Here is a 288,358-nt window from a genome sequence, read left to right as displayed (position 1 = left end):
GCTCATGAGTTCAAGCCCCACGTCAGGCTCTGTGCTGACAGCTCAGAGCCTAGAGCCTGCTTCAGGTTCTGTCTGTCTGTCTCTCTCTCTCTCCCCCTCCCCCACTCACACTCTGTCTCTCTCTCCTTCAAAAATAAATACACGTTAAAAAAATTTAAAAAACAAAACAAAACAAATTTTGACTTAATTCCATGTGCTGAAAAAATCCCCTCCAATATTGGGGGAACCTGTCTCTCTCTTTGGACCGAATCAGTGCTAATTTGGAAATGCCAGGCTGCTGTGAGTCCCAGAAGCCTTTTTGTCCCACTAGATGGATCTACTCTGTCCCACCTGGAGTCTTCCAGATGTCTCAACAAAGGTCTCACACCTACACTCTTGATTTGGTCTGTATCCGGAGGCCATATCTTAATTTGAGAACTCGACTGCCTTGAGAGGCTGGATTTAAGAACTAGTTTTATTTTCCAACTTGGCAAACTCTGGTCCCTCTGTTTTCTGTGAAAATTCTGCCTACAAACTGGCCTGTTCTTTTCTGAGTTCTTCTCTTTCTTGAGGTGGCTTATGCAGTAGGTAGTAAAAGCCAAATGATACCGTCAACATTCTTCCTGGAAATCTTTGCTCATGTCCAAGTGTTCATTTGGCACATTTTCTGTCTTCTAAGTTATTGCAGGCTATGCTTTTACCAAATATTTTTCCACAGAAAAACACGGATCACCATTTTTCCCGCCTCTCCTAGTAATTTCCTGACCCTTTTTCCAGCCTGCATTCACTGCCCATTCTAAAGGTCAAATGCCATAAATTTTAGGTTTTGTTACAGCTGTATTACACTTCTAGATATCAATTTACTTATGAATTCTCTCTTGGCACAATTGTGCTTCAGAACACATGATGATAAAATCTCATAGCAATCATTCTTTAGCCCAGGGCGGTGTGCAGTTTAGCTGATTAAGGTTGAGCTTAGGTAACCTTGCCTAAGGTTGCTCACATGTGTAGGTGTCCCCTAGCTCGTCCCAGGCCAGGATGACTGGGGTAATTTAAGGCCAGTATGACATGTGCTCCATGTACCTTTCAGCAGCCTGGCCACATTCTGATGGGAGTTGTCAAGGTGCATGAGCTAGAGTGAACTTCTTTTTTTGTTTTCAAGTTTATTTATTTATTTTGAGAGAGAGAGAGAGCACAAGCAGGGGAGGGGCAAGGAGAGAGGGAGAGAGAGAGAGAGAAAGAGAGAGAGAGAGAGAGAATATCCCAAGCATGTTCTGCACTGTCAGTATAGAGCCCAACGCGGGGCTTGATGCCACAAACTGTGAGATCATGACCTGAGCTGAAACCAAGAGTCAGATGCCTAACTGACTGAGCCACCCAGGTGCCCCCAGAACAAGGTTTTTATACATAAACTAAGATGGAAAACCTGAATAGATATAAATGTATGGATAACTCATAAGCCTAAACAAATGCTCTGAAAGAATGTAGGAGGATATTTTCAAATCATAAAATAAAAAATTGATAGATTGGGCTTTATCAAAATAAAAAATTTCTGCTCATCGAAAGATAGCAGTAAGAAGGTGAACAAATAGACCATAGGTTGGGGGAAAATGTTTGCATGATATATATCTGACAAGACTTGTATCCAGAATATGTAAAGTACTCCTAGAAATTCACAGTGAAAACAATGACCCAATTAAAAATGGGCAAAGTCTTGGTCAGACCTTCCCAAAAGAGATACAAGAACGGCCAGATGAAAAGAGGTTCAAATGTCAGTAGTTATCAGGGCAAAATGCACATGGAACCCCATTTTGACCATTTAAAGCAAGAAGACAGACAACAGAAAATTCTGGCAAAGATATAGAGGAACTGGAGCATTCGTTATTTGGTGTAAAATGGTACAACCATTTTGGAGAATTGTTTATCAGCTCCTTATAAAGCTATACATCTACCCTAAGTTCCAACAGATCCACTCCAAGGCATTTACTGAAAAGAAATGAACATATATGTCCACACAAAGACCTGAACAAGAGTATTTATAGCAGTTGGGGAATCTAGGTGTCTCAGTCAGTTAAATGTCTGACTCTTGATCTCAGCTCAGGTCTTGATCTCAGGGTCACGAGTCTAAACCCTGCATTGAGCTCCTTGCTGGGCATAAAGGCTACTTAAAAAAAAAAAAAAAAGAATATTTATAGCAGCTTTATATATACTATCCCCAAACTGGAAACAACCTAAATGCCCTTCCAGAAGAGAAGGGAAAAGCCGATCTTGGTGTATCCACACGTGGCTAGATCTCAAATGCATCATGTGAAGCAAAGAGGTTGGACACAGTAACAGTGTATACTCTATGGCTTTGTTTACATCAAATTAAATATAGGGGAAAGTAATCTATGATGATAGAAATCAGACAGTGGTTTTTAGGAGTGGGGAGGGCAGTTGACTGAAACGGGGCCACACAGGAACTTACACAGAAATGTTCTTATCTTGTTTTGGACGGTGAGCATATGCGTATATATGATTGTCAAAACTCATCAAACTGAGCCTTCAGATTTGTTCACTTTATTGTATGTTAATTCTCTGAAGATGGTTTGGGTTGGGATGATCACCAACTATGTTTTAAAAACAAGTAGTTGTATTTCTGTGTGGTTACTCATTTTTCTACGATATAGTTCACAGCTTAAAGGGGAAGTCGGATGCTTCAAGAACATGGAAACCACCACCTGTGGTATGATTCCCTCAACAGCTTTTATTTCTAGGTGTATATGAACATACATACACATCACTTACAGTTTTGTTGTGGGTGTTTTGTTTTGTTTGTTTTTGCACAAATGGGAACTACCATACATCCAATTATGCAACTTGGGTCATGCCTCCCTTGAATGGATATCCTCTTAGTTTGGGTTTGCCCAAAAGCAGAATTTGAGTAAAGGACCTGGGAGGCAGGTAGCTGTATTTATACCTTTTCTTTTCTTTATAGTAATTCCGAGGTGTTTGGAATGAAATCTTCAGGAGAGTAATACGGGAGAGGAAAGAAAACCAAAGGAAAAAAAAAAGGCAGAATCACTAAGTTGAATAGTGCAGTGGGGTTTATGGGACCAATGTCATGGAGACTCTAAGAAATAATGTAGAATGCACCTGAGAATTGTCCCTCCAAAGGATGGGAGGCAGCCCCATTTGCTGAGGGTTTCCTGAAAGTTTAATTTCCTTGTACTTGCAGTCCATTCTGGGAGCACTGAGAAAGCACCTCAGCTTTGGAGCAAGTCCTGGGGTAGAAAATCTGAGAGACCGCAGCTGGCACTTGCATCGAGAAACCTTCATCATGCGTGGGAACTGTCCACCATGGCTGCACCTGAGGTCAGGGCTGAGGGGGTGTGGCACGTGCACCATTATTAACATGACATCTTCCCATAGTAACACATAGATCTCTACCATTCTTTTTATTTTTTATTATTTATTTCTTAGAGAGAGAGAGAGAGAGAGAGAGACAGAATCTCCAGCAGGCTCCATACTCAGCACAGAGCCCAATGTGGGGCTCAATCCCATGACCCTGGGATCATGAACTGAGCAGAAATCAAGAGTTGGACACTCAACTGACTGAGCCACACAGGTGCCCCACTCTCATTCTTTTTAAAGGCTGCAGAACATTGTCTGAATGTGCCATGATGAAATTAACCAGAAGCCCAGGCATATTTTCTCTTTTCGTGCTGTGACTGGTGATGCCCCTGGTGCTTCAGCTCAGACTTTCGGCTGGCCTGGTTAGTCAGGCTGTGATAGAAAGCAGCTGAAAATGGTTTGTTAAAATATTTGAGATTCTTCTCAAAGGCAGAATAAGATGTCATTTTTGGCTGACCCAAGTATCTGCAAGACAAAGAGAAAAACATACTGGAAATAAGACCAAATACAAATCATTTCAATATGTCAATGTTTGCACCAACAAAGCCTTCCATTTGCGGGTATCTACTGTCTATCTACTCACTTGTGCTCACTTGGATAACTCTTCCCCACCTGTGTGCCCCCCCCTCCTTTGACTGATATTGCTGGTAATACCCACCCCCAACACACACACACCTTTTTTGTTTTTTTTAAATGAGAGGCGCTCCTCAGTTCTCCTTACTGATGTCCCAGCCTCCCAGTTAGACCCACACCCATATCCAATCCAGCTTTCCATTGATAGCCTGATGACAGAGCTATGTCCCTACTCACGCAATCTGGTTTGGGAAGGCCCTTATGTCTCTTGTGTGACAACAGACTATAAGAACTCGAGCTGGCATCTTGTCATCTTGTACAAGGTCCAAGTAAATTAAACCTAGGTAGTCTTGTGGATATCTACAGATCAAAACTGCAATTGACATACCAAGCCCCAAAAGGCAAATGAGGGCTTTCAAGTCATATTTCCCAAGGACTAAAATAATCTGAAAATCGTCATATGGAGAACTGAAACAAACGTTGCTAAAAGTCCCCTTTTCTCTGACTGTGATTATAATGCCTTTTCTTAATGTTTATTTTTGAGGGGGGGAGAGAGACAGAGAGAGAGTGTGAGTGAGGGAGGGGCAGAGAGAGAGGGAGACACAGAATCTGAAGCAGGCTCCAGGCTTTGAGCTGTCCACACAGAGCCCAACGTGCGGCTCGAACTCGTGAACCTCGAGATCATGACCAGAGCCAAAGTCAGACGCTTAACCGGCTGAGCCACCCAGGCACCCCAATGCATTTTTAATAGAAATTAAAGAAATGTATCAAAACATTTTCCCATAACTTCATAAACTAAAATTTATGTATTTGCTTATGCTTGCTGGACTTTACTTTTCCTTGACATAGTTTTGAATTTTCTAAGCACCCATTTACTGACTTGATACTTCTAGGAGACAGACTTCTGATTTAGCAAAGTTCTGCTAAGCCTTAGACAACATAGAATGGAAAGAGTATTTCCCTGTTGCTCCTTCTGTGTCCCAAGGGCCACACTGCCAGGCCCTTGTGCAAATCACCTCTACTATTACTCAGTGGTAGCTTAGGGGTCAAGAGTTAGGAGGGGTGTCATTGATGTCTCAGATCAAGGCATAGCACGACTGATCCAACTACTAGCTTATCTTTGGGGATCTCTATCCTGGAGAGACAGTTGACTCTCCTTACTTGCACTAGGTATGTTCTATAATGTTGCTGTGAACACTGAGTTAGCAAATACTGAACCATTGCCTCCAGGGGAAATACAGGGTTAGGTTCTTGCAAGTCACTGGTCACACATTTTCATCAATTGATCAATAAATAACCTAGTTTTATGTGTGTTTTTGTTTAGATACCTTACTTAATATATATACAATTGCTTCATTAACATTGAACTCATGGCCAGAAGCAGTATAAATCATGCCTGAATGAAGCTTAGCTAACACACATATTTTCTCCATAAAGCACGTCACAGCCTTCTTGAGCTTAGGGACACTAGACGGCACTTCAGGATCATGCTCAGGTGTCATTTAAGCAGCAAAATCACCAGGAAAAAGCACAAAAGATGTGAAAGACATGGCACTAAATGGACCATGAGAAGGACTCTCTTTTACAGCATGAGAATTGAAACAAGAAGGTAGAGCATTGCTCTTATACTTCAGCTGTGAATGTATGCTGTCAGATGTCTCAATTTTTTTGCTGTCCCGTGCATATCTGCAAATGACCCCCAAAGCTGCACCGGTACCGAAATTAATTTTAGCAACTAGGTGAATTCGTAAAGCCAGAATCCTCACCTAATGAGGATGGACCGTGTGCTAGACCAAATAAGTCGTCACTTTCCCTTTAAATATACTCCGAGCCTTAATATTGCTCTCTGACCCATCGTGACACCGAAAAGGTAAGATTAGGTTGGAAGCTGGGACAAGAGGCTAAGTTTAATTTAAACTGAAGGGAGGGACTCTCCAGTCCCATGTCCAGGTAACCTTTTGAAGTCAAAAGTGTGCAACACTCTGCTCCCGCTCTTTTTTGTTGATGGTGTTTGGTTCCGGTAGAGGTTTCCTTGTGAGCCCTGTGAAAGCAGTGTTTGGACTCCCGCCACCATATGTCTAGTGGACGACCTCATGTCTTGCTGTGAAACAAGTTACTGTGAAGCGAAAACCCAAATACCAAAACCGGCAAAGTTTGTGAGCAGGGATTTCAAGGGAAGCCTGGTTAAATCTGTATGTGATTGTTGTGAGTTTCAATTTTCTTAAATATGACATAACATTATATCGGAGCCATCAGTAGTCTCCATGTTAGCCATTCTGTTGTTCTTGATTGGAGTCTGCTCAATTTGTGTGATGTGGTAACCCCATCCATTAGATCACCTTGGAGGAAAACAAAATGGCAAGAGAAGATAAAAATTGCCCCACGTGTTTAAATTCCTGTTCTGGGTAAATTCCAATCTGGATGAATCACCATCCTGCTAAGTCATACAACTCTCTCAGCTTCTTCTCACAGAGTGGATTCAGAGTGTCTTCTAACCTCTTAATAAATTCTAGTCTGTATCCCTCTCAGATGACATAATCATTCATGTGTGCTGTCTTTCAGGTCTCTCCCCAGCTTTTGTCTCAAAGTGTAAATTTGGTCTCCAATGTCCTCAAGCTTTTGGGCATAAATAGTTCACTAGTGGGCATAATTGTTCTGCCCCATTCTCACTAAAAAATGTAATTTCTCACAATATTAACTTGTGTATTATCAATCCCTATTAATCACTCACTATATGCCAGGAACTATGCCTAGGTCACGGTTGTCTTTTTCACCTTTTAAGAGACAGAAACAACTTTCCGACCTGGACCCATATGGTCTTAACATTTCTACAGTTTGTAACTTACCAAGATATGTCATCTACGAAACAAGTAACATTATTACATTGGGATTAACTATGTTTGGAATAAGGAATTGGTTTAAAAGTGGATATAGAACCAGTCTTCGTATATTTTCTCTAAAGAATCCCAGCTCTGAGATCAACTGGGTCAGGCACTTAATCTCTCTAGGCTCAATTTTATTCATCTGTAAAATAAGGGTGCTGGCCTAGAGGACCTATTTGAAAATTTTATTATGCTTTCTAGGGACCTTATACTGAACTGAGTATATTTTGAAACTGGCAAATAGAAATACTCCAAAGCCCATAATACTCATTGAAAGTTTAGGACTCTTGGGGCGCCTGGGTGGCTCAGTCAGTTAAGCGTCTGACTTCGGGTCAGGTCATGTTCTCACGGCTCATGGGTTTGAGCCCCGCATCGTGCTCTGTGCTGACAGCTCAGTGCCTGGACCCTGTTTTGGATTCTGTGTCTCCCTTGCTCTCTGCCCCTCCCCCACTCGTGTTCTGTCTGTCTCTCTCTCAAAAATAAATAAACATTTAAAAAATTTTTAAAAAGAGCTTAGGACTCTTAAAACCCAGTGTATGTTCAAGAGATGTTATTACAAAGTTCTTAGATAGAGGGTTCAAAACTGCTTGCTAAGTACCCTACACTGTTTCCTAAAGAATTTACATGCATTATTCATTTAATCCTTATAAAACAACTCTGAGTTAAGTTCTATTATTGTCATCCCCATTTTTTAGCTGATGGAAACTGGCACCTGAAGAGCTTAAGTAATTTGCCCAAGGTCACACAGCTCATACATGGCCAGAATAGTAGCACTCAAAGCAGGCTTGCTGGGTTCCACAGCCCAGGTTCTTAACCTGTATTCCAAAGAATAATTTCGATTGCAGTTTAAAACCTTTTGCTTCAAAGATAATTATGTTTGAATGGGGACTCTTGAATGTGCAAATGATTTAATTAGAATGATGGAATATCAGACTGGTAGAAAATTTTCTTGTTCCTCAAATTAAATCAACTTTGATAATTTTCTCTTTTTTTCTACTCTTCTGTACTTTGCAATTTTTTTTTTTTGTACTGAGTATGTATAATTTTTTTTTTTTTAAGAAATAGGATTTACTGGGGTGCCTGGGTGGCTCAGTTGGTTAAGCATCTGACTCTTGATTTCAGCTCAGGTCACGATCTCACAGTTGTGAGATCAAGCCCCGCGTCAGGCTCCGCACTGAACCCTGAGCGTGGAGCCTGCTTGGGATTCTCTCTCTCTCCCTCTCTCTCTGCCCCTCCCCTGCTTGTGCTCTCTCTCTCTTCCAAAATAAATAAATAAACATTAAAAAAAAGAAACAGAATTTTCTTTTTAAAGAAGTAACAGGTTCACGGGGTGCTTGGGTGGTTCAGTTGGCTAAGTGTCTGACTTTGGCCCAGGTCATGATCTCACGGTTCATGAGCTCAAGCCCCACGTCGGGCTCTGTGCTGACAGCTCAGAGCCTGGAGCCTGCTTCAGATTCCGTGTCTCCCTCTCTCTCTGCCCCTCTCTAGCTCACGCTCACTCTCTGTGCCAAAAATAAATAAACTTAAAAAAAAAAAAAAGAAGTAATAGGTTCACAGCTCAACTGAGCAGAAGATACAGAGCTTTTCCATAGGCCCCCTGCCCTAACTCATGCACACTCTCCCTCATTATCATCCCCTTAGAGTGGCACGTTTGTTACAAATGATTAACCTACATTGACACATTATTATCAATCAAAATCCAGAGTTTACATCAGGATTTTTTTTTAAGTTTACTTATTTATTTTGAGAGAGAGAGAGAGAGCGAGAGCACCCACATCAGTGGGGGAGGGGCAGAGACAGGGAGAGACAGAATCCCAAGCAGGTTCTGCACCACCAGCACAGAGCCTGATGCGGGGCTTCAACCCACGACCTGGGAGATCATGACCTGAGCCCAGACCAAGAATCAGACGCCCAACCAACTGAGCCCCCTAGGGGCCCCAGGATTTGTTCTTGGTGTACATTCTGTGGGTTTGGACAAATGTATAATGACATGTATCCATCATTAGAGCATCATACGAAGTAGTTTCACTGCCCTAAAGATTCCAAGATCACCTGCTCATCCCTCCTTCCTCTCTAATGCTCGGCAGCCACTGATCTTTTTACCATCTCCATAGTTTATCCTTTTTTAGAATGTCCTATTGTTGGACACACATAGTACGTAGGCTTTTCAGATCAGCTTCTTTCACTTAGTAAGGTGCATTTAAGTTTCCTCCACATATGTGTGTTATTTTAAAATGGTAAAATACATTTGCAGAAGAATAGGATGCTCCCTTAGGTGGCTGTTCTCCTCTTAAGATGGGCACCGCTCTGGTTTGGCAAACGTCTAGAGAGGTGTCAGGCTAGAACTGTTTGAACCATCAGACCAAGCCCCCTGTGAAAGGAGTTTGCGATATACGCTGCCATCAGAAAAGAAACAAACCAGAGGGAAGGGCAAGCCTGCTGGTAAATGAGAAGGAGTGCGTAATCAAAGCTGACTTTAGAAGACCTATTTTTAGAAGAGTTCATGGCTCTTAAGAAGACTGAGTGGAGTGGTGATATTTTGCTCAGTATAATCACAAAGGCTGCCTGACAGAAGCCAAGAGGCAAGACTTATGGAACTTTGACCCCCTCCAGAGAACCAGATGGCATACCCTAAGTGGAACACATTATAGCAGTTTTAGATTGTGATGCACTCAGGCCATTGCAATACACTATCTCAGACTCCCTCACAAGGTCACGGAGGGGGGCGGGAAAGGATGTCATGCGTTTGTCATGTGTTCTTCTTCAGGGGCAGTTGGGTTAGACCAGGAGAAAGGAGGAAAGTCTAGGTAGGTGTTTCTCCATACCCCTTCCAGGGAACTGGAGGCAGCCTTACTTCTTCCAAGGAATCCTTATTAGTTTCTGGAACTAATTACCAGTTCAGTGGCCCACGTCTCTGACCGCCTGGCTCCCTTTTGTTCTCTTTTCTCTCCCCGGATCATTCATGAGTTTTCGGTCCCGTCTTCCTCCCTACTCTCCCCTAGTCCCACGCCCAGGGGTTGTGGGGCCAAGCTGTGCCCTCTATCTTATCACCACTCCACAGGAGCCCAGAAGAAATTAGAAGCCTCAGTCAATATTTAGAGGTGCCCTCTGCTGGTTGTTGGCAACTTGATCTCAAAATTAAAGTGGAAATAGCTTGTTCCTAGTTTGCTTAATGAAGTTGGAGTGGAAACATGAGCAGATAGGATAAACACAAAAGAAACTGTGGCGTGTTATAAGAGCATCTACATTCCACTGAATTATGTTTGGTTTGCTGCGGTTTGCAGCAGAATGACAGTTTTCAACTAGATGTGATTTTGCCCCCAAAGGGATATTTGGCAAAGTCTGGAGACATTTTGGTTTGTCACAACTTGGGCTGGGGGTGTGCCGCTGGCATCGGGTGGGTAGAAGCAAGGGGTGCTGTTCAACACCCTACGATGCACAAGTGAGCCCCACCCCCGGCCCCCAGCAAAGGGTGAACCAGCTCCAATAGAGCGAACCTAACTGAAAACAGGTTTGAGAAAGCTGACAAAATTATGGGGTTTGGAACAGTTTGGAACTCGAGTGGTCCACACCCTTGACTGTCCATGGAATCATGTAGGAAAGCTTTAAAATACTGACACTTGGGTCTCTGGACACTCTCATTTTTATTTAACCTCTGGTCTGGCCGTCAGGATTTTTAAATCTCCCCAGATGATTTTATAATTCAGCCAACATTGAGAACCACTGATGAATCTCAAATGGATTGTGCTATGTGAAAGAAGCCAGACCCAAAAGGCTAGACGTATGGTGTTATTCCATTTGTATGAAATTCTGGAAAAGGCCCCAAATTATAGGAAGAGAGAAGGGATTAGTGGTTTGAGGGGCAGGGAGTGTGGGGGGGGGAGGGGTGGAAAACAAATGGGTAGCACAAGATAAGACTGGGGTGATGGACCAGTTCCATGGCTTGATTTTGGTGGAAGTTACTTGACTATGCATGTGTCTAAATTCAAATGACCATATACCAGAGAGAGTGAATTTTACTGTGTATACATTTTGAAAGTGACTAAAACAATACAAAAAAGCTCAAGAAATATAAAACTATAAGAAGGGGGGAAAACGCAACAATCACCCAAAGTTCTATATCCCCAAATGAGGGCGGCATTATTTCCAGATCTTATTTCCAGATCTCTCTCTCTGTGCACACAGATGAAAAGGAAATGGATAGAAATAGATAAATATAATGTTCCCGAGGGTTTACCTACACATAGGACTGTGTTATAAATAATCCTGTTAATTTTGCTTGAATTATATATAAAATCACAGTATAAATTTACCATAAATTTCATCGTAGTTGAATTGGACAAAAGCAATAGAAACAGAAGGGGTGGATGAATTTCAAATAATGCTTTTTTCACCACAAGAGATATTTTATAGACTATCCTTCCAGGGTTAAGAAAAGAAATTATGAAAGTCATTAACACTTGGTAACTTTTTGGGGGGCACCTGGGTGGCTCAGTCCGTTGAGCATCCAACTCCGGCTCAGGTCATGATCTCACAGTTAATGAATTTGAGCCCCACATCAGGCTCTGTGCTGACAGCTCAGAGCCTGGGTCCTGCTTTGGATTCTGTGTCTCCCTCTCTCTCTGCCCCTCCCCTGCTTGCACTCTGTCTTTCTGTCTCCCAAAAATAAATATTTAAAAAAAATTTTTTTAACAAAAGGGGTTGGTTGGTAATTTTTAAAAGAAAGTATGCTTAGGGTTGCTGGAGGGGTTTTAGGTGGGGGATGGGCTAAATGGGGAAGGGGCATTAAGGAGGACACTTGTTGGGATGAGCACTGGGTGTTGTAGGGGATGAATCACTGGAATCGACTCCTGAAATCATTATTGCACCATATGGTAACTAACTTGGATATAAATTAAAAATAAAGAAGGAAACAAAGGAAGGAAGGAAGCAAGCGAGCAGGCAAGCAAGCTTAATTTTGAACAGTACAGATGGATCCTTTGTTAGGAAAACAGAGGTGATACGAACTCCTACTTGTGCTCCTTCCTCCCTTTGCATTCACCTCCTGATTTTTGTTGCTTATATATTTGAAACTTGCCAGGAATTGTGACGTTTGCATTCTTTATGAGTTCTGTTTCTCCCAGCTGTTCAGTCTTAATTTAAAATTTAAAAGACTTGTGTGATCACCATCAGCCCTTTTACCATGACTGTCCCATTCCTGAGTGGATTTGATTGGCTGGATTATATAGGTAAGTAGCTTTTCCAAGAGGCTTTATGGGTTCTATGTGACCTGAGTTCTCTAAAATTTCGAGAAATAATACCTGCCTGTTTAAACAACAACTTTGTAGTCTGTAATATTTCTGGGTTACCTTTTTCCTCAGAACTTCGAAAGTCTTTTTCTCTTAACATTGCTGAAGAGCTTTTTGAGACTAACTTGATCGATTATCCCCCCTGGTAGGTATCTTGTTTTCTCTATGTGCCTGAAATATTCTTTATGTTTGAAGCTCATTAACTTGGAAACAAATGTTGATACTTTTTTTAATGTTAAACCTTCATTTAAAAAGTGTTGCGGCTACTTCCAATCAGTTCTGCTATCATTTCCGGGAAAATCTCTGGAATTATGTTTCTGAATATTTATTTCTATTCCATCAGCTTTTGCAAAGGTCCCAGTTATCCTTATAGATAATTCTTATAGAGGATTGTCTTTATTTTTCTCCTTATGTACCATCTATCCTCTTAACTTCCTTAATTTCTTTGTGTTTTTCTTCAGCATTAACTAATTATCTCTTACATTTCCCTCGTGCCATCCATTCAAATTGTCACTGTTTCCATTTTCACCAGGAGTAGAGTATCTTTCCCATTCTCTGCCTTTTAAGAGCACCATGCTGGTTTCTATCCGCTTTTCTGTAAACCAAGAATACGGGTGTGGGTGCGAGGGAGGAAATAGCTAGTCTGGGCTGAGTGCAGTGTTCAGCTGGGTTCCTTTGCTGAAATAATGTGGAACCTCAGAAGAGAGGAAAAATCTCTCTCCACTCAGTCAATAATAGGTCCCACCTCCAAGGCCTCGTATTCATTTCTCCGACTCAGCACAATGCCCTGGAAACTGACATCCTCAGCTGCCCTGCTTGTCCCTGCAAATCTTGACTTTGACTTTTCCAGGGCTGCTGACTCATCTCTCACTTCATTTGTAAATTGAGCATAATTACTGAGAGTTCTTATGACACTGTTGACTTACTTTTCCTTAGGGCTCTGCTTCTGTTTTTTTCCTTGGTTACCAACCAAGTTTTGAAGTCCATGGCCTAAGATCAATCTTCAATAAGGTTAAAGGTATCCACAGTGCTTTCTCATGTTCGGTATGTTTGTTTATTTTGATGGCATTGCCAGTGAAGACTCTACAGACCTGCTTTGTTTTACCTCATGTACCTGGAAATCTGTTTGTGCCATCTCTTAATACCTGACGTCTGTTTTCTCATCCATACAAATAGGAGGGAAGCCAACCATTAAATGGTTAAAAGATTAAATGAGACTTCCTGAAGGAAATTCTGACTCTCTTTCTAAATTATTTTGGGCCTATAATCTAAGTGTGGCTCCCACTAGGGAATCCTATAATTCATTTGTCTGGTCCCAAGAGCTTTGAGGTTTGTCATCAATCAGGAATAAATTCCTGATGTTGGTAAACTTTTTCTGAAAAGAGCCACATAGTAAATATTTTTGACTTTTCAGACCACAATGACTTTACTCTGCTATTGCAGTATGAAATCATTCATAGACGAAATGTAAATGTGTTCCAATAAAACTTTATTTATAGACAGAGTGCTTGGATGGCTCAGTTGGTTAAGACACCAACTCTTGATTTTGGCTCAGGTCATGCCTGCTTAAGATTCTTTCATTCCTTCTGCCCCCTCTCCCACTCACTCTCACTCTCTCTCAAAAAAAAATTAAAACTTTATTTATAAACACTAAAATTTGAATTTCATGTTATTCTCACATGTCACAAAATATTATTCTTCTTTTGATTTCTTCCAACCGTTAGAAAAAATGTGTAAAAAAAAAAAACCCCAACATTCTTTCCACAAGGGCCATACAAAACCATATAGTCGGACAGATTTGGCCCTAGGTATGGTTTTGCTGATCCTCTGGTATATACCATAAACACTCCACACCTTTCTAGAGAGAATAATCTGGATCCTTATCATCTCCTTTGATTTCATTCTTTTTCATCAAATCAAAGGGGGTTTTAACAGGAGTTAAAAGAATGAAATCTTGCCATTTGCAACAATGTGGATGGAACTAGAGTGTATTATGTTAAGTGAAATTAAGTCAGTTAGAGAAAGACAGATATATGATTTCACTCATATGTGGAATTTGAGAAACACAACACGATGAACATAGGAAAAGGGAAGGAAAAATAAGATAAAAACAGAGAGGGAGGCAAACCATAAGAGACTCTTAAATACAGACAAACTGAGGATTGCTGGGGGGGGGGTGGTTAAATGGGTGATGGGCATTAAGGAGGGCACCTGTTGGGATGGGCACTGAGTGTCATATATAAGAGATGAACCACTGGGTTCTATTCTTGAAGTCAAGACGACACTGTATGTTATCTAACTTGAATTTAATTTGAAAAAAAATTCCCCTGAGAGACATGAATTTAGGAAATATAACTCACAGGACCTACCATCTCCACACTCTTCTATTAATTTTAGATTCTGTCTTTGAGTCAAGTTCAATCACTGGAAGACCATTAACTTGACCCAATTCAGGTCAACTCCAAACAAAATCTTCATTGAATTAAAGTTGAGTATTATGCTTTCTATTTTGGTGAGTGGTTACTACAAGATAAAACAATTTATTTCAGCTTTTGCACTTACAAGGCAACTGTTGTTGAAAACATTGTCCAACAAATCACTCAATGTTCCTGAGTAGGACCCCCTGCAAGGACTTTCAGAATTCAGTACCAGGAAAACCTCTCCTTCCCATCAGACATGCTTACAGTTCTTTGTCTCAGCTAACTACACACAATTCTTACTGAACTTTCCTCTTTACACTGGCTTCCGAGAAGCTGAGTCAGATTTTATTCTCTTTTACAGCAACAGTATTCATCCAGGGCCACTGCTTAATGCAATTCCATGGGCCCCAAATCAGGAGGCTATTGCAGACATTTAGGTGAGAAAACTAATCTCGGGAAAGATGAAAGCCTTCTGAGTCCAGACCTACTTTAAAGGCCCTCCTCCCTCCGCTTCTTGCCCCAGAGGTCTTGAAAAGTCACTGTTCCTTGGAAAAGAGCTATCTTTTAGGCTTCCTTGAAATAGATTATTATATGCTTTTAAGGAAAGATGGCAAAGGACACTTGCTCTGAGAAAGTGATTACCTGAAGGGCCTCTCTGGAAGCTCATCTTGAAAGGACTCTCTTTCTGTGTTGGGTAAACTGGTAAACTGCACAAAGGAGTGCTAGGAACAAGCTACAGAAACACTTGTCAGAAGCTTTCAGGCCATACATCTACTTTCTTTATGTCAAAACTAAATCAGAGGGCACCTGTGACTTGCCCTTGACTCCGTGTGCCCATATGCTCACAGCTTTAACCCTTACTATCATGCAGACATATGCCCAAGCCTGTGCAAGAGCTAATAGTTTTTACATAGATGCAATCTGTAAATTTTCTAGGAAATGGTATTCATTGACTCATCAAAGAGTTCTGCAATCTGAATCTTCTAGTGGTCAGGGAATTATTTTATTTTATTTTATTTTATTTTATTTTATTTTATTTTATTTGTGGGTTTTATTAATAGTTTATTTTTAATTTTACATCCAAATAGGTTAGCATATGGTGCAACAATGATTTCAGGAGTAGATTCCTTAATGCCCCTTACTCATTTAGTCCCATCCCCCCCTCCCACGACCCCTCCAGGAACCTTCTGTTTGTTCTCCATATTTGTGAGTCTCTTATGCTTTGTCCCCCTCCCTGTTTTTATATTATTTTTGTTTCCCTTCCCTTATGTTCATCTGTACTGTGTCTTAAAGTCCTCATATGGGTGAAGTCACATATTTGTCCTTCTCTGACTAATTTCACTTAGCATAATACCCTCTAGTTCCATCTACGTAGTTGCACATGGCAAATTTATTCCTTTTTGATTGCTGAGTAATACTCCATTGTATATATATATACCATATCTTCTTTATCCATTCATCCATCGATGGACATTTGAGCTCTTTCCATACTTTGGCTATTGTCGATAGTGCTGCTATAAACATGGGGGTGCATGTGACCCTTCAAAACAGCATACCTGTATCCCTTGGATAAATACCTAGTAGTGCAATTGCTGAGTCGTAGGGTAGTTCTATTTTTAATTTTTTGAGGAACCTCCATACTGTTTTCCAGAGCAGCTGCACCAGCTTGCATTCCCACCAACAATGCAAAAGAGATCCTCTCTCTCCGCATCCTCACCAATATCTGTTGTTGCCTGAGTTGTTAATGTGAGCCATTCTGACAGGGGTGAGGGGTATCTCATTGTGGTTTTGATTTGTATTTCCCTGATGATGAGTGATGTTGAGCATTTTTTCATGTGTCGGTTGGCCAACTGGATGTCTTCTTTGGAGAAGTGTCTATTCATGTGTTTTGCCCTTTTCTTCACTGGATTATTTGTTTTTTGGGTGTTGAGTTTGAGAAACTGTTTATAGATTTTGGATACTAACCCTTTATCTGATATGTCGTTTACAAATATCTTCCCCCATTCTGTCGATTGCCTTTTAGTTTTGCTGATTGTTTCCTTCACTGGGCAGAAGATTTTTATTTTGATCAGGTCCCAATAGTTCATTTTTGCTTTTGTTTCCCTTGCCTCTGGAGATGTGCTGAGTAAGAAGTTGCTGTGGCCAAGGTCAAAGAGGTTGTTGCTTGCTTTCTCTTCAAGGATTTTGATGGCTTCCTGTCTTACGTTTGGTCTTTCATCCATTTTGAGTTTATTTTTGTGTATGGTGTAAGAAAGTGGTCCAGGTTCCTTCTTCTGCATGTCTCCGTCCCTTTACTTTCAAAGGGAATAATTTTAAAAAGAATTTAGATTAATATGTTCATAGTTCAGAAGGTGATGTGTGTGTGTGTGTGTGTGTGTGTGTGTGTGTGTGTGTAGATTTGAAAAAAGCATATTTCTCTATCCTCATCTACTTTGAATTTACTTTGTCCCCATGTCTGGGTGAAAGGCTACATCTTTGGTTTTCTTCCTCTTCCTCTCAAAAACACCAAATTAGGGGCACCTGGGTGGCTCAGTGGGTTAAGCATCCAACTTTGGCTCAGGTCATGATCTCACAGTTCATGGGTTCTGCACTGACAGCTCAGAGCCTGGAGCCTGCTTGAGATTCTGTGTTTCCTTCTCTCTCTGCCCCTCCCCTGCTCTCTCTCTCTCTCTTTCTCTGTCTCTCTCTCTCTCTCTCTCAAAAATAAATAAACATTAAAAAAAATAACATTCCATCATCTCTCCTGAAACCTTTAACTCTGGTTGGTCATTGGTTGCTCTGAATTAGGTACCATACTTCCAACTGCCTAAGTCAGTCATTAGCAGATCAAAAGTAGAAATACGATTGGCCTTTCCACTTGTGTGATTTGTCAAACTCTTCCAAGGACTGAGCATTCTTATGTTCCACCTAGTTTTACTCCAAGAATCACATATATCGGGACAAGTTTACATCAAAGGTCAGGAAGGCCTTTCCCTGCACTTGGAGTGAGGATCAATGTTCATTCTCTCTTCTGTAAAATTCCTGCTCAGTTCAGTCCATAGTTTGTCTTGAGCTGCTGGCAGTAGTTTGCTTCATCCAGCCTCTTTGTGGCTCATTAATCTACTTTGGCTTGACTCTTGGTCATGTGGTCACCTACATGCTGCTACCCTGAGAGGACCTGAGCCTTCTACTTGGGAAGAAGGGCACCCTGCACTTACCTTTGGAAAGCTGAGTGAGAACCAGAGCAAAAGAGGCCTCTTGACTGCAACTCTAGGGCTTTTGGAGAATCCCTCTTTTTAAGTTATTTCTCAGGTTTTATTGTTCCTCCTTTCCAAAAGTTGTAGGCCCCAGGGAATTGGGCCAAGAAGATGATTCTGGGAATTTCTATACAAATGGTCCAATAATGAAGCAACAGAAAGAGATACCAAGGAATTTGTCTCATGTACAACTGTACCAAGAACAATAAAATACCTAGGAATAAACCTAACCAAAGAGGTTAAAGGTCTATATGCTGAAAACTATAGAATGCTTATGAAAGAAATTGAAGAAGACACAAGGAAATGGAAAAATATTTTGTGTTCATGAACTGGAAGAACAAATATCGTTAAAATATTGATGCTACCCAAAGCAATCTACACATTCAATGCAATTCCAATCAAAATAGCACCAGCATTCTTCACTGAGCTAGAACAATCCTAAAATTTGTATGGAAACACAAAAGACCCTGAATAGCCAAAGTAATGTTGAAAAAGAAAACCAAAGCTGGAGGCATCACAATCCTGGACTTTAGCCTCTACTACAAAGCTGTAATCATCAAGACAGTATGGTATTGGCACAAAAACAGACATATAGACCAATGGAATAGAACAGAAAACCCAGAACTGGACCCACAAATGTATGGCCAACTAATCTTTTACAAAGCAGGACAGATTATCCAATGGAAGAAAGGCAGTCTCTGTAACAAATGATGCTGGGAGAACTGGACAGCAATATCAGAAGAATGAAACTGGATCACTTTCTTACACTATACACAAAAATAAATTCAAAATGGATGAAAGACCTAAAATATGAGACAGGAAACCATCAAAATCCTATGGGAGAAAACAGGCAACAACCTCTTTGGCCCTGGCTGCAGCAACTTCTTACTCAACATGTCTCTGAAAGCAAGGGAAATAAAAGCAAAAATGAGCTATTGGGACTTCATCAAGATAAAAGGCTTCTGCACAGCAAAGAAAATAATCGACAAAACTAAAAGGCAACCAGTGGGATGGGAGAAGGTATTTGCAAATGACTTATCAGATAAAGGGTTAGTATCCAAAATCTCAAAGAATTTACCAAACTCAACACCCAAAAAACAAATAATCCGGTGAAGAAATGGACAGAAGGCACGAATAGGCATTTCTCCAAAGAAGACATCCAGATGACCAACACACGCATGAAAAGATGCTCAACATCACTCATCATCAGGGAAATACAAAGCAAAACCACATTGAGATACCACCTCACACCAGTCAGAGTGGCTGAAGTTAACAACTCTGGGAACAACAGATGCTGGCAAGGATTTGGAGAAAGGGGAACCCTCTTGCACTGTTGGCAGGAATGCAAACTGGTCTGGCCACTCTGGAAAACATAGTGGAGGTTCCTCAAAAAATTAAAAATAGAATTACCCTACGACCCAGCAATAGCACTACTAAGAATTTATCCAAAGGATACAGGAGTGCTGATTTGTAGGGGCATATTTACCCGAATGTTTATAGCAGCACTATCGACAATAGCCAAAGTATGGAAAGAACCCAAATGCCCATCAAATGACGAATGGATAAAGAAGATGTGCTGTATAGATACAATGGAATACTACTCCCTGATGAAAAATAATGAAATCTTGCCATTTGCAACAACATGGATGGAACTGAAGGGTATTATGCTAAGTGAATAAGTCCGTCAGAGAAAGACAGATATCACATATTTTCATCCATATGTGGAATTTGAGAAACTTAACAGAAGACCATGGGGGAAGGGAAGGAAAAATAAGTTACAAACAGAGAGGAATCCAAACCATAAGAGACTCTTAAAATACAGAGAACAGATTGAGGGTTCATGGGAATGGGGGGCTGGGGGAGTGGGGAAAATGGGTGATGGGCATTGAGGAGGGCATTAGTTGGGATGAGCATTGGGTGTTGTATGTAATTGATGAATCACGGGAGTCCACTCCCGAAGCCAAGACTACATCGTGTACACTGTATGTTAGTTAACTTGACAATAAATTAAAAAAAAAAGAAAAAAAATAATTGCATTGAACTTAAAAAAAAAAAAAGATGATTTTACCAGATTTTTCTCCAAGGCACTCAGCTTGTTTGTAGCCCAGGCAAATGGGATCCTTCCAGCACACATACCATGTGGTCCGAGTTGGTGGGTGTAAGGCTGTAGAGTCAACTTGACCCAGCTAGTGAGAGAGGGCAAGTGTGTACGGTCATCTCCACCTTCTGCTCCAGCATCTGTGGTCAGTGGAGATGTTAGTGGTCCTGGGATCATCAGTCTTCAACCTCCCCCCCACCCCCACTTTTCCCCACTCCCTTTCTCTTTTTCTTCCCCCCCCCCCCCCCGCTCTACCCCTTACACGCATAACTGACCCCAGGCATCATCTCCCCTCTTCCGTCAAGCGTCCTGTGTGGCCCATCACAGTGAAGGTGCCATTCTTCTGCTGAAAGCAGGGCCTGCTATTATCCGCACCTCTCCCCTCCTTCTCATCAAATCCCCTCATCAAATCCTCTCCCCTGTGCATTCCTCTTGTGTCCACCCGCACCATCTCTATTCATTGCTCTCCCCCAGGGGAGGCAACCTCTAGTCCTGCCCCTCCTCATCTTCAGGCCTCCCCTACTCCGGGAACCCAGGACAGCCAGTCTGTGCGCCCACAACACCCTGTGCTTACCCCTGTTGTGAGCCAGATTGCCCCTCTACTAAACCATAAGCTCACTATCTCTCCTTCACTCTTGTGTCCCCAGTGCTCAACCCAGACCTGACACACAGTAGATGGCCAATAGCTAGCTGATGAGTCAATGAGTGAGATATTTAGAAGAAACGTGGAAAGTTGAGCTTTTACTTGAAGAGAGGTATTGAAGGTATTAAGATATTTGTAATTTTTCTTGCAGAGATTTTTTTGAGATGTAATTAACATTTCCATCTGCCTTTGTCTTTTTCAAGTTTATAGCACTAATATGTGGAATTGATACTTTATTATAAGGACAAAGTGCTTCTCTGGTTGTTTCTCATTCTGTAATCTTCACTGTATATTGACAGAGAGACTTGGAAAGAAAGCATGTGTTTTGAATTCCCTTGACTGCATGTGACCCTTATGGTGTCCCCCACGGTGCCAGGACCAAGGCAGGCTTGATCAGATCTGGGCTCAGACAAGAGTTGGCTCTTGGAGGAATTAGGCAGCTTGCTGGATTTGCTAGGTGAAAATGGTTCTTAGTAGGGATGCCAGTAAATGTTGGAAAAAGATCAGTGCTGGGGAAGCCAACACGGGGACGGCAAGCCAGGAACCAGGAGGAGACGGACCATGCACATAAGGCTTGTCAGAGACACAGATTCCAACGAGAGCAACGGAGACGGTATGATAGTCAGCCAAAGGATCTTCCATCTGAACCAGGATTGGCCATGTATTTTAATGCTGGTCTATGCAAATGATAAGGAGTCCTTTAAAAGCCGTGGCCCAGGGTAGCCTGTCTGTCCTGTCCAGGCTTGAAAAAGCTCATTCCAAGGATGACCAAGGATTTCCAACAGGTCTGTACCACTTTTCTGTGTCATTAGATGCCATGTTCAGACTGCATTTGTACTGATTTATTTTTCATGATTTGCTTTCAAAAAAGGATTTCAGGTGGTTTAGAATAAAAGCACAGATACACTAAGATCAGCACCAGGAATACATGTTAGAAGGCAGAAACCCAAGCAGAGAGGGAGGAAATTAACACTATATTAAAAAGTCACGGCTTAAGGAAATGACATTGTTAAGAGCAAAGTCTGGCCCTGCGCTTTCTAGCATCCTCAACAAAATAGGAACTACATGGGTTTTATATTTCAGAATCTCTCTTAAATGCTTTCAAAGTTTTGCAGAGCTAAAAAAGAGTATCTCTTCATCAGGAGAGGAAATTCTGTCTTGGCTGTGAGCCCTGAGAGGGATTGCCTGCAGATCTTTATCTAAGAGGTACTGAGCAATATAATAAATTATTCAGATCTGTAGTATCCTTATTAATACTCTTTTTGATAGTGTTCTGAAAGCAGAGGATTAAAATCTCTTCATTGTAGTTACATTTCTACCTTATTTTTATACATTTTTATGTTATGTATTTATTGCTATATTTGGAACATAAATGCAAGATTATTATTTTTATCATTATTTATTATGGCTTCTGTTAATAAAATGTTCCTATTTATTGCTGTAAATGTTTGTCTCTCAATGCTTTTTGTTATAAAATTGCCATGACCAGACACCATAATTGAACCCTTAAAATGGCATCATGAGTTTGCTTATATTAGCCACATTTTGAGTAATTATTATCACAAATCTTTGCTCAATTGGTTTAAATCTCTTCTCTTGCTCCCATCACTGCTTTTGGATTATATGCTATCCTACACATACATTGCTATCATTCACTACTCCTGCACATTACAAGTTTACCAACTTTTTGAGGCTCTGGAACTATGTATTTTCCAGACGGACTGTGCCAGTTAAGCAGGGCACAGCATTGTATGTACTAGCTTCAAGCAAAAGTGAATTTAGAGTGAAACGCTGGGCACCTGCCTGGCTCAGTTTTGGAAGAGCATGTGACTCTTGATCTTGGGATCATGGGTTTGAGCCCCACGTTGAATGTAGAGATTACTGAAAATGAACTTAAAAAAAATTTCTTTTGGGGCACCTGACTTCAGCTCAGGTCATAATCTCACAGTCCGTGAGTTCGAGCCCCACGTCGGGCTCTGTGCTGACAGCTCGGAGGTTGGAGCCTGCTTTGGATTCTGTGTCTCGCTCTCTCTCTCTGCCCCTCCCCCACTCATGCTCTGTCTCTGTCTCTGTCTCTCTTTCAAAAATGAATAAACATTAAAAAAATTTTTTAATAAAAAATTTAAAATAATGTTAAATAGATTGAAGCTCTGAAATTCCTTTTCTGTGTTTCTTATTTTATATATAATCTGGCAAGCTGATGCCAAAAGTGAACCGCCTGTCGTAATAACACCCACTTACCAAGTCTTGTAGATGCCTCACCGATGAGTTTCTCAAATCCCTGGCTTCTAATACTTAAATTCCTGGTGGTATTCATTACTGGAGTCCTTGTCCATTTTCTTTAGGACCCCTTGGAACCTGAGGTTTCCGCATCTCTGTCAACAAAAGCGGGGCTTGAAGTCATTTTATTTACGTAGAATTGTTTACGTAAATCATTTGTAACTTGTTTCCTTGGGAGTTTCAAATGTGCTTTGCCAACTTTATTACTGCTTGATATTGGGAAAGGGAATGATTTTGTCATCGGTGTCAAAGCTGTCAAGATCTTGTATGAGTTATTCCTGAATTATCAGGCACAAGGTCTCACTGAAATGTTGATTGTTGTATTTTGTGTACTGCAGCCAAGGTGTGGAAGTCACTTTAGCTTATTAAACGGATATTTCTATATCCATACTTGCCTCTACAGGAATGTGAGAAATCAGACAAAGGTGGAAGTGGTAATAAGAAATATTCGATAATCCAAAGTAGTTGATGAAAGCATCTGGGCCATAGAGGGAGAGCCTTGGAGGCATGTTTTATTAGGCTGAAGAAATATGGGTAATGAAAATGTGGTTGGATATGGAAGACCTTCCTAACAATGAAGGTTGTTAAGTCTTGACTGACTAAGCCAGCCAGGCGCCCCGAGAAGGAAGTATTTTAAGTATAGAAGGGATGTGCATCCTTCACCATGCAAGAAAAAGCGACACAACTGAGCCTCGAGGAGACAGGAACCAGAGGCTGGTTTTGCAGCCTGAGAGGCTCTGGAGACCTTGAGTGAATGGAGCTTTCCCATGGTGCTCCTTCATTAACGGACCCTAGCTATTCTTTGCAAGTCTGCTGATTTCTGCTCTGCAGTTGGATTCTTTCTTTTTGATGACTCTATTTTCCTCTACCCCAACTTCTGCTTCTTACAAATTCAGTTTGCACAAGGCTTATCAGGGCATCTTTTCAGTTCCCACAGCTGCCATTGCTAGTGACCGCATTGTCATAGTCGAAATTCTCTGGAGGTAACAGAAATCTGATTGGTTCAGCTCACCTTTCTGTACCAGGTAACTTCGGTCACCGTCAGGCAGTGGTCCTTCTCCTGGTCCAACCAGCCGGACTACTTAGTCTCCTCGGGCAGGAGTGGTGTGTAGGACAAGTTGCACGTGGCAGGGATGGAGGGAAGGGCAGACACAGCTGGCGTGTCGCGAATAGAATGTGACCCAGAGTTGGCCTCTCTGTACGCTCTTGTGAACTCAGGTGGGTAGCGAACGTATTTTTCCATAAGGAGGTACGGGTTCATCACGAAGCCTGACTTTCCCACCCCGTTTTAAAGGCAAGTGTCTTCTTAAATATGCACTTATGAAACAATGAGTGAAAGGGTCCAAATCCTCCCATGACCGGTAGGGTTGCCAAATAACACACAGGCTATCCAGCTAGATTTGAATACAGGCGGTGAATACGTTTCAGATAAGCAACATCAATGTTAGTGACGTACGTGCACTAAAAAATTTCTCATTGTTTTTGTTATTTTCTTTTTTTTTAATGTTTATTTATTTTTGAAGGAGAGCGAGAGGCAGAGTGTGAGCGGGAGAGGGGAGACACGGAATCTGACGCAGGCTCATGACCTGAGCCGAAGTCGGGTGCCCAACCGACTGAACCACCCGGGCGCCCCAGTTATTGTTGTTTTCTAAATTGGGGAAACTGTAAGTGACCGAAGGCTTTTTCCCAAAGAGAAAGCTACTCCTGAGGCGTGTAATGAAGAGGTCTGAGAAGTAGGGAATGGTCTGAAGTATCCCAACCACCTTCTGCGGGTGGCGGAGTTTAGTTGCATTACGGTATGTATTTCGCAGTGTCTGTATTATAATTTGGTTGGTGCTTAAACTTCTACTCCAAAAAAAAAAAAAAAAAAAAATCACAGCCGCTCCGTACAGCTACTTGATCCCATGGTGCACCCCAGCAGGGTGACCTGAGGAGAGGTCAACAAAGGGACTATTCACAGTGCCACAGGGAGTGCGTAGGAAACCATGGACAGGGGCAACCCAAGGCAGGCACGGTCACCTCATCTAGGCTTTGAGGTTACCTGTCGAGAGACCTCAGCGGCCCTGTGATGACCCTCCAGGTAGAGAGCCATAGTATATATATATCTCATCTTCCCTCTCCTGCCTCCCTGGTGCCCTCAGGTGACCAAATCCAAGCAGAAGGCAGCCCCCAGGGAGGTGGAGAGGAGAAGGGAGGTGTCCAGACGGTCAAATGGAGGAGTCGAGCTTCCTCTATGCCAGGCCCTGTTCAGCATGTAGCATGGGCACCTCGCTGAATCCTCACTGCAGCTTTAAGAGGAAAGAATTATTAATGCCCCCTTTTACGGATGTGGTAAAGGATTAGTGATAATGGCTCATGGTCACACAGTTAGTAAACAGTGCTGGACTTGTAAACTATCTGTTCATCTTATCACCGTACAAGACTTTCAGATGACATCTTTTTGTCATATTTTTTTTTAAAACTCTCATGGTGTTTTAGGGGCGCCTGGCTGGTTCAGTTGGTTAAGCGTCTTACTTCGGCTCAGGTCATGATCTCACAGTTGGGGGGTTCGAGCCCCGTGTCGGGCTCTGGGCTGACAGCTCAGAGTTTGGAGCCTTCTTCAGATTCTGTGTCTCCCTCTTTCTCTGCCCCTCGCCTGCTCTCTCTCTCTCTCTTAAAAATAAGTAAACATTAAAGTTTTTTTTTTTTCTTTAACTTTCATGGTGTTTTAAATTTTTCAGTGTTCCCAACTACTAAAAAATCGCTGAGGACCTAGTTTACAAGCCTGTATACATAACCTGCTCACTCAGTGTTTGTTAAACTTCGGGCTGATTTCTGGTTTGGGGTGGCAGCTGTAGCGGGGAGTCCAGATTTAAGAGTTGGGTCAGTCTGTTGTTTCCTTGCGGGACAACTGATGGAAGGAGGCACCTACTCGTAATCCATGGTTCACTGGCAGAAGGCAAGAACCATCAAATCAAGGTTCTCAAATTTCCCGAAGAATAATTTTACAGAATCTTAGACTTGCGAGGGACCTTAGAGGTGACGTCACCTTCCACTTCTCCCTAATGAATAATTCTTCTTTTTGATTTAATTAGCCCCTTGTGCTTAGGGTTGCCATCTGAGTAAACATATGGAGACAGTGTCTGACCAAGAGGTTTGGTGAAGGGTCTCCAACTTTCCTGAGTGATTCTTCTTGCAACCCAAGACTTCCATTCACAGCTGACCTTTGATGAGTCTTGGTTTGTCCACTGATACCATGGAGGTGGGTAATGTCAGGTTTATTCATCTCCATGAGCTCCTTGAAAATGTGGAGTGCTTCTCAAAGAAGGTGCCAAGCTCTGCTGTTGAAAAAAGTAGTAACAAACTTAGGCCCTCCCCTTAATTCAATTAGTTAAATTTCTGATCTATAAAAATCAGAAGAGGGGAATGTGGGTTGAAAGCTTTAATTGTGAGACAAAGCATGAAAGATGATTCACTTAGTATGTCATATAATTGGAAAGTAGAAATAATGGAATGGAAACAGTGTTTATTTCTGGGAAATGAAACAGAAAGAGATAAAAGCCAAGCAACTTAAAAGAAAAAAAAAAAACCTCAAGCCCATTATCTACAAAAGCTAAAGTCTTTCCTTTTATTTAGGTTTTTGAATCATTATTCCCCCAGAAAAGTAGTTTTTATTGAGTTAGTGATTCCTTTACAATTGAATAAATTATTTACACTATGAAATTTATTTCAATTTTATATATTTTACATAATTTATATATTTTTTCTTCCAACTTTTATGTTTAGAGGTTTTTAGTAGTCAGAGAAGATATTTTGAGTTCAAAAACTCAGTTTCAGAGGGAGGTTGGGTCAAGGGAGAATTTTAGGAGGTTTTAGGAGCACAGGTGTTGTGGGCTTAAACTCTGTGTTCGCCGTGCCTGTCCCTGCAACCCCTGACTCCCCTGAGTACTGTCACCCAGGGCTCCCCCTGCCTGCTCCCAGCACACCTCAGGCACACGTCTATACAGCACACATCTATTGCACATGTGTCTCCCCCCTGCTGGACCAGCGGTGCCTGTGGGTAGAATTGCTGTCTCCTTGATCTCAGTAGTCCAGTGTGCCTGGCTCGTAGTAAGTGCTCAACAAATGTTGGATGGGCAGGGAGATTACTTCACTGTCTGTAGGACTGCAGGCCAGGGAGATTACTTGCCTAAGTGACTGTGTGGCCATTGCAGATTTTCTGCTGTTCATGCATGTTCCTGGAATTTCCTACTTTGTGCCTCTTTTCTTTGACTTAGGACAAACAGAGGCTTTACTCCCGCTTAAAAAGCATGTGTCCTCCAAAGAAGTAACTCTTTAAACTTTATGAAGGGCTAAACCTTATTCTACACCTTACGCTGTAGTGTAAATCCACCTATGGCCTCTAGTTCTGGGAGAGGGTTTGTTATACGAGGGCGGGAGAGGGGGGAGTGGTGATAGAACAAAGGGACTGATGGCCTGAGCGAGGATACAGAAGCGAGGAAGCTGAGGATACAGAGGGAAACCTGGAATTAATTCTGTGTCACCTGCACCACCCTGGATGTTAATGCTTTTCAAAGGGCTCCTTGGGCTGTGAGATGAGAAGAGAGTCTTAAAAACATCTTCTTTTCCAGATTTGGGCTTTGCAACAAAGGCCTTTAGAGCTAATGCCTGGGTCTTTGATGTCTAATTCCAGCTGAAAAGAAAAATATGTGAGGGAATAACTTAGGAGGATGGTGGAAATGGCAGGTCAGGAAAGACAGCACTCTTAGAGTTTGAGGGTCATTTGAAGGGCAGAATGGCCTTTCTGGTGGCCCTTAAATCATACAAAGCCAAGGAGTTAGCTTAGTCTGCTGGCTGCTAAGATCGGCCCAGGATAATGCTGTAGTTTACTCTTGGGAAAGAATGAGGGCAGCCCACTGTCCTGGTTAGTCTGGGACTGTCCCCACTTTAGCCCTGAAAGTTCTGAATCTTGGGAAACCCCCAGACCGGTGCTTTCTGGGCACCTTTTAAGACCCAGTTATAAGGTTGATTATGTTCTCTTAATCTTAACAGTAACACGACTGCTGACTTGGTCTCTGGTACCTGTGGGAAAAAGATAAATATTTAAATAAGTAAACAACTGGCCCAGTTGGGGAGGATGTCACCTCTGTTCTCTCATTACGATAAGGCAATCTTATAATCAGCAGAGAACTCCCAAATGCGGTTATAAAAGTAACAACAGTTACATAATTAAACTTCCCTTGCTTAAACCAGTAGGAGACATTGCCAAATTTTAATTTACCGTGTGAAGATAAGTGCTTTACCTGCACAGATGTTGCATTACACACACACACACACACACACACACACACACACACACACACGATGATTTTTATTTTTCTCGTTTAGCATTCTTTTGTTTTAATTAAGGTTCCATCAGTTTTCACCATATTAAGAGAACACAGTTGGTTTGTTGTGGTGGAATATCACTTAAATGGGTACCTGTTGCTATTGTTTACTGAAAGCACTGTACTGTGTTCTCAATTTTTTAAATATATATAATGAAACATCCTTTCATTTATAGCCCATCTGCACCTCGTATAAACTTCTGAGAGTTAGCGTCATTTATAGAGATACCAATATAGAGACAGGAGATCTGGAGAAGACAGAGCCACCAAATGGCCGCTGGCCTTCTTTTTTAAAAAAATTGTTTTAATGTTTATTTTTGAGAAAAAGAGACAGAGCGTTAAGTGGGGGAAGGGCAGGGAAAGGGCAGAGAGAGAGACAGAGGGAGACACAGAATCCTGAGCAGGCTCCAGACTCTGAGCGGTCAGCACAGAGCCCGATGCGGGGCTCGAACTCATGAGCTGTGAGATCATGATCTGAGCCGAAGTCAGACGCTTAACCGACTGAGCCACCCAGGCGCCCCCCACCCCAACCCCATGGCTGCTGGCCTTCTAGTGCCTAAAGAATACAAAGGCAGTAAGATTTCACAAATTGAATCAATAATAATACCCACCAAAGTCATACATTAAAAAAAAATTAAAAACACGTTACTAAATAACTCTTGGGTTAAGGAGAAAATCAAGTGGAAGTTAAAAACCATGTAACGATGAGTGGACACAGAAGTATGCCTTTACAAAATCTGTGGTTTATAGTCTACATGCTACCCAAGAGGAAAGGTATTTAAATATATGTACTAGAACATCAGAAATATTGAAAATAAGTCAAGCAAACTCACATATAAAAATATAACACCCCAGTCCAACCATCAGTCAAACAAAAATAACAAAAGAAACATTCAGAAAAGGGGAAAATGTAGGGGCGCCTGGGTGGCTCAGTTGGTTAAATTTCAGACTTCGGCTCAGATCATGATCTCATGGTTTGTGAGTTTGAGCCCCGCATCTGGGTCTCTGCTGTCAGCGCAGAGCCTGCTTCCGATCCTTTGTCCCTCTCTCTCTCTCTGCCCATCCCCTGCTCTCACTCTCTCAAAAAGAAATTTAAATAGGTTTAAAAAATTAAAAAAAAATAGAAGGGGAAAACGTAAACGATGGAATGGCAGGAAACCATGAAATGGAAAGGGATGGTAGGAGCAGCTGAACTTGTGGAAGCCCTCTGTTTACATAGGGATCTCAGCCACCCGAACTCTGGCTTAGATACTCACCTTCCAGTCCACAGATTGTGGGTTATGGACATTGAAACGGAGACAGAAGGAAGACAGCAGGAAATCCGTGATTGTGCACACCTCTGTGGGGAGGATGGCCCAAGGGGAGAACAGTAACCAACATTTCCCTTAACAATAAATCTTCCTCATTTACAGATGAGAACACTGAGGCACAGGGTAGCTTCGTGATTTCTTCGCGTTCACCATACAGTAAGTAATGGAGCTTGGATTTGAACTCTGGGAGGGCTATTAATTAGAGTTTAATTTGCTCCGTGTTGTCAGTTAAAGATGCCATTGGTTTTAGAAACAGCGTGGTTTGTAATCTCCTGTCTGGCTGGGAAGGTCACGGGCTATCGGTCATTCACATTTTAGAGTGAAGTGGTCCACACCTAGCTGAGGCGACCAGTGTGAGAAGAATGGGTCATTGGAAATGGTTGGAGAGCGTGGAGGAATGTGGTGGGAGTGGTCCTGCTTGGTGGTGATGCCCCTTCGGCATGGGGGGCAGCCGAGGTGTGGAGGAGATGGTAAAGCTAAAGTACAGGAAGGGAAGTGGGAAGATGCCCAAGATAAAGTCTGACTATTTCAAAATTCTGGCAAGGGGAAGCCCCGCCTTAGGAGGAGAAGGACAGGTTCTTCCTCTTTCTCTGTCCTATACCAATCAGTCCCCTCTTCCTGGGCCCCAGAGGGCCAGGCCTGCTAGGGAAAATAGAGCAGGAAGGGACTTCCACACCATCCCTCCTCTCAGCACCGGGCCTCCCTCGTACCCGTGCGTTATCCCAAACGACCTCACACCGTCTTTGCTGGAGCGGCGTGATATGAAACTTGCTCCTTCACCAGGCAGGCCGGGCATGATCTGGGTTTGAGCTAATTGCTAGAAAGTTCTTCCTATCGTTAGCAAAAATCTTGTCTCCTCTCAGCCTTTCTCCATTGGTCCCACTTCTGCCCTCTGTGAGGTGTTTGTTCAAATGGAATTTGATCTGTCATGTACTGTTGTTTTTGGCTGATTTGCTAAGTTGATTAGATCCCTCTATAAACTCAATGCTTTTGGATCAAGGTAAATGGCTGATAAAATGTTCTAGCAATTATTTTTTCAGAAAGATTTTGCCATTGCTCTGTTTTTTTTTTTTTCTTAAAGAATGCTCCCAACTTACATACCCATTCTGTGAGAATAGGTTTGTATACAAATCTGTAGAATAATACACATAGAGATCCACATAAAAAAGAAACAATAAGCATGTTTTATTATTGATAGGCACTACCTGAAAGCTACTTCAGTACTTTTGTGGTATAATAAAATATAGTATCTATTTACATATTGAGAAGAGGAGATCATCTAGTTAACCAACATGGGAAAATGTCCATTTCACTTTTAATTTAAAAGGTAACAATGAAGGGGCACCTGGGTGGCTCAGTCAGTTAAGTGTCCGGTCATGATCTCACAATTTGTGAGTTTGAGCCCCACGTCGGGCTCTGTGCTGACAGCTCAGAGCCTGGAGCCTCCTTCGGATTCTGTTTGTCCCTCTCTCTCTGCCCCTCCCCTGCTCACGCTCTCTCTCTCTTTCAAAAATAAATAAGCGTTAAAAAATAAATAATAAATTAAAAGTAACAATGAAAATGACAATAAAGTTCTTTTTTTCTTCCATTCATTTGGCTATGAAACAAAGCAACATTCCTAATAATATTCAATATTTGTCAGGAAAGAGTAAAACAAGTCCTCTCATACATTATCATTGGGATTACAAAAGTCTATTAGAAGTGGTTTTAAGCAATAGCTATTAAGTGATTTTAAAGTATTCATATCCTCTGGCCCCAAAGAATCTTTTGGGAATTTGTACTAAAGAAATAATCAAAAGGTTAAAAAAATATATGACATAAGTTCATAATCCATTACAGGAAAGTTATTCGTAATAGCAAAAAAGTTGGTCACAGCTTAAAAATCCCAACGAGAGAGGGGTGCTTAGGTGGCTCACTCGGTTAAAGGTCTAGCTTCAACTCAGGTCATGATCTCGTGGTTCACGAGTTCAAACCCCGCGTCGGGCTCTGTGCTGACAGTTCACAGCCTGGAGACTGCTTCAGATTTTGTGTCTCCCTTTGTCTCTACACCTCCCCCACTCACGCTCTGTCTGTCTCTCTCAAAAATAATAAATTTAAAAATTTTTTTAAAATGCAACAAGAGAAAATTGTTAATCAGATTATGGTACATCCACTCAATGAGAGATTAGGCGGCCATTACAAATAATGATTGTGAAAAAAAAACACTGTGTAATCTAGATGGCCCTCGTGGAAATAGCTTTAAGTCATTAGTGTGAACGGAGAAAAATGTTGAGACTCACTAGTTTGTAAGCATAGGAAAAATTCTTACAGTACATAAAAATTATTTATAGGCGAAATACATTGAAATTATTCTTATGATAGGAAGATGGGAGAACATTTTTATAATTAATCAAGATAGTAGCCCAATGCCTCACTTTAAAACCATATAAATTAATTTTCCTCTGGACTGTTGCCAAGAACTGCATCATGAACCTTGACCAATAGAAACAGATCTATTGCTAGAATATGCAAATGTGAAAGTAAGTAGCCCCTCTCTGAAAATAAGCATCTCAGGGATGTATCCAACTTCTTATTCCTTCCTGTGCTGCTCCTCTAACAAAATCAGAGAGAGACTGCAGAGAAGAAAAGCTTCCCAGAAGCAGATTTTTGAAGTGTTAAAAAGATACTACATAAACCCATCTCCTTTTCTCTGGGATACCTGTTCCCAGTACCCTGAGCTCTGAGTGGAAGAGGTACTCAAGTAGCTAGTTGCAGAGAGAGGAAGAGAGAGGAGACGCTGGCAGAGGGGAACACTTCAGGCCCCGTGACTCTCAGAGAGAATTCAGAGCTGGACTGTATCACTGATTGTTTGGCCAGTGGAGTGGAAGGTGGATGACCTGGTTAAATACATACCTTCTTCTCCGCTCTTGCTATTTCCCTTGAACTCCTACAGAATCTTTGGAGCTTTCACACATTTTTGCTGGCTCCTTTACTCTATTTCTTTTTCTCCAACTTCATTATGGAAGATTAGCTAGTATTTCCAATTGGCCTAGGGTTCCCATTGATGGTGGCAAGAAACACTGGTTATTGGGATCTGCATGATCATTTGAGTCTCCAAAGCTCCTGGTCATTGCAGATTTGGGGACACAGAGTTAATATAAGGATATGACCGTGTCAGTCGCTTATCACCATGTCTATGCCATTGAACACACAAAACTATGGAATATATTAGTCAGCTATTGTGTAAGAGCAGAGTGACAAATAGCCCCCAAACTCAGTGGGTCACAAAAACATGCATTTATTTTCCCTTGTTCATGGGTGTGTAGATGAGCTAGGACAGCTCTATTTCCATGGCAGGTCAGCGAGGCTTGTATCAAAGCTTCAGGTTGGGATCAGTTGTGCTCCATGTGTTTTTGTAATCCCATTAACTACCTGAGATACATTCTTTTCCTGGTGGACCACCACGCATAAGCAGCCAAGTCAAGCCACTTATTTAAGGCCTGTACTCACATTTGCTATTATGCTGTGGGCCAAAGCAAGTTGATTCATTAGTGCACCCAAGATCAATGAGATGGGGAAATAATCCTCATTAGAAGTTCACGTGGCAGAGGGAGGGACTGAATAATTTAGAACACTTCTCTAATTTATCATAGGGGACAATGTATAAATAGATTGATTCAAATACTTCAAAAGGAGTACCTACGGATTTACAGACTAAGTAGAATTATGTCCATGTGTGGAAAATATCCCGTTTTCTAATTAGACTAATAAAAACTTTTTAAAAAAGTCAGTTACCATATATTTTTAAAAAGAACATACAACATCACTATATTTTAATGACAGTTCCTGGTTATGACTATGTTGGGTGTTTAGCCAAGTAGGAACCTGTTTAATTGCAGGTGAATTTCTAATGTTGGGCTACACACACACACACACACACACACACACACACACACACACACACCACTTGTTTTTAGGAGTTTGTAATCAGTGAGTAAAATGTGCCCTGAAAGGAAACCACTTGGTAAGAACCACTATTTGGTAAGAAAAAGTGACTCAAGAAAAGAAGTTCCTTGTGGTTTTAAACTTGATTATGTTACAGGTCTCTACAAAAATAGGACTTCCTTTATAAAATAAGCTGATTTAAGGCAAAAGTTTTAAACTAGAGGTGTCTGTTTTAATTTTTAAAAATGAGAACACTTCTTAGGAAAATTTTCTATTTCTTTTAATAGAAAGGCAAGGGGTAAAATAAAATCTGAGTTCAAGCTTGGTAAGTTTTTTTTTTACACGAGAACAACGTTAAACTCTAGCAAAGAGAGCTGGTGGTTCAGAAGAAAGTCAAGTAATGGATTTACGGAAAAATTGGTTATGACTTGTTTTTTCTGTTTGATATTTGAGTTAGTAGCAGTCTTTCCCCCAAATTTTTCTGGCTTTTAGAGTCAGGTTAAAAGTCAAATAGGTACGAGCGATCAGGGAATTAGTCAATAACAGAGAAGGATGGAGTCATTTCAATTTCAGAAAATTCATCTAGCTTTGCCTAGATGGGCAAATGGGACCAGTGAAGCGTGAGAGTTTGGCATTCTGTGTCCCAGCTTAGAGGACTTTCCCCTGAAATGGAACTGTCACTTTGAAGCCCAGCATCTAGTTGCCTTTTTACAAAGAAAAAGGAAGTTGCACGTTCTGATTCACCAGCATTCATTATCCCCAATTAATAAAGAAAGCACAGTTTTTCAGTACTTTACTGCCTGGCCCTCTGGAAGCAATCAAGTGAGGCAAGATCCCTATAGCTATAAGAGCTTTTTTCCTTTTTTCTTGAATAGACAAAAGTAGGGTAATTAAGTGCGTAAGAGCAATGATTTTATAATCACAAAGACTGCAACAGATTTAATCAGTTCTTCGACAAATGCATTAGAGTAATATTCATGCCGTTCTAAAGGCCAGCATTCAACATGGATTAAGAGAGGAAAATGTTTTAATAACATTTCAGCAGACTTCGTATCATTAATTTTTTAAGGTGCCTTTGTATCCATCATTTTATTTTATTTCACAGTATTTCTGAAACGAGTCAGGCATTTTAATATCCTTTTTAAAGATGTCTCTAATAGAGAGGTTACATTTTCTAAATAAAGTCCTGCAACCAGTGGCTATGATGTAATTAGGCTATGAAGCTTTTGAGGACGTCTAAAATCGGACTCATGCAATCCATATAATGCACTATGAATGCTCAAAGAAACTGTGCTTCATGTAATTTATCCTTATTAAAATAACTTAAAATTTACATTTATAATGGATGTTTATATAGAAAGCTATCTTCCACTGATTAATTTATGATGGAAAAAACACCTATTTTTTTTTTCTGCTTTCATGGAAATAGTAGGAAGTTTTAAAAAACGTAAAGTGCATTTTTTTCTTTGTAGTTATTCTGCACCATTAAATATAACTTGGGGCTCCTGGGTGGCTCAGATGGTTAAGCGTCTGACTTTGGCTCAGATGGTGGTCTCATGGCTTGTGGGTTCAAACCCCCCATCAGGCTCTGGGCTGACGGCTCGGAGCCTGGAGCCTGCTTCAGATTCTGTGTCTCTCTCTCTCTCTGCCCCTCCCCTGCTTGTGCTGTCTCTCTCTCTCTCTCTCTCTCTCTCTCTCTCAAAAATAAATAATAAACATTTTAAAAAATAATAAAATAACTTGAAAAATATTCCAGAGTTTCAACATCCGAAGTCAATAGTATTTCCTTTTATGCATAATTTTCCCCAACATTTTATTATGAAAATTGTCAAATATATTGAAAAAGTGAAGTATCTGTACAGTGAATCATGTATACTCGTGACTTAGATTCTACAATTAGCAGTGAATTTGCTTTATCACATATTCATCCAACCATCTATCTGTTGATCCCTCTATGCATTATCAATCCATCTTATTTTTTAATGCATTTTAAAATATGTAAGTTAAATTATATAAGTTGTAGACATCAGTATACTTCATTCAATATGTAGTGTGCCTATCATTCATTAGAGTTCAATATTTATTTCCGTGTTTTTCTGAGGTAAGCTTTATATACAGTGAAAGCATAAGCTTTAGTGTACCATTCAATGAATTTTGGCAAATGAATATATTTGGGTAACCCAAAACCATATGACAAGATGAGATATTCTCATCTCTTCAGAGAGTTCACTCATACTCCTTCCCAGCCAATCCCCACATGCCCATCCCTCCATGTTTTTCCACACAGCTTAGTTTAGCAGCAGTATTTAAGAGTTACGATTGCTGTGCATCCTCACTGATATTTGGTATTGTCAGTCTTTGTATTTTGTCCACTCTGATGCATTTACAGCACTGTCTCACTAACTAGTGATTTTGAGCCTTTATTCATGTGTTTGTGGCTTCCTATATTTTCCTTTGTGAAATCTCAGTTTAAATCTTTGCCTATTTTCTATTGGGCTGTTTGAATTTTTATCTTTTTTTAAGGTTTATTTATTTATATTGAGAGAGAGAGAGAGAGAGAGAGAGAGAGAGAGAATATGTGTGTGAGCAGGAGAGAGGCAGAGAGAGAGGGAGAGAATCCCAAGCGGGCTCTGCACTGACAGTGTGGAGCCCAATGAAGGGCTCGAACCCACGAATGGCAAGATCATGACCTGAGCCAAAATCAAGAGTCAGAGGCTTAACTGACTGAGCCATCTGGGTGCCCCTATTTTGGCATTTTCTTACAAAACATAGTCTTACCTTACAATCTAGTAATCACACTCCTTGGTATTATGCAGGTAAGATGAAAAAACGTCCATATGGATGTTTATAGCAGCTCTAGTCCTAATTGCCAAAACTTGGATGGAACCAAGATGTCCTTCAATGGGTGAATGGGATAAATAAACTGGTAGATCAGTAGAATGGGATATTTATTTTTCAGCAATGAAAAGAAATGATCAAGCCATGAAAAGACATGGGGGAACATTAAATGCATATCGATCAGTGAAAGAAACCAATCTGAAAGGTTACATATTGGATGTTTCCAACCATATGACATTCTGGAAAAGGCAAACTTTTGGAGACAATACAGTATCAGTTATTTCCAAAGGGGTTGAGGGAGGGGGGAAAGGATGAATAGGTGGACCACAGGGTATTTTTAGGCACTGTAACTAGTCTGTGTGATACTGCAATGTGGCTGTATGACCTACAAAATCCATAGAACTTTACAACGCACTGAACTCTCATGTAAACTATGGACTTCAGTTAATAATAATGTATCAACATTGGCTCATCATTTATAACAAATGGATCCCACTAAGGCAAGATGCTAAAAATAGGGCAACTGTGAGTAGGGAAAAGAGAGTATGTGGGGACTCTGCCATCTGCTCAGTTTTTCTGTAAACCTAAAACTGCTGTAAGAAATCCAGTCTATTAATTTAAAAAAGATATATACACAAAGGTCAAAGTTTAGTCAAGTTAATAATTTGTACTGATTTATCAAGACAGGCACCTCCTGATTCATCAACCCATTCTTAAATAAAATTGGCTTTTGGGGAGCCTGGGTGGCTCAGTCGGTTGGGCAACCAAGTTCACTCAGGTCATGATCTCACAGATTGTGGGTTCAAGCCCCGCATTGGACTCTGTGCTGACAGCTCAGAGCCTGGAACCTGCTTCGGATTCTGTGTCTCCCTCTCTCTCTGCCCCTCCCCGACTCGCATTCTATCTCTCTCCTTCAAGAGTAAATAAACATTAAAAAAATTTTTTTTAATTAAATAAATAAAATAAAGCTGGCTTTTTTTCTTCTTTTCTTGTTTTTTAAATCAGAGTTTCTGGTGGTGTAGAAGATAACAACTGTTACTATAGTTTGGTACCACTGCCTTGATTCGTGGTAAGGTGGCAGCCGTTTGACCAACTATTGCTTTTGCCTCATTAGTGTAAATGTCAACCAGTGAAAGTGGTACATATTCTCTTCATATTATTCTGAAGAGTTTTGACCTTGCAAGACTCTACCAAAATATCTCAGGTATCTCTAGACGTCCATGGCTCATCTTTTGAGGACTATTGGACTATGATGTTCCTAGCTGTCATTTTCTTCAAATTTATCCTCTTTGGAATTTTTTGATATCCTTGGATATGTAAGTTTTTGTTTTTACTAAGTATGGGGAAATTTCAGTCATTATTTTATCAAACGTATTTTTTCATATTCCACTCGTTTTCTTCATGTGAGACTTAATTAGATAAATGGTAAAATATTTGACATTGTCCCACAGGTCCCTGAGGCTGTTTCATTTTTCCCCCCAATTTTGTTTTCTCTTCTTCAGTTTGAATCATTTCTACTAATCTATCTTCAAGGTCACTGACTCTTTCATCTGTCATTGTCAATATGCTTTGAAACCCACTCAGGGAAATTTCATTTTTTTTTTTCACATATTGTATTTTTGCTTCTAGAATACTTTCTTAGAATGCTAAAATAGGAAATAGTATGGTAGTAAAGAATATTTTACTTCTAGAATAGAACATTTGGTTCTTTTTATAGTTTTTTTAAATGTTTACTTATTTTTGAGAGAGTGCAAGCGGGGAGGGGCAGAGACAGAGGGGGACAGAGGATCCATAGCAGACTGTGTACTGACAGCAGCAAGCCCAATGTGGGGCTCAAACTCACAAACCTTTAGATCATGACCTGAGCCAAGTTGGATGCTTAACCAACTGAGCCACCCAGGCGCCCCACCTTTTTTTTTTTTTAACAGTTTTGATTTTTGTCCTTTAAGATATCCTATCCATTAACTCATTATGAGGATATTTTCCTTCACATCCTTGAGCATTATTATGATGGCTGCTTTATTCTCTTTTTTACATTTTTATTTCAGTTAGTTAACATAGAGTGTATTATTAATTTTAGGTGCATAATATAGTGATTCAACACTTTCATACATCACTCTGTGCTCATCACAACAAGTGTACTCCTTAATCCCCATCACCTATTTAACCCATTCCCCCCCTCCCCCACACCTCTCCTCTGGTAACCATCAGTTTGTTCTCTACAGTGAAGAGTTTTTTCTTGATTTGTCTCTTTCTCTATCTTATTTTTTCCCCTTTCCTTGATTATTTTGTTTCTTAAATTCCACATGTCAGTGAAATCATATGGTATTTGTCTTTCCTGATGGATTTATTTAGAGAGAGAGAGAGAGAGAGAGAAAGAGAAAGAGAAAGAGAATGTATGTGTGAGTGTGGGAGGGACAGAGGGAGAGGAAGGGGGAATCTTAAGCAGGCTCTATGCCCAGGGCGGAGCCTGATGCAGGGCTTTGATCTCACGACCAAAAGATCATGACCTGAGCTGAAATCACGAGTCGGAAGCTTAACCAACTAAAGCGCCCAGGTGCCCCCTGACTGACTGACTTATTTCACTTAGCATTATACTCTCTAGCTCCTCCATATGATGGCTGCCTTGAATCATACTGTTTATTCCTACAGCCAAGACATCTTGGAGTTGGTTTCCATCGATTACCTTTTTGGGGGGTGGAGGGGATGGGTCACATTTTCCTATTTCTTTGTATGTGTAGTAATTTGGAATTTATTATGGACATTGTAAATAATACATTAAGACTTAAATTCTGTTACGTTCCTTTGAATAGTTCCCATTTTTCTTTTTTACTCTACTTGGCTGAACTCAAACTCGAAAGTCTGCCTTTCCTGTCATGGGAAACAGTTTAGCTCTGAATCATCTCGGTTAGCTTAGCTGGGTTGTTTAGAGTATGTGCTGTGCATGTGTAATTCAGAGGTCAACAGAGAATTTGGGCAAAGTTTATATGGTATTTACTGAGATTTGTCCCTTCATTTCCAGCTGCCATGTTTGCCCAAAACCATATCTCCTGACTCTTTAAAAGAATTTTTTTTAAGTTTATTCATTTATTTTGAGAAAGAGCGAGCACGTATATGAGTGGGGGAGGGAGGGAGGGGGGGGGGGGGAGAGAGTCCCAAGCAGGCTCCACACAGTGACAGTATAGAGCCCGATGCGGGATTCAAACTCACAAACCGTGAGATCATGACCTGTGCCGAAATCAAGAGTCAGCTGCCTAACCAACTGAGCCACCCAGGTGCCCCTCACCCAATTCTTTAAACCAGCAAGACTGCATGTCTTATATCGGAGTGTTGGCTGCCCAGTTTGGCCCTGACCGAGACTTGTCCTCAGGCCAAGAACTATAAAACCAGGAAACTCTCCTGGTGATATTGCCTGTTTCCACCTGTAGACCTCCGTTCAATTTCCACCTTCCTTAGCTTACTCTCTAGTGCTTTCCGATACTTGTTTTCTTGGTCAACTTTGATGAATGTTTGTCACTGTTTTCATAGAACAACTTTTGGCTTTATTGATACTTTCTATTGTTTTTCTATTCTGTATTTCATTTGTATCAGTTGTAATATTTATTATTTCCATCCTTCTGCAAGATTTGAGTTTAGCTTGCTCTTTTCCCCCCCTATTTTGTTAACACATAAAGTTATATTATTGATTTGGTAACCTTCTTTTATTAGAATATATATCTATACATTTTATTTTTATCATGAAGTGATTTCAAAAAGGAGTGAAATCGAGAGAGGAAGAGAGAATTATATATTAAATAGCAATATGAAACATACTTACAATCCAGCTTAAAATAGAAAATATTCGATTCAGAGAACTATTCCCTAATCCTTCCGGATCTCATTTCCAACCTCCTAACCAAAGTTAATCATCATTGTGAATTTGAAATAGTGGCTACAAATTTTATTTATTATTTTATACTTCATTATATACGTATACAAATTAAATTAAAGCAATATATATAGTATTGTTTTGTTTTAATATTTAAATTGTATCATTATGGTGATTCATTCAGCTCTGTACAGCTCATTTCCAGAGCTGTAGAATGCCCCCGTGTATGCATATACTAAAATTTCTCATCTGTTCTTATGCTAGTAGACATTTTAATTATTTCTAAATTCTTATGATTTCAAATACTGCTCCTCTGAGCATTCTTGTACACATCTGTAAGAGAAAATACTTAAGTGTTTCTTTAGGGCATAAACCTGGGGTGTAATGGCATGGTAAACATATGTAGCTGTTCAACGTTACGAGGTGTTCCCCAACTTATTTCCTCGGTTTCTTTTTTTTTCTTTAATGTTTATTTATTTTATTTTGAGAGAGAGCATGCACAGGGGAGAGCCAGAGAGAGAGAGAGAGAGAGAGAGAGAGAGAATCCCAAGCGGGCTCCATGCTGTCAGCACAGAGCCCAATGTAGGGCTTGATCCCACAAGCCATGAGACCATGACTTGATCAGAATTCGAGTCTGATGCTTAACTGACTGAGCCACCCAGGTGGCCCACCTCGGTTTCTTTTTCTAATGTAAGCATTTACAACTATAAATTCCCCAGTGGCATTGCTTTTGGTATATTCTTATGGGTTTGGGTATGTTGTGTTTTCATTTTTATTCATCTCAAAGTATTTCCTTTTTTCTTGAGCTAAATGGTTATATTTTTCCAGTTTCATTGAGAAATAATTGACATGCATCACCAGCGTGATGACTTCATTTACATATATCGCAGTGATTACCATGACTGTATGACATGATAACACCATATAGATGCAATGAGAAGAAAGGAAGAAAATGTTCTCCTTATGAGAATTTAAAGGATTTGCTCTCTTAATGACTTTTCTATACATCATACAGTAGTGTTAGCTCTAGTTATCATGTTGCTTATTACTCCCCAGTATTTATTTATCTTATAAATGGAAGTTTGTACCTTTTGACAACATTTTTAATGTTTTAAAATTGACCACCTTCAAAGTATTTTCTAATTTAATTTGTGATTTTTTTCTCTGACCCATAAATTGTCTAAGAGCGTGTTGTTTAATTTCTACATATCTGTAAATTTTCTACTTTTTCTTCTGTTATTAATTTCTAATTTCATTCCGCTGTGGTCAGAGAAGATACTTCGAAAGATTTCAATATTTATAAATTATTGAGACTTGTTTTGTGGCCTAGCTTACCCTGTAACTGGAAAATGTTCCATGTACACTTGAGAAGAATATGTATTCTGCTGTTGTTGAGTGGAATGTTTTCATTCCATTAACATATGTCTGTTATGTCTAGTTGGAGTGTAGTGTTTTTCACTATTTTCAGTGTTTTTCAGTGTTTTCATTATGGGTCTTCTGTCTGTTCATCTATACATTATTGATCATGGACTATTGAGTGTCCAATTATTATTGTAGACCTGTGTGTTTCTCCCTTCAATTCTGTCAGTTTTGGGGATCTGTTGTAGGTGTATATGATTTTATAATTTTTACAACTACTTAATGGATTGACTTACCAATATATAATGGCCTTCCTTGTCTCTTGTAATAATTTTTGTCTTAAAGTGTATTTTGCCTTATATTGGCATAGCCATCCCATTTCTCTTTTGGTTATTACTTGCGTAGAATTACATTTTGCTTTCTTTTACTTTCTTTTTTTTTTTCTTTTTTTTTTTTTTTAACTTTTATTTATTTTTGAGACAGAGAGAGACAGAGCATGAGTCGGGGAGGGTCAGAGAGAGAGAGGGAGACACAGAATCCGAAGCAGGCTCCAGGCTCTGAGCTGTCAGCACAGAGCCCGATGCGGGGCTCGAACTCACGGACTGTGAGATCATGACCTGAGCCGAAGTCGGATGCTTAACCGACTGAGCCACCCAGGCGCCCCGCTTTCTTTTACTTTCAACCTGTTTATGTCTTTGGATACAAAGTTAGTCCCTTTAAGGCAACATATAGTCAGATCATTTTTTAAAATTCATTCTGCCCATCTCTGCTTTTTAATTGGAGACTTTAATGCATTTACATTAAAAATACTGATAAGGAAATATTTGTTTTCTACATCTCTTATACCTTTTTGTTCCTCAATTATTCCATTACTGCCATTTCTTTGCTTGTTTTTTTTCTATTTTATAGTTTTGATTTCCTTTTCATTTATTTTTTTGTGTAATTTTTTTTCCTTCATGGTTACCCTGGGGATTACAATGAATATCTTAACTTTATAACTTCTTTATAACTTTATGAACATCTATAATGAAGTTTGAATTTATACCAAGTTAGTTTCAACAATATACACAAACTATGTTTCTTTTCTTTTTAAAAATTTTTTTAAAAAATGTTTATTTATTTTTGATAGAGACAGAGTGTGAGCAGGGGAGGGGCAGAGAGGGAGAGAGAGAGGGAGAATCTGAAGCAGGCTCCAGGCTCCAAGCTGTGAGCACAGAGCCTGATGCAGGGCTCGAACCCACAGACCCGACCATGAGGTCATGACCTGAGCTGAAGTTGGACACTCAACCGACTGAGCCACCCAGGCACCCCAACTATGTTTCTTTACTAGTTCATCCTTTCCTCTTTATGTTGTTATTGTCACAATCACATCTTTATCTATTGAGTGCCCATTAACATAGCATTATAGTTACTACTTTGTGCACTTGCCATATATATCAGATAGAAAAAAAGAGGAGGTACAAACCAAATATGCAATACTACTGACCTTTATGTGTACCTATGTAGCTACCTTTACCATTGTTCTCTAGTTCTTTGTATGGCTTCAAGTTGCTGTCTAGTGTCCTTTCATTATAGCCTGGAGAAATCCCTTTACCATTTTTTTGTAAGGCAGGTATACTAGTGACGAACTCCCTCAGTCTTTGTTTATCTGGGTATGTCCTAATATATCCTTCACTTTTAATTAGGGTTTTTAGACCACTGATGTTTAAAGTAATTATTGATAGGGGTGCCTGGGTAGCCCAGTTGGTTAGGTGTCATCCCTTGATTTTGCCTCAGGTCATGATCTCACAGTTTGTGAGTTTGAGTTCATGCTTACAGCTTACAGCTCGGAGCCTGCTTGAGATTCTCTCTCTCCCTGTCTCTGCCTCTCCCCTGCTCACACACTCTCTCTCAAAAATAAATATATAAACTTTAAAAATAAGGAAGTAATTTTTGATATAGATTAATATCTACAGTATTTGTTACTGTTTTCTATTCATTGCCCTTGTTCTTTGTTCCTATTTTGTCTTCCATTCTTTTTCTGCCATTTGTGGTTTTTAAAAAATTTTTTTTATGTTTTTATTTTATTTTTGAGAGAGAGAGAGAAAGAGAGAGAGAGAGACAGATAGACAGATAGACAGAGTGTGAGCCGGGGAGGGGCAGAGAGAAAGGGAGACACAGAATCCAAAGCAGGCTCCAGGCTCTGAGCTGTCAGCACAAAGCCTGATGCAGGGTCAAACTCATGAACTGTGAGATCATGACCTGAGTCGAAGTCAGACACTGAACCTACTGAGCCACCCAGGTGCCCCTCTGCCATTTGTGGTTTTAATTGCATATCTAATGTGAGTCCATTTCTTGCTTTCTTAGCATATATCATGCTTCTTATTTTTTTTTTTACTTTGTTTTGTGGTTTCCCCTAGAGTTTACAATATACATTTACAACTAATCCAAGTTCAAATAACATCGTACATCTTCATGCTCAGTATAAGTACTTTATAACAAAGTGATCCCAATTCCTCCCTCTCATCATTGCTGTCATTCATTTCACTTATACATAAACATACATAAGGATATATATATTATATGCTCTATATTATATATGGACATATTTTCAAATACATTGCTTTTATTTTTATTTTGAACAAATTGTTTTCTGTTAGATCAATTAAGAATTGAAAAATAAAAGTTTTAATTTTATTTTTATTTGTTCCTTCTTCAGTGCTCTTCCTTGCTTTACGTAGTTCAAAGTTTCTGACATATCATTTTCTTCTCTCTGGAGAACTTTTAACATTTCTTGCAAGGCAAATCTCCTGGTGACAAATTCCCTCAATTTTTGTTTGTGTGCGAAGTTTTCATTTTTCTTTCGCTTGTGAAGGATAATTTCACAGTGTACCAAAACTTGGCTGATATTTTTTTTTCCTCTCAACACTTCAAGTATTTCACTTTACTCTCTTCTTGCTTCAATGGTTTCTTTGGAGAATCAGATGTAATTCTCATTTTTGCTTCTCTATACATGAGGTAAGTTTTTCCTTCTGGGTTCTTTCAAGATTTTTTTCTTTATCTTTGATTTTTTTTTTTTTTTTTCATTTTGAATATGATATGCCTAGGTGTAGGATTCTTTCTGTTTGTTTGTTTGTTTTGGCATTATCCTGCTTGGTGTTCTTTGAACTTCCTGGATATGTGGTTTGGTATCTGACATGAACTTGGGGGAAATTGTTAACCATTATGTTCCTTTGTCTCTTTCTTCTCTTTCTGGTGTTTCCATTTCACACATGTACACTTAAAAAAATTTTTTTTAATGTTTATTTATTTTTGAGAGAGACAGAGATAGAATGAGAGTGGGTTAGGGGCAGAGAGAGAGGGAGACACAGAATCTGAACAGGCTCTGAGCTGTCAGCACAGAGTCTGACGTGGGGCTCAAACTCACAAGCCATGTGATCATGACCTAAGCCAAAGTCAGTCGCTCAACCAACTGAGCCACCCAGGCGCCCCCACACATGTACACTTTTTATAGTTGTTCCACAGTTATCGGATATTCTATTCTGTTTTTTACCCCAGTCTTTTTTAGTTTTGCTCTTTGTTTTGGGAGGTTTCTACTGACATATTCTCAAACTCAGAGATTCTTCCTCAGCTACATCCAGTCTACTACTGAGTCCATCAAAAACATTCTTCTTTTCTGGGGCACCTGGGTGGCTCAGTCCCTTAAGCATCTGACTCTTGGTTTCAGCTCAGGTCATGATATTACAGTTTTGGGAGTTCAAGCCCTGCTTTGGACTCTGTGCCTGCAGTGTGGAGCCTGCTTGGGATTCTCTCTCTCCCACTCTTTTTCCCCTCACCCACTCGCACTGTCTCTGTCTCTCTCAAAATAAATAAATAAACTTAAAAAAAAGTATTCTTGGGTCGCCTGGGTGGCTCAGTCAGTTGAGCATCTGACTTTGGCTGAGGTCATGATCTCACAGTTTGTGGGTTTGAGCCCTGCATTGGACCTTGTGCTGACAAGTCAGAGCCTGGAGCCTGCTTCGCATTCTGTGTCTCCTTCTCTCTCTACCCCACCCCTGTTCTCTCTCTCTCTCTCTCAAAAATAAATAAATGTAAAAAAAGTAAAAAAAAAAAAACCATTCTTCATCTCTCTTACAGTATATTTGATTTCTAGCATTTCTTTTTTGATTCTTTCTTAGGATCTCCTTCTCTCTGTTTACATTGCCCATCTGTATCCATTAGAGCCCTTAATATATTCATCACAGTTCTTTTAAATTCCCAGTTTGGTAATCCCAACATCCCTACCATATCTGAGTTTGGTTCTGAGGCTGTATCTTCACAAACTGTTTTTTCTCTTTTAATATGGCTTGAAATTATTTTTGTCAAAAGCCAGACACAGTATAATGGGTAAAAGAGTATCTGGTAAATAGGCATTTAGTGGTGTGGTGGTAGGGGATGGAGAGAGGGGAAGCATTCTATGCATATTTGATTAGACTTTTAGCGAGTCTGTGCCACTGGGCTGTGAACTTCTCCCTCTCTCTCCCCATTAGGTGGGACTGGATGGCTAAAAAGGGCTAAAATTTGGTTATTTCCTCTTTCCCACGTGTAAGGCTAGAGTAGGCAGGAGTCGCATATTTCCCTTCCTCTAGGTTGTTTAGGCCTTGATAAAACCCCAATAGTGAGGCTTTGGTAAAGCAGTTTCTCTTGAGGCAGCTCTTATTAAGAACAATGGGATGTTGTGCCCTATTTCAAAATGGTTCCTTTTCCCCTCCTTCTGCCAGATGGTAAAGGGCATTTCTCTCCAATATTCCTTGAGAACCAAGTCGGTTACAGTGTAGGTTTTCTTCCCCGGACACTGGTTCCTTTGGAGGTTTCTGCTTGAGAGTTCCGGCTCTAGTTGTCTTGATTCTCTGTATCTGTCTGCCTGCCTGTCTCTCCCGTGTTTTGGGTGGTAGTTTGCCCTGTGAACTCACTTCTATGATGGATCAGAGAAGAGTTGTTGATTTTGTTTGTTTGTTTGTTCAGCTTTTTGTTTGTTGTTGGAATGGGGTGATGACGTCCAAACCCCTTACAAGCTGGACTAGAAACTAGAAGTTTCTCCTTCATTTTTCAAAGAAGAGGTTTTTCTAGATCTAGAATTCTTGGTTGACTTTTTTTTCTTTCAACATTTTAAATATGTCACCCCACTGCCTCATGGCTCCATGATTTGTGACTGGAAATCAGATGTTAACCTTATGGATCCTTTGTGCATGATGAGTTCCTCCTTTCTTGGTGCTTTCAAGATTTTCCCTTTAGTTTTGGCTTTTGGCAATTCGACATTAATGTGTCTCTGTATGAATCTCTTTTGGTTTATCCTGCTTGGAATCTCTGAGCTTCTTGGATGTGTAGATTTGTGTCTTTCATCAAACTTGGGAGCTTTTAGGCCATTATTTCTTCAGATATTCTTTCTGCATCTCTCTCTCGTCCTCTCACCCAGGACTCCTATTATGTGTATATTAGTATACTTGATGGTATCCCCAGGGTCCCTGGGGCTCTGTTCACTTCATTCTTTACTCTTTTTGCTCCTAAGACAAGATCCTTTCAAATGACCTATTCAAATTCACTAATTCTTTTGCCAGTTCAAGTCTGCTGTTAAACTCCTCTAGGGAATTTTTCATTCCAGCTATTATAATATTTAGCTACAGTATTTCTATTTCCACTATGGATTGAATGTTTGTGTCCCCCTCCCCCCAAATTCATATGTTGAAATCTAATCCCCCAATGTGATGGCATTTAAAGGTGGGACCTTTGGAGGTAGTTAGGTCATGGGAGTGGAACTCCATGAAGGGGATTAGTGCTCTTTTTAGAAGATGCCAAACAGTTAGCTCACTTTCCACCATGTTGAGGATACAACGAGAAGATGGCAGTCTGCTACCTGGAAGAGATTTCTCATCAGAACCTGACTGTATTGGCATCTTGATCTCAGGCTTCCAACCTTCAGAACTGTTGTGTATATAAACGTGTTTTTTATAAGTCACCCAGTGTATGGTACTTAGGTATAGCAGTCCAAACTGACTAAGATAGTTCCTTTTTATGGTTTTTCTGTCTCTTTGTTGATACTTTCTATTTGGTGAGAAATTATTCTCCTGGTTTCCTTTAGGTCTTTGGGCATATTAAAAGGTTGATTTGAAGTCTTTGTTTAGTAAGTCCTGAGCCTCCTCATGGACAGTTTTTATTAATTTGTTTCCTTGAAGGGGCCATGCTTACTTATTTCTTACATGCCTCATAATTTTTTGTTGAAAATTGGATGTTTTGAATATTGTAATGCAGCGACTATAGAAATATGCTTCTACCCCCTCCCTAGGGTTTGTTGTTTTTTCTTGTCGTGGGTTGTTGTTTGCTTGTTATGTCATTTTTCTAAACTATTTTTTGGAAGTGTATTCTTTGTCATGTGTAGCTACTGAAGTCTGTTCTGTAGGTCATATTTGGACAGTTACTTTAAGTGCCTGAAACCAACAAAAGAAAAGAAAAGGAAGAAAAGAGCCCTCTTCCAGTTTTTGGAGGTTGGTTCTTTGTTGGGGCACTCCTTCAATGCCTTGCCAGAACTTGGCCTTAGACTTTACTTTTGCTTGCACAGAATTTGCAGGCCAGCTAGATGTGAAAGATTTGGGTATTCTTGGGCTTTTCCTAAGCGGGTGTCCTGCCTTGGGTATGTTCATGGCCTTCTTGATTCCCTGGTACACATGGGAGCTTTTAAAATCCCTATTCCCCCATGTATTTGCTTTTCAATCCCTCCCATTCTAGTCTGTCTCTTTCTTGTCTCAAGTGTTGTCCTTTGGTCCAGGCTGCTGTGTCTCATACCTCTACCTTTAAATGCCAACAGCAAAAGCTACCCGGAAATAGCCCCAGCCCTGGGAATGCTCTGAGTAGGATGGAACAAAGGGAAACCTTTGTGTAGTTCCTTGAGGGAGCTGCCAGAGAGGTCGAGACCCATAACCACACGACTTGGAGAATGAGGTTTGTATTGCTTCCTCCGGCCCTAGCAACCCGCACAAGGGTTGCAGGCTGTCACCCTCATGGCCACTTTCATTGTCGTTGTTTGTTTGTCTTTGTGGAAAGATTTTTGAACTCTGAATTAAACTTATTGTATAGACATTGGGCTATTCATTTTACCTACTTTTTTTTTTAAGATTTTATTTTTGGGTCACCTGGGTGGCTCAGTCAGTTAAGTGTCCAACTCTTGATTGCAGCTCAGGTCATGATCTCATGGTTCATGAGTTCAAGCCCCACATCTGTCTTTGTGCTAAAAGTGGCCTGCTTCAGATTCTCTTCTCCACCGCCCTCTCTGCCCCTCTCCTGCTCATGCTCTCTCTCTCTCTCTCTCTCTCTCTCTCAAAATAAACAAATGAACATTTAAAAAAGCTTTTATTTTTAAGTAACCTCTACACCCAATATGTGGCTCAAACTTAACAACCCTGAGATCAAGAGTCACATGCTCTACTGTCTGAGCCAGCCAGGTGCCCCTACCTACGCCTTCTTTAGTGAATTTTGGTAGTGTCTTTCAAGGAGTTTTTCTGTTTCATATAAATTATCCAGAGTATGGCATTATGCTGCTCATAACATTTTCTTAATGTTCCTTTAACTATATATATATATATGATATGCAGTGATGCCCCTTTTCTTATAAAAATATTGGCAGTTTTTGTCTTGTGTTTTCTCTTTTTTGATAAGTCTCTCTAAAGTGTATCAGTTTTGTTGATTTTTTTTAAAATAGCCAGCTTTTGTGTTTAGTGACTTTTTCTATTGTCTTTCTATTTTTAATTTCACTGCTTACTAGTCTTATCTTTATTATTTCTTGCCTTCTTTTTGCTTTGGTTTTAATTAGCTCTTCTTTTTCTATTTTCATAATGAAAGCTTCTATTTTTGACTTGAGGCCTTTCTTTTTTTCTAATGTAATCAATTAATGGTATAAACTTCCCTCTAATTATTGCATTAACTGTGCCCTAAAAATTTTGATATGCTGTGTTTTCGTTTTCAATCATTAGGGCATTTTCTAATTTCCCTTGTGATTTTTGTTTGCTTGTTTGTTTCATCCACAGAAGTACTTAAAATTGTGTTGGTTAATTTCCAAACTGTCAGTGATTTTCCAAGTAAGTTTCTATTAGTGATATTTAGTTTCAGATGTTCAGATGTTCAAAGCTTGATGCTTTTTCTTTATGTGAGAGAGGGGTGTGAGGAAGTAGGCAGGATCTCATCCTGTCCACAGAGGCTGATGATCACCAAATGCACATCTTAGCCTACCAAGGGAGGCTCTCTCAGTTTCCTAATTAACATCACTTACTTGTCACTGTTAATCTGAGGCATGGCGGGTAGTGGGTGGGCAATTTAAAGCACTGCAGTGGTCTCTTAGCACAAAGCAGCAGCTTCTTTCTTTCTTTTGTTAATGTTTATTTGTTTTGAGAGAGAAAGAGAGTTCGCGAAGGGAAGGGGGAGGGTCAGAGAGAGAATTTCAAGCAGGGGCATGCTCTCAGCACAGAGCCTGATGGGGGTCTCAATTCCACGACTCTGAGATCATGACCTGAGCCGAAATCAAGAGTCAGACTGAGCCACCCAGGTTCCCCGCAGCTTCATTACTAGATCTTCTGGTTGTTGTAAGTTTTTGAGTAGGTTACAGAGCTGTGCGAAAGTTAATTTCTTAACTTATAAGAAATTAAAAGTTTCTTGAGCCAGCTCATCAGCTGCTTTTGCAGAGGGACAGAGCCCTGGATTCTCTACTCCACTATTTTCAGTTCATTTTATATATTTTAATGAACATAATTTTGGTTGTTGAATAAAATTGTATCTGGTAGATTATCATGATTTATTTACAATTTTTCTATTGTTGAATATTTAGCTCATTTATAATTTTTTGCTATTTTAGATAAGGCTACAAGGAGCTTCTCTGTATGTAAAGCTTTTAGCATTTCATTGGATTCTTGCTTTAGGATTCATTTCCAAAGTGCCATTATGAGGTCTGAGACTATAACCATTTTAACATTTGTAATGTGGGGTGCCTGGGTAGCTCAGTTGGTTGAGCATCCAACTTCGTCTCAGGTCATGATCTCACTGTTCATGAGTTTGAGTCCTGCATTGGGCTCGCTGCTGTCAGCACAAAGCCTGCTTTGGATCCTCTGTCCTCTTCTCTCTCTCTGCCCCTCCCCTGCTCACTCACACACACACATAATGTCTCTCTCTCAGAAATAAACATTAAAAAAACTACAAGGGCTCCTGGGTGGCTCAGTCGGTTAAGCGTCCTGACTTCGGCTCAAGTCATGATCTCACGGTTCGTGGGTTCGAGCCCCCTGTCAGGCTCTGTGCTGACAGCTCAGAGCCTGGAGCCTGCTTTGGACTCTGTGTCTCCCTTTCTCTCTGCCCCTCCCCTGCTCATGCTCTGCCTCTCTCTGTCTCAAAAATAAACAAAACCTTAAAAAAAATTATAATGCTATTACCAGAATGTTGGAAGGATTGTACCAATTTGTACTTCAACCTCATAAGTAATTTTAAACTTTGAATTTTTCTACAGTGGATCTGTTAATGACAAAATTCTTATGAGAAGTAATATATCTTTTAACTTAACAAAGTGTTTCTCAAACTGCAACGTGCATAAAAAATAACACCAGATTTTGTTAAAATGTAGTACCCAATGCAGTGCGTCTGGGGTGGAGCCCAAGTTCCTGTTTTTCTAGCAAGCTCCCAAGTTGTTCTGATGCTGCTGGTCTGATCCCACTTCGAGTACTAAGGCTTTTGAGGCTTAAGCAGTGATATGAAAGGAAGTGGGAAAGCCTTTACTGGGTTTTAAAAATGAAACAAGTTTGAGAAATGTCACTGAAAAAAAAGTCCCAAGGAAAGTAATCTCTCAAAATTGTCTAAATTAAATCAAAGAAAAGGAAAAGGATGCAAGGTTGTTAATGATATTAATGAAGAGCAAAAACAAAAACAAAATAAAACTAGGGATAGTACCTGTGGTTTTGGCTAAAAATTCAGGTTGTAGAGTCTCTCTCTTACAGAGGTAAGGTGTCTGAAGCCTGATAGTAAAATTAATGTTAAAGTAGATCTTTTATCTAGCTAAATAAGCAACATTTTCAGTTTTGTTGATCAAACGCATAGGTCTCTTTGGTATCGTGGATTTCTCTGTAGAAATTTCACATAGTAACACAAATATGCCTAAGAATGTTCTTCCCAAGTTAAATAGATGCTCACAAATAACTTTATTTTTCATTAGGCAAATTTTAAATATTCTTGCTATTCTAAACAAATTTAAGGGGTGCCTGGGTGGCTTATTCGGTTTAGTGTCAGACTCTTGATTTTGGCTCAGGTCATTATCTCATGGTTTGTGAGTTCAAGCCCCATGTTGGGCTCCATGCTGATAGTGCAGAGCCTGCTTGGGATTCTCTGTCTCCCTCTCTCTCTGCCCCACTCTCTCTCTCTCCCTCTCTCAAAAATAAATGAATAAACTTAAAAGAGAGAAAGAAATAGTGGTCTTCAGATACTCAGCATTTTATAAGTGGGCCAACCACTATGTTGCAATGGTAAACAGATCCCTCTGTAGAGTAATACTTCTTAGCCCATAACTTATGCTTCTTTTTAATGAATGCAAAATTCACACACACACACACACACACACACACACACACACACACACACACACCATCGAATGAGGCTCTGATATTAATCCCATTCTCCTCCTTGCTAATAGTCTGTCTAGATAGCTCTGGGACAAGTATGGTGTAACAGTTGTTATTTCTTTGGTAGTCAAATTGCCTAGCTCCTTGAGGATTAAGTATTAAGATCAAGTATTTTAAACATGTGAAGAAATATAAGTAACTGCATCTGGAAGTAGCTTTCAGGGTCAAGTCAATATTAAGAGTCACACCCTTAATGTGTGTTAATTTGCTGGTATGGTATTGGTGCATTAGAGTTCCATGTAGGATGACTCATCCCTCATGCTTGGGGATAAATGAAGGTAAGAATACTTTTTGCTCTATTTTAAAATTCAGTCAGTGATTCCATGGAAGGTTCTGCTTCTTTCTTGGTACTTTTAATTATTGTGTAGCTCCTCTTCCAACTCCTAATTTTTGCCTTATAGACCTGGACTGGTACATGCAGCGTTCCTGGGGATTCTTGTGTGGAGGGAGGCAAGGTGCTGAATGGTGAAGAAAAAGGCTGGAGGTCTTCATCAGAGGAGGTTCTGGAAAAAAGTTGTCTGAACGGAGTAGCTCTCTTTAAATAAACCGGTGGCCTCTATCTGAGTCCTTTCAAGGACTGCTAAATGTATCAGGCTCCCCTCTAACTATATGACACAGCTACAGATCTCCACCAGAGAAGAAATGATTAGGGGTATGGCTGGCTATGCAATGCCCCAGAAATTAAATATCCAGTGCCTGCTGGATTCCCATATCTTAAAGGGCAAGAGGGGGTGAGGGCAGTTTATTCATTCTAATCCAATATTATAAATTTCACCTTATTTTAAGAATGGGTTTATCAGCATCATGTACAGTTGCATTTCGACTCTAGCTGTCCGTTGGGATCAACTGGGAAACTTTTTAAAAACACCAGTGCTTGGGCTTCTTTCCAGACCAATTGAGTCAGAGTCAAAAGACAGCAGTTTCCTCTTGACCTTGGTAATTACCCAAATGCATTAAGGAGGATGAGAACAGAAATGTAAATGCCATTTTTGATCAGCTTAGGAGACACCTATAATCGTGAACCACAATATACGAGGGGCTGTATGAGAGAAGAATCCTTGCAGCTGTGGAGCTCAGACCTACTCAGCAGAAGATAGTTCTCCAGAGCATGAGACATACCTTGATTTGAAAGACAAAAAAGTGTTTGGATTAATAGAAGTAGGGTAGGCAAGCTGGCAACAAAAGTTTCCCTGAAACCCTGCTGCCTTCTGTTGTTCCACCTCCTCTGTTTCTAGATCACTCCTTCAAGTATCCTAACACTAAGAGTCCTTCAACCATCCCCTACCGGACAAGCCATTAATACTTTTCTGTTGCCCTCACTGACCTCATATCTTTTCTTCCTTGCTTACCCAATTAAAATTCAATGATCAACTATTATAATCAGTTATTGCACACACCCTCAACTTCCTTGCCCTGTTTTCACTTCCTCTTACTCACCTTGGAAAACTCCAACCCTGCTTTAATTGAAGTTTCTTCATTCTGAGCTTTGACCTGAGCAGCTGAACGTGGGTGGAGAAAACCCCACAACCATGTTTCTGAGTCCCATTTTAAATTCTTGAAATCTAGCGGGCTCTTAACACCGCCAGATTGTCCAGCTACATTTTCTTGGTCCTTTCAACCTTCTGCTTTTGTAGATGACTTCACCTTTCACCTTTATCTTCAAACCCCAACATCTGCACCCACTCTCACCCAGATTCACTGTCAGTTGATGACCTCATTTCCTATGCATAGAGAAAAAGTAAAATCACAGAAGACTCCTCTGTCAGTATGGTAGCCATGTAACCTGACTTCTTTTACTCTTCGGCAGCCATGGACGTTCTCCGCTCAAGGGAACCTACCGTGAAGTGTGTAGTTGGCTGATGGCCTCCAGTTGACATGCTTATGGTTTTACTGCAGAGTTTACAGAGAGAGCCCTCCCTTTCCCCCTGCTTCTACCTCCCTTCTTGAGTCTCTCTCAGCCAGTGACTGAGCATGGCGAGAGTACGAGAGCCGTGTCCTTTTTGCCCCACATGTGATTCCTCTGACAGACAGTCAGCTCGAAGACTTCCTCTTGACCCAGCCAAGACTTTCTGAGTAGCCCTGCAGTCTGAGTCTCTTCTTACCCGATCCTCTTTTTTTTCCTTTATTTTTTTAAAGCTTTATGGAGATATAATTCACATACCATACACTTCACCTATTTACAATTACAGTTCAATAGTTTTTATTATAGTCACAGAATTGTGCAACCAACATCTCAATTAATTTTAGCATGTTTCCATTATCCAAAAAGGAAACTCATGCCTGTTAGCTCTGACTGTCCAAACTGCGAATCCCCTACAGTCTTGGACAACCACTAATTTACTTTCTGTTCTCTATAGATTTTTTTCTCCTCTTGGATAATTCATATAAATGCAGTCACGTAATATATGGTCTTTTGTGACTGGCTTCTCTCACTTAGCACATTTTCAAGGCTCATTGAACATTGCTGAACAATGTTCTGTTATATGGACATACCACATTTTGTTTATCCATCCATCAGTAAATAGATACTTGGGTTGTTTCTCCTTGTTGCCTATTATGAATAATATTGCTGTGAACATTTGTGTATAAGTTTTTGTGAGGACATTTGTTTCCATTTCTCTTGGGTATATTCCTAGGAGGGTCCATGGGCAACTCTGTTTTTAACCTTTCACAGAACTACCCAATCCTCTTTTATTTCTTCTTTTCTTTCACAGATCTCAGACTTGCATCATGGTCTGAAGGCTCTTCCCACCTACCTTCCCACCTTTCTCTTTTATCCTTCGCAAGGGTTCCTCCCAATAAATCTCTTGCACATCTAATTTTATCCTGGCATCTGCTTCTAAAAGGACCCAAATGTAATGTATTTGGGATGAATGCTCTGTGCTCCCATGTAAGGTCAAACTTTTCATTTGTGATCTAGATCTGTTTCCCCTTCCTATTCAAGGACATGGCTCCAACAATTCCCCTTCTCCTTCCCTCATTATGAATTATTACCTTTGTACTGAACCATTTCACTGGATTACATACATGCTCTTATTTCTCAGAATTGCTTAATTAATTAATCATTCTTCTCTTGGCTCTGCTTCCCCTTCCAGTACTTGCCACATTTCTCTCTTCTTCTTTAATAAAAACTTCCCCTAATACTTGTCTATATTTACCATCCGCTGTCCGTTCTCTCTTGAATCTATTAGATCAAGATTTTGCCTCACTAATCTGCAATTGCTTTTGTTAAGGTCATCATCAATGACCTCCAGTTGTTCAATACAATAGATAGTCTCCATCCTTTTCTTAGTTGATGTAGCAACATTTGATGCAATCGTGAATAGCTTCTCTTTATAATACTTTATTTGGCTTCAAGGTCACTGTACTGTATTGATTTTTCCCCTATTTTACTGGTCCCTCCTTATCAATCTCATTTGCTGGCTCCTTCTAATGTCTGCAAACTGTGAACACTGGAGTATCCCAGATCTATGTCATTGGACCTCTTCTCTTTTTCTATCTAAATCCACATTCACTCTCTTGGTGATATCACCTAATCCTATGGCTTTAAATATAATTTCTGATGTGCCTGGGTGGCTCAGTCAGTTAAGCTTCTGACTGGATTTTGGTTCAGGTCATGATCTCATGGTTCATGGGTTCAAGCCCTTTGCTGTCAGTGAAGAGCCTGCTTGGGATTCTTTCTCTCCCTCTCTCTGACCCTCCCCTGCTCTCATTCTCTCTCAAAATAAATAAATATGTAAACATATATATAATATCTATACTTATGACTGCCAAATTCATATCTTCAGTGCAGATATTCTCTCCTAAACTTTAGTCTAGTATATTTAGCTGCTTATGTGACTTCTCCTCTTGAATATCTAATAAACTTCTTATACTTGACATATCCCAAACTGAGCTTGTATACCTGCTTCTTACCCAGTTTTCTTCATCTCAGTTAAGGGTGGTCTTACAGTAGCTCAGGCCAAAATCTTGGAGTCATCTTTGGCTGCTTTCTTTTTTTCTTTTTAGAAAAGATTTTTAATGTTTACTATTCTTGAGAGAGAGAGAGAGAGAGAGAGAGAGAGAGAGAAAGAGAGAGAGACGGAGCATGAGCAGGAGTCAGGCAGAGAGAGAGGGAGACACAGAATCCGAAGCAGGCTCCAGGTTCTGAGCTGTCAGCATAGAGCCTGTTGCTGGGCTCAAATCCACAAACCACGATATCATGGCCTGAGCCGAATTCGGACACTTAACCAACTAAGCCACCCAGGTGCCCTGGTACTCATTTTCTTCAGGCCAAACTTCTGTGCTTCAGATTCCTGCCTGAAGGTACATTACTTCCATAGTCAGACCTTTGCCCAAGGAGTTAAAGTGGTAATTTGTTTTCGATAGATTAGAGGTATTATTGGTACAGGGGTCACTAACCCTCATCTTGTCCTACTAGGGTTCTTATTCATTAATTCACTCATACAATAATATTTCTCAGCACTTGCTGTGTGTCAAACCTTGATTGGTACGGGATATGCAATGGGGAATGAGACAGATATTTCTGCCTTCATAGCTACAAGGGTGTCTTTGCGTTCTTATGCAATGCATTCTTCCTACACCTATCCTACCAGGTAAGAAATAGGTGCATTGCCTGGGCTACATCATCTTTGCAAACACTGTACTGTATAGAACATGGTATTTAGACTTGATGATTGTATCTACTCAGTGATCCCTATGATCAGTAAGGTTCTTCTACACCAACACTTTGTGGTTTTAGAATTTGTTTGATTTGTATTAAATGTACTCAATGCTATCTGACTTCAATTCATTGCATTGTAACAACATAACCTTAATAAAATTAGGGACCCCCAAATAGTCTAGGCATTATACAGTAACTGCATTCAAATATCATGAGTTTAATACCCACGAATAATTGAAGAGAAAATTTGAGTTGTTTTTTTAAAGTTTTTGTTTAAATTCCGGTTAGTTAACATAGAGTGTAATATTAGTTTCAGGTGTACAATATAGTGATTTAACACTTCCATACAACACCTGGTGCTCATCCCAAGTGCCCTCCTTAATCCCATCGTGTATTTAACCCATCCCCCCCACCCTCCCCTCTGGTAACCATCAGTTTGTTCTTTATAGTTAAGAGTCAGCTTCTTGGTACGCCTTTCTCTTTGCTCATTGCCTTGTTTCTTATATTCCACATATGAGTGAAATCAGATGAGATTTGTCTTTCTCTGACTGACTTATTTCACTTAGCATAATACATTCTAGTTCCATCCATGTCATTGCAAATGGGAAGATTTCACTTTTTTATGGCTGAGTAATGTATCTATCTACTATCTATCTATCTATCTATCTATCTATCTATCTATCTATCTAAGTAATGTATCTATCTCAGATATTCTCTATCCATTCATCAATCGATGGGCACTTAAGCTGTTTCCATAATTTGGCTATTGTAGATAATGCTGCCATAAAAATCAGAGTGCATGTATCCCTTCGAGTTAGTGTTTTTGTATTCTTTGAGTTAATACCTAGTAGTGCAATTGCTGGATTATAGGATACTTCTATTTTTTACTTTTTTGAGGAATCTTCATACTGTTTTCCACAGTGGCTGCACCAGTTTGCATTCCCACCAACAATGCCAGAGGGTTCCCCTTTTTCCACATTCTTACCAGCACCTGATGTTTCTTGTGGTGTTGATTTTAGCCATTCTGACAGGTTTCAGGTGACATCCCCTTGCAGTGTGATTTACATTTCCATGCTGATGAGTAATGTTGAGCACCTTTTCATGTGTCTGCTGTCCATCTGTATGTCTTTGGGAAAATGTCTATTCTTGTCTTCTGCTCATTTTTTATTTGGATTTTTCATTGTCTGGGTATTGAGTTATAAATTCTTTATACGTTTCAAATATTAACCCTTCATGAGATGTGTCATTTGCAAATATACTCTCCCATTCCACAGGTTGCCTTTCAGTTTTATTGTTTCCTTCACTGTGCAGAAGCTTTTTATCTTGACAAAGTCCCAATAGTTCATTTTGCTTTTTTTCTCCTTGCCTCAGGAGATATATCTAGAAGGAAGTTGCTACAGCCAATGCCAAAGAGGTTACTGCCTGTGTTTGCCTCTAGGATTGTTATGGTTTCACGTCTCATATTTAGGTCTTTCATTCATTTTAAATTAATTTTTGTGTTTGGTATAAGAAAGTGGTCCAGTTTCATTCTTTTGCATGTAGCTGTCCAGTTTTCCCACCACCATTTGTTGAAGAAACTGTCTTCTTCCCATTGGATATTCTTTCCTGCTTTATTGAGGACTAACGGACCATATAGTTGTGGGTTCATTCCTGGATTTTCTATTCTGTTCTCTTGATCACGATATCTATTTTTGTGCCAGTGCCATACTATCTTAATCACTACAGCTTTGTAAAATAACTTGTAGTCCAAAATTACAATGCCTCCAGTGTTGACTTTCTTTTTCAATGTTGCTTTGCCTATTTGAGGTGTTTTGTGGTTCCATACAAATTTTAGGATTCTTTGTTCTAGCTCTGTGAAAAATTCTGGTGGTATTTTGATAAGGAATGCATAATCGAATAATCGAATGTGTAGTTTTGGGTAGTATAGACATTTTAACAATATTTGTTCTTCCCATCCATGAATGTGGAATGTTTTTTCCATTTCTTTTTGTCATCTTCCATTTCTTTCATCAGTGTTTTATAGTTTTCAGAGTACAGGTCCTTCTCTTCTTGGGTTTGGTTTATTCCTAGGTATTCTGTTGTTTTTGGTGCAATTGTAACTGGGATTGTTTTCTTAATTTCTCTTTCTACCACTTCATTATTGGCATACAGAAATGCAACAGGTTTCTGTAAATTGATTTTGTATCCTGTGACTTTACTGAGTCCATGTATCAGTTCTAGGAGTTTTTTGGTGGAGTCTTTTGGGTTTTCTAAATGTAGTATCATGTCATCTGCAAATAGTGAAAGTTTTACTTCTCTTGATGATTTGGATGCCTTTTTATTTCTTTTTGTTGTCTGATTGCTGAGGCTAAGACTTCTAGTGCTATGTTAAATAACAGTGGTAAGAGTGGACATCCCTATCTTGTTCCTGACCGTAGGTTAAATCTCTCAGGTTTTCCCCATTTAGGATGATATTAGCTGTGGGTTTTTCATTTATGTCCTTTATTATTTTGAGGTATGTTTTCTCTAGACCTACTTTGTTGAGAGTTTTTGTCATGAATGGATGTTTTACTTTGTCAGATGCTTTTTCTGTGTCTATTGAAAGGATCATATGGTTCTTATCTTTCTTTTATTAATGTGATGTGTCATGTTGATTGATTTGCAAATATTGAACCAACCTTGCAGCCCAGGAATAAATCCCATTTGATCATGGTGAATGCTTCTTTTAATGTCCTGTTGGATTCAGTTTGCTAATGTTTTATTGAGAATTTTCACATCCATGCTCATTAGGGATATTGGCCTGCAGTTCTCTTTTTCAGTGGAGTCCTTATCTGGTTTTTGTATCAGGGTAATGTCAGCCTCATAGAATAAATTTGGAAGTTTTTCTTCCTTTTCTGTTTTTGGGAATAATTTGAGAGTATGTATTAACTCTTTAAATGGTCAGTGGAATTCCCCTGGGAAGCTCTCTGGCCCTGGACTTTTGGTTGTTGGGAGTTTTTGATTACTGATTCAATTTTTTTTGCTGGTTATGAATCTGTTCAAGTTTCTATGTCTTCCTGTTTCATTTTTGGTAATATATATGTTTCTAGGAATTTACCCATTTCTTCCAGTTTGTACAATATGTTGGCATATGGTTTTTCATAATACTCTCTTATAACTGTTTGTATTTCCGTGGTGTTGGTTGTTATTTCTCCTCTCTCATTTGCGATTTTATTTATTTAGATCCTTTCTCTTTTCTTTCTTGATAAGTCTGGCTAGAGATTTACAAACTTTATTAATTTTTTCGAAGAACCAGGTTCTGTTTTCAATGATCTGTTCTATTGTTTTTGAAGTTTCTGTATCATTTATTTCAGCTCGAATCTTTATTATTTTCTTCCTTTTGATGTCTGTAGGCTTCATTTGTTGTTCTTTTTCTAGCTCCTTTAGGTGTAAGGTTAGGTTGCTTGAGATTTTTCTTGTTTCTTGAGGTAGGCCTGTGTTGCTATACTTCACCTCTTAGGACTGCTTTTGCTGCATCCCAAAGATTTTGGAACATTGTGTTTTCATTTTCATTTGTTTCCATGTAATTTTTTTTATTTCTTCTTTGATTTCTTGGTTGACCCATTCATTGTTAAGTAGCATGCTATTTAACCCCCATGTACTTGTGGTCTTTCCAAATTTTTCTTGTGGTTGACTCCTAGTTTCATAGCGCTGTGGTCCCAAAAGGTGCATGGTATGATTTCAATCTTTTTGTGTTTTTTGAAGCCTATTTTGTGACTAATATGTGATCTATTCTGGAGAATATTCCATGTGCACTTTGAAAGAATGTATATTCTACTGTTTTAGGATGGAATGTTCTGCATATATCTGTTAAGTCCATCTGGCCCAGTGTGTCATTAAAAGCCATTGTTCCTTTGTTTATTTTCTGTTTAGATGATCTTTCAATTGATATAAGTGTTGTGCTAAATCCCCCTACTATTATTGTATTACTAATGATTAGTTCCTTTACATTAGTTATTGTTTTATACATCTGGGTGCTTTCATGTTGGGTTCATAAATATTTATAATTGTTAGATCTTCTTGTTGGACTGTCCCTTTTATGATTATATAATGTCCTTCTTTGTTGCTTTTTATAGTCTTTGTTTTAAAGTCCATTTTGTCTGATGTAAGTATTGTTACTCTGGCTTTCTTTTGATAACCATTTGCATGATACATGTTTTCTTTTTTTAAAGTTTTTGTTTAAATTCCAGGTAAATGTTTCTCCATCTCCTCACTTTCAATCTACAGGTGTCTTTATGTCTAAAATGAGTCTCTTGTAAGAAGCATACAGACGGATCTTGTTTTTTTTATACATTCTGACACCTTACATCTTTTTTTTTTTAACCATGTTTATTTATTTATTTTTAGTTTACATCCAAGTTAGTTACCATATGGTGCAACAATGATTTCAGGAGTAGATTCCTTAATGCCCCTTACCAATTTAGCCCATACCCACTCCCACAGCCCCTCCAGTAACCCTCTGTTTGTTCTCTATATTTAAGAGTCTCTTATGTTTTGTCCCCCTCCCTGTTTTTATATTATTTTTGCTTCCCTTCCCTTTTATTCATCTGTTTTGATCTTAACGTCCTCATATGAGTGAAGTCATATGATATTTGTCTTTCTCTAATGGACTAATTTTGCTTAGCATAATACCCTCTAGTTCCATCCATGTAGTTGCAAATGGCAAGATTTCATTCTTTTTGATTGCCGAGTAACACTCCATTGTATATATATGCCACATCTTCTTTATCCATTCATCCATCAATGGACATTTGAGCTCTTTCCATACTTTGGCTATTGTTGATAGTGCTGCTATAAACATGGGGGTGCATGTGTCCCTTCAAAGCAGCATACCTGTATCCCTTGGATAAATACCTAGTAGTGCAATTGCTGGGTCATAGGGTAGTTCTATTTTTAATTTTTTGAGGAATCTCCATACTGTTTTCCAGAGTGACTGCACCAGTTTGCATTCCTACCAGCAGTGCAAAAAAGATTCTCTTTCTCTGCATCCTCGCCAATGTCTGTTGCCTGAGTTGTTAATGTTAGCCATTCTGACAGGGGTGATGGGGTATCTCATCGTAGTTTTGATTTGTATTTCCCTGATGATGAGTGATGTTGAGCATTTTTTCATGTGTCAGTTGGCCATCTAAATGTCTTCTTTGGAGAAGTGTCTATTCATGTCTTTTGCCCATTTCTTCACTGGATTATTTGTTTTCTGGGTGTTGAGTTTGATAAGTTGTTTATCAATTTTGGATACTAACCCTTTATCTGATATGTCATTTGCAAATATCTCCTCCCATTCCGTTGTTTGCCTTTTAGTTTTGCTGCTTGTGTCCTTCACTGTGCAGAAATTTTTATTTTGATGAAGTCCCAATAGTTCATTTTTGCTTTTGTTTCCCTTGCCTCTGGAGACGTGTTGAGTAAGAAGTTGCTGCGGCCAAGATCAAAGAAGTTTTTGCTTGCTTTCTCCTTGAGGATTTTGATGGCTTCCTGTAAATTTTGGTCTTTCATCCATTTTGAGTTTATTTTTGTGTGGTGTAAGAAAGTGGTCCAGGTTCTTTCTTCTGCATGTCGCTGTCCAGTTTTCCCTGCACCACTTGCTGAAGAGACAGACTGCCTTTACTCTATTGGATATTCTTTCCTGCTTTGTCAAAGATTAGTTGACCATACGTCTGTGGGTCCATTTCTCGGTTCTCTATTCTGTTCCATTCATCTGAGTGTCTGTTTTTGTGTCAGTACCATACTGTCTTGGTGATTACAGCTTTGTAATACAGCTTGAAGTCCTGGATGGTGATGCCTCCTGCTTTGGTTTTCTTTTTCAAGATTGCTTTGGCTATTCGGGGTCTTTTCTGGTTCCATACAAATTTTAGGATTGTTTGTTCTAGTTTGAGGAATGCTCATGTTATTTTGATAGGGATGGCATTGAATATGTAGATTGCTTTGGGTAGTGTTAACATTTAACAATAATTTGTTCTTCCTATCTAAAAGCATGGAATATTTTTCCATTTTTTTGTGTCTTCTTCAATTTCTTTCATAAGCTTTCTATAGTTTTCAGTGTATAGATTTTTCACCTCTTTCGTTAGATTTATTCCTAGTTTTTTATGGTTTTTGGTGCAATTTTAAATGGGATCGATTCCTTGATTTCTCTTTCTGTTGCTTCATTTTGGTGTATAGGCATGCAACCGATTTCTGTGCATTGATTTTATATCCTGCGACTTTGCTGAATTCATAGATCAGTTCTAGCAGTTTTTTGGTGGAATCTTTTGGGCTTTGCATATAGAGTATCATGTCATCACAAAGAGTGAAAGTTTGACCTCCTCCTGGCCAGTTTGGATGCCTGTTATTTCTTTGTGTTGTCTGATGGCTAAGCTAAGACTTCCAATACTAGGTTGAATGACAGTGGTGAGAGTGGACATCCCTGTCTTGTTCCTGACTTTAGTGGGGAAAGCTTTCAGTTTTTCCCCATTGAGGATGTTAGCACTGGGTCTTTCATATATGGCTTTTATGATCGCAAGGTATGATCCTTCTATCCCTACTTTCTTGAGGGCTTTTATCAAGAAAGGATACTGTATTTTGTTAAATGCTTTCTCTGCATCTATTAAGAGGATCAGGTGGTTCTTGTCCTTTCTTTTATTGATGTGATGAATCACAACGATTGTTTTGCAGATATTGAACCAGCCCCGCATCCCAGGTATAAACCCCACTTGGTTGTGGTGAATAATTTTTTTAATGTATTGTTGGATCTGGTTGGCTAATATCTTGTTGAGGATTTTTGCATCCATGTTCATCAGGGAAGTTGGTCTATACTTCTCCCCTAAATCTTTTGATTGGAGCGTTTAGTCCATTTACAAATTAATCATTGATAGATATGTATTTATTGTCATTTTATTACTTGTTTTGTCATTGTTTTTGAAGATTTTCTCTGATATTTTCTTGTCTTTATCACTTTGGTCTCTCCTTTGCACTCAGAGTCCCCTTTTTAGTATAGGTGCTGCCAAAGCAAGCACTCAGAGTCCCCTTTAATATTTCTTGCAGGGCTTGTTTAGTGGTCATGAATACACTCAATTGTTGCTTGTCTGGGAAACTATCTCTCCTTTTATTCTGAATGATAGCCTTGCTGGATAGAGTATTCTTGGCTGTAGATTTTTCCCATTCAGCACTTTGATTATATCATGCCACTCCCTTCTGGCTTGCCAAGTTTCTACTGAGAAATCTCCAGCTTGTCTTATGGATTTTTCCCTTATAAGTTAAAGATTTCTTTTGTCATATTGCTTTTAGGATTTTTCTTTATTTCTATATTTTGCAGAATTAACTATAATATGTCTTGGTTTTGGCCTGTTTTTGTTGATTTTAATGGGAGTTCTCTGTGCTTCCCTGGACCTGGATGTCTGTTTCCTTCCCCAGATTAGGTAAATTTTCAGATATTATTTCCTGAAATAAATTGTCTGCCCCCTTTTCTCTCTCCTCTTCTTCTGAGACTCCTATAATATGAATGTTATTACATTTGATTGAGTCACTGAGTTCCTTGGATCTATTCTTATGTTGCAAAATTATTATTTCTCTCTTTTGCTCAGCTTTATTATTTTCCATTATTTTGTCTTCTAAGTAACTAATTCTTTCCTCTACTGTTCGTTGAATCAAGCCTGTTTCCAGTCTCGTTTATTGCGTTCTTTGTCGTTGATTGATTCTTTTTTTTAACTCCTTTATCTTTGTGGTAAGGGTCTCACTGATGTCTTCTATTCTTTTCTCAAGCCCAGTGAGTATCCTTATGATTGTTGCTTTAAACACTCCTTCAGACATGTTACCTATATCTATTTTACTTAGATCTCTGGCTTTATCTTGTTCTTTCATTTGGGATAATTCCTCCATCTCTGCATTTTGTCTAAGTCTCTGCCTTCTACTTTGTGTTAGAAAAGCCAGTTATATCTCCCACTCCTGAATGTAATGGTCTTATGAAGAATAGGTCAAGTAGTGCCCAGGTGCTTCAGGGAGTTTCTCTGGTGTGTGCTGCATGTTTTGGCTGCTCTATCTTTCAGGCCAGTCATCTGCAGAGGCTCTCCTTGCCTGCTGTGGGCAGTGTTTGGTCCCTGGACTGAATGTGGTGAGGTTAAATAGGTGTTCTCTTGTCTGCTTGTGAAATGAGACCTGATACCACCTCCACCAGAACTGAAGCCCTGAAGAGCTCTCTGGTCAGAAGATGTGGTGTGGGCAGGGGTTTGTGCTGGTCTTCTAGGGTAGGGGCCCACTGTGCTGGGACTGAGGCAGTGTTGACTGAGAGTGAATAATCTACCCACTGTGTGCCCCAGGCATTTTTCAGATGCTGTTTCCACATTGTCTGCTCCTGGGTTCTTTGTCTGCCTTCTCTCCAGGAACAGGGAAGTGCCCTCCAGGCTCTATCCTAGCCAAGTTCAGTGACCTTTAAAAGTCAGCCTTTATTTGTAACAATGTGGATGAAGCTAGAATATATTATGCTAATTGAAATAAGTCAATCAGAGAAAGACAAATACCATATGATTTCACTCATATGTAGAGTTTAAGAGACAAAACAGATGAACATATAGGAAGGGGGAGGAAGAAAAGAGAAGAGAGGAAAACAAACCACAAGAGTCTCTTAATTATAGAGAACAAACTGAGGGTTAATGGAGGCAGGTGGGTAGGAGATGGGCTAGATGGACGATGGGTACTAAGGAGGGCACTTGCTGTGGTGAGCACTGGTGTTGTATGTAAGTGTTGAATCACTGAATTCTACTCCTGGAACCAAGATTACACTGAATGTTGGCTAACTAAAATTTAAATTAAAAAACACACACACACACAAAAAAACCCCTCCAGGCTGTAAGCCCCACTGGTTACAAGAACGCACAAAATTCAGCCCCTCTCATTTTCCAAGCCAATGGCTTTGGGGAAGTGTTCTCCTTGTCTGTTTCTGTGTGTACTTCTCTCTCTTTCTCTCACCCTTCTCCACAACCATGGCTCCCTCCTCTCCGCAGCAATAGTGATCCAATTCTCTCCTGAAGCACTTCTCCACACTTCTTACCTTCTTCAATGTGGCCTCTTCTCTCTCTTTAGTTGTGGAGTTTTGTTCCATCAGCCTTCAGGTCAATTCTGGGGTCTTTAGGATGATTGATAGTTATCTAGCTGTGTTTGTGGGACAAGACATGCAAGGAGCCTTCTATTCCATTGCCATCTTGAAAATCGAGTTGTTTTCTTAAGAGCATGAAAGTGCATCGAATTTATAACACAAAGCAAAATGTTTTAAAATGATCTCTGCCATCCATCTTTTATTTCCCTACACGTACTGCCACAATATGAAATAAAAATTTCTTCTTTTTGTTCATCCTTCAAGGCATTTGGGCCTCACTTGTCTTTCATCTTTCCCCCTTCCCTCTCTTCTCTGCACATCTGTTTATTTTGAAAGTCACTCTGAGCTCTTAGGCTATTTCTTTTCTTTTCACTTCACCCGTATCATGGATTTCCTACAACAGTGGTTCTTAAACTTTTACATACATCAGAGTCATCTGGAACTCTTGTTAAAACACAAGTGACTGGGCCTCATCTCCATAATTTTATACAGGAGTTTTGAGTTTGGGCTTAAGTATTTCCATTTCTGACAAGTCAGGCAGTGCTGATACTGCTGGTCCAGGGACCACATTTGGAGAATCACTGCTCTACAACCGAGGAGCATCTGGAGCTGTTCCAGCAAAAAAGAGTCTGTCCCTGGGTAGGAGCCTTTGTTATATACTATATGTAAATAATATTACCTGATTCCTTAAGAATTTAATGAATCAGTTTCCATCATCATATTTATATTCTTTAAATAGGGTTGTGTACAGCCTCTGCCTTAAAAAGAGAAGAATAAAGGAAATAGTATTTATTGCTTGATTGCCTATTCAGGAGACTGTAGAGTGTGGTTGGCTCTGAGGCCAGACCATCTAGGGTTCAGTCCTGACTTTGCAGGATTTAAGGAAGTCCCTAGGAAGGTTACTATTTGTGCCTCAGTTTCTTACTTTTGAAACGAAGATAACGAAATGAACCACTTCACGGAGTTGTTGTGAGGCTCAAGTGATTTAATACATAAAAAGCCCTTGACGGATGATGACTGGTGTGTTGCAAGCACTCTGATGTCACCTATTATTATTATCAGGATTGTGTTGAGTGTTTTTTATTTGTTATCTCATTATAACTTAAAATCAGTGCTCAAAGGTAAGCACCCGTATTATTCTCATAGGGAAGATTAGGAAACAGAAGTTCAGAAAGGTTGAATAACTGATCAAGGTCCCCCAGGACTTTTACCAGAGTAAAAATCTCTGGTCTTTGTATGTCATCAGTATTTTCCCAAAGGAATCATTTTTTCCATAAGAAAAATGGTATAAGGCTGCTCATTTCAGAAGTATATTTGAATGTGATTGAATAATTACTTGCTTCGTTAGATGGTTGGTGAATTTTATGATCAAGCATTATTATGTCTACTTTAAGTATATTAAAGACAAAGGAAGACAAGGAGAGGTAGAACAGTGGCTGTATAACATACATACTCTGCGAGGTACCTGTCACATAAGAGGTGTTTAGTAAATATTTGTTGAACTATTGGAATTAATGTGATTTGGAATTAAAATCACCTAAAATTAAAGATTCATAATATCCAGAGTTAGTGAGATTATAGAGAAATGGGCATGATATGCTACTCTGAGATTTTTGAAAGTCAATTTGGCAATAGCCCCCCAAATTTAAATATGTATTTCCTTTGGCCCAGACAGTCTCTGTCTATCCTAGGGAATACCTTTGTGCCCATGAAATGTATATATAATGATGTGCAAATTTAGCACTGCTTTCAATTGTGAAAATTACAAACCTAAATGTTGATAAATGCTGGAATTATTGAATAAATTATAAGTCACCTATTTCATTGGACCCTGTATAAGAGTTAAAAGGCGTGAAGGAAAGCAATACATATTGAATGAAAGATCTCCAGTATGTGATAAGTGAAAAAATGGTAACAGAAAAACGGGTAGAATTATCCATTTTATTTATGGGGCTCAAAACTACATCTGTAGGAGGTATGTAATAGAAAAAAGTCTGAAAAGTTACACACCAGACAGTCATCAATGGTTACCTCTGGCAAGTGAAGAGGGCTAGGGGAAGAGGACCAAGGGGAACTTCTACTTTGTACACTATACAGTGTGTATTATTTGGATTATCCACAAGTAGTATGTATGAACATTTACTTATGAGATCAAAACAGAAAAAAGAAGCTTGTTCAACAAATGTAGTTAGCTCTTTGATATGGATAATAGATAATAGAATAATAAGAATAATAGATGCGTAATTCTTTTTTTTTTTTTTAAGTTTATTTATTTATTCTGAAAGAGAGAGAGAGAGTTAGGGGGAGGGGCAGACAGAGAGGGAGAGAGAGAATCCCAAGTGGGATCCATGCTGTCAGTGCAAAGCCTGATGTCAGGGCTCAATCCCATGAACCATGAGATCATGACCTGAGCTGAAATCAAGAGTTGGATGCTCAAATGACTGAGCCACCCAGGAACATGCCCAAGGATAGAGTCAGGGCAGTACAAACGCTACAGAATCTTGAGTGAGGAAGATACCAACTATGCCATTAACTCACGAACATGGTCAAACTCAGTGGGAAACCACTACAGGTGAACAAGGCTCACAAGAACCTGGATTTTGGGGCTAACATTTTCGTTGGCAATTTGGACCCAGAGATTTGTGAGAAGCTGCTTTATGATAACTTCTAGCACCTTTGGAGTGATCTTGCAAACCCCTAAGATTATGTGGGATGCTGACACAGGCAACTCGGAAGATTATGCCGTTATTAGTTTTGCTTCATTTGATGCTTTGGATGCAGCTGTTGAGGCCATGAAGGGCAGTATCTCTGTAACCACCCTATCACTGTGTTCTATGGCTTCAAAAAGGACTCCAAGTGTAAGCACTGTAGCTCAGTATCCAAACAACTTCTGGCAACCCAGAACCCACTTTCCCAGGCTGACTGCCTTCATCAGCTGTTGGCAGATGCATCCCACTCTCCTCACCCCCACCCCACCCCCCAATTCTGTGGTATCATCACTGGGGCCTGGGCTTCCTCCACCAGGCATGCCCCTTCCTCAGTCCCTCCCACCCCCATTGCTGCCCCCTGGAGCCCTTCCACCTGGGATACCCCCAACCATACCCTCACCACCTATGCTTCCTGGGGCTGGAGGACAAGGCCCACCATCAGCAAGAACCCCAGAGGCCAGACATCCTGGATACAGACACTCTTATCCTCACCCATTTCCACCAGGTGGGATGCCTCATCCAGGGATGTCTCAGATGCAACTGGCCCACCATACTCTCATAGCTTAGAATAACCCCCATGCTGGGCCCCAGGCTCTGGGAGGCAGCCACCACCCGACTGTCCCCTGGAATGCCTCATCCAGAACCTCCTCCAATGGACATGTCCCTCCAGTGATCTCTGTTTGGATCTCCCATGGATCACCCGGGTCTTTGCGTCCACATGGATACACTGGGCCTCCTCCACTCATGCCCCCTCGTGGATATGCTGGGCTGCCAAGACCCCCTCGCATGGCTACCAGTGGGGGCCCCTCCCTCCACCCAGACCCACCTCCCGGCCTCCAGTTCCCCTCATGGCCCACTTCCAGGCCATTTTCCTCAGTAATTTCTCATTCTCTTGCCTCCTGTTCTATGGTCCCAATATCTTTCTCAATTCCTTGGACCAATCAGAATTGCTGTAACTTACTAGGGCTAAGGCACTAATTCCTCTCAGGACATTTTTTAGTGTAATTTTTTTTTCATAAGAGGTTTTATTTTATTTTTTTCTGTGTTGCTCCTAAATGTTTTGCAAATGCACAGAGAAAATAAAACTAAACTCCTTGTTTAAAAAAGACAAGTAAGTACTGGGGCATCTGGGTGGCTCTGTTGGTTGAGTCCACCTCTTTTTCTTTTTCTTTTTTTTTCTAATGTGCATTTATTTTTGAGAGAGAGAGAGAGAGACAGAGACAGAGACAGAGCATGAGTGGGGGAGGGGAATAGAGAGGGAGATAAAGAATCTGAAGCAGTCTCCAGGCTCTGAGCTGTCAGCACAGAGCCTGATGCAGGGCTTGAACTCACCAACTGCGAGATCATGACCTGAGCCAAAGTCAGATGCTTAACTGACTGAGCTACCCAGGTGCCCCAAGTATTTAACTCTTGATTTTGGCTCAGGTCATGATCTCATGAGTTCAAGTCCTGCTTCGAGCTCTGCGCTGACAATGCGGAGCCTGCTTGGGATTCTCTCTCCCTCTCTCTATGCCCCTCCCTGCTCTTGCTGTCTCTGTCTCTGTCTCTGTCTCTCTCTCTCTCTCAAAATAAATAAATAAATAAATAAATAAATAAATAACTTCAAAAAAATACTTCATAGTCATTCAATTACAATAATCTCAACAAAAGTCCAGAATGACATTGGTGGTTTTTTTTTTTAAATGTTTATTTATTTATTTTTGAGAGGGAGAGAGAGAGCAAGCATGCAAGTTGGGGGAAGGGGCAGAGAGAGGGAGAGATAGAATCCCAAGCAGGCTCCAAGCTGTCAGCACAGAGCCCTGATGTGGGGCTCGAACCCACAAACCGTGAGATCATGACCTGAGCCGAAATCGAGAGGGCACTTAACCGACTGAACCACCCAGGCACCCCTAGGTGTATTTTTTTAAGAAAACAAATTTCAAGTCAGCAAATTCAGGCATATACCACTGTGATGGGTGTCAGGTCTAAAAGAGAAATGAGAAGATAAAAATGTGGAGAAAGTAAGACCACCCTAAAGCAGGTGCTCCCTCAGCACCAGCTGCCTCTGCTGGGAGGAAAATGCTGGCTTTCCCTTTGGCCAACTCTCATCATGGAGAGATAGAGAGGTGCAGCCTCCAAACCTCAGAAAGAGAAGGCATCGAGAGAGAGACTGGGCGTGGGGACGGGTCTGCTTGTTGAGCAAATACACTCAAGGACAAATTATAAACATTGGGGGTATGTAGTCTTGTAGGGTTAGAAGTTGAGAACTGTTGTATGTAGCATCCTCTGGTCCAGCTGTGTATTTCATAGGTAAAATTGAAATACACAGTGTTTAAACACAACAGTATGATGCTTGAATATCACATTAGATTTTCTTTTGATCAGTAATGTAGCTAAAGTGGATTGACCATTGCAATTACTATAGATATGGCCCAGAAGATTCACAAAACTCAGTTAAAGACAAAGTTGGGTGAAGCAAGGGAGAAAAGAAAACCCAACAGCCCTGAGAGGGAGTGATGATAGGGAGGAGGCGGTGAAGGTGATGAAAATTTCCCTGCAGGAAATAGCCACCATACTCAAGGGCAGCTTATTTCTGGCTAACCTATGGGTTCTATGTAATGTCTCAGATTGTAACTAATACCTTCTATAGTTATTCTTGACTTCATAATTGAAGATAGACTTGCAAATTTGTGAGTAAATTGGAGTTTTAAAGGACATACGTCTTCTCTGTCATAATTTGAGAGGTTTTTTTTTTTTTTTTTTCTTTTCTTTTCTCATCAGCATGCTATATATCTATCTTCCTTCAGGTTATTTCATTGCAAGTAGTCTGATGGAAGTAAATCTAGCTTAAGTAAAAAGGACAAATTTGTCATAAGGAAATATTTTCAAGATACCAAATACAGGAAGTTTCTTTGGGCCTTATAAGGAAGAGGAAACTGAAACATTATGAGGACTCATTCTTGGTATGTTCTCTTTTTCTCTTTCCTCTCTTACATCTGCATTACTCTTTTTTCCCCACAGCAAACTAACTTTCTGTGCAGCTCCACATACAGGGAGAAAGATAGTAACACCACAATAGCAGATTTAATGTTAGAGCATGAGTGGCTTCAAGTGAACAGAAAAGTCTGAGCAACTGTCTTCGAATCCCAGTTTGGGCTTCCCCAAGAGGGGGACCCTGATTGGCTCAGCTTGATTCATGTGACAACTCATGGTGCAATTAAGAAGCCTGGTGGGGTGGGGGAGGGTCATGAAGAATAACACCGGCTAGAGGTTGGCTGGCTGCTCTGGGTGAAGTAGGGCCATTCCTAGAGAAAGAGGGCAGAATCCATAATCTTTATAAATAAGAACTTTATAAATAAGTCTGTAATCTTTATAAATAAACTAACAATTATGCCAGGGGGATTTCTGTTTTTTAAGAGTGAATCATGGTATGAATCCTTTTATAAAGTTTTTAGTGGATTTGTAACTATACCTCTATTTTGAATACAAAATTTTTGCAAAGTAGAACATAATTATAACAGACATTTTGCATATGTCACCAAATAATTATTCTCACTCAAAGAAGGCTATTAATTCCTGGTTTACAGAGGGGAACACTTTTGGTTTTCATGCATCAAAATTAAATTTATCTGGTTATCTCAAGGAGGGACCTGTGTGCCAGGAACACCTTTATCTTTGGGACTATAAGGAAGGATGAGAGGTCTGATGTAGCAGCAGGGATCTGCTGAAGTGCAGAGGAGGTATTGGACTGTTTGTTTTTCCTTCCATATCTAACCAAACTTTGAAATGAATGATTCTAAAATATCTGGATGATTCAAAGTAAAAAACAAAACAACAAAAGAAAACAAAAAAAAAAACATTGCTTGCTTTTCTGTCTACCCGATTCACACTCCCGCCTTTGCTTTTTGGTTTATATTACTAGACCTGGAATAAATCAGCCTCTCTCCATAGCTATTTCCCTTGCCTTCAGAAAAGTATATCTTCCCTGTCTTGGAAATAAACAAAGTAACTCTCTGTCTATCCCCAACCCTTTGCTTGAATCTGTTTCCCTTTCCAAGGACTTTCCTGGTTTTTTTTTTTGTTTGTTTTTTGGTTTTTTTGCTGTCACATTTTTTTTTTTTTTGCTCATTTTAAGATTAATGTTTTCATTATTTCATCATTTAATGGCATAGTTGTTTGTTTTTTATTTTTTTAATGTTTATTCATTTTTGAGAGATAGAGACAGAGTGGGAGCAGGCGAGGGGTAGAGAGAGAGGGAGACACAGAATCGGAAGAAGGTTCCAGGCTATGCACTATTAGCACAGAGCCTGACACAGGGCTTGAACTTCCAAACCATGAGATCATGACGTGAGCTGAAGTGCATGCTTAACTGACTGAGCCACCCAGGCTCCCGTTTGTTTGTTTTATTTACAAATGCAAGTCTTTGCATTTATCTCTGTTACAACTCAGCCCTTATCATTCCAGCCCACACAGTTCTGTGTAATGTGACACATCGTGACAAATGCTTCGGGATTACTAATAAAATCCAACATATTTCTTATACCTCCCAGCTTGGTGAGATCTGTAAATTGTCCTTATCACAACTATAATACACATTTAATAACTGTGCAAAGGGTTTAAAAATACTTTTTCATCTAATCTTCAAAATGACTTTTCAAGGAAGGTATTATTATCCCCATTATACTGATGAAGAAATGGAAGCTTAGAAAATCTAAACGACTTCCTTGGTCAAAGCTGTGATTGAAACCTGGGTCTGCCAGACTCTCAAGCTTAAGTTCTTAAACCCTTGGCTGTGTATTTGCAACCTTGGCGTTGCATCAAACCACCTAAGAACTTTAAAAAGTGATAGCAGCCAAAGCCCCATCTCACAAAACTGTCACAGTCTTGTTGCAGGGGTGGGTTTGGGGAGTGGTAGTCAAGGACCACGGCTGCCATTTTCTGCTCCAGCCCAACGGCAGGATCTTGCTGTGTGCCATACGCTTTGCCCCAGAGGTAACAATTAGCTGCTAGTTTTTACTTTTAGATACGGCCATATCATCAGTTTTGAATCTAAATGTGTAATTCTCCAACCCATGTTTCTTATTTCTCCATATTGTGTGAAAGAATGTCACAAAAGCCTTGGTCCAGTTTGTTCTCATGGAATTCTTTTTTATCCTTATCAAAAATAGGAGAATCTTGGATCGCCTGGGTGGCGTAGTCGGTTAAGTGACTGACTCTTGATTTCGGCTCAAGTCATGACCTCATTCATGGCTCATGGGTTTCAGCCCCATGTCTGGTTCTGCACTGTGCTTGGGATTCTCTGTTTCCCTCGCTCTTTCTCCCACTTGTGCTCTCTCTAAAATAAATAAAAACTTAAAAAAAAAAATAGAGGAATCTTTCTGAAATATTTGCTCTGGGAGCAAATTTCTGGCTATGCCACTACGAGGGATCACACAAAGAGCTAGACAATTCTCTACAGTGTGAAAAGAGCTCAACATTCCAGGGCAGTATTGACTTCAAACTCATACTACCTTAGTGAGAAGAGAGGCTTGCACTCTCTGAATGATGACACCGGGCAAGTCACTTTCTGGGCAGGTAGGTAGAGATTTCTCAATTCCATAAACTTAAGAATAATGCATTTCCTTTCCAGTCCACCTGTTTTTCATACCCAAATCACTTTTATAAAGAAAAGAGTCCCTTTCCTCACAAGAAACCCTCAATAGCCACTGTTACAAATGACCTCCCCCCTGCAAACAGGCCGTGGACAGTAACAGATACCATGTCTGATTGAACAAACATGTCATTGTAAAATATAGAAAGATCACTTACTGCATGGAATGCTTCTGCTCTGTTTCAGAGTTCTAAAATGGACATTTTTTTTTTTTCCTCACAAAAGAGAATGTTTCCATTTCCACAGTTCAGATGATTTTAACTTTAGCTGTGATATTAAAGACAACTTGGCCATTTTGTCTTCTTTGTGTGAGCCTGCGTTCTGGTTTCTACTCCAGTAACAATTTTCTTTTGTAGAAAAAGGGAATTCTCATGATAGTTGCTGCTTGTAATTTCAGCCTTTATATTCGAAGATTTTCGATTTGCCACTGAGTCACAACCAGTTCCAGTTCCTTTTTAGAAATTAAAATTAAGGACTCTCCAGCGCATATTTTGCTTGCGTATTTTGCTTACAGAACAGTAACCGTAGGAATGCAATTGTCCTGTAAATCCCTCCCTCTTAGGAGAAAAGGAGGGCTGTAGTTCATTATTTACTTTAAAGGAGTCAGTGTGAATTCAAGTCATTTCCTATCCTGCTATCATTTGCTGAAAGACCTTTTGCAATGGGTCTTATGTAAGAAGAAATGGGGGAGTTGCTTTGGTGAGTTGATTAGAGAAATCATTAAATACAAGTTAGACCTGAAGCTCAGCATCATTTGTGAGTGGGGAAACAGGGGCTATAAATGCATCCAGTGTTTCAGATTGAAAGAGGGCTAATATGAGAAAAAGACCGTACACAGTTGGGTTCCAGGCTACTCCTTTGGCCTCATCTCTTACCCACTGCTCCCTCCTTCACTGTCCTCCAGCTACGGTGACCTCTTTTCCAGGTCCTTGAACTTACCAAGCACATTCCTTTCTCAGGGTCTTTGCCCCTGTTAGTCCCTCCGCCTGAAACTCTTTTGCCAGATAGTTGCAGGACTGGTGCATTCTCATTCCCCACATCTCTGCTCAAATGTCACTTACTCTGGGAGGTCTCTCTTGGCCACCCCTCGCTAAAATAGCCTACTGCCTCCTCGCTTTCTATCCCTTTACTTTGTTTTATTTATCTTAGTGGCAATTATACACTGGCACATCATGCGTTTCCAGTATGTTTGTCACTTTATCAGAATCCACGCTCCGGTAGAGCAAGTAGAACGCGCGTTGTGATTACATAGCATCCTTGGGGGCCTTACGGTCCGGCACCTGGTGGAGGGTATGCGGATATGTGTTGAACGAATGAGTGGGGCTTTGGGGGACGGTGGGCTATGTTTGTCCTCATTCGCCAGTCCGCAGGCAGCTGGGCGCCTCGTCCCACCCTCACCCTATTCTCGTAGAGGTGAGGGACTGCAGTCGGGCGCACCTGCACAGAACTGCGCGTGTGAACGCTGCCCCAACTCTCGGCGCCACTTCCCCTCGGGCCGAGAGGCCCGGCCTGGGGAAGGACAGGTCCGCGGCACGAGGAACGTGGAAGCGAAAGCAGAAGGGGAACGAACGACCGTGCCCGGGAGGATAACGTGTGTGGTGGCCGGCTGCGTGCAGGGGGCGCCTTCCCGGCCGGGCTGACTCATTCCCAGCCGCCTCCACGGCGGGCGGCCGCCACACACACGCCCATCTGGGGAGGGGCGGGCCCAGCCCCGGCGCCCGGCTCCCGCTGGCTCCGCGGCCCGGCTAGCCAGCTCCAGCTCAATTTCCCCGCCCGTTCGGGCCCGGGGGACGCCCCGGGAATCTCCGCGCGCTCCCGCCGCCTGGCCGAGCAGCCGGGTCGTGCGTGGCCGCCGCCCGCCAGCCCCGCGGCGCGCGCGCCCGGAGAAGTGCGGCCCGGGCGCTCGGCGCACGCGCACACGCGCAGTCCCGGGGCGCGTGCCCGACTCCCGCCCCCGCCCCCGCCCGCGGGACCGTCTCGGTCGGCAGCGATCGGGCCGCCAGACTGCCGGCGGACTCCGACGCAAATAGGGCGTCCGGACCAGTATCGCCTGAGGCGCCGAGAAGCCGGTGTGGCCCGGGAGAGGGTGGAGACGACGCCTGTGACGGGCTTCCCGGCCGCCCGAAGTGGGAGTGGTGTGGGCTGGAAGAAGGAGAGAGGAAGAGGAGCAGAAGGGGGCGGCGGCGGCCGCCTACGGGCTTCCCTGCGCGCTGACAGGCTGGGCCGGCGCCCGGCTCGGTCGGGAGTTGGTGCCGCCGCCTCTGCCGCTCGGCCCCTGGGCCCGGACTCGCGGCGCGCGTCGGGGCGGAGAGCTGCTGCGGCAGCGCGGGGCCAGGCCCGGGGCTCGCCGCCGAGGGATGTGAGTGGGAGCCGACCCCGCGCGGGAGGGCCCGGGAGGGCCCAGCCTGGAGGACCCCGGCACCCCTACCCACTCCGGGGGCCCCGCGGATCTCGGCCGGCGGCGGGCGCCGGGGCGGAGCGGCCCCGGCGGGCCCCGGGGGCGCGTCCTCGCCGCGGGATCGGTGCAGCTGGTGCGTGCGATTGCTGCGTGGCCTCTGGCTGGGGGGCCGCAGTCGTCTGTCCGCATCCCTCCCACCTCCTGATGCCCGCTGTCCCCCCTGCTAGTGGCCCAGTAAACTTCTCGGCAAGAAAATCTTCCCTCTCGAAGCGGGGGGGGGGGGGGGGGGAGCCTGCAACGGCGTGTTTTCCTGTTGCTGTTTGCATCCATGTGTGCCTCGTAGCCGCCTTCCCCCCTCCCCTTAAACCTCTTTAAAATTTTGTAGACGTCCGCACCGCCTAGGGAAGAGCATCTATTTCCCCAGGATTTCTGCGGTAATAACCGCTGCTTGCTTTTTTTAGGTTTCAGAAGCAGGCGAGGGAACAAGATGTGAACTGTTGCTCTTCGGAAGAAAAAGGTCCCCGCTGCCCTTCCCGCGAAGGTGGGTTTGAGATCCCGGCTGCTGTGCTCCGTGGCGGCGAAGGCGAGTGTGGACTGCGTGCGTAGGAAGGGTGGGAACGTGTGTAGACAGGCAGGGCTCACTGAAAATGGCAGTGCTGGACTTAGAATGTGGGTCGGGGAGGGTAGTTCGGGGGGTGTTTAGTGTTGCTCTTGGATCCTTTAAGAAACATTCATTGCTTCTTTTCCTGCGAATTAGAAGAGCAGCGAGGCTTTACGTGGGGGGGGGGGGTGGGGGGGGGGAGCCTTGCGCCTTAACCCTTTCTCCTCCAGCAGCCAGAGCTCGGTAATCTTTCAAGGAGGGACATTTTCAAGTACTCAGAGATACCTACTGGGAGAACACGTTAGCTGTTGTGCTGGGGTTTCTGCTACCACACTGAATGCTTCCTGGATGGTTTTATCTGCCTAAGTTTGGTGCGTCGGTTGAATTCACCCAGTTTGCTTTCCGGTGGTGATTAATGTGTCAGGAGAAACTCCTTTTCTCTGAATGAAAGGCCAGGAGCGGCCGAATATGTCATAGAGGGGAGGGGAAATGTGGAGAAGGAAATTAGAAGTGGGAATAAGAGCGATGACGACTGCGTTTGGTTTCTTAATAGTGTGTGCAAGCGAGTTGTTGGGCTACTGCAAATAGCCTTGTGTGACACCCAGCAGATGTGAAGATGAATAATCAACCTTTGGACTCCCTTTCCCCACCCCCCTCACCTTTTAGCACAAGTGTGAAAATCACTAGCTTGCATGTGCGACATGTCTGCAAACTGGATGTGCCCGGCACTTGCCTTAATAGTGGGTGTGTTTACCTGGAGAGGAAAGCCGCAGCCCTTGGTCACTGGATACGCGGGAATGCCTGCGTTGGCTCCAGCTGAATGGCCCGCGTTTTAGGGACAGTTACAGAATAGTTTGTTTCCTATACTGGTGTTTCCTCGGGTTCGAGGCAGGTGCCTCAGGTATGGGAAGGAAACGTGGTATCTTGTGTCTCCTTCCCCCGGCTGTTGCTGAAAGGCGGGATGCTTTGGAGGCAGAATAGGAAAAGAGCGCTGGCCCTGGTGTCAGATCTGGGTTTGAATCCTGGTGTTCCTGCCACTTTATGGTTGTATTATTCAACCTCTCCTTGAGCCCCACTTTTCTTAGAAGGTTGTTGTGACGATTCAGTAAGATCATGCATGCAAAATAGTACATCGCTTGGCTACTATTAAAGGCTCGGCTACTCATGGCTGGGCGGGCAGAGGAGATTCAGAGAAGGACACAATGACCCTGCGCGAGGTGGTCTGCCAGGGACCAGTGTTTCTTCCTCTTTAGTAGAAGGAGATAAAGGACTTTTAGGTCTGGAACTGGTTAACAGGTCTTAAAGCCTTTTCATGGAAAGGTTAACTCTTCTCCCTTCTTGACACCCCCTGCCCCCACCGTTGTGCCTCCTTCCCGACTGTTGTGCTGCCCTCTTGTGGTTAAGTGTGCTAAGAACTTTCTTCTGCTCCTCCCCCATCACATTCCGCACCCCCCCCCCCCCCCCCCCCCCCCCCCCCGGTCTTTTGAGGCCCCTTGCCTTTGCTCCCAGTTTCCCAAACTGTGTGCTGAGGTGCCCCGGAGCACCAGTGAACTCAGCCTTGAGCTATTAGTTTGAGGTAGTTCACAGTGTCAACATTAAATTGACACAGTCCTTTCTACAATGTCCTGTCTTTGCAAAGCAGTTTCTTTAGAGGTTGCTCTCATAAAAAGCAACTACTGTATGAGAATCAGTGTGACAGAGGAAATAAGAGTGTGATGTTGTCCAGTTTGATTCCAAGAAGTTGTAGGAGGCTGAACAAGCACTAAGTTGTAAGGACATTAAATGGTTTGAATCTACCTCCTGAAGTATTTCTCTTGGCCTCGGGGGTGCTGTGAAAATATTACTAAGAACTCCCTGAATGGACAGTTTGGGAACCTTTGCCTTAGCTTTTGGTTGGCTTTTCTGATACACACAAAAGTCTTTTTAAGTGGAAAAACTGCATTTTTAAGTGTTGGTCACAAATTGTTTCCCTTCCCCACCAAAAGTATTGATACAGTTATTGATAAAATTATTGATATCCCGCTGGTACCAGCTGATCATGGCTTAGTATATTTCCTCTCCTATTTAATATCTTTGTAGCTTCTTCCTAGTGTTTTCATTTTAAAACTAATCCTATTGCTTATTTGTCATTCTAGTCACTTCCTGGTTTTTCCAGTCCTGTTCTTGGGCTCGTATTTTTGACTTGTCGTCGTGTTGTCATCGTCTTCTTCTTCTTTTCTTTTTAATGTTTATTTATTTATTTTGAGAGAGAGCGAGCACAAGTGTGGGAGGGGCAGAGAGAGAGGGAGAGATAGAATCCCAAGCAGGCTACCTGCTCTTAGAGTAGAGCCTGATGTGGGACTCGATCTCACAAACCATGAGATCATGACCTGAGCTGAAATCAAGAGTCGGACGTTTAGCCAACTGAACCACCCAGGCGTCCCTTGACTGTCTTTTTTTTTTTCTTTTTCAACGTTTATTTATTTTTGGGACAGAGAGAGACAGAGCATGAACGGGGGAGGGGCAGAGAGAGAGGGAGACACAGAATCGGAAACAGGCTCCAGGCTCCAGGCTCCGAGCCATCAGCCCAGAGCCTGACGCGGGGCTCGAACTCACGGACCGCGAGATCGTGACCTGGCTGAAGTCGGACGCTTAACCGACTGCGCCACCCAGGCGCCCCTACTGTCTTTTTAAACTCACCATGCCCTAAATGAAAAATCGTCATTTTATACCCTTCTGTAATTTCCTTCTCTCCTTGTCATAATAGGCTTTAAATTAGGCATCATCTTTAAACTTTCATCTTTCATTTACCTCTTGTATTAACCTATTTAACATGTCCTGTTCATATTTCTTTTGTCCCTTATATCTCTGCTTACTTCACTTTACCACCTGAATCCCAGGACTTGTTTCTTCAGCCTACAATATTGAAAGTCATAGCAACCTCTCAGAGTCCAGCTTCTCTTTCTTCTGTTTATCCACAATAGAAGTGTCACTAATACTCCTTTTTGTGGCATTTCTTTGTCCCCAAATCTTCAGTGGCTTCCCACTTTGTACCTCTTAAATTTAACTTCCTCTTCCTGGCTTTCACTCTACTCTGTCATTACTCCCTGCCCTGTTTATTCAGTCTTTGGTCTAAGGACCCTCAAAAGGCATTCTCTGCTGTAGTGTTTCAAGCCGCTTTCCACATTTTCTAATAATAGTTATGCTATTTCATCTTTTAACTTTCATTTATGTTTTCCATCCTTCTTCCACCAAGCCCAATTCTGTATCTGTTTGCGTTACTCACTAGGTATGAAATAACTAAGCCGGGTCTCAGTCTCATCTGAAAAAAATGAGAATGACTCTAGTACTTTTTCCATAGGGTTGTAGTGAGAAAGAAGTGAATTAATACATGAGAAGTCCTCAAGACCAGTGCTTAGCACATTAAGTGCACCTTAAGTTTTAGCTTTTATTATTATAATTATTTATCACCACTATTATTATTAGTACTGTTACTATGGCTGTACTCCCAGTTAAAATTCTCCCTCATTTCTGAAACTATTTCTCACTAAATGCAGTTTTTTCCTTTCTATATTTCCACTGTTTTTTAGTCATAGAGGATCTTCTCATAGTTTAATTATATATTACGCTTTGGTTGTTTGATGATTATTTCTCTAGTGTTGACCATATCTTTTCAAGTTGATTGTGTATGCTTTGAGGAACACACAGAGTGCTGAGCAGATGGGGAGCATTCAATAAATGCTGTGTATTAAAAAGGAACTCTAGTCAGTTACCAAACAAATATTTGTTAATACCTACGATGTAAAAGGTACTTTGCTATGTCCAAAAGAGATGCAGAAAGATATGAAATAGGTTCCTTTCACTGAGAACTTAAAATGTAACTGGGAAATAAGTAATAAAAGTTACAGATATTTGAGACCATTTAGAGTTGAAGCGAGCAAGGAAGGCTTCAGAGAGGAAGTAGAATCAAAACTAGGCAGGATTTGATTTTGTGTAAGAGGAAGGACCTTGTATAGGTGGTAAACAGAGGCAAAATCTGCATGACATTTTCAGAGAACAGTACGGAAAGTAACTTAAGTGAAATGAAGGTTTGTGTGGCAGGGTAGTAAGAAATGAGGTTGATAATATAGATTGGAAGCAGAATACAGATACCTTTGAGTGCTAGGATGAGAAGAATATACTTTGCCTCATAGGCAGCTGAGAAGCTTTAAAAGTTTCGATGGAGAAAGAGCTTGCTAAAAGTATCTTAGGTGAAACAGACTGGCACAGTGCTAGGTATAGTATGAATTGGAAAGAAAAGTGATAGAGCGAGGAAGATAATCTAGGCCTAGTGTTTGGATTTAGTGAAAATAGGACTGGGGAGATGTCACACAAGACTTCATTATAGACTGGATAAGAAAGGAGGATGTGGTGGGGTTGGGGGGTAGGGAGGAAGACAACTCATCAAAGATGACTTTGAAGTTTTGATCTTCAGTGCCATAAGAAATTCAAGAGTGTTGGAATGTCAGGATGTCTGAGAACATCTGGGCTAGCCTCTGAATTTTGTGCATTAGGAATCTGAGACCCAGAGAGATTTAAACATGTGTCCCAAATTACTCAACTAGTTAGTGATAGAGAAAGAACTAGAATTTTTTAAATGGCCATCCTGACAGAAATAGGTATGAAAATATTAGTAGCTGGTTGAAGAGATACAGACAGCTGGACTTAGATTTTGGAGATGTTGAATTTGAGGTAACAGTGAGATAGTCAAGTGAAATAGATAGCTAGATGACTGGAACTTGGTAGAGAAATTTCAGGCTGGAATTGCAGTGCTCAGAAAGAAGAGCAGTGGACCTGAAATTGAGGCTTGGGAACTGCCCATAACTACAGGACGAAAGGAGAGGAATTAACAAAAGAGACAAAGAAGGAGCAGTCTGTCTGAGAGGAAGGTGGGTGGGTAGGTTAAGAGGGTGGGAATGATTATCATGTTGATCACTGTTGATCACTGCTAAGAAATGAGAATCAGAACTGAAAAAAGGCCTTAGAAGTGTATACTAATGTTTTTTCTAACATGAAATCTAGAAAAGCAGAAAAAGAAAATTACTTATGGTTTTCCCATGCAAACATCGCTACTGTTAATATTTTGCTCTCTCTAGTGTAAGGGATGACCTTTGGATTTGACAGTTGGGTGAATAATGGAGACTTCTACACAAAGCTCTCATCACTGGGACTAAATTTGAGAATTTTAGGCATAATAAAGACTGGGATGTATTTTTGACAGTGTTTGTCATTCATCTGTGTCCTTTTATATCACACTATACATGTACTGCTGTTCCTTGTGGGAATTAGCCCTATACTTATTATTTGAGTGAGTAGACATTGAGTGTTTTTTTTTTTAATGTCTATTTATTTTTGAGAGAGAGAGACAGAGTGTGAGCTGGAGAGGGACAGAGAGAGAGAGAGGGAAAAAGGGAGAAAGGGAGAGAGGGAGACACAGAATCTGAAGTAGGCTCTAGGCTCTGAGCTCTCAGCATAAGAGCTGGACATGGGGCTTGAACTCGGGAACCACGAGTTCGTGACCTGAACTGAAGTCGGATGCTCAACCAACTGAGCCACCCGGGTGCCCCAACATTCATTGGTTCTTTTTTTTTGAATTAAACATTTTTTTTAATTTAATTTTTTAAAATTTACATCCAAATTAGTTAGCATATAGTGCAACAATGATTTCAGGAGTAGATTCCTTAGTGCCCCTTACCCATTTAGCCCATCCCCCCTCCAACTCCCCCTCCAGTAACCCTCAGTTTGTTCTCCATATTTATGAATCTCTTATGTTTTGTTCCCCTCCCTGTTTTTATATTATTTTTGTTTCCCTTCCCTTATGTTCATCTGTTTTGTCTCTTAAAGCCTCATATGAGTGAAGTCATATGATATTTGTCTTTCTCTGACTAATTTCACTTAGCATAATACCCTCCAGTTCCATCCACGTAGTTGCAAATGGCAAGATTTCATTCTTTTTGAATGCCAGGTAATACTCCATTGTATATATATATACCACATCTTCTTTATCCATTCATCCATCAATGGACATTTGGGCTCTTTCCATACTTTGGCTATTATTGATAGTGCTGCTATAAACATGGGGCTGCACGTGTCCCTTCGAAACAGCATACCTGTATCCCTTGGGTAAATACCTAGTAGTGCAATTGCTGGGTCATAGGGTAGTTCTATTTTTAGTTTTTTGGGGAACCTCCATACTGTTTTCCAGAGTGGCTGCACCAGCTTGCATTCCCATCATTGGTTCTTATTAGACATTCAGTAGCCTGGCAGGTTAGACAAGTGATCTCTGGATGCATTTGTACTGGCAGAATCTAAATCAACTGATAAGGTATTAATTTCTTTCTTTCCTTTTTTTTTTAGTGAGAGAGAGAGAGAGTGGGGGAGAGGGGTGGAGGGAGAGAGAGAGGGAATCATTGAGCAGACTCAGTGCAGAGCCCGACTTAGGGCTTGATCCCACAATTCTGGGATATGACCTGAGCTGAAATCAAGAGTTGGATGCCCAACTGACTGAGCCACCCAAGCACCCCAAGGCATTACTTTCTAAAAGGAAAGAGAAATCCTTGTAGATAACTTATTGAAGTGAATGTAGCATGGTTAAAAGTATTTAGATTAGGAGAGCTGGAGAGGGCAAAACGAAGCATTATCTGTTTTTCAAGCCTATATGGTATAGCTATCAAAGGTGGACTAGGTTCAGATAGTCCCTGGATGGTTAGTTTTGCTTGAATGCTTATTTTGATTTCCCAAGGACATATTTTGGCCTGCTTTTTTGCTGTCAGTCCTTGGGAACAGTGTATTCATTACTGCTTACTAAATGACTTTAATAAATTCTGATTACGAAATTAATTGTCACTAGGTAATATTTTGTAATATGAAAGGCAGTGTGATGTGAAGAAGTGCGCTGTTTTGGAAATAAGGGCCTCGGGGACTAACTGCTGTCAACCTAGTGTGTGAGTTTGAGCCAGTCACGTGATCATTGAGCCTTAGTTTTTTTTCCTCATTTGGACAATGAGGGAATAAAATAAATCTTAAAAAAATTTTTTTTAATGTTTGTTTATTTTCGAGAGAGACAGAGTGCGAGTGGGGGAGGGGCAGAGAGAGAGGGACACACAGAATCCAAAGCAGGCTCCAGGCTCTGAGCCATCAGCACAGAGCCTGATGCAGGATTCGAACTCACGAACCGTGAGATCATGACCTGAGCCGAAGTCGGATGCTCAACCAACTGAGCCAGCCACCCAGGCACCCCTATAATAAATCTTTTTTAAAATAAATTTGTTTACTTTAGAAACACGAATAAACATGGTAAACTGTGTACTATGGTTTATAACAAAAATCAGCAATGTCTTGCTCCTCCCCCCCCCCCCCATCTCTGATTCCTGTTTCCCAGTAAACCACTTTCAAATCTCTTAACAGTGTCCTTCGGTATTTATCTCCATATTTCTAAATAACGTAATCTACCATCAGTAACACCTCTTGTCATCCTGTATCTGTGCCTAAACTCTGCCCTTTTCTCCTTTACAACGAATGAACTCAGGGACACCTGGGTGGCTCTGTTGGCTAAGTGTCCAACTTCAGCTCAGGTCGTGATCTCACTGTTCGTGGGTTCGAGCCCCGCTTCAGGCTCTGTGCTGACAGCTCAGAGCTTGGAGCCTGCTTGAGATTCTGTGTCTTCCTCTTTCTCTGCCCCTCCCCCACTCGTGCTAGGTGTCTCTCTCTCTCTCTCTCTCTCTCTCAAAAATAAATAAACATGGGGCGCCTGGGTGGCTCAGTCGGTTAAGTGTCCGACTTCAGCTCAGGTCACGATCTCGCGGTCCGTGAGTTCGAGCCCCGCGTCGGGCTCTGGGCTGATGGCTCAGAGCCTGGAGCCTGCTTCCGATTCTGTGTCTCCCTCTCTCTCTGCCCCTCCCCCATTCATGCTCTGTCTCTCTCTGTCTCAAAAATAAATAAAACGTTAAAAAAAAAATAAAAAAAAAATAAAAAAATAAACATTAAAAAAAAATTTACAATGAATGAACTCAGTGTCCCATCTTAAGCTTCTCCTGCTTGGGTACAGAAACCCATCTCCTTTTACCTTCAAGGACTTTACTATTGTATTTCTCCCTCTTTTTCCTGCATTATTAATTTTCCCCTCTACTGGCTCATTTCCAGATGCTATTGTTGTGTGATATAACCACTTCAAAGCGTAGTGATGTAAAGCAGCACTTTATTAGGCTCACAGATCTTACTGGTCAGTAATTCACATAGGGTACACCAAGAATGCCTTGGTTTATTTTATTTTATTTTATTTTATTTTTAACTTTATTTTTTAAATTTTCATACAAATTAGCATATAGTGCAACAATGATTTCAGCAGTAGATTCCTTAATGTCGCTTACCCATTTAGCCCATACCTCCTCCCACAACTCCTCCAGTAACCCTCTGTTCTCCATGCTTAAGAGTCTCTTATGTTTTGTCCCCCCTCCCTGTTTTTATATTATTTTTGCTTCCCTTCCTTTATGTTCATCTGTTCTGTGTCTTAAAGTCCTCATATGAGTGAAGTCATATGATACTTGTCTTTTCTCTGATTGACTAATTTCGCTTAACATTATACCCTCTAGTTCCATTCATGTAGTTGCAAATGGCAAGATTTCATTCTTTTTGATTGCTGAGTAATACTCCGTTGTATATATATACCACATCTTTATCCATTCATCCATTGGCTCTTTCCATACTTTGGCTATTGTTGATAGTGCTGCTATGAACATGGGGGTGCATGTGTCCTTTCGAAACGGCATACATGTATCCCTTGGGTAAATACCTCGTAGTGCGATTGCTGGGTCATAGGGTAGTTCTATTTTTAGTTTTTTGGGGAACCTCCATACTTTTTGCCAGAGTGGCTGCACCAGCTTGTATTCCCACCAGCAGTGCAATTCTCCACATCCTCGCCAATATCTGTTGTTGCCTGAGTTGTTAATGTAAGAATGCCTTGTTTTTGTTCCACAATGTCTGGAACCTCAGTTGGGAAGACTTGCTGGCCAAGGGTATCTTGAAGGTGGGGGACTAGAATCATCTAGAGGTATCTTCACTTACAAGACTGGTAGTTGATGCTGGCTGTTGAGTGAGATCTCAGCCGGGGCTGTTAACTGGAGCATGTTCATGCGGGCTGGACTTTCTTACAACATGGGAGTCTCCATGTGGTTGGCTTTCTTACATGGTGAGTTGAGATTTAAAAGCGAATGTTTCAGTGAACACAGTGTGGACAGGGAGTAAACTCCACTTGTTAATTGGAGAGTGGCAAGGTCACGTGAAAGAAAACATGCAGGACGAGAGAGATTGTTATGGCTATCTCTGGACAATACTGTTGCCATAGTTTGCCTTTTTTTTGCTGCACTTCACATGCCTCCCACATCCAAAATACGTGAAAAATACACCAACCCCCTTCTCAGAGACCTCTAATTCACATCCCACCAGGACATCAGCTCAAAATTTAGTATCTCATCTACTAAGTCAGGTCCAGATGCTGTTGAGGTTCCTTGGGAACCTTGGATATGGTTTCTTGACAGTGACTGCTCTTTAACCAAAAGACCTCTGAAGAGACAAGTTGTAGGTTATATGCCTCCACATAATTAACCTACAAGACTGGAAAGGCACGTGTCAATTGCAGTGGCCACTCCTGCTCAAAAAGAGGGACAAAGGAGACACATGGTAGTATATAGCAATTCTGAAACCTGGCTGGGAACACGTTGGCAGTTTCTTGACTAGGGTGCAATCCTGCTGTCTAGAGGTTGTTCTTTGTGGGCCATGACTGGTTCTTTTGGTCATTGCTTTCACTTCTGAATCATTCAGTTTCACCAAAAGAACTCATCTGTCTTTGCAACTTAGTAACCATCTGAACTTGCTTCCTGCCTGTAGTCCTTCAGGGTCCAAAAGCCACCTTTTATTTTATATAGTTATACTGCCCCTTTTATTCTAAGCTGATGTAGCTCCTTTAAAAAGTTCATGGAGGGGCGCCTGGGTGGCTTAGTTGGTTTGGCGTCTGACTTAGGCTCAGGTCATGATCTCACGGTCCGTGAGTTCGAACCCTGCGTTGGGCTCTGTGCTGACAGCTCAGGAGCCTGGAGCCTGCTTTGGATTCTGTGTCTCCCTCTCTCTCTGCCCCTAACCCGCTCGTGCTCTGTCTCTGTCTCTCAAAAATAAATAAACAATAATAAAAAATAAATAAATAAAATAATTTTTTAAAAAAATTTCATGGACTTCCTGTGTATTAGTTCATAATCTACTCCGTCAGACAAAAGCCATACCTACAAATCTTTTTTAAGAGGAGCTTTTTCTTATCTTCAGCTAACTGTGAGGCTGCTGTGGAACAATACCCTTAAATGATCCTTAGAACATTTTTTGTCTGAAAGGATCAATTTGCTGCTTAGATCTTCCTAAGTTTTTTTTTTTTTTTAATTTTTTTCAATGTTTATTTATTTTTGAGAGACACAGAGACAGAGCGTGAGTAGGGAAGGGCAGAGAGAGAAGGAGACACAGAATTCAAAGCAGGCTCCAGGCTCTGAGCTGTCAGCACAGAGCCTGACTTGGGGCTCAAACCCATGTACCGTGAGATCATGACCTAAGCCAAAGTCGGATGCCCAACCGACTGAGCCACCCAGGTGCCCCAAATCTTTCTGAGGTTTTAACTGTGGATCTTACAGTCCCACTGTAGATTATCTTTGTCGGGAAGCCCTTTCTTACTTTAAGAATAGTCTGCTGGCTGGGAAGGATGTTCTGAACCCTTCCTTGAAATTGCACTCAAAAAGTGGCTCATTCTTTAGTTTACCTCTCTAATCTCTTAATTATAAAGGCAGCTAGAAGAAGCCAGCTGCTTCTTCAACATTCTACCTAGAATTTCCTTAACTCATTAAGTATATATTACGTTTCCCATGTTACTGTAGGTGCTAGTTTTGCCACACTTTATAACAAGGGTATCCTTTTATTGAGTTTTCAATAGCATTTTCCTTACTTGCCTTTAAACCCTTGTGGACAGCCTTGTTAAGGCTTTTTTGCTTTCATTAAGTCTCCTCAGTGCCCTTTAAATATGTGAATACAACCAGAAGGGTCCTCATCTGTTCTTTGGCTGTACTAGAATTGTTCCCTAACCTGGTGGTTTTATCATAATTACCTAGAGGGCTGATTGAAACATACATTGCTAGGTACCACCCTCAGAGTTTCTGTCTCAGCAGTTCTAAAATGAGACCTAAGAATTTGTATTTTTAACAACTTCCCAGGTGATGCCTATGGTGTTAGTTTGAGGACAAGACTGAGAATCACTGATTTAAAACAGGGTTTGGATGTACCTGGGTGGCTCAGTTGGTTGACTCTTGATTTCAGCTTAGGTCATGATCCCGGGGTCGTGGGATTGAGTCCTGTGTTGGACTCTGTGCTGAGCGTGGAGTCTGCTTAAGATTCTCTCTCTTTCCCTCTGGCCTTCTCCCTGCTTGTGCTCTGCTCTCTCTCAAAAATATAAAATAAAATAAAACAGGGATTGGCACAGGAATCTATGATGCTATGTCTATGATGTTGCTGTTCACTGCTTTTCTTGATGGGCCTAGTACAATCTTGGGAACAGAGTTGCTGTGTGCTGAAGGTTGGACAGTAGCCGTTAGCCTTGCCTATCTTAGGTAGTTATGCTGTGCAGTTTTTTTGTTGGTGTACCATATTTGATGTGTCCCTGATATCTTTGGAGTTTTTCTGAGAAATGGAGCAATATATGCAGCATCAATTTATTAAAATATTCTATTTATTTATTTATTTTTTAATGTTTTATTTATTTTTGAGAGAGCACAAATGGGGGAGGGGCAGAGAGAGAGAGAGAGAGAGAGAGGGAGACAGAAAGAAAGAAACAGGATCTGAAATGGGCTCTGTGCTGACAGCAGTGGGCCCAATGTGGGGCCTGAACTCATGAACCGTGAGATCATGACCTGAGCCAAAGTTGGACGCTTAATTAACCGACTGAGCCACCCAGGCGCCCCCATTTTTGGTTTTTATGCTATTCTTTCTATTAGTCATTGCTTTTATTATTTTTTTAAAAAAATTATACTTCGATCTCTTCTCTACTCTGAAATTATATCTTGAAACTTTCCCATGCTTTCTTGATCCATCTGGAATTTGTGTTAGTGCAAGGTATAAAATGGGATCCAACTTTTTTCCCTCAGATGATTGTTCTAACACTGGCATCAAATAATCTATCTTTGCTATGGGAAATACTAATATTTTAAATTATGTATATAGTTGAGTCTGTTTCCAGCCTTTGTTTTGTTCCAACAGTGGCCTCTGTGAAACTACTGTGATTTCTAGGTCAGGGAATAGTTCTATCAGTTTCTTTATTTTGAAGTTCTGTACAATGTTTAGCATATGGAAGGTATTCCAGTGTTTGAAAATAAAATGAGGAAGTCAACAGCTTGGGGATATAAGCAGATCTTTGTGCATATTATTTAATTTGATTATTCTATTCAATTTCTTTCTTTATTCTTATTTTACACTTGGATTTAACCTTGGTTTTCTGTTTTTATTTTACTCTTTTTGGCTTTATTGTGAGGTGTTATTTTTTTGTACTTTATGAATGGGTATTTGTTAACTTTGAGTCTGTTCTTATTAATCTATTTTTGGATTTAAATTGTTAAAAACTAACAATATGCTTTATCTGTATTAAACTTGCATATGCAAATTTGCATATGAACCTGATGCGGGGCTCATTCTCGTGACCATGAGATCATGACCTAAGCCAAAATCAAGAGTCAGATGTTTAACCGACTCAGCCACCCAGGCACCCCTATAGTAAATTTTAATATACGATGGGTAAATTTCTTCTTATTACTTTTCTGACAAATATGTTAAGAGCTTTGATAAATTATAAAAATGACAAATACAACAAAGGAAAAATAGGAAAAAGCCAGACACAATTCATAAAGAAATACACATGGACAACAAATATACCTAGCTATCTTCACCAATAATAAGGAGAATTCAATGAAAAATAAGGACTAACTTCTCTTTTTTTTGCCCGTATACTGTTTCTAGCAGATAGTTTGAATTACAAGCTATGCCAAAAAAAAAAAAAAAAAAAAAAAAATCCCATCCTTAATCGTAAGAACTTTTAAATGCCTATCAAATACATTCACACAGAATTTAATAGGATCTGCATTTTTAGGAGATACACACGTCTTATGTAATAAGTCAGATTCTTGTGTTATCCCAGAAGCGTCTTCATTAGTCCTTTTGTACTATTATGTTTAAAAAAATTTTTTTTTAATGTTTATTTATTTTTGAGACAGAGAGAGAGACAGAGTGTGAGTGGGGGAGGTAGAGAGAGAGAGGGAGACACAGAATCTGAAGCAGGCTCCAGGGTCTGAGCTGTCAGCACAGAGCCCAACATGGGGCTCAAACTCATGGTTTCATAGTAGATGTGCTTACTGTGATAGTGTCTACCATTTCTGATTTTATAACATTTTTAATGTAATGTTTATATTCAAACAAAATGAGCAGCGTAATGGATTAGATGGTGTGAATATGAGATAAAAATACTTAAAAAGCAATCTCTGTTAAAGCTTTTTTCCTGGGGCGCCTGGGTGGCGCAGTCGGTTAAGCGTCCGACTTCAGCCAGGTCACGATCTCGCGGTCTGTGAGTTCGAGCCCCGCGTCAGGCTCTGGGCTGATGGCTCGGAGCCTGGAGCCTGTTTCCGATTCTGTGTCTCCCTCTCTCTCTGCCCCTCCCCCGTTCATGCTCTGTCTCTCTCTGTCCCAAAAATAAATAAAAAACGTTGAAAAAAAAAAAATTTCAAAAGCTTTTTTCCTAAATTAATTTTCCTATATTTTGAATAATTTTATATCTAGAATTCATTTTTCTTATGCCATGTTACCTGGACATTCCATTTTTGACCAAAGAAGAATGTTCAGTCTCTAAAGAACATACAAAATTAAATCAGTTTACATGTAATTAATGTAATCAAAATTAGTGTTACTGTTTTCAAGCAGAAGTTGAGGGAAGAACAAGTTCTGGACCAATTAGTAGAGCCTAGACCACATTGTCTCCTTTTCTCCTTTTGTTCTCTTTAATAATAGCATCATTGTATAGCATGGGTGTAGTTGGTGCTGTCAGTGATCCACCTTTATCCCCTGGGAGCTTCAGTGTGCTTGAGTTAGTGTTTGCATCTCCGACCAGCTGACTCTTCTTGAAAATGTAGGAAGCCATACTTCCAATGCTCTGGCGGCCAGGCCAGAAGTGCTGTGAAATTAACACTCCTGTGTGTAGCCCTCAGCCACTTAACTCTTCAGGGGTTGCTATTGTACAAACACTACAGCTCATCCCTGGGATGGGATAATTCTGAGATATTATGCTTTTTATACTGTTTTCTAGAGCCTTTCTGAAGGATTAGGCTCACTCTGGTAGCTGGTTTGAGAGTGCAGTTTATAGGCTGCCTTCCCTTTCTTATACCACTTCTCTGTTTCTCTGTCGTAGTTTCCTGAATTTCAGATCTAATTTACTTTTGAATCCTGTATGAGGTTTTGCTTCCAGGAATATTTAAACTAAGACATCATGTCTTAGGGGATAGTGTGACTAAACTTCAATGAGAAGTTTCATTTTTCAGCAGTTTTATTTTTCAACACATATGAATTGCCATACTTTTTTCATCCTCGCTGCCTATATTATTGGAAAGGGGAAAAGAGAAAAAAAGAAAACAAAGGAAAAGAAAACGAAAAGCTAGAGGCGCCTGGGTGGCTCAGTTTGTTGGGTGACCAACTTCGGCTCAGGTCATGATCTCACAGTTTGTGAGTTCGAGCCCCGCGTCAGGCTCTGTGCTGACATCTTGGAGCCTGGAGCCTGCTTCCGATTCTGTGTCTCCTCCTCTCTCTGCCCCTCCCCTGCTCACGCTCTGTGTCTCTCTGTGTCTCAATAATAAATAAATGTTAAAAAAAAGAAAAGAAAAGCTCTAGCATTGTCTAATAAAGTGTGAAGAGAAGGGAAAGTGTTAGTCTCTGGATGAGATTAGTTCAGGTGGATTATTGCGTTTAATCATTACAACAATCCTCAGAAGTCATGGCCATTATTATTCTTTGTTTTAAGAAATGAGGGAAACTGAGTGCAGAAAGATTAAACTGACTTCAGAGTAACATCACACGGGACAGAATTCAAACCCAGTTCCATTTCAAACTTGCGTCCCAAACCAAAGACTATATTCTTCCTCTTTGTTTTCATTTCAGTATTTAAAAATACTTTTTTAAATATTCTTAACATATAGGAAATTAGGAAAATAAAATTGTCTGTATTTGCCATCCACTTTTAACAATATTTTGTTACTTTTTGCTTTGGATCTTATTTTCTTTAAGAAATAAACATTATAGATACAGTTGAAGCCCATCTACCTATTGCTACTCCTGACTCTCCCCTGTTTACCTCACTAGAGGTAACTACCTACTAGCCTGAAGTTAGTATCATTTTCATGCCTATTTTAAACTTTTATTTTATGTGTGTATACATATATATATATATATATATATATATATATATACTGAGTATATATTTAGTATATATAGTAGTACCTGTAAATATATAAATATAATTTATAAATATCTATATCATATAAATATATATATTTATAAATGTAATTTATAAAATATATAGTAATAAATAGAAATATATAACTAATTTATAAATATATAAATAAATCACATAATATCTATATATTAAATATAATTTACGAATATATAAATAAAAATATAAAGAATATAGTAGTATTAAACTGTGGGTTTAAATAGATTGCATCACACATAAATATCAATCTACAACTTGCTTTTTAAACCTCACTTATCTTTATGACATTCATGTATCTGTGTGTTCATATATATAGCTCTAGTTCATTCATTAAAATTGATGTATAATATTCTCATTATGAAGATTCTCCAATTTATATACTGGTTTTTTTCTACTGATGAACATTTAGATTATTTGTTTTATTTTATTATTTTATTTTATTAAGTTTCATTTTAATTCCAGTATAGTTAACATACGATGTTATATTGGTTTCAGATGTACAATATAGTGATTCAACAATTCTGTCCCTTACTCAGTGCTCATCATGTTAAGTATATTCTCAATCCCCTTCACCTATTTCACCCATCCCCCCACCCACCTCCCCCTCTGGGAATAATCAGTGTGTTCTCTATAGTTAAGAGTCTGTTTCTTGGTTTGTCTCTCTCTCTCTCTTCTTTTCCCCAAAATATGGAGTGCTTCACAGATTTGTGTGTCATGCTTGCACAGGGGCCATGCTAATCTTCTCTGTAGTGTTCTAATTTTAGTATCTGTGCTGTCAAAGGGAAGCACTGTTTGTGGTTTTTTTGTTCTTACAAATAATGCTGCTATGAACATGATGCAGTACTACATTCATTTCTCTAGGGTTATAACTAGAAATGGAATTTCTGGTTTGTAGAATAGTTATATCTTCAGATTGATTGAATGTAGCCTAATTGCTCTCTAAAACCAGGTGTTTGAAGGGTCCTTCTGCTCTATATCTTCTCCTTCACACTTGGTATCTTCGGACTCCTTAATTTGGCAACCGGATGGGTATGATTCGATATCCCACCTTAATTTGCATTTACTTAATTACAGGTGAGATCTACCGTCTTCTCCTGTGTTTATTGGTCTATTCATGTCTTTCATTCTTTTTTTCATTAGGGTTTCTTTTGTTTATTGATTTGTATTTTGTAGTTACCTTAGTTTATAGTTTGGCTTCTGATCAACAAGGGTTAGTACCATTTGGCACCTGTCAATTTGACAAAAATGTCCTTTTTTGGTTAACTTTTCTGTATGGTTTTGTGTCTCTTCTAAGCACTGTATACCTTGATTAAAAAAAGAAAATCCAGTCTGACGTTCTTTGTCTTCTAGAAAGTGGTTTTAATTGGCTAATTTACATTTATTGTACTTGTTGACATTTGGACTTAAAAATTTTTTGTTACCTTATTTTGCTTTTAATTTTCTTTACTTTTTTCCTTCTTTTCTGCCTTCTTATAGATTTAAAGATCTTATAAGTCTTTTCTTTTAATGGCTAACTTAAACATTTTTGACATAAATACTTAAATATTCACTTTATAAAAAAGCACAAAGTTATTTAGTATACTTCTTCTACAAAACAGGCAAGGAGGAACCAAACACCCTCTGTCATCTTACTCTCAGCTAAAATTTCAGTTTCACATGTTTCTTTTTTCAGTTTTTCATTTTTAAAAACCTGCCAGTACCTAATACTACTTGTACTATATTTAGAGATCAGAATTTTTTTTTTTAACGTTTATTTATTTTTGAGACAGAGAGAGCCAGAGCATGAATGGGGGAGGGTCAGAGAGAGGGAGACACAGAATCTGAAACAGGCTCCAGGCTCTGAGCTGTCAGCACAGAGCCCGATGCGGGGCTCGAGCTCACGGGCTGTGAGATCATGACCTGAGCCAAAGTCGGCCGCCCAACCGACTGAGCCACCCAGGCGCCCCGAGATCAGAATCTTTAAAAGAAAAAAATCTGTAATAAATTTTATGAACAACCTTTGCTTTCAAGTGTACATGAGAGATGAATTGTAAAATACAAAACAAAATCTGGGATTTCATTTCCTGAAACTTTCTGATTGAATAACCTGAAAACACTCTTATTAAGAAATGCTAGATTTGCAACTATGTGAATGGAACTAGAGGTTATTATGCTAAGTGAAATTAGTCAGAGAAAGACAAATATCATATGACCTCACTCATATGAGGACTGTAAGAGACAAAACAGATGAACCTAAGGGAAGGGAAACAAAAATAATATAAAAACACGGTGGGGGACAAAACAGAAGAGATTCATAAATATGGAGAACAAACTGAGGGTTATGGGAGGGTTTGTGGGAGGGGGGATGAGCTAAGTGGGTAAGGGGCACTAAGGAATCTACTCCTGAAATCATTGTTGTACTATATGCTACCTAATTTGGATGTATATTAAAAAAACAAAATAAAATTATATAAAAAAAAGAAATGCTAGATGAAATATAGCAAACATCCTTTAAAAAAAGCTTTTTCCTTGGGGAGAATTTTGAACATACAAAAGTAGACATAATGGTGAAATGAACTCTTACATACTAATTACTCAGCTTCAATAGCCCTTATTACCTGAGCCATTTCTGTGCCATCTGCTTTCTCTATCACGGTGTTATTTTAAAGCACATTGTAGACACCATATCATTTCTTCCATTATTTCAGTATTCACCTCTACAATATAAGAATGCTTTTTTAAATTAAAAAATTACAATACCTGGGGGCATCTGGGTGCCTCAGTCGGTTAAGCATTCCGACTTTGGCTCAGGTCATGATCTTATAGTTCACGAGTTCGAGCCCCACACTAGACTCTGCACTGACAGTGCAGAGCTAGCTTGGATCCTCTGTTTCCCTCTCTGCCAGTGCCCTGCCCTCTCTCTCTGTCTCTCTCTCTCACACACACATTCTCTCTCTCTCTCTCTCTCTCTCTCTCAAAAATAAATTAAAAAAGCTTTACAAATAAAAAATTACAATTCCTTAATATCTTAAAATATTCAGCAAGCAATCAAATTTCTAATTGTCTGATATATCATAAATGGCTTTTTAAAATGGCATTGGGTATTTTTTTAAACTAGGATCCAAATAAGGTCCACACATTGTGACTTTATAGTCTCAATCTATATTTCTCCTACATCTCTTCTCTTTTTTATTTTTAACTACACTAGTTATAATTTCCCACAATGTAGATTTTGCTGATAACCTTTTCATGGTATAGTGTACTGTGGTCCCCTGTTCTCTGCATTTCCTATAAATTCGTATTTTATAGACTTGATTGTATTCAAAATTTTCATACTGCCAGAAAATATTTTCTTACATGTTCTTACATGTTCTTGTTTTATTAATTCTACTTTTTCAGTTGACTGCCTTCCAGTCCTTTTTATAGGATCCTTCCAAATTTCCCTTTCCCTTGTAAATTGGGTTTTCTATAGCATGTTTCCTTCTATTCTTTACCTTCATTGAATGTTGTCTTTCCTAAAGGTATTACATCACATCTACCCTAGGGTCTAGAGGAAGTATTTACATTGCTACTTCCATAGCTCTTTATTATCCTGATACAAAAAACAAAAATCTTATCCTCTGAGATTAATATGATACAGCTTATATCCTCAGTCCCTCCAGTTATCCTTTGCTGCTCTTTTCTTGCCTATTCCTGTGTTACTGAGAATTTTTGACATCTAACTTGGTTTTCCTTTATATTCCTTTTTCTGACATTTTCATGAGGTTATATTATTATCCAGGTGAAGAACTCACCTAAAGACATGTTAAGGTTTCTTTGTATATATTTGACTCTGCAGTGTCATCCACGTTTTATAGCAGTACTGCATTCTCATGACGTCATTCGAATTAAGCCTTGTTATTATCTCAGATTGGTAAACTGTTAATGTTACCAATCTCTGCTTGTATTCTCCGGTATTTTTAGATCTTTTATATTGCATACCTGTGCTCTTGATCCTGTCCCTGTCCATCCTAGGGCTAACACCTTGCTTCTTTGTTTTCCCTTTCTTTCTTTGGTATTATCACTGTTTGCCCCCTCTGGTAGCTTAAGAATTATGCTTTAGCTTATTATGATTATGATTATGATTATTATTTGTTCTCTTCTGCTCTTTGACCATTAGCAGGTACCCTTTCTCTTTTCTGCTCTTCACTCTTTTTTTTTTTTTTTTTTAACATTTATTTATTATTGAGAGACAGAGAGACAGAGCATGAGCAGGGGAGGGGCAGAGAGAGGAGGAGACACAGAATCTGAAACAGGCTCCGGGCTCTGAGCTGTCAGCACAGAGCCCAATGCAGGTCTCGAACTCACAAACCGCGAGATCATGACCTGAGCCGAAGTCGGACGCTCAACCGACTGAACCACCCAAGGGCCCCAGCTCTTCACTCTTAAAAATAGCCATGCCACCTTGATTTCCTTATTTCCTAATTATTCTCTTCATTTTTTCCCCAGATATTTCATATACATTGGTTTAAAAATCAGATCACACAGAAGAGCTTAAAATGCAAAAACAGTTACAATGAGAAGTTTTATTCTTCTGACTTCAGTCCTTTTCTCCCAGAGAAAGTTAGCTTTGACTGTTAACTTTTTGTAGTTCAATCTCTGTTTCTCCTATACCACTGTTTCCTTCCCCTTCTCCTCATATTTATTCATTTCGCTGTATTTGATGTCTTTGTAACTTGAGGTAGTATATTATAACTTTATTTCTTGTTCCAGAAACCATAGACAATATTTGTTGATTTCTTACTTTCTAGGATTAATGTACCTTTACCAAGATTCTCTTTAGCTACCTCTTGCTTTCACTTCTCAGCGTTAAGCATTTGTATTTTTATGTCAAAATGAACATTTACATTGAGTCTAGTAATGTTAATGGGCACTTTAGTTCTTTGTAGGCGATTCCAAATTTGCAAAACAGTAACAGTGTTATATTGAGGATTATTTGTTGTAGAGCCAGGAGCATACTGTAATTTCATTCCCATTCTTGTCAAGTTTTCTTCCATTGGAATTACCTTTTTTTCCCTTTTTTTTTCACTGTTATTTTCCTTTATTATATCTTCTGTGGGTGTGTTGTGTTGTGTTGTTTTGTATTGTTTGTTTGTAAGTGCTTCATGGCAAGCAGTCTGATACCACTTTTTTCTGAAGTCTTCCTTCCAGAGTCCTCTCGCTGGGCTGAGTGCGCTTCAGGCCTGCTGCCCAGCTGTCTGTCATCATGTGACTTAACTACTTCTTTCCAGGGTTGGATCTATTTTCTGGACCTGTTGTCATCGTTTTGATTTACTCCTTTGGTTTGGTTGGTATATCTTAAGAAAGTAACTTCTGAAATGCTGCCTTTGAGGTAAACTTTGAATATTCGGATGTTTGAAAATTACTTTATTCTGCTGGGTAAGAATTCTAAGTTGAACACCATGCATGAGATTAGAAGATTCAAAATAATAGTATAGAATGAAAGGAAAAGCCATCTTTACCCTTCACATCCTTTATCTATGCTAGTCTTTTGCTAATTTCTTAATTGCTGAATTCAGTGGATTTTTTTCCCTTCTATCTTATTTAACCTCTTCACAATATTTGATAATTCAACTTGTGATACTCTTTTTCTTTCTTTTTTTTTTTTTTTTTTTTTAATTTTTTTTTCAACGTTTTTTATTTATTTTTGGGACAGAGAGAGACAGAGCATGAACGGGGGAGGGGCAGAGAGAGAGGGAGACACAGAATCGGAAACAGGCTCCAGGCTCCGGGCCATCAGCCCAGAGCCTGACGCGGGGCTCGAACTCACGGACCGCGAGATCGTGACCTGGCTGAAGTCGGACGCTTAACCGACTGCGCCACCCAGGCGCCCCTTTTTCTTTCTTTTTTTAAAAGGAACTCTATTTTTATTAAAATTTATACAGAAAAGCACAATAATCAGAAGTATACATATGGCACAAAGTGAACACTTCCAGCTTTTCTCCTACTTCTCGACTATTTCAAGAATCTGCTACATTCCTCTTTATGTTCTCCCATTTCTGACAGTTATAAATAATTCTTAAATGTTTGGGTTTAAGAATTTGATATCCAACCCTCTTTTTATCTTATATATCTTACATCTGGGCAGCATGTATACTTTATGCCTAATGACTTTGGAATCTCTAACAAAAACACATAATGTTTTTCTTAGCCTTTGGAAATCTAGCTGCCTATGTGATATCTCAGTCTGGGTGTCTTATTGGTAACTGAGATTCATTATGTGCCAAACTGAATTCATCATTCCTCCACAGCTATTTTTCTTGCATATGTCCTACTCTGTGAATTCTAAGACTGGACACCCAGCCTCCCAAACCCCAAACCAAGAAATTATTCTTAATTCCTCATATATGAAGCTGATTACTGCGAATCTTCCTTTTAATTGTCTTATAGGTGCTTCATATTCCAAACATCTAAAATCCACTTTCCTGGGGTGCCTGGGTGGCTCAGTCAGTTGAATGTCTAACTTCAGCTCAGGGCATGATCTCATGGTTCGTGAGTTGCAGCCCCGCGTCAAGCTCTGCACTGACAGCTCAGAGCCTGGAGCCTGCTTTGGATTCTGTGTCTCCCTCTCTTTCTCTGCTGCCCCCTGCTTGTGTGCTCACACGCTCGTTCTCTCTCTCTTTCTCTCTCTCTCAAAAATAAAATTAAAAAAAATCCTCTTTCCTTTCAAACTTACTTTTGTTATCTATCTTGGTGCGTAGCATTACTTTTTTCATACCTAGTTGCTTAGTTGGAAATCTCAAATTCAGGTTGATTCCTCCCTTTCTCTGAATGTCCAGTTGGTAATTAAGGTAGGTTTATGTGGTAAACCTATGTGGTACACAGTCCTGTCCTTTTCCCCCTGCGTATTCGAATATTACAGTTCCTGCAACACTTTATGTATTGTTTTATATCTGTCCACATTATTTCCTTTCCCTTCAGATGAAGAGCTTTTAAGGCAAAGGATTGTCTCTTTCTTTTGGAAAATGTTGAATGTGTAAATGAGTATTAAGTAAGTTGCGATAAAGTCAGGTGATACAATAATATGTAAACAGAAAAGCGATGGAATACATTTAGACTAGAAAATTTGACATGAGCGAGCAAGTTTAAAAATTCCAGAATTTCTCTTAAGTTAACAAATCTAATACATACCTGTTTTATCTACATTTTGGCTGAATTACTCCTAAAATACCTTTGTAAAGAGAAGGGAAATATATAAGTAAGTGCAGTATAATGACATTTTATCTTCTTTTATTAAGGATTCATAAAGTAGAATTTTATATTTTACTGTATCACCAGGAAATTTCTATGACAGTTATAGATTACTGTGGTATACTTTCCAAAATCGGCTTCATTCTGTGAACATTGGTTTTAAGTTTTAAGTGATTTTTTCTACTTTTAATTCTTTATAATTAATAGCGAATAATGGAAACCAACATACACTTAAAGGAAATATAGCTAACTTCCAACAGATTAATTAAAATATATTCCAGATATTAGCAATTAGCAATCAGTATGAAAATGTTTTATGAAATGTATATCAAAGTGGTTTTAAGGTTAGCCTAGAGGCTAATTAAGACATTTTTAGGGGCACCTGGCTAGCTCAGTCAGTAGGGCATACAACTCTCGATCTCAGGGTTGTGAGTTCAAGCCCCACATCGGGCATGGAGCCTACTTTAAAAAAAATTTATTTTTTAAATAATATCATATCAAAGAAAAATCCTACTTAATGAAAGAGGTGATAGAAACAAAAACTAAGGGAAATAATACTGACACCAAAACATGGGTTTTTAGAAAAAGGCCCTCTTATTTTAGATGGAAGTGTATAATAAAGCCAATTTCTTAAACTGACAAATAACTTAAAAGTAGATGAGACTAAAAAATAATTGATACTTCTTGCTGTTCCCTTTTTAGCTGTCTTTCCTCAAATGTTAGTTTAGCCTTTGAGGAATGTAGGGAAACAGAAGAGTAGGTACATTATGCCTGAAGCATCCTCCTACCGTAGTTCTTGGCCAGCGTTTCTTTGTCATTACCATAGGAAATTCTGTCTGATAAAAAATATCCAAGCCCTTTTTTAAACAATAGTTGCTGATAAGTAGATCCAAATTTTTACTAACTGATGATTTCTGTTGAAGACATGATGTTCCCAATACCATTGACAAGAAGCTCAAATTGGACTTTCTCTGCCCTTGTGCAATTCACGTTATGTAACTTTTCTTGGCTGTCGCTATACTTGGATGTTTGATTATGGTTTAGGGAGGTATTGCATTAGATATAATTGGCCAAATGTGAACTTTAAAAGTATGTTTGGGTAGCCAGATATCTGGTAGAAACTGATCAAACTAAAGTAGGAATGAGAAGAGGTAAAGACAACAAAACTTTGTTTTGATGCTAACAGCTATCTGGGGGAATTGTTTTACATTTTCTATGTTTCTTCTAAGAATAGATGTACTTTTTAAAAAACAGTTTTATTGAGATGTAATTCACATACTGTACATTTTGCCCCTAACCATACATTTTTGCTTTAAATTGAAGAAGCAAAACTAGAATCTGTGTGAATGGGAATAGTGAGAAATTGTATTTAGATATCATTCTCAACTGCATTCCTGGGATTGACCCCTCTTGGTCTTGATTTTCTGACTTTTTTATGTGTTACTGGTTCCATGTTCTATTGTTTTGCTATGTTCTTGAGAAACATTTGCCTTTTGTGATACTCACATCTAGTTTTGACATCAGAGTAATGATTATAAAATAAAATGATTTGGGAAGTATTTCCTGCTTCTCTGTTTTTGGTAGGAGTTTGTATAGAATTGGTATTATTTTGTCCGTAAATTTTGGCAGACTTTACCAGTGAAGTGATTTGGCCTGGCGTTTTCTTTGTGGATAGATGTTTAATGAAAAATTTGATTTATTGAACAGATATATGTATGATACAATTCATGTTTTCTGTTTCTTCCTATATCAGTTTTGTTAAAATTACTGGTATAAATCATTGTAATCCCTTTTCCACTTAGTATCTATAAGATCTGTAGTGATATCCGGCTTTTATTCCTGCTATTGATAATTTGCGTGTTTTTTTTCCCTTTCATTATTGATCATTCTACTCAGAGATATAAATCTTATTAATCTTTTTCTAAAACTAACTTTTGGTTTTATTGATTTGCTCTGTTTTCTCTGCTCTTCATTACTACTTTCTTCTCTTTTCTCTGGTTTCTTTTTCTAGCTACTTAGGAAGATCATTGATGCCAGATCATCTTTCTTAACATAAGTACTTAAAATACACATTTCCCTTTAAACATCACATTAGCTGTATTTCAAAAATTTTATTTTTTAACAGTTTTTCTTCTTTTATTTTTTTTTACTATGTAATAACATTTTTATTTATTTCTCCAATAGCCAAGAAATAAAGTATAAAATTGTTTTCTCCATTTTCTTTGGAGAAATTATTGAGAAATTTCAATTATTATTTTAATGTTTATTTTTACTTTTGAAAGAGAGAGAGAGAGAGTGAGTGAGCCTGGGGAAGGGGCAGAGGCAGAGGGAGACACAGAATCCGACACAGGCTCTGAGCTCTGAGCTGTCAGCACAGAGCCTGATGCAGGGTTTGAACTCTTGAACTGTGAGATCATGACCTGAGCTGGTTCTTTGAAAAGATCAACAAAATTGGTAAGCCTGTAGCCAGAAATCATCAAAAGAGAGAGAGAGAGAGAGAGAGAGAGAGAACCTGAATAAACAGTATTAGTAATGAAAGAGGAGATATAACAGTCAACACCACAGAAATACAAAGAATTGTAACACAATATCAATATTATGAAAACTGAATATTATGAAAACCTGTCTATGCCAATAAATTGGACAATCTAGAAAAAATGGATAAATTCCTAGAAACCTATAACCTACCAAAACTGAAGCAGGAAGAAATAGAAAATTTCAACAGACCAGTTACCAGCAATGAAATTGAATCAGTAATCAAAAAACTTCCTGAAACAAAAGTCTAGGAGCAGATTTCTTCACAGGTGAATTCTGTCCAACTTTTTGGGTTAATACCTATTGTTCTCAGGCTATTCCCCCCAAAAAAAGAAGAGGAAGGAAAACGTCATTGAGGCCATTGTCACCCTGATACCAAGACCAGAAAAAGACATCCCCAAAAAAGAGAGCTACAGGCCAATATCTTTCATGAATATAGATGTAAAAATCCTTAACAAAATTTTAGGAAACCGAATCCAACAATACTTTGGAAAAATCATACACCATGGCCAAGTGGGATTTATTCCTGGAATGTAAGGGTGGCAAAATATTTACAGAACAACCAATGTGATATATTACATTAGTAAGAGAAAGGATAAAATCCATAAGATCCCTTCAGTAGACACAGAGAAAGCATTTGACAAAATACAATATCCATTCATGATAAAAATTCTCTGCAAAGTAGGTCTAGAGGGAATATACCTCAACATAATAAAGGCTTTATATGAAAAACACACAGCCACCTCAGTGGTGAAAAACTGAGAGTTTTCCCTCTAAGGTCAAGAACAAGACAAGGATATACACTCTCACCATTTTTATTCAACATAGTACTGGAAGTCCTAGCCACAGCAGTCAGACAACATAAAGAAGTAAAAGGCATCCAAATTGCCCAGGAAGAAGCAAAACTCTAACTCTTGGCAGATGACATGCTACTATGTATAGAAAACCCTAAAAATGCCACCAAAAACTACTAGAACTGATAACTAAATTCAGTAAAGTCACAGGATGTAAAAACAATGGACAGAAATCTGCTGTGTTCCTATATGCTAATAATGAAGCAGCAGTAGCTAAAATTAAGAAAACATTCCATTTATAGATGCACTAAAAAATAAGAAAATACCTAAGAATAAACCTAACCAAAGAGGTAAAAGATCTGTACTATGAAACTGTGAAACACTGATGAAAGAAATTGAAGATGATGCAAAGAGGTGGGAAGACATTCCATGCTCATGGGTTGGAAGAACAAATATTGTTAAAATGTCCATACTTCCCAAAGCAATATATAGATTTAATGCAACCCCTATCAAAATACCAACAGCATTTTTCAAAGAACTCAAATAAACAATTCTTAAATTTCTTTGGAACCACAGAAGACCTTGCATAGACAAAGCAATCTTGAAAAAAAAGAACAAAACTGGTGGCATCCTTCTCCCAGATTTCAAGGTATACTATGAAGCTGTAGTAATGAAAACATGGTGCTGGTATAAAGATAGACATATAGATCAATCGAATAGAACAGGAAACCCAAAAATAAACCCACAATTATATGGTTAATCTTTGACAGAGAAGGAAAGAATATACAATGAGAAAAAGACAGTGTCTTCAACAAATGGTGTTGGGAAAACTGGCCAGCTACATGGAAAAGACTGAAGCAGACCACTTTCACCATATACAAAAATAAACTCAAAATGGATTAAAGATCGAAATGTGAGACCTGAAACCATGCAGATCCTTGAAGAGAGCGCAGGCAGTAATTTCTCCAGCATCAGCTGTAGCAATATTTTTCTATATATGTCTCCTGAGGCAAGGGAAAGAAAAGCAAAGATAAACGGTTGGGACTACATAAAAAAAAAAAAAAAAAAAAAAAAAAAAGCTTCTGTACAGCAAATGAAACGATCAATAAAACTATAAAGCAACCTACTGAATGGGAGAAGATATTTGCAAATGACCTATCTGATAAAGGGTTAGTATCCAAACTATGTAAAGGACCTATACAATTCAACACCCAAAAAACCAAATAACCCAATTCAAAAATGGGAAGAAGACATGGGACCACCTGCGTTGCTCAGTCAGTTAAGTGTCTGACTCTTGATTTCGTCCCAGGTCACATGGTTCAAGAAGTCAGCCCTGAGTTGGGCTTTGCGCTGACAGCTTGGACGGAGCCTGCTTGGGATTCTCTCTCTCCCTCTCTCTTTGCCCCTCCCCTGCTTGTGCTCTCTCTCTCTGTCTCTCTCAAAATAAATAAACATTAAAAAAATGGGAAGAAGACATGCAGATGGCCAACAGACCCATGAAAAGATGTTCAACATTACCTGTCATCAGGGAAAATGCAAATCAAAACTACAATGAGATACCACCTCACCTATTGGAATGGCTAAAATCAAAAACAGAAGAAACAACAAGTGTTGGCAGGGGTGTGGAGAAAAAGCAACCCTCATGTACTGTTGGTGGGAATGCAAACTAGTATAGCCACTGTTTTCCATAGTGGCTGTACCAATTTATTCCCACCAGCTGTGTACCGGGGGTTCACTTTCTCCACATTTTTAACACCACTCATTTTTTTTTTTTTTTTGTCTTTTTGATAATAGTCTGACAGATGTGAGGTAATCTCTCATTGTGGTTTTTATTTTTAATGTTTATTTATTTTAGAGAGTGAGCGAGCACATGTGTGCGTGAGTGGGGGAGGGACAGAAAGAGAGGGAAACGAGAATCCCAAGAAGGCTCCATGCTTCCACTGCAGATCTTGATATGGGGCTGGAACTCACAAACTGTGAGATTATGACCTGAGCTGAATTCAAGAGTTGGATGCTTAACCGACTGAGCCACCCAGGTGCTCCTCTTATTGTGGTTTTGATTTGCATTTCCTTAATAATTAGTGATGTTGAATGTCTTTTCATGGTCATATTGGCTGTCTCTATGTCTTCTGTGGCAAAATGTCTATTCAAAGTCGTATAGCTTACATCCTCTCCTTTCTTCTAGGAGTTCTATTATTTCAGGTCTTAAATTCAAGTTATTAACCCATTTTGAATTTATTTTTGTGTATGGTGTAAGATAGTGGTCTAGTTTAATATTTTTGCATTTAGCTGACCAGTTTTCCCAACACAATTTTTTGAAGAAACTCTCCATTATATATTCTTGCCTCCTTTGTCATAGGCTAATTGACTGTATATGTGTGGGTTTGTTTCTGGGCTGTCTTTTCTATTACATTGGTCTATGTGTCTGTTTTCATGCCAGTACCATATTCTCCTTTGATTACTAAAGCTTTGTAGTATAGTGTGAAATCTGCTTTATTCCAGCTTTATGGAGTGATACCTTCAGCTTTATTCTCCTTAAAATTTCTTTGGTTATTTGGGGTCTTTATTCTTCCATATAAATTTTAGTATTCTTTGTTCTAGTTCTGTGAAAAAGCCTTTGGTATTTTATTTTATTTTATTGTATTTTATTGTATTTTATTGTATTTTATTGTATTTTATTTACTTACTTATTTACTTATTTACTTATTTACTTAGTTAGTTAGTTAGTTAGTTAGTTAGTTAGTTAGTAGGCTCCATGTCCAGTGTGGAGCCCAACACAGGGCTTGAACTCTCAAGACCCGAGCTGGTATCAAGGTCAGGTGCTTAACTGACTGAGCCATCCAGGCGCCCCTGCCTTTGGTATTTTGGTGAAGATTGCATTGAATCTATAGATTCCTTTGGCTAATATGTGTATTTTCACATTACTAATTCTTCCAATTTATGAGCATGATGTATCTTTCTATTTACTTATGCTGTCTTCAGTTTCTTTCATCAGTGTTGTATACTTCTCAAGAACATAACTCTTACAAATTCAGGCTTTTCAAATGTAATCTCTTGTAATTTACTGAGTCTTAATTGATAGACTAGACTGGCATATGATATAACTTAGTATTCCATTTACACTTGAAAAGGACGTACATTCTGCAGTTATTAAGTATATTGTGATGTAAATGTTTAGTTGGTTAATGATGTTCAGGTCTTCAGTATTCTTTTTTTTAAAGTTTATTTCTTTTTGAGAGAGAGAGAGAGAGAGAGAGAGAGAGAATGAGTGGGGGAGTGGCAGAGAGAGGAGGAGAGAAAATTCCAAGCAGACTCTGTGCTGTCAGTGCGGAACCCAATGCGAAGCTCGAACTCACAAACCGGGAGATCATGACCTGAGCTGATATCAAGAGTTGGATGCTTAACTGACTGAGTCACCCATGCCCCTGGATCTTCAATATTCTTATTTTTTTCATCTGTTTTACTTCTGTTAATTCCTGACAGAGCAGTATTAAAATTTCTAGCTATTAGAGTTGTTTTGCCTATTTCTTTCTTTACTTTTTTGCTTCATGTGACTTGAAACTATTATTACATGCATATGAGAAGTCTAATATATACATCTATTTATTGTAGTTTTTTTTTTTTAATGTCCTGTTTTAAAAGCTGTCATGAAGATATTTTTTTCTGGACTATTATATGACCTTTTACTTATTGGTCGGTTATCTATCTCAAATTAACATTTTTGGGTATTGGTTTAAGTTGGAGGTCAAGATTGCTTTTTCTTCTTGCCACTTAATAGCCATTGACTGACATACTTTTACTGAAAAGACTGACATTTCCACCAAAATGCAGTTGACCATATTTGTTTTCAGTTAGGTTATCTTATGTGAGGATATTTTCTCAGCTCTATTTGTTCCTTTGGTCTATTTTTCTATATTTTTTTAAAATATGAAATTTATTGTCAAACTGGTTTCCATACAACACCCAGTGCTCATCCCAACAGGTGCCCTCCTCAATGCCCATCACCCACCCTCCCCTCCCTCCCACCCCCCATCAACCCTCAGTTTATTCTCAGTTTTTAAGAGAGACTCTTATTTTTCTGTATTTATGCCAATACCAACTTGACTTAATTATACTAACTTCACAGTAAATCTTGATGTCTGGTAATGTAAATCCTTCCAGTTGGCTCTTCTAGATTGTTTTGACTCTTGTAATCCTTTGTTTTCCATGCAGATATTAACTTGTAAATTCCCATAACATAAGCTGCTAGGATTTTAATTGGGACTGTGTTGACTCTATATATCAATTTGGAGAAGAGTTGCTACCTGAGCAATATTGAGTTTTCCTATAGTCTTTTTTTTTTTTTTTTTAAGTTTATTTGTTTTGAGAGATAAAGTGCAAGTGAGGGAGGGGCAGAGAGAGCGAGAATGCCAAGCAGGCTCCACACCGGCAGTGTGGAGCCCGATGGGAGGCTCAAGCTCTGAACTGGGAAATCATGACCTGAGCCAAAGTCAGACACTTAACCTACTGAGCCATCCAAGCACCCCCAGTTTTTCTATACTCTTATATCTGTATGTTCTATTCTTCCATTATTTAACTGGCCTTTATTTTTTCTAGCAGTGTTTTATAGTTTTTGTTAGAGTTCTTACAGATATTTTAGTAGATTTATTCCTAAACACTTGACTCTTTGTTACTATTGTTAATGATACTGTTTTTAATCATGTTCATTTTTAAATTTGTTTCTGGTATATGAAAATCAATTAAATTTTGTATATTGATTTTGTATGCACTATCCTTTCTAACTTCATTTAGTAATTGTTATATTCTTTAAATTTTTCTGCATACATAGTCATATCATCTGTGAATATATCAGTTTTACTTCCTCCTTTGTAATCATTATACCTTTTATTTCCTTTTCTTGCTTTATTGTGCTGGCCAGGAACTCCACTCAAATGTTGAGTGATGGGCAACCTGACACTTGATTTCAGCTCAGGTTGATCCCAGGGTTGTGGAATTGAGCCCCAAGTTGGGCTCTGTGCTAAGTGTGGAGCCTGCTTGAGATTCTCTCTCTCCCTCCCTCTGCCACTCTCTGCCATTTATGTGCGTGCTCGCTCTCTAAAAAAAAAATTTTTTTAGGGGTGCCTAGGTGGCTCAGTCACTTGAGTGTTTCACTGTTGGTTTTGGCTCCAGTTGTGATCCTGTGGTCGTGGGATTGAGCCCCACAACAGGCTCTGTGCTGAGCATGGAGCCTGCTTAAGATTCTCTCTCTCTTCCTTTGCCCCTCTCTCCCGCTTGTGCTCTCTCTCTCTCCAAAAAATAAAATAAAATAAAATGAAGATAAAATAAAATATTGAGTGGAAGTCATGATTTTAGACATGCTAATTAAGTTTTTGAATTCAAGAAGCATGAGATCAATATTTAACCATTAAGTATTTTAAGTTCTTTTATAGTTATTTTTTATAAGAACGAGGAAGTTTGCTTTTATAGCTAGTTAACTGAGAGTGTCTAATCACAAACCATTGTTGAACATTATGAGTTAGTTTCTACACTTATCGAAATGATCATATGTTACTTTCTCATGTATTCTAATAATATGATAAATTCTGTTGATTGATATTTTAATGTTAAAATAGCTTTGCTTTTTTGGGGTACACTAACCCGGTTAAGATTTGTTAGTCTCTAAAATATTATTAAATTTAATTTGCTAGTATTTTGTTCATTATTTTTTTCATATATGTTTGTAGGAGATATTTACATATAATTTTCTTTCCTTGTCACAACTTTATTACATTTTGGTATTATGTTCATACTGTACTCTTAAAATATGTGGAAAATTGTTTTGTAATTTCTATTTACTGATATAGTTTGTGTAAGCTCTTTTTTTATTCTTCAGATGTCTGGAAAAATTCACCAAGAAAGTCAATAGGCAATGAATTTTCTTTGTGGAAAAGTTTTAAGTTAAATATTCAATTTACTTAATAAATGTTAAAAGTTTGAAATTATATCTTTCTTCCTTTTTCAGTGTTTTTTCCTTCCTTTGTCCATTTTAATAAAGTTGTGTGTTTGAGGAAACCTTTTTTCAAATATTTCAAGCTTATTGGAGGATGTTCCTATATTGACATATATTTTTAGGGACACCTGGGTGGCTCAGTCGATTAAGCATCTGACTCTTGATTTTGGCTCAGGTCATGATGTCACGGTTCATGGGTTCAAGTTACCTTCCTTAACTTCTCTCTACCTTGGTTTCCCCTACTGGCAACCATTGATAGTAATAATGTCAATCTCAGGGTTTCTGGGTGGTTCAGTCAGTTAAGCGTTTGACTCTTTGATTTCGGTTCAGGTCATGATCTTACTATGGTTTGTGAGTTGGAGTCCCGCACTGGGTTCTGAGCTGACAGTGTGGAGCCTGCTTGGGATTCTGTCTCCCTCTCTCTGTACCCCTCCCCTGCTTGTTCTCCATCTCTCTCTCAAAATAAATAAAAAATTTAAAAAGCCTATATTTTTTGGGGAGCCTAGGTGGCTCAGTCCGTTGAGCGTCCAACTCCGGCTCAGGTCATGATCTTGCGGTCTGTGAGTCTGAGCCTCGCGTCGGGCTTTGTGCCAACAGCTCGGAGCCTGGAGCCTGTTTCGGATTCTGTGTCTCCCTCTCTCTCTGACCCTCCCCTGTTCATGCTCTGTCTCTCTCTGTCTCAGAAAAATAAATAAACGTTAAAAAAGTTTAAAAAACATATATTTTTAATATTGTAAGCTCTGCTAATGATGTCTACTTTCCAATTCTTGATATTGGCCCTTTATTTTCTCTCTTTTAAAAAAATCAATCATTTTAGTGTTTTAGCAATTTTATTAATGGCTTTTTTTTAAAAGCCAACTCTTTGTTTTTCTTTTTGTTCCCCCCCACTGATTTCTGCTCTTAAATATTTGTCCTTCTATGGTTCTTAGCTTAATTTGTTGTTCTTTTCCTAATTTCTTGGTATAAAAGCTCATTCTATATTTTGTTTAACCTTCTTTTCTCACATATGAGTTTAAGACTAAATATCCTAGTAAACACTTTTATTGCATTTCTTTCATATTTTTATCATTTTTAAATTAAAGTATTTTTTGATTTCTTCTTTACACCATTTGCTCTTTAAAAGTGTGTTGCTAAATTTCTGAATATGTGGGAATTTTCTAATCATTTTTGTTATTGATTTTTAGTTTAATCCCATTGTGATAAGAGAACATACTGGTTAATAAGTACATGTTGTGGAGGCACGTGGGTGGCTCAGTCACTTAAGTGCCTGACTCTTGATTTCAGCTCAGGTCATGATCTCAGAGTTGAGAGCAAGCTCGGGTTGATGAGATCAAGCCCCATGTCGGGCTCTCTGCTGTCAATAAGATGCTTCCTTGGAATTCTCTCTCTCTTGCTCCCTGTCTCTGCCCCTCTCCTGCTTGCATGCTCTTACTCTCTCTCTTTCAAAATAAATAAATAAAGATTAAAAAGTACATGTCGTGATACTTTTATAAGTCGTCATAGTTTCCATAATAGATTTTTGATTTGAACACTGTTAGTAAGTTTACATCAGTTCAAATGTAGAGCTTTGTATTTTTTAATATATTTTTTCTTTTTGACTGAAGTTATTAAGGATAACATGAATTTACAGAGTATTGAGTGTTATTGATTATCTTATGTCCTATTTTGCGGTTTAAAGCACTTTATTAATTCTTATTAAACTAAGAGTGTTGTTTCAGAGAATAAAGAGTAGGTAGTGATTAAGGTCGCTTTCACTTTTTTATGTTATCCTCTAATGTTGTTACTTCTTCAGTATTTTTAAGAATTACATAAATTAGGGGCGTCTGGGTGGCTCAGTCAGTTAAGCGTCTGACTTTGGCTCATGGTTCATAAGTTTGAGCCCTGCATCGGGCTCCATGCTGACAGCTCGGAGCCTGGAGCCTGCTTCAGATTCTGTATCTCCCTCTCTCTCTGTCCCTCCCCTGTTTGTGCTCCGTCTCTCTGTCTCTGTCTCTCTCTCTCTCAAAAATAAACATTAAAAAAAAAAGAATTGCATAAATTAATCATAGTATATGCAACATTAAACCAACATTATGGGTCTTAAATTGATAAAATGGTTGCTTGCTCCATTGTTCATATTTTTAATATATTCCTTTAGTATTTTTTGACAATTGCTTTATGGTAGAACATGTTTGTTTTCAGAAATTTTCCAGGTGCATTTGGAAAGGATGCGTTGTTGGTGTCCTCTTTTGATTGTATTTTTCAGTGAAATATAGGGAGTGGAAAGTCAGAGTTGGAATGGCAGCTTTGGTGGTAGAGGAGTAAGGATAAGGTACGAGGTAGTTAATTAGAAAAGTGGGAGAGTAAATAGATTAAGGAAATAAATAAAGTAATAAATAGTAGATTGTAGGTGCACAGCACTAAAGGCCCGTTTGAATTTAGAGTTTATGAATTTCAAGATAGACCAATCTCAGTGCATGTGTGTTTTCATCAGCTGTATTTATATATATAGGCAGAAGTTCTGAGTATTGAGTCAAATGTTGAACTGGTTTAGAGTTTCCTTACCATCTTTGGTGTTCTGACCCTTTATTTTGACTTCTGTGAGTTAAGCGTTCTTAAAACTAAAGTTTATCTCTTCTCAGAAGATTATTTTAATATGAATGTAGGCATCTCTAACACCAATGAAATTTCTTCTTTTATTCTTAAATGTTTTATTCTGGTCTGTTTTCTTTTTTCTGCCATCTAGAGCTCTTGGAGTTACACTTCCTGGATTGATGCTCCCTGTTTAGTTTTTGCTCCTATTTCTTTCTCTTGATCTAGGAAACTGGGAGTTTGTCTTGACTTTGTCTTCCAAATTATTTGGTCTCCAGTTGTGTTATTCAGTGTTTTCATTGAATTGTCATCTTTTAAAACTTAACTATTTTCATTCTCTTCTCCTTTTTAGTGATCATGTAATGATGCTTTATGTTTTCAAAAATTCTGAATCTCTCTGAGGATACCAAGGAGAATTTTTATTTATTTTATTTTATTTTATTTTATTATTTATTTATTTATTTATTTATTTACTTACTTACTTACTTACAGAGAGCACGTGTGCCTGCAAGCAGGGGGAAGGGCAGAGGGAGGGAGGGGAAGAGAGAGAGAGAGAGAGAGAGAGGGAAAGAATATGCCAAGCAGGCTCCATGCCCAGCCCAGCTTGGAGCCCAATGTGGACTTGATCTTCCAACCCTGAGATCGTGACCTGAGCTGAACTCAAGAGTTGGACACTTAACTGACTGAGCCACCTAGGCAATCCCCAAGGAGAATTTTTCAAAATATTCTCTTCCCTGTATTTGTTTCTTCTGGTGTTAGTTTTTGCTGTTCATTTTTGTCCTCCTCTTTTATGCTTTCTTCCTATCCCCCTTCACCTCCAGTGTGTGGTCATCCTTGATTATCTTGGCATATTTATTCTTTTTGTATGTGTGTGCAGAAAACTTTAATGCTTATTAATGCCTTCTTCTGTGTGTATTTTAAATAGAATCTATTTATTTCCTACACTTTGTTTTCTTTGTCATCTGTTCCTGTCTACTTTTTGTCTTCCATCAGTTCTTCAAAATTCTTTCTGATTTTGCTGATAGCACTGTTGCTTATTTTTCCAAGCTATCATGAATTTACTCACATAAACTTTTTATTTTACTCCTTTCTGTCCTTTTGGCTATCGTTGTCATATCTTTTGCTTTTACATCTATTACAAGTTTTACCATATGCTATTATCATTATGCTTTTAAACAATTGTTAATTGTCTTTTAAATAATTCAAGAAAGGGAAGAAAAATGGAATGTTATAGTTACCCACATATTTACTGTTTTTGACTTCTTCATTCCTTTCTACAAATCTGAATTTGCATCACTTATCATTTGCCTGTAATCCAGAGGACTGTTTTTTTTAAGCATTTCTTAAAGTTTTTTGTTGTTGTTGTTGTTGTTGTTGTTGTTGATGTGTACTCCCAGTGTCCATTTATCTGAAAATATATTTGTTTAGCTTAAGTTTTAACGGTTATTTTTGTGGACTATAGAATTTTAGGTTCAACAGCTCCTTTTCCTCCCTAGCAGCATGTTGTCTTCTGGTCTCTATTGTTTCTGATGAGATGTCAGTTGTATGTCTTATCTTAGCTCTTCTGTATGTAAGTGGCTACTTTTAAGACTTTTCTCTATGATTTTTGGCAGTTTGACTATGATATGGCTATATGGGGATTTTGCTGAATGGAGCTACATGAACGATTTTATTCATGGTTTGATTTTTTCAAATTTAGAAAAAACTTAGCCAGTATTTTTCCAAATATCATCTTCTATCTTGTTCACATGTGTTAGATTGCTCAATATTGTATAGGTCATATGATTTCTATGTCTTCATGCATTGATCTTTGATTCTTTTGCATGTGTATCATAGTAAACACATTTTAGAAAATCCAACATTTGGGTTTGCTGTCAGTCCCATTTCTATATATTTTATCTCTTGACTCTACATCACATTTTTCTTTATGTTGAATAGATTTCACTTGACTGTTGTCTCTTGTGGATGATATCTTGTACAAACTCTGGGCAGTGTGGATTTTAGTCTTTCTTTGAAGTGTAGGGCTTTGTTCTAGCAGGGACTTTACCTTGATCCTGTGGAGACTTAGTTTTAGGCTTTGTTAGGACTGTCCATTTCAGTTTTGCCCTTATTTCTGATATGTGGTTCTTGTTCCTCAAGTGTGGTTTTTCTGGAGGTTCAGTGAAAAGCCTGAAATATTTACCAATTCCTTCTACATCCAAACTCTGATTCTCCAGAATCAGATAGCTATTGAAATCTCTTCCTATATCTTTTAGATTTTTAGTTGTTGCCTCTCCCTGGGCTTTTTGGATTTTTCATCCCATGCATGGGAATACAGGAGTGAGCCCCTCAAGATTCTCTTTTTTTCTGGGGTACCTGGGTGGCTCAGTCATTTGAGCATCCAACTTCATCTCAGGTCATGATCTCACGGTTCATGGGTTTGAGCCCCACGTCGGGCTCTGTGCTGACAACTTGGAGCCTGGAGCCTGCTTCGGATTCTGTGTCTCCCTCTCTCTCTGCCCCTCCTCCCCACCCCCTGTCTCAAGAATAAATAAACATTAAAAAAATTAAAAAAAAAAAGACTCTTTTTCTTTCCAGGATTTCTGCCTTCAGTTTCTATCTGTTTACCACCTCCAGAGTTTGTTCCCGGATTCTTCCAGCCAGCAAGACTACAGCTTTGTATAATAGCTCTGTCCTTTTCTCCAGCATCTATTGGGTACTACAAAGACTGTGTAGTTTCCTCAGGATAAAAGATGGATCGATGTGGGGGCACCTGGGTGGCCCAGTCAGTTAAGCATGAGACTTGTGATTTTGGCTCAGGTCATGATCTCACAGTTCGTGGGTTTGAGCCCCATGTTGGGCTCCATGCTGTCAGTGTGGGATTCTTTCTCTCCCTCTCTCTGCCTGCCCCCCGATCCCTCTCAAAATAAATAAAATAAACATTAAAAAAAATATATGGGTAAATGAGGACCTCCTTCACTGTTTTTCTTTCTCTCAGGGGTCAGATCCCCTGTAGTTGCTGTATCTGCTTTTGTTTGCTTGGCATTGCCTTCAGTGTTTTTAAGATATTTTTCCTAGACTTTATAATTGTTATCAGTAAAGCATATGGGTTTGTATCAAAAGCATCCAAATCAGAAAGGAAGAAGTAAGTATGTACACACACACACACACACACACACACACACACGAATATTATTCAGCCTTAAAAAAGGAATAAACATTGTTTGCAACAACATGGATGAACCTTAGGGGCAAGTAAAATAAGTCAGAATGACAGATACTGCATGGTACCACTTACATGTGTAATAAAAAAAAAAGTCTAACTCTAAGAAGCAGATAGTAGAAAAGTCTTGCTAAGGACTGGAATTTGGGAGAAATTGGTAAAAGGCTATAGGTTTTTGGTTATAAGATAAGTTTTGAAAATCTAATACAACACATTGACTACAGTTGAGAACATTGTATTGCATAATTGAAATTTTTCTGTATTGTATAATTGAAATTTTCTAAGATAACTTAAAAAAAGTAACTTCATGAGGTGATGGATGTGTTGATTCAGTGATGGGGAGTCATTTCACCGTGTATACGGTGTCAATCATGTTGTATATGCTAAGTATCTCACAGTTTTGTCAATATAGTGGAAAGGTTTTTTTCAAATAAGACTGCAACTTGAAAATTGTTAAGGCCTCACTGAGAGATCTGCTAAAAGATACATTTCAGCAGAAAAAAGTCCAAAAGGAAAGCATAAGGTCCAAAACAATGGTGAGCACAAATTGATGAAATTCTTGCAAATTTGCCCCTTAATGGCTAAGAGTTCATTTTAGATGAATTTCAGTAATTGAGTATAGAAGAGACAGTACTTGAGTATAGTAAGTTACAAGAAAATTTTTAAAAATTCTATATTTTTGAGCAAATTAAAATTGTTTAAATTTGTATATCCAGTTGCTTTTGGACTTCAAAAATCTTGCAGTTTTAACAGTTGCTGGCTTGTTGTTTTGTTGTGTTTTTACTCACCAGAAGTCCTATGATATTTGAAGAACTAAGTATTAACTCTAGTATTTAATATAATAAAGTCCTTATAGTTATAGATCTAAATTTCACCTTGCACATCCCTTAATCATGTTTCTTTCCTGTAATGTCTGCACTTAGTACAGTGACGTTCAGAAATGCTGTGTGAGTGTGTTTGTCATTATTTTCTCCTTCTCCCTTCACATAGCTCTGCTCATGATTTAAATGAACGTCTATGGGGAAATCTTACAAATATCAATCTCATGTTTTAGCTGCCACCTAGAGTCTGGTGTAATTGTCCTGCTTCCATTTCTAAACAAAAGTGTGTAAAGGAGTAGTCCTTATTCTATTCCTTTGTCCAATGTCCAATGTCAAGAGGCAAAGTCTTCATTTCCTTATATCCATTAATGGTATTATAGATCTTCCAAGTTTGAATTCCTCGCATTGTCTTTTACCCCTGGCTTAAAAATTTTTTTTATTTGAGTGTACTTTGATTCGAGTTGCATTAGTATCAGGTGTACAGAATAGTGAATCAGTAGCATCTCTCTGTGTTATGCTGTGCTCACTGCAACATCATTGACTTCATACCCTGTGCTGTGCCTTTTATTCCTGTGACTTATTCATTCCATGACTGGACTCCTGGCTTCCTCTGGATTCAGTCAGTTACCAGGTTGCATGAAGTCTTGCTGTTATATTACCATTCATCATTCAACCATTGCTGTTTCAATTAAGGATATTACTACTATCTAGACTATTGCCGTAGCTTTTGTTTCTACTTCACTTTTTAATTCATCATTTGACTGTAGGATAAAGTTTACATTCTTTGATCCCTTTTTTTTTTCAAGTAGGCCCCATGCCCAATGTGGGGCTTGAACTCACAACCCTGAGAGTGAGAGTCCATGCTTTGTGGGGAGCCTCAGTGACTCATTCAGTTAAGTGTCCAACTTTGGCTCAGGTCATGATCTCACAGTTTGTGAGTTTGAGCCCCACATCGGGCTCTATGCTGACAGCACAGAGCCTGTGTGGGATTCTTTCTCTCTCTCTCTCTCTGCCCCCCTACCCCTCACCCCACCCTCCCCCCCGGCTTGTGCTCTCTCTCTCTCTCTCAAAAATAAATAAACATTAAAAAAAAATAATAAAAGAGTCACATGCTTTACTGACTAAGCCCAGCCAGATGCCCCTTAAATTCTTTGATCTGACATTCAGACTTTTCTTAATTCTTTACTCTATCAGTTAGGATTGCATTCAATTATAAATAATAAGATGTCTTGTGGTAGAAAGGTGATTCTTGACACTGATTCAGGTGCTTAAGTTTGCCAGGTCTTTTATTCTCTTGGCATTTTCTTCCTGGTTTTAAGGTGACTGCCCTACCCTGCTCGGAGGCAGGTAGGAAGAAAGTGAAGAGAGAAAAGCTAAATGGAGTCCAGTGGGGCACCTGAGTGGCTCAGATGGTTGAACGTCTGGCTCTTGATTTCCACTCAGGTCATGATGTCACAGGTCATGAGTTTGAGCCCCATGTCGGGCTGTGCTGACAGTGCAGAGCCTGCTTGGGATTCTCCCTCTCTCTCTGCCCCTATCCTGCTTGTACTCGCCCCTTTCTCTCTCTCTCTCTCTCTCAAATAAATAAACTTAAAAAAATTAAAAAACAAAAAAGAAGGTCAGGTCTGCTTTCTTTTAAGGAATGGTTCTGGAAGTACCACCCAGCAACTTCCACTTAAATCTCATTTGTTGAAACTGGTTCACGTGGCTATTCATCTGTGGGGAAGTACAGTTCTTTGGGGGTATGTTGCTCTCCTTAAAAAAATTGGGCCTCTCAAGAAGGAAAAAATGTATCCTGGGTATGTAGTTGCAGTTTTGCCACAAATATTCATCTGTACTTTCAGTCCTTTCCTAAATGGCATAAGTGCTCAAATACTGCACTGTGGCCCAGTTAATTAGAGTATCTTGTGCCTTTCTGTTTCTCAGCACAGTTCTACTCTCCTGGAATGTTCTGCATCTTCCGTTCATATAAATCCAATCTGTTGTACAGAGTCAACTCTGTATATGAACTCCTCTAATAAAACTTGTAAGTTTAAACCCAGTTTGAAATGTTACTTACCCCCTGCAGACCCCAGTAAGCAGTTGTCACACTAATTCATTCGTTTTGAATTTATGTTGTCTAGTTGGATCTCTTCTCCTGTTACCTGTGACTGATTTTGTTTGTTCATTTTGTTAGTATTACATATCTGTATTATGTTTCCTCAGTTAAGTTGTAAACTTCAGTTTTATAGGCCTTGTCCACAGGAAGTTTATAATCTCAATGCCTCTCACTGTGCTTTGTACATAGTACACGATATTTATTCAGTTACCAATTTAACAGAGTCAGTGCTTTCAGGGAAGGCTTCTTTGTACATGAGGGATACTTTATCAGTATCACTTTCTTTTGTAATGTTATTGTTTTTTCTTAATAGGCAAATGTTCTGAAAAAACTCTGCATGGGAATGGCTTGCCTTACCATGACGGAAATGGAAGGAGTATCTGTATCTCCTGTACATCAGAATGGTGATATTCCTGGAAATGCTAATTCTGTGAAGCAAATAGATCCACTCCTACAGGTGTATCTTTATCATTCTCTTGAGAAGGCTGATGGAGAATATCTGAATTTTCCAACTGGGGAGTATGTTGCAGAAGAAATTTGTGTTGCTGCTTCTAAAGCTTGTGGTAAATATTCAAAAACATATATTTTCTCCTTGTTAATAGATCATTGTTTCAATTATACTACTCTAATGTACATATATAATGTATTATTCTTTGTGTTTTAAAATGCTTATATGACTGATGGGTATGTTCTTACATACATAATAAAAGGAGAACGTCACTAGAGTACATTTAAGGTAAATCTGCCTTGGGCTCGTCCTACAGACTGAATGTGTTTCCCTAAGGTTGGTGATGAAATCTATTGCTCTAATGTGATGGTATTTGGAGCTGGTTCCTTCAAGAGGTGATTAGGTCAGTGGGTGGATCCCTTATCAGTGGAATGAGTACCTTTAGAAAAGAGACCCCACAGAGCTCTGTCACCCCTTCTTCCATGTGAGGACATGGTAAGAAAATGAATCAGAAGAGGGTTTCTGTGAACTAGAAAATGGGTGCTCATTAGGCAACCAAGAGTTTTTAATTCCTAGCCTCCAGAACTGTGAGAAATTTCTGTTGTTTATAAGCCCCTTAGTCTGTGGTATTTTTGTTGTAGCATCCTGAATGGAATGCTTCGAAAGTTGGTACTGAGAAGTGGGGGACTGCTGTAACAAATATCGAAACATGTAGAAGTAGCTTTGGAACTGGGTTTTGAGGAACACGTTAGAAAAAAGCCTATCTTACTGTGAATGGACCTTTAAAGGGGATTCTGGTGAGGACTCAGAAAGAAAAGAGGAGAGCCGTAGAGAAAGTCTTAATATTCTTAGAGAACACATAAGTAATCTGAATAGAATGTTGGTAGAAATATGTATGATAAAGGCCATTCTGATGAGGTCTCAGACAAAAATGTGAGACATGTTACTGGAAATTAGAGGAAAAGCAACCCTGGTGAAGTGGCGTTGACCTTAAAAAACAAAAGAGCCAGTTATTTTATCAGCAAAATGACTTTATTTAGGAAGAGCAGAGGAATGGCAGTTTGGGACCAGCAAACTCTAGAGAACCACAGACAACTTCAGAGAACAGAGGAAAGGGCTTACTTTTATAGGAGAAAGGAGGAAGCTGGGAGGAGCGGTTTTCTCGGAGTCCTTATTGGCTGGGTTTTGCTGGGCGGGAGCAAGTCTTCCTTCTGCTGGGGCGTGTAAAATAAGCCTCTTCCTGTCAGGGAGTGTGATGTAGGCTTCTTAGGGCAGGTAGTAATGTGGGGGAGCTTCCCCTTCAGGGCTTCCTACTCCATTTTATTATATTTTATTATATTATATTTTATTTTATTATATTTTATTTTATTTTATTATTTCATTTTATTTTATTTTAATTTAATTTAATTTAATTTTATTTTATTTTAATTTAATTTTATTTTATTTTATTTTTTCCTACTCCATTTTAAATGAAGTTTCCTTTTTTTCATAGTGGAAAAGAACTTGCCTGAATTGTGTTTTAGTGTTTTGGTGAAAATAGAACTTGTGAGCAAAGAAATCAGATGTATTTACCTAAGCAAACTCTCGAAGGTGTGGGTTGACTCCTCCTGACTGCTTTAGTAAAACGCGAACAGAAAGATGGAACCGTTAAGCAAAAAGGAAGGCGAACTGAAAAGATTTGTAAAATTCTCAGTCTTTCCATGTTGCAAAAAGTGAGAAAGTGGTTAGAAGAGAGCACTAAGGATGTGGCCAGTGGACCATTTAAGATTTGTGTAGCTCAGCTGTTTCTACATTCCCTAGGAGCTTTGATGGGACAGGCCTCTCCCGTCACAGCTCCTAGGGCCGGGGCCCGCCCTGGGGAGCAGAGTGCTTTCAGAGCAAAAGCTGCCAGAGCTTGGAGACCTGCTTGCTGCCTGGTGCTGCCTCACTCTGAGGGCTCTTGTTGGAGCACTGCCGGCCCCAGGTGCAGCCCCTGCCTTCCAGAGGGTGCAGGCAGCAAACTTTGATGGGAGGGTATTGTTTCCAGCAGGGAAGAGTGTACAGGCTCAGGGGACGTGGCTGCCTCCACCTTGATTTCAAAGGATGGAGCCTCCCAAAACCATTAGGTACTGGGCTGCCTGGAGCCTCGGGGCCCAGCCTCTGCCGGGTAAAGCTGCTTGGACAGGACTTGCCCCAGTGGGTCCTGTAGGCAAGCCCTCTGTCCTAGGGGTCCTTGACCACAGCTTATCATGTCAAAGAGGATTATTATAGAGCCTTAAGGTCTAATGGAACTTGCCCTGTTGGGTTTTAGACTTGTTGGGGATCTATCACTCTTTTCTTATTTTCTCTGTCTCCCTTCTGGAGCAGAAATGTCTGTTTTAGGAAGCATTTAACTTGTTCGATTTCACTGACTCACAGCCAGAGTGCAGTTTACCTCAGGTTGAATGGTACCTTGAGTCTCACTCACATAAGATTTAGTTGATATTCACGTGAGACTTAGAACTTTAGACTTTTGAGTTGATGCGGGAATGAATTAGGACTTTTTGGGGCTGTCGGAATGGAATGAATATATTTTTAATGTGAAAAGGATGTGAATTTGGGGGTACCAAGGGCAAAATGGTAAGTTTCAATTGCCGTATCCTCTCATCTACTTACCTTCTGCAGTTTTCACTCTAGAAGTTTTATTTGGGATGCTTTTTAATAATTGCCATTACCTCATCATGTTCATTTTTTTTTCCTCATTTTTTTTTTATTAAGTGGAATATATCGTAGTACCTGATTAAACTTTCTTGGTTGGTAATTCTGCCATGTCTGTCATTTCTTGCTATCCTGCTGATTGATGTTTCTTCTAGTTATGGGTCATATTTTCCTGCTGTTTTGAATGCCAACAACTTTTTATTGGATGGTGGATATTATAATGTAAATTTGTAACTTACATTGTTGCCTGCTGGATTTTATTATATTCTTCAGTGCTGGCCTTTTTCTGGCACTGTTAGGTAATGGGTGGTTTACCTAGCTGCTTTTGAGAGCTTCTTTATCTTCGTCTTCCCCTCCTCCTTTTCCTTCTCCTTCCTTCTTTTGTTAAATAATTCAATATTTTTAGTATATTCACAGAGCTCTACAATCATGTCAGTTTTCACCACCCCCAGAAAGAAACCTCTTACCCATCAGCAGTCACTTTCCATGTCTTCCCCAACTCCCCCCAACCACAAATCTACTCCTAAGAGTTTGTACACTTGGGACATTTCATATAAGTGGAATCATGCAGGCCACATGTGTTTTTTGTGACAAGGAGTTGAATTCCTGAGTCATATCATAACTTTGTGTTTGATCTTTTGAGGAACCGCCCTCATGTTTTCAAGGCATCTGCATCATTTTACATTTCCGATAGCAGAGTATGAAGGTCCCAATTTCTCTACATCTTGATTAACACTTGTTACGACCTTTCTTTTTGATAATAGACATACTAGTGGGTGTGAAGTGGTATCTCATTGTGGTTTTCTTGAAAAATCTTTATAGATAAATAATTCACATATCATACATTTCATACTTTTAAAAAGTGTATGGTAAAGTAATTTTTAGTATCTCCAGTTGATTTTAGAACATTTTTTCACCCCAAAAGAAGCTCTGTGCTTATTGGCTATCACTCTCTCACCCCCTCTTCCTTCTTTAGTCTTAGGCATCCCCTAATCTATGTTCTGTCTCAATAAATTTGTCTATCTAGATATTTCATACAGATGGAGTCATATAATATGTGGCCTTTTATTACTGGCTTCTTATACTCATAATTCCCACCCCAAGGAAATCTTTAGTAAAAGGTGAAAGATTTATGTGATCTGGAGAGAAACTCCAGACCATTAAACTCATACAATTTTCATGAAGTTCATCCGTATTTTTTTTTGCATGTAATTTATTTATTTATTTATTTATTTATTTATTTATTTATTTATTAATATGAAATTTATTGTCAGATTGGTTTCCATACAACACCCAGTGCTCATCCCAAAAGGTGCCCTCCTCAATGCCCATCACCCACCCTCCCCTCCCTCCCACCCCCCATCAACCCTCAGTTTGTTCTCAGTTTTTAAGAGTCTCTTATGTTTTGGCTCCCTCCCTCTCTAACCTTTTTTTTTTTTCCTTTCCCTCCCCCATGGTCTTCTGTTAAGTTTCTCAGTTCACCCATATTGTAACATCTGTCAGTAGTTAATTCTTTCATGGCTGAATAGTATGCTGTTGTGTGGATAATGCCACGTATTGTTTAACCGTTGATCATTTGATGGACATTTTGGCTGTTTCTGCCTTTTGTCTGTCATGAATAACGTTTCTAGGAACATTTGTGTACAGTGTGGACAGATGATTTCATTTCTGCATATATACCTAGGAGTGGAATTGTGGGTCACATCGTAACTCTATGGTTCACTTTTTGAGGAACCACCAGACTGTTTTCCAAAGTGGCTGCACCATTTTACATTCTCACCAGTAGTGTGTGAGGGTTCTGATTACTCCACATCCCTAATAACACTTGTTGTTATATGACCTTTTAAAAATTCTATCCATTCTATTGGGTGTAAAGTGGTATCTTATTGTAGTTTTGATATATATATTTTTTCTGATTAGCAGTTCTTTTGGGTATCTTTGCCTGGCTTACTGGCAACTGTGTATCTTCTTTGGAGAAATGTCTATTCAAATCCTTTGTCCACTTTTAAAATGTTTGTTTGTTACTGAGTTGTTAATAGTTCTATTTTCTAGATCCCTTATCAGATACTATATGATTTGGAAATCTTTTCTCCCGTTTTATGTTTTGTCTTTTCACTGTCTGGATCTGGATAGTGTTCTTTGAAGCAAAGATCTTTAATTTTAATGAAGCCTCATTTGTTTATTTTTGTTGTTGTTGCTTGTGTTTTTGTGTCATATCTAAGAATTCATTACCAAATCAAGTTCATGAGGAATTTCCCCTGCACTTTCTTCTAGGAGTTTCATAGTTTAAGGTTTGCGCCCCGTTGAGTTCATTTTTGCTGATGGTTGAGGGTAGGGATCCACTGTCATTCTTTTGCATGTGAATATACACCTGTTACTGACTTCCCCCACTTTATATAGTGTTTATAAGGTTCATACATGTTGTACCATGTATCAGTACATTATTCTTTTATGGATGAATGATATTCAGCTAAATAGTATCAAATATATGATACAATATGGATAAACTTTATAAGTATTGAGTGAAGTGTAAGAAGCCAGTATCAAATGGATATCTACATGCAAATCCCAGCATCATTTGATGAAGAGGCTGTGAGTTCCCATACTCAGTAGTCTCAGAACCCTTGTCAAAGCATCATTTGGCCATAGATGAGTGGGTTTGTTTCTGGATTTTCAATTCTGTTTCATTGGTCTATATGTCTTAATGCCAGTACCATACTCTCTGTATCACTATAGTTTTGTAGTAAGTTTTGTAATCAGTGTGAGTTTTCTAACTTTCTTGTTCTTTTTCAAAATTGTTTTGATCTTTCCTAGTCCCTTTAATTTTTATATTAATTTTATGATTAGCTTGTCAATTTCTGCAATAAAGACAGCTGAGATTTCTATAGGGATTACATTGAATATATAGGTCAGTTTGGGGACTACTACTATCTCATTGAAATAAGTCTTCCAATCCATGAACATGAAATATCTTTTTGTCTATTTGGGTCTTCTTTAATTTTTTTCTGCAGTGTTTTATAGTGCTCAATGTATAAGTCTTACCTCTTAAATTTATTTATAGGTATTTTATTCACTTGGATGCTGTTGTAAATGGAATTGTTTTTATTATACTTTTTTGGATTGTTCATTGTTCATGTATAGAAATAGAGCTGATTTTTACCTGTTGATCTTATGTCCTTTAACTTTGTTGAATTCATATATAGGCTCTGACATTTTTTTGGAGGGGTTAACTATTTTCTGTATATAAGATCATATCATGGGCCAATAAAGACAATTTTGATTCTTCCTGCCCAATTTGGGTGTCTTTTATTTTCTTGCCTAATTGCTCTAGCTAGAACTCTCATTGCAGTGTTGTATAGAAGTGGTGAAGGTAGGCATCCTTGTCTTGTTTGTGATTTTAAGGATAGATTTTTAGTCTTTCACTGGTGATTATGATATTGTTTGTGGGTGTTTCATAAGTGCTATTTATCAGGTTCAGGAAATTACCTTCAATTCTTATTTAAGTATTTTTTTTTAACTCATTAAGGAGTATAGAGTTTGTTACTTTTTGTGTATAAATCGAGATGATCATTTTTTTTCTTTCATTACATTGGTTATTTTACTATCTGGAACCACCCTTTTATTCCTGGGATAAATCCCACCTGTACATGGTATATAGTTCTTTTAATATTTTGCTGGATGTGGTTTGCTACTATTTTGTTGAGGAAATTTGCATCTATATTCATGAAGGATATTGGTCTGTAGTTTTCTTGTAGTGTTTTTGTTTGGCTTTGGTATCAGGGTAATGCTGGACTAATTAAGTTGTTTAGGAACCGTTACTTTTTCATTTTTTTTTTTTTTTGAAGATTTTGAGAAAGATTTATTGTCATTTTTCTTTAAATGCTTGATGGAATTGTCCAGTGAAGCCATCTGGTTCTGAGCTTCTCTTGGGAAGTTTTTGATTATGGATTTAATCTCTTCATCTTGTATAGGTCTATTTATAGTTTCTGCTTTTTTCTTAAATGAGTTTTGATAGATTGTGTGTTTCTAGGGATTTTTCCATTTTATCTAGGTCATCTAATTGTTGGCAAATATTTTTTCATCATATTTTATTACATTCTTTTTATTTCTGTAATGTTGATAGTGTTGTCCTCACTTTCATTTCTGATTTTGGTAATTTGGATCTTTTCTCTTTCTTTCTTGTTTAGTTTAGCTAAAGGCTTGTCACTATTCTTTATTTTTTTCAAATAAACAATGTTTGGTTTCATTCTTTTTTTTTCCCCCTGAATTGCTTTTCTATTCTCTTTGCCTGTAGTGTTTATTATTTTCTTTTTTCTATTGGCTTTGGGTTTAGTCTCCTTTTTTCAAAGTTACTAATGGTATCTAGGGAGATTATTGATTTGAGATCTTTATACTTTTTTAATATAGATGTTTACAGTATAATTTCCCTCTATCTGGTTTTGCTGAATCCAGTATTTTGATACGTTGGTTTTTTTGCTTTTATTTTTCTCTATGTATTTTCTAATTTCCTTTGTGATTTATTCTTTGACCCATTGTTCGTGTGTTAATTTTCACACATTTGTGAATTTTCCAGTTTTTCTTTCGTTATGGTTTCTAGTTTCATTCCATTTTTGTCGGAGAAGATATTTTGGATGATTTCAGTCCTTATAAGTGTATTCATATTTCTTTTGTGACCTAACTTATGGCCTATTCTTGTGAATATTCCATTTACATTTGTGAAAAATGTATATTCTGCTTTTGTGGGGTTGTATTCTGTATATGTCTCTTAGTTGATTTATAGCACAATTCAGTTTTTCTTATTGTTTTTTCTTATTGTTCTTCAGTCTCGTTTTACTGTCTTTTTAAAAAAATTTTAAGTTTATTTATTTTGAGAGAGAGCACAAGCAGGGTAGGGGCATAGAGAGAAGGGAGAGAGAGAGAATTCCAGGCAGGCACTTGCTGTCAGTGCAGGGTCCGAAGTGGAGCTCGAACTCGTGAACTGAGAGGTCATGACCTGAGCCGAAGGCAGATGCTTAACCCGCTGAACCACCCAGGCACCACTCGTTTTTCTGTCTTATTGAGAATGGTGTATTGAACTTTTCAGGTATTATTGCTGAATTGTCTATTTCTCATTTCAGTTTTCATTTTTTGGTTTACATGTTACATCTTTTGGGGCTAATTTCTTACGTATGTATATGTTTATATTTACATTTTCTTAAGGATTTAAATTTTCATAATGCTCTTTGTCTTTTGTAAACTTTTGACTTAAAATCTGTTTTGTCTGATATTAGTATAGCCATCCCAGCTTTTTTTTTATTAAAAAAATTTTTTTAAATGTTTATTTTTGAGAGAGAGAGAGAGAGAGCGAGCAGGGGAGGGGCAGAGAGAGGGGGAGACACAGAATTCAAAGCAGGCTCCAGGCTCTAAGCTGTCAGCAAAGAGTCCGACATGGGGCTTGAACTCACAGACTGTGATATCGTGACCTGAGCCCAAGTCAGACGCTTAACAGACTGAGCCCCCCAGGTGCCCCACCAGCTTTCTTTTGCTTACTATTTGCGTGGGCTATGTTTTTCCGTCTTTCCCATTTCAAATTAAAATGTCTTTAGATTTATTTATTTATTTTATTTTTTAAAGATTTTATTTTATTTTTAGAGAGAGAACACGAGTAGGGGAGAGTAGCAGAGGGAGAAGGAGAGAGAGAATCCCACTAATTAAAAAAACTGAGATTTCAGGACTATAAATGACAAAGAATATAGACTTTATAGTTTAGAAAAGTCAATAAACAACTGCCACCCAAAACAAGTGACAAAAACAAAGGAATTTTGAATTTTTCCGGTGAATGTGAATACTTTCCTGTTTTTATGCCTGCTTTATAAATTTTGGTTGAACATTGAAATGTTGGCCATTTCAAATTTGTAATGTAGCAACCAGAAATCTGATTCCAACTCCGTTTACTTCTATTTATTTTTGGTGTTGTTACCATATTTATCGTGTGTTTTACTTCTGTAGACATCACAGGACACTTATATTATTGTTGCTTTAAACAATCATTATTCTTTTATATTTATCCTTTCCCTTGTTCCTCATTCTTGCCTGTAGCTCCCTGCTTCCATCTGCCATCTCTTCCTTTCAGCCTGGAGAACTCCTTTCAGTATTGCTTGTGTTGCAGGTCTGCTGGTGACAGATACCTTCCGCTCCTAATTATCTGAAATGTCTTTTCTGTGTGTTTTCTTTGTCTTTATTTTTCCTTTAAACTCTCTAAGCTTGCTGAATTTGTAGGGCAGTGTGTGTTTAGGTTTGGAAAACTCTTGGCTGCGCTTTCTTCAATTTCATGTGAGTTTGGTCCATTTGACATGGCTTACATGCCTTTTATATATCTGTTCAGTTCTTCCCATTCTGTTATCTTTTGTGCTTCAATTTATGTGTGTGTGTGTGTGTTTTTTTTTTTTTTTTTTTTTTTGTCTTACATGCCTTTTATATCCTCTGTTCCATTCTTCCCATTCTGTTACTTTTTGTGCTTCAATTTATGTTTGTTTGTTTTTTTATTGACTTGCCTTCTGTTGACTAATCCTATCTTCTGTTGTATGTAGTATCCTGTTAAATCCGTCTGTTGGTCCGTGAATTAACAGTATCAGTAATACCAGGGAGCTTGTTTAGAAATGCAGTATCTCTCTCAGGCCCCTTGCCAGAATCAGTGAATAAGAATCTTTTCTTTTTCAACAAAAATCATGCTTTTCAAGCTTTTCAACAAAAACCGTGGAAGCCAAAAGACAATCTCCAGGTTGTTATGATGAACGTTAAATTTTGAAAAATACTAATCTGCCTCATTCTAGCTTATTCAGTTAGGGGAAACAAAAACCTGTTTATTTATACAGTTGACGAAGCCCAGATAGGATATACCCTTGGGATCTTTACAGTAGAACCTATGTTATGTGCCATATACTTTGCTAAGCACTTTATCCACATTATCACAGTTTTTCCTTCCAGCTATCCTCTGAAGTCAGATTTCTGTCCTTATCCTTTAGAAGATGAAGCATAAGCTTAGAGAGATTAACTACCACAAGTTTACCTAGCTAGTAAATACCTGAACTCAGACTTTACCCATATCAGATTTTAAGCTAATGTTTTATAGATTATCACTGTTGAAACTGGAACACTTTTGAGATGTAAAGACAGGCTATTAATAATTATTCTGGGGCAGTAGACAGAGCAAACCTGTCTTGGTCCAGCCAGGTGATCTGCTCATCGTGTCTGCAGCTCTCTGCTGTATAGCACCTCTCTTTTCTGCATAGCTAATTTAGCTTCAGGGGCATTTGCTGCCGCTCGTCCATGCCTATGCGATATTTTATGTGCTCGGCTTGCCATTACATAGAATGGCTAGATCCTCATGTGCTTTCTTCAGCTTATGCATTACCTCTTCAGAAGCTTTCACTGGAGTCTTTACTTCATCTGACCTACCTCTGTTAAAATCAGAGCTGAATAGAAGTTAAAGTGATGAAAATGGATTTTACTTGATAAACTACTGTAATAGGGAAGATACTCCATTATAGAAGTGAGCTTGACTCTGAATACAGCCTGAACAAGTGGGGTTTTGTGGCCAAGGGACAAGTTTGACAGGGCATTGGTGAATGGAAAATTACTAAGAGTAGACATCAAGTCTGGGCGGATTCTGAGTAAACCAGCCTAATATGATTCTTGCTAAAGGCAGGTCAATGTGATCAGATATCACCTGCAGGATAATAGGGGTGAGGAGTTTGATTAGCTATCTAAGGTGGTTTGCTAAATGGACTTAGCAGGATTCTTGCTAAAACTTGATTCTACGAGGAAAAACATGTATGGGCCGTGTTTGGGAGGGTTCAGAGGGGCCTTGATAAAATTTGGCCAAGCAAAGAATATTTTTCATTTCTCCCCTGTACTTATTTGTTTTTTTGTGGTCTTTACTATCATGGCACTGACCCTTTTGAATTATAGTTCTCCAATGGCATCTCTGAGTTCATCTCTTATAATGTGAGATCCTTAAAGTTAGGCACTATTTTTCCTTTTTGTATTTCCTGTACCCATTTTGTGCTTATTATGTAATAGAGTCTCTGTTAATATTAGTGGAATGTTGACTGTCCTTGCTCTAGAATGATATGGACCCGAATCACACTTAGATAATGGTTTGGAAAAGAAGAAGCACATTTAAGTGCTTTTAGTAAATAAAAATAAAAATAACTTTGATTGGGTGTGTAGGGAAAGAGTTAAAAATGACTGAGGTTTCTGTTCTGTTCTTTTCCGTTGATCAGAGCGTCTGTTTTTGTGCCAACTTAGAATCTGTTCCAAATGACATTTCTAGCAATTATGTAACATGGTCCCCCACCATCCCATCAGCCCTAGATGTTATCCCTCTTGTTTTCGCTAGTTGAATGGATATAAAGTGATATCACATAATTTTAACTCACATTTTATTCAACGCTAGGTATTACCATCCTCTCACATGTTTATTAATTATTTTTAATTATTATTAATCATGGATTTGCTCTATTGTGAATAATTTATATCCACTTTTTTGCCATTTTCACTTTTTTATTTTGCTTTTTTAATTCTGATTTTTTGTTATAAAATATTTAAAGTAATACTTCACATAGAAAAATATGTATCACTGTAGTCACCACACAGCTTTTCAAATATATCATTTTGCTATTTTCAGATTTTTCTCTGATTCATTGTTATGAAGAATTACATTTTTCCAATTTAGCCATCTCTGCTATTCTAGGATAAATGAACTTTATCTTAGGTTTTTTTTTATTTTTTAAGAATCATTGCAGGATTTGGCTTGCTAAAATTTTAAATATTTAGGATTTTTGTACCTATTTTGGTAAGTGAGTCTATTTGATTATGATATCTGGCTGGTTTTGGTATCATGGTCCAAGTAAACTCACAAAGTATGTTAATTTCCCTGTTCTCTCTTTTTCTGTTCTCTGTAACAGTATACTGAAGGTTGGAATTGTCTTTCATGTTTGGTTGAACTAGTATATAAATTTTATCTGGGCCTCATGGTGGTTTTTCCTTTCTTCTTATTTCTTCTCTTTCCTCCTTTTCCTTTCTTCTCCTTTATTTTTGTAAGTAGATAGTTTCTTTAATGGTTATAGTTCTTTTGAAGTTTTTAATTCTTAAAAAAAATTTTTTTTAACGTTTATTTTTTTTGAGAGAGAGAGAGAGACAGAGCATGAACAGAGGAGGGACGGAGAGAGAGGGAGACACAGAATCTGAAGCAGGTTCCAGGCTCTGAGTTGTTAGCACAGAGCTTGAACTCATGAGCTGTGAGATCATGACCTGAGTCGAAGTTGGACGCTCAACCAACTGAGCCACCCAGGCACCCCTGAAGTTTTTTATTTTTGAATCCATTTTTTAAAATTACATATGGCTTTAAAATTGTCTGTCTACATTTTCAAATTTATTGTCATTGTTTATTCTCTTATTGTCTCCATAACCTATAATTATACTTTTAAAAACATTTTTATTAATTTTTTAATGTTTATTTTTGAGAGAGAGAGAGAGAGAGAGAGAGAGAGAGAGAGAGAACGAGCATGAGTTGGGGAGGGGCAGAGAGAGAGACACACACAAAATCTGAAGCAGGTTCCAGGCTCCGAGCTTTCAGCACAGAGCCCTATATGGGGCTCAAACTCATGAACTGTGAGATCATGATCTGAGCCAAAGTCGAACACTTAACTGACTGAGCCACCCAGGTGTGTCAGTTATACTTTTGAAAAATCATTAGTGTTTATCTGTGGTTTTTTTTCTTGATCAGATTTGACAAAGGCTTGTTTATTTTGTTATTGCAAATAATCAGCTTTTATTTTCTTGATTCTCTTTATTGAATCTTCTGTTAACTTCTGCTCTATCACATTTTCAACTGTCTTCTAGATTATTCTGTTGTTTTTTAATGTATTGAGTTAGATAACTTAGATCATTCTTTGTTATCTTCTGATATAATCAGGTTAAAGCTATAATTTTTCCTCTTAAGTATCACTTTAGCTATACTCCATGATTTTTTTTTTTTTTTAATTTTTTTTTTTTTCCAACGTTTATTTATTTGTGGGACAGAGAGAGACAGAGCATGAACGGGGGAGGGACAGAGAGAGAGGGAGACACAGAATCGGAAAACGGCTCCAGGCTCCGAGCCATCAGCCCAGAGCCTGACGCGGGGCTCGAACTCACGGACCGTGAGATCGTGACCTGGCTGAAGTCGGACGCTTAACCGACTGCGCCACCCAGGCGCCCCTCCATGATTTTTAATACATGTTATTAATTGTTCATTATAAATACTATTTAATTTCTGTTATAATTTCTCCTATAATCTCTGGATATTGAGAAGTATGTGTAAATACAAGAAAGAGTACAAGGATACAGTTTAAAAGTTGTCACTCAATACTGTTTTTATATGTAACTTACTGAAATTATTATATATCTATGAGTAAACAGTTGTGTTGATAATTCAAATGAAAATTTTATATCTTTATTGTCAGTGTGTTGAGTTGGTGTCATTCTTGTCTACAGTGGAAAAGATCAAAACATTACTAGAATAAAAATAACGTTTGTTTTTGTGAGGCTTATGTTTTCAAATATATAGGATTAATTATGTTAACTAACTTGAATTTAAAAAAATTAAAAGAAAATTTTTTAAGTATTCATTTCTGATTTAGCTGAAATGTGGTTAGAGAACATGTTGATTATTCTCTGGCACTTTGGGAGACTTGTTCTTAGACCCCAAAAAATTGGAATGTGTATGTGTGTGTCTATGTGTGAATGTTCTATATGTGCTGGGACATAATGTGCATTATTTAATTGTGTGGCTTTTTGTTTCATATGCTTTTTAAAAAGTTCAGTAGTCTTCAAACCTTTGTTAATGTACCTTCGAAAATATCTTTGAAAAAAAATCATATACCCCTGCAGTTTAAGATGACATTAAAATATTTTCCTTGTAAGTGTAAAAAGTGCAGAAAGTATAGTTACTGGTGCACTGTGTAAAATTTAACATTTAAAAAAAAAACTGTTGTGCCGTTCTCTTAAAAGTATTCAGTGATCTCCAAATAGTTTAGTTGATACTCTCATTATCAATTAAAACACACACAGATTTGAATTCACCTTTCTGTGCAAGATACCTAAAAAAAATTAGATAAAATGTTTTTAAAAATCTGCTTGAAAGAGTTCCAGCAATCATATTTTAAAATGTAGGGAAAAAGATTAAATTAAGAATTGAGTTGTAAGTCATGCTGAACCAAAAGATGGCAATTGCTACTGCACTTGTGCCGAATAAGAGTTGTTATTTCAATCCTGTTACAAATTGCAGATGTTCTATAAATGCACTTGCTGCTGTCTGTAATCATTTCTTTTCTTACCTCTTTCCTAGGAATCACGCCCGTGTATCATAGTATGTTTGCTTTAATGAGTGAAACCGAAAGGACCTGGTATCCGCCCAACCATGTCTTCCATGTAGATGAATCAACCAGGCACAACGTACTCTACAGAATAAGGTACTTTCTACAGTAAAGTGACTCATTTAGTGGTTAAAGGGCAAAGTGAGAGAAATTATCAAACATATATGTACATTTTTTCTGAGTTTATCTATTATGAGTGGGGGAAGGGACAGAGAGGGGAGAGAGAGAATCCCAAGCAGGCCGCACGCTTGGCCTGGAGCCCAGCCTGGGGCTGGATCTCAGGACTGCGAGATCACAACCTGAGCCGATCTCGAGTCAGACGCTCAACTGACGGAGCAACCGAGGCGCCCCCAGACATATCTTTAAATTGCAGAGCACTTAATAACAGGGACCAGAGCTTCATTTAAGACTTTTTCTCGACTAGGGGAAGTGTTTATAAATGTTTTTTCACTAGAATGCTCCGAACTTTTCTGGTGGGATGCTACTTTACCATTTAGTATTATAATTAAATTTTAAAAAGGATGTGAATGGCCTTTACTAATAAAATCCTGAATAAAATCCAAATAAAATTTGGAATATTGTTGGTTTCCTAGGAAATTCAATATTTTGTGCAACAAAATGTAATCTCCCATCTCTTTTTAATAATTTTTTTTAGTAGAGCACCTGGGTGGCTCATTCAGTTAAGCGTCCAACTTCCACGATTTATGAGTTTGAGCCCCGCGTCGGACTCTGTGCTGATAGCTCAGAGCTTGAAGCCTGCTTTGGATTCTGTGTCTCTCTCCCTCTCTGTCTGCCCTCCCCACTTGTGCTCTCTCTCTCTCAAAAATAAATAAATAAGCTTTAAAAAATATATAATTTTTTTAGAGTTGAAGTGAAGTAGAGGTATGATTTTGCCAGTGTTATTTGCAGCCGCAAATTATTAATTTATTTAATAATTTTCCACTCAAAATGATAAAACAAAGAAATACATTTGATCTGCGGCTCTTATGAAATAGATTCATTCCATGCAGAGTCAGTGTTACATAGTAAAAATGCACATGGACTCATTCATGATTTTTAAACGGAAAGAAAAGGAAGCCTTAAAAAACTAAAATTCAAGAGAGATATCCTTACCATGGTAAAGGGTAAAGGATATTTACCAAAGGCAAGAAGCAAGTAATATTCTCAAATGGTAAGAGGTCAGAAGCAGTCTCTAAAATCACAAACAAGATAAAAAACAAAAATAGCCACCACCACTGGTTCTATTTAGGATTTTAGTGGAGTTCTCAACAGATACAGTTAAGACAAAAAAATACACAAAATATTTAGTAATTGAGAACAAAGAAGCAAAGAGTCATTATCTGGAGATGCTGTGATTGTTAACATAGAAAATGTAAACACATTTATAGGCATCAATAATAAATGTTCAGCAGAATGCTAGATCTATATGATCAGTATGTTAAAAGTCAACTATTTCTGGAGCACCTGGGTGGCTCAGTTGGGTGGCTCAGTTGGTTAAATGTCTCACTCTTGATTGTTTTTTTCTTTTTTTCTTTTCTTCCTGACTCTTGATTTTTAATGGGATCGAGTCCCATGTCAGGCTCCACACTGGGCGTGGAGCCTGTGTAAGATTCACTCCCCCGCCTCATTCTGCCCCTCTTCCTCACTTGTGCGCGCGTGCGTTCTCTCTCTCTCAATAAATAAATAAACAAACAAACATTAAAAGAAATCAACTATTTCTGTACACCACAAACAGAAAAGAGGTCATTTAAGTTAACAACTAATAGCAACAAAAAATGCAAAGTACCTAGGGTTAAATCTATCCAAAGTAAGACTTTTATGCAGGTTTTAAGACTTTACAAATTTGTATCATTTATTTTATTTTTACTTATTTATTTTTTTAATTTTTTAATTTTTGAGAGAGCGTGAGTGGGGGCAAGGCACAAAGAGGAGGAGACAGAGGATCTGAAATGGGCTCTGTGCTCACAGCAGCAAGCCCGATGCAGGGCTCAAACTCAAAAACTGCAAGATCATGACTTGAGCTGAAGTCAGATGCTCAACAAACTGAGCCATTCAGGTGCCCCCAAAGTTGTATTATTTAAAAGAAGCATGTTAACATGCTCCGTAGATTGGCAAAATACCAATATTTTATTGGGAGTATTTTTTTTATTACTTCCTGTAATGACTGTACTTTCTGCAATTAGTAAGTGTATCTTTTGCTTTGAGAATGTTTGTAGAGGAGAGGTCTACAGTCTTTCTGAAAAGGCCATTAGTAAATATTTTAGGCTTTGAAGCTATACTATCTCTGTTTTCACTCTTCAGCTCTGTTATTAAAGTGTGAAAGCAACCATGAATAAGAAGTAAATGAATGGGCATGACTGTGTTCCAGTAAAACTTTATTTATAAAATCTCACAGTGGACCAGAATGGGGCTATGGGCCAGAGTTTGCTGATCTCTTCTCAAGAATTAAAAATTGTTTCCCTTATCAAATTTTTTCCCTTATCAATTTTTTTAATGTTTATTTTTGAATATTATTATTTATTTATTTTTGAGAGACAGAGAGAGAGCATGAGCAGGGGAGGGGCAGATAGAAAGAGAGACATACACAGAATCAGAAGCAGGCTCCAGTCTCCAAGCTGTCAGCACAGAGCCCAATGCGGGGCTTGAACCTGCGAACTGTGAGATCATGACCTGAGCTGAAGTCAGATGCTTAACTGACTGACCCACCCAGGTACCCCAAAATGCCTTTTTCAAAAATGTTTGTTTATTTTGAGAGGGGGAGTGTTTATTTATTTGCAGAGAGAGAGGGAGACAGAATCCCAAGCAGGTTCCGCACTGTCAGCACAGAATCCAGCGCAGGGGTTGATCTCATGAATGGTGAGATCGTGATCTGAGCTGAAGTCAAGAGTTGGACACTCAACCAACTGAAGCACCCAGGTGCCCCCCAAAAATTAACTTAAAATGAATCAAAGACTTAAATCTAAGAGCTAAAACTATAAAACTCTTAGAAGGCAATATAGGAGTAAATCTTTCTGTACTTAGAGTACGCATTGGTTTCTTCAGTATGGCACCAAAAGCCCAAGTGACAAAAGAAAAGTACGTTAATTGGGATTCATCAAAATGTATGTTTGTGCATCAAAGGTTGCTGTCAGGAATGAAAAGACAAGGGTGCCTGGTTTGTTCAGTCAGTTGAGCATCTGATTCTTGATTGGCTCAGGTCATGATCTCATGGTTTGTGAGATCAAGCCCTGTTTTGGGCTCTGTGCTGACACCGTGGAACCTGCTTGGGATTCTCTCTCTCCCTCTCTCTCTGTCCCTCTCCTGTTCACATGCATGCTCTCTCTTTCTCTCTCAAAAATAAATAAGTAAGCTTTAAAAGAAAAAAGAATGTGAAAAGACAGCCCACAGAATGGAAGAAAATGCTTGTAACTCATATATCTTATCAAGGTCTTACATCTGGAATACATAAAGAATTCTCCACTGAGAGAATGGAGCCCAACTTGTGGCTCTATCCCATGAACTATGAGATCGTATCCTGAACAGAAATCAAGAGTCAGATGCTTAACCAACTGAGCCACCCAGGCACCCCTGGAATACATAAAGAATTCTTAACGGTTCAATAGTACAGTGACAGATAACTCAGCGAAAATATGAACAAAGGATTTGAATAGACATTTTTCTAAATAAGACATACAAATAGCCAGTAAGCACATGAAGGGATGCTCAACATCATTAGTCTTTAGAGAAATGTAAATCAGAAACACAGCAGGACACCAGTTCACCCGTTAGGATGACAAAGATATAAAAGATGGACAATAACAAGTTGTTATGAATTTGCCTAATTATTACTCATGAAATAGGGCACGGGGTGTTGGATGGTGAGCCATGCTTCAAAAACAGCACAAGAGAAATTGAAATAGAAAAGTTTATTACTCAAAGGTTCTGGAGGTATCCAGCATACCTTGAGGGGCCACATGGAGAGATCAAGGCAGGGTACAGAGAGAGACATAGGACCCAGGGCACACGGCTTCCCTAGGGTCTGTGGGTAGAGTGCTTTGGGGTTCCTTGCCTAAGGCCCAATTTGGTCGATTCAAGTAGGAAGAGCTGGTCTTTGGTAAGCTACATGGGAGTCTTATTGAAGGGGCTTTTAAGGGTTAGGTGCTGGAACACAGGGGAGATTGTTGATCACAAAGGTGTTGGGGAAGTTTTATCAGAAACTCACATTTGCTTGTGACTCAGTGGGCTGTTGTGTAGGGCGTGCACTTGCATGAAGGGGCTAGTGTCAGTTTAAGGTCACTGCAGGCCTCTTGGTTAAACAAAATGGACGCCAAGTCAGCAATACCAAAGACTAACTTAGCGAAACTCTCCACGTGTTGTCAAGGATCTGAACTATTGGGACACTTATATGTTGCTGTTGGAGATGTAAACTGGTGCAGCCACTTTAACAGTTTGTTCTTCAAAAAGATGGATGTAGAAAACACACACGCCCTTACGCTTGTACATACTGTTCCTAGCAGCCTTATCCACAATACCAAAAAGATGGAAACAATCCATATGTCCATCGTGTGATGAATGAAGAAGCAAAATGTGGTTTATCCATACGATCAAATATTAACTGGGCATTAAAAAGGGAATGAAATACTAATGTTTGCTATAATGTAGATAGTCCTTGAAAATATTATGCTTATGAAAGGAGGTAGAAAAGGCCACATATTATATGATTCCATTTATATAAAATGTTCAAAACAGGCAAATTTATAGAGATAGACTAGTGGTCACTTAGAGGTGGAGAGTAGTTGGAATGATTTGGGTATGGCTGTTGGTAGGTATGGAGTTTCTTTTAGGGGGGATGAAGATGTTCTAAAATTAGATTGTGGGATGTTTGTACAATGTTTCAAACATACTAAAAAACATGTTGAATTGTATGATTTAAATGGGTAAACTTTAAGGTACGTGAATTATATCTCAGTAAAGGTGTAAATGGAGCAATAGAGGATATGTTTTGTTTCTTTGAAGGACAAGTTTTTAGCTTGTTTCATTGATTCATTCATTTGTACTGAAGTGTTGTTGACATACTCTTGGTTTCAGGTATACAACCGAGTGATTTGACAATTCCGTACATTATGAAATGCTCACCATGGCAAGACTACTTGTCATCTGTCACCATAGTTATTATAGTATTAGTGACTATATTCCATATGCTGTACTTTTCATCCCCATGACTTCTTTATTTTGGCACTGGAAGTTTGTAGCTCTTAATCCTCTTGACCTATTTCACCTGTGTTCCACTCCCCAAAACAAATGCCCGTTTTTTTCTCTATAGTCTGTTTCTTTTTTATATTTTAGTTCATTTGTTTCACTTTTTAGTTGGCACATATAAGTGGAATATGGTATTAGTCTTTTTCTGTATGACTTCTTTCACTTAGCATAATACCTTTTAGGTCTACCTATGTTGTCATTGGCAACATTGCATTCTTTTTTATTGCTGAGTAATGGTCCATAAGGTATGTATTCCACACTTCATCTGTTCATCTGTTGATGGACACTTGGGCTGCTTCCATATCTTGGCTATTGTAAATTATGCTGCAGTAAGCATAGGGGTGCCTGTCCCATTTCAAATTAGTGTTTTCATTTTCTTTAGGTAAATACCCAGTAGTGGAATTACTGGGTTGCATGGCGTTTCTATTTTTAGTATTTTGAGAACCTGCATACCGTTTGTCGTCATGGCCGCACCAACTTACAATGCTTCCAACGGTGCCCGGAGGGTCTCTTTTCTCCACATCTTCGCCAGCACTTGTTACGTCTTGTCTTTTTGATACTAGCCATTCTGAGGGGTGTGAAGTGGTATCCTGTGGTGATTAACCTCCATTTCCTAAAAGAAGAAGCCATTGTTTTCATACCAGTTAGCATTTTCAGATTCCTCTACCGATATCACTGGATTAATATTAAAACAATTTTTTGTTAATATTTTGTTTCTACATTTTTCTGTTTCCTCTTGCTTTTGCATTCTGTGCATAGAAGCAGGCAGCTCACGGGAACCTGGGTGGCTCAGTCGGTTAAGTGTCCGACTCTTGATTTTGGCTCAGGTCGTGATCTCACAGTTTGTGGGACCCTGCTTGGGATTCTCTCTCCCTCTCTCTTTGCTCCTCTCCCCCTAACACACACACGCTGTCTCCCTCTAAATAAATACGTACATACATACATAAATAAACTTAAAAAAAAAGGCAAAAAGCATATTGATTTTACACTTATGTTTCTTGTATCTTCTGTCTATACTATTATCATGGTCTTACCCAGATTTTCTTTTGTCCCTACCTAGTATTTAACACTGTTAGCTGTGTTTTCTGATTACGGGATAATACCTTTCAGTATGCTGGAAGTGGTTATATGTACATAGTATGTTTATATTTGAACTATTTGGAGGCTGACTGAATGTTTTGTCTTGTAGATTTTACTTTCCTTACTGGTATTGTAATGGCAGCAACAGAACCTATCGGCATGGAGTGTCTCGAGGTGCTGAAGCTCCTCTTCTTGATGACTTTGTCATGTCTTACCTTTTTGCTCAGGTATAATTATATTATCTTACTTGTATACGTGTTAAATGATAAGAATCTTGCTGTGTTCTGTAGCTCTTCATCAGGAAAATCTTCATCTATGGGAAAATTGATGTTCTGTCTTGCCTAGCAGGTACAGAAAGGTAACAAAATTGACTCTTTTTATCACTAGTTTTTAATCTTTTTATCACTAATTTTTAATTTATTATTTATAACTTATAAATAATAAAATCTATTTTATAAAGGTTCCCTTAATTAGCTCTTTTTATTTATTTTATTTTTTTAATGCTTTGTGACATTTTAAGGATTTCACAAAGTTCAGATTGAGTTATAGCACATGATTCACGTAGATATAAGTGTCTGGAATATAAGACAGCGAAATTAATTTAGAGAAAAAAAATTTTTTTTATTCCTGAACAATTTCAGACTTAAATAGTGAGTAATAAAATGTAAAGAAAAGTAGGAAACTATATAAAAGTGAGTTAACAATAGTGTGTTTAGCTCCTCATAAGAGGATGGCTAGATGTTAATACTTGATCTGAGAGCTGTGTTTTAGTTATTTGTTCATTAATACTGCTGTATTAAATTTTTGTAGTGTATTTGAACATTTTATAATGTTTTCTTATTGTTACCTTAATTTAAACAATAATTGAAATGTTATGTCATTAAATAACTTCTGTTTTTATGTGCCATAAGACTGAGGAGTAGAAACTAAAGAAAAAATTTATTAGTGCTTTTGAGTAAAGATATGCTCTTCTTATTCCCAAAATGTCAGAGTAAGGAGTTCTGAATCCGATTTGCAAATATCATAGGAAATAGCTACACAGATCCTCATGGCTCACATTTCTTTTCTTTCTTTCTTTTTTTTTTTTTTTAAATCCAAGTTAGTTAATATATAGTGTAGTCTTGGATTCAGGAGTACAACCCAGTGATTCATCACTGACATCAACACCCAGTGCTCATCCCAACAAGTGCCCTCCTTAATGCCCATCACCCATTTAGCCCACACCCCTACCCAACATCCCTCCAGCAGCCCTGTTTTGTTCTCTGTGTTTAAGAGTCTCTTATGGTTTGCCTTCCTCTCTTTTTATCTTGTTTTTCCTTCCCTTCCCTTTCCTTCCCTTAAGTTCATCTGTTTTATTTCTTAAATTCCACATATGAGTGAAATTGTGTATCTTTTTCTGACTTATTTCGCTTAGCATAATACACTCTAGTTCCATCCACGTTATTGCAAATGACAAGATTTCATCCTTTTCGATCGCCAAGTAATATTCCATCGTGTGTGTATGTATGTATACGTATATATGTATCACATGTTTTTCATCCATTTGTCAGTCAGTGGACATTTGGGCTTTCTCCATAATTTGGCTATTATCAATAGTGCTGCTATAAACATTGGGGTGCATTTGCTCACGGCTCATATTTCTAAGATATCTAAGAAAGCTGGTTCAGTTTGTGAGCAACAAACTGGAAGATATTTCTCTTTTGGGTTATGAGAACAAGAAACTTTCTCTGAATTCTAGTAAAATATATTTAGTAAAAGTTACCATTTTTACATGGACACATTAGTGGCATTAAAGTACATTCACATTATTGTGCAACCATTACCACCATTCATTTTAGAACATTTTCATCTTCCTGGACTGAAACTTCATACCTGTTAAACAAGGTCTCTTGTTTAATGCCTCATGCTCTTCTGGCCCCTGGCAGCTATTTTGCTCTCTGTCTCTGGGTTTGCCTCTTCTGGGTGCCTCGTGTAAGTGGTATTATACAGCATTTCCTCTCTTACAACTGACTTGTCATAACATAATGCCTTCAAGGTCATCCATGTCATAGCGTGTCAAAATGTCCTCCCTTTTTAAGGGTGGCTAATATTCCACCGTATAGACCACATTTTGTTTATCCATTTATCTGTTAATATTTGGGTTGCTTCCACCTTTTGGCTCTTATGAATAACACTGCTGTGAACATAGGTGTACAAATATCTCTTTGAGATCCTGCTTTCAATTCCTTTGGATATGTATCCAGAAGTAGAATTATTAGATTACATGGTAAATCTATTTTTTATTTTTTTGAGGAACTGCTACCCTGTGTTCTGTGGCAGCTGCACATTCCACCAGCACTGCCCAAGGATTCGTTTCTCCACATCCTCACTAGCACTTACTTTCTGGTTTTTTGATAATAGCCATTCTGATGGATGTGAAGTGATATCTCACTGTGGTTTTGATTTGCGTTTCCCTAATGATTAGTGATGTTGAGCATTTTTCTTAAGCTTTTTGGAGGTTTGTACATCTTCTTTGGGTACATTACTATTTGTGTCCTTTGCCCATTTTTTAATCAGGTTGTTGTCAAGCTGTAAGTGTTCTTTATGTATTCTGGGTACTAACCCCCGATCTGCCATATGATTTGTAAATCTTTTCTCCCATTCTGTCTATTGCCTTTCACACCTGTTGATGTGTCTTGTGATGCCCAAAACTTTTAAATTTTGATATAATCTGATTTTTTTTTCTTGTATTTACCTGTGCTTCTGGTATCATGTCCAAGAAATCATTACCAAATCGGTATCATGAAGCTTTCCCCCTATATTCTCTTGCAGTATTTTATTGTTTTAGCTCTTATGTGCTTGTGTTTAGATCGTTGATTCATTTTGAGTTAACTGTTATTGATGGTGTAAGGTAAAGGCCAAATTTCATTCTTTTGCATGTGGATATCTAGTTTTTCCAGCACCATTTGTTGAAAAAACTGTTTCTTTCTCCATCGAATGATCTTGGTGCTCTTGTCAAAAATAATTTGACCACCACCCAGCTTTTAGATAGCTTCAGTAGCTTTTAAAACCTTTGTTTCAGTAGCCATTAAAAAGAGAGATAGGCTTTTGAGAATAGATACTATGAGGTTATGACTTTATGTTCTTTTATGATTATGTCACCTGTGCTGCAGAACTGGTTTTTATTTTGGTGGCGTGCTAATTTAAATCCCATTAAGAAGACGATTTTCCTAAACTGTTTATTCAGCTGCTTTACCGTAGTATTAATACTGTGATATCTCATACTTATGATCAAGAAAAATTGTGGATGATTTCTAATTTTGTCTTCCTAGGAAGAATTTTCTTACCTAGCACAGCAAAATAATTTCACAATAGAATCCTAAGTTGTATCTAGATAATAAATACCACATGTAATTTTCTATTAATGTTTCTATTTCTCTAAATCTGTGCCCAGAAAATACATAAGGTAGTAATTAACTTATCCAGCTCATATTGATACCAGGTGAGATTATATGCATATTATAGACTAAATAAAGCAGATTTGACTGGTGCCATCATCAAAGTATAAGATATGTTGAGATTTTTAAATAACTAAAAAAAGTTCAGCCGCTAAAGTATAAAGTACATAAGATATTACTATAGAAAGATAGATTTGGGAAAGGTAAGCCAATAAAAGCCAAAAATCAGATGTCCCTTTTATTTTTTTTATTTTTATTACATTTTTTTTTTTTAACGTTTATTTATTTTTGAGACAGGGAGAGACAGAGCATGAACAGGGGAGGGTCAGAGAGAGAGGGAGACACAGAATCTGAAACAGGCTCCAGGCTCTGAGCTGTCAGCACAGAGCCCGACGTGGGGCTCGAACTCACGGACCGCGAGATCATGACCTGAGCCGAAGTCGGACGCTTAACCCACTGAGCTACCCAGGCGCCCCAGATGTCCCTTTTAAATTCATTTTCTTCTGAGGATTGTCTTATAGCACCTCAGTAAATAAATAAATTGCTGCCCTGTGACAACCTTTAATGAATTCATAGATACTCAGCAAAAAATGTATATTCCCTCCATATTGTTTCTTTAAAACCTTGGTTAAACATTGGTATTTCAGCTAATATTGTAATTCTTACCTTTCTTATCAAGAAAATTGCTATTACTTTTTAGAATATTGGTGCTTTTTATGTTTTGCTGTTCTTTTCTCCCATTACATGTTCAGTCTGATTTCCATATTCCTAAATCATCTAGACCAAAATCTTGAAATTTTTGTTTTTTCTTTTTCTTCATTTTTTATATCATGATAACGTTACCATTTTTTTTCAAACTCTTTTAGTGTCTTCTGTTCCCTACATCAGATCCTTGTTATCTCATATTTGTACCTCTTACAGAGTCTCCTTGAATACACATTATTTCCTTAAAGCACTTTTTTATTATCATTGGTATGTCTACCAATGGAAGAGGCATGATGCTTTAAGAAAAGGTGCTGTGAGAAACTGATGCTTTAAAAAAATGGTTGTCTGTTGCTTGTTAGGATCAAGTCATTCAAGGGTACCTTCAGTTTGACTCCAACTTAGTTTTCCAAGGTTTAGTCCACACTATTCCCTTACATAAGTTGTCTGCCCAACCAAACTTGTTTGTACCTGTGAATATGCCTTGTGCTTTGTTTTTGTATCATTCCTTCTATTTTATCACCCTGTTTTGTATATCAGAAATTTCTTCATCTTTTAAGACTACATGAAATTTTGAATTTTCCATGAAACCTTCTCTGATTATCTCAACTGGTATAATTTCAACTTCTTTTCAAGTCCTTGAAACATGTGTTGTGTGGCACTTAGTGTAGATATCTGGTGTTATAATACTTTATGTGTTTAGCTTCCCTGCTAGATTTTAGTCTCCTTGAGGGAGACTTCTATTTGTATCTCACACAGTCCTTAGTATAATGCTTTGAACATATGTGGAACTCAGGACATATTTAATTAATTAATGTCTTTTAATTTGGGTAATTTTTATGTAGGGGATATAACTTGGGAAGATATAAGCAGTGAAATAGATTGACATCATATGTACTGTATAATGGGGAACCCAGTTTAAATCAGTTTCCATTGACAAAACTTTTACTAAAATTTTATGGCAAAATAATTGGACATCAAGGAAGGAGGTGACGTTCTTTTTAAATGCATATGTTCTAGAAATTATAGGTTAAAATACGATAGTAGATTAAAATGTGATAGTGAAATTTAAGGTATATTTCCTTCTAAATTTTTTTCCTGTAGTGGCGGCATGATTTTTTACATGGATGGATAAAAATACCGGTGACTCATGAAACGCAGGAAGAATGTCTTGGAATGGCAGTGTTAGATATGATGAGACTAGCCAAAGAGAAGGATCAAACCCCATTGGACATCTATAGCTCTATCAGGTAGTTTCCTTATGCAAATCCATATACATCAATATGAACAGTTGGGAGTTTTTCTATAGTTAATTGTATTTTCTGTGTGTTGATACTTTTTGATCTTATCACAGTTAAAACTTCTATGGGTAACTGTTCTTCCTTGTGTACAACACATACTTTGTGAGATAAAAGAAATTCTTTTTTCCGGCTTTTCTTTTAGTTTTATTGAGACATAATTGGCAAATAGCACTTATAAGTTTAAGGTGTAGAGCATCATGATTTGTCTTATATATATTTGTGAAGCAGTTACCACAGTAAGTTTAGTTAATATCCATCATCTTGTATAGGTACCAAATAAAGAGAAAGAAAAAGAACTTTTTTTTCCTTATGATGAGAATTCTTAGCATCTACTCCATTAAAAACTTTCTTGTATACCAGACAGCAGTGTTAACTATAGTCATCATATTGTACATTACATCCCAAGTACTGATTTATCTTAGAATTTAAAAAAATTATGGAAAGAGTTGGAGTACTACACAAAATATCACAGGGGTTTGATACCTATTAATTATTTGATTCATTTATTTTGAAAAGGCTAAGTAAAGTCAGAAGGATGAAAAGAACACCTGGAGGCATAATTTCTGATAGCAGATCCTCAGATTGTGTGTGTACATAATTCTGAAGCAGTATTTCTCACATATTGACCCGTATTTTGCTTGAATTAGTATCACCTGAGGTGCTTGTTGAACTTGAAGATCTTTGAGTGCTACCCAAGAATTTTTTTTATGTTTATTTATTTTTGAGACAGAGAGAAAGAGAGCATGAGTGGGGGAGGGGCAGAGAGCGAGGGAGACACAGAATCCGAAGCAGGCTCCGGGCTCTGAGCTGTCAGCACAGAGCCTGACGCGGGGCTCAAACCCACCAACCATGAGATCATGACCTGAGCCGAAGTTGGATGCTTAACTGACTGAGCCACCCAGGCGCCCCAAGTGCTACCCAAGAATTTAGATTCCGTAAATCTGAAGTGAAGTCCACAAATATCAGTCTTCACCTGTTCTCCAGGGGATTCTCTTAAAAATATTAGCTTTATTGAAGTTTCATTAACTTATAAAATTGTAAGATGATTGAAAGTGTGTGTACATCATGGTGGTTTGATATATGTATACGTTGTGAAAGGATTCCCCCCATCTAGTTTATTATCACATCCATCACCTCATATGATTATCTTTTTTATTTACGTTTTTGTTTTTGTTTTTTTTTTTTTTTGGTGAGAATGTTTAAGCGCTCTTAGCAAATTTCAGTTCTACAATAGTGTTATCATTTAGAGTCACCGTGTTTTACATTCGATCCTTAGATCTTACTCATCTTATAACTGATCCAGCAGATTCTTTTATAAGTGATCCACATTCCACATTCTCCAAATTACTCGTTTGCATGTTGAATTTTGCAGTCATGCCTAGTAGGATTTGTTGAAATACTGCTCCTACAGCCCAGCGCAGCTTTAATGGCTGTAAAATTTCTACTCCTTTTAAAGGTACATATTATTATAACAGTTCTTTGAGTTTTTCTTTAATTTCAAGACTAAATCTATGTTTTACATATTGCATACTTAGAATGAAAAGTTTGAGGGTGTTATGAATCTGGTTAAAACTCCCTTTATTTCTCAAGTCCTTCTCTCAGTAACTAGTTTTGGTCGCTCCTTTACGGAGTAACTTAAAAACAGTTACGTACCCAATTTGCAGGGTATTAATTAATGTGTTTCCTCTTTGTTTTTAAGTATTCTTGTTTTGTTTTCAGATGACTGTAAAGCCTTAACCATAAAGTTCACCTATTTAAAATGTACAGTTCAAGGGGCACCTGGCTGGCTCAGTCGGTTAAGCATCTGACTCTTGGTTTTGGCTCAGGTCAAAACCAAGAGTATTAATTAATGTGTTTCCTCTTTGTTTTTAAGTATTCTTGTTTTGTTTTCAGATGACTGTTAGGCCTTAACCATAAAGTTCACCTATTTAAAATGTACAGTTCAAGGGGCACCTGGGTGGCTCAGTCGGTTAAGTATCTGACTCTTGGTTTTGGCTCAGGTCACTATCTCATGATTCGTGAGATTGAGCCTCATGTCAGATTCTGTCTCTGCCTTCTCCTGCATGCTCTTTCTCTCTCTCTCAATATAAATAAATATTTAAAAATAAATAAATGTACAACTCAGTATTTTTTTTATTATTGAGTTGTAAGAGTTCTTTACATAATTCTGGTTACAAGTTTCCAGATGAAAGTTAGTATATGTATGATTTGCAGATATATTCCCTATTCTTTGGATCATTTTTTCACTTTCTTGAAAGCGTCATTTCCAATACAAAAGTTTAAATTTTGAAGTAGTCTAATTTATTTTTCTTTTGTTTCTTATGTCATGACATGTTAATATTAGATAAATACTATCTGCCTGTCCTGAAGCAAATCATTCCTATATTGCTTGCCTTTTTAATATAGTTTAACTCAACTGATGTTTTCTGAATTCCTATTTAGTGCTTATTTCTGAGAAATAATCAGGAAACTCTACTCAGTGTTAAACTATTCAAGATTGGTGGGAGAATAGATAAATGATAAGTTGCTGACAGAATGAAATAAACTGTTTTGTTCTCAGAAATATCCACTAGGATATGGATCTCTGATTAGTGTAATAAAATATATATTCCCTCCCAGACTTAAAAAAAACGCATGTAAGGTGCATCTCTTTGTCTGTACCCGTGTGTTAGATGTGTCCCTGTCTGTGAGCACATGCCTCTGGGTGTGCGTGTACACCTGTACGTGTGTGTGCAGCTCTTTGTGCGTGTGTGTGTTAGATGCTGTTTTGTATGCCAACTCCTAATTGGACATGATGGCTTAGGTGTTAGAGTGTAGAAAGTGAGGGAAATGCATAAGATTTTTGTATTTTCATTCTTTATCTGCTCTTTAAAATCTAAGTTTCTAAAGGGTGGGAAGAAAAGAACTCGAGAATGCAAAGAGTTGAGACTGCTGAGTTTGTAAATATCAGGCCAGGATCAAGGCCACTTACATAGCAACTTGAGCTACTCAGCTCATCTCACTGGACTCCCTTTCCTAAAAAACTAAGTGAATAATAAAGTTTCTAATCCTACTCCAACTATAATAATAAGATGCAGATTTTATTTCATAGTACAAAAAATAGTATCGTTTCTAAGCCAAGGCTCAATTTCAGAGCCTTTAGGAACCTCAAGTTTAGAATTCTCTAAAAACTCAATATAAGAAAAGCATGGGGAAAAATGTTTTTATGCTTCAAGAGTTAATAGCTTTAAGTCTCTTGAAAAAAATTTAATGTTTCTAACAAATCTAGCTAGTTCTGATAGTATGACGCTGAAGTGGATTCATCATGTTGAGGAATCACACATTCCTATGCTATTCCCTCCCACAGGATGTATGCTGGGTCCTTTATGCCAGGCATCAAAGTAGAAAGCCTTGTTGTATGTGTTATTTTAAACTCCTCTTTTTATATCCAAATACGTTTTCAAAAGCCTTATTAAAAAGTAGTCATTGATGGCTGTGTATTTTGCATTTTTGTGAAATGTTTATGTAAATCGCATTCCAAATTTAGTAAGTCTCCTGGTAACTAATGTTTTTGACTGAAGTAGATAAAGTGAGAATCATTTTGTATTCTGATTCTATTTTTAAATCTTTTCAGTGTTTATTCTGTACTTCCTGAGGCTCTCCTCTATGCTATCCAGACTTTTATTAAATTTTATATATTTGCTTATTTATATATAATTAATTGTTATGAAAAGAAATGGAGTGTGACTTTTTTTTTTAATGTTTATTTATTTTTGAGAGAGACAGAGACAGAATGTGAGTGGGTTAGGAGCAGAGAGAGAGGGACAAACAGAATCCGAAGCAGGCTCCAGACTCTGAGCTGTCAGCACAGAGCCTGACATGGGGCTCCAACTCACAAGCTGTGAGAGCATGACCCCAGCTGAAGGCGGACACTCAACTGACTGAGCCACCCAGGCGCCCTCAGAGTGTGGCTTTTAAAATCTGAAAAAAGAGTAGAATTTAATGGGCAGAGTGGGGAGTGATGGATTGTGTGGAGACTCGTGGAAAAGGCCTTGTAGCAGAAGGGAGCATAGGAAGAGTAAAGAGAATCAGTATGACTAGAACCCAAAGAGTTATTAGCAGGAGGTGAAGCAGGGGCTAGACCAGAACCTAGGACCTTAGAGCTATGTTGACAAGGTTAATAACACTCGGAAAATATGCAAGAGGATTAAGCAAGGGTGGAATGATTAAATTTGTATTTTTAAAAGATCCCGATGACTCCAGTGTAGAAAACAAATCAGACAGTGGAAAGAGTAAATGAAAATGCTGGTCGCCCAGAGAGTAAGGCTATTACAGTATTTTCTCCAGGCGGTGCTGTTCGTAATGAGTTGGTAATGAGAAAAATGGGCAACTAAGAGAAATATTTAGAAGGTAAATCAGGGGAATGTGGTGATGAATGGAATAATGGGGATTGAAGGAGAATGTGGCACCAAGGATGCCTACTGGTGCTGTTTACTTAGGTAGGAAACGCTGTAAGAGGATCTTTTAGGGGCATTAGCAGGACTCAGGAGTTTGGTTTGACACATCGTTTAAGCAGCTTTGGGGACATTGAAATTAAATGTGTAGATTGACTTGTATTTGGAAGATACGGATATGGAGTTTAGAGGTCAGTGCTGCAGACACATATCAGAGTCATTTGGATATAGAGAATCTAGAGAGAAAGAGAGTATAAATAAGAGAAGAGGGCCCATAATAAAGTCTTGAGGAACTTTAACATTTAGTCACCAGGCAAAGGGGAATGAACCTGTGAAGAAGATTGAGGAGTATCCCACGAGACAGGAATAAAATCAGGAAAACTAAGGGCAGAGAGTTTAAGGAGAGGTGCTGCTCCTTAACAGTGCGGTAGGATGCTACTGAAAAATAACAAATAAGACGAATGTGGGAATTTGATTTTAGCAACTTGGAAGTTTTTCTTGATTTTAGCAAAAGCATATTCTGTGAAATGATGGATCAAAGTTAGACTGGAGTGAATTGAAGAGTAAGTGGAAATGGCTGTATAAACTCTAAAAAACAGCCCAGATAGGCCGTAGCTGGAGGGACATGTGGGATAAAGAGATTTTACGTTTAAGGTGGGGCCAACATTGGTATTTTGTGGATCGAAGAGGATCAAGAGGGTAAAACATCCCAGAGGGTGGATGTATAGAGAGGAAGAGAGAGGCTCCAGGTAAATACAAATCAAAGAAGGGGCTTTACATCATTTATTGTAGCAGGTGCGAAGGAGGAGGGAATGAGTGCACATGTTTGTAGGTTTGCTAGCCGGATATTGAGGGGGCTCTGCTTAAAGAAGCTTTTTTACCTCTAGGAGAGAGGTGAAGTCGCTTGATGAAAGTAAGGAGGAATTCAGCTGAGGGTTCAGGCAGAAGAAAGGTAGGCGGTTTGGGGAAATTTCAGAGGGTGGACGTAGCTGTAGAACTTCGGAGAATGTGTTGAACCAGAGAAGTGTTGTAAAACTGATGGTAATGCTGCAAGCATGTTTGAAATTGGTGACTATGAGTTTGTCCTGCCCCGTCTGCCACATCAGTGAGTCTCCAGCAGCTGTGCTACTCAAGTAAGGAACAGAGTGTTCCTCCGGGGGCTTCAGGTACTTTAGGGAAGGGAAAAGCAGGGGTTTGCTGGCCCATGTGTAACAGCCAGTTCTCGAAAAAACCAAAGATGTGATTTGTTTGTTGTCTTTGCTGATATACGTGGTGTAAAGCCTGTCTATGGCCAGTTTCAGGGTATCGACCTGACGTGCCAGAATGTAGAATTGGGAAGAGACGAACAATAGCCGGTCTTTTTCACCCCTCATGTATGAGAGGGGTACACAACCTCAAAAGCCTAGTAGTAAAATGTAAAATAAAATTTTAAATGTAAAATAATTCGGAAGTGATACATTTTGAGTATTGCCTATATTTTTAATATAATTTATTTATAGCCTTATATAACTTAAACTTTAATGATGGCTCTTTAGCAGTGAGCTCAGTAGTCTTCTGTTGTAATAATAAGCTCTCAGCATGAGTCAGCTCAAGTACTAGCTATAAATACTGAAATACAGGATAGAGTGATAAGTGATACTATGGAATGGTGCACAGAATACTGTCTGACAAAGGGAGGACCATCTAATATAGTCATTCAGAGAGGTTACCTGGATTGGATGATGCTTGAGCTGGGACTTTTGGAATAAGTAAGAGCCAACCAGATAGGAGACGGGTGATGGGAAGAAGGATTAGCACATGGGAAGGCATGGAAATTTAATGTACCTTCAGAAATAAAATTTTCTTCATTTGTCAGATATTTGAGCAGGAGGGAAGTTATCTCTCTTCTTTAGGATGTTTTACATAGAGGCAGAATTACCAAAGAGTCATTTCTAAGTGGAATCATTTGGATTGCAAAGGAATTATTAGGAGTTATTGAAAATGACCTAGAAAATAATGTATACCAAAGAAATATGTTTGCATAAGGAACAACAGTGGCTTCCAACAAAATGTAACAGTTTCCAGAATTCAGATACATTTTGGTGTATGGCATCATAGGAAGTATTTGCAACACAGTGCCCAAAAAATGATATGTAAGATGATCAGAGAAAACAAATTTTTAGAGACTCCATTATTAACTAGACTAAGTCTTCATTTCATTAGGGGAAGGAAATTAACATATCCTGTTCTAAACATTTGTGGTAACTCAGAATTTTTGTATATTTTCACGTCTTCAGGCAAAACCTTCAGGATTTATATTATATCGGTGCCAGCCCTGTCCCCTTTCTCCACTTGACTACTTCCTGCACTGCTGCATTTACCTGTCGTGGAGAAAGGTGCTAATTTCTCTTTCAGTTTCATTTTAGATTTGTGTTCCAGTTTGTTTTGTCTTTCTCTGTGTGTTCTTTATCCATAGCTACAAGACATTCTTACCAAAATGTGTTCGAGCAAAGATCCAAGACTATCATATTTTGACAAGGAAGAGAATAAGGTATAGATTTCGCAGATTTATTGAGCAGTTCAGCCATTGCAAAGCCACTGCCAGAAACTTGAAACTTAAGTATCTTATAAATCTGGAAACACTTCAGTCTGCCTTCTACACAGAGCAATTTGAAGTAAAAGAACCTGGAAGAGGTCCTTCAGGTGAGGAGATTTTTGCAACCATTGTAATAACTGGAAACGGTGGAATTCAGTGGTCAAGAGGGAAACATAAAGAAAGTGAGACACTGACAGAACAGGTAATCCTTAATGATATGTTCTCCTTCTTTGTTAATTTAAGTGAATGCCAATAGAAACAAAGTAATTTTTCTCATTTGAAACATGAACTTGCGATTCTCTTCTCTCATTGATAAAAGTGGAAGTTTTTAATACTGTGAAACCATCAAGGTCATGTCTATAATTCTTTTCTTATTGTTCTTAAATGGTTTTTTATTTATTTTTTATGACAAATATTACTAATGGTGTTCTTACAGTTTCCAAAAGGGCTTGAATTCTAAAAGTGATTTTTAAGGTAGTTTTGCCTCTTTTTGAAATTTTACCATTATTGATAATAAGCACAATCATAAAGTTTAATTGAAAAAGTTTAATTTTAATTGATTTTAAGATGATGTCTACTTGTTATTTTTTTAAGTCTTAACACTACAAGTTTTAAGTTTGTTCGTATCTATGTTCTTGGATTATTATTAGATTACGTTCATTCTTTCTTGGTTAAACTTCAACTTTCTGGCAATAGTTCCTATCCATGTTGATTGGATTGAAGGGTACTGTAGCATAATTAGTTCTTGGTAAACAAGACACAGTAAGTCTTAGGGTTAGACTATTGAGGGAGGGAATCCCATTTAATGCTGATCTGTTGCTGTCAATACTTTTTTATTTTAAAGAATTTGGAATGAATGTTATGTCCTTCATAGTCTTATTTTAAAATGGCTCCCTTAGTTCTGCGTGTTTTTAATTTCAAATGCTCTTAATTATAGGATTTACAGTTATATTGTGACTTTCCTGATATCATTGATGTGACTATTAAACAAGGAAACCAAGAAGGCTCAAATGAAAGTAGAATTGTAACTATCCATAAGCAAGATGGTAAAAATCTGGTGAGTTTGCTCTGTAGTTACATAATGATTACGTTTAACAGTTGTCAGAAATAAGTGCTTTAGAGTCCTGAAACCAGAGTTATTTTCTTGTAGGCATTCTGATGATAGTTTTAAATATAACTCTAAACGTAAACATCAGTTTAGCAAGTTTTTGGGTACAGCTAGCTTTTGTATCGCTACCAGCACAATCTTCCCAGAATGTCTTGAGCATTAATGTGTTTCTCACTCATTTTTATGATTGGCAAGTTAGCAGTTCCTCCACTCCCCTGCTGTGGGCTGTGTCAGTTCCCCGTTGTAATGCTCAGTCCTGACGACATTCCTTTTATCAGTAGGGATGTGCATAATGCCAGTCATGCTGCCTCATTAAAACAGTGCTTTCTGGGATTCACATAACAAAACGTAAACCAGTCCCAGGTTAGCCCTACCTAAGCTGTAACACGTGATTCGTTCTAAAAGATGGTCCTTTCTCTTTATTTGGTCAGCTTCAGAAAACCCACTTATTTTGTTTTTTATTAAAAAAACTTTTTTACTGAAGTATAGTTGACACATAATGTTATTTAGCTTCAGATGTACAACATAATGATTTGATAATCCTGTACATCACACAGTGCTCAGCATGATAAGTGTCGTTAGAAAGCCTGCTTATTTTGGGGCGCCTGGGTGGCTCAGTCGGTTAAGCGGCCGACTTCGGCTCAGGTCATGATCTTGCGGTCAGTGAGTTCGAGCCCCGCGTCGGGCTCTGTGCTGACAGCTCAGAGCCTGGAGCCTATTTCGGATTCTGTGTCTCCCTCTCTCTGACCCTCCCCCGTTCATGCTCTGTCTCTCTCTGTCTCAAAAATAAATAAACGTTAAAAAAAATTTTAAAAAAAAAAAAAAGAAAAAAAAAAAAGAAAGCCTGCTTATTTTAACTGAAAGGGAGGAACTAAATTCCCTTATACTCTGCTCTTAAATTGCTTACCTGGTTCTGTCAGGGGATGCCTTCATTCTGTAAATGTGGTGTTTATAAAACAATAAGTATTTCTAGAAGAGTTTATTGATGCTAATATGAACATCCTGTAGTAACATAATGTACTTTATGGGATGGTATTTGGACTTGTTGGCTTTATTTTTGTTATTACTTTCTTAATGTTTATTAACATTTTTGAGAGAGAGAGAAAGTGAGCAGGGGAAGGCAGAGAGAGAGGGAGACACAGAATCGGAAGCAGGCTCCAGGCTCTGCACCATCCACACGGAGCCTGACGTGGGGCCCGAACCCATGAACCGTGAGATCGTGACCTGAGCCAAAGTCAAACGCTTGCCTGAGCCACCCAGGAGACCCTTTTTTAAAATTTTTGTTTTGTTTTGTCTTTAAAGTTTATTTTGAGAGAGGAAGAAGGAGAGAGAGACTCCCAAGCAGGCTCTGCACTGCTCGTGTGGAGCCTGACGTGGGTCTCAGACTCACGAACCGTGAGATTGTGACCTGAGCCAAAATCAGTTGTCGGTCACTTGATCTACTAAGCCACCCAGGTGCCCTGTCTTTCTTTTTATCTTTAAAAGTGTGGTGAAATATACTTCACACAAAATTTAGCATCCTGTTCTAGGAGTTCCACTTCAGGGTGTGTATCCAAAGGAAACAAAGTCACTACCCTGAAGAGAGGTCGGTACCCTCATGTTCATTGGAGATTCCTTGAATGTTATCAGGTTTTAAATATTTTACCAAACTGATGGATAAAAATTGCTGTCCTGTGCTATATTTAATTTGCTTAATTAGAACCTGAGATTGAGCAAGCTCTTACGTGTTTGTAAACCAGCTGCTTGTATGTCTTCTTCTGCAGATTGTCTTTTTATAACCTTTGACTAATTTTCTTTTCTGCTTTTAATTGATTTTGTACATTTTTTGGTTAAGTTTAATCTTAGGTACTATTTTATGTGTGTGTTGCTATTATAAATGGGTCTATTTTCTCATTACACAATCTGACTACTTTTTATATCTGTGAAAGCTATTGATTTGTATATCCTATCTCCCAGTGAATTATCTTTGTGATGTAGTAGTTTAGTAGTTGTATTCTTTTGGGTTTCCCAAGTACACAATCATATAATCTCCAAATAGAGGTACTGCTAGTCTTACATTTCTTTCTATGGCCTAATTATGTTAACTAAATACAGTACAACACAGTATTAAGTATTGGGCTTTCTATCTTATTCCTGATTTTAGGCGAAGTTGCTTCTATTAAATAAGGGTTTTTCCATTGTAAGAGATGTTGCATTTTAGGCTGATTATATGCTCGCTTACGTGTATGTATGATACAATCATGGCATAGCTATATATGATTTTAGTTTATACTATATACATTTGAGTTTACAGCATGAATGTTTTAACCTTAGTAGTGTATACTTGGTATGTAAAAATAAATACTTATTATTTCTAATTAATACCAACTTTTATATCAGACCAGATAGATTTCTAATTGAGATGACTGGCATATTTGTCTAATTGGGGTATTGGGAAATACAGCAAAATTATGGATAAAAGTGAACTAGAAAGATGTGATAAGCCCATATTTGAAGAGTGTAAAATCTCATACATAAGAATTTATAATTCATATTGGGTAATTGGGAGGCATAAAAGACATTTGAGCAATTTATAAGAAAATTAATTTAAGAGAATTCATCTAATGACATGGAGTGGAGAGAATTTTCAATATGTAACATGCAGTTGACCTTTTAAATGATACTTACTATTTCCTTTTCTTTTCTCTGCTTAGGAAATTGAACTAAGCTCATTAAGAGAAGCTTTATCCTTTGTGTCATTAATTGATGGCTATTACAGATTAACCGCGGATGCACATCATTACCTCTGTAAAGAAGTAGCACCTCCGATGGTGCTTGAAAATATACAAAGCAACTGTCATGGCCCAATTTTGTGAGTAATACAGACTTTAAAAGTAATTTTTTTAAAAAGTCAATTAAATACTGACAAAGAATTTTTTACAATGAAGTGATATACGTAGGTTTAGGAGTTTAGGAACAAAATACTAACCTTAATTTCACAGAAGTAGTTTTTTCTTTTCCTTAACAAAAGTTGATTTGCAATCAGATTGTATAATAATTAGAATCATTTAGGATGTCACTTGCTTTCTGTATCGAAGCCTATAAGACTTAAATTGAGATTAAATTTAAATTTAATTAATTAATTAATTTAAGCCTATAAGGCTTAAATTGAGCCTGGTGTTTAGCTGCCTAGGTGTGTTTAAGTAACTCTTGAGTGTTAATTTTTTTTAAAAAAAATCATCCAATTTATATTTCATTAATTTTGAAATACTGCAGAGGAACCACAGTGCAAAATTTAGTAATCATTATTTTTTGATAATCCGGCTCCTCTTACTGAAAACTTGTGTTCACAAGATGTGTTGTGATGTCCCTGTTTCGAAGATGAGTGAGTGGTGTGCAGTGCTTTGTGCAGGGATGAAAGTGACAGCGCTCTGTTTCTGTGCTGTTCAATACAGTAGTCGCTAGCTACTTGTGGCCAGTTAGCGTTCACGACGTGGCTAGTGCAACTGAGGGACTGGGTTTTGAAACTGAATGTAGTTTTAATAACTTTGTACCTAAACAGTGCCCTGTGGCTGCTAGTTCCATATGGATCCACACAGGGACAGACCCTGACTGTAGTACTGGATAAAGCCAAGTGTCCCGCACAGCATCTGTTTAGCCCGAGTTTTAGTTATCGCTCAGCCTGTTATGTACTTTCGGATTGGTACCAGGCTTGAAAGACTTGTAAAGAAGAAAGAGTCTGGAAGTGTCTTGACCTTAACCTGCCCTTAATTAAATATTTGCAAAAAACGTATCTGGACTGATGTTTAAGACTTGTTTCTGTCTATACCTCTAATCTGTTTAATAGTAAGTATGGTTGTTATGAAAAAGTTGCACTACTTGAACATTCTATAACTTACGTATTTAGTATTTAAAAACTCCTACCATTCATTCATTCATTCTTCATCCATCCATTCAAGCATTCTTTCATTTATTTATAGAACATTTGCTGGGTGCCTAATATGTGCCACTGGTTTGTGTATGAGAAATACAGTGATGAATGAAACAGATTTTTCCTGCTTTCATATAGATGACCTTTTAACTTTTCTTTCAAGATGTCCAGCTTCAATAAAACATATAGTAAAATTTGAAAATCAGTAATCTTTGTCACTTGCCATAGGTCTTCTTTTTAATACTTTGGTATTAAATACTAAAATAAGGCATATAAATTTTTATACTAGTAATTGCGATGGTAGCAAAGACATAAGTGTTTTATGATATATTGTTTGCATAGTTAAATGAAGTTTTCTGGGAGTGAACGTGGTTTTTAAAGAAACTAAATTTTTAATTATAAGACAGAAAATTCAAATGAACAAAATGTTCTTAGTGATTTTCTGTATCTTACTATACCTTTTATTTGTGTTTAAAACCCTTGAATTGATTTGAACTTATCGCAAAATAGCTTTGAAATAGTTAAAAATTGATTTGAACTTATCGCAAAAAGTACTGTAATACTTTTCCTTATAAGGTAATTGATAAGCATATAAAATAGAGGAGACTTATAAAAAGTCTGAGACTTTTAGATTTGACTTTTGATCTCTTAGATTACATTTTGGTCTTAGTGTCATGGGACTTGCTATATTATTCAAATTACTTCTTTACCTTTAGAATGGATTTTGCCATCAGTAAACTGAAGAAAGCAGGTAATCAGACTGGACTCTATGTACTTCGATGCAGTCCTAAGGACTTTAATAAATATTTTCTGACTTTTGCTGTCGAGGTTAGTATTTCACAATAAATGGTAACTTTTTTTTAAAATTTCATTTCCCATCCCACTCCCCTCCTCTGGCAAAGGTAACGTCTTTATTTAGCCTGTATAATTTCCCCCTCATGTTTATCTACAATTTTTTCTTTTTTTTAATACTCAGAATGACAGCTCTGGATATGATAACTAGAATAATAATGCTTAGTTAAGCTCAGAGATTCTGTATCAATAAACAAGATGTGGGGGCGCCTGGGTGGCTCAGTCGGTTAAGCATCCATTTCTTGATTTTGGCCTCAGGTCATGATCTCACAGTTGGTGAGATGGGCCCTGCGTCAGGCTCTGTGCTGGCAGTGAGGAGACTGCTTGGGATTCTCTCTCTCTCTTTCTCTGATCTTCCCCAACTCATGCTCTCACTCTCTCTCTCAAAATAAATGAATAAACTTAAAAAAAATAAGATATAATTCCTAGGATTTATATAAAATTATTTATAATGTCTTTTCATTTGGTATTTATTTCTTTTTTTTAAACGTTTATTTATTTATTTTTGAGAGAGAGAGAGCACAAGTGAGAGAGGGGTAGAGAGAGAGGGAGACACAGAATCCAAAGCAGGCTCTAGGCTCTGAGCTGTCAGCACAGAGCTTGACGGGGGGGTTCAAACCCACGAACCACGAATCATGACCTGAGCCACCCAGTTGCCCCTGAAATTTATTTTATTTTTTGACATTTGGATGTTACTAGCATGTCGAATTTGACCAAGTCTCTTCAAGTCTCTTTTTGCAAAAATGGAGATCTTTACCAAAGCACAGAACCAAATGAATCAGAAGCAAATTTTCCTTTTATGGTAATTGGTTATAGAATTAGAATGAAATAGGTCAATAACAAATAAACATAATTTGTTTAACTAGTGGTTTTCCAGTATTAAGAATAATGATCTACCATGTATATGTTTTAAGGATAAAACTTCAATGAAACCACACTGTTAATACAGGCAATTTTGAATCTCATCTAACATTGTTTACTACCCCAAATATCTAAAAAGATACTCTTACTTATAAGGCAGTTTCATGGTATAAATCTTTTTTTTCTTTTTCCCTTTTTTTTGTTTTTTAATTAAAATTTTTTTTTCTTTTTTAATATGAAATTTATTGTCAAATTGGTTTTCATACAACACGCAGTACTCATCCCAGCAGGTGCCTTCCTCATGCCCATCACCCACTTTCCCCTCCCTCCCACTCCCCCATTAACCCTCCCTTTAAAAAAAAAATTTTTTTTAATGTTTATTCATTTTTAAGACAGAGTGTGAGTGTGGTGGGGTGGGGGGCAGACAGAGAGAGAGAGAGAGAGAGAGAGACAGAATCTGAAGCAGGCTCCAGGCTTTGAGCCATAGCCTAGAGCCCAATGCGGGGCTCAGTCTCAAGCTGTGAGATCATGACCTGAGTGCAAGTCGGATGCTTAACCGACTGAGCCACTCAGGCGCCCCTCATAGTATAAATCTTGAGAAACTTTATAGCAGCTTCCAAAATTTTCTTACTTACAAAAGTATACAAAGTAATGTTTTGGTTATTCAATTATTTTAATTTTTATAAAATTCAGTCACTTTATATTTAGCATATAGAGTAGATTAATTGTCCATAAGTATATAAGGTGGGTTACTTGATAAGTTTAGCATTTAATATTACTAATAATCTATCCTAATTTCATTGTATCTTTTTACTGTAATATATAGCAGTCCAACATATTTAACCATCAATTCAAAATGTATTTTTTTTATGTTTACTTTATTTGCTCAACCTAATATGAGGGCTGTATACTAGAGAGTGTATGGCATAACCCTGCTTTAAGAAATGTATCTTTTGGGAAAACAAAAATAGGAAGATATACCAAAGAAGTACTAAATTGAGCATTGTAATTAGTCAGTATAGACAAACATAGACAATAACAAAAAAGGGTTGCAATTAAGGAAGAGCTTTTGGAGTAGGAAAGATTTGGGGTATTTTGTCAGTTTCATTTCATAAGTGGTTTTAAGGAGGTTGAATATGCTAATAAGTAGCTCAAAAAATAGGTGAATAAAGAAGTTCATAGTATAGCACATAAAACAAACACTGAAAAACTGAAAATATTAAAATCACCAGGAGAGTTAATTATGCAAATACAGTAGTGGTACAGTGAACGGGCAATCATCTTTGCGTATGAAATGGGGTCAGGGTTGTTAGGGAGTACCTCACAGAAAAGATGATACTTGACCCTAGTGTTAAGAAATGTCTAGGGGCGCCTGAGTGGCTCAGTCAGTTAAGCGTCTGACTTCAGCTCAGGTCATGATCTCACGGTTCATGAGTTCGAGCCTCGCGTCCTGCTCTGGGCTGACAGGTCAGAGCCTGGAGCCTGTTTCAGACTCTGTGTCTCCCTCTGTCTGCCCGTCCGCTGCTTACACTCTGTCTCTCGCATTGTCTCAAGAATAAAAATTAAATAAAAAAGAAGTGTCTAAAAGTCCATTGCTCAGAAGGAGAGGATGTATATTCATACGTAGAGAACAGCATGACATTTGCTTGAAATTTTTAAAGTCGCTTAATACAGCTAGAACAGGTTATATGTTGGCTCCGGTAGAAGGTGAGGTTGGAGGGAGAGGGTGAAGCCTGCTCTTGGAAGTCCTTATTTATAAGTTACTTTTAGATTTTGTCTTGTAAATGATGGGAAGTTTTTAAGGATGGTATTATAATTATCATTGCTTTCTTACTTGCTTTTTAAGAAAATCAACTGTTGAGCCATTATGTAAGGTTTGTATTATCATCAGATACCTTTTTGAGGAACCAGGCACTTCTCTCACCCTATACCAGTACTGTGTTAGGATTCACAGTTCATATGTCTAAATGTTCTGTTGGTTGTTTCTGTGATAACATTTTTGTCGCAATAATTACTGTGGCAACCATTGTGATTTTTCCCTCTGTCTTTGTAATTAAACTTATTTAGCGAGATAATGTCATCGAATATAAGCATTGTTTGATTACAAAAAATGAGAATGGAGAATACAACCTCAGCGGGACCAAGAAGAACTTCAGTAATCTTAAAGATCTTTTGAATTGCTACCAGATGGAAACTGTTCGCTCCGACAGTATAATTTTCCAGTTTACTAAATGCTGCCCCCCAAAGTTGAAAGGTAAAATAATTTTCTAGTTAGTATTAAAATACTGGTCATGGATTGTGTATATGGTAAAAGGCATCTTCAGTGTATCGATTACAAAAGAAATATGAGAGAAGCAGCTCCAAACACAAATTAATTTTGTCTTGTTCTCTTGTATAAGGATCCTCAGATAGGATTATTCAGTTTAAGTCTATATGTCACTTGAAGTTCCATAATGCTGAAATGACATTTAAGAAATGACAATCACTTGGTATAAAATCACTTACTGAAAGACTCCTCTGCCAAATCTCGTATGTTGTTCTAAGTAAAAACTTTCATACTCTTTTAGAATTTTAATTTCTATACTTTTAAAATAACGATAGTAAGATTATAAATCCCTTGAAATAAGAGGTTTATTAAAAATTGTTATTAAAATTCCTGAAAAATTATGTTAATTAAGGAAATCATTACAGTTTTGAATGTTTGAAATAACTGGTTAAAATGCATCAAAGCCCAATGAATAAATTCCTAAAATAAATTTCTCTTTGTTGGAGAAATGAACAAGTTGTGTTTCTTATGTATAGAACACATTTTATTTTACCCCTTTGGAGCAGTTTATATCCTCAGTGTGTTTGGTTATATATATTTTTTTCATTTTTTTTTTTTTAAACAGATAAATCAAATCTTCTAGTCTTTAGAACCAATGGCGTTTCTGATGTACCAACATCACCAACATTACAGAGGCATAATAATGTGAACCAAATGGTGTTTCACAAAATCAGAAATGAAGATTTGATATTTGTAAGTCATTAGATGCTAATTATTGTCCTTTTTGTCCTTGTAAAACAACGGTTTTCTTGATTTCCTATCCCACATTATATTCATGTGACATTTGGAACTATCCTATTATAACCTATATTATCAAAATTTTATCTCAGTTTAAATATTTTTATTTCTTGTGAAAATGTGATACCAAACTTGAGTTAGAAATGAGCAAGGGGCATCTGGGCATCAGTTATTTAAGTGTCCACTCCCCTCCCATTCTTTCATGCCCATTCATTTTTTGAGAGAGAGAGAGAGAGACAGACAGAGACAGAGAGACAGAGTGCAAGCAAGAGAGGGGCAGTTGAGAGGTGGAGACACAGAATCTGAAGCAGGCTCTAGGCTTCGAGCCATCAGCACAGAGCCCACACGGAGCTTGAACCCGTGAACTGTGAGACCATGACCTGAGCCAAAGTTGGATACCCAGCTGACTGAGCCACCAGGCACTGCAAGTGTCCAGTTCTTGATTTTGGCTCAGGTCGTGATCCATGGGTACATGGGATTGAGCCCCACATCAGGCTCTGCACTGACAGCACAGAGCTGGCTTGAGATTCTCTCTCTTCCTCTCTCTCTCTCTCTCTCTGCCCCTCCCCTGCTATGCTCTCTCTCTCTAAAAATAAATGAACTTAAAAAAATTAAAAATATTTCTTTTTAAATCTTAAATTAAAACTTAAAAATCCTCTTCTACAAAAGACCTATGTCTTAATTCTTAAGTTCTCAAGAAAGTAAGGGAAATGCATGGAGTTAAAAATAAAGAAGGAACTGAAAACAAAGTGTGCATAAGAGCTGATGTTTGGGCTGCAGGATGATGTTGGGGGTTGGGATTTGTTTCATTAAACAAGGGAATTAAGATCACAAGCAACACAAAGAAGGCACAAGCCTTATAAGGCCTCCACAAGACCAGGAGTTAAAAGTGAGACCATCTCAGAATAAAACCAGGACCCTCAAATAAATACATCCCCAGTAAAACAACATGGATTATGAAAAATTCATCCACTAGGAAAAGAAGAGGAAAAGGAGTGTTGTCTGCTTTTGTTGGGTTCTTAGAGAAAAAAAGTCTCTCCTGAGAATTTGTAACTATAAGCTTTCCAGTTTCGATTTCTTTACACCATCTGCATAGTCTGAGAAACCCTAAGCCAATACATTAAAATAAAAGTGTTACCCTGTGATGCTTGGAAGAAGCAAATACAAAATCTTTTTGGAAGAACATACTCTTACCCTAGGCCACCCAGAATCCCCACAAAGAAAATAAACATGAGCTTTTAATCAAAAATTGTAAAACATTCAAGGAAATAATTCAGAATTAGGCAAGAGTCAGCAGACCAACAAACATCTACATTAGACCTTTTAAGAACTTCATATAACAGACTTTTCAGATTGAGGTTATAAAATATATATGTATGTTTAAAGACACAAATGGGGTGGAAAACATGGGGAAAAAACCAAGACATTATCAAAAAGACCAGAACAATTTGGAGAAAGGAAAATATAGAAGTGAAAAATATGCTCATTGACGTTAAAACAAAATAAGGAGCAGATTATCCATTGTTGAAGGGAGAATTAGTGAATTGCAAAATCTGAAAAATTTTCAGGTGCAGCAGATAGGGAGAAAGAAATGGAAATTATGAAAGAGATTAAGGGACACAGAGAGTGGAATGAGGAAGAATAACTGATGTCTGAGTTCCGTAAGGATACAATAGATGGAATTATACAGAATTATAAAGACTTGAATCTTCCTGTAAATAACAGCAAGCAGAGACTTGCTACGTGACCTAACGTTACAAAACTAGTAACAGTAGAGCTTCAGTTTGAACACCGACAGCCCAACTTCAGGGTGCAGTCTTTCAACAACTGTTTTGTAAGGATAAGCAAGAAACACTAGTGATAGCAGTAATAACTAACGCTTATCAAGTCCATGTGGTATGGACTGTACTAAGTGCTTTCATGTATTTATTAATTTATTGTTCATAACAAGAATATGCAAAATTGATTATCCCCATTCCTGAGATAAGGAAACCAGGATACCTGCAGCACAGAGACCAAACAGCCGCAAAAGGTCATGCAACTAGGAGTTCCACACTCTGCCTCCACAGATCAGGCTGTACTGCCTTTCACTATTATGAAAGGCAAACAAGAATATTCGTATGTAAATAAATGTAGGTAAACACTGACACTATGAAAAAGTGATAGTTATAACTAATTCAGGGGGTTTAAGAACATGGTGGAACCAAAATGCACTTTATTCATTAATCCCTATGTTCTTTTATTACAAAGTACAGTTAATATTTGCTTATGGATTTTTAAAAACCCTTTGTCATTAAACATATTTCCTAATTCCTATATTTTCTTCATCTTTGCTGATTCTTATTTTTCCTTTTTTTCTTTTAAAGAATGAAAGCCTTGGGCAAGGCACTTTTACAAAAATTTTTAAAGGTGTAAGAAGAGAAGTAGGAGACTATGGTCAACTGCATGAAACAGAAGTTCTTTTAAAAGTTCTGGATAAAGCACACAGAAACTATTCAGAGGTGTGTATATTCTTTGTATAGCTCATGTAGTTCATGACATTTAAACATATGCAATCATATGGATACAGCACATTCATGCATGCAGCTTTTCAAAACTGTAATTTTTAAAAGTATACATATCAAGGACCTTTCTGAGGATGCTTTCTGGGGGTGGGGGTGTAGAGAATTATAGGATTTTTAAAATAATAACTTATTTCGGGGCGCCTGGGTGGCTCAGTCGGTTAAGCGTCCGACTTCGGCTCAGGTCATGATCTCACAGTCCGTGAGTTCAAGCCCCGCGTCGGGCTCTGTGCTGACAGCTCAGAGCCTGGAGCCTGCTTCACATCCTGTGTCTCCCTCTCTCTCTGCCCCTTCCCTGCTCATGCTCTGTCTCTGTCTCAAAAATAAATAAACATTAAAAAAAATTAAAAAAAAAATAATAACTTATTTCTAAACTAATTACTCATAATATTGTATTATGGGTATTACTACATTTCTGCATATATTAAGCCAGTGGCTTTCAAACTTGGTTCTCCAGAGCTTTATGGGTTTCTACAGATTTCTTCCATGGTTTAATCTATTTTTAAAAAAATTTTTGAAAGGCACTGTCCTAAAGAATGCTTCATGTGAAATGCGGATGCCTCTGGGCATGATCTGGAGATGCTAGCCAGCAGAAACCTGCTTGTCAGTTGTCAGGGTCCTTTACATAGCAAAGCATCACCAAACATGACATAATAAACATTTGTGGTGAGTAACATGTCTTAAATGATGTTAGCGGAAGGTGACGTGAAGCATACAAGTGAAAGTTTTTCTAACCCAGGATACCACAGTGTTGGTGGTTGTGATCCTTCACAACTGTATCCAGAAGGGCTAGTCAGAGGTTAGTTGAGTTAGAGTGATATTAATAACATGCCTGACATAGTTGTCATGATATTTTATCTGCACAGTGATCAGTCTTAATTCTTTGAGAAGTTTTTTGAAGCTCTCGTCCATTTACTTAGTGTCTCTGGCGTCTGCCTCTGTTCTCTCCTCCAGGTGCTGTGGGTCTAAGGCTGCTGATCTTGTATCATTCATATTGCCCTGTGCCACTATTGCTCTCTTTCGCTGATATTTTCTTATTCCAGGCTTTCTCAGGGGCTTTCTCTGAATGAACTCTAGCATCGAGGTTGATAGAAGTGTCAAGTCCATCTAAGGGAACCACAGCGCATTAGCCTTGTCTGTGTCCTGAGAATAAGGAAAAAGTGCATTTCTCTTATGACAGACGGGATCTCTCTGACCTATGAACATTTTTAGACACAAACAATAATTCTTTTGTATTTTTTGTATGTTTTTTTTTCTTTTCCTTAGTCTTTCTTTGAAGCAGCAAGCATGATGAGCCAGCTTTCTCACAAGCACCTGGTTTTAAATTATGGAGTATGTGTCTGTGGAGAGGAAAGTAAGTAAAACTACAGGCTTCCTTATGTTCATATCATGTCTTTCTCAGAGCATCTATTGTGTATATAGAAAATTCAATTTCAGGATCGTAATTAAGTATCAGTATAAACCATGTTGAAAGGAATTAAATATTGTTGAAACCAAAAACATCGTAAACTGTTCAGCAATGTCTTCTAAAAAAGGAAATGAATGAGTGAAATTAAAATGCAGAAAACAGTTAATATGCCTTATGTCAAAATGTCCAAACAGCAGAGTCTTCGAGTAAACATGTCTTATAATCTTTTCTGTTAACCATACCAATACAGATTGTGGCTGGTTCAATATGTCATTGGAATAACTGGCCATTTTAGCACAAATTTATTTGGAATTACATAAAAAACATAAACTATAGGTTGAATTTGTAGTGGAACTGACTGAAATGATTGGATGTTGATATTTGATATATTCTATGGCCAAATTTAGACTGTTCATAAAAACCAAGTTTACATTCAGAAAATTACATAATTCTCTGTTTTCTATTAGTAATGTGGAGTAAATATGCATCCATGCTTATATAACATGTCTTCATATTTTTGAAAATCGATTGTCTTTTCAAAGACAGTGATTTTCAAATCTGTTCTGTGGAGGTATTTAGGTACCTCAGGGGGTTGATGAAGTGAGAGTAAACCTAAATGCAATAATGAGACTACTGCTCACTTATTCCTGACTAGAGTGGTTCTGAATTTCTCTCTTTTTTTAATGATGTTTCTCATAATTTTTCATTAAGGGGGATGAAAGAATACATTTCTTTAAAAAGTCGGACAACAGTGTTTCAGAGCATGTAATTCCAGTTCTTATGCTTGCTTGTATATTTCACTGATCCTGTGAAACACTTTTTTCACATTTAAAAATACCTGAAATTGGGATGTGTGATATAATCAATGATAAGTCATTATTTAATTGGCAATTTTTTTCTTTTACGACACAGAAAACAATGGAACTTATGACAGTCAGTTGGTATCTGTGAAACATAGTAGGTTTTTAGTGCCACATAAAATAGTTTCATTAAGCTTTGTTCATTGTAACTCTTAGATATTTATTCTTTTTTTTCATTTCCTTCTCTTTTTGACACTTGCTGTGACATAAATTTACCTGTGGTCAGTTCTTAATTATCAGTATATGGATTGTGTTTTCTAAATTAACTATGGGTAGCAAAACAGTCATTAAATTTGTCTTAGTTACCCAGCAAGGTCCAAAACTGATGTATACCAAGTGAGAACTAAGTAATTGTAATATTAGATCAGGCAGAATCACAATTTGAGGTAAGACCTACAGTACGCATTTTAAAACAAATAATGTGAAGCATAGACCTGTATGTAGCATAGGCCCCGAATTGCTCACTAGGCCATGAGCTAACATGGATTACAGTGTGAAAGTCTGTCAGAATTTCTTTAAAGATATGTATCACGATGCCATGTTGAAATTTTTTGCTTGAATTTTTTTGGTTTTTATTTTACCTTAATTTTCCTTTTTTATGATTAAAAAGATGAAGTCCTTTTTTTCTCATTTATAGAACTTACTGTTTATGCTTAAGAAACAATAAAATAATCTCAATAAATTTATATTTGAAATTGAGAACCTGAGCTTATTATATTACAAATTAGTACTAGATGACTGTAAATAAATCCTAAACCCAGTTTAATTATTAAATAACATGTCTTAATGTAGAAATAGTCTTGGCTTTGGGGAACTTGGTCAATACTGACAGGGCTGGAAATTTTTATATGTCTTAAAGGCAGTCAGGAGTTTTTTAGAAGCAAACCCTTGTTTTTCTGGCAAAATATATCATAATACTATTTTAAAAATATACTTTTAAAGATAAAGCCATGCAAAACAAATTTTTGCTTTTTTGCAGCATAAATTAAAAGGATGAATGGAGTTCAAACTCACATTCTCCTTAATGCCTGTAATAGAATAGACATTGCTATAAATTTTTAATTTTTTTTTTTTTTCAACGTTTTTCATTTATTTTTTGGGACAGAGAGAGACAGAGCATGAACGGGGGAGGGTCAGAGAGAGAGGGAGACACAGAATCGGAAACAGGCTCCAGGCTCCGAGCCATCAGCCCAGAGCCCGACGCAGGGCTCGAACTCACGGACCGCGAGATCGTGACCTGGCTGAAGTCGGACGCTTAACCGACTGCGCCACCCAGGCGCCCCTATAAATTTTTATGTGTAGAAGAAGAATTTCAGGAAGTTTTGATGTCTAAATACAGTAGTCCCTTCTTATCTGCAGGATATTGTTCCAAGACCCCCAGTGGATGCCTGAAACTGAGGACAGTAGCCAACCCTATATACACTATGTTTTTTTCGTATACATACATGCATATAATAAAGTTTAATTTATAAATTAGGCACAGTAAGAGATAACAATAATAACAGAACAGTAATAACAATATACTGTAATAAAGGTTTATGTGAATGTGATTTCTCATATTTTATACTAACCCTTCTTCTTGTGATGATGTGAGATGATGAAATATGTATATGATGAGATGGAACGAGGTGAGTGACGTAGGCATTGTGACATAGCATTAGGCTACTGCCTTCTGACAGAAAGTCGGAAGGAGGATCATCTGCTTCTGAACCTGTTGACCATGGGTGCTGCAGCTGTGGAAAGCAAAACCACAGATAAGCTGGGGACACTGGGGCACTTTGGTGGCTCAGTAGGTTAAGTGTCTGACTCTTGGCTTCAGCTCAGGTTATGATCTCACGGTTTCTTAAGTTCAGCCCCACGTGAGGCTCTGGACTGGCAGCCCGGAGCCTACTTGGAGTGTTCTCTCTCTCTCTCTCTCTCTCTCTCTCTCTCTCTGTCTCTCACTCCCTCTCACACTGGCACTATCTCAGAATAAATAAATAAACTTAAAAAAAAAAAAAAACAAAACTGGGGATGCTACTGTAGTATCAGGCAAGAGAAGTTAACTCTGAGAAACTTTCATTTGTTTAAAAAAAGCAGCCATAATTCAGTACTAATACATGGAGGTATGCTGGAGTAGTTACATATGTATATTAACATTATAAGAAAAGTACATAACATATATATTATAAATTATATGTATACGTAATTGTTTAGATACCTATGTCTTGCTTTTGTGAATAAACTAAAACCCAAAAATACAATGGTATATCGTTGTTAAGTTTTCTTTAAATTAGTAGATTTTGCATAATTTAATCTCTTTACCTATAATACTCATATATTATAAATATATTTTATGAAATTTTAAAATTACATGTATTTTTATTGTATTTGTACTTGAGCCTTATTGTTTGTATATTTTAATGCAGATATTCTGGTTCAGGAGTTTGTAAAATTTGGATCATTAGATACATACCTGAAAAAGAATAAAAATTCTATAAGTATATTATGGAAACTTGAAGTGGCTAAACAGTTGGCATGGGCCATGCATTTTCTAGTAAGTAATAAGTGTAATTTTTTATCAAAAACATTCTGTCTTCCGAAGCAATGTAGAAAGGATCTTGACCCAGGAATAAGAAAGAAATCTGTGAATGAACGTTGAGTCATTTAAAAGAATCTATTAGTTGGTGAAAGAGATTATTTTAGGCATATATTTATTTATGTAAAATCATTTCTGAAAGAGTTTTGTCATCCTATCTCTTAAAAGCGCTGGTAGACAATCTGTAGTTTGTGTCAGTTGGGTTTAGAGAATTTAATAAAAAATTACGCAGAAACACGTTCTGCCAGCTACGGATAGCAGAAAATCCCTGCAGAAAATACCTTGTTATAGGTCTGCGGACAACCGGCCCTTATGTGTGGTGAGAAAGCAGCACTGCCAGAGGAGCAGAATACCAGAGGGGCCGCCGGTGATCGGACCCCTCAGAGTGCACCCGTGTCCTGCCGCTGAACAGGAACAGTACTCATTACTGTTTAAAATCGCAGCTTTGGCAAATGAAGTGGAACTGAGTAATTTTAAGATCTTTGTTTCATCATGGGTGCAGATTGGTGTGTCATTTGAAAAGTAAAACAAAAAGCACAGTGCTGCCGTAAAACTTTCTTTTATGTCAAAGCACGCTTCCAAATTAATGTTTATTAGTTAATACTGCCCTATTTTGTTCGTTTAAATCCATTTTGGGACTTTGGATATACTAAGTGTTCAAATATTTGTGGATTGATATTTGAATGTGCATTTAACTTTGACAGGAAGAAAAAGCCCTTATTCATGGGAATGTGTGTGCCAAAAATATTCTGCTTATCAGAGAAGAAGACAGAAAGACAGGAAATCCTCCTTTCATCAAACTTAGTGATCCTGGCATTAGTATTACAGTTTTGCCAAAGGACAGTAAGTTCGACAGGAATCTCATTTAACTTTTTTTTCTTTTTGATTTTTTTTTGTTTGAGTATAGCTGACACACAATGTTACATTAGATTCAGGTGAACGACATAGTGATTCCACGTCTCTATTTGGACAGTGGTACAAAAAGCATGTTGTTAATTTTTTTCTCAAACTCTTTTATTGACATGTTCTTGATTAATAATAAAATTCAACTACCATTTTTAGCAATCCAAATTAAGTTATAGTTACATCCCAGTCTCCATTTTTCCTTTCTTATATGCATGTTATCATGGACTGTAAAATGATTTTTTAAACAGTTTTAATCCCTGCTTGTATGGAAGTTCAGATTTTATCCATTTTTTAATGTGAAATTTTCTGATATATTCTTTGAGACACAAATAAATTATCTAAATTTTTCTTTCCTTCAGTCACTAAATAAAATTTTGAGAAGACCTATTACCTACTTTGAGATCTTATTTAGTTTAATTATTCAGCTAATTCTGACTTTTTAAAACTTGAAAAAAAAATCTTTTGTGTCTGTTAGCTTTCTATTTTAACAAAGTAAAAATTTCAGTCACATGGTTGAAAGGAATTTTCTTGGTACAAATAATGTTGTAACTGTATTTCATTATCTTAGCTAGTTTCTCTAATTGAATGTACTAGATGTAGACTGTCAATTGATCAACATTTGTGCCTTGATGTATCCTATTTGAGCCAACAGTATTGAAACTTGATAGCTTCTCTGACAGTAAAGACAGACAATAAGGCGGAAAATGTTATAGGATCTTAGAACCTATATTAAGGGAAATTTCATTCTTTGGAATGGAAATTAAGGAGAAAATTTCTTCATACGGTGAAAGAGAAAGGAACCTGTATTCTTTAATCTCTTCATTAGCAAAAATATTCATATTGCTTTACCAAAATATACTGAAAGATGCAGCAGATTATCCTTCATTCTTCTATATCATTTTATTTACTTTTCTATTTATCCATACCAGATTACCAGAAGGTGGATTTAAAAGTGCTGTCTCCTTCCTTGGATGACGGTTTTCTGATGAGGTCAAAAAAGACCCTAGCACCTTTACTTGTGAAATTCCATGATCTTAGCAGAGACTACCTGTCTCAATTCCGTATTCAGAATATCTTGGGATAATTAAGTAATTCATCTGTCTGTTGGTCCTTGTATTTTCGTGTACAAGTTGGAATTGCCACTGCTCCTGAATCATTAGCTCAGAATGATGTTAACGTTACCTTTACTATTTACGCATTGTAAAGAAATACAAAAATCAAAAGGCAATTTAGGACAAGTGTTACGGGAAAAAAATTTTATCGAATGCACAACTCCTAGGAAGGGTAGAGAGAGTTAGACACGAGTTGAAACACTATGGCTCAATGAAAGGAAGTTTAGTTGATCCACAGTTTGTTGTCTAAGATTCTAATTCTCTCCATGCTGCTAACAAATTTTGTGACTTTAGGCAAATTATTCAGTTCTTATGGGTCTCAGTGTTGTCATTGTTAAAGCTGAGATAATGAATTAGATGCCCTCAAAGGTCCCTTGTGGCTCGTAAATGTGTACATTTGCTTGTGTGGTGCACACAACTCACAGCCACGCAAAAAAGACCAGATTATCCAAATCAGTTTGAAATTATTTGCATATTAAAGAATCATTTACTTGTGGGAACTATTTAACCATACTTCATTGCTATCATTTCAAAGTTCTTCAGGAGAGAATACCATGGGTACCACCTGAATGCATTGAAAATCCTAAAAATCTAAACTTGGCAACAGACAAATGGAGTTTTGGTACCACTTTGTGGGAAATCTGCAGTGGAGGAGACAAGCCTCTGAGTGCTTTGGATTCTCAAAGAGTGAGTTTATATCCACTGTGAAGTTGGACTTACTTTGTGACCCTTGATTTTCTTTCCTATGATTTGATACTTTTTAAAAGCCTATCTTATGTTTAAAAAAAAAAAAAGCTTGATTATCACATTATACAATTTCTCATCTGGTTCTTTCATTATAGAAGCTCCAGTTTTATGAAGATAGGCACCAGCTTCCTGCACCAAAGTGGACAGAATTAGCAAATCTTATTAATAATTGTATGGATTATGAACCAGATTTTAGACCTTCTTTCAGAGCCATCATACGAGACCTTAATAGTTTGTTTACTCCAGGTATGTATTGATGGAATAGTCTTACTGCTTTTCCGGGTCCCCTTTCTATCTTCATAGGTTTTAACAAATCTTTACCAATTTTGTAATCCCTTACAAGAAGTTCCTCGATATCTTTTTTTTTTTTTTTTTTTGGTCTTAATTTTAATTCCAGTTAGTTAACATACAGTGTTATGTTAGTTTCAAGTGTACAATATAGTGAACATTGATGCCTTTTAGACTTAGTCTCTTATGTTCATATGACTTTTCCTACTTCGTACATATTCTAGTTTTCTTGATTCAGCAGTCTCTCCATTTTTAACAGAGGCCTCTTCAATAACCCGGTTTTACTTTACCAATTAATGAATGTATATTGTATAAGTTTATTTGGCTTATTTGACTTTTTAAAAGCAATTTTTCTTTTTTTTTTTTTAGCTATATTTTATAGTTGAGTGGTTTTCTAAACATGAAGTAGGTTTGTTTTTATTTGCCCGCTCCGCCTTTAAAATATGTAGCTAAATGTACATATATCTGACCCATAGGTATTTCCTGTTCCAGTACTACTTACCATTCTCACCGCAGAAGTCAAAATAATATAATCTTACTTAAAAATACTACTAAAACTGCCTGTTTTTAGCAAGTAATTTTCCTTTGCAAAAGTGTTTTTTGAAAGCCTGTTAGGTTATGGGTAATAAAGACTTTGTTAATATAGTTTAAACTATTAGAGTTGTCCTGTATTAATTTGTATTTAGTGTTTCTAGATCGTTCTGATTATTTTGGTTAGCTTGTATACATACCTTTTAACCCAGACGATGTAATCTGCCAGCCCACAGTACTCATGTACTTTCTCTTTCCAGATTACGAGCTATTAACAGAAAATGACATGTTGCCAAATAGGATAGGCACCCTCGGGTTTTCTGGAGCTTTTGAAGACCGAGACCCGACACAGTTTGAAGAGAGACACTTGAAATTTCTACAGCAGCTTGGCAAGGTGAGGTGTCAGAGTTTTTTTACATAGCTAACGTATGTATCGCTTCTCGGCCTTTTGGCTAAGATCAAGTGTAAAGGGTTAACGTATAATCATAGAACATTTTATTCGGAAAATAAAGGCTTTAAAGATTCTCTAATTTTCACTTTCTGCAAAATTTTAGGAAGTATCTATAGAAAAAAGGCTTAGTCATCACATGTTGGAGAAACGCCGTGTTCAATAAATAGCTCCTTTTACTGAAGAACCTCTCAGAACTTTACATGTAGTATGCATTGAACATCTTTAAGAGGATGATAATTAGTATTTCCCCTATTGATTTGACCGTGGGAGTCTTTCTTGGTAGAGGCACTTCAGTTATGCAGTAGAGAAAGGAATAACTAAGTAAGCCTTTCTACCTATCTCCTTTTCTAGTCGTATCAGGAAGAAATAATCTGTCTGACTGGACCATGTTCGTTAGCAAGACAGTCTTCTATCTGCTAAAAGTCACACAGTCATACATAGCCTACATATTTTAAGTAAGACCAGGAAAAGCTTAGTTCTTTACAGGTCCAATTAAAGTGGTAAGCTCTCTTTCTTCCCCTAAGCTTGTTAGTGTAGAGCTCTGTACCATGTGGCTTACAAATTGGAAATAGAAGATGTGGGTATTTGGGGTGTATTAGTTATCTGTTTCTGTGTGACAGATTACCCTAAAACTAACAGAGGAAAACAACAAACATTTATTTTCACCCTAGTTTAGGAATTAGAAATTTGGGAGCGACTGGGTGGTTCCAGCTCCCGGTCTCTCCCAAGACTGCAATCAAGTTGTCACCCAGGCCTTGCATTCTCATCTGAAGGCTTGACAAGGGCACGATCTACTTCCAGGCTCGCTCACATGGTTATTGACAGGCTCAGAATATCTGCCTCCAAGCTCACTTATGTGAGCCTTTCTGCAGGGCTGCCTCACAGCATGGCAGCTGAGAGCAGACACCCAAGGTGGAAGTCATGGTCTTTTTATAACCTAATCTCAGGGATGGCATCTCATCACTTTTGCCGTATTCTGTTCATTTTAAACGAGTTGACAAATTCCGCCTACAGTCAAGGGCAAGGGATTGTAGAAGAGCATGAATGTCATAGGTGGAGAACATTGGAAGAGAACTTAAAGGCTGCCAACCGCACTGGGCATCTTGGCCACACCTCTGTGTTGACAGCATCGATTTCTTGGTAGTATGCAGTGTGTCCAAACTTAATAAACCTTTCGTCATCCACTCCTCCAATTCCCCACTCCTAAAATTTATCTGTGGACAGTTCAGAAAGCGTTGTCCAGAAGAGTTTGGGAAACGGTGCTTTAGACTTAGTTAACCTCTTCATTTCACAGTGAGAAAAATTAAGGTCCAAAGAAGTTAAGTAACTTGTCTGTGGTCAAACAACTACGTAGTAGTTGTGAGATCAGAACCTTTCCCTATTTCTATTTACATGTTATTTCTGCTATCTCACGCATATATTTGATTTTGTTTGAGTATGCTTCAGTTTTATTGTCGTCTTCTATTTTGTCTTTTTGGGGCAAATCATATACTGTGAAGACATAAAGAAAATAATTATTTTATTCTCACCAGGGATTACATTGGAAACAATAAATTGCTTATGGAAAAGGCAGAAAGTATTGTAATATGACTTACATATTTATTACTTACATGTTTGTGGTTGAGTACATCTTGATTTATTGTTAGTTATATGCAAATATTTTCATGACCAGACGTATTAGTCATTAGATTAGTAACATGGTCACTAGTCACAAAATCATGAAAACCTTGAAATTATTTTTTCTCTGTTGTTCTGAACAAGCCACTTAATTTCTTTCATCCATAGATCCCAGCTTTTAATGTGAATTATTTTATCTCCCAGAGATTGTTTTTTGGTAGACTGTACAGAAAGTTTTGGAAAATAAAATGCAACTTACTTGAAGTAAAGGGAACAATGTGTAGTGAAATTTTATTATCTTCAGTTGATGTGGGTATTTTTAATAAGCTTCTTAATACTTATACTTCTGTATTTTCCCAGGTGTCAATATGAACGTGAATATACGAACATTTGTATGATAATAAGGGCATTTTCTAGGAAAACAATGTTTCAAATTCCAAAATCCACTGTAGATTCCTTCACTTTAGGAGTCAGAAATTTTTAAGCCAGTGCATGAAAATCTAAAGGGTAATCTAGGAACCAGACATCATTGGGAGGGTCTGCGTTACTTCTAGTTGTTAGTTTTTTTCCTGAAATGATGTGGGTTTTTTTTTTTTTAATGTTTATTTTTATTTTTGAGAGAGAGAGAGAGAGAGGGAGAGAGAGAGAGAATGAATCTGAAGCAGGCTCCAGGCTCTGAGCCGTCAGCACAGAGCCTGACACGGGGCTCGAACTCACAAACTGGGAGATTATGACCTGCCCTGAAGTCGGACACTTAACCTACTGAGCCACCCTGGTGCCCCTCATGTGGCTTTAATATACAAATATTTGAGTTCTTACTAAGTTCCAGGTGCCCGACTGGTCACTATGGATATAGGATGTAGCCATTGCCTTGGTAGTTTATAGCTTAGCTGGAGGAGGTGGATTGCAACTAACAGTGTGATAAGTACATTCACTATTTAAATTAAATTTCATACTGATCACAACTTCTAAAATTTTCATAATGTGTGAATTGGTACAAGTGTCAACATTGTAATTCATGTATATTTATGAACTATTCAAATATTACTTGAGATATCACATAGTTTTCTAATTAAAGATTGCTTTTTCATGTAAAATTCTATTAATATGGCCCTTACATAATTTTGGTTATTAGTTGTAAGAGTTTTTAAAAAATAGGATACAACACTATGTTGTTATTCAGTACTTGATTGGAATTTGTTTAAAATTACCCAGAAAAGTGGTGCCTGGGTGGCTCAGTCAGTTCAACAGCTGACTTCGGCTCAGGTCATGATCTCGTGGTTCGTGGATTCAAGCCCCATGTCAGGCTCTGTGCTGACAGCCCAGGGCCTGGAGCCTGCTTCAGATTCTGTGTCTCCCTTTCTCTCTTCCCCTCCCCAACTCGTGCTCTCTCTCTCTCTCTCTCTCTCTCTCTCTCAAAAATAAACATTAAAAAAATAAAATAAAATAAAATTACCCAATAAATATTTCTAAGTCAAACAGTTCTGCAGTGAATTGTAGTATACTTACCTATACAAGAATATTATAAAATTATTTTCAGGATTATTATCTGACATTATTGGGGTATGTTTTGTTTTTTATACAATTCCTTATTATTCATAATTACCCTAAAGTCTCATTAATTTAAGCATAATTCATTCAATATTTGCATTAATTCAAATTCAGCTAGATTTAAGTATGTATGTAAATTATGTTATTAAAATGTACTTTTATAAAAGAACACTTAGGCCTATAAATGTGATGCATCTACATATATTCATAGATGGGAGTTACTTAAAAAAAGTTTAAGTTAATATAACAAGCCTACATTAGTTCAGTAATTACCTATGATTTACTATCCGCCTATTCAGACTATACTCTTTTATTTAAATTTCTGATTTCTTGCATTATTTTCTAAAAGTAATAGATACTTGAACTTCCTTAAAAAATCATTATAGTGTTTCCCTCCTCATTTACCTTATTATATAATCCAAACTGTGTATTTCTCCTTTATTTATTTATTCCTTATTAAATATTGATGTGCTTTCTCATAGCTGGCGGTTGAGACTGATTTAGGGGTAGAAATGAATTAGGAAGTATACACTGGGAGGTAATGGAGCAGTATTCTAACAGCCACACCTCCCCTTAAGCTTTCAACCATTTTTGGAAAATGAATGTTCCAGACAGCAAAGTGTGTACCTTCACTATCTTTTGGCTATCTAAACCACTATCATGGTTCATGGGTTCGAGCCCCTCATCGGGCTCTGTGCTTACAGCTCAGAGCTTGAAGCCTGCTTTGGATTCTGTGTCTCCCTCTCTCTGCCCCTCTTCCACCTGCACTCTCTCTTTCTTTCCCTCTCTCAAAACTAAATAAACATTAAAGAATTAAAAATAAATAAAGTGATACAATAAATCTTAAAGTTTGATTTTTAGAATCAGAACTTACCTTACCCTAGATTCTGTCTGTGGCATTTGTGAGTCTCTCCCACGTCACCAGTTTTCTCTTCTTAAAACAAGTAAAAATATGTACAGACACACCTTTAAACTTTTAACTTAAGCATACTCCTAAATAAAAGAGAAAGAAATATTTGTGTTTAGTGTTTCCTTACATAGTGAGTGCCATATTAGTGTTATCTATGCCATAAAGATTTTCCTAAGATGTCTCCAGCTGTCATTAATTTTCCTCTTTTCTGGAAGCATATAGCATTCATACATTCATTGTCTCTCCACACAATTTAGCTTTTAATTTCAGTCCTTTGTTGTTTATTAGATCTTGGTGTATGGATATAATGAATATAATGAACGTATTTTAGCGATATGTGCTAGTATTTAAGAAAGAGACGTAACAAAGAATACATTAAAACATCGCTAATTTAGATGAGCAAGGAGGAAAGATCAGCCTATAGAATTATAAAGTATATTTTCTTTCTTAGAGTGACTTTTTTCCGGTTATGAAAGCGACATGTGTTTGTTGCAGAGTAATTGGAAAATACAGATGCATTTCTTTCACTTCAGTCTCTGTACACATACACACAAACTTTGCTTCAGAAGGGAGATCATTCTATATATACAATTTTCTCAGGGTGTCTGGGTGGCTCAGTCAGCTGAGCATCCTACTCTTGATCTTGGCCCAGGTCATGATGTCTTGCTGTGTGGGTTTGAGCCCTGTATTGGGCTCCATGCTGACAGTGCAGGGCCTGTTTGGGATTCTCTGTCTCTCTCCCTCTTTCTGCCCCATCCCTGCTTGCTCATGCTGTCTCTCTCAAATACATAAACTTTAAAAATTACAAAAAAAAAAAAAAAAAAAAAAAAAAAAAATTATATATATATATATTTCTCATTATTTTTCATTTGTTATATCAGGATTTTCCCATTATTAATATTCTTTTGAAACATAATTTTGTAAGTGAATATACTGTAATATATTTACAACATTCCCCATTATTGCAGCTTAAAGTTTTTTTCCTTTTGATTTTTAACATTTTTAGTTTTGTTTTAATTTAATTTTTTATTTTTTAAAATTTACATCCAAATTAGTTAGCATATAGTGAAACAATGATTTCAGGAGTAGATTCCTTAATGCCCCTTACCCACTTAGCCCATCCCCCCTCCCACAACCCCTCTAGCAACTCTCAGTTTGTTGTCCATATTTATGAGTCTCTTCTCTTTTGTCCCCCTCCCTGTTTTTTATAACATTTTTAGTTTTTTACACAGTTCTTTGGATTTAACATTATTTTAAACATAATGTAAATTGAGGAGACTGTAAGGGTGACATTTTCAAAATATATTTACAACCGTATGTATTTCTCAGTAATTTAGTTTGTAGGAAGTTAAAGGAAAAATGGTATGGTACTTAGTGGTAGCATTTTTTTTTTCAGTTTTAAAGTTTGTTTGTTTATTTATTTGTTTATTTTGAGAGAGAAGGAGAGAGAGAGAAAGCGAGCACGTGTGTGCAAGTGAATGGGGAAGGAGCAGAGAGTAAGGAGAGAGAGAATCCCAAGCAGGCTCCATAATGACAGCACAGAGTCCCAGGCAGGCTCAAAGCCAAGGAAGCAGAACCCTGAGATCGTGACCTGAAGAAACCAAGAGTTGGACACTTACCCGACTGAGCCACCCAGACTCCCCTAGTGGTAGTTTTTTAATGTAGATATTTTCTAGCTGCATTTGACAATATAATATTAATTTCATCTTCGCTTATTTGAAAGAATTGATTGTTCAGTGGTCTAGCTATTTGTATTGCCTTATTGAAGCAATCTAAAACACCATCTCTATAAAAGTGCGTATCACTTTTTCATTTTATAAAAGCACAGTTTTTGGTGTACTGCATTCTTTTATTCTTTTCAATTAGCAGCATGGTAAAAATATTCAAAGGAGTACTCAAGACTATTTCCATATTTTTTAAACCAACAGAAATAATGGTATATTTTAATATTCATAAAAAGAGTTAAGAAAATATTGTGAAAACTTTCTTCTGCTATCAGAATTCTAAAATGAGTATTTTTGTGATCTTTTATACTCACGTCCTCATATACTTATATTCTTTACTCGTCGCCTCAGTTAAAACCTAGCTTTTTGGAAATCCTCTTTATTACCTATTACTCTCTGATGCAGATCTGGGACACACAGATCTGGACCCTGCTGCTACTTTTCCAAAGTTAGAATCTCCAGCATCATATATAGTCCTATGTGAATATGGTTAGTCTCTCCTCATCATTGGCCAACATCTTGGTTGGTAATCCACATTTCAAGTACTTTTGGTACTCCTTGTTTTCATCTTCACCTTACTCCTGCTATTATTTGGGGCATCCATTGAATACCTTTTTAAATTTCCCAATCTCAATCTGTGAACATGTTAATGAGTGCACTTTGAATTCTGTAATCCCTTATAATAATCTTACTTATGGAATTCAGACCCTGAAATCTCCCTCTTGACTATAACTTCGTATCTTTAGACTCTTCCCAACACATACATCCTCCTTTGGTGTCTTTGTCATTGCCAGTGTCTTTGACCCTTTCTTGTCCCTGAAGCCTGTGAGCCACCTTCTAGATCCAACTCTCGTTTTCCAGAGGAGGTACACCTCCTGGTACAGCGGTTACACTCTGCTTCCGCTGCTATCCACAGTGCTGTCACCTTCCCTCCCGTGATTGTCTCTTTTAACTTTCCCCGTCATTTCCTAGTGCAGGAACAATAAAATTCTGAATTATTTTTTTTCTATTTGTGTTTTCAACTCTCGAACACTGTTAAGAAAGAAATCAGATCAATAAACATCAATAAATGTTTATTGTTTCCATTGCAAATTGATTTCCAACATTAGCTGGTACTTAGGACTGTTTTAATTGATAGTTCTTTTATTCTCCCTTATTTGATTTCTTGTGTGGTGCCTGCCCATTCCAAACATTTTCATTCTCTTCTGGTTTCCTGTCCTAAATCTTTCTTCCCACACAGTGTTTGCCTTTACCTTCTTCTTCCAAAAGAAAGTAGAGGCATTCCAAATTTAAACAGTGAGATTGATTTGTGCCTATCAAATTGACAAAGATTTAGAAATATTAACGATGGTTAGTGTTGGCAGGAATATGATAAAATTGACATTTTTTCCACTGCTTATTAGAGCTTAAATCTAGTGAAGGTGACCCCTTCAAAAGTGTCTGCTGCAGCATGTGTGAAGGACCTTTGAAATGTCCATATTCTTTCAACTGCGAGTTCCACTTTTAGCAAATAAATCAACCTTGTATTAGTCTGCTCAGGCTGCTGTAACAAAATACCATACACTGGGGGTTAAACCACAGATATTTATTTCTCATAGTTCTGGAGGCTGAAAGTCTAAGGTTAAGGTGCTGGCAGGGTTCAGTTTCTATTGCATACTCTCTTCTTGGCCTGCCTCCATATGGCCACCTTCCTGGCTGTGTCTTCATGTGGTAGAGAGCTCTGGTGTCTTTTCCTCTTCTTACAAAGGCACCAGCCATATCGGAGTAAGGCCTTACTTTATGATCACCTCTTCACAGTCTTCAAGTACCTGTCTTCAAGTACACTCCCACTGGTAGTTAGGGCTTATCATAGGAATTTGGGGGAAACACAGACCCTCAGTCCGTAACAGACCCTTCCTTGTTCCATCCAGCTCACTGACAGTGATATCAAAGGGTATATTGTGAAGAAGCAAAGATCATCCTGGAAATTAGTGATAGAGATTTAGGAATTATCTTGGCTTATCTTAATAAATCATGTTCATGATTTGTTTAAATGTTTGTTTGAAGTTGTTTATATTTCAGCCTATAATTCCTTTTGAAGAAATCAAATTTATAGATTTACTACCTACCTGTTGAAATATTATTTCCTTTTCTTATTCTGAAAGTTGCCTAATGTAAGCTTAGAGGTATGTCTGCTAATTCTAGCTACTGGAATTTCGCCTAATTAAACTTCATTAGTAATTTCTCTGGAAAACTTGAGATTTCTATCCTCTTGTGATGTGCCGTTTAGGGCAATTTTGGCAGTGTGGAGATGTGCCGGTATGACCCTCTACAAGACAACACTGGGGAGGTGGTGGCCGTGAAGAAGCTCCAGCACAGTACTGAGGAGCACCTGAGAGACTTTGAAAGAGAAATCGAAATCCTTAAATCCCTGCAGCATGACAACATTGTCAAGTACAAGGGAGTGTGCTACAGTGCTGGTATGTTGCCCATTGAAACCTAGTTTGAACTCAAGGTATGTCCTTGGCATCCTGGGTAATAGAAACCTATAATGTCTCAAGGTCTGGACTTCTAATATGCCAGTGACCAAGGAGAGAAGTGTTTATGCCACTGCAGATTGTGCTTGGTGATTGTAGGCTAGATGTTTGTTTATTTTTGAGGGTGTGGGGAAGGCAGAGAGAGAAAGAGAGCATCTCAAGCATGCTCTGACCTGTCCGTGCAGAGCCTGATGACAGGCTCGAACTCACAAACCGTGAGATCAGGGCCTGAGCCAAAATTAAGAGTTGGAGACTTAACTGACTGAGCCAACCAGGCACCCTTCTATGAAAATATTTTTAAAATTAGATACTTTTTGCTCATTACAGATGGGGAGAAAGGAAATTTTCATCAGCCTATTTGGGTTTGCAGAAAGGGTTACATAAGATTAAACCATAACTATTTTAAAGCTTCTTTTCAAAACTTTATTTATTTATTTTTTTATTTTTTTAAATATGAAATTTATTGTCGGATTGGTTTCCATACAACACCCAGTGCTCATCCCAACAGGTGCCCTTCTCATTTCCTCAAAAAATTAAAAATAGATCTACCCTGTGACCCAGCAATAGCACTGCTAGGAATTTACTCTAAACTTTTTGGTTCAAAAAGCTTGTGTTCTTAACTATTACATCACTTAATTTATAATCAAGTTTTGTCACCTTAGACTCAGAGTTTATATATTTTTAAGTCATTTTTATGTATGTTTGTTTTCTATTATTTAACAATAAAATGTGACAAAGTAAAATATTGTGTTCCCCTTTGTATGTTAAAAGGCCGGCGTAATTTAAGATTAATTATGGAATATTTACCATATGGAAGTTTACGAGATTATCTCCAAAAACATAAAGAACGGATAGATCATAAAAAACTTCTGCAGTATACATCTCAGATATGCAAGGTACTTAATATCCTGCCTATTTGTTGTAAGTAAAGAGAACATGCTAAAGTAATTGTTACAAAGTCCTCTAGAGTTTTTCTTTGATAATTAAGGAAAGATATAGAGGAAAGACCATTTAAATTATTTATCTTTGTAAAACTTAGCTGAAATAAAAATGTTATTTCATCCATAGGGCATGGAGTATCTTGGTACAAAAAGGTATATCCACAGGGATCTGGCAACAAGGAATATATTGGTGGAGAATGAAAACAGGGTTAAAATTGGAGATTTTGGCTTAACCAAAGTCTTGCCACAAGACAAAGAATACTACAAAGTGAAAGAACCTGGTGAAAGTCCCATATTCTGGTGAGTATATTTTAACGAAAATTTACTATTATTCATAGTTTATCATTTATATGTTTATAATAATAGCAAAAATTTATCATGCTTACATTGGGCTAAATGCATTTCATGGATTATCTCATCTAATCTCTACAGCAACCCTTGGAGAATATGTATTCTGTCCATTTTAAGCATATCTGAAGTGTAGACAGATTAAATAGCTTGCTCAAGGTCAAAAGACCAACAAATGGCAGAATTAGGATTCAAAACCCAGATAGTCTGTTCTCAGAATTTGTGCTTTTAAGTTTTCTTTTTTTTTTTTTTAATATTTTTTTTTAGTGTTTATTTTTGAGACAGAGAGAGAGTGTGAGTAGGGGAGGGGCAGAGAGAGAGAGAGAGACACACAGAATCTGAAGCAGGCTCCAGGCTCTGTGCTGTCTGTACAGAGCCCAATGTGGGGCTGGAACTCATGAACCGGGAGATCCTGACCTGAGCTGAAGTCAGACACTTAACTGACTGAGGCACCCAGGCTCCCCTAAGCATTCTTAACCATGATGGTGCTTTAATCTAGCATTAGCTGAACATTTTATAGCAATTTGAAGCTAAAGGTAGTTTTTTTAAGTTTATGTATTTTGAGAGATACAGACAGAAAGTGAGCGAGGGAGGGGCAGAGAGAGGGAGAGAGAGAATCCCAAGCAGGCTCCACGCTGTCAGTACAGAGCCCAATGCAGGGCTCCAACTCAAACTGTGAGATCATGACCTTGAGCCGAGACCAAGAGTCAGATGCTTATCCGACTGAGTCACCTAGGTGCCCCAAAGCTAAGGGTAATTTTTGATCTTCACTTAGAATTGTGAATTGTGAGGAGCATACAAACCTGATTTTTTATGTGGAGTACATTGTTGTTTTTATTGATTTGTGCTTCGATGCAAGGTCTTTTTTTATGTCTTAGTTCATTAATGGTGCATTTTGTTTCATAGGGATGAATCGCTGAAAATGTATTTAAATGTTTTGATTTGTGATAAAATCTAAATAGACTTTAATTCTGGTTTATTTATCTGCTAAAATAATACTATTAAGATTATGTTGTTTAAATCGGATGTTTCTGTTAAGGGATGGGTTTTGTTTTGGTTTTATTTGCATTTTTATGTTTTATTTACATTTTGGGTTTCTGACTTGCAAGTTAGAATTACTAATATAAACACTAAAACTGTCCATTTATGAAAATTTGAGATTCATCAGACTTATTAGAAATATATAGATTATTTAGTTAGCTACTGCTAAGTTCATTGCCCATCCATATCTGTTAGTTATCTTCATTTATTTTGTATCTGTAAATCTTACAACTTATCCCAGCTATTACAAATTGTTAGTCTGGAAGGAAATTAGGTAAGAAAACACAAGTGATTTAGAACAAATGGATTATTGCTGAGTGTGGAACCTACTTGAGATCCTCTCTCTCTTTGAAGAGAGGGGATCACTCTCTCTCTTTCTAAAGAAAAAAAAAAAAAGAATGGAAACTAGAAATACTGATTACTACTGAGGAATGTGATTAGGAGAGACTTCACATTTCACTTTATACACCCCAGTGTCATTGGAAATAAAATTAATGTGCATAAAAAAGGATGTGGTATATATGTGCAATGGAGTATTAGCCATAAAATCAATGAAATCTTGCCATTTGCGAGACGTGGATGGAGCTAGAGATTATTATGCTAAGTAAATAACTCAGAGAAAAACATATACCATATGATTTCATTCATGTGAAATTTGAGAAACAAATGAACAAAGGGAGAAAAAAAAGAGAGAGACAAACCAAGAAACATATTCTTATATGCAGAGAACACACAAATGGTTATCAGAGGGGGATGTGGGGGTTGTTAAATGCGTGATGGGGATTAAGGAGTGCACTTGTGATGAGCAGTGGGTGTTATATATAAATGTTGAGTCACCATATTTTACACTTGAAACTAGTATTACTCTAAGTTAATTAACTGGTATTAAAATAAAATCTTATTATACAGAAGAGTAATATTTAATGACATTGTGAGTATTTTAAAGAAAAGCCCTTATCTTTTAGAAATGCATACTGAAATAATTATGACTGAAATACTCTCATGTCCATAATTCACTTCATATCAATTCAATGGGGTAGAGATGGGGGGTGGCTAATAAAACAAGGCAGGAAATGAATGTCTATTGTTCTCTATTTGTGTATGTTTGAAATTTTTCATAATAATAACAGTTTTAAGGAATATCCTGGTGATATCATCATCTAATTATTTTTAGAGTATAAGGAAACTAGAAAATAAGACTCATCTAAACTTATCTGCTTTGGACATGTCCAGTGATACATGAATTTAATTCTTTTTTTCCAGGATGAGAAATTAAAGAAGTTAAATGGAATTAACTAGAAATCCATAAAGATTAGTTATATGGATTTTAAGCAGTTTGGGCATACTTAATAAATACAATCTGATAAACATTTATTAAGTTTCTACTGTTCCAAACACCATACAAGGAGCTTGGGATATGAAGATAGGGTCAGCATCAGAAAAGCAACAACAACAACAACAACAACAAACAACTGTGCCTGGTTACTAAGAAAACCGAACTAAAAAGGAAATGTTTGATGTGGCAGGCATATTCAGCCGACAGGTTCACTACGCATTATCCCTTCCCTTGCAGAGCTCATAGATAAAAAAAAAAAAAAAATCAAATGTGTGGTCAGTCATTGCAGTGTGGCCAGTCATTGCAATCATTATATCATAAGTGCAATAATGAAGAATATAATGGGAAAACATAAGAATGTGGATAATTCCCCTGAGGGTTTAATCAGAGAAAACTACAACCAGGAAGTGACATTTCAATTATTGATTAATAGTTTACCAGGTAGAGAAGAGCAAAGGTGTTCCCTGAGGAGGAAGACTAGAACTGGAGGGGCAGGGACTTGGAAGTGAGTGGCACAGTCCCAGAGCAAACGGGGAGTGATGGCGGCCGGAAAGGGATTGAGCCTGGTGCGCCGTGTTGATGAGTTCAAGCCTCATTCAGTAGACCGTGTGTAGGTAGGAAATTATAGGCCTCATCCAAGGGAATATCATGTTGAGATTCATATTTTAGGAAGATTCATATTTTAGTTCTCTGGTGGAGAACAGAAATTCTCAAAGTGTGGGGACACCAGGTTCTCGTTTTAGGGGGTCCAGGAAGTCAAAGGTATTTCCATAATAACACTAAGAGGTTATTTGTGTTTTCACTCTCATTGTTTCAACTAATAATGTAGAATAATTATAACAATATAAAGTTATGTGAAATTGTTCTCTCTTGTTTTCTCTCAAAGTATCTTTTTGTACTGAACTCACCTTTCTCTGTGAGTTATAAAGTGCCTGTATGATGAGATGAAGTGAGGTGGATGGCGTAAGCCTTGTGACGTGGCGTTAGGATCATCTGCATCTGGGCTGTGGTTAACCACTAGTTACTGAGACCCAAGAAAGCAAAACTGTGGATGAGGGGGGGGAACTAGTGTAAACTGAAATTAACTTTTAAATTTCCTGTGACCACAAAACTCAGAAGTATTTACATTTTTCTTCTGGGTTGGGTTATCATTGAAGTTATTATCAGGATACAGTATTCCAATGCAATATAAATAAATTACAAATTGGATAATTGTTTAAAGTTTTTTATTGGAAGCATTTCTTTTTTTTATGTTTATTTTTGAGAGAGAGAGAGAGCAAGCGAGCACGAACGAGGGAGGGGCAGAGAGAGAGGGAGACAGAGAGTCCCAAGCAGGCTCCAGGCTCCGAAAGCTGTCAGCACAGAGCCCTATGTGGAGCTTGAACTCAGGAACTGTCCTGAGCTGAAGTCAGACGCTTAACCGACTGAGTGCCCCAGGTGCCCCTGGAGGTATTTCTTAATAAGATAAATGGAGCTATTTTCCCCTCCGATTAGTTCATATATCCCTGTATGAATATTAATTTCTATCATGGGACCAGATTCAGCTTAAATTCTGTTTATTTTGCCTTTTTGTAGATGTGAACACTGAGAAAAGTTGTGTAAATAAGTATATAGGAATGGAAAGAGTTTTGTTATAACAATATTCATTTCTGTGACTCTTTCTGAGATAAGGAGCAAAAAAGTATACAATGAAGTACCATTAAAATTTATCTCTTACCTGGCAACTTCATTAAATCCGTTCTTTTTTTGAATTTTATTGAAAGTAAAGAATTAAACCACTTGATTTTCAAAAGTGAAATCATTAAAGTCATTCCTTTTCTCAATTTCTGGGAAGTATACTAAAAGTTTTTTAAAAATCTGACTTTATTGTTCAACTCTAGAAGTAAGTGTGTTAAAACTGTGAAATATTAGGGGCTCCTGGGTGGCTCAGTCTGTTGAGTGTCCGACTTCGGCTCAGGTCATGATCTCATAGCTCGTGAGTTCGAGCCTCACGTCAGGCTGTGTGCTGACAGTTCAGAGCCTGGATCCTGCTTCGCATTCTGGTTCTGTCTTCTCTCAAAAATAAAAATAAAACATTAAAAAGAAAAAACTGTGAAATATTATTTAAAAAAATAAATTGCAGGACACATGTGTGGAGGCATGTTTACAATAAAGCATATTCACCAGAGCACCTTCCTTTCAAGATTCCTTCTTTTCTAATTTTAAATATTCAGTTTCATACTTAATTTTGTATTTTTTGTTATAAAGAAAGGTCCCAAATTATGTAAGCTTTGGGCCCTCTATTTCTCCCTGCATGTCTGGAAAAATAAATCACAAGGGCAGCCAAGATAAGCTTAAGATGATACATATCCTATATAATTAATTTTATACTGTTATGAAAATAAGTCCTTTCTTATTACTTAGTTTGCAATAAATAATACAGAATAAAATGTAGCTAAGATTAGAATGTATGAAGTAATGTATATGGTAAAATGTTTATTATTCCTTTAGTAATTGTGTTGGGGAGACGTATGTATCAAACTGATGTTTGACTTTGGAGAAACATTAAATAAGTTAGTGTAAAAATCAGAAATAACATCATTTTTATCATGATCAGAATTTTCCTGTGTATTTAATGGAATGGAAAGCAATATACTGCCAAAAACTAATTAGGCCATTGGAATAGTTTTATTTTTATATTAGCAAGTGTTAAATGTTTTATATAATGAAATGAGACTGACTAAATTTTGTACAAATATTTCAGATGTATGAGTTGATAAAATAGGTTTTAACTAATTTATTGAGTAATGAACACTAAATCTGAAGTATTAAAGAGAACTCATACAGTTTTTATACATGAGATATAGCCATCATATCTTTTAAAGTTATAATTTCATGTAATCTTGCTATCTACATTGCTTTTGTTATTCAAAAGTGCTCTTTGTTTTAAGCTAACAACATGTTTTAGCTTGTCCTAAGTGTTGGTGTTAAGAACTGAAGGAGGGGCACCTGTATGGCTCAGTCGGTTAAGCATCCGACTTCTGCTCGGGTCATGATCTCACGGTTTGTGAGTTTGAGCCCCGCATCGGGCTCTGTGCTGACAGCTCAGGGCCTGGAGCCTACTTGAGGTTCTGTTTCTCTCTCTGTGACCCTACCTTGCTCACGCTCTGTCTCTCTGTCTGTCTCTCTCAAAAATAAATAAACATTAAAAATTAAAAATAAAGGAAAAATGCTCCTGCTAGAATATTTTTCTGTTGAAGCAGGCTTTTGGATTCATGGAGGATCCACGCTGAGCTGGAGCATGCTTAAGATTCTCTCTTTCTCCTGGGGTGTGCCTGGATGGCTCAGTCGGTTAAGCGTCTGACTCTGAATATTGGCTCGGGTTGTGATCTCATGGTCATGAGATTGAACTGTGCGTTGTGCTCTGTGTTGACAGCTTAGAGCCTACTTGGGATTCTCTTTCTCCCTCTCTCTTTGCCCCTCCCCTGCTTGGTCGGTCTCTCTCTCTCTCTCTCTCTCAGAATAAATAAACATTAAAAAAAAAATTCTTTCACTCTCCCCCTGCCCCTCTCCCCCATTCATATGAGTGCATTCTCTTTCTCGCTCTCAAATTAAAAAAAAAAAAAAAATCTTAAGATTTCCACCTGGGAAGTAAGCTAAATTGTTGATGGCATTCAATGCATAAGGAAAGTAAAATAACCAGCAGGTTTTGGAAAAGTGGGAATGGAGTTCTCTTTGCCTAAAGAATCTATTTAATATGGAAATGTTCAGTAAGTCGAAACACAAAAGAAAGTTCAAAAATATGGTTATAAATTTAGGAGACATTAGTATATAGGTGGATGAATATTATCTAATGGAAAGTTTTGACAAAAAGAGGTTTGATGATAGAACCTTGGGAAACCCTAACTTAGAAAATGGAGAAGGAAAGTGTTGGGGAAATATAATTAGAAATGAAATCTCCTCCCAATTCAGTAAACCTCTGCACAAAGATAGAAAAGAAAGTTTTATTAGTGAATAAGCTTTAATTAACCCTGAGTGTCATGTGCATCACACAAGTGATCTGCTAAGAGACTGTAAAGACAAGAAAGAAATCTCACCTCCTTCTGTGGCCAAGCAGATTCAACCCATTACGTACATGTTGTCAAGATAAACAATAGCTAGTCTTCAAGTAAGAGAACTTGACATCACACATAGTTTATCTTAAGTGACTATCTGTGTTAACTAATTGTCATCACCCACAGGACAGATAGACTTCTCATATTTTTATGGGAGGAGATAGTTTTGCAACTTGGAAGGAGGCACCTGCCGGAAGTTAAACTCTTACTGTCCCACAAAAACTGGGAGGTTGGGTGCTATTTCTTTGATGATTACGTTCCGGAGAGGTGGTTCCCAGGTTCTTGAGAAACATTTTTGGATCATACAGCTGGCAAGAGGCTTTTAAGCAAAGCTTTAAAAAAAAAAATTACCTATATTTCAAAAGACACAAAGAATTTACAATGATAAATTTCTAAAGTAAATGCTCTAAGAGGAGAAAGAGTCTTTTCCCTCATTTTCCACAGGGAGAATTGATTTTTTTTTCCTTTGTGATTTGTATTTATCCTTACATAAGTGATGGGAGAGAGGAAAACAGCCTTGGAGATGAGGGAGGAAATTGTAGACAGTGCTTTCATGAAAACCAAAGGAAGAGACTGTTTTGCAAATGTTGGGGAAATAGAATGTCTTCAAGAATGTTTTATTCCATTTGTGGGATAAAACTAACATACATTTAAAGATAAGAATTTTTTAAAAACTTACTATAGAATTAACCATGCTTTTTTATATATATTATCGACAATAAATACTATAGAAACTGAGTAACATGAGCTCATTAAGACCTTGAGTAGTCAGAGAAGGATCTGTGGAAGTGAGGAAGCTTAAATCGGATTTTGAAGGAGGTATTAAACTTGCATAATTCATATAGTTAATCTCACCAGTCTAAAACAGATCTTTGTCGCTATCTTCTGTAATAAGGATAACTTAACAATGGAACCATGATATTCACATTCCATTAGCCCAAATCCTCCCTTGGATAGTGTTGAGACTTGAGTAGACAATGACACTGTTTTCCCCAGTGACTTTGCTTCCTTCTCCCACCACTTTTTTTTTTTTTAAGTTTATTTATTTTGAGAGAGAGAGAGAGCGTGAGCAGGGGAGAGGGGGAGAGAAGGAGACAGAGGATCCAAAGCGGGCTCTGTGCCAAGAGCAGAGAGCCTGATGCAGGGCTCAATCTCAGGAACCGTGAGATCATGATCTGATCTTATCATGACCAGAGCAGAAGCTGGATGTTCAACTGACTGTACCACCCAGGCACTCCTCCCTACCCCCTTCTGATTAACAGGTGCTTATATTAATAGCTTTTAGTCTTGTTCCAGTTTAGAAGCTTTTTTTTTTTTTTTCCAGTTGGAAACTTATCTCGATTCATTTCAAGTTTTAGCTTGCAAAGAGCAGCTTATTTTATTTTTTTTAAATTTCAGTACCTGGAAGGTACTTAGCAGGTACTTTAGAGTTCCAGGAAGGTACTTAGTTATCTTTGTTTGGCAGTTTCCCAAGACCATCCGCAGGCTTGATGATTCACTAGGAGGACTCCTAGGACTCAGCATACAGTCATATTCATGGCTGTGATGCGTTTCAGAGAACAGATATAAAGTAAAATCAGTGAAGGGAAAAGCCATCTGAGGCAACAACCTGGAGGAAAACACAAACTTTCAAGGGTCCTGTCCCAGAAAAGTCACACGGGACACATGTAATTCTCTGCCTGGCATGTACCACAATTCCAGACTGCCAGAAGGAAGGCAGGTGTTCATTGTAAACCATATTGTTTGCAGAAACATTTCAGGCACAGTGAGCCTCCCTTACCATTTAAGAGCTGCGGCAGCCCTTCAGAAATCTAGTTCCCAGGCGCCAGTCACTTGTCAACCTTGCAAACGAGCGTTTTTGAGGATGGCAGCTTTAGGCCTACTTATGTTAACTTTTCTTTATACCCTTTTTAATCCAACGATTTTCAGGTTAAATTTAGAGTTGGCATATCACATAATTTTTTTTTCTTTAACGAAGTCTAGTTCATTACATTCGTTGTACAGCGTAGTGATTCGACAAGTCTGTGTTACACTGTGCTCACAAGTATAGCTACCATCTGTCACCATACAGTGCTATTATAATTCAAGAAACTGTCTTATAAATGCTTTCCATACATTATAGGTATGCTCCAGAATCACTGACAGAGAGCAAGTTTTCTGTGGCTTCAGATGTTTGGAGCTTTGGAGTGGTTCTGTATGAACTTTTCACATACATCGAGAAGAGTAAAAGTCCACCAGCGGTCAGTGTGCTTTTTATTTACCGTCGGCTCTTTTTAACATGGGAAAAGCTTCTCCCAGAGAATAATAGTAAGCTTAGGACTCATTTTATACCCTCTTATTGGTGATTTGAAGACAACATCCAACAAAACAACCCTAAACTTGTTCATTAAATTAACTTGCATTTTCAAAAGGTTTTTAGTAAACCTAATTAATTGATTCATTCCAGAAGTTATTGAAAAAGTTAAACGTTTAAAAATAGTTTTCCCTGTCTATTCTATATTTTTTTAATAAAGGATAATTAAAAAAGGAAAATATCAGAAACTATATCCTTACAATAAAATGCTATCCAAAAGTTCGAAATCGTATTTGTGGTAAATATTTACTAATATAAGTAAATATCCATGCTATAGTTCCTTTCCATTTTTCCATTTTTCAGTTCTTTTCCATTTTTCAGTCTTCTAAGTAATACTTCAATGAACATAGTGAACATTGTTATATATAAATATTTATCTCTTATCACCTTAGAATAAAAGTGTAATTGTAAGTAAAAGATTAGGAACTCTTTCAAAGGTTTTTGATTATTTCACAATGTTTTTCAGAAAAGCTATACCAGATTGTACTCCGAATAACAGTGCATAAGAGCATACATTTTATCATTTGCTAGTATTTTATGCAGTTTTATCAAATTGATAGAAGTTATAGTTATTTGATTTTAATTTGTATTTCTCCCATTAGTGTGATTGAGTACATAGTTTTTGGGTATTTGAAATCAGTATATGTGTGTGTGCATTATCTCATGTGCTTTTGCCCTTTATTATGTTAGTAATTTTTCTTACCAGCTTGTAAGAATTCTCTGTATTTAAATAAGCGATGCGTTTGTTGTAAATGTTTCTCTAGCTCATAGTTCAGACTTTAATTTTAGGAATTTTGTACATACGAGCATTTTATCTCCATTGCATTTATGCTTAAATATTCATTCTGTGTTCTTTTTATTATGTTCTCTTTTACAATCTAAATTTTATTTCAGCTGAAATATAATATGATGTGTTAAGACAACTATCAAAAAACCAAAGTAAACATCCTTTAGTTCACTTCTTTTGGGCTCTTCTCAGGGAATTTGTGTCAAATATATTATAGTTATGGAAATGGCACTGTCTTTTCTGAAATATGACTAAAAGGAAGGTTTGATCTTCAAAATAATCTGTTTTTAAAAGGTTTCAAACATATAGTAAAACATACATATACAGAATTTTTCACATTTACTAGAAGTTGAGAAAGAATTCTGGTTCACATTAAATATACCAAAAAAAAAACTTATTGAAAAGTGGATTTATATTGCAGGAATTTATGCGTATGATTGGCAATGACAAACAAGGACAGATGATTGTGTTTCATTTGATAGAACTCCTAAAGAATAATGGAAGATTACCAAGACCAGATGGATGCCCAGATGAGGTAACAAAAAAAAAAAAAAAAACAACATTTTTTTTTGAGAGAGAAGAGCCCGTGTTTTCAAGAGGCGGAGGGGCAGAGGGAGAGGGAGAGGGAATCTTAAGCAGGCTGCACTCAGCCTGGAGCCTGAAGTCAGCCTCAGTCCCACACCCCGGGATCATAACCCACACCAAAATCAAGAGTTGGATGCTTAACTGACTGAGCCACCCAGGCGCCCCCCGCAAAACATTTTTTATCCACATTCATCAGATGTTTTCATTCCCTTTTCACAAGGATTTCACGTCACTTGATGACATTTAATTTGCTAAGCTTTTGGATAATCATATGACTGTGGATCTAGGCATAGCCATGACATAAGCCTACATAGGAAAATTAAGCTAGTTCTCCGTTCATGTCTTCATCAATTAAAAGATGGCACCTTGTGTTCATTATAATTTTGGTTTACTTTCTCTTTTATAGATTTATTTGATTATGACTGAATGCTGGAACAATAATGTAAATCAGCGCCCCTCTTTTAGAGACCTAGCTCTTCGAGTTGATCAAATAAGGGACAACATGGCTGGATGAAAGAAATGAACTTCGCTCTGAGACCAAAATAGACTTAACAGAACAAAGTTTTGTATTTCACATTACTGTGGACTATTATTACATATACAATTATTATGTACATCATGATGCTAGCCAGCAAAGATGTGGAAATATCTGTTCAAAACTTGCAAAATTTAGTTTTTCTTCACGAGGACATCAGTAAAAGACATTGATGAAAAGACCTTAGCAAAGAATTTTATAAGCAGTTTCACAGACCCAATCAATCAGTTAACATCACTTTTCTCTGGCAAAAGAAAAAAATAGACTTTTTTGAACTCAGAATTTTGAAAGATGAAAAAATTGTAATGTAAATTTTGCAATGTTGAAGATGCGCAGAATACATATGTACAGTTTTTACCACAGTGAATGTATAATACCTTGGCATCTTGTGTGGTGTTTTACACAAGGGCTGGTGTTCATTAATGTTTTCTAATTTTTCCATAGTTGACCTACAATAACATCACTATACAAATTATAATGCTCAGATAATTGAATAAGCACCTTGTGTTCTTGTTCATTTATATCACTGGCCAGCAATATAAGCAGATGTACACTTTTAGCTTGTAGTTCTATGTACTGTAAATATTTTTCAAAGCAAAGGGAACAAATATTTAGTTTCACTTGTGTAGGAAGTTTCCCCGACCCTAAAGAATACATTTTGAAATGGAACAAGTTTACAAAGATACAACACAATCTATTTTCTTATTTGTCTCCCTTGTATTTGTTTGTGGTAAGTGTGTTTTTAAAATAGAATTATCTCCAAGTTTTTCTAAGACTATAGTGAATAGTTTTCTTTAAAAATTTTGAGATCACAATGTGAGGAATATTGTCATCCGTTTAGCTCTTGGCTGCTAATAAGATTCTTCAATCCCTGGGACTTTGGTCATGCATTAAATTGAAGCATAAGCCATAAAATAGATTGTTTTTTAAATGTATATGCTTATTGAGATGCCTGATAGGTTAGGATTTTTTTTTTTTTTTTTTTGCTAAAGAATATTTTAGGGATTTCAGAAATCCTTGAAGACATTTCCTTTTGTTAGAGATTCTTATATACAAGGGAGAAATGAGAATAAATTGGTGAAAAAGTATGCTTGTTAACTTTATTCAAGAATGCCAGTAGAAAATTCATAATGTATGTGTCTAAGAAGAATGAGAGTATACATGTAAGTGTTGGTTGTTGTCGTCCTTTGTTTTAGCGCTACTCCTCTTTAGACACTGTACGTAAGGAGTGTGGTATGGTAGAGGGGCAGTCTGTGTGTGTTATTTATACCAAGTTTAAAATACTTAGTATTTCAGTTAAAAAGAAAATAGTTTCTTACTTTATTTTCAGTGGTATACGCTATTTTTTTTAAACTTGTACTTAAGGCTTTGGATTATCTATTTTTTGGAGCTGGCTTTGAAATGCAAATTATATAAGAAAATGCCTCATACATAAAGTTTGAAATTTTTTGGTGGGAAGGAAGAAAAGGGAAGAAATGCTTTTTACATTATCTTTAAAGCATTTTAGTGGTAACCAAATGCAGAAAACATCTAAAATGATAGTATATTAGATTTTAAAAGATTTCTGATATCGTGATGAAAGTTGAATATGATTTTTATTTGTAGACTCCTCAAGGACCTGTGTACATAATGCAATTAAGAGATCCCCCATGCTGCTACTTTATAAGTCACAAGTAGCACATCGTATAATATGCTTGATTTCGGAAACTTAAGTGCTGAAAAGTGGATTTTTAAAGGTTTATAACATTTTGGTTGTTTTTAAAAACAAAGGTATTAACTAGATTGCTTTAAATTTTTCTTTCTTAATGTTTCACTTTTTAGTTTTAGGGAGAGTAATCCCATATAAACATTCTGAAGTTTTTAGAGTGGGATGACTACCTTATTATAAAATTCTGAGTTTGCAAGAGAATTATTATTCACTGAGGATTTGCAGTGTTTAAATTTTTATTCTGGTTATACATAAAGAGAAATTAACCTGCACCTGTTCAGTTGGTTCTGCACAAGAAATAGGTAAGTAATTATTGTATCAATTAATGCCAAAATGTTTCTTCAAATGAATATTCTTAAGAAATGAGGATAAAGGTCTTCTTAGATTTCTACAATTCTGTAATTATTGCAGTATATTAAGTTATGTAGTCTTTATATAAATCATTCGATACGTCCATGGCTCCTTACTTTGGGAAATAGTGATCGTTTCACGTCACCTATGTATATGCTGCCAGTAATACTATAACTTGCTGTGAAAGAGTGCTTTCTCATGACTCAAGACTTCTGCTTCAAAGTCGAGTGAAATTTTTATCACAACTATAACTTCTGATGTTTAAATTTTATTTAAATAGTTTTATTATGGAGTAGACATAAGGAAATACCTACAGTTCTAAACCTGGGGAGCCATTCTCCATGGGGTGGCATTACGTGGTCACTTTATTGAGACTGTGTTATTTTCTTCATCGTGCATTTAGCATGTTCCTACAAAACTGAAATACCGACGTAATAAATATTCCGAAGTTATTTTCTTTTGTATTGTCACCTAACCAAGGAAGTGGGGCGCACACCCTGATTTAGGGATATGCAGAGAAAGCCTTTCATCGTAGTAAACATATCTTTCAATTTTTTAAGAAGCACTTCCTAAGACTGCTATCAACTACTCTGTGCTCTTTATGACCATTTCTGTATCCACTCCAGTTCTGGTATTTAAATTATTTCTAATGAAAGTTTTTCTAATTTTTCAGTACCACTTATTACAGATCTTTGGGTTTTCTGTATTAGAATAAGTAATAACAGTAAGCATAAGTCAGCAGGATTAGCCAGACAAAAGGGTGGGTTATATGTGACACGCTTCATTCTATTTGAGAAAAATATCACAGTACGGATCTGAGAAAATACTTGGCGTTTACTCCCAGATTTGGGTTGGTTGTACTTAATTTCAAGATAACTAGCACTAAGTGTTTCATGATGCTGACAGTAACATTCAGAGAGATTTCAGAATGACAAGAGAATTTTAAAACTTTCATATTAATCAAATTTATGTGATATGCATATCATATAGCCTTTAACTCTTCATATGAATCAAATTTTTAGTAAAATGCGCATTATAGCCTAAATATTAAATTACCTAATTTTGTGATTTATCAATTTTGTTTTACTTTATTACTGTGTATTATTTTTTAGGTTAAGAAGTTAATTTCTATTGTATTTATGCCATATGGGATTGCTTGGGTGGTGCAGGCCCTAGAATACTGTTCTTTTTCAGTCTTCCAAACCTATAAGGAAATGCCTTATTTCTAACTGAAACACCAGTCTTTATTAATATGGTTTTAAAAGTGGTTAACGATCATTATTCCATCATAAGTCCTTTCTTTGCATAGCAGATTGCTTAACATCCTGTTTTTTTAATGTAACTATAGCAGGTTCATAAAATAAGCATTAGAAGAGCTTTGAGAGGGCCTCTTCCAGTTTTCCATATTCTTCGATTGCGTGAATGGTTTTAATTTTAATACTTGCCTAGGAAGCACGCCTATAGATGCTATTTACTGGGGTCAAGCAGGTCGGTTTCGAGCAATGTGAACAGAAGCATAGCTCTTAGATATGACTCTTGGTAAATAACAGTAAACAGACTGAGGTCACAAGGCAAAGATGCTATAGCAAGATATGACCGAGACAGCAGGCAGGTGAGAATGCAGATCGTCAGCACACGTGAGAAGACATTATCAGAACCAGTGCTAGAAAGACAAGTGAAAAGTATACAGTAGGAAAATCTTTTGATCAGTTGCCCTTTCAAGTACAGCTGTATACACAGATGAAAATGTTTAGATGCTTTTCACACACAAAAGATAATTAGGTGGGTAGTATTTTTAATGAAAAGGCTTAGGTTCTTTTAAATGCTTGGAGTGTATATGAATCTCTGAATGTGAATTTTCCAGTAGCATGTATAATATTGTGAGTCAGAATTTATTCACTAGAATTAAAAATATTAGAGATTAAGGAAATTCTAGTAAAGAAAATAAAATGAGAAAGATAAATCTAATCCTTAAGGCACTCAGTTGTGAAAATATGTACTTGAAATTTTCTTTTTTGACTACTTGAAATACACAGATGATACTTTCTTCTTCTGCATAATAGTTTTGTTGAAGGTTGCTATAACAGTGAATCTTTATAGCTATCTCAAATTTTACGTACATTAAAACAAAGTTTATTATTTTATGTCCTTAGTAACTTTTAAGACCCCTCAATGTTTGGTTGGAGAAAAAAGGAAGATTGTTTACAGAATCAAAGACTTCATTTTGATTCTTAGGAACAAATAACTGCACCCTCTAACACTTTTAATTTGCATAACCAAGGTGTCTAAGCCCTTGATCTGCAAGCTGCTGGTGGCCCAAAGCTAAATGCCGAATGGGAAGTGGTTTGTGTTAAATGACTGCGCTTACTGACTACTGTTCAGAAAACACTTTAAAAACAAAATAACAGTCACTATTTCCTAGAAATCCTGCCAGAACGTTTCTTTTTTTTTTTTTAAACAGGAAAAAACCAGAAGTTTAATAACATGTACGCCTCCAATATACGTGAGATACCCAAAAGAACTAACTTCCCAAATAGGCCAGGCTCTCACTTGAGTACCTTCTTCAGCTAAACAGGAGTAAGGTTGCTATGATGTAGAGTCATCTTTGTCTTTCTGGTAAGGAAAATACCCTTACTAATGGAGATTTCCCATATAAAAGAGCTTTCACTAGATTTCCAGAGCTTTTGCTGTATATCCTGTTTCTTAAAAATGATCAGCTCAAAATAATCCTTATGCCAAAGAAGCGTATTTTGCGGTGCCATAGTCTGCTTCCTTTCGGGTCTGCCTTTGAAATTTCAGATTCATTTTATAGTCCAGAAGCTGAGTTGATTGATAGATTGCTCTATAGTTTCACTGAACTAGTCTCAGTCTTTTTTTGGTGGGGGCGGGGGGAGAAGGAGTCAATGCAATGGCCAGTCTTGATTGGAAAGAAAAAAGTTCACAGCACACACCTATAAGTTAGTGCTTATAAGGGGTTCCACAGCCAGGGCATTTGCTAGGCTTTGCCTCTGTGCAGCCAGAACCAGATGAGGGCACTGTTGTCCTCTTCACAGATGCTTGTTGGTGATAGATGGGACTAAATTAGGGTGTTCCTTGGTGCCTGAAGCTGCCTTTGGGGCTAGCATATTGTACGGGTCCAGTGCCTTCTGTGCAGCCATCATGACCTCCCTCTCTAGCCTAGTAGCCTGCTCATCATCTGTAGGAACACCACCTCCAGATGGCACGGAGCACACCGTGGTGACTCCCTTGGGACCACAAGTCCTGAGGGCCTGGGCGGCACCTTGAAGCCATGATGCCTGCTACAGACAGCAGCGCTTTCCTCAGTCTTGAGAATAGATTAGATTGGTTAAAAAGTTGGGTCTCATTTCAGGAGGAGGTGGCGCAGGTGAGATCTCAGTTAGGCCTCCATGGTGCAAGCAGGTATTTAAATAAGAAGAAGCATTTCCTTTAACAGCTTCTGCCAGTTTTCCAGGATACTTATCTGCAGGCTCCAGAGGGAATGTCCCATCATGAGTCACTAAACTGTAGGGGAGGAAAAGAATTTCCCTCTCCCTTCTAGGTTCTTGGGTGAGATCCCACCACTATTAAAAAAAAAAAAAAAAAGTTAACAGGAGAAAAACAACAGTTTAATAACATGTATACCTCCTGTAAACATGGGAGAAACCCAGGAAAACTATCCCAGACTATCTCTCTTTTAAAAGAATTTTTTTTTAATGTTTATTTATTTCTGAGAGAGAGACAGAGTGTGAGCAGGGGAGGGGCAGAGAGAGAGGGAGACACAGAATCCAAAGCAGGCTCCAGGCTCTGAGCTGTCGGCATAGAGCCCAATGCAGGACTTGAACCCACAAACCATGAGATCATGACCTGAGCTGAAGTCGGATGCTCAAGTGACTAAGCCACCCAGGCGCCCTGCCTCTCTCTCTTTAAAAAATGTTTTAAATCCATGTTTCAATCAGGAATTTTGAGGATAGTATGAATCTCCTGGTATCACTTCTTTTCCTTTCTGTTATTGGTTAAGTGCATTGCACCTTGTTGAGTAGGAGTTACTGATAATATGAGTAAAGGTATTGTTGACAGGGAAAACGGAAGCTGAACCCTGCCTTTTTATTAAAGGACTTGGATTGGGGCGCCTGGGTGGCTTAGTTGGTTGAGCATCCGACTTCAGCTAGGTCTCATGGCTCGTGAGTTTGAGCCCCATGTCGGGCTCTGTGCTGACAGCTCAGAGCCTGGAGCCTGATTTGGATTCTGTGTCTGCCTCTCTCTCTGCCCCTCCCCCACTCACTCTGTCTGTCTGTCTCTAAAATAAACAAACATTAAAAAAAAAAAATTAAAGGACTTGGATTGAATGTTAGATTCCAAAACTCTGAGTATACCATTGTAATTCCTAAAAGAGGCCCCATGTCTTTCCCAAACTACTATTACAGAGAAAGAAATTTCTTTTTTTTTTTTTTAATTTTTTTAAACGTTTATATTTATTACTGAGAGACAGACACAGAGCGTGAGCGTGTATATCACTTCAGATCTCCCTACCTATGTACTCACTTATCAGTACTAACACTGCAAGCTACCTACAACTTTCAAGTTGCATCAAGTAATTCATGTTAATAGTTGTAGTAGTGAAGCCATCACCTCTTAAGTGACTTGGTAAAATCCTAAATCCCACTTATGTATTGAGAATAGAGAATAAAATATGGATACGGGCAAAGGAATCCTGGATAGCCTTATGTGAAGATGAATCACAATGGTATATCAACTTAGAATTCTCTGTTAAATAAACATTCAAACAAAGCCGAGATAAAAAAAATTTAGTGACGCTGAAGCTCTGAGGATATTATCCGTAATCATGGTGTTTTCAGGGAACCCAGTTTGATGTGGCCCCAATCTCAGATAGCAAGGAACCATAAGAAGGTATCTTGGGCCTGGATTTAGTATGAGAGTTAAGGTTTCATATACTGCTTCTCTTTAGAACACGCTTTTTCAAGAGCTGTCACCTCTAAGAGGGTGAATATTGGTATTGGAAGATGAAAAGTCTTACTCTTTTTAAGTTTAGAAAATACATGCAGCACATAAACATACGCAGTGCTTTTAAAATTTCATGGTGGAGAAAATGAGGGAGAAATATTCCAAATAGTGTATCTGAACTAACAATTAGCTGGCATGTGATCTTTCTAAAAAGTCATGTGATTTTAACCTGAGTTGAAAGATTTTCCTTAACAGATACAAAACTTTGGTCTTCTTCAGTTGGAGATAAATCCCTGAGTATCATTTTGTTGTCTTGTCTTTTACATTTCACAATAAGTCAATCAGATATAATAATCCTGTTAAAAACTTAATTTAACATAGCATATTTTGATCATATGCAGCATTAACAGTTTTGCTTCTTAGTTATACGAGGAGATAATAAGAAAGTACTTTTTGATATTAAAGCCATGTCATGTAACTGTATATAAAGCCAAAATGAAATTTCCACAGGGGAAAAGGAAAGAAGCAAGGCCAAATAAAGATCATATGTATGCTGTGAAATTGACCCAGAAGACAAAGTACTCATTTTTGACTAAAAAAACACTACACTTTTTGTTTGGTTTCATTTGGTAGCCATAGGGTGTGGTCTGACGTGTTACAGCAACGTGGTTTTGATTTGCATTTCACTAATGATGGATGATGTTGAGCATCTTTTAATGTGCACTTTTTTGGCCATTTGTGCATCTTCTTTGGGGAAATGTCTGTTTAAGTCCTTTGCTCGTTTTAAAATTGAACTTTTTTAAGTTGTAGGAGTTCTTTTTATATTCTGGATATTAACCCCTCATGAGATGTGTAATTTGCAAGTATTTTTTCTCATTCTGTGGGTTGCCATTTTACCCTCTTGATTGTGTCCTGTGAAGCACAAGTTTTCAATTTCATTGTATTCCAATTTATCTCTTCTTTTGGTGTCATATCTAAGAAATCATTGCCAAACCCAGTGTCAGGAAACTTTCTCCCTATGTTTTCTTCTAAGTGTTTTATAGCTTTGGCTCTTACATTTATGTCTTCAATCCAGTTTGAGTTAATTTTTCCACATGGTGTAAGGTAAGGGTCCGACTTCATCTTTCTGCATATAGATTTCCAGTTTTCCCAGCAGCATTTGTTGAAGAGTGTCCTTTCCCACTGAGTAATCTTGGGGCACCCTTGTTGAAAATCCTTTGATCACTGAGAAACATAACAGAAACCCATGGGGGAGGGGAAGGAAAAAAAAAAAAAAAAAAAAAAGAGGTTAGAGTGGGAGAGAGCCAAAGCATAAGAGACTGTTAAAAACTGAGAACAAACTGAGGGTTGATGGGGGGTGGGAGGGAGGGGAGGGTGGGTGATGGGTATTGAGGAGGGCACCTTTTGGGATGAGCACTGGGTGTTGTATGGAAACCAATTTGACAGTAAATTTCATATATTAAAAAAAAAAAATAAAAAAATAAAAAAAAAAAAAAGAAATATCTCCACAGGAAAAAAAAAAAGAAAGAAAATCCTTTGATCATATATGTGAGAGTTTATTTCTGTTTTATTCCATTAGTCTATTTGCCCTGATGCCAGTACCATACTGTATTGATTACCAGTAGCTTCTGTAGTAAGTTTGAAACCAGGAAGTGTGAGACTTCCAACTTTGTTGTTCTTTTTCAAAATTATTTTGGCTTTTTGATGTCCCTTGAAATTCCATATGAATTTTAGGTTATTCTATTTCTGCAAAAAAATATATAGATTTTTGCATATGTTGGGATTTTGATAGGGATTGCATTAAATCTGTGTATCACTTGGGGAACAGTTAGGATCCTCTTACATTGATTATCTCATTTTATCCATACAATTCTTAGGCAGGCGCTATTATTTTTCTCATTTTAAGTGTGTGGAAACTTAAGTTTAGCAATATACAATAAATTCCAAGTCCCACATGTAGAAGGAAGAGGTGCTGCATTTTGAACACAGGCAGTCTGACTCCAGTGCCAGGGTTTAGAACCGTTTCACTCTGTTGCCTTTCGCAGCTTTGGTAGCATACATATAAAGCAGCAATAAAATAGATAAGCTTTCTGGGGCGCCTGGGTGGCTCAGTCGGTCGAGCGTCCGACTTCGGCTCAGGTCATGATCTCGCGGTCTGTGAGTTCAAGCCCCGCGTTGGGCTCTGTGCTGACAGCTCAGAGCCTGGAGCCTGCTTCAGAATCTATGTCTCCCTCTCTCTTTGCCCCTCCCCTGCTCATGTTCTGTCTCTCTCTGTCAAAAATAAATAAACATTAAAAAAAAATAGATAAGCTTTCTGCAGTGACCCATGGTTATACAGCCCAGGTAGCAAGACAAAATCGTTTCAGTTCCCAGTGGATGTTATTTGAATATATTTTTAGTTGTATTACTGCACATCCCATGCTCCAAACAAAGGAATTTAAGTGGACAACAATTTGATAAGCTGTAGAAAGTAAGTCTTTACAGAAGGAGCAGTATAAGGGATAATACTACTTTTTGCTGGATGATGAAAGAAAGTTGAAAGTAAGTGAATTTGGGGGGCACCTGCGTGGGTCAGTCAGTTAAGCATCCAACTCTTGGTTTCGGCCCAGGTCACGGTCTCATGGTTTCATGAGTTCGAGCCCTGCGTCGGGCTCTGTGCTGGCAGCTCAGAGCTTGCTTAGGATTCTCTCTCTCTTCTTCTCTCTCTGCCCCTCCCGCACTCATGCTGTCTCTGTCTCAAATGGATAAATTAAAAAAAGAAAGTAAATGGATTTTTAAAAAGTTTGGACTAGGCGACCTTTGTCTGTGAGAGTACTCTGCCAAAATACAAGGAAGCATTATTTAAATTGAACACTCTTGGGGCGCCTGGGTGGCTCAGTCGGTTAAGCGGCCGACTTTGGCTCAGGTCATGATCTCACGGTCCGTGAATTCGAGCCCCGCGTCGGGCTCTGTGCTGACCGCTCAGAGCCTGGAGCCTGTTTCAGATTCTGTGTCTCCCTCTCTCTGACCCTCCCCCGTTCATGCTGTCTCTCTCTGTCTCAAAAATAAATAAACGTTAAAAAAAAAAATTTTAAATACACTTAAAAAAATTGAACACTTGGGGCACTTGGGTGCCTCACTCCATTAAGCATCTGACTCTTGCTTTCATCTCAGGTCATAATCTCATGGTTTGTGAGATTGAGTGCCTGCTTGGGATTCTCTCTCTGCTCCTCCCTTGCTCTCTCTCTCTCTCAAAAGAAATAAACTTAGGGAAAAAAATTTTAAGTAAATAAATAGTACATTCTCAAGTCAAGACATATCTTTGGTTGCTTGAAGAACTGAACCATATTTTCCAAAGTGACCATAATTGCTACATGAAGAAGTATTACTGAAATGTGATAAGAGAATCCAACATTTAGATGAAACCATATTATGGCTGTAGAAGCCAAATCCAGGGAAATTACTTTAACTTGCAAATGTCACAGATTTGGTCAGGAGCAGAGCCAGGCTAGAGCCCAGGTCTTCTGGCTCTGACTGATGCTTTAAAACATTTTTTTTAAATGTTTGTTTATTTATTTTGAGAGAGAGAGAGAAAAAAAGTGCACACACGTGCACATGAGTGAGCGGGAGAGGGGAAGAGAGAGAGAATCCCAAGCAGGCTCTGCACTGTCAGCACAGAGCCCAGCATGAGGCTTGAACTCTTGCACCGTGAGGTCCCGACCTGAACTAAAATCAAAAGTTGAACATTTAACCAATTTGAGCCACCTAGGCGCCCCTGATTGAATGCATTTGATACTCAACATGCCACATTACCTTATTTTTAAAGAAGTGAGCCAGGGTTGTAAGCAAGCCATAAACTTATTTAATCTTTTAATAAACCTTTTTTTGAGGACCTACCGTGGAGACGTATGCTAAACATTGTTGGTGAACAAATATGTTCAGATATATGGGGTTTTTAATTGAGGAGGGACCAAGAAGTATCCTTAGCTTAAATTTTTTTTTTATGTTTATTTTTGATAGAGACAGAGCATGAGCAGGGGAGGGGCAGAGAGAGAGAGGGAGACACCGAATCTGAGACAGGCTCCAGGCTCCGAGCTGTCAGCACAGAGCCCAACACGGGGCTCAAACTTACAAGCCGTGAGATCACAACCTGAGTTGAAGTCAGACACTTAACCGACTGAGCCACCCAGGTGCCCCTGTATCCTTAGCTTTGAAAAGACAACTTGCAAATATGTCCAGGGGAATAAAGCAGAACATTAAGCAGCAACACACCTCTAAAACAATGTTACTTGTGATGAACAGTACAGGAAAATAAGTGGTAGGTAAAAAATGAAGCAGCATCAGTTATGCATATAATATAGCAGGTGGGTATTTAATATGTTTGAATCAAATCAATAATCTGGGAAATGTTAACCTAGAACCAAGATTGCAAATCTATTTTGTATGATGTTGAATGACCCAGAGAATTACACCAGCTAAAGCCATACTAAGAACTGTTCACAGCTAGCAGTTCAAAACTCTCAGAACTCATCGTATTTTCTCCACAAGAGTTTCTTTTCCTAAGGTACTTAGTCGTAACAATGACAACACAATTCTCTTAAGTCATCAGAGCTCAGAACCCCTGAGTAAAAACCTTTGACTATGGTTTTTATCTCTTGCACTCTCTTTGCATTCTTTCTTCTCACTGTCTTCTTCACCAGTCCCCTGTAACTTCCTACCTGGACTATCGTAATAACCTAATTAGTCTTCCTACCTTCTCAGTCCTGCACATCACTGTCAGGTCTTTCTTCCCATAGCACAGTTTTAACCATATCCCTTTTCTGCTCAGGCTTTACACCTCTTCCCATTTCTTAGAGCATGAAGTCCAGCACCCCAGGCTGTCACTAGAGGCAGAGCCATAGTTTAACATCAATAGGTGTAGGGCTTGCCCTGTGGGTTGGAGAGGAAGAAAGTGTTTCCCCCCTTTTTAAAAGACACCATCCTTTGACCACCTTTTCCACTTGGCTCCTGATATTACTTTCACACTGCTTTCGCTAGCATCTTTTTTTCATAATCTTAACAACCGTTATGTCAACATACTTTAAATTACTGAAAAAGCACCACTTTTCAGGAGAATTATCCCCAGGAGGGATAACTCCCTCTGTTCTCCCAGAAACCAGGCTTCTGTCTGTCATTCCAAGTCCTCCAACATGAGTCCCAAACTGACTTACCTAGATTTATCTCTTAATACTCCTCAACAGTAATTTCCAATCCAGCCAAACTGGTTTATTCACCATTCATTCCCTGGAAGTATCTTGTACTTTCAGGACTAGGGAGGTGTGGAAAGAAATGGAAAAAAGTAGAAATGGGTCCAACTGATGGATTGGATGGAAGAAATGACAGGAACAAATCAAGAATGTTTCCTTGGTTTTGGTTTATGGATGAGCTATTTATTTATGTGGGGGAGGAGGGAATTTGGACAGAATTCCATTTGGGACATGTTAAGATGTCCATTATTTTTCCAAGTAGAGATGTCATGTAGGTAATCATTTAAAATAATGGATATAGTTAAGGTCACATAAGGAAGTGTTGTTACAGAAAGGAAATGAATAGAGGATCGGGACCTGAGACAATCTAATATTTAGAGGTTAGGTTGAGGATGAGTCAGCAAAGAAAGACAGAGTGGTCAGTGAAATAAGAGGAAAACAAGCAGGGTCGAATTTCATGAAAGCAAGAGAAATGGGTTTAAGTGGGAAAAAGTGGTCCGTCATTTCAGATGTGTTTACTGAAGCATCAAGTAATAGGAGCTTTGTGAATTGGCCACAGTGAACTGATGGGTAAATTCAGTATAGTTGGAGGACAGCTTCCAGACTGGATCAGGTTGAAGAGGTTACGAGGTTGGTAAGGAAGTAAAGACAGTAACTGTAGATCACTCTTTGAGAAGTTTTTCCATGAAGAGGAACGGGAAAATAAAGTGATAGTGGGCAAGAAGAGAAAATTCTTGAATTTTATTTGAGAGATAGTACATCAAGTTTATATGCTGATGGGGTGAGCCATGAAGAAAGAGACCGATGGAGTGAGAATTTTAAAAGGAGTGAAATTTTGAATGGGATCCAGAGCACAAGAGAAAAATGAGTCTTTAATACATCACGGACACGTCTCCATTTGTAACCAGAAGGAAGATGGTAAAATGGGGTAAATACAAGTAGGTTTTAGATTTGGTAGTAGAAACATGAGAGCATTTTCCTCTGATTAACTCTATTCTCACTGAAGTTTAAAGTGAAATACTAGTCAAAACTGGTAATTTGATGGTGCACCCATGTCTGGTTTGATTGCCTTTTTTTTTTTTAATGTAGCTAAAATTTCTGCTTTTGGCCATGATGGAGGAACTTGAACCAGATGTGCCCTTCCCCTATAAGCAACTAGAAAACTGGTCAAATAGGAAACATCTAAATACAGACATTGGATAATTGGCTCAACTGTGATCCCTAAGGGAAGAGAAATAAATGATGTGAGCCTTGCGATAGTTTCAACAATAGAAGGTATCTAGACTGAAGCACAATGAGAAAAACAACAACAAACCAGTCTCACTGTGCTGTGGGTTACTATCAGGCAGTATAACATCTGTGCCCTGGAGTCCCAAAATAAAAGGGGAAGGGAAATTTAAAAATTATTTAAAGAATGAAATTTTCTAAATTCCAAACAATAAGCCTACAAAATCAAGAAGATCATGAATCTTAAGCAGAATGAACATAATACATCAGGGCACATTATAAACTGTAACTTAGAATTATATTTTAAAAATCCTTAAAGACTTTTTAAGAAAATCAGGGGCGCCTGTGTGGCTCAGTCGGTTAAGCGACTGACTTCGGCTCAGGTCATGATCTCACGGTTCGTGGGTTCAAGCCCTGCATCGGGCTCTCTGCTGACAGCTCAGAGCCTGGAGCCTGCTTCGGATCCTGTGTCTCCCTCTCTCTTTGCCTGTCCCCCACTTGTGCTCTCTCTCTCTCTCTCTCTCTCTGTCTCAAAAATAAATAAAATGTAAAGAAAATCAAAGGTGAGAAGATCTGTCCACTTGTACTCCCAGAAATAATAAAGGATATTCTTCAGACAGAAAATTACACCACATGGGAACTTGATCCGACAACAAAGAAATAAAGAGAGCCTTTGGTGAATATGAGGGCAAATATAAAATGTTTTATTTCTGATTTCCATGAAAGAGAATTGGATTGAGCAGAGCCATCCATCCCCCACTTTCCAGTGCTGCTCTCCTCCTTCATTTCACTTCTTCCACCCCAATGGCCATGGCCATTCTTGGCATCCCCTATGAGTGATGACATCTCATCAGGGCAGACCATAGAGATCCTGAGCTTCAGTGCTGTCGCAAAAAAGATGGTGGAGCACAAGAAGATCAACAACAGTCTTAAACAGTTAAGGGAGCAATTAAAAGAACTTACCGATCAGTATGAAAAGTCTGAAAATGACCGAGGGACCTACAATCACCCAAGTCAGGTCAAACTGCGTGAAGTACTTTAGAAGTTAATTGAAAAATTCGTTGTTGGAAGAGCCAAAATATATTGTCAGTTGTCATGGTTAGCTTGAAAAAAGCGGCATCCAGGAACAAGAGTTGCTTTGGATATGATTACATCGATATTTGCCAAGATTCACTGATCTTACAGCATGTCTCATAAGGATGTAAGGAATATTTCTTTTTCTGAGGTGGAGGGATTATCTGAACAGATCGGAGAATTCAGAGGCAATACAAGTACCTCTTACAAACCTAGAATTATTCCAGTATAGGAATAATATCTCCAAAAGGCTGTTTGTTATCTGGGCCAACAGTTAGGAAAAACACTAATGGCAAGAGCTGCTGTTAACCAACTGGAATGCAATATCTTAATCGTAGTATACAGTTGTACTGTAGACAAGTACACTGGTGAAAGCACCCATTTGATCAAAGAAATGTTTACATTAGGAATCATCAGTCATGCATCATTTTTATGGATTAAAAAAAAATGCCATTCATGGATACTGGTCTCCCAGAAGTACTTCAGCTGATAGGTTGAGAGGACTTTATGAGCTACTCAAATGGATGGATGTGATACTCTGCATAGTTAAAATGATCATGGCTATCAACAAGTACAGTGGATTCTGCTTTGCTGTCTCCAGATAAATAGAAAAAATATACATTTATTTATAAGCAAGTTTAGATATCCCCCAAATCTATGGAGGTACCATTACAAAGCATGATAAAATAGATTATTAGAAACATTTATAAGGTTTTCAGATGGCTGTAATGGAGCAGACCTGAAAAATGTTTGCACTGAAGCCGGCATATTTATAATTCATGCCGATCATGAGTTGGTAGTATAGAAAGACTTCATGAAAGCAATCAGAAGTAGCTGGTTTTAAGTAGCTAAAGTCTGATTGGACTACAAACCTGAATTCCAAGAAGCTAAAGTATCGATTGGATTGGAGATTTTTGATAGCTATATGACACATTGGCTTAATGTAATAATCAGTTATAGATGTATGTATGCGATGGCAATAATGATTAAAAATGTATGAATAAAAATTATTTAAAACAAAGTAATGAAAATTTATTATGCAATTTGTAATAGATGTAGAGTAAAAGATATAACAAATAGAAAAGACAGGAGGGAGAAATTAAATATATTGCTGAAAAAGTCTTAAACTGCCTGTGAAGTGATATATTATTATTTGAAGGTAATCTGCGATAAAGATGTATATTGTAAGCTCTAGAGCAACTACTAAATATCAAAATTATCTAACTACTAAATATCAAAAATTAAGAGAAATAGCTAAGTAGTATAGGAGATAAAATGGAATTATTAAAAAAAAATCACCCCAATAGAATGCAAGGAGAGAAAAATAAAGATCAAATGAGACAAATACAAAATAGCAGGAGCGTAGATTTAAACCCAAATCATACTGATGATTAAATTAATCACTGATGTAAACATTCCAAATACAAGACATATTGTCAAATTCAGTGAGAAGGCAAGAACCAATTACATGCTGTTCACAAGGGACCAATGTTAAAGATGAAGATACGTAAGAAGTAAACAGGTGGAGGGGTACCTGGGTGACTCAGTTGGTTAAGCATTGGACTCTTGATCTCAGCTCCGGTCTCAATCTCAACATTGTGAGTTCAAGTCCTGCAGTGGGCTCTGCACTGGGTGTGGAGCCTACTTCAAAAACAAACAAACAAAAAATATGGAAGAATTATATACAATGTGAATGCTAATCAAGTTGGGAGTGACTATATGAATATCAGGAATATGATAAAGGGAGACATAATAACCAAAAGCAATTTGTCAAGAAGACATGGCATGCGCCTAGTATTATCAGCATTTTGAAACACATGAAATATAAGTAATCTAAAAGGACAAATCAACAAATACACAGTTCTAGAAATTTCAACACTTCTAATTGACAAAGCAATAAGAGGAGAGCAAGATCAGTAAATATATAGAACATCGAACACAATGCAAATCAGCCAACTTGACCTAAATGACATTTATAGAACACTCCACCCAACGAGAGCAAAATACACATTCATATCAAGTACACATAGAATAATCAAGATGAAGCATTTGCTGAGCCATACAACAATTCTCAACAAATCTTGAAAGATTAATATTCTTCTCTGTCAACAACGTAACAAATCAATAAAAGGAAGATATTCAGTACATGCTGTGAAACACAGGACACTTAAACTGAGTCAAAGAAAAAATACAAGAGAAAATAAAAAATATTTTGTAGGTGCACCTGGCTGACTCGGTAGAGCACATGACTCTTAATCTCACGTTCATGAGTTCAAGCCTCATGTTGGGCATAAAACCTACTTTCAAAACAATTGTAATGAAACCATAAAAATACGTATGCAGGTAAGCTGTGATAAGTGACATCTATAGCTTCAGATTCCTCTATTAATAAGGAAGAAAAGTATAAATAACTTCAGAAACAAGAAAACAAAGGACATTTTTTAAATGTTTTTCATTTATTTTGAGAGTGAGAGCACAAGTGGGGGAGGAGCAGAGAGAGAGAGAACCCCAAGAAGACTCCATGCCTAGCACAATGTGGGGCTTGATCCCACCAATGTGAGTTCATGACATGAGCTGAAATCAAGAGTCAGGGGCTTAACCAACTGAGACACCAATTGCACCAGAAATTAAATTCAAGTAAGTAAAGAGGAAGAACTAAAGCTAGAAGTATAATTCAACAAAACAGAAAAAAAAAAAAGAAGGAATACAAGTGAGAGCAAAAGCTGCTACTTTGAAAATATCAATACAGTTGATAAACTTCAGGTAGAATTATCAACAGAAAAAGTTTAAAAGGACATAGATGACCAAAATCAGTAATTAAAGAGGTTATTATTCATACCCTACTAACATTTAAAGGATCATGAGGGAAATATGAACTTTATGCCAATAAATATGACTAAGGACTTAGACACAACTGATTTCTTGAAAGAAAAAATGCCAAATAGACTAAAAAAATTTTAACTTAAAAGGATTCCTGGGTGGCTCAGTGTTTAAGTGGCCAACTCTTGATTTCAGCTCAGGTCATGATCTCACGGTGACATTGAGATCCACCTCAGGCTCCATGCTGACAGCACAGAACCTGCTTGGGATTCTCTCTCCCTCTCTCTCTGCCCCTTCCCTACTCACAGTCTCTATAAATAAACAAACAAAAAAACAAACATTAAAAAAATTATAGTTAAAAACTTGAATCCAAAGTCACTGTAAATTTCAGGAATTAAAGAAGAAATAAGATAATCCTACACAGATGCTTTATGAAAATAAAAGCCAACACTTCCCTACTACCTTCATGAGGCCCCCATTACTCTGATACCAGAAACAAAAAGATATAAGAAAACTATACACCGATATTTCTTATGAGTATTGACACAAAAGCCCTTAACGGGTAGCAAAAAGATCCAGGAAAAAGGGAAAAAATATGATATGAATATGTCACCACAGATACTTTAGATTTTCTCTGAGGAATACAAAGTTAGTTTAACCTTCAAAAAAATCAATGAAATATACACCATATTGACAAGATAAAGAAGAAAACCTATATAATCATCTCATATGCAGAGAGAGCAGTAAACAAATTCAATACTCATGATAAAAAACCCTCAGCAAACTGGGAATAGAAGGGAACTTTTTCAATTGGATAAAGTGCATCTGCAAAAATCAAGCTAATATCACACTTAGTGGTAAAAGAATGAATGCTTTCCCCCTGGGACTGGAACAAGGCAAGGATGTTCACTCCTTAGTCTACATTGTACTGGAGGTCCTAGGCAATGCAATGAGGATGAAAACAGAAATAAAAGACCTCATATTGGAAAGGAAGAAATAAAATTGCCTCTACCCATAGATGACATTATTTGTGTAGAAAATCCTAAGCAATTTACAAAACAAAAACAAAACAAAACAAAAAACCTACTAGACCTACTAAGTGAATTTATTATATTGTAGGATGACCAAAATACAAAAATTTACTATTTTTATATACTAGCAACAATTAAAAAGTAAAATTATTCAAAATACCACTTAAAATAACATAGAAATAAAATACTTAGGGATACATATAACAAGATATTTGTAACTACTGTACATTAAAAACTACAAAATCATGTTGAAATTGAAGGCCAAAAAATGGTCTACACTATTTTGTAATTTTTAGTGTACAGTGCTTACAAATATCCTGTTAAGTGTATCCCTAAGTATTTTATTTCTAAATAGAAAGACATACCATGTTCATACATCAGAAAACTCAATTCTCAAAATGATCTATAGATTCAGTGCAGTACCAATCATAATCTCAGCAGAATGTTATAAAAATGAACAAATCTAAAATTTATATGGAAATAGCAAGGACCAAAAATAGCCAATACAATTATTTTTATTTATTTATTTATTTATTTATTTAAAGTACGCTCCTCGCCCAATGCAAAGCCCACCAAGGGGTCTGAACTCACAACCCTGAATTCAAGCAAGACCTGAGCTCAAGACCTGGTCTGAGATCAGGAGTCAGACACTTAACAAACTGAGCCAAACAGGAGGCACCCTGGCAATACAATTTTTAAAAAAGAAAACAAAGGTGGGAGGACTTAGACTACCTGATTTTAAGACTTAAAATAAGGCCATAGTAATAAGACAGTGTAATGTCAACATAAGAATAAATGTAGAGATTAATGAAATGGAATACCGTATCCTAAATAAACCCACTCATACATATGGTCATTTGATTTTTGTAAGATATGCCAAGGCGACTGGATGACAGAACAGTCTTACAATTAATGTGCTGGAACTACTGGTCAGCCACTTGGAAAAAATGAACCTTGGCCTCTATTTTCACCATACACAAAAATGAACTCAAATGGGTTATAGACCTAACATAAAAGCTAAAACTATAAAACTTCTAGAGGAAAATTTAGAATATTGTAACAAAATTGGCAAAGATTTGCTAGCTACAAAATGCAGAGTACCCCAGTTATAGGAGAAAAATTGATAAATTGAACATCATAATTTAAAATTTCTCTTTTAAAGATACTTTAAGGAAATGAAAAGCAAATCACAGAGTGGGAGAAAATATTTGCTTTTCCTATAGCTGACAAAGGACTTGTATGAAGAATTTATGAACAGGCAACAACCTCTTTGACTCAGCTGCAGGAACTTGTTACTTGACATGTCTCCAAAGGCAAGGGAAATAAAAGCAAAAATGAACTATTGGAACCTCATCAAGATAAAAGTTTCTGCACAGCAAAGAAAACAATTAAAACTAAAATGCAACCTACAGAATGGGAGAAGTTATTTGCAAATGAAGTATCAGAAAAAGGGTTAGTATCCAAAATCTATAAAGAACTTATCTAACTCAACACCCAAAAAACCACACCTAATCCAGTGAAAAAATGGGCAAAAGATGTGAACAGACACTTCCCAAAGAAGACCTCCAGAGGCTGACAGGCACATGGAAAGATGTGCAACATCACTTATCATCAGGGAAATACAAATCAAAATCACAATGAGATACCACCCCACACCTGTCAGAATGGCTAAAATTAACAACTCAGGAAACAACAGATGTTGGTGAGAATGCATAGAAAGGGAACCCTTTTGCATTGCTGGTGGGAATGCAAGCTGGTGCAGCCACTCTGAAAAACAGTATGGAAAATAGTATATTAAAAATAGACCCAGCAATTGCACTAGGAATTTGTCCAAAGGATACAAAAATGCTAATTCAAAGGGGCACATGCACCCCAATGTTTATCTAGCAGCACTATCAACAATAGCCAAGTTATGGTAAGAGCCCAAATGTCCATCAACTGATGAGCAGATAAAAAGATATGGTGTGTGAATACACACACACATACACACATAATGGAATATTACTTGGTGATCAAAAAGAATGAAATCTTGACATTTGCAACAAATGGATGGGACTAGAATGTATTATGGTAAGTGAAATAAGTCAGTCAGAGAAAGATAAATGTATGATTTCACTCATGGAATTTAAGAAACAAAACAGATGAACATAGGAGAAAGGAAGGAAAAATAAGATGGGGAGGCAAACCGTAAGAGACTCTTAAAACAGAGAACAGACTGAGGGTTGCTGGAGGGGTGTTGAGTGGGGTGATGGGCATTAGGGAGGGCACTTGTCGGAGTGAGCCTTGGGTATTCTATGTAAGGGATGAATCACTAAATTCTACTCCTGAAACAAAGCAAACAAAATTTATGAAGACCTCTTACAATTCATTCATAAAAAAACCTAAAACGATGCAAAATATTTGTACAAACACCTTATAAGAGGAGATGTGTGAATGGCCAATAAGCATATGAAAGGAGTCTCAACACCATTACTCATGAAGAAATGCAAATTAAAACCACAGTAAGATAGCACAACATCCTCACTACAGTGGCTAAGATTGAAAAGACTATGTCAAGACATATGTAAGTCAGGATCCAGTCTTTTGCACTTTATGGCTAAATATATTCAAAACTCAGGTTTGTAAAAGATATAAACGTAAAAATTTGAAAGACTGATAATACTAAGTGTTGGTGAAAAGGTGGGACAACTGGAGCTCACTTTGGAAAATCACTTGACAATTTCTTACGAAGTTGAATATACATTTATCACATGCCACAGCATTGCCACTCCCACAGATTTACCCAAGAGAAATAAAAACACGTTCACAGTAAAACTTGTACATGAATTTCATAGCAGCTTTATTCCTAATGTAATGGAATGCTACACCAAAATTGAAAGGAACAAATTACTGATTCGTGCAACAACACAGATGTATCTGAGAAACCTTATGCTGAGTGAAATTAGCCCAGCATGAGTATGTACTGTATGACTCCATTTAAATTCTACAAAAGGAAAGACATCCATACTGGTAATGGTAATCTGGGCCAGGATTGACTTGCAAATGGGCAAGCCACTACTAAGCATTTCGAATTTCCATTTGAGATGAAATCCGTTTACTACCATCCTTGCCTTAAAACAATTCAAAACCACTTTCTAAACCAATGTCAGGGGCTTTATCACTCAAGCCCACCCAAGAAAACATGAATCACATCAGGTATTTGAACAGTAAATTTAACACAAAGAGTTAGATTTGTATTAGAGGACCAAAAAAGAAGTCAAATAGCAAAGTAACACAGAGATTAGAAAACAAAACAAAACAAAACAAAACAAAAAAACACATAAAACAAACTTTAGGAGGCAGCTACCATGCCTACACAAAGGAAAGACATTAAGGTTATCAGAACATGGAAGCTTAGAGGAAGGGCACCCATGGAGTGGGGACCCAGATCTCTGAGGAGAATGTATTGTCTGCCCAGCTGGTGCTGGTACTACAGGGGCTTGGGGAAGGGCCCCCACAGAGATGGGGCTCACATTTTTGAGGAAGGGGTGGCAGTCAGCTGGCATTGGTATCTCTCAGGGAAGGTGATGATGCTGGTTGTGGGAGTTGAGGATAAAATGAAAAAAGCTGTCACTGCTAATGGGTAGAAATGCTGCTGGGTGATTTTGAAAGAAATAGGGAGCGAGAGGGGAAAGGGTTCCCTCTAGTGCCCCACTGGCAGCATCTAACAGGAAGCCAGCTAGTAAAGGCAAAATGTGGTGTACAGGATCTGAGTAGCAACATCACAGAAAAATACAGGAGATTTAGGGCTGAGAGCCAACGACTACTAGCCAACAAATCAAAGTAGAAATCAAAGCAGAGACCAAATCAATGAACACCAAACAAATATGTGTGAATGATTTCAGCTCATGATTTTATTGACCCGAGGGTTATTGAACAAGATGCTGGGATCAAAATCTTGACCCAGCTCTACTAACTAGGAAATAACATAAAGGAGCCTCAAAAAGTTGGTTACTCTCAAGGTATCATAGCTTCCATTCATTTTTTCCTGCTTCAGGATTGTTCTAAGGAGTCTATAAGAAAAATGTGAGTATTGCTTCCAAATGCACAAAATCATTGCTAGCACAATTATAAATATTACAAGGTAGACATTAAACCAAAGAACACATTTAAATCATCCTAACATACAAAATATTAAAGTGAGTAGGGACATATACAGCTATGCAAATAACACACTTGGTTATTAATCTCATACTTTTCTAATTCAGACTTTTCATGTGTGTATATCAGTATGCTAATACACTGTACTTTTATTCTTTTTATTGTTCTCAAGGTAGCTAACTTCTAACTAGCTTGAATCTAGCTTCAGGATAGATTCCAGTGATTCATCACTTACATGCAACACCCAGTGCTCATCCCAACAAGTGCTCTCCTCAATGCCCATCACCCACCCCCTGCCCCAACACCCTCTAGCACCCCTCACTTTGTTCTCTGTATTTGAGAGTCTCTTATGGTTTTCCCCCTCTCTTTTTATCTTATTTTTCCTTCGTTTCCCCTAAGGTCATCTGTTAAGTTTCTCAAATTCCACATACGAGTAAATACGTGATATTTGTCTTTCCCTTACTGATTTACTTTGCTACTTTGCTAGTTAATAATACTATTAAAAGTATTACTTTTAATACCCTCCAGTTCCATCCACGTTGTTGCAAATGGCAAGATTTCATTCTTTTTCATCACCAAGTAGTATTCTAGTATATGTATATATCCATTCATCAGTTGATGGGCATTTGGGTTCTTTCCATAATTTGGCTATTGTTGATAGTGCTGCTATAAACATTGGGTGCATGTGCCCCTTCGAATCAGCACTCCTGTTTCTTTTGGATAAATTCATAGTGGTGCAATTGCTGGGTCTTAGAGTAATTCTATTTTTATAATTTTAGAGGAAGCACCACACCATTTTCCAGAGTGGCTGCACCAGTTTGCATTCCCACCAACAGCGCAAGAGGGATCCTGTTTCTCCACATCCTCGCCAACATCTGTTGTTTCCTGAGTTGTTAATTTTAGCCACTCTGATTTGATGTGAAGTGGTGTCTCAATGTGGTTTTGACTTGTATTTCCCTGATGATGAGCATCTTTTCATGTGTCCGTTAGCCATCTGGATGTCTTCTTTGGAAAAGTGTCTATTCATGTCTTCTGCCCATTTCTTTACAGGATTATCCCTTTTATTTTGTTTTGTTTGATTGCTGAGGCTAGGACTTCCAACACTATGTTGAATAACAGTGGTGAGAGGGGACATCCCTGTCATGTTCCTAATCTCAGGGAGAAAGCTGTTATTTTTTTCCCATGGAGGATGAGATTAGCTGTGGAACTTTCATATATGATTTTTATTATGTTAAAGTATGTTCCTTCTATCCCAGCTTTCTTGAGCGTTTTTATTAAGAAAGGATGCTGTATTTTGTCAAATGTTTTTTCTGCATCTAATGACAGGATCATATGGTTCTTATCCTTTCTTCTATGTGATGTATCACACTGATTGATTTGAGAATATTTGTGATGTATCACATATGTGATGTATCACACTGATTGATTTGAACCAGACCTGCAACCCAGGAATGAATCCCACTTGATCATGGTGAATAATTCTCTTAATATACTGTTGAATTTGAGTTGCTAGTATCTGGTTGAGAATTTCTGCATCCATGTTCATCAGGGATCTTGGACTATAATTCTCCTTTTTAATGGGGTCTTTATCTGGTTTTGGAATCAAGGTAATGCTGGCTTCATTGAATGAGTCTGGAAGCTTTCCTTTCATTTCTATATTTTGGAATAGCTTGAGAAGAATAGGTATTAACTCTGTTTTAAATACCTGGTAGAATTCCCCTGGGAAGCCATCTGGTCCAGGACTCTTATTTGTTGGAAGATTTTTGATAACCAATTCCATTTCTTTGCAGTTATGGGTCTGTTCAAATTGTTTCCTCCCATTTGAGTTTTGGTAGTATGTGTCTAGGAATTTGTCCATTTCTTCTAGATTGTCCAGTTTGTTGGCATATAATTTTTCATAGTATTCTCTAATAATTGTTTGTATTTCTGTGGTGTTGATTATGATCTCTCCTCTTTCATTCATTATTTTATCTATCTGGGTCCTCTTTTCTTTTTGAGAAGTCTGGCTAGGAGTTTATCAATTTTGTACAGTCTTTCAAAAAACCAGCTCTTAGATTCATTGATCTGTTCCACTGTTTTTTTTTTTTTAATTCTATATTGTTTATTTCTGCTCTAATCTTTATTATTTCCCTTCTTCTGCTGGCTTTGGGATTTTTTTGCTCCTTTAAGAGCTTCTAGCTCCTTTAGGTGTGATGTTAGGTTGTATGTTTGGAACCTTTCTTGCTTCTTGAGATAGGTCTGAAATGCAATGCATTTTCCTCTTAGGACTGCCTTTACTGCATCCCAAAAGGTTTGGGCTGTCATGTTTTCATTTTCATTTGCATCCATGTATTTTTAAATTTCTTCTTTAATTTCCTGGTTAAGCCATTCATTCTTTAGTAGGATGTTCTTTAACCTCCATGTATTTGGGGCTTTCCAAATTTTTCCTGTGGTTGATTTCAAGTTTCGTAGTGTTGTGATCTGAAAATATGCATGGTATGATCTCAATCCTTTTATACTTGTTGAGGACTGTTTTGTGACCCACAAATGGAAAATGTTGCATGTACACTTGAGAAGAATGTGTATTCTGCTGCATTAGGGTGAAAAGTTCTGAAGTTTGGATGTTAAGTCCATCTGGTCCAATGTGTCATTCTGAGCCATTGTTTCCTTATTGGTTTCTTCTTAGATGATCTGTCCATTGCTATAAGTGGGGTATTTAAGTCCTCTACAATCTTGGTATTGTTATCTGTACATTTGTTTATGTTTGTGATTAATTGATTTATATATTAGGATTCTTTCATGTTGGGGGCATAAACATTTATAATTGTTAGCTTTTCTTGATATCATTAATTATGATGTATTGCCCTTCTTCATCTCTTGTTACAGTCTTTGTTTTAAAATCTAGTTTGTCTGATATAAGTATGGCTACTCTGGCTTTCTTTTGACATCTAGTAGTGTGATAGATGGTTCTCCATCCCCTCACTTTCAATTTGCAGGTATCTGTTGTTGGGTATTTGGCTACTTGATCCACTGGTCAGTCCTTTGCAAAGCTCCTGCTTGCTCATTGTGGTGGATTGTTTGGACCTTCCACCAGGTGCGCTTTGATTTGTTTGTTTTAGTAACCCTGGAAAAAAGGAAAGTGTGTGTGTGTGTGTGTGTGTGTGTGTGTGTGTGGGAGGGGAACCTGATACCATACAAAGAGAAAAATGAAAGGGGTGGGAAAAAAAAGACCAAGCAGAGCATCAAAGAAACTATAAGGCTTAATCCAAAGAGAGAGAAAGGAAAATAAAGGAGATATAGAAAAGGTGCAAAAAGAATAGAGTAAAAATGCTTGATTAAACAAACAAAACAGAGAAATATCTATATCTATATCTATATCTATATAGATATAGATAGATATAGATATAGATATATATAGATATATATATAGGAATTAACCAAAAATCAAGTCAGAAACTATGAACCTTATTCCAAAGGAAATAAGAAGGTAGAAAGAAAAAGAGAAGAAAAAAAAAAAAAAAAGGCAAGCAGACTAACATACAAAACCACAGGTTAGTTGTCTGTTGGTGCCTGGGACCGTGGCCGTGCTGGTCTGGAGGAGAGGCTGTCTGTTCACTCATGGTCAGTCTCACTCTAGTAGATAAGCAGTTGCCAGGCACCGAGGGGCAGGGTTTAGTGTTAAAGGTCCCACCTCCACTGGGGGCCGCTGTATCGTTCCCTGAAGCCCCACCGTGTTGGTGATGGGGAGAACAATGGCTATGGTGACACCCCAGTCTCTCCTCCCCAGACCTGGTATCTTGAACCATGTTGTTCAGGCAGCCCTCCCCGAATAGTGGCAGTCAGCTTGCCCTGCTCTGTGGTCCCCCACCCGTCCTAGGCGCTGGGCTGGAATTCAAAACCCTATGTCTCAAAGGGCCCTGCACCTGGCAGTTTCTGTTCTGCCATAGCACCACTCAGCCTTGCTGATCAAAGGCCTAAAGGGCCGCCTGGGTGGCTTAATCGGTTAAGCGAGCCGACTTCCGACTCAGGTCGTGATCTCACAGTTTGTGAGTTTGAGCCCCGTGTTGGGCTCCGTGCTGACAGCTCGGACCCTGGGAACCTGCTTCCGATTCTGTGTCTACCTCTCTCTCTGCCCCTCCCCCGCTCATGCTCTGTCTTTCAAAAATGAATAAATGTTTAAAAAATTAAAAAAAAAAAAAAAAAGGCCTTTGGCTGGTGCCTGCAGGGTCTTTTATCCTTGGGGAGGCAATAAACCCTGTTCCCACAGTACTCAAGAAAGGAAACTGTTCTCGCCCAGTGTGCCCCTGAGATCGTCACTGCACCCAGGGCCAGCTCCCTCCCCACCAGAAGTGTGCTCACAAGGTGGGCTGAAAACTCCAATCTTCAGCTCCTGAAGCTATTTGCAAAATCGAAACTGGCACTCTCCTTATTCCCCGCTCCCCACTCCCTGGTCCAGAGACGTTTTTCTCTTGTACTAACACAATACCACACTTCCACAGCCTGTCTCTTTTGTGTCTCCGCAGAAGGGGTTCCCTTCCCTTCGCGCCTACACCGTTTTAGCTCTAATTCCTATACTCACACCTCTGTCCCGGCCAAGCCGTCTCCCTCCACCTGTGGAGATCTGTCACTCCACAGACTGATTTCCCGGATGTTCCAAGTGATCTGACCTCAACATAGCTGTGTTTGAGGGCCGAGGGAAATCCTGGTCCCCCTATTCTCTGCCATCTCAACTCCTCTGTCTCCTGTATTTTTGTTCTTACACTATAAGGACAAACCTATAATTCAAACTGGACTCAAGTGCATCGCCGCGTTTTGGTCTGAGCACAGGCGATTCTTGCTGTTGCATTTTCATCTAACGCTCAGAAGACTTAATCCACCACTAAACCATGATGTGATCTGTCATTTTGTATCTAAACAGGTGGCTCCCCATATTTAGAAAGGTAACTGAATGTAGACTACCCAGGAACTGTTCAAAAAGTTCAGACATATTTATTAATGCATTATAAGCGTATATGATATAAATACGTGTGAAAAAGAACCTTTGTCCTAAGAAATAACAGCACCAAATAGGAATAAAAAATTTAATTGTAAAGAACATTAACAGTACATATTTGAGAAACTGAGAAATATTTCAAATGATGCTTACTTCCTAATTAACGGTGGAAAGTTAAGAATTCCAATTTGGATTCTATGGATTAAGTTTTTCTCTGATTTGTACCATTAAAAATATTTCACATGTGGACAAAGAGTGGAAAAAATACACCAAAAACTTCGTGTTATAACATCATATTGAGTTGAGATATGCAAGCACATAAATATAGGATTTCAACAATACTCCATAGGACTTTTGCCAGTGGTTCTTGACCTTTAACCGACATCAGAATGAGCTGGAGGGCCTGTACCAATGCAGGTTGCTGTGCCCCACACCCAGAGTTTCTGATTCAGTAGTTCTGGGGTGGGACTCGAGACCCGCATTTCTAGCAGGTTCCCAGGGGATGCTAAGACTGCCGACTAGGTCAGCACTCTATTCTGACCACGCCAAAAGGGAGTATCACATTATATCAGTACCTTCACAGCAAAGACATAGTATCCTGGAGAGATTTGTGTAATCTCGAGACATTCACTGAACTCTCTTTAAGTCCTCAATAGGAACTTTCTGACCAGTTACTATAATAAAACTCAAGGAATTAAAAGTGTACCTACTATTGCAGTATAAGAGCTCCTACTAGGAGTGGTAGTTGGTTAGTTATTTTTAACGTGGTCGGACAGATGTACTGGCATACTGGAGTGAGCCTAATGGGCATGGGCATCAGTCTGTATGTCATACAGATGGAATGCGGAACATTCCATAATCCATTTAAATGCAGCCTGAGAGAGTTTCAAGCACAATGACAAGCATGAACAGATAATTCTTAAGGTGTCTACATGGATCATGCCACCGCCAGTAAGATCTTCTTCAAATATAAAAATATATGAAAAATAGGCGTTACCAAAGAAAATACCAAGATTTCCTGTTAACACAGAAAGTATTATTAAGTGCCCGCAAGTACATTCAGATGGTATTCACAGCAAAGAACCTACAAGGACAATTACCAAAAATAAAGTAAAATAAATATATTAAGCTTTTATTAAGTTAGTATCATTCCTATGATGGTTAGTATATTTCAGTCACAACTGATGGTGCATGTTTCTGTAAGTTTTTATAATCAATATATGGAAAGCATGCAATGCTGAGTTCTTCTTTGGTGCATCCTTTAAGACAACACTTTTCTGAGTATCCCCTGCGCTTTCTTTGGGGATGTTTCCCCCAAAACACACTGCTTAAGGTTTTAATTTTGTTTCTGTTCATCTTCTGAAATTCTAAGATCTCATGAATATATTGATTGATATCTTGTGATGAGGACAATTCTCTTGTCTTATCTGGTGGCAAGTTGGCCCTTTTATATCTGTACTTAGGCAGTGACGACATCTCCAAACTGTTTATTGCTTCTTCCTCAGAGGCAGAAGTAGAAACTGTTGAGAGACAAGAAGAAAATCCTACCTTGTTAAAATCTTCCTTTAGCTGAAAAAATTAATAATACTAGAATACTAAAGTCTGCTAATTATTAAAAAGAATCACATTTTAAATAATAAAATGGTTTTCGAAAGCAATATATGTATTTCAACTAAAACAGCTGTAGGTAGTATTTTCCTACAAAAAAGCTTAGAAACCTTTACACATTTTTTATGCAAAAACATTTTTTATTGAGATATCAGTCACATGTAAAGTCACATATAAATTCAGTATTTTGAAGCATACAATTCAGTGGTTTTTAGTGTATTCACAAGGTTATGCAACCATCGCCACTGTCTAATTCCAGAACATTTGTATCACTCTAAAAAGAAGCCCCATACCCATTAGCAGTCACCATTTCCTTCTTCCTCCAGCCCCTGGCAATCACTAATCTACTCTTCGTTTCTAAGGATTTGCCTATTTTGGAAATGAAATCATACCACATGTGGCCATTTATGTCTGATTTCTTTCACTGAGCAAAATGTTTTCAAGGTTTATCCATGTTGCAGCATGTATCAGCATTCTATTTCTTTTATGACTGAACAGTTTTCCATTGTATGGATATACCACATTTTGTTGATCCATTTATCAGTTGATGGACATTTGGGTTGTTTCCACCTTTTGGCTATTATGAATACTGCTGCTATGAATATTCACATATAAGATTTTGTTTCAATGTATGTCTGTAATTCTCTTGGGTGTATACCTAGTAGTACAACTGCTCGATCATACAGTAAATTTAACTTTCTGAGAAATCACCGAACTGTTTTCACAGTGTCTACGCTATTTTACAGAGCTACCATTGATATACTAGGGTTCCAGTTGTTCCACACCCTCATCAACATTTGGCATTTTCCATTTTTGATTATAGCCATCCTAGTGATATGTGAGGTGGTGCCTGCTGTTGCTTTGATTTGCATTTACCTAATGACTAATGATGTTGAGCATCTTGTCATGTGCTTATTGTATATCCTTTTTGTAGAAATGTCTATTTAAACTCTTCGCCCATTTTTAACTTGGGTTACAGTAATCTCTTCTTATCAGCAATTTCTCTTTCCCTGGTTTCAGTTACCTGTAGTCAACTGTGGTCTGGAAGCAGATGACCCTCCTTCTGACAGAGCTTCAAAAGGTCAGTAGTAGCCTGATGCTACATCACAATGCCTACATCATTTACCTCGCTTCATCTCAGCACACAGGCATTTTATCATCTCGCATCATCACAAGAAGGGTAAGGACAGATAACATATTTTGAGAGAGACCACATTCACATAACTTTTATTACAGTATATTGTTTTATGTTATATTTTATTATTAAGTTCTTACTGTGCCTTATTTATAAATTAAACTTTATTGTAGGTATGTATGTATAGGAAAAAACAGCATATGTAGAGTTTGGTACTATCCTTGGTTCCGATAGCCACTGGGGGTCTTGGAGTACATCCCCTGCAGATAAAGTGGGATTGCTGTATTTGTCTTTTTATGCACATCTTATAACTAAGGGGCTAGTGGAAGCCATTTTGGTCTTTGTTGAAATACAAGGAAATGAAGAAGTGGTGATATGCTCAATGAACTGATTGCTATTATACTGCTCTTAACTCAGTATTATTGGAAAAAATCACAATCAATCCAGAAGGTAATTATTTGGAGGCTTGTTGGATTTCCATCATTGCCCTTGCCTATCTACTATCCCTTCTAGAAGGATATATTTGCCTATAATCACTGCTGTGGAGCCAGCCCTTAGACAGTCATGTTCTGAACTACATGATTCTACCCTATAGCCACAGTTGAACAGACTGGAGATTGTTAGTACCTGACCCCAAAGAAACCAATCAACTATGGTGGCCAACAATCCATGCCATGTGAAAACATGAGTTGGCCCAATCAATTTCCTCTCTGTGAACTTACAACTAAGAAGTAATGAGAAAAAGATTAGTGAGAACCAAAACTGAAAGGGGACTGTGAAGCTTGTCATGACAAGCTAAAGCCAAAAAGGAAACGTAAATACTAGAGGAGAAAAGATTCAGAGAGAGAAAAAGAGAGAAAGTGGTTTTTAAAGCTGATGCAATTCCTTAGGCTTTCCAGAGCCTTTCCAGGTCTTTTCCTACCTCTTGTTTCTATAATAACTATATCCCCTATCATTTTTTCTTAAGGTTATTTAGATAAATTATAGTTAGAGTCCTATTAGAACACCTTTTACTAACTTTATATTTATATATGTATACATGCATGTATTTATTTTTAAAATAGGCTCCACACCCAACATGGGGCTTGAACTCACTACCCTGAGATTACCAGTTGCATGCTCCACCAACTGAGCCAGCCAGGTGCCCCACTAACTTTGTATTTAAAATGCTGAAGCTGAATTGTGGAACATTTAAACTTTAGGATAGATATTAAAGATACTGAATAGTAAGTCATCTAAGACAGATAAATACGTGATTGATTAAAATGGGTCATAATTAACAGAGTACACTGAAGGGAGAAAGTAAATTAGGTTGTCTAGGCACATTGAAGGAAGAGCTTCCTGTTGGGATGTGCCAGGTTCTGTCACTCAAAGAGTAAAGAAAAAACAAGAAGAAGGAAACTCTTTCACGAGTAAAGGCAGCTAAAGACTAGTCAATGAACTACATGTCAAATTGGGGAGGGAATTTAAGGAGAAACAAGCTGTACTCACAAGAAAGCAAGAAAGGTTAACATGAGCATTCAGATAAATGGATTTGAAAAAAGAGTAACAGAGGGGACCCAAATAGTGAAAAGGTAAGAAATCAGTGAAATACAAAACCCAAACACTGTGTTTAGAAACCCAAAACGGGTTCTTTAAAAGGATTAATAGATACAACTCTAGCCAGACTAATCAAGAAAAAAGAGATGAAACGGACTACAAAAAAGAACAATAGTTGTGTTTTTTAAATAAATTTATATGAGGAATGCTTATACATTTAAAAATCAAGATGAAATGGATGAATCACGAGAAAAATATGAGATGCCTTAACTGGCACAGAAAACTTAGAAAGACAGACATGGGTGGTTTTAGAAGTAGGTTCTACCTGCTTTTCAGGAACAGTAAATTCTAATCATATACAGGTTGTTCCAGGAAAAGAGGAAAAAGGCAAAACCTGGCATCTTTTGTGAACCTAGTGTATGCTTTATTCCAAAACTGGATAAGAGCAACACGATTTAAAAAACAACAACACACGAGCCTATTTACTTATAAATGTTTATGTGGAAGTCCTAAATGAGATATTAGTTAACTGAATCCATACACGTATTTTACAAACCATATTAAGAAAGTGTTTATTCCAGGAATTCAAAGATAGGTCAATACCCTAAAAATCTATCAATGCAATTTACCAAATTACTAAGCCCCCTACTCACTCTCAGTTGGGTTTGCTCTCTACCTAAAAGAAAAGGAAAGCAATCATAAGAGACTTGCATTTGGTTCCTTCACCATTTTTTTTACTCACCTTTACAGCCTGCACCCATACATTCTGCCTTCCTACTGGTTTACACAGGTGAGCTACGCACTCTAAAGCCAGTTCCTCCATTTATGGACTGGATCTCATCTCCTCTCACCACTCCAGCAATGCTGTTCTATATCCTTCATCATCAACGCTTCATGCCTATTGAATACGCCTATAAGCACACAAAATGTTATTTCTCCCACTTAAAAAAAGACAAAACCATGTCTCCTGGCCTTGCTTACCTTGCCAGTTACCATGGCAAAACTCCTTTATCGTGTTCTATTATTTGTTCATTCCTTTTCTCTCACTCTGCCTTAAACCCTCTCTAATCAGGCTTTTCCTGCATTGCTGCACCAAACTTCTCTTTTGAAGGTCACAAATGATCTCTCTGTTGCTAAATTCAACAGCCAATTCTCATCTGACTCACTTTCTTCACTTGGTTTCCAGGACACCACCTTCTCTCTTCTTCCCACCTATTTGTTCCTTTTCTGTCTCCTTTGCAAATATTTCCTCTTCAGCTTTTTAATCTTGATCCCCTAGGGCTCAGTCCTTGGTACTCTTTTCTATTTACACCTCTTCTCTTGGTGATCTCATCCAGTCTTATGGCTCTAAAAATCATCTATGTACCTATGATTCCTAAATTCCTATCTTCAAGTAAGATTTTTTCCAACCCCCAGATTCTTATGTCCTACTTCCTTCCTACTCACTGTCTCCACTTCAGTGTCTCAAAGTCAACATGCACCAAACTGAACTACTGATAGTCTTCTAGACCTGTTCCACGTGGGGCCTTTATTATCTCAGTTGATAGAAACCCTATGCTTCCAGGTGTTCAAAGCAAAAATTCTGGGATCATATTTCAAAAAAATTATTGGGGGGCCCCAGGGTGGCTTCGTAAGTTAAGCGTCCTAATCTTGATTTTTGGCTCAGGTCGTGATCTCATCGTTCTTGGGATCGAACGCCATGTTGGGCTCTGTTTGACAGCATGGAGTCTGCTTGGGATCCTGTCTCCTCTGTCTCTGTCCCTCCCCTGGTGTCTGTCTGTCTCTCTATCAAATACCTCACCCTGCAAAGCAGGGCTCTGCTTCTGATCCTGCCTCCCTACAACCTGTCCTCAACACAGTAGCCAGAGTGATCCCTTTAAAATGCCAATTAATGTCATTCTTCTGCTTGAAAGCCTTTACTCAGAGTAAAGCCAAAATCCTTAAGATTGGTCTAAACAATCGCCCTAGGCCTGCCCAGTACCTCTCCCTCTGCTCTAGCCACACTAGCCTTGCTGTTCCCTGCATAAATGGGGCAGAGATGTATTTACTCTGCTCTTTCCTCTGCCTAAACACCCTTTCCCCAGCTGTCTGCTTGCCTGAATCTTTTACCTCCTCCTTTCTCAAATCTCACCTTTTCAGTGAGCCCTGACATGACTACACTATTTAATTCTATAACCCACCCTCCAGCTGCCCTCACTCCTGATCTCCCTTATTATCCTCCTTCACTCTTTATTTTTCTATAGCTCTTATTACCTCTGAATATTTACTCATTTATTATGTTCACTTCCTACACAAGCTCCATGAGGCCAGACATCTTTGCTTTGTTCACTTCTATATCCCAAGTGCCTGGCACTTAGCAGGTACCCAAGAAGTATTTGGTGAATTAACAAGTAAAAGAAAAATCATATTAATATGCAAAATGATGTCCCCCAAAAGGCCTTGAAAAAGTTCAGCCCTACTTTTAATGATTAAAAAAATAGCAACTCCTTTATCTTGGTGGAGATTATATAACATAAACCTATAAACATTATACCTAATGGAGATATTTAAATGCATTCCCCTTTAAAATTGGGAACATGACAAGACATCACACTGTTACTACTACTTAACAGCACTACAGGACCTGGCCAATGCTAGAAGGAAAAAAAAAAAAAGACTGGTGTAAGGTTTAGAAAGGAAGTGACAAAACTATCATTTGTAATTGATAGAATCATCTATAGAAACAAACTCTTCGAACTATGAAGATAGTTCTGCATAATTACTGAATAAAGATCAACCTGTAAAAATCCTTTGCATTTTTCTAACCAAAAATCACTCACAAAAATACAATTAGCAACAAAACAAAGTATTAAGGATTATACAATACAGAAAGTCTCTCCTGAGAAAACTTTAAAATTCTAATGATAGAATATGAAAATATTCCACACTTACTTTAAAAACTTTTTTTGTGTGTTTATTTTTGAAAGAGAGAAAGAGAGACAGAGAGTGAGTGGGGGAGGGGCAGAGAAAGAGGGAGACACAGAATCCGAACCAGGCTCCAGGCTCCAGGCTGTCAGCACAGAGCCTGATGTGGGGCTTGAGCCCACAAGCCTTGAGATTATGACCTGAGCTGGAGTCAGATGCTCAACAGACTGAGCCACCCAGGCACCCCATGCTTACTTTATTTTCAAAAGATATAAATCTTCTTCAAATTAATCTATATATTCTATGCATCTCAGTTAAAATTACACATGGATTTTAATTTTATTTTTTTATTATACTATGCTCACCACAAGTATAGCTACCATATAGCACCATACAATGCTGTTACGATGTCATTGTATTTCCTAGGCTGTACCTTTTATTCCCATGACTTAGTCATTCCAAAACGGGGAGCTTGTATCTCCCACTCCCCTTTACTGATTTTGCCCATTCTCTCCACATCCTTTTCCTCTGGCAACCATCAGTTTCTTCTCTGCATTTATAGGTCTGATTCTATTTTTGTTTATTCATTTATTTTTGTTTATTCATTTGTTTATTCATTTATTCATTTGTGTATTCATTTTGTTTATTCATGTTCACTGGAATCATGTGGTATTTGTCTTTCTCAGTCTGACTTATCTCACTTAGCATAATACCCTCCAGGTCTATCTATGTTGTCACAAATAGCAAGATCTCATCCTTTTTATGGTTACATAATATTCGTGTGTGTGTGTGGGGGGGGGGGTGTGTATACCACTTTTTCTTTGTCCACTCATCTATCAGTAGACACTTGGGTTGTTTCCATTTCTTGGTTATTGTAAATAATGCTACAATAAACATAAGGGCACATATAACTTTTTGAACTAGTGTTTTTTGTTTTTTTTGGGTAAATACCCATAAGTGAAATTACTGAATCATATGGTATTTCTATTTTTAATTTTGAGGAACTCCATACTGTTTTTCACAGTGGTTATACCAATTTACATTCCCACCAACAGTGCAGAAGAGTTCCTTTTTCTTCACATCCTTACCAACACGTTATTTCTTGTCTTTTTGTGTTTTTTTAAAGTTTATTTTTGAGAGAGAGAGCGGGGTGGGGCAGAGGAAGAGAGGGAGAGAGAGAATCCCAAGCAGGCTCTGTGCTGTCAGCATAGGGCCTGATGCAGGCTTGAGCCCACAAACCATGAGATCATGACCTGAGCCAAAATCAAGAGTCAGACACTCAACCAACTGAGCCACCCATGCACCCCTCTGGTCTTTCTGATTTTAGCTATTCTGATAGGTGTGAGATGACATCTCATTGTGGTTTTGATTTGCATTTCCCTGATGATTAGTGATGTTGAGCATCTTCTAATGTGTCTGTTGGCCATATGTCTTCTTTGGGAAAATATCTACTCAGGTCCTCTGGCCATTTTTAAATTGTTTATTTTTTTGGTGTTGGGTTGTCTAAGTTCTTTCTATTTTTTGACTGTCAACCCCTTATCAGATATATCATTTGCAAATATCTTCTCTCATTAAGTAGGTTGCCATTTTGTTTTGTTGATGATTTCCTTTGCTGTGCCAAAGTTTTTATTTTGGTGAAGTCCCAATAGTTTATTTTTGCTTTTGCAAAAATATTTTGCTTGCCTTAGGAGACAGATCTAGAAAAATGTTCCTCTGGCTGATATTAAAGAAATTACTGCCTGTTCTCTTCTAGGAGTTTTAAGGTTTTAGGTCTCACATTTAGGTCTTTAATCCATTTAGAATATATTTTTGTGTATGGTCCAGTTTCATTCTTTTGCAGGTAGCTGTCTAGTTTTCCCAGCACAATTTACTGAAGAGACTATCTTTTCCCCATTGTATATCTTTCTTCCTTTCTCATAGATTGACCATATAGGTATGGGTTTATTTCTGGGCTTCCTAGCTTGTTTTTATATTGATCTATGTGTCTATTTTTCTGCCATTCTGTTTTGAAACCATACTGTTTTGATTACTATAGTTTTGTAGTATATTTTGAAATCTGGAATTGTAATTCCTCCTGCTTTATTCTTCTTTCTCAAGGCTGCTTTGGCTATTTTTTTTTTTTTTTTGTGGTTCCATAAAAATTTTAGTGTTATTTGTTCTAGTTCTGTGAAAAATGCTGTTGATATTTTGATAGGAATTGCACTGAATCTATAGATTGCTTTGGGTAGTATGTACATTTAAAAAATATTAATTCTTCCAATCCATAAGCATGGAATATCTCTCCATTTGTGTCATCTTCAATTTCTTTCATCAATGTTTTTATAATTTTCAGAACATAGGTCTTTCACCTCCTTGGTTCGGTTTATTACAAGATATTTTATTCCTTTTGGTGCAAAACTACATGGGGTTGTTTTCTTAATTTCTCTTTCTGCTACTTCATTATTAGTGCATAGAGACACTACCAATTCTGTGCATTAATTTTGTACCCTGCAACTTTACTGAATTTATTTATCACTTCTAATAGTTTTTTTGGTGGTGTCTTTAGAGTTTTCTATGTATGGTATCATGTCATCTGCAAATAGTGACAGTTTATCTTCTTCCTTACTAATATGGATGGCTCTTATTTCTTTTTCTTGTCTGATTTCTGTGGCTAGGACTTCCAGTGCTATTTTGAATTAAAGTGGTGAGAGTGGGCATCCATTTCTTATTCCTGATGTTAGAGGAAGGTCTCTCAGTTTTTCGCAATTGAGTCTGAAGTTAGCTCTGGATTTTTCATACATGGCCTTTACTATGTTGAGGTATGTTCCCTCTAAATCCATATTGTTGAGAGTTTTATCATAAACGGATGTTGAATTTTGTCAAAATATTTTTCTGCATCTGTTGAGATGATCACAATTTTTATCCTTCATTTTATTCATGTATCATGTTGAATGATTTGCAAATACCGAATCATCTTTGAATTCCCAGAATAAATCTCATTTGATTGTGGTGGGTGATCCTTTTAATTATTGTTGAATATGGTTTGCTAATATTTTGTTGAGGCAGACAGATTTTTTTAATGCTTATTTATTTTTTTAGGGGGTGGGGCAGAGGATCCAAAGCAGGCTCTGCGCTGACAGCAGAGAACCCCATGTGGGACTCGAACTCACAAACTGTGAGATCATAACGTGAGCTGAGACCTTATGCTTAACTGACTGAGCCACCAGGCACTCCTTGGCAGATGGATTTTTTAAAAAATTCAGTACACTTACTCTTAAATATATAGGGAAGAATAAAGGTCGAGAATTAGCTTAGTGGATCTTAAGAAGAAAAAAAAAACAACATTGGAGATGTGCCCTCCTATAAATGACATCCTACAGAGTCATATCATTAAAAACAGTATAGTAATTGTACGAGGTCAAACAAAAAGACCAATTAAATAGAATAGGAAAACTCGGGCAAACAATAAACAATAAAGGTAAGTCTAGAAGTCAATGGGAAAAAAATTATTATATAGTAGATGGTGTTCAGAAAACTAGCTGCTTTTGTAGAGCAAAATAAGACTTCTTGAAAAAACTAAGATAGTAATCCTTGCCATAACAGACACAGTGGTCTCCAGAAAAATTAAGAACCTAATGTGAAAAGTAAATCTATAAAGTTGGACACTCAACTGACTGAGCTACCCAAGCGCCCCCCAAAAAGTTTTTTTGATATCACTGCACCAAACTATCTTTCTCTATGTCAGAGTCAAATAGATCATCAGAAGATTAAAATTGTTGGTAACTGACTTGATCTAACATAGAAATGTGTCCTGCTAGTACAAGTTAAAGTTAATCAACTTTTCAAGCCACATTCAAATGCAAAAGAAATGGCATAATTATACATTCTCTATTGGAAACACATACCTCTCTACAACTTATAATTATTCACTGGAAATTAATAGGATAGATTGTCATCTTTCCTTATAGATTAATAATTTTTAAAAATTTGGCACAAATTCAAGACAGATATATAATTTTCACTCGTGGAATTTGAGAAACTTAACAGATGAACATAGGGGAAGGGAAGGAAAAATAAGATAAAAACAGAGAGGGAGGCAAATCATAAGATACTCTTAAATATAGAGAACAAACTGAGGGTTGATGGGGGTGGGGGTGGGGGTGGGTTAAATGGGTGACGGGCACTAAGGAGGGCACTTTTTGGAATGAGCACTGGGTGTCATATGTAAGAGATGAATCATTGGGTTCTACGCCTGAAGCCAGGACTATACTGTATGTTAACTAATTTGCAAATTAAAAAAATGAACTTGACGCAAATTCGTATTGATAACTTAAATCCATTTGTCATTCTCCCACACATTTTAAAACAACTGTAGCTTTATTGCCACATGACATTTCCACTTCAGAAAACTGTCCTTTACATAGTTCCCACAATAACATGTTTCCATGGACATGACAGTTCTAAAACGTTGTAAGATACATTTTTATTTCCAGGGTGCCTGGGTGGCTCAGTCATTTAAGCATCCAGCTTCAGCTCAGGTCATGATCTCAGTTTGTGGGTTGGAGCCCCGCCTCAGGCTCTGTGCTCACAGCTTGGAGCCTGGAGCCTGCTTGGGATTCTGTGTCTCCCTCGCTCTCTGCCCCACCCCCACTTGCACTATGACTCTCTCTCAAAAATAAATAAACATTAAAAAATTTTTTAAAAAGAAGATACATTTTTATTTCCTACAAATCTTGTTCTACTGAAGCTCCCTCCTCATTGAATTACTGGCATTTATTCCTCCAGGGAAGTGTGAATAATACCTGAAACAAAGGGGTCATTAATCAGCTCTGAGTTTTAAAGTCACTCTGAAAAAATTTAATAGCCTTGGGGCACCTGGGTGGCTCAGTCAGTTGAGCATCCGACTTCCGCTCAGGTCATGATCTCGGGATTTGTGGGTTTGAGCCCCGCGACGGGCTCTGTGCTGACAGCTCGGAGCCTGGAGCCTGCTTCGGATGCTGTGTCTCTCTCTCTCTGCCCCTCCTCCGCTCACTCTCTGTCTCTCTCTCCTTCGGAAATAAATAAACATTAATTTTTTTTTTAAACTTAATAGTCTTCAGAGCAGGCTTTGATGAGAAAAGGGATTCCAAAGCTCCTTTTAAATAACAAACTCAAGCTTGTTGGGGCGCCTGGGTGGCTCAGTCAGTTAAGCGTCTGACTTTGACTCAGGTCATGTCGTGAGTTCCAGCCCTGCGTCGGGCTCTTTGCTGACAGCGCAGAGCCTGGAGCCTGCTTCAGATTCTGTGTCTCCCTCTCTCTCTCTCTGCCCCTCCCCCATTCATTGTGTCTCTCAAAAATAAACATTAAAAACACTTAAATAAATAAATAACCAACTCAAGCTTGGATGTCTGAACGTAAAATTTGGACTATAATATAGGTAGTGGGAACGTCAGGCATCTCTGGGAGTTTGCAAAAATGTGGACTGTCAGGGCCTCCCCCCAGCCCCTCCTGAATGAGAACCTGTGTGTTCACAGTTTTTGTTCCCCAGGTGAATCATATGCATGTTAAAGTGTGAGAATCACTGAATTAAAGTACAAGAGGAAGGCTGGGGAGAGACCCTTCTTCCATTATAAGAGCAAAATAAAGTGAGTTTACATTAGGTAGGTTTAGTGGTAGAAAATGATCAAGATTCAGTCTGATGGTTTCTGCTATGTCTTTCAAAGTTTTCATCCCCTTAGCAGCAATAGGAAGAATGGAATGAGTTCTGTTCATTCATTTATTAAATAAGAAGTTAACAAGCACCTATGATGTGGGAGGCAACTTAATTTGTTTCAGTCATCCACAGGAAGGTGTTTTTTTGGCATGATAGTCCGTTTCTTTCCTTAATTTCAGAAATCTTGCCTGTAGCAAAATTTGTCCAAATCAAATTAATTACTTTAAAGGCAATAATTTCAATGACACTGTGCTATCGACAACCTATACATAAAGTTCATTTTCTTTTAAAATGGCAAACCATGTTGGTACTAAAATGTACAACTACAGTTGGAGGAGAACAGTGAATCTGAAACAAGAATATTCTTCCTAAAGACTGTAAAAATATTAAGTATACATTCAGCATATATTAAGCACATACTATGTGCCAGGCCCTCTGCTAGGCATTTCAGATAAAAACATGCATGAAATAATCCCTATAATATGGTATGGTATACAGGACTGGCCTTATGGGGGTGAGACTCGTGCAGTCACACAGACCCAGTGCTTAGGAGAACTTTGCATTTTCCTTAATGCTCTATTGTCGCAGTCTTGAACGTCTCAAAAATTTTATCTTGCAATTGAAGTGTACTTAAGTATGTGAACTTTTAAGTGAAGTCTGATGGGACAATGGACCGTGTATGTGAGCAGCGGAGATACAAAAAAAGGGGTGGGGGAAGCTTTTTATTTTAGTACCTTCAATGGCCCTTTTTTGCTTTTGAATAAGGCGCCCTGTATTTCTCTTCTGCACAGGGCTGGGCAGATTATGGGGCAGGTCCTGATGATAGATCTACTGTGTTAGGCATTGTGGTAGATGGAAAATGGAGTGAGTAGCTACGAAAGAGTCAGTGATGACCTCACAGGGAAAATGAAACCTAAGAGTTTTTGAAAGACAAAGCTGAGTTTGCCAGGTGACAAGTGTACTCCAGAAAGGGAAAGCTAGAGAAGCAGCAGCATTCTTTTTTTTTTTTAATTTTTTTTAACATTTATTTATTTTTGAGACAGAGAGAGACAGAGCATGAACGGGGGAGGGTCAGAGAGAGAGGGAGACCCAGAATCTGAAACAGGCTCCAGGATCTGAGCGGTCAGCACAGAGCCCGACGCGGGGCTCGAACTCACGGACCTGGAGATCATGACCTGAGCCGAAGTCGGCCGCTTAACCGACTGAGCCACCCAGGCGCCCCGAGAAGCAGCAGCATTCTTACATAAATGTATAGATTTATGTGTGTATACTTATTTCCTCTAAGTTAAAAAAAAAAAAAAAAGCTTCATTGTCTGCTGGCAATACAGTGGCTTATAAAATTTTTTATTTTTCTCGGTACCAGGCACAAATTCCATTACCCGAGGAAGCTCACCGCCTGGTAGAGCAGATTTGGGGTAAAGAAATGTACAAGGATGAACAACCACGCCTTTGGTTTATATTTTTACCTGGGTTTGTGCCTCTCGCCCAGGCTGGGAAAGTGGTTTGGGAGCTTTCCAACCGGTCGGGAATGAAGGTCTCAATCTTCTCGTTGGCCTGGGGAAACAGCTGGATCTTGGGGGTTTCCTCCTTCAAGAAGTGCCAGCTGACATTGCCACAGAGTTTTATTATTTCCTTCATGAGGTGCCTGCCGCACAGCCTCCTAGCTCTGCTGATGTCGCTCAGCTCACGGGAGAACCGAACTAACGGGAGCCCCAGCCACAGCAGACACAGGCAGAGGAGCCGCGGCATCCCGGGGCCCCAGCAGCCGGGTCCGCGGCGCGGTGTAACTGCCTCCGGGCCGCCCGGCTCCTCCCGGCACCTGCGCTCGTGCCCGCGCCCCCGCCCACCGGCGCCGCGCACGCGCACCTGGCCGGCTTCCGAGCGCGTGCGGACCTCGCGAGAACGCTGAAGCGCGAGGCGTGAGGTGCGAGGCGGCCGCCCTGCGTGGGCTCTCAGAGCCGGGTAGGTGGCGGGCCGTAGTTCTTAAAGTCCTTCATTCGTTTTTCTTGTCCTCCCCTGTAGAGAGACGCATCCGCGAGCCGTGGGGCGCCGGTTAACTGGTAAAATCAGAAAAGGCGTTGCTCCTTCTAGCGGAGTGCCTTTGCCGCCCTTTTGCCTGGTTGGTCCCGGGGCGTCGCTTCCTCAGAAACACGTTCTCTCGGCTCCCCGTTGGGGTGCACCTCGGTTTGTTCGTGCGCTTGTTTGATACCGTCTGCCCCCAAGCCCCCCAGCTGCGTGCGGGCATGTTTGCTTCCCCCTGTACCCCAGGGCCTGGCGCGGTTGGCGTCAGAGGTGTTGGCGCCCCCGGGCGCGCTGGAATGTGCGAGTGTGAGTTCCCCCGGCCCGATTCGGGTTCCGAGCGGCCCGAGGAGAACCCCGCCCGCCCCTCCGGGAGGGCAGCTGGGATGCTAATGTGCCGCCGTCGCGAGAGATTACAGAGGATTGTCTGTTGCCAAATTGTAACAAGCCTGCGACGGGGACCCCCCCTACGGGGTTTGCCTTCTAAGAGTAACAGTATTTTGCTAAAGTAGGAGCGGGGCGGCGGGGAAGGGCAGGCAGCGCGGTGGGTACCGGTCCTCGGTCCGTTTGGAGAAGATTGGATTGGATAAGTGCAGTGGCTCGGAAGGATGCAGTACCGGCCAGCAGGGGGCAGTCGGGGGCCGTGCGGGAGGAGGAGTGAGCGGCCCCGGGATGCCCGAGACCCGCTCAGACCCGCGCGCGCCGTCAGTGTAGACTCCCCGTCTCCCTCTCCTTTTTGCCGCCCGCCTCTGCGTCTTCATCTCCGTTCTCCCTTTTCCTTTCTCCCAGCGTTGCCCTGCTTCCCCTTGGCGTCAGGGGGCGCTGTTCAGTTAGCTGGGCTCGGATTTTTTTTATTTTTTTATTTTTTTATTTTTTTAAGATCTATGTGATTTTCTTTAGCACAATGTCATGACCTTCCTGGAAGCACAGCGAATGTCCAAACTGTAGTGGGCCGTGAGCCCTGCGAGAACGGAAGACATTCATTAGACTGAGAGGAAGGTTTAAAGCCCACAAAAAAGCCTCTCAAGCAATGTATGTCAGAACCTGGCCAATTTGGTTTATACCCCCATTCACTCACTTTGCACTCTCTGTATCCGCGCCCTGCTTTGTGTTTCTCCATATGCGATTCATTGCAGACTGGCATACTATATATATTTTATTTCTCTACTTGTTTACTGTCTGTCTCCTCCTACCAGAACGTAAGCTCCGTGCAGGCAGGGATTTCTGTTTCATTTTCTTTGATATCCTCTGCCTTGAACAGTGTCTGGCACATACTATGTTCTCAATAATACATTAATGTTAATAATTATAACTGATAATATATATAGCAAATAATAAGTGAGATGTTAATAGCATTAACACTCGTATAATATTTAGTGGATCGATTAATGAATCCTAGAGAATTGACTACTTGTTCCTTTTATACCCTATTTATTTCTTACTTTTAGAGAGAGAGAGTGCATAGGGGCTAAAGAGAGAGACAGGAGGTGAGGGACACAGGGAGAGAGAGAGAATCACAGCTGAGCGGAAATCAATAGTTGGAGGCTCAACCGACTGAGCTCCCCCCCCCGCCCCCGCACCCCTTTATACCCTGTTTCATAGTTATGTCATAATTATGGTTCTTTACTGCACTATGGTGAAATTTTCTTTTAATTATGTACTTATCTACTAGTTGTAAGATCATTAAGAAGTAGAACCATTTTTGTCTCATATTTATTATCCAGTGCCTAGGAGAATACCTACTAAATAGACCGTTAATAAACATTTTTGGAATGAATGAACACATTCTTAACTACTAATGTTCGTTGTTGTTCTTTTACCTTTTTTAGTTTTTTTTTTTTTTACTTTATTTTATTTTATTTTATTTTATTATTACTTGTTTTAATTTACATCCAAGTTAGTTGTCATATAGTGCAACAATGATTTCAGGAGTAGATTCCTTAATGCCCCTTACCCATTTAGCCCTTCCACCCTCCCACAACCCCTCCAGTAACCCTCTGTTTGTTCTCCATGTTTAAGACTCTTATGTTCTGTCCCCCTCCCTGTTTTTATATTATTTTTGCTCCCCTTCCCTTATGTTCATCTTTTCTGTGTCTTAAAGTCCTCATATGCCTGAAGTCATATATTTGTACTTCTCTGACTAATTTCACTTAGCATAATACCCTCTAGTTCCACCTACATAGTTGCAAATGGCAAATTTGTTCTTTTTGATTGCCGAGTAATACTCCATTGTATATATACACCATATCTTCTTTATCCACTCATCCATTGATGGACATTTGTGCTCTTTCAATTCTTTGGCTATTGTTGATAGCCCTGCTATAAACGTCAGGGTGCATGTACCCCTTTGAAACAGCGCACCTGTATCCCTTGGATAAATACCTGATAGTGCAATTGCTGGGTCATAGAGTAGTTCTATTTTTAATTTTTTGAACCTCCATACTGTTTTCCAGAGTGGCTGCACCAGTTTGCATTCCCACCAGCAGTGCAGAAGAGATCCTCTCTCTCCACATCCTTGCCAACATCTGTTGTTGCCTGAGTTGTTAATGTTAGCCATTCTGACAGGGGTGAGGGGATATCTCATTGTGGTTTTGATTTGTATTTCCCGATGATGAGCAATGTTGAACATATTTTTTTATGTGTTGGTTGGCCATCTGGATGTCTTCTTTGGAGAAGTGTCTATTCATGTCTTTTGCCCATTTCTTCACTGGATTGTTTTTTGGGTGTTGAGTTTGATAAGTTGTTTATTGATTTTGGATACTAACCCTTTATCTGATATGTCATTTGCAAATATCTTCTCCCATTCCATCGGTTGCCTTTTAGTTTTGCTGATTATTTCCTTTGCTGTACAGAAATTTTTATTTTGATGAGGTCCCAATAGTTCATTTTTGCTTTTGTTTCCCTTGCCTCTGGAGATGTGTTGAGTAAGAAGTTGCTGCAGCCAGGATCAGTGAGGTTGTTGCCTGCTTTTTGCTCAAGGATTTTGGTGGCTTTCTGTGTTACGTTTAGGTCTTTTATCCATTTTGAGCTTATTTTTGTGTATGGGGTAAGAAAGTGGTTCAGGTTCATTTTTCTGCATGTTGCTGTCCAGTTTTCCCAGCACCACTTGCTGAAGAGACTGTCTTTATTCCATTGGGTATTCTTTCCTGCTTTGTGAAAGATTGGTTGGCTCATTGTTGTTCTTATTAACAAGATCCAATGAATTTACTGAACAGAACAAATTATTAGTGAAGTGACTTATTTTGAATGAATGAGTTACAGTTATTACTAAATGAACTCCCAACTTATTCATTAGTATCCTGTCCTATTTTATGCCAGGTTATTGCCATAAAGTGGGAGCTACCTAATAAACCACATTTGAGTATGTATAAGTTTTTTTAAAAAAAAAATACTTTTTTTTTAAGTTTATTTATTTATTTTGAGAGAGTGTGCACAAGGAGGAGAGGGAGAGAAAGAGAATGAGAGAGAGAGAGAATCCCAGGTAGGCTCTGCATTATCAACGTAGAGCCTGATGCAGGGCTTGAACTCAGGAACGGTGAGATCATGACCTGAGCCGAAACCAAGAATTGGATGCTTAACCCAGGCGACCCTTGAGTATTTATAAATGAGAATTTCATTTATGCAAGATAAAATATGGGATTATTAGGAATTATACTAGAATATTCGTTTCTCAAGTTATTTTTAGCATTTTATGTTGATACCTTAATATGGGAACTAGGATTCCCATATTTAATTCTTTCAATTTTTAGGTTTAAAATTTGTAGGATACAATTAATTATAATAATTATAAGCTTGCTTGATTATTATTATACAGGTAATGTCTTCTTTACCTTCTGCTTTCTGTCCAGTTTATTGTGTGTCTCCTACTATAATGTTGGTCTTGTTAACACTTTATTTTTGGTGTTTACTTCAGGTATGTATTCCAGAATACATACCAATAGTATGTATTTAAAGATACGTTTTGAAAGAATGTTAATAAAGCACTTATGTGTTGAGGAATTACCATGTCAGGAATTATTATACATATTCATTTATATGTATTCTTGAATACATACAAGTAATACATATCCAAAGATGTGTTTTTGAAAGAACGGTAATAATAACATCATTATTGAGTGATTACTAAGTGCTTGTCCATTTTTACCCCATTTAATCTAAGTGCTTGTCCATGTTTTACCCCATTTAATCCTTGTAGCAATCATATCAAATAGTACTGTAACTGTCCCCATTTTATAGATGAAGGAGCTCAGACATAAAGAGATTAAGAAACTTGCCGAAGATGACAGAGCTAGCAAGGGGCAGAGGCCTGATTAGAAATAGTCTCACTCTGGAGCCCAAACTCTTAACCTATGTTATATAACCATAATTTGTCAAAAAAATAAAAAGAATGTGGTTTGGTGATGATGGTACATGATATCATAATATCAAAGCAAATCTTTTGAGACCAAAACCTTATATGAAAGGAAACAATAGTTCGGGGGGAAAAAAAAGTCACACAAAAACAAACAAAACTAAGGTAGTGGCCTCAGAATGGGTTTAAAAATTCACTCCATTGAGGGGTGACTGGGTGGCTCAGTCATTTAAGCATCTGACTTCGGCTCAGGTCATGATCTCACAGTTTGTGAGTTTGAGCCCCGCATCAGACTCTGTGTCGACAGCTCAGAGCCTGGAGCCTGCTTTGGATTCTGTGTCTCCCTCTCTATCCCTCCCCGACTAGTGCTCTGTCTCTCTGTGTCTCTTAAAAATAAATAAATGTAAAAAAATAAAAAAAAAAATTCACTCCATTGATAGTAAAGACACTTAGTGCCTGATCCCAGCTATCAGACTAGGTAGCTATACAAACCTGCAGAAATCATATACCACAGGTTACTTATGTGTCTCGTGAGTATAAGAACATGTGACAGAGGTTAAAGGCAGATAATAATAGTACCTTCTGATAAAGCTATTAAAGGGTTAAATCAGATAATGCATTAAAATGAGATAATACATGAGCCAATAAATGAGAAAATACAATGCCTGACACATAATACTCAGTAACTATCAGCTGTGGTAATTATTGCCAACTCTATTTTTGTTGGAATGTGAGAATCAAATAAAATAATATGTATAATACTCTTCTAAAAATGTTGTATTCTATTATATATCAGATATCAGACTTTTAATTTGGCAAGGGTTTGAGAGAGTGCATTTGAAGTCAATTTTCATGTTTTTATTATTAGTACAAAAAGGATAGTATGCAGTCTATATAGTCTTGGTCCAGTCCTAGAAGAGATTTTCTGTTAATTCGGTTGGGGGGAAAAAGTCTTTGGTGTTTAGGAGTTATAAATGAAATAAGTGAAATAACTTTAAGTATAAGAAGCTTAAACTTATTTTAATTATGTTGAAAACATAATGGAGTAAAAACATTACTGGTTAAATGTTGAAATTAACTGTGGAGAGTTTAACTAAAATAATTTATGGAAGGGAAGGGCTGGTGTAGGCTGCAGTGGTCCTGGAAGGCTTCATCTAGGAGACAGAAACTAACTGGGCTTTGATGGAAAGGTAGGCAGTAGAGAGGCAGGGCTGACATCTCAGGAAGAAGGGAACATGGCAGGTGCAAAGGCATGGATGGAACTGAGCGAGACATAGTCTATGGAAATAACCTAGATAATACTTTATGTTTGGGATTAGTAGGAGATGAAGTATGGCAAGAGAATAAAGAAGACTTTAAAATTCAGACTAAGGAGTTTGGATTTTATTCTGTTTATCCTATGGCAAGTAGGAAGTTATCAACTAATTGGGATAAGGTCTGAACATGGTGAAATTAAAGCTTAAGGTAAATAATTTAACTCTATACAGAAGATGATGGAGAAGAAAAGAAAGTGAAGAAACCAACCAGAAGTCCACATTATTGATCCATGAATTTTTGGTGAGAGCTAGGAATAGGATGGAAGGAGTGGAAATAAGCCAAAAGGACTGATAAGAGTGATTTTTAAAGGAAGCATCATAGGATTTGGTGGCTGGTTGAATGTAAGCTGGAGGTAGGAGAGAGAGAGAGGAATTTAAAAAGACTGGGGCTTTGAGTTATGGAGAATGAAAAATGCTGATGACATTGAGGAGAAATAATGAGGGGAATTGAATTGCACAGTAAAATTTAGACATGACACGTTTCAGATGACTATAAAACATTGAAGAGGAATTACCTAATACAGTAAATGGGAATATGGTGCTGAAGGTATGCTGAGATTTCCAGCCTGGAGATCCAGATTTGGAAGTCAACAGCAAAGAGTTGTGAGATGAAGCAGTAACAATTCATCATCTCTTTAATAGATGAGTAGGGTATACAGTTTCAAGACAGAAGAGGGACTTTCATGTGGGAAGAAGCAAGGAAGGAATTAAAAGAGAGAAGATAAGAGAAAGGATGTAAACACAATGATGTCATTTCATAAAAGCACAACAGGAAGTAAATGTAAAGAGAGGGTCATTAATGGAGTGAAATATCAAAGAGAAGTCAAGAAGATGAGAGTTAAGATTGAATTTTGGGATTGGAGGCTAGTGTAGAATCTCACAGGATCAGTTCATAGTGGGTGCTAAAGTGCTTGGAGCAGTTCTCTTGGTTTGGCAGAGGAAGGGTTGATGCAAAGACAGTTTTCTTTGCTTATAAAAAATATTAGGAACAGAGGAAGATTCCTATGCAGAAGGGGAAGTTGATAATGTATAAGGTCAAAGTGCATAGCAAGATAATTAACTGGGTTATTACTTTTTCTTCTTAGATATCTCTTTGCTTGTATTTTCTTCTTGTGTATTTTCTCCCATACCATCTTTTCACTTCAAATTTAAACCAAGTATCCAGAGCCTAAGTCTTTACTTCTCTGATAGACTTTTGTGTGGCAGAAAGCAGAAGCTGCTTAAAGTTGTTCCCCCCATGGCCTATAAATACCCAAGTCAACCAAAAAGTATGGAAGCATGCCCAATGGACAAGTAAGAGTGAGAGAATAAGAGTAAGGGAGAGGAGAGAGAGAAGATTTACATTAGAAAGAGGTTGAAGTCCTGGATTCCTGAAATGACAAATTACTGCTGTGTTAATGCTCAGTGACAGTGCTGTGGAGAGGTGGAGACCTCAGAAGGGATGGCTTTGTGATATACCTAGGGAAACAGGATTCTGAGCAGAGAAACAAGTACCCTTGGCAGAGTTCTGTTGATCCCCAGTGAGGGAGGCAAGCACCTGAATTGAGGGGACCATGCAGGCTGGGTGGTAGGTGTCACAGTGGTGAGCCATTGAAACCTATGGGGACTTCATGCTTTGGTGCTAAGACCCTGGGTTTCAAACACAGCTTAATGGGGGAGTTCCATTAGAATAGTGTCTGATGCTAAATTCTCAACCCAGTGACAGAATTGGATTTATATTGATTTGTTAAAACTAAAGAAGAGGGGCACCTGGCTGGCTCAGACAGTAGAGCATGCAACTCTTGATCTCAGTCATGAGTTCAGGCTTCATGTTGGGCGTGGAGCCTACTTAAAAACAAAACAAAACAAAACAAAAAATAAAGAAGCTAGGTATTTCTTGTTCAGCAAACACCATGCTTGCAAATTCATACCTGTTAATCAAAGACACATTCTTTTAGGAATTATAAAGGTATGGGTTACATCTCACACAGGCAGGCAGAAGGGTTATATTTTGGGGGGCACTTTTCCATCTATAATGGAGGAAAGATAGGGTAGGAGAAGTGGTATGTATGGAAGGTGAGAGTAACTGAGTCACCAGATGGTCGCGAAGGACCTCAGTGTAATCAGTTCAATATGATGGGAGAATAGTGGGGTGCAGAGGGGACCTTGGAGCAAATGGAGTTTTGGAATTGACAATGAGCAATGTGCTGGGGAATAAATAAGATACAAATGGAAGTGTTAAAATCAGCAACAAAGTTTCCATGGTGAAAGTGTGACTCTTGAAAAATGTTGACTTTCTCCCTGAAGAGTTATAATGTATAGGTCTCTGCTTCCTTAATGAGAAGAAGCTCTTCAAGGTGGCCTCAGGGAGGACATGATGAAATTCAGAGGCTAGGTTGTAATTAGCCATGTCTTGGGATTTGGAATATGGGAATTGGTGTCTTCAACTCTTATAATTCTGACTAAACACTAAGATAATACCATTCTAACAAATGTTCATATCATTTCACAGATGATTTTGCATCCATAAATGTTCTTTAACTTCTGAAATGGTTAGCCTGAATGTGCTCCTTTACCAATCTAGCTCTCTTCTAGGATAAAACATTATTTATTCACTTATCTAGAGGACTATTCATTTATGTCACTTCTCTTAGAAGCATGAAAATACCCTAACCTGCAAAATAATTGAGTTTATTTGGGCCCCAAGTTCCAAATGTATTTGGTACTGAACCTGACTGTTTTCAAACATGATTTCTTTTTTTTTTATTTTTATTTTTATTTTTTTTTATTTTTATTTTTATTTTTTTTAATTTTTTTTTATTTTTTAATATATGAAATTTACTGTCAAATTGGTTTCCATACAACACCCAGTGCTCATCCCAAAAGGTGCCCTCCTCAATACCCATCACCCACCCTGCCCTCCCTCCCACCCCCCATCAGCCCTCAGTTTGTTCTCAGTTTTTAACAGTCTCTTATGCTTTGGCTCTCTCCCACTCTAACCTCTTTTTTTTTTTTTTTTTTTCCTTCCCCTCCCCCATGGGTTTCTGTTACGTTTCTCAGGATCCACATAAGGGTGAAACCATATGGTATCTGTCTTTCTCTGTATGGCTTATTTCACTTAGCATCACACTCTCCAGTTCCATCCACGTTGCTACAAAAGGCCATATTTCATTCTTTCTCATTGCCACGTAGTATTCCATTGTGTATATAAACCACAATTTCTTTATCCATTCATCAGTTGATGGACATTTAGGCTCTTTCCATAATTTGGCTATTGTTGAGAGTGCTGCTATAAACATTGGGGTACAAGTGCCCCTATGCATCAGTACTCCTGTATCCCTTGGATAAATTCCTAGCAGTGCTATTGCTGGGTCATAGGGTAGGTCTATTTTTAATTTTCTGAGGAACCTCCACACTGCTTTCCAGAGCGGCTGCACCAATTTGCATTCCTATCAACAGTGAAACATGATTTCAACAAGACAAAAATTATAATTGGGCTTAAGTAGAAAATTGCAAGTTTTGTGGTTTAATGTTCACGTGGTCTATCTTGGCAAGATCAATTAAAACATCTTGTTACTTTTGTGTGTACCTGGTGTTAGGTGTGTACAAAATGAGTTATATTGGGTTAAATAATTAAGCTTTTTATAATCATTATGAAGTTAATAAAGTTAAAAATGTAATTGATGCAGTGATTCCATTAATTAAAAACAAACAGACTTTTTTAGCATTAAAAAGATTGAAAGGAAGCACATTGTGGAGGGACTGTATATTGTTACAGAACAAATGAAGAATGTAAACACTAATAATGATTCCTCATGTTCTAGTAACCATTCATGACTGATTGCGTTGATGGATGCATCATGGAGAATATACATGATGATAGGTGAAAAATCGACAATTACTCTATTGTGCATATTTTCAGAAAAATTTTTTGTTACAACCTTTTTTACAACATAATTATATTGATAACTTCCTTGTCCTTTTGTTGGGAAAGTAGTGCCTCCCTCACAGAGAGGTGCCTCTCAGTGATGACTTCAGCTTCTGTGGCAAATTAGGAATGTTTTGTGATATCATTTTTAAGGTTCCTGCATGTTGGCTGATGGAGGGTGATAAGACTTGCGGTTAAGAAAGATGGGTGGGAGATCTGGAAAAATAAATCTGTGTCAAGGAGAATCAGGAAAATTATAAAATTTTGTATAGGCCAAAAGTTAACCATTGCCTCAAGATAATTAAACTTGCAAGAGCATCAACAAGCTCACCGTGACTTACTATACAGTATTTCCAGGGTTCGGTCGCCTCGTACTCTTCCCCCTGGTGCTAATGCTTGCACAATGATGCTTTTAACCCCGCTCGCACAGTGACACTATTTGGATAGATTGCTGCTTGCATTTGCATGTGTAGAGTGGGGCTGAGCTCAGGCAGTCAGTGAGGTCTGGAGCCAGGCCCCACGGGCCGCCGCTGTCCCCATTAGTTGACAGCCTGACAGCAACCAAGGGGAGATGCAGACCTGCAGGGGCAGGAGCTCTCCCTCCCGGCTGCTCCAGATCCCCTAGCAGCTCCTCCGGGATGTTGGAGATCCTCCCGTGGTGTTTCTCACACAAAATCATTATGTTATCTAGGAATTCGGTGTCGGGTAACCTCACCTTTTCGTCGCTTACCACTAGGCCGTGCTTTCTCTACAGAGTAGGCTCAGCAGCAGCCAGGCTCCCTGCCCGCCAGCCCGTGAGATTAAAACAGGCCAGCATCCTGGATCGGGTCTCCCCTGCTCTGGCGTTTCAGTCTTTCTCTCGGGACTGCAGCTGCTGTTGCCTACTGCCCTCACCTGTGTACCTGTCCTGGGCTTCAGAATACTTTCCCTTCCTGGCTCCAGGGAACTTTTATAGCCTTTGGTTTAATAACACTCAGCTCTTGAGTCAAGGGTCCCAGCCCCACCCTATTTCTCCAACAGGTTCCACAAAATTTGCTTCCTCAACACTGTTTCTCCCTCTGCACCTCCCCTCCCCTCATCCCGTTTCCCTACGTGCTCTCAATATTCTTCTACTCCTTGCTTGTTTTAAAATTTGAATTTACCTCTTCTTCCCTCCTCTACAACTATTTTTTATGCTTAAATATTTGTAATTTTTAATGCCATTTTCTTATTTAAAGGTATGTTATGGTTATTATAGAAAATATAGTTTGAGAGAGAGAGTAAAGTGAGTGATGGGCATTGAGGAGGGTACCTTTTGGGATGAGCACTGGGTGTTGTATGGAAACCAATTTGACAATAAATTATATTTAATTAAAAAAAGAAAATATAGTTAAAAAATAAAATGGACCTTGTAAACTCATCAGCTAGAGATCATCTTAGTTTAATACTTGCTGCACAACCTATTATTTTTACAAACTACCCTGTTTATATGTATTTCGTCTTCAAGCATTAAAAAACCGTACAACAGTTAGATTGATTTCTGTAGTTCCTTGCACATTAGTCTATAGTATTGTGATGGATGGACAGAAAATTGTTCACAAAAGAAAGAAACCTGATGATGTTTAAACCAAGTCCTGTGAAAAGTATTAAAATTCCTAAAATATCACTTTACGTTTGTACAATAATGTGTAAAGTTTACATGGACTTTTCTATTCCATATTGCAGGGGACGGGAATCCTAAGATTAGAGGGATCTTCTGCTCTCTGGAGATCCTGATAAGGGTTAGGAAAACACGTGGACCTCTGGTTTTGTCTCTTAAATCTTAGCACCAGATTGAGGATCTTACAGTGGTGGGTAATCAGATTGTATCACTTTCTACCAATTTCATTTTCTTTTGATTTCCCTGGGTGGTTGGTGAGTTGTTACTAGCTATCTGAATATTTTTTATTTGAAATTGTAATTATCATCTCTAGATACCGGAGAACACACACACACACACACACACACACACGCACGCACGCACACACACACGCACACATACCCCAAGGAAAAATCAATAGGATTTCACAGTTCCAGGAAGAATATGTTGGTGACACATATTTGTATAAAACCCTTTTATCTTTATGATGGATTTATGGTATTCTGTGATTGTTGCATTTTGTGATCAGGTTTTTGTCACTTTTTAAATTTTAAAATAAGTAACACATTTGGCGGAAATGGGCTCATTAGATGACTCTCAGAGTATACATAAACTTTTAAATACAAATTGGATCACATGTTTATAAACCTGTTTTGTTTGTTCAAAATCCAGTCAGACTAGATCTGCTCCACTCAGGTAAGCCTGAGGGCTTACTGGGGAAGTTATAGTACTTTTGGAATAAGCTAATAAAGATTCTCAGTTTCCAATAAAAATATATGATTTAGATCTCTCATAATTGGAGGAATGCTATTTGTGAGATACTGGCCATTGTGTAACTCTTCACATAATATCTGTCTAGAGCTATGGGATGGTCAGACAAGTCATTTTAGATACATTTTCATTAAGACAAGCAGTTTAGGAGAGGCTTTTAAAAACTGACGTTTTGAAGGTATTTTTATGGGTTGACCAATTTGGATAACAGACCATGTGCCATAAAGTTCCGCAAAGTAATTGATAATTTAATGTATATTTTTAAAAGTCTATTTTTGTGAAAAAGAGCAAGCATGAGCGCGAGGTGGTGGGGGAAGAGCAGAGAGCGAGGGAGACAGAGAATCCCAAGCAGAGCCCGACCTGGGGCTCGAACTTAAAAACCATGAGACCTGAGCCAAAACACTTAACTGACTGAGCCACCCAGGTTCCCCTGTAATTGATTATTTAGAAATGAATTTCCAGGTGTCTCTTCATATCATGCTGAAAATTCTTTATAAACCTTGTTTTCAATTTTATATGTTCTAGATATTAACCCTAGATATTAACCTTGTTTTTGATTTGCAGTTATTTTCTCCCATTTTGTGAGTTTTTATTTCATGCTCTTGATAGTGTCCTTTGATACATGAATGTTTAAAAATGTTTTCTTTGGGGAGTGCCTGGGTGGCTCAGTTGGTTGAGTGTTTGACTTTGGCTCGGATCATGATCTCACAGTTCATGAGTTTGAACCCCACATCGGGCTCTGCGCTGACAGTGTGGAGCCTGCTTGGGATTCTCTCACTGTCTCTCTCTGCCCCTCCTCCACTCTCACTCTCTCTCAAAATAAATAAATAAACTAAAAAAAAGACAGGAAAAGCTATTTACAAAAAATATTTTTCAGTGTTTTCTTTGGGAGTGCCTGGATAGCTCAGCTGGTTAAGCATCCGACTTCAGCTCAGGTCATGATCTCAAGATATGATCTCTATTGTATCACTATCATGATCCTTGTGGGCTTGAGCCCCATGTTGGGCTCTCTGCTATCAGTGTGGAGCGCACTTCAAATCCTCTGTCCTTCCCCTCACCCCCATCTCAAAAATAAACTTAAAATTTTTTTTCTTGAAATCGACTTATTTTTATTGTAGTATAATTAACATACAATGTCATATTAATTTCAGGTGTACAACATATTGGTTTGGTAATTCTATACATTACTCACTGCTCACCACAATGTGTATTCACCATCTGTCACCATCAATGTTATTATAATATTATTGACTAAATTCCCTATACTGTACTTTCTTCATCTCTATAACTTATTTTATTACTAGAAGTTTGTATCTCTTTATTTCCTTTATCTATTTTCCTATACCCCTACCCTCTATACCTCTGGCAACCACCAGTTTGTTTTCTGTATTTATGGGTCTCTTTCTGCTTGTTTGTTTTATTTCTTAGATTCCACATATAAGTGAAATCATAGGGAATTTGTCTTTCTCTGTCCGACATATCTCACTTAGCATAATACCCTCTATGTCCATCCCTTTTGTTGCAAATGGCAAGATTTCATCCTTTTTTAATGCTTGGGTAATATTCCAGTGTGTGTGTGTGTGTATGTGTGTGTGTGTGTGTGTGTGTATCCATTCATCTGTTGATGGACACTTCTTTATCCATTCATCTATTGACGGACACTTGAATTACTTCCATATTTTGGCTATTGTAAATGATGGTTCAGTAAACATCAAGATGCATATATCTTTTAGAATTAGTGTTTTTTTTTTCTTTGGTAATTACCCAATAGTGAAATTGCTGGATCATATGATATTTCCATTTTTAATTTTTTTGAGGAATTTCCATACTGTTTTCCACAGTAGCTACACCAGTTTACATTCCCACCAATAGTGCATGAGGGTTCCCTTTTCTCATCTTCATCAGTATTTATTATTTCTTGTGTTTTTGATACTAGCCATTCTGACTGGTATGAGATATCTCTTGTGGTTTTGATATTCATTTCCTTGATGATTATTGATGTTGAGCATCTTTTCTTTTTTTTAAAAAAATTTAATGTTTATTTATTTTTGAGAGACAGAGAGACAGACAGACAGACATGACCAGGGGAGGGGCAGAGAGAGAGGGAGACAAAGAATCCAAAGCAGGCTCCAGGCTCCAAGCTGTCAGCGCAGAGCCTGATGTGGGGCTCGAACTCATGAGCTGTGAGATCATGACCTGAGCCAAAGTAAGATGCTTAACTGACTGAGCCACCTAAGCACCCCATGTTGAACATCTTTTAATGTCTGTTGGCCATCTGTATGTCTTTGGGAAAATGTCTATTTAGGTCCTCTGTCCATTTTTAGATTGCCCATTTTGGATTGTTTGTTTTTTGTGTTAAGTTCTTTATATTTTTTGGATATTAATCTCATATCAGATGTATCATTTGCAGATATCCTCTCCCATTCAGTAGGTTGCCTTTTTGTTTTGTTGATGGTTTCCTTCCCTGTTCAAAACCTTTTTATTTTGGTGTAGTCCCAATAGTTTATGTTTGCTTTTGTTTCCCTTGCCTAAGGAAAATATCCATAAATATGTTGCTCAGGACAGCGTCCAAGAGAACAAATGTTTTAAATTTTGTTGAAGTCCAATATATCTATTTTCTTTTGTTGTCTATGCTTTTGGTGTCATATCCATAAAATCATTGCCACATCCAATGTCAACAAGATTTTCTCTTGCATTTTCTTCTAATAGTTTTATTTTTAGCTCTTACCTTTATGTCTCTGATAAATTTTGAGTTAAATTTTATGTATCATGTGAGGACAGTGTCCAAGTCCTTCTTTTGCGGGTGGATATCCAGTTTTCCCAGCACCACTTGCTGAAAAGATTGTCCTTTCTCTATTAAATCGTCTTGGCACCCTTTTCTAAAACCATTTGGCCAAACCAAGAGTTTATTCTTGGCCTCCTTGTTCTGTTCCATTGATTTATATGACTGTCCTTATGTCAGTACCTCACTGTTTTGATTACTGCAGCTGAAGCTTTGTAGAAAGTTTTGAAATCAAATTTAAGGGAAAAATAACTTTATTATTATTTATTTTAGTTCTATTTCTGCCAAAAAAAAAAGTCATAGGCATTTTGATAGGGATGCCACTGAACCTGTAGATCACTTTGGATAGTATTGACCTCTCAACAATATTGAGTGTTCTGATCCATGAACATATGTGTTTTCATTTATTTATGCCTTGTTTAATTGCTTTTAACAAATGTTTTGTAGGTTTCTCTTTGTTTAACTCTATTCCTAAGTGTTGTATTGTTTTTGATGCTCTTGTAAATGGAATTGTCTTCTCCATTGCATTTATGGATGTTCATTGTTAGTGTATATAAATATAGCCAATTTTTACATGTTGATTTTGTATCCTGATACTTTATTGAAATTTTTTATTAGCTCTAACAGTTTTGTGGAATCTTTAGATATTTCTCTGAATAAGATCATATTGTCTTCAGGCATATAATATTTTATTTATTCTTTTCCAATCTGCATGCCTTGTCCTCCCTTTCTGTTATATTATTTTTCTGGCTACGATATTGAATTGAAAGGCTGAAAGTGGTCATCTTTTCCTTGTTCCTGATCCTAAGGGATAAGTTTTCAGTCCTTCACTATTGAGAATGATGTTAAGTTAGGTTTTTCACACATACACTTTATCATCTTGAGGAAGAGTTTTTCTATTCCTAGTTTGTTGGTAGTTTTTTTTTTTTTTTATCATGAAATGGTGTTGAATTTTATCAAATTCTTTTATGACATGTTTTCCTGCCATCATTCTATTAATGTGGTGTATTACATTAGTTGATTTTTGTATGTTGAATTGTCCTTGCATTCCAGGAATAAATCTCAGTCATGAGGTGGGTATCCTTTTAATACTCTGTGGAAATGAGTTTGCTGTTTTTTATTGAGGATTTTGTTGTCAGTATTCATAAGGGATATTGGTCTGCAGTTTCCTATGTAGTGTCTTTGTCTGGATTTGGTATCAGAGTAATGTTGGTCCCTGAGAATGAGTTAGGAAGTGTTCTACCTCTTCAAGTTTTTGGAAAATTTTGAGGTTTGATTTTAATTCTTCTTTAAAGGTTTGGTAGAATTTACCAGTGACACCATCTTGTCCTGGGCTTTTATGTTTGTTGCCAGAATTTGATTACTGATTCAGTATCCCCACTGGGTATAAAATTATTTAGATTTTCTATTCTTCATGATTGATTTTGGTAGATTAATTTTCTTCTAGGAATATATTCATTTCATCTTGTTATCCCTTTTATGTGCATACAGTAGTAAGTAGTATTCTGTTACAGTACCTTTTACTTCTCTACAATCAGTAACATTATCCCAGGTTTCATTTCTAATTTTAGTAAGTAGAGTCTTCTCTCTCTTTTTTAATCAGCATGCTAAGTGTTTGTCACTTTTGTTGATCTTTTCAACAAAAATTGAAATATCCAACTTTTGTGGTAGAGCTAATTATTCACTGAATTTTATCAGTGTTTACTTCATAGATTTGGGGGCTCTGGAGATTGTTACATATATGTTTGTAACTGTTATATATTCTGAATGAATAAGCCCCATTCTTAATATTTATTGTTATTTGTAACAATTTTTGACTAGAAATCTATTTTATCTGATAGGAGTATAGAATCTCAGTCTGTTCGGTCTGTTATAATAAAACACCACAGACTGCATGGCTTATAAGCAACATTTCTGCCTCACAGTTCCAGAGGCTGGAAGTCTGAATTCAGGGTGCCAGCATAGTTCAGTTCTGGTGAAGGCTGTCTTCTGGGTTTCAGAGTGTCAGCTCCTTGCTGTGTCCTCACATAGTGGAAGGGGCTAGGGAGCTCTGTGGGGTTTCTTTTATACAATATTAATCCCATTCATGAGCACCATCATGACCTAAGCACCTCCCCCAAAACCCTACTTCCTAATACTATCACATAGGGGATCAAGATTTCAACATAAGAATTTTGAGGATCACACAAACATTCAGACCATAGTGTATACCAGTCCTAGTTCTCTTTTGGTTCATATTTATATGAAAATTTTTTTCATCCTTTAACTTTCAACCTATTTGTGTCTTTAGATTTAAAGTGAGTCTACTGTAGACTGGATGTACTTACAATATATTTACTCATTCATTCTGCCAATCTCAGCCTTTTGAATGAAAACTTTAATCCATTTATATTTAAAGTGTTACTGATAAGGAAAAGCTTACTTTTCCTATTTTTCTATTTGTTTTCTGTATGTTGTAAAGCTCTTTTTGTCCTTATTTCCTTTGTTACTATCTTCGTTCCTGTTTCTGATTTTTTGGTAATGATATATGTTTATTTCCTTCTCATTTCCTTTTGTGTATATTCTCTCTGTATTTTATTGTGCTCACCATGGTGACTGCAGACAACGTCCTAAAATTATTACATCTAATTTTAATTGATACCAATTTAACTTCAATCCCATACAAAGTTTCTATTTCTATATAACTCTGTTCTCACCATTTTATATTATGGATGTCACAGATAACCTCTTTTTACATTGTGTACACACTACCATACTTTTGGAATTTTTATAAGTCTTTGTGTCTTTTAATCCTATACAAAATTTTAAAAAAGGAATTTCAAACTACAGTGACAGTAATACTGGTTTTTATATTTGCCCTTGTGTTTACTTTTAAGAGAAATATTTATTTTTCAATATGCCTTTGAGTTATGTCGAGTATTTTTTAATTTTAACCTGAAGAACTCCCCTTAGCATTTCTTTTAGGGCAGGTGTGGTGGTAATAAATTCCCTCAATGTTTTCTTATCTGATATGCCTTATTTTTCTTTTACTTTTTTATTTTTTGAGAAAGAGGGTGCAAGTGAGTGAGGGACACAGAGAGAGAATCCCAGGAGGGGCAGAGAGAGAGAAAAGTGGGCTCATCCAAGTGGGCCTCGAGCTCACCTGAAGCAGGGCTTAAGCTTACCTGATATGGGACTCAAACTCACGAATTGTGAGATCATGACCTGAGCCAAAGTCAAATGCTTAATGAATGAGCCACCCAGACACCCCCTTTTACTTTCAAAGGACAGTTTGCTATACATAGAATTATTGGTTGTCTGTTTTTATCTTTCAGCACTTGAAATATGTCATTCTACTAGTTTCTGGGTTCTGAGGTTCTCACTGAGAAGTAAAATGATAATGTGATTGAGGGGCCCTTGTATATGACAAATAACTTTCCTCTTGCTGCCTTCAAGATGTTTTCCTTGCCTTTGCCTTTCATTTTTTGCTTCATTATGATGTGTATATTTGGTTTATTTTGTATTTATCCAGCTTGGAGTTTGCTGAGCTCCCTGGATTATACATTCTTGTCTTTAATCAAATTTAGAAAGTTTTAGTCATTATTTCTTCAAATATATTTTTTGCTACTTTTTCTCTCTTAATCTTATGAAATTCCCATAATGTATATAGTGACCATTTGATAGTGTCCCAGAAATCTGTTAGGCTGTGTTTATTTGTCTTCATTCTGTTTCTCAGACTCAATTATTTCAGTTGTCTTTTCTTCACATTTCCTGATTATTTCTTCTGAGTGCTCAAATCTGCTAGTGATACCCATAGGTAACTTCTCAACTTAGTAATTTATTTTTTGGCTTTTTCATATTTTCTCTTTGTTGATATTCTCATTTTGTTGACACATTAATTTATTAATTTTCTTTAGATATTTGTAGTCATTTCCTTTAGTTAATTCAGTATACTTAGAACAGTTTTACTGAAGTGTTTGGTACATCTAGTGTCTGGGCTTCTGCAAGGATGGTTTCTGTCAATTTATATGGTTCTTTTAAATGGTCTTTGTTTTCATCTTTATATATGCCTTGTGATTTTTTTGTTGTTGTTAGAAATGAGGCAATTGGAAAAACTGCTCTACCAGTTTTAGCAGGTTGTCTCCGAACTGATATGACCTTCCACCAATGAGCTAGACTTGCTCTGATCCTGAGAACAGCCAGAAGTGAAAGCCTATTCTCATATCTTTTCTGAGCCTGTGTCTCGCCTTGTCCTTCCTGTGAGTTTCTCCATTACTCTGTGTGCGCAGGTGCTTTAATGTGTTAATTCCATGAAGAGTTTTGCCCCACTTCTTCTCCAGGCTTGAGATTGTCTATTTTAAGTCTCCACCCATAATCTCTTGCCTCTGGTGTTTTGTGAGTCTGTAGACTCTTTGCAGATTTCATAAGCAGTGCCCTCTGCTTTCCCACTTGAGATCTGAGGTGGGTTAAACAAATGCCAGTCTTTTGGATAGCTGTCAAATACAATAACTTACAAATGTCAACTCTTCACTCTGGTTCAAGAGAGGGAGTTACTAGACTTCCCCCTCTTCCAGGCCAAGACTAACACTTCATGTGAGGGTGGGACAAGAACAATTAAAATACCACAAATCACTAATGTTGTGAAGGTGACATTCATTAAGCTATCATAACTAGATTGTTTTCATGGTTTTCAGAACTTTTCTGCAGTTAGTTTGGCCAGTTTCTGCTTATGTTTCCACAGGGGAACAAGAGCTTGTAGCTTCACAGTCTGCCATTTTGCTATTTTCTATTATTAAAGGACATTTTGTAAAATATCTTTAATCTCCCTAAATGGAAATAATACTATGCATAAATAGAAAAAATATTCTCTACAAATATATTGAAGTCTTTGCATTGAAAATATAACTGTAAATTATTTCAAGTTTTTACAATTTTACTTTTTCATATATGTTTTATGATAATACATAATTTTAACATGTCTTGGCTTTATCTGAAGAAGCATCTTGTTTCTTTTGCAACTAAGAAAGGTCATGCACATTGTTTTTTTGATGTAGCATAATTTTTTCAATTGCTTTTATTTTTGACTTTGAAATTCTGTCAACTGGCAAAAGAAACTACTTCAGTATCAACTCATTTCGAGTAAGAAATAATTGAATAAAGCATCAAAGAATTATTGGTTTAGACAGTCATTTATAATGTACCTAGTATGTAATAGGCACTGTTCTAGAAGATGTAAAGAACATGAGTATAAAGTTTTCAGTTCAAGGGCTCATAAAATGTTTAGACATATTTCCTGAGACCTGGCCATCTTGATGAACGAAAGTTAAATGGATCATAGAGCATCTCTAAGCAGACCATAAGGTTAGAACTGAGAAGAGAGAAAGAACACAGATATATTGAATTCTTGACTAGTTTGTGGGCATCCTACATGACTCATCTTTTGGAGTTCTCACTATCGTCCATTGATGTGGACATTTCCTTTTTTTTTTTTTTACAAAGAAGACATCAAGTTGAGAAAGGTGAAAGACCTTGTCAAGTATAACTTTGGCTTTCACATGTACAATATGTGGGCTTACCCTACAGTTGAGGGTCACTGAGAAATTCGGGATTCACAAATTTGGGGCACAACTAACGTGTTCACATGTCCTTGAAAAGAGACAAAGAAACCTTTTTAAAGAAAAGATACAAATGTTCTAATGAATATAGCTGTTAAGTGCTGGATCTGTAAGTCCTACCCCATGTCTACTGGATTCTAACATCTCCTTTTTTGCTACTGTATCCCTTGAATCCAACTTGTGTTGGAGTTAATTAAAATGATGAAGGTGAATAGATACAGATCAGTATCTTTGAATGAATCATTTGTGGTGTAAGAGCCACAGGCATGATCAAAACTTTAGGTTGACTTGCCCAATCCCCTTTTTCATCTCTTCTTTCAGCTTACCTCAGCTCTTTAGTCTGTCAGTGCTAGGAATGATTTCCCAGTGTCTCTTAATAGAGACACTGTGTTTCCCTCCCCAAAATTTATTTGTTGGATCCCTAACCCCCAGTACTTTAGGATGTGACAATTTTAAGAGATTGGGCATGTCAAAAGGTAATTAAGGTTAAATGAGGTCACAAAGGTTGGTCCTAATCCAATATTACTTGTGCCCTTATAAGAAAAAAAAAGAGGGACATGGAGTTGTGTACACACCAAGAAAACACCATGTGAGAATATAGCAAGGAAGCAACTATCAGCAAGCCAAAGAGAGAGGCCCCAGGAGAAATTAACCCTGCCAGAACCTTGATATCTTTCAGCCTCAACAATGTGAGAAAAAAAGTTACTGTTGGCCATCCGGACTGTATTGCTTTATTATGGCAGCCCTAGCAAATGAATACAGATTTTGGTATGGAGAAGTGATTGTGATTAAAATCTAATACGGTGCAAGTGGTTTTAGAACTGAATAATAGTTAGAAGCTGGATAATAGAGGTTTTAAGAGAATCCGAAAACAAGTTTAGATTGCCTTGAAGAGATTGTTGGTGGGAACATGAATGGTAATGGTGGCTTTCTGTGTGAAATCTCATACAGAAATGGAGAATATGTTATTGAGACTATAGGAAAGATGATTCTTGTTATAAAGTTGCAAAGAATTTGTCTGAGTTTTCTTCTAATGTTGTGTGGAAAGTAGAAGTTACAAGTGATGAACGTGGATATTTAGCAGAAGAGATTTCTCAGTGAAGTGTTTAAGGTGCTGCCTGTTTTTGCCTCTGTGCTTATAATACAATGCTAGAGGAGAAAGATAAATTGAAGAAATTGTTAAGGAAAATGGACCAGAACTTGAAGATTGGTAAAATTCTCAACCTATCCATATTGCAAAAAAACAAGAAATTTTCCTGGAGAGGCCATCGAGAATATGGCTTGATGATGCAATAACTCCATAAAGAGATTACCCATGGATCTAAGCAGAAGCCAGAAATAATGACGGGTCTGTGCCAGCAGAAATGTGTCCAGATTGGACTAAAGGAACAAATGTGGAACAAAATGAAAGAAGCCTTGAATTTCTGGGACTCTACAGAATGGAAGAGTAGAACTATTCCATTATGAATATTATTCTTCAGGAAAAGAAGGTAGGGCCTTACCTACAAGACATTTAATGATGATTCAGGGATTAGTAGGGCTGCTTCTGCACCACAGGTCCTGGGGCAAAGCTGCTTCCTCCTTTATTTCAGAAGACAAGACTGCTATCTCCCATTGTCTCATGGGTAAGACTTTTGCCCAGAGTTATGAGAAAGTGCAGCTGCCCAAGGTAGAGCCCCAGCAGGTCCAAAAGGCAGAGCATCAAGCCAAAAAGGATTATACTTGAGCATTAAAATCTAAAGGAATTTGCCTTGTCATGTTATATATACACTTGCTTGGAACCCATCACCTTTTCTCTTTTTTATATTTTTCCCTTGTGGAATTGGGAATGTTTATCCTATGCCTATCCCATTGTTTCTTACCATTGTGTTTTAGAACATATAAACTGCCTGATTTCACAGGTTGTCCTGCAGAAAGGAATTTTGCCTCAGGATAAATCATACCTTGAGTGTCACCCATATGTGATTTGGAAGATCTTCAGATAAGACTTCAGACCTAGAATTGATGCTAGAATGGGTTAAGAATTTTGAGCTGTTGGTGCGTCTGGGTGGCTCAGTTGGTTAACCATTCAACTTTGGTTTCGTCTCAGATAATGATCTCATGGTTTGTGAGTTTAAGCCCTGCATTGGGCTCTGCGGTGACTGTGGAGCCAGCTTGGGATTTCTCTCTCCCTCTCTTTCTGTCCCCCCTCCTCCCGCTTGAACTCTCTCTCAAAAAATATACGTTAAAAATTTTTATTAAAAAGAATTTTGAGCTGTTGGAATGGGAATGAATGTCTTTTGCATGTGAGAAGGTCATGAATTTTGATGGGTTAGAGGATAGAATGTTATAGACTGAATTGTGTACCCCAGATTAATATGTAGAAAACCAAAACCCAAACCCCAATACCTTAGAATATATTGTGTTTGGAGATAGAGTCTTTCAAGAAATAATTCTGGTTAAATGTCATGTAGGTAAGGTGCTAATCAAATGTGACTGGTTTCCTTATAAGAAGAGGAAGAGATACCTGGAATGTAAGCACACAGAAAGAAGGACATGGAAGGACACAGTGAGAAGGCAGCTGGCTCCTATCTAAGGAGAGAGGCCTTCAGGAGATACCAATCCTTCCAGCACCTTAATCTTATACTTCCAGCTTCCAAAACTATGAGGAAATACATTTATTTCCTTCAAACCACCAAGTCTCTGGTATTTTGTTATTGCAATCCTAGAAAATTAACACAGGCAGATAGCAGTGCTTGTGTGATACACTTCTGACCAATGCAGTGTAAGAACATATGTGAAGGTTTCTGACAAAGCCTTTGCTTTTCTGATCCAGGCACTAAGCCTTCTCATGTCCCCTTCTTTCCCTATTTATAATGTACGCTGATACTGGGAGATGCAGCAGTCATCTTGGAAGCATGAGGTGGGAGCATTGGAAGAAGGCCTATATGCTAAGCTTACAGCTTACTGGAAAAGTGAGAGAAGCCTGCTGGCATCAGTGGCATGCTAGATGTTTACTCCATAGGCTTCTTTAAGCCACTGTTGCATTATATTCTGTTATTTACAGAGAATACAGTCCTAACTGACACAAATGTATAACTGGTATAATTTTTTTATGTGAAATAAGCTTACATTTTTCAGTTTCTCATGAGAGTATTAGGCATGCTTTGTAAGCACTTGAAGTAGGTATTTAAAGAGTGAATCTCCTGGTCTTTCATATTTCACAGTCAGTATCTTTCCAACTACTTTATATCTTCCATGAATTCCTACCCTTTTATCTGATTGTCCACAGGAAACAACCTACACTTACTCCCTCTGATTCTTAGGGCTTTGAGGAATTTTTAAAATTGTAAAATTTGAAAATCTTACATTTTGAAATCATAGAAATCCGCATATGTGAATGTAAGAAATCATGCAGCAAGGGGCGCCTGGGTGGCTCAGTCGTTCAACTCAGGTCATGATCTCATGGCTTGTGGGTTCGAGCCTTGTGTCGGGCTCTGTGCTGATAGCTCAGAGCCTGGATCCTGCTTTTAATTCTGTGTCTCCCTCTCTCTCTGCCCTTCCCCCGCTCACACGCTTTCTCTCTCTCTCAAAATAAACGTAATAAAAAAATTTAAAAGGTCATGCAGCAAGATCATGTTTATGCTCTACCCAGTTTTTCTTGATGGTAACATCTTGTGAAATTATAGTATAACACCACAACTAGGGTATTGACATTGCTATAGTCTAGTTATAAAACGATTCTAAAGATTAGTTGGCCAACTAATCTTTGACAAAGCAGGAAAGAACTTCCAATGGAAAAAAAGGCAGCCTCTTTAACAAATGGTGCTGGGAGAACTGGACAGAAACATGCAGAAGGTTGAAATAGACCACTCTCTCACACCATTCACAAAAATAAACTCAAAATGGATAAAGGACTTGAATGTGAGACAGGAAACCATCAAAACCCTAGAGGAGAAAGCAGAAAAAGACCTCTGACCTCAGCCGTAGCAATCTCTTACTTGACACATCCCCAAAAGCAAGGGAATTAAAAGCAAAAATGAACTACTGGGACCTCATGAAGATAAAAAGCTTCTGCACAGCAAAGGAAACAATCAACAAAACTAAAAGGCAACCAACGGAGTGGGAAAAGATATTTGCAAATGACATATCGGACAAAGGGCTAGTATCCAAAATCTATAAAGAGCTCACCAAACTCCACACCCGAAAAACAAATAACCCAGTGAAGAAATGGGCAGAAAACATGAATAGACACTTCTCTAAAGAAGACATCCGGATGGCCAACAGGCACATGAAAAGATGCTCAACGTCGCTCCTCATCGGGGAAATACAAATCAAAACCACACTCAGATATCACCTCACGCCAGTCAGAGTGGCCAAAATGAACAAGTCAGGAGACTATAGATGCTGGAGAGGATGTGGAGAAACAGGAACCCTCTTGCACTGTTGGTGGGAATGCAAATTGGTGCAGCCACTCTGGAAAACAGTGTGGAGGTTCCTTAAAAAATTAAAAATAGACCTACCCTATGACCCAGCAGTAGCTCTGCTAGGAATTTACCCAAGGGATACAGGAGTACTGATGCATAGGGGCACTTGTACTCCAATGTTTATAGCAGCACTCTCAACAATAGCCAAATTATGGAAAGAGCCTAAATGTCCATCAACTGATGAGTGGATAAAGAAATTGTGGTTTATATACACAATGGAGTACTACGTGGCAATGAGAAAGAATGAAATATGGCCCTTTGTAGCAACGTGGATGGAACTGGAGAGTGTTATGCTAAGTGAAATAAGCCATACTGAGAAAGACAGATACCATATGTTTTCACTCTTCTGTGGATCCTGAGAAACTTAACAGAAACCCATGGGGGTTTCAACTGAGGGTTGATGGGGGTGGGAGGGAGGGGAGGATGGGTGATGGGTATTGAGGAGGGCATCTTTTGGGATGAGCACTGGGTGTTGTATGGAAACCAATTTGACAATAAATTTCATATATTGAACAAAAAGAATTAAAAAATAAAATGATTCCAATACAACAAAGATCTTCATAGTCATACCAAATTCCCTCCCAGGCTTCCCACCCCACCCCCCCACCCCCGGCCTTAACCTTCAGTAGATAGGTCTTTGTATAATTGTGTCATTTTAAGAATCTTTATAAAGGAATAATGTAATATGTAACCTTTAGGTCTGCCTTGTTTCACTTAGCTTAGTTCTGTGGAGATTCACCCAGGTTTTTGCATGGACCACTACTTGGTTGCTTTTTATTGCTGATTATTATTCTATGACACAATGTACCAAACTTTGTTTAAACACTTACTGGATTTATAATCTTTAGCTGTTTATTAGGAAAAAAAAGTAACTTTCCAATGAAGTCTATCTTCTATAACCTGGATTCTCTTTCTCAGTAGCATGACTTATGTTTGAGTTCAGCCACTGGTCTATAGTCCTTCTCCCACCTTAGGCCCTAAAACCCTGCCCAGTGATTCCCCAGTGTTACAGCACATTAGATTCACCTGGAGAACTTTCAATAAAAATCCCATGCCTGTGTTGCTTGTCAAAACAATTAAGTCAGTATGTCCCAGTGTCAAAGCTAGGCATCTTTTTTTTTTTTTTTTTTTTTAAGGATTTCCTCTTGTCTCCAGTTTGCTGTAGAATTGAGGAATCACCACCTAGTGACTGCCCAAGACCCTGATGCAACATCTTAATAGTAATCCATTTACTTTTAAGTTGCCTATATATTCCTCAAGAAATGGCAAAAGTTATAAATACACCAATCATTAGCAAGAATTAGTGGAATATCAGAAGGACTAAAGAGCATCTTCCTAAAACTGCTCTTTCCATCATTTGTAAATGCCCAGTAATTCTAAAGATTTTGCAGATACTTCTCACAAGGTATAAGGAAGAGACACGGATAAGTGTATTGACTTTTCTTATCTCTATATACATATGGAGAAGGAAAATATGATCAAATATATATGAAGTTGAATTCTTGGGTTTTGCTATACTGCTCAGTAGTCTTTGAATGGACTTGACATGTTGATGTGTAGTTCACCTCCCTTGCTTTGATTAGTATTCAGTAACTATCCATATTGTCTTCTTTTTCAAATACTTGTGTACAAATCTGTTACATAATTCAAGTGGGCTCACTTGAAAGCTCTGAGACTCTGGGGAACTGAGAATTTCAGAAATATCTTCTGTGTTTGATGCTTTGATGCTAAGACCCCATGTTTCAAGGCACAGCTTAATGGCAGAGTCCTATTAAAATAATGTTTAAGTATGATATTCCCACCCAGTGGCAGAAGTTTAATTTATGTTCATGTGATTAAAATGAAGAAGTTAAATATTTCTCACACAACACAGAGAGTGCTTATAAATTCATACCTGTTACACGAAGAAAGAGTCTTTCAAGACAACTTATTTTATCACTTAAAAATGCATGCTAGAATCTCTTCGAAGCATGAAAGAACCCTAGTTTAAAAAACAACTGAGGTGTGATGTCACCAAATGGCGATGTAGATTGTTCCTGACTTCACTCCCTCTCCTAAGAATAGCAACTGACATCTACCATGGACAAGACACGCTGAAAGAACATGGACTAGGACCATTAACAGGGGAATGAGGCTGAAACAACCCCCTGTACCACAGAGACCAAGACTACATAGAAGAGTAAGAGGAATAGCTATACCTGATGGCATTGCCCTTCCCTCAGGCTCACAAGGCACCTTGCTGAGAAGTCTCCTCTGAGCCTACAGTTCCTCCAGTGGGTCAGGAGAGTCCACGGGGGATATCCAGCTTCACCAGCATTGTGGGTCACTTCATGGGAGTTCCTGCACTGGTTGCACTCCAAGAGTATCCTGGGGAATCTGCAGTACTCAACTAGGGTGAATCTGTGTTGGAACCATGGGGAGGGGCTGCAAGCAGTTAGTACTTGGATCTTGGTGGACCAAGTTCTTATCTGTGAGCTCAAGTAGTGGGCCTAACCAGTGATTTTGCTAATATGCAGAGCCAAGTCAGTAGTATACTCTGACCAAGGAACTCGGTGGGGTGCAGGTCTGCTTGATTCAGGTCCTCAAACAAGGAGTTTTGTGAATCTTGGATCCTAGTCTGCTCACTCCCAGGCAGAAGAGCTGAATCATAGCCCCACCTAGTGTAGAGTATGGCTTCCAGCCCCATCTGACAGGAAGGGCTGACGAAAACACTTAGAAGCTTCTCAGTAATCTAGCATTGCTTAAACTGAGAGATGGGTGGGCAGAGTTTATTGCCCTCAGAGCAAAGTCAGTGCTTCTGTTTGGACAAGGAACTTGAGTCAAGAATACAAAGAACCTTGGTGGCCTTGGAGCTGCTTCTCCTGTTATGCCTAGGGAGGGAAACTATTTAATAGCCTCATTTATTGTTGAATACAAGCCTTCAGCTTGCCCAACCAGAGAACCTTACCAGAACACACAGGAAGCTGCATAGCCCAGCCATCAGCCATGCTTACAGTGGCACTTGAACAGAGAACACAGCTTGTGGGTTTCCCTTCTGCAGAGCAAAATTGGTGACCTCACATGACCGGGATATTCCGTTTATACTCTTTCCTGGTTCAGGTCCCACAACAATGATCCATGCAGGCTCTGAGTTCTGTATTGCAGCCCCATCAGGGCAGGGGAGATAAGTCATAGCCCCACCTACTGCTGAGTCGAGTATCCAGTCCCAAGCATCTACTAAGCCTGACCAGAGAATTGAGGCAACTCTGGAGCTTATCCTATAGCCTCACTTGGGCAGGGAACCAAGCCAGTGGTCCTATTCAGTTATTCTCAGTCAGTGGCACATACCTCCCCACACCTGCCCTCAAGAGCTTGAACAGTTGCCTCACCCAAAAATAAGCCCTAATAGGAGATACCACCTGCCCCTGAATGTTACCTAAAGACATGTCCAGAAATCCAGATTGAACTGACTGGTGAAGAAATGTCTGCCAAAGCAAACCTGCAAAGTTTGGATATGAGGAGAATGCTTACTCAAATAAGCAGATACCAATGTCAAGAATCAAGAATTATTTAAAAATCAGTAAATATTGCACCAAAGGAAACTAATAAATCTCTAATAACTTATCCTAAAGAAATGGAGGTTTATGAGAATTCAGAAAAGGAATTCTGAAAAAGTCTCTTAAACTTAGCCAACAGCTTGAACACAGACAACTAAACAAAATAAGGAAAATAATGCATGAAAAAAAAATTCAACAAAAATAATAGAAACCATAAAAAAGAAAGAAAGCAGAAATTCTAGAGCTGAAAAATACCATAACCAGATTGAAGAATTCAATAAGGACCTTCAAAACTAGTCTCAATCGTGTAGAAAAAAAGAATCATTGGCCTGGAAGATAGGACATTTGAAGTTACCCAGTTGGAGGAGCAAAAAGAAAAAAGAATAAAAAAGAGTGAAGAAAGAAAGCCTGTGGGACTTCTGAGACACAATGAAAGAAACAATATTCTAAAAGGAGAAGAGAAAGGAGAAAGGGAGAGAAAGTATATTTAAAGCAATAATGGCTGAAAACTTCCCAAACTTGGGGAAGACATCCAGATCCAAGGGGTCCAGAGGACCCCAAAGAGAGTGAATACCAAGAAACATTGTAATTAAACTTTCAAAAGTCAAAGACAAAGAATTATATAAAAGCAGCAACAGAAAAAGGAGAAGTACATGCAAGGGAGTAGTCCATCAGACTACTGGCAGACACTACTGGCAGATTTCTCAACAGAAACTTTTCAGGCCACAAGAGAATGGGATGACAATATTCAAATTATTGAAAGGGAAAAAAAAACCTGCCAACCAAGAACACTATACCCAGTGAAGCTGTCCTTCAGAAATGAAGGAAAGATAGATTTTCCCAAATAAATAAAGGTGAGATGATTTATCACCACTAGAACTGCCTTATAAGAAATTCTAAATTCTAAAAGAATTCTTTGAATAGAACTAAAATAATGCTAATTAAAATTGTAACATAAGGCATTATAAAACTCACTGGTAATGGTAAATGTGTAGTCAAAGTTAGATTCTGTAATATGGTAATGATGGTGTGTAATTCACTTAAAATTCTAGTTCATATGTTACAAAACAAGTGTAGTATAAATAACTATAAATAAACAATCTATTATTAGTTACACAATATAAAAATATGTAAATTATAACGTTAATTGAAAATGTGAGGAAAAGAAGTAAAAGTGTAAAGCTTAAGAATTCTATTGTGGTTTAGTTTGTTCTTAGTTTAAATTAGGGTGTTATAATAACCTTAAGATATTTTATGTAAGCCTCACGGTAACTACAAGGGAAGAGCCTGTAGTAATTACATAAAAGAACATGATAAAGAAGTCAGACCATATTGATACAAGACATCAAAATGCAAAGACGACAGGTTAAGCAACAAGGAATGATGAATCCAGAATACAACCAGAAAACAGTTAATAAAATGGCAATAGTACGTCCTTACTTATCAGTATTTGCTTTAAATGTAACATGGCTTAAATTCTCCAAAAGACATAAAATTGCTGAATGGATTAAAAAAAAGTTCCAACAATATGCTACCTACCAGAGACTAACTTTACCCTTAAAGACACATTATACTGAGAGTGAAGGGATGGAAAGAGATATTTTAAGCAAATGATAACTACAACAAAAAAGCAAGGGTAGCTATATTTGTGTCAGAAAAAAAAGACTTTAATCTAAAAGTGGTAAAAAAGACAAAGAAAATCATTATATAATGCTAAAGGGGTCTAAATTTCAAGAAGATATAACAATTGTAAATATTTATGCACTAACATTGGAGTACCTAAATACATGAAGCAAAAACTAACAGAACTAAAAGGAGAAATAAACAGAAATACAGTAATAGTTGGGGACTTAGTACCCAACTATCAATGATGGATAGACCATCCAAAGAATTGAATAGCAATATAAGCCAAATGGACCTAATAGACCTACACAGAAAATTCTATCTGACAACAGTGGAATATACATTCTTCTCCAGCATATGTAGAACATTTTGTAGGATTAACCATATGTTAGCCCATAAAACAAATCTTAGTAAATTCAAGAAGACTGAAATCATACCAAATATTTTTTCTGACTACAATGGTATGAAACTAAAAATCAATAAAAATAAAACTAGAAAATTCACTAATACATGGAAATTAAACAATAACCTTCTGAACAACGAATGAATCAAAGAAAATTGAAGGGGAAATAAATATTACAGGCATACTTTGGAGATCTTGCTGGTTTGGTTCCAGACCAAAGTCTTGCCTTTAAAGAAAATCCATTGGAACTTCCAAATGCCTGACAGCATCAAACTTACTTTCATCTATAATTGGCTGAAGGACACATTGCCCTTGATTCTGGTTCCCTTTAGTGTCTCACTTAGTCACCCTGACACCTTTCTTTTTTCTAGCCTCTCTAAGATAGAACATGAATCAAACACATGAATCAAATAGACATTGTCAAGAGAAATTTTAAAATATGTTGAATTTAATGAAAATGAAAACACAACTTGTAGGATGTAGTAAAAGCAGCACTTACAGAAAAATTTATAGCATTGAATGCATGTATTAGAAGGAAGAGATATCCAAAATGAGTCATCTAACCTTCTACCTTAGGAGACTAGAAAAAGAATAGCACATTAAGCACAAAGCAAGTAGAGACAATTAGGCTAGAAATCAATGAACATGAAAACAGGAAGTCAATAGAGAAAATCAATGACATCAAAATCTGGTTTTTAAAAGATCAATGAAATGATAAACCTCTGGCTAGATTAAGAGAAAAAGAGGGTAGACACAATACAAATATCAAAAACGAAAGAGAGTCCATCATTACAGATATTATGGACATTAAAAAGATACTAAAGAAATGCTGTGAACAACTCTTTGCCCACGAATTTGATATAATAGATTAAATCGACCAGCTCCTTGATAGATACAATCTTCCAAAGCTCATGTAAGATTAAACGGATGATCTGGGGAAGATTGTGGCATAGGAGGACCCTAAGCTAATCCCATTTCATGTTTACAACTAGATATCATCCCCATCCAAGTAAATAAGCCAGAGAGCAGTCCAAAGCCTGGCAGAACAAATCTACAATGATAGAAACTAAGGAAAAAATACAACATATCAATGAAATCAGGAGCTGTTTCTTTGAAAAAATCAATAAAATTGATAAACCTCTAGCTAGGCTTACCAAGAAAAATTACAAAGAACTCAAATAAATAAAATCACAAATGAGAGAGGAGAAATAACAATCAACATCTCGGAAATATAGTTATAAGAGAATATTATGAAAATCTGTATGCCAACAAACTGGACAACCTAGAAGAAATGGATAAATTGTTAGAAACATGTAAACTGTCAAAACTGAAACAGGAAGAAATAGAAAATTTGAACAGACCAATAACGGGCAAAAAAATGGAATCACTAATCAAAAACTCCCAACAAACAAAAGTCCAGGGCCAGATGGCTTCACAGGTGAATTCTGCCAAACATTTAAGGAAGAATTAATGCCTATTGTTCTCAAACTATTTCAAAAAATAGAAATGGAATGAAACTTCCAAATTCATTCCATGAGGCTAACATTACCATGATACCAAAACCAGATAAAGACTCCACTAAAAAAGAGAATTACAGGCCAATATCTCTGATGAATATAGATGCAAAAATCCTTAACAAAATACTAGCAAACCAAATTTAACAATACATTTAAAAAAATCATTAATCATGATCAAGTGGGATTTATTCCTTGGTTGCAAGGGTGGTTCAATCTTCACAAAAGAATCAACATGATACATCATGTAAGAGAAAGGATAAAAACCATCTGATCATTTCAATAGATACAGAGAAGCATCTGACAGAGTACACCGTCCATTCATGATAAAAATCCTCAACAAAGTAGGGTTAGAGGGAATATACCTCATTATAATAAAGGCCATATATGAAAAACCCACAGCTAACATCATCCTCCATGGGGAAGAACTCAGAACTTTTTCCTTAAGGTCAGGAACAAGACAATGATGTCCACTCTCCCCACTTTTATTCAACATAGTGCTGGAAGTCCTAGCCACAAGCATCAGACAACAAAAAGAAAAGGTGTCCACATTGGTAATGAAAAAGCAAAACTTTCACTATTTGCAGATGACATGATACTATATATAGAAAACCCAAATACTTCACCAAAAGCTGCTAGAACTGATAAATGAATGAATTCAGTAAAGTTGCAGAACACAAAATCAACCTACATAGATCTGTTGCATTTCCATACACCAGTAATGAAGCAACAGAAAGAGCAGTTAAAACAATCCCAGTTACCTAGGAGTAAACCTAATCAAAGAGGTGAAAGCTCTCTACTCTGAAAACTATAAAACACTGGTGAAAGAAATGGAAGATGACACAAAGAAATGGAAAGACATTCCATGCTCATGGATTGGAAGAACAAATATTGTTAAAATGTCTATACTAACCAAAGCAATCTACACATTTAATGTTAAAATGTTTATACTACCCAAAGCAATCAACACATTTAATGTGATCCCTGTCAAAATACTACCAGTGTTTTTCACAGAGCTAGAGCAAACAATCCTAAAATGTGTATGTAACCACCAAAGACCCTGAATAGCCAAAGCAGTCTTGAAAAAGAAAAGCAAAGTTGTAGGCATCAAACTTTTGAACTTCAAGTTATATTACAAAGCTCTAGTAATCAAAACAGCAGGTACCGGTACAAAAATAGATCAGTAGAACAGAATAGAAAACCCAGAAATGAAACCACAACTAAATGGTCAGTTAAAATTTAACAAAACAGGAAAGAATATCCAATGGGAAAAGGATAGTCTCTTCAACAAATGGTGTTGAGAAAACTGGACAGCAACATGCAAAAGAAAGAAACTGGACCACTTTCTTACACACGAAAATAGATTCAAAATGAATTAAAGACCTAAATGTGAGACCTGAAACCATAAAAATCCTAGAAGAGAACACAGGCAGTAACCTCTTTGACATCAACCATAGCAACTTTTTTTTCTAGATATATCTTCTGAGGCAAGTGAAGTAAAAGCAAAAATAAACTGTTGGGACTAACATCAGAATAAAAAAACTTCTGCTCAGTGAAGGAAAGAGTCAACAAAACTAAAAGGCAACCTATTGAATGGAGAAGATATTTGCAAATGACTTACATAATAAAGGGTTAGTATCCAAAATCTGTAAAGAATTTATAAAACTCAACGTCTAAAAACCAAATAATTCAATTAAGAAATGGGCAGAAGACATGAATATACATGTATTCCAATGAAGATGTCCAGAAGGCCAACAGACACATGAAAAGATGCTCAAAATCATTCATCATCAGGGAAATGCAGTTTAAAACTACAATGACAAATTACCTCACAGCTATCAGAATGGCTAAAATCAACAACACAGAAAAACAACGGATGTTGGTGAGGATGTGGAGGAAAAGGAACACTCATGCACTGTTGGTGAGAATGCAAGCTTGTACAGCCACTGTGGAAAACAGTATGGAGGTTCCTCAAAGAGTTAAAAATAAAATAACCTATGATGCATCAGTCTCATTACTGGGTATTCACCCAAGGAATACAAAAACACTAATTCAGAAGGATATATGCACTCCTTAATATACATTCATACATACAGTGGAATATTATTCAGCCATAAAAAAGAATGAAAATTTGCCATTTACAATGACACGGATGGAGCTAGAGAATATATTGCTAAGTGAAATAAGTAAGTCATAGAAAGAGAAATACCATATCATTTCACTCATATGTGCAATTTTAAAAACAAACAACCAACAGGGAAAAAAGAGAGGGAGAGAAATCAAGAAATAGGCTCTTAATTATAGAGAACACACTGATGGTTACCAGAGGGGAGGGTGGTGGGGGGGATGGGCTAAATAGGTGATGGGGATTAAAGAATGCACTTGTGATGAGCAGCAGGTGATGTATGGCATTGTTGAATCACTATATTATGTACCTGAAACTAACATAACCTTGTATGTTAACTAACTGGAATTAAAATAAAAATTAAAAGAAGAAACTGCTGATCTTAATACAAGATGTTAATAATAGAGGAAACTGTTTCTGTGAGTGAGAGGGGTAAATGGGAACTCTGTACTTTTTGCTACATTTTTTTGTAAACTGAAAACTTCTTTAAAAAATAATGTTGAGGCAGAAAGTTAAGATGGTGGAGGAGTAGGAGGACTGAGATTTTCTTTGTACCTCAAACATGGCTGTATTGAGGTCAGATCACTTGGAACACTCAGGGAATCGATCTGCACAGTGACAAAGGATCTCCACAGTTGGAAGGAGACAGCTTGGCAGGATCGAGGCACATGTATGTGAATTTGTCTCTGTGGAGAGACAAAAGGGAGAGAGCAGTTGTGAAAGTGCGGCATCAAGTGAGCACAAGAGGAAAACCTCTCTGGACCATGGATTGGGGAACAAGAAATACAGAGAGTGCCAGTTTATTATTCGCAAACAGCCTTAGGAGCTGAAACTTGGAGGTTGGGAAGTGCAGGACTTTCTCTGGAGCAAAGCCGGAGCCTTGGCGCCTGCTCCTGGGGAGGAGGGAGCCAGTCTGGAGTATATAGAGCACAGTAGTGATCACAGGGGCACATTGGAAGAGAATAGTCCCCTTCCTGGAGTACTTTGGGAAGAGGGTTTATTGCCTCCCCCAGGACAAAAGACACTGCAGGTGCCAGCCAAAGGCCTTTTATCTGCAGGGCAGAGGGGCTCTACTCTAGAACAGGGGAGAGGAGCTACACCAAGCTGGGTTTTGAATCCCAACCAAGCGCCTAAAAGGCATGGGAGAACTGTGGAGCAGGGCAAGCTGACCGCCCAGGTTTTCTGTAAGGGCTGCCTAAACAGTGTGGGTTGAGATACCCCATATAGAGTGGAGAGATGCCATCTCGCCCCCAACGCCAACATGGTGGGACTTCAGAGAGCAGCAGACCCCAGCAGAGGCAGGACACACACACACCCAACCCGCCCCTTCGTGCCTGGCAACTGCTTATCAACTGGAGCAAGACTGACTGACCCAACGCAGCTGGCCTCTCCTCCAGAACAGCAGTCACGGGTCCCAGGCACCAACAGACAGCTAGTTTTACTTTTTTTTTCCTTTCTTCCCTCTTCTTTTTTTCTTTTGGGATCAGGCTCATAGTTTCTGGTTTCTTTTTAGTGCCTCTCTCTCTCTCTCTCTATGTATGTATATATATATGTCAATATTATATGTATTATTATATATTGTATGTAATATATAGTATATGTCATATATACTATTATATATTATTTGATCAATATATATGTTGGTCAATATATAATGTGTGTGTGTGTGTGTATAAATGTATATATATACACACACACACACACACACATATATATATATATATAAATTTTTTTGACAAGTCATTTTTGTTCTATTTTTGTTCTATCTTTTCTCTTTCTTATTCTTTATTTTCCTTTCTCTTTCTCTGGACTTAGACTTATGGTTTTTTGATTCTCTGGCTCCCCTTTCATTTTTCACTTTTTATGGGATCAAGCTGAGCCCACTGCCTTTCCTTTTTTTTCCCCAACAAATTGCTTCAACAAATTGAAGTGCATCTGGTTGAAGTTCCAAACACTTCACCACGATGAGCAAGGAGGAACTCTGCAGAGGACTGGTCAGTGGGATAGAGCAGCCAAAATGCAACACAGAGTGCATGAGATGTACCAAAAAAACACTTCCTGAAGTGCGAGGCCCTGGACAGCGTATGACCCCTTTTTAATATGTTAACTTATATATTTAATATATTAATATATATATTAATATGTGTCACACTCTCAAGTGTGGGTGGCATAACAGGTTTTAAAACACACAAAGACAGAAACCTAGCCAAAATGACAAAATGGAGGAATTCTCCACAAAAGAAAGTTCAGGAAAAAATCACAGCCAGAGAATTGTTCAAAACAGATATAAACAATATATCTAAACAAGAATTTAGAATAACATAAAACTAATAGCTGGGCTTGAAAAAAGCATAGAAGACACCAGAGAAGCTCTTGCTGCAAAGATCAAAGACCTAGAACTAGAACTAATATAAAAATGCTATAACTGAGATGCAAAATAAACTAGATACAGTGACAATGAGGATGGAAGAAGCATAGGAGAGAATAGGTGAAATGGAAGATAAAATTATGGAAAATAATGAAGCTGAAAAATAGAGGAAAAGGAATTTACTAGATAATGAAGGGAGAATTAGAGAACTAAGTGATTCCATGAAACAAAAAAATACCCATATCATAGGAGAAGAAGAAGAGTGAAAGGGAAAGAAGGTTTATTTGAACAAATTATAGTTGAGAGCTTCCCTAATCTGGGGAAGGAAGTAGGTATCCAAGTCCAAGAGGCACAGAGAACTCCCTTTAAAATCAACAAAGACCGGTCAACACCGCAACTGAAACTGAGAAAATACAAAGATAAAGAGAGAATTCTGAAAGCAGGTAGGGGAAAAAGGTCCTTAACCTACAATGGTAGACACATAAGGTTAGTAGCAGACCTGTCCACTGAAACTTGGCAGGCCACAAGGGAGTGTCAGGAAATATTCAATGTGTTGAATAGGAAAAATATGCATCCAAGAATCCTTTATCCAGCAAGACTCTCATTCAGAATAGAAGGAGAGATAAAGACTTTCCCAGACAAACAAAAACTAAAGAAGTTTGTGACCACTCAACCAGCCCTGCAAGAGATCCTAAGGGGGACTCTGTGAGTGGAAAGCACTAAAGACTACAAAGGACCAGAGAACATCACAAAGAACATGAAACCTACAGATAACACAATGGCACTAAATCCATATCTTTGAGTAATCACTCTGAATGTAAATTGACTAAATGCCCCAATCAAAATACATAGGGTATCAGAATGGATCAAAAACAAAAACAAAACCAAGATCCATTTATATGCTGCCTACAAAAGACTCATTTTAGACCTGAAGACACCTGCAGATTGAAAGTGAGAGGACTGAGAAGCATCTATCATGCTAATGGATGTCAAGAGAAAGCCGGAGTAGCCATATTTATATCAGACAAACTAGTCTTTAAAACAAAGACTGTAACAAGAGATAAGGAAGGGCATTATGTAATTAAAGGGTCTATCCATGAAGAAGAGCTAACAATTATAAATGTTTATGCCCCCAATGTGGAAGAACCCAGATATATAAATCAGTTAATCACAAATATAAGGAAAACTTACTGATAATAAGACAGTAATCGTAGGAGACTTTAATACTCCACTTATAACAATGGACAGATCGTCTAAGCAGAAAATCAATAAGGAAACAATGGCTCTGAATGACACATTGTACCACATGGACTTAACAGATATATTCAGAACATTTCACCCTAACGCAGCAGAATACATCATTCTTCTTGAGTGCACATGGAACATTCTCTAAAATAGATCACACACTGGGTCACAAAACAGCCCTTGATAAGTATGAAAGTATTGAGATCATACCATGCATATTTTCAGATCACAATGCGATGAAACTTGAAATTAACCACAAGAAAAAATTTGGAATGCCCCCAAATACATGTAGGTTAAAGAACATCCTACTAAAGAATGAATGGGTTAACCAAGAAATTGAAGAAAAATAAAAAAAATACCTGGAAGCAAATGAAAATGCAAACAGGACAGTCCAAACACTTTGGGATGCAGCGTTGGCAGTCCTAAGAGGAAAATGCATTGCATTTCAGGCCTGTCTCAAGAAGCAAGAAAGGTCCCAAATACACAATCTAACCTAAAGGAGATAGAAAATGAGCAACAAGAGGCGCCTGGGTGGCTCAGTCGGTTGAGCGTCCGACTTCGGCTCAGGTCATGATCTCGCGGTTCGTGAGTTCGAGCCCCGCGTCGGGCTCTGGGCTGATGGCTCAGAGCCTGGAGCCTGCTTCAGATTCTGTGTCTCCCTCTCTCTCTGCCCCTCCCCCGTTCATGCTCTGTCTCTCTCTGTCCCAAAAATAAATAAACGTTAAAAAAAAAAAAAAAAAAAGGAGCAACAAATAAAGCCCAAAGCCAGCAGAAGAAGGGAAATAATAAAGATCAGCGTGGAAAAAAATGATACAGAATCCAAAAAAACAGATCAATAAGTTTAAGAGCTGTTTTTTTGAAAGAATAAAAAAAAATTGACAAACCCCTACCCAGATTTCTCAAAAGGAAAAGAGAGAAGACCCAAATAGATAAAATCATGAATGAAAAAGGAGAGATCACAACCAACACCATAGAAATACAATTATTAGAGAATACTATGAAAAAACTTTCATGTGAGAAATAAATTAAGCATACAACCATTAGTTTTGCATGAGGGTTTTAGGAGAACTTTGGTAACATGAGAATTAGATATCTTGAAGCTGTTAACTGATTATTTGAATGTATATAGTAGCTGGTTCACTATAGACTGTACCACTTAAAGTGTGGTCGTATCATCAGAGGTAGTGAATGCAGATTCTGAGACTAGGAACCCTGCCTTGAGGGCTTTTATGGAGGTACATATCAGGGATGCAGGCCAGGACAGGGTCTTGGGAGATACCTTCTGTATCTAAGAATGCCTCTTCATGTGTTGGGGCTGTAAGTTTCCTGGGTACTGCCGTTATTCTCCTTTGAAGGACTTCCCATTTCAGATAGCATTCTTCCTGGCTTTGTCCAAGATGGCTTATAGCCTCTGAGGTTCTGCAGCTGTTTATGAAGTTTTACAAGGTGGCCTTGGTTAGGACTTAATAAACCTTAAAGGCCTCATTATGGTGAACCATTATGGAGATTTAAAATTTGGGAGAAATTTTTAAATTCTGTTTACAGATATTTGATAGAGATTAACTTGCTATTTAAGTGTACTTTTCTATAAATGCTACCTAAAACTGTATGTGTGTGTAAGTCAAAGGAACTGGCTAAATACTAAGATATTTGTTAACTTACTATTCTAACAAGTTTTCATATCATTTCACAGTTATTTTGTTATAGAAATGGCTTGTAAATTCTCAGTGAACAGAAAGCTTGTTCCCTTGTTAAACAGTTCTGCTGTAATATATGACACTCAGTTGTTCACTCTCTTCTATATATCTGTTCATTTTTCTTCTTAAAAAATAATTTACTTTTAATGTCTTAGATGGTAACATTAGAAGAACCCTAGTTTGAAAAATCCAACTAAATTAAATGGATTTAGTATCCAATCTGATTGTTTGCAATTAATAGTTCAAGAAGACACAAACATCTTTTAAAACCTATAAGAAAAGTCCAAGTTTTGTGACTCTGTATATCTGATTTGAGTTTAAAATCACTAAAAACATTTTGGTCCTTTTTGTGTACCTGGTGTTAGGCACTGTATAAGTTATTTTTTATTTTTATTTCTTTTGCTATTAAAATAATTTGTTTAATATTAAGTAGTGAAATAACATTTGGACATTAGGTCTAGAGGAGAAAGAGTGGGTGACAGATTATAATTTATCAAATACAAATTTTAAAAATAGGCTTATCCTTATTCACTAATGCAAAGCATAAGTTTTTGCTAAGTTATCTATTAAAATTTTTTTAAGTTATTATATGTGTTTAAAATTATAAAGATTATGTCATTTTAAGTTAACAGTATTAAAAAGGCAATAACCCAATTTAATTACCATTAATTTAAAAGGCAAAAATATTTTTTGGAATAAAAAGTTATTATTAACACAAACTATAACAATTCAAGGAATATTTTGTTACACACCAAATGAAAAACCCAAACACAAAATAATGATTTCTCATATTTTAATAATCAGTGGGGTGACAGAACCATCAGTGAATGTGTCAGGAATACATGTGAACACTGGATGAAATACACAATACTTTCATCTCAGCATAAATCAGTAAGCTCTTTCCTGGTACAACCTACGTTACAACACCTGTCACTGTATCTTATATAGTTTGATCTCTTTATTCGAGAATGTGCATCTAACCTTGATCTTCCTAATTGTGAAAGACTTTGGTCTTCAGCTTCATTTTGTCTACCAAGAATACTTTTCTCCACTTCTTCCAAGTTAAGATTAGAATCCTTCAATGAAGGTTGTAGTTCTCTGAATGATGGCTCCCTCTCAGACAGTGTTGCCTTCAGCTCTTGTGGCAAATCAGGAACGTATTCCAACATCCCATTCAAGGCTTCTGCACCACTGGTGATGGAGGAGGACACGATTTCTAAATTAAAAAAAAAAAAAGGAGGGGGTAGAGAAAAATACTCAAGGAACATCAGAAAAAAAAAATTTTGCAGAGACATGAAAGAACGTATTGTCTTAATAGAATTAAACATCAAAACAGAGTTAACAAGTATCCTGATTAAACAATTTAGCGGATTATAGTTGGGCAGCTTAAATTACTACAGCATTACTAAGATTCTGCTTTACTCCACAGACCTCGTGTCTGTCTTTCTTCATGTCCCCTTAATGCTTTCATCATAGTCTTTGACTCCTTCTGACATTTCTGAAGTCATCTTGGTCATCGAAGAAAACACTCAGTTTGACTCCAGATTAATTTTTCTTACCTGACTAATTTTTTTCTGTTACTAACTTCTGACTTAATTCTAACTTAATCCTCTCAAACCTTCCATGGTGGCAGATTACTGCCTCAGGATAAAGTTAAAAAGGCAGAATTTTCAGCTCCTCTGATCTAAAAGGAGATATTGGTCTCTGACATCCCTCATACATCTATTTAACAATTTCTTTTCTCCAGAGTATTTACTCCAAATCGGTAGTATTTTACATTTACTAGAGAAATGGGCTAAAAGAACAGTGACCAAAATACCAGTGACTTTAAGAAGAGATTGGTATCTGTTGTGCTGCGTGTACTAACTAATGTACTTTGTATGACTTTTGTTCCAGTGTTGTGGATCACGCAAGTTCTGCATGTTAAGGGAGTCTGTTCTTAAACACATCCCAGGATGGGCAAATAAGAAGGTTGGAACTTGGACTGGGAACCTGCAGGAACTAGCTGATGTCTTCCTTTTTTTTAATTTTTATTTTTAAAAAATGTTCATTTATTTTTGAGAGAGAGCACGCGAGCGAGCGAGTGGAGGAGGGGCAGAGAGAGAGGGAGACACAGAATCCGAAGCAGGCTCCAGGCTCCGAGCGGTCAGCACGGAGCCCGACACGGGGCTCAAACTCATGAACTGTGAGATCATGACCTGAGCCGAAGTCGGACACTTAACCGACTGAGCCACCCGGGAGCCCCTGGTATCTTTCTTCTTAGATCAGTTGAACCTGCATTGACTGTTTCCATGTCTCTGGCACTGCCAGGTAAGAGATATAATAAAAAGGAAACATATTTCCTGCTCTCAAAAAACTCTCGGTCATGTAGACTCTCTCCTAACCTTACGTATTCCATGTACACAACTTTGAGAGTTTTAGCACCAGAAACATTAGAAACACAGATGAAGTTTAAATTATAGTATAAACCTGTATCAGTTCTTGCTGTTCTTCATGGACAGCCAACTGTCCTTTTCAGCTTACTAATAAAGTGTGGCTCTTGAAACAGTGGAAACAATGAAGCCAAGATATATAAATCTAAACAATGGACTGTAGATTTCTGGGTAACCATTGATGACTATTGATCAGAGGAAATCACACCCCCTCACCCAGGCAGGCATGAATGCTCTGGGGCTGGCCCCTTTCCTGTGAGTTCTTTAGCAAGGGTCTCCATGCTCTCCTTTCAGCCAGTAACAAACTTCAATAGTTGGGAGTTTTCAAGTGAAAGAAAACAAACTCTAGTATTTTATCTTTCCTTCTGATGCTCGTTCTCATTCATGTTCTAAACCTGACAGATGAGAATTTGTACCATTTCTTTGGTAGTCAGAAGTTTTTGCATTTTCCTTCAGTAAGATACCCCAAGTTTAATTCAATCTCCCCATAAAACTGTCCTTGCTCAAACTTAAACCTTCTCTAGTTGGGGCCTTATTGAATGCAGAGAAAAACTAATAGTAACCTTAGTAACTTTCCATATACTTAATGCCAGTTAATGAATTAGGCAAAACAATTGTAGTTTCTGCTGTGTTTATTCATAGGCTGTGTTTTTGGGCATTCTTTTTCACATCTTGACTATTGTGAGCAATGCATGTGGGAGTGGTAACATCTCTTCAAAATTTGGATTTCATTTGTTTTAGATGAATATGCCAAAGTGGAGTTGCTGGATCATATGGGAATTCTTTTGTGTTGTTGTTTTTTGAGGCATCTCCCCAGTGTTTCCCACAGTGCTTGCACCATTTTGCTTTGCTTTCCCACCAGCAGTATACAAAGGTACTAGTATTTCCACATCCTCAACAATTCTTGTCTTTTTTTTTGATAATAGCTATCCTGACAGCTGTGAAGTGATACCATTGTTGTTTTGATCTCCATCTCCCTGATGATAGTGATATAGAGCTTTTTTCTTATAACTGTTGGCCCTTGTATGTCTCCTGTGCCAAAAATGTCTGTTCATGTCTTCAGTCCATTTTGTAATTGGATTATTACCTTTTTTGCTATTGAGCTGTAGGAGTTCCTTATATATGTCGGAAATTAAACCCTTCCAGATATATGATTTGCAAATACTTTCTCCTAATCCATAAACTACCTTTTTACTCTGATTATTTCCTTTGCTCTGAAGAAGCTTTTTAGTATGATGTAGTTCCACTTGTCTACTTTTGCCTGATTGCACTCATTTATTAAAATTATTTTTTAAACTTATTTTGAAACATTTTCCAATCAACAGCTTTACCTTCTCAAGTGTAAATAAAAGATAATATTCTAATCAACCTGAATTCATATAAACATCTCTCTCTCTTTTTTTACTGTTTATTTATTTTTGAGAGAGAGAGAGAGACAGAGCACAAGCAGGAGAGGGACAGAGAGAGAGGGGGACACGGAATCTGAAGCAGGCTCCAGGCTCTGAGCTGTCAGCACAGAGCCTGATATGGGGTTCGAACTCACAAACAGCAAGATCATGACCTGAGCCAAAGTCAGATGCCTAACCAACTGAGCCACCCAGGGGCCCTCTTAATTACTGTGTTTTGAACTAAAATTACTAACATAGACCTCTTTTAGTTAAAAATATCTCTTATTTTTTAAAGGGGTGCAATGAGTGTTATTTCTGCATACACTCTGGTAAAAAAAAAATGGCTAGCTAACAATAATACAAAACAAAAACTAACAATAGAGGTTTTATAAGCTCATGAATCACAAGTTATTTTGATTGATATGTACTTCCAAAATGATTCTTACCTAGTAATTTAAGCATTTTTCTTGATCTTCACTTGCAGGCAATATTTTGTTAGTTTATTTCCAGTTAAATTATGTACTGGGTAGCAATGAAGACAGTCCTTTTAAAAAACTTTAAAATCGCAATACTCTGCTACAGAAACAGAAATTTGGCCAAATAGCTATATTTAAATGTGCTCAGAAAATCGTGTTTAAGTAACAATTTGGAAACAACCTAAATGTCCACTAAGAATGGTTAAATATATATAGTAGATTTGTGACATAAAATACTATAAAAATTTTTTAAATTCACCAAGGTGGGTCTCAAACATACAACTCCAAGATAAGAGTCACATGCTCTACCCACTGAGCCAGGCAGGTGCCCATACATTTCTCATTAACAGTGCCTGTCAGTTTCTCATTTAATGTAGATGTTTTCATTTTCTCATTAAATACACGTATTTTTTCAGAGTCTTTAGTATCTGTGTTTTTTATTTTTTTATTGTATTTATGTGTATGTTTCAGTCTTTAATATGAGCATATTATTTACTGAGAAAAAGTGAATTAACAAAGGAAACACAATGCAGTCTGGTCTTGCCGACTTTGAATGAGTAAATTTCTAAACTCTGTAGTGTAGAATATAAGCATTAGGTAAAAACTTGCATTAAATAAATCAGTCTCTGACCAACAGTATAGAAAAATAAAGTAAATAGCTTTATAATCGTACTTTAAATCCCATAAAAGAGAAGTAAACGTGCTTAGTGTGCACAATGATTTTACGTGAAGGTCACTTAAATATAGGATATATTATGTAGCCTATAAAATATAGTTGTGATTTATCATAAATTGCATACATGTTTTAAACATAAAACACTATTCATAATTGAGCTTGCCTTTTCTGAATTTAATATAACCCATTACACTGATTAGATGTGAAAGTTTGTATTGCTACTTAGACTTAGGTTCCATTTTATCTCTCTAAATAGTATTACTAACAAAGTTGTTTTTTTTTTTTTGTTTTTTTTGTTTTTTTTTTTTTAAACCATTCCAGATTTGAGCTGTACTCAATTCTGAGGGGTCAGGTTTTCTCCTGTAGGGGATCAGGCCTTTTTCTTTCTCTTCAATCCCTTCTCTCGCAAATGAACTTCAAGGCCCATTGCAAAGAGGGTGGGAGGCTAGGCTCTCCCCTTCAATGAAATTTACAAATAAAAATAAAATTAAAAGAGATTTTCGATGGTGTGGGCCACAGTCCAGATTTTTTGCAAAGGAGGAGAGTTGTTAAGAAAACCCTTCATATTTACCACTCCAGGATCCTAGCAGTGGTCTCCGAGTTCGGTCCCATGCACTTTGGCACTCAAACCAGCGCACACGACCGTCTGCTCTGTGCCCTGCGGACTTGACTGTGGTGTCCAACCCAGGTGCGCCCCCACCTCCAGCGGGTCTTTGGGCGACAGAACCACCTCTGTGGCTCCCCCTCGTCCCCATCCCGATCATCCTGACTGCCAGGAGTTGAAGGGCACCAAGTGCCTCTCAGGAAAGGCCTCTGCTGTGCCCGATGCCTTCACTTCCTCTGGTGAGATCCCGGGTGCGACCTCACTAGAAAAGCACATTGCAAGAGAAAATTCCAAACTTTTGGGCATCAGCAACCTCGGAGTCAGGGCTAAGCGCGGGAAGCCAGCGCGGTCTGGAGCCGCCCAGCGCGGGTGCGCCTCCGAACACAGCCAATGGGAAGTGGGGAGCGGCGGGGGCCGGAGCGCTCACCTGGGAGTGCGGCGGGTGCCTGCCGAGGTTCCCGGTGTTGCTGACTCTTTCTTCCCAAGGACGATGAGCCGCAGATCCGGATTTGTAGTCGGACAAACTCCCGGCCGCATGCCTTTAACACTTCCTCCTGCTGGGCTGGGATCTCTCTGGCACGTAGGCTCAGTAGCAGCCAGACTCCCAGCAGGTGGGATAAGAACAGGCGCAGCATCTTGGACCAGAAAGCTGCTGCCCTGGGCGTTTGCTTTCCGCTAGAGCCTGCAGCCGCTGACGCCTACCGGTCTCTGCCTGTGTTCCAATGCTGGACTTTGGGGCTGCTTTCCTGGCCAGGTTCAACCAAGCTTTTATAACCCTTGGGTGACCACTTAGACCTGAGTCAGTGGTCCAAGCCCCACCCTTTTCCCCACCCACCTCCTTGGACTTCCCCCTTTCACTCCTCCCAAACCCCCACCCCCTATCCCACCCCACCCGCCCTCCGTTCACCCTCCCCAACTTTCCTCCGCTTGCCCATCTTTCTGTTCTTGGATCTTTTGCAGCTGTATATATTTTTCTTTTCTTACCTTTAAAGTATTTCACATACTTTAGCTAAAGTTAGTGAAGATTTAAACTTTTCTTTATCATAAAGTTATGCATGGCCCTTACACTAAATTATATCAAGAAAAATAAAATTGAAATCACCTATATTCTCATAGTTCAGAGTTTTCCAGCATGACCATTTGTTGTATAACCTAATCTAAATAAGTTCATTAGAATAGTGTCTGGTATATCAGTCATTAAAAATACAATGAATGAATGGATAAATTACTAACAAAAGAGATATCTGATGACTTTTTTAAAAATCCTGGTTAAAAACATTAAAATTATCAATGCATCACTTTAAATTTGTATGATATCTTAAGTTTACAGTGCACTTTCTCTACTGACTTTCCTTGACTCTTCTGGGAGATAGTCTAATTGTAACCAGTTACTTGAATATTTTAATTTCAGATTGTATTGTTTCTATATCCCTAGAGACTGGAGAACACACACACACACACACACACACACACACACACACACAGAAACAAAAAAATGCCACAATTCTAGAAAGAATATTTTGATAATATAGGTTACAGCACAGAAATCATGTCTATTTTTTTACTGTATTTTATGTTTACTGTATTTAGTGAGTTTCTAATTTAACAGTTTGAGATAATATGCTCATTAAATAATCTTTCTAGATGGACAGTAACTTTTAAGTGTAAATAGGTTCTTTTTTTCAATAATTTATTTCCTTGTGTTCATAATGTATTCAGATTACCTCAGTTCCACCAGGTAAACTAGAGACATGGGGGAAGTTAGGGTAGCTTTGGGTTAAAGTAATAACAATCAGTTACAGATACAGCTATGGGATAGAATATTTCTCATTTCTAGGTTGCTGCTAATTTCAACAGGACCCACTTGGCATTGATCAAATGCTAAGCATTGTGTAATGGAACACACACACACACACACACACACACACACACACACACACCAGCCCTGACCAAAGCTATGAGATGGTCAGAGGTAGTGCTTTTACATGGGTTTTTGCTAAAACAAGCAGTTTGGGAGAGGCTTCTCAAAACTGAGGTTTGAAGGTTTTTTTGTGGGTTCACAATCATTGCAAAAAATAATCCATTTGCAAGGCTGCCCTCCAAAGTAATTGCTTGTGTAAAATGTAAATTTCTGGGGGGGAGGGTAGCTTTGGAGGGGGTGGAGTGCATTAAAAATGTAGTAGGTGACTGATACCAGCTTCCTGTGACCATCTCAGATGACCTCAAGGAACAATTAAATACAGGAAGAGCCAGAAAACCAGTTAAGCAAAGGCATGCAAGCAAAATTTTTAAACAATCAGATATGATAGAAACATGTATAAAGATGACCTAAGGGTCTTTCACATGTCTCTGTGGAAGTCAAAAAACCTTAATTGTTACAACCATAACAAATTCTACCTTGTGACTTGTCTTTGTCCTTGTGACTTGGAGAACTGCTTGCAAGCACGCACACCCTTTCTTCTTTTGCATGTAGAGTCCCCTGTATCTAATAAACTTGGGGCAGTTCCACAGAGTAATCTGAAAACCTGTATCCTTGGCTCTCATCTTCAGTAAAACAACAGATAAAAGGATTTACTAGCCTGCTTTGAGGCTGGTTTTCTTTCAGTCATCAGGGGCATTTTTACTTTATCTGTGTCGTCTTGTAGAGTCCTTGCAGTTATCCAGTGAAAGGGCCATTCTCCGTTTTACAGGGAGAGGAAGCAAGTTGAGAGTAGTCATGTAACTTGTACAAGTTTGTCTAGCGCACATGCCAGATGGGGGCTTACTCTACTGTTAAGAGTAACAGACAACAGTGGGATTCACAGGCTTTGTAGGCATGGCTAAAAGGCATTTCTTTCATGTTGTTAAAAAACAAGAAAGCCCAAAGAAACCTTTCAAAAGAGAAAAATCAAATGTATGCCATACACACATCTGGTAAGTGCTGGAGCTGGATTCCTGCCCATGTCTTCTGGATTCCAAAGCCCCCTTTCTCTGGTTCTCCTGCAGCCAGCTTCAGTTGGAATTAATCTGCATGGTGAAGGTTAATAGATACTCATGAATGCCTTTAATTGTAGGTACAAAGCGGTAAGCGGAACTATAGATCGATTCTTGAGGTTGTTGAGTTGTAGAAATGGTTTCCAGATGTCTCTTGTAGGTAACAGGGTCCATGTGACACAGTTCTGGTCAGTACAGTCATACGCAAGCAGTGGAAGTTTCTGGCAAAGGCTTTGCTTTTCTGATCCAGACACTAAGCCTTTTTTTGTTCCTTTCTTGTCCTAAAGTGGACATTGAGATCCAGAGGTGCAGCGGCCATCTTGGGACCATGAGTTTCAGCAGCAGAAGGAGGAAGGCTTGCATGCTAAGCATAGCTGACCAGAAAGGGAAGAGCCTGCTACCCTCATTCACATCTAAACGAGTGATTCCCTAGGCTTACGTTTAAAGCCACTGTTACAGGGTCTTCTGTTATTCACAGAGAACACAATCCTAATTGATAAGTATATGTGTAAGCAGAGTACATTTTTATATGAGAAACAAATGAAGATTGCATTCATTAGTTTCTCATGAGGGTTTTAGGCACATATTAGTAGCACTTGAGATAGATATTTTAAAGACTGAAGTAATCATTTGAGTGCTTTTACAAGATGGCTTACCACAGATTATCTTTGTACCTCTTAAAAGCCAGTCATCTAATAAGAAGCAGTGACTGTAGATTCTGGGAGCAGGAGACCTGCCTCCAGGGATTTTGTGGAAGAGGTGGTAAGGGACTTGGGCCAGGGCAGTTTCTGTGGAATTGCCTTTTGTGTCTGGGACCGCATCTTTGTCCTATCAAGGCTGTAAATTTCCCGGGTGCTGCCCTTGTTCTCTGGGTTGGATCTCCGTGTCACAGAACTTTGTTCCAGGTGGCAGACAACCTCTGAAGTTCTACAGCCCCTTCTTGAATTCCCTTGCTCATGGTCTCCTGCCTGCACTCCATCCAGTTGGGATCAGCCTGTGGTTCTAAGAGAAACTCAGTTTTTTAAAGACATGAGATTCTGCTCTTTTATATTTCACCATTAATCTTTTTCTACCAGTTTTCTATCTTGTAGCAAATTCTCATTGTTTTCTCTGATGTGTCAGTAGCAAACCATCCCCCTCATTTCCCGTGATAATAAGTAGTGCATCAGATCTGGTTTTGTATGTTTCTTCCATCATTTCATTGGGATCTGTGGAAGAAGGAGAGGTAAACCTTTGTATTTTTTCAAGAGTAGTGATCAGAAATCAGTGCTGACTCTATGTCTCATAGACATCCTTGGACTACTCTAGATATTTATGCTTTCACTTCAGGTTGTGCTGCTTTATCAAGAAGACTGAAACAAAAACTGAAGGGAAATTAGGATCTTCAGAAAGTTCTCTTATCAGCAAAACTTTGGGAAATCTCTAAATTTTTCTAAGAGATTAGAAGAGATAAATAACTTCAATATTTTCTTATTTCTACTCAAACAACAATGCATGTGCTAAGCGAATGTTGAGAAAGAATTATGCCACTCTTTGTATACTTCATACTTCTTGTGAACAGGGACCTTAGGTTTGTTCACTGATGATACATGTTTGTCATATAGTAGACACTCAATAATAGGTCCCCAAATATGCTAGTTTTATTGATCCCCATAAATATTAATATATTGGGGCAAAAAATTAAGACCCAACTTTATATGCTGCCTTGACACCTGGTGAAACGGAGAGACTTAAATGGCCTAACCACAAGTTCCCCACCACACTCTGCTCCCACAGCGGAGTCTGGCTTTCCTAGCCAAACAACTCTCCTCAAGAGAACCAGGCCCAGTTCTTACACATCCCTCAGTAGTAGGTTTCATTTTCCTGCCAGCTCATGGCATTACTCAAAGAAGCCAATCACATCCTCTCGTAGTAACTACAGTTTTATCTCACCCTCTTGCTACTACAAGGCCTGCCTCATGTGGCCCCCGGCTGTTCACTGTGTTCTGAGTGCAGCTCCCATTTCGCCTTGTGTGGCTTGCAGTGTCCTCCTACACTGAGCCGTGAGTATATGTGACTAATAAACTGACAGTCTCAGCTGTCCGGTGTTGGGCGTTGAATGTTGTATGTGGCCATCCTTGTAACTTTGGGGCAGAATTTCCTCCCTCACCAATGGGGTGAATAGGGGGTAATTAAAACATTTGGATCATGAACAAGGTGGCCCATTCATGACCAAGGACACCTAGTCAGCTTTAACTAACTCCTCTTGGCTAACTGACTGGTTCCATCATGATATGGCAAAGGCCCCCTCAGACAGAACCGCCAGTTGCTGCATGCTTGTGTTTTGGACACACTTTTTGTCTTTGTCAATATTGCCGTCTCTTCCAACCCTAAAATGCTCTTGTCCCCCAGATAAGAATTGTTGTTAACTTACAATATACCACAGCTTAACATGTTGTTGGGTTTGGCCTGTGTTTGTCTGGCAGGTGGTCTCTGAGCATCCCACCTGTAAAGGCAGAGAAAACTAACTTTAACTAATTATCTCTTGAGGCCCACTTACCAAGGGTCCAGCTACAACAGTGTGGTCACCGCATCCTGGTGACCATCACTGACAGCTTAGGGGCAGCCATGTGGATATTGTGACTGTGCACCCCTGGGACAGGCTCAGAGTTGGTTTTCTGTGAGTTTTGTGGAAAAGGAGGAGACCAGCATCCTGGGGAGAATGAAGCATGGCACCCCAGTTGCAGGCCTGTGGCCAGGTGCTAATGAGAAAAGAAAAGGTGAAGCAGCATTTGGTACCAGCTCCTGCCAAAATACCAGAGGAGTAAGTAAGTCAACACCCTCCTAATGCAAAATCCCAAGCCAGCATACCTGGGTTTTGCTTAGTGTTGCTGATTGCTAGCATGCCAAAGGGCTAATCTGACAATCACGGAACTTGATGGCTTCCATCTGAGCCATAGACCAAAGACCTTATTGTATGTGGACCTTGACCCTAGGGAGATTAACTGACATTCCCTGGAGGAGAAGATGGTTACCTAAGAGGGTGGCCGGCTGCCGATCTTTTGAACTTTTCCCATAACCACTCAGAAGGTCTGCACTATGGGTGATTGGATCAAGACTGAAACTAAAAGCTATGACTTTTTGCAGTTAGAAATATGAAAATTTTGGGGCGCCTGGGTGGCGCAGTCGGTTAAGCGTCCGACTTCAGCCAGGTCACGATCTCGCGGTCCGTGAGTTCGAGCCCCGCGTCGGGCTCTGGGCTGATGGCTCGGAGCCTGGAGCCTGTTTCCGATTCTGTGTCTCCCTCTCTCTCTGCCCCGCCCCCGTTCATGCTCTGTCTCTCTCTGTCCCAAAAAAATAAATAAAAAACGTTGAAAAAAAAATAAAAAAAAAAAAAGAAATATGAAAATTTTAAATACTGAGAACAAACTGAGGGTTGATGAGGGGTGTAGGGGAGAGGGGAAAATGGGTGATAGGCATTAAGGAGGGCACTTTTTGGGATGAGCACTGGGTGTTGTATGTAAGCGATGAATCATGGGAATCTACTCCCAAAGCCAAGAGCACACTGTGTACACAGTATGTTAGCTAACTTGACAACAAATTGTATTTTTTAGAAAATAGATGAAAACTTTTGAGAGAAATTGTACAGAGAGAGAGAGATGCAGAAAAGAAAGCCAATAGGTGGCTTGTGATTCACATATCCAATAGCAGACAGCACAGCAGGATCCTTAAATACCTCTTCTGCTGCTGCTGCTTCTTTTTTTTTTTATTTTTTTTTATTTTTTAATATATGAAATTTACTGTCAAATTGGTTTCCATACAACACCCAGTGCTCATCCCAAAAGGTGCCCTCCTCAATACCCATCACCCACCCTGCCCTCCCTCCCACCCCCCATCAACCCTCAGTTTGTTCTCAGTTTTTAACAGTCTCTTATGCTTTGGCTCTCTCCCACTCTAACCTCTTTTTTTTTTTTTTTTTTCCTTCCCCTCCCCCATGGGTTTCTGTTATGTTTCTCAGGATCCACATAAGAGTGAAACCATATGGTATCTGTCTTTCTCTGTATGGCTTATTTCACTTAGCATCACACTCTCCAGTTCCATCCATGTTGCTACAAAAGGCCATATTTCATTTTTTCTCATTGCCACGTAGTATTCCATTGTGTATATAAACCACAATTTCTTTATCCACTCATCAGTTGATGGACATTTAGGCTCTTTCCATAATTTGGCTAGTGTTGAGAGTGCCGCTATAAACATTGGGGTACAGGTGCCCCTATGCATCAGTACTCCTGTATCCCTTGGATAAATTCCTAGCAGTGCTATTGCTGGGTCATAGGGTAGGTCTATTTTTAATTTTCTGAGGAACCTCCACACTGCTTTCCAGAGCGGCTGCACCAATTTGCATTCCCACCAACAGTGCAAGAGGGTTCCTGTTTCTCCACATCCTCTCCAGCATCTATAGTCTCCTGATTTCTTCATTTTGGCCACTCTGACTGGCGTGAGGTGGTATCTGAGTGTGGTTTTGATTTGTATTTCCCTGATAAGGAGCGACGTTGAACATCTTTTCATGTGCCTGTTGGCCATCCGGATGTCTTCTTTAGAGAAGTGTCTATTCATGTTTCCTGCCCATTTCTTCACTGGGTTATTTGTTTTTCGGGTGTGGAGTTTGATGAGCTCTTTATAGATTTTGGATACTAGCCCTTTGTCCGATGTGTCATTTGCAAATATCTTTTCCCATTCCGTTGGTTGCCTTTTAGTTTTGTTGGTTGTTTCCTTTGCTGTGCAGAAGCTTTTTATCTTCATAAGGTCCCAGTAATTCACTTTTGCTTTTAATTCCCTTGCCTTTGGGGATGTGCCGAGTAAGAGATTGCTACGGCTGAGGTCAGAGAGGTCTTTTCCTGCTTTCTCCTCTAAGGTTTTGATGGTTTCCTGTCTCACATTCAGGTCCTTTATCCATTTTGAGTTTATTTTTGTGAATGGTGTGAGAAAGTGGTCTAGTTTCAACCTTCTGCATGTTGCTGTCCAGTTCTCCCAGCACCATTTGTTAAAGAGACTGTCTTTTTTCCATTGGATGTTCTTTCCTGCTTTGTCAAAGATGAGTTGGCCATACGTTTGTGGGTCTAGTTCTGGGGTTTCTATTCTATTCCATTGGTCTATGTGTCTGTTTTTATGCCAATACCATGCTGTCTTGATGATGACAGCTTTGTAGTAGAGGCTAAAGTCTGGGATTGTGATGCCTCCTGCTTTGGTCTTCTTCTTCAAAATTACTTTGGCTATTCGGGGC

General features: G+C 38.1%; 3 protein-coding genes, 1 non-coding gene and 2 pseudogenes across 9 annotated transcripts; 3 read left to right on the top strand and 3 right to left on the bottom strand.

Moving 5' to 3' along the window:
* The first annotated feature begins 68,318 nt into the window (after positions 1 to 68,318).
* On the top strand, positions 68,319 to 69,448 carry LOC132663691 (splicing factor 3B subunit 4 pseudogene; annotated as a pseudogene).
* A 7,089-nt stretch (positions 69,449 to 76,537) lies between these two features.
* Positions 76,538 to 197,354, top strand: JAK2 (Janus kinase 2). 6 transcript variants are annotated; one of them, XM_060610194.3, is made up of 25 exons: positions 76,538 to 76,556; positions 77,057 to 77,136; positions 118,294 to 118,543; positions 132,476 to 132,599; positions 138,931 to 139,048; positions 144,065 to 144,210; positions 151,150 to 151,471; positions 152,207 to 152,326; positions 155,071 to 155,228; positions 157,004 to 157,115; positions 160,068 to 160,254; positions 160,892 to 161,019; positions 163,431 to 163,565; positions 164,892 to 164,979; positions 168,302 to 168,429; positions 169,176 to 169,314; positions 171,025 to 171,176; positions 171,332 to 171,482; positions 172,316 to 172,449; positions 180,578 to 180,767; positions 181,596 to 181,720; positions 181,893 to 182,065; positions 190,707 to 190,824; positions 192,146 to 192,259; positions 192,716 to 197,354. In XM_060610194.3, exons 3-25 carry the CDS (start codon positions 118,318 to 118,320, stop codon positions 192,821 to 192,823), a joined length of 3,396 nt encoding a protein of 1,131 aa, XP_060466177.1. In that variant the 5' UTR covers positions 76,538 to 76,556; positions 77,057 to 77,136; positions 118,294 to 118,317; the 3' UTR covers positions 192,824 to 197,354. The 6 variants fall into 6 exon arrangements, with proteins under 6 accessions (XP_060466177.1, XP_078292194.1, XP_081646985.1 ...); XM_060610195.3 differs by lacking the exons at positions 76,538 to 76,556; positions 77,057 to 77,136 and adding an exon at positions 117,809 to 117,908; XM_078436068.2 differs by lacking the exons at positions 138,931 to 139,048; positions 144,065 to 144,210.
* Positions 93,443 to 93,550, bottom strand: LOC132676948 (U6 spliceosomal RNA). Its single transcript, XR_009609157.1, has one exon. It is a non-coding gene; the product is annotated as a U6 spliceosomal RNA (small nuclear RNA).
* LOC144614199 (U2 spliceosomal RNA) lies at positions 172,488 to 172,621 on the top strand (annotated as a pseudogene).
* A 24,106-nt stretch (positions 197,355 to 221,460) lies between the features above and the next one.
* On the bottom strand, positions 221,461 to 235,054 carry INSL6 (insulin like 6). The gene is made up of 2 exons (XM_060610201.3): positions 234,678 to 235,054; positions 221,461 to 221,874 (listed from the first exon to the last, which is right to left on the bottom strand). The coding sequence occupies exons 1-2, from the start codon at positions 234,958 to 234,960 to the stop codon at positions 221,516 to 221,518; spliced, it is 642 nt and encodes a 213-aa protein (XP_060466184.1). The 5' UTR covers positions 234,961 to 235,054; the 3' UTR covers positions 221,461 to 221,515.
* Positions 235,055 to 275,322: 40,268 nt separating this feature from the next.
* On the bottom strand, positions 275,323 to 280,882 carry LOC132663694 (prorelaxin). The gene is made up of 2 exons (XM_060610202.3): positions 280,550 to 280,882; positions 275,323 to 275,762 (listed from the first exon to the last, which is right to left on the bottom strand). The coding sequence occupies exons 1-2, from the start codon at positions 280,755 to 280,757 to the stop codon at positions 275,425 to 275,427; spliced, it is 546 nt and encodes a 181-aa protein (XP_060466185.2). The 5' UTR covers positions 280,758 to 280,882; the 3' UTR covers positions 275,323 to 275,424.
* Positions 280,883 to 288,358: the final 7,476 nt, after the last annotated feature.

This window comes from Panthera onca, chromosome D4 (genome assembly GCF_046562875.1).
Source record: "Panthera onca isolate mPanOnc1 chromosome D4, mPanOnc1 haplotype 2, whole genome shotgun sequence".
In the NCBI taxonomy this organism is placed as follows: Eukaryota; Metazoa; Chordata; class Mammalia; order Carnivora; family Felidae; genus Panthera; species Panthera onca.
This window is presented reverse-complemented; position numbering and strand designations above follow the sequence as displayed.

Coding starts and splice junctions, on each gene's coding strand:
- INSL6 (XM_060610201.3), bottom strand. CDS start 234,960: ATGCCGCGGCTCCTCTGCCTGTGTCTGCTGTGGCTGGGGCTCCCGTTA. Junction 221,875..234,677: donor GGCGAGAGGCACAAACCCAG/GTAAAAATATAA, acceptor GTCTCTCAACAG/TTTCTACTTCTGCCTCTGAG.
- JAK2 (XM_060610194.3), top strand. CDS start 118,318: ATGGGAATGGCTTGCCTTACCATGACGGAAATGGAAGGAGTATCTGTA. Junction 144,211..151,149: donor GACATCTATAGCTCTATCAG/GTAGTTTCCTTA, acceptor CTTTATCCATAG/CTACAAGACATTCTTACCAA. Junction 169,315..171,024: donor TACAGTTTTGCCAAAGGACA/GTAAGTTCGACA, acceptor ATCATTTCAAAG/TTCTTCAGGAGAGAATACCA.
- LOC132663694 (XM_060610202.3), bottom strand. CDS start 280,757: ATGCTGCGCCTGTTCTTATCCCACCTGCTGGGAGTCTGGCTGCTACTG. Junction 275,763..280,549: donor GGCACCCGCCGCACTCCCAG/GTGAGCGCTCCG, acceptor TTTTTAATTTAG/AAATCGTGTCCTCCTCCATC.